The sequence below is a fragment of the Scyliorhinus canicula genome, chromosome 25, assembly GCF_902713615.1.
Source record: "Scyliorhinus canicula chromosome 25, sScyCan1.1, whole genome shotgun sequence".
Taxonomy (NCBI): Eukaryota; Metazoa; Chordata; class Chondrichthyes; order Carcharhiniformes; family Scyliorhinidae; genus Scyliorhinus; species Scyliorhinus canicula.
Window position 1 is genome coordinate 19226254 of NC_052170.1, and position 248388 is coordinate 19474641.

General features: G+C 49.2%; 1 protein-coding gene and 1 non-coding gene across 2 annotated transcripts; one reads left to right on the forward strand and one right to left on the reverse strand.

Moving 5' to 3' along the window:
• Positions 1 to 13328: 13328 nt before the first annotated feature.
• Positions 13329 to 13416, reverse strand: trnay-gua. The gene is given in 2 exon segments: positions 13329 to 13364; positions 13380 to 13416. It is a non-coding gene; the product is annotated as a tRNA-Tyr (tRNA).
• Positions 13417 to 50689: 37273 nt separating this feature from the next.
• LOC119957035 (cAMP-dependent protein kinase catalytic subunit alpha-like) lies at positions 50690 to 203067 on the forward strand. Its single transcript, XM_038784623.1, is given in 11 exon segments — positions 50690 to 50891; positions 145011 to 145072; positions 170454 to 170582; positions 175253 to 175351; positions 185643 to 185725; positions 188023 to 188149; positions 189806 to 189901; positions 191407 to 191531; positions 199536 to 199617; positions 199620 to 199700; positions 202558 to 203067. Coding segments are annotated over 11 exon segments (1212 nt in total). The 3' UTR covers positions 202684 to 203067.
• Positions 203068 to 248388: the final 45321 nt, after the last annotated feature.

The window sequence follows — 248388 nt, forward strand, 5'->3', positions numbered from 1 at the left end:
CTCCTCAACAATTCTAATGTTTTAATATCCACTCGATTGCACTAAGGTCTCCCTCACATTTGCCCTGAATTTTTATTTTGGCTTGTGCGCCCTTGAATTCTGACTCATTTAAAACACTGTGGCTTAATCTCACCTCTGCTGTTTGATATCGTGCATACGTCTGTGAGATTCCCTCAGCTTTCAAATGGAGAGAGTTGCTTTTCCTCATTGTGTAACTCTTAATCGGCCTCATTCATTTTTGTGCACTTCCTCAAAGCTCTGCAGCTCCTCTGGCAGGGCAGCCCACCCTCAGTACTACACTGGAGTGTCAAACTGGATCGTATGCTCCAGCCCTGAGTGGGACGTGAGCCCACCACCTGTTGATTCTAAGGCCAAAGTGCTACCAAGCTAGTCACAGGTGGAATATTACATCCTTTGGTTGATCTGTCAGCATCGCCAAGAAACTGTTGATGCCAGGAGTACCAGAATTTACGAAATGTTAATAATAAGATCATTATCGTTGGCTGTAATAGGCTGGAATAAGTTGAGAGCTGACTGAACATGGTTGCCACTTGCATGTATTGTCCTGTAGATGGCGATCTTGTTCTGATCGAAGTTACTCTTCTTGTGTTTTAAGGCACCTTTAAAATTGTGAAAAGACAGCACTTTTGTTTTTGCAAGGTAATGTGTTTTTTTTAATAAACATTTTATTGAGGTATTTTTGGTTTTACAGCAACAACAAAATAAACAATGTACATGAATTTATATACATAGTGCAAAAGCCGTCTTCCTCCCTTACAGGTCCCACCTTTACTAACCCCCTACACTAAACTAAGCTAACCCCACCACCCCTTCTGCTGACGATTAATTTTCTGCAAAGAAGTCGATGAGCGGCTGCCACCTTCGGGTGAACCCTAACATTGACCCTCTCAAGGCGAACTTGATTTTCTCCAGAGAAAGCTAGCCATGTGAGCCCGGTGAACAACCTTAGAACATAGAACATGGAACATAGAACGATACAGCGCAGTACAGGCCCTTCGGCCCTCGATGTTGCACCGACATGGAAAAAAAACTAAAGGCCATCTAACCTACACTATGCCCTTATCATCCATATGCTTATCCAATAAATTTTTAAATGCCCTCAATGTTGGCGAGTTCACTACTGTTGCAGGTAGGGCATTCCACGGCCTCACCACTCTTTGCGTTAAAAACCCACCTCTGACCTCTGTCCTATATCTATTACCCCTCAATTTAAGGCTATGTCCCCTCGTGCTAGCCACCTCCATCCGCGGGAGAAGGCTCTCGCTGTCCACCCTATCTAACCCTCTGATCATTTTGTATGCCTCTATTAAGTCACCTCTTAACCTTCTTCTCTCTAACGAAAACAACCTCAAGTCCATCAGCCTTTCCTCATAAGATTTTCCCTCCATACCAGGCAACATCCTGGTAAATCTCCTCTGCACCCGTTCCAAAGCTTCCACGTCCTTCCTATAATGAGGCGACCAGAACTGTACGCAATACTCCAAATGCGGCCGTACTAGAGTTTTGTACAACTGCAACATGACCTCATGGCTCCGGAACTCAATCCCTCTACCAATAAAGGCCAACACACCATAGGCCTTCTTCACAACCCTATCAACCTGGGTGGCAACTTTCAGGGATCTATGTACATGGACACCGAGATCCCTCTGCTCATCCACACTACCAAGAATTTTACCATTAGCCAAATATTCCGCATTCCTGTTATTCTTTCCAAAGTGAATCACCTCACACTTCTCCACATTAAACTCCATTTGCCACCTCTCAGCCCAGCTCTGCAGCTTATCTATGTCCCTCTGTAACCTGCAACATCCTTCCGCACTGTCTACAACTCCACCGACTTTAGTGTCGTCTGCAAATTTACTCACCCATCCTTCTGCGCCCTCCTCTAGGTCATTTATAAAAATGACAAACAGCAACGGCCCCAGAACAGATCCTTGTGGTACGCCACTCGTAACTGAACTCCATTCTGAACATTTCCCATCAACTACCACTCTCTGTCTTCTTTCAACTAGCCAATTTCTGATCCACATCTCTAAATCACCCTCAATCCCCAGTCTCCGTATTTTCTGCAATAGCCGACCGTGGGGAACCTTATCAAACGCTTTACTGAAATCCATATACACCACATCAACTGCTCTACCCTCGTCTACCTGTTCAGTCACCTTCTCAAAGAACTCGATAAGGTTTGTGAGGCATGACCTACCCTTCACAAAACCATGCTGACTATCCCTAATCATATTATTCCTATCTAGATGATTATAAATCGTATCTTTTATAATCCTCTCCAAGACCTTACCCACCACAGACGTTAGGCTCACCGGCCTATAGTTACCGGGGTTATCTCTACTCCCCTTCTTGAACAAAGGGACCACATTTGCTATCCTCCAGTCCTCTGGCACTATTCCTGTAGCCAATGATGACCTAAAAATCAAAGCCAAAGGCTCAGCAATCTCTTCCCTGGCTTCCCAGAGAATCCTAGGATAAATCCCATCCGGCCCCGGGGACTTATCTATTTTCACCTTGTCCAGAATTGCCAACACTTCTTCCCTACGCACCTCAATGCCATCTATTCTAATAGCCTGGGTCTCAGCATTCTCCTCCACAATATTATCTTTTTCTTGAGTGAATACTGACGAAAAGTATTCAATTAGTATCTCGCTTATCTCCTCAGCCTCCACACACAACTTCCCACCACTGTCCTTAACTGGCCCTACTCTTACCCTAGTCATTCTTTTATTCCTGACATACCTATAGAAAGCTTTTGGGTTTTCCTTTATCCTACCTGCCAAAGACTTCTCATGTCCCCTCCTTGCTCGTCTCAGCTCTCTCTTTAGATCCTTCCTCGCTTCCTTGTAAATATCAAGCGCCCCAACTGAAACTTCATGCCTCATCTTCACATAGGCCTCCTTCTTCCTCTTAACAAGAGATTCCACTTCTTTGGTAAACCACGGTTCCCTCGCTCGACCCCTTCCTCCCTGCCTGACTGGTACGTACTTATCAAGAACATGCAATAGCTGTTCCTTGAACAAGCTCCACATATCCAGTGTGTCCAACCCTTGCAGCCTACTTCTCCAACCAACATATCCTAAGTCATGTCTAATGGCATCATAATTGCCTTTCCCCCAGCTATAACTCTTGCCCTGCGGGGTATACTTATCCCTTTCCATCACTAACGTAAAGGTCACCGAATTGTGGTCACTGTTTCCAAAGTGCTCACCTACCTCCAGATCTAACACCTGGCCTGGTTCATTACCCAAAACCAAATCCAATGTGGCCTCGCCTCTTGTTGGCCTGTCAACATATTGTGTCAGGAAACCCTCCTGCACACATTGTACAAAGAACGACCCATCTAATGTACTCGAACTATATCTTTTCCAGTCAATATTTGGAAAGTTAAAGTCTCCCATAACAACTACCCTGTTACTTTCGCTCTTTTCCAGAATCATCTTCGCCATCCTTTCCTCTACATCCCTGGAACTATTAGGTGGCCTATAGAAAACTCCCAACAGGGTGACCTCTCCTTTCCTGTTTCTAACCTCAGCCCATACTACCTCAGAAGAAGAGTCCCCATCTAGCATCCTTTCCGCCACCGTAATACTGTCCTTGACTAGCAGCGCCACCCCTCCCCCTCTTTTGCCCCCTTCTCTGAGCTTACTAAAACACCTAAACCCCGGAACCTGCAACAACCATTCCTGTCCCTGCTCTATCCTTAAACTGTATCAGACTAAGCCTGACGCATGTTGTGGACGTGTTGACTCTACTCAGCGCATCTGCCCAGAGACCATCCTCTATTTCTCCACCCAACTCCTCTTCCCACTTGCGCTTCAGCTCCTCCGTCTGCGTCCTCTCTGACCCCATGAGTTCCCTGTAGATGTCGGAGACCTTCCCTTCTCCCACCCACACTCTGGAAACTACCCTGTCCTGTATCCCCCTTGGTGCTGGGAGCGGGAATGTTGAGACCTGCCTCCGTAGGAAGTCCCGCACCTGCAGGTACCTAAACTCGATTCCCCTCGCCAATCCAAATTTCTCCTCCAGCTCCCTCAGGCTAGGAAAGCTCCTCTCTATAAACACATCTCCCATCCTCTCAATCCCTGCTCTCTGCCATCTCCGAAACCCCCCATTCATTCTTCCCGGGGCAAACCGGTGATTATTGCAGTTTGGAGACCAGACCGATGCTCCCTCCGCTCCCACATGTCTCCTCCACTTGACTCAGGGCTGCCACCACCTGGTGGAGTACCGTGCCGGCGGGAACGGCAGAGGCACCGTTATCAGTGCCCCCAAGCTGGTGCCCTTGCATGAAGCTGCCTCCATACGCCCCCATGCCGACACCCCCCCCCCCACTTCCTGACCTTGGCTATATTCGCCGCCCAGTAATAATTACTGAAGTTTGGCAGCGCCAGCCCGCCCTCTCCCCAGCTCCGCTCAAGAATCCCCTTTTTTACTCGCAGGGTCTTGCCCGCCCATACAAAGCCAGTGATCACTCTGTTGACCCATTTCAAAAAAGGACCGCGGAATAAAGATGGGCAGACACTGAAAAAGAAACCGGAATCTCAGCAGGATCATCACCTTCACCATCTGGACCCTCCCAGCTAATGACAACGGGAGTGTGTCCCACCTCCGAAAATCATCCTTCATTTGGTCTACTAGTCGGGCCAGATTTAGTTTGTGCAGCCGTTCCTATTCCCGCGCCACCTGGATGCTGAGGTACCGAAAGCTTCCCTCAACCACTCTAAATGGCAGTTCCCCCAGTCGCCTCTCCTGTCCCCTTGCCTGGACTGCAAACATCTCACTTTTCCCTATACTTCCCCTCTGCTGGGTCCGATACATACAGGAGCAGGTCGCCTGTGTAGAGCGAGAACTGGGAAACCTTTACGCTTCCAGGTGGAGAAGGTGGTGGCAGATATCAGGGGGGGTAGGTGTGTGATTGTGGCAGGGGCGCTGGAGGTGAGGTTAGTGGCGCTGTTAAGTGTGTACGGTCCCAATTGGGACGATGTGGGATTCGCAAAGAAGGTGTTCGGGGCCATCCCCGACTTGGACACACACAAACTGATAGTGGGGGGGGGGAACTTGGTACAGGAGCCAAGGTTGGACAGGTCACGGCCGCGCTTGCTGGTCCCATCCGGGGGGGGGTGGGGGGGTGGCGAAGGCGTTGGCTGGGCTAATGGTGGAAATGGGAGAGGTGAACCCTTGGAGGTGTCTGCACCCGAGGGAACGGGATTACTCGATTTTCTCAGCAGTCCATAAGGTATACTCGCTGACTTTTCTGTTGTGGGGAGGGCTTTGCTGCCTGGGGTTAAGGGGTCGGAATACTCGGCAATGGCAGTGTCAGATCATGCTCCGCATTGGGTGAATATGGTTCTGCAGAAGGGGGTAGCGCAGAGGCCGGGGTGGAAATTAGATGTGGGACTTTTGGGAGACCAAGGGTTCTGTGACAAAATTGAAAAGGTAATTAAAGAATATGTAGGTTTCAACTACGGGTGAGGTGTCGAAGGCGGTTGTCTGGGAGGCTCTAAAGGTGGTGGCGAGGGGTGAGATGATTTTGTTTAAGGCCAGGGTGGACAAAGAGGAGAGGTTGCAGCGGCAGAGGGTAATAGATGAGATGTTGGAGGTAGATAGGAGTTATGCAGACGATGGGAACCCAGCGAAGTTGGAAAAGAGGAAGGAACTACAGACGAGGTTTGACCGACTATCTACCAGGAAGACGGTGCGCCAACTGAGACGAGCAAGGGATGCAGTTTACGAACATGGAGATAAGGCAGGCGTATGTTAGCAGGTCCATTCCGGAGGGAGGCAGCGGTAAGGGAAATTATTCAGGTGAGGGATAGGGTAGGGAAGTTGGTCGTGGCTCCGGATCTGATTAACAAGGCCTTTGAGGAATTTTATGAGAAGTTGTACAGGTCAGAGCCACCTGGGGGAGACCGGGAGATGCAGGAATTTCTAGATGGGTTGGAGTACCCGAGGTTAGGGGAGGGGGACAGGGCTACATTGGAAGGAGCGATACTGGAGGAGGAGATGAAGGATGCGCTTGGGAGGATGCAGTCGGGGAAGGTGGCAGGACTGGATGGGTTTCTGGTGGAAGCTTATAAAAAATTCAAGGATAAGCTGGCACCCCTGATGGTGGGGATGTTTGAAGAGGTGATAGGGAAGGGGGTGTTGCCACAAACTTTGGGGCAGGCATCGATTTCTCTGTTGCTAAAAAAAAGATAAGTATCTGACGGAGTGTGGGTCGTATAGGCCCATATCGCTTCTGAATGTGGGCGCAAAAGTATTGGCGAAGGTACTGGTGGGTAGGCTGGAGGAATGCCTCCCGAAGGTGATAGGTGAGGATCTGACGGGGTTCGTGAGGGGGAAGCAGCTCTTTTCAAACATTGGAAGGGTATTGAACGTCATTATGGCACCGGCAGAGGGGAAGGAAACAGAGGTGGTTGTGGCATTGGACGCTGAGAAGGCATTTGACCGGGTAGAATGGGGGTGCTTGATGGCAGTGCTGGAGCGATTTGGGATTGGACCAAGATTTGTGAACTGAATAAAACTATTATATAAGGAGCCGAGGGTGAGTGTCTGCACAAACAACATCAGCTCGCGATACTTTTCTCTCCACCGTGGGACTAGGCAGGGGTATCCTATGTCCCCCATTGCTGTTTGCACTCGCAATTGAGCCGTTGGCCATCACATTAAGAAGTTTTGGGGTATGGAAAGGAATAGTGCATAGGGTGTCCTTATATGTCGATGACTTGCTGTTATACGTGTCTGAACCGCGTGTGTCGATAGGGGGAATATTGGAGCTGCTTCGAGTATTTGTGTCTTTCTCTGGGTACAAACTAAATCTAGACAAGAATATTTTACATAAGTGCCAGTTAATGGACCCCCCCCCCCCCCCCCCCCCCCCCCCCCCCCCCCTCCAACTATCAACATTGTGGAGCTTACCATTGACCAGAAATTTAACTGGACATAAAAATACTGTGGCAACATGAGCAGGTCAAAGACTGGGAATTCTGTGGAGTATAACTCAGCTTCGACTCCCCTAAGCCTGTCCACCATCTTCAAGGCACAAGTCAGGAGTGCAATGGAATACTCTCCACTTGCCTGGAGGAGTGCAGCTCCAACAATACTCAAGAAGCTCGACACCATCCAAGACACAGCAGCCCACTTGATTGCAACCCCGTCCGCCACCTTCAACACCCACTCACTACCAGTGGCAGCCGTGTTTACCATCTGCCAAGATGCACTGCAGCAACTCGCCAAGCTTTCTTCAACAGCATCCTCCGAACCCATTACTACCACCTAGAAGTAAAAGGCGGCAGATTCATGGGAGCAACACCACCTACAAGGTTTCCTCAAAGCCACACACCATTCTGACTTGGGAACTGTATCGCTGTTCCTTCACTGTAACTGGGTCAAAATTCTGGAACTCCCGCCCTAACAGCCCTGTGGGAGTACCTACACCACATGGATTTTAGCGGTTCAAGAAGACAGTTCACCGCCATCTCAAGGGCCATTAGGGATGGGCGATAAAAATGCTGAACTAGCCCGCAAGAAAGACCTATTAAAAAAAGTGAACACAAATGCAGCAATTTAATGAAAATGTCAGGTAGGTTGACAGTGAAATGCTATGTTCGTGGAGCCGACAGCGAACTAAAGCACGTTGCCCAATAACTTGTGGCATTTTGCAATTCAGAGTATCACCCACATGGGACAAGTTGTTCGATGATTTACACATTAGTACTAGCAAGGGCTAGTAAACTGGCTGCTTTATTGGCAGCAAATTTCGACTCATCGTGCACGTACTTTCCACAAAATGGCATCACCCCACATCCTCTAGTTAAACCGAGGCAGTTAATAGCCATCAAGGTGGGGAAATAAGTACCATGTAAGCTTGGCCCTAGCATCATATGATGCTCCAGTTCTTCTTGTCACTTACTCATTTTTAATCGCATGCTATTGTCATGGTTTTCTGACCTTTTTTTTAATCAATCTACAGAGGATGCGCATTTGCGTAATTCCTTGACACCTCTTTTCTGGATGTTCCAAAACACTTCAAATCTTGTGAAATGCTGTCACTTATTGTCATGCTGGTGAAACAGCAACCATTTTGTGTGGAATGGATTTATTTATTGGCGTACCGAGGTACAGTGAAAGTATTTTTCTGCGAGCAGCTCAAACAGATCATTTAGTACATGAAAATAAAATAAAAAGTAGATAATAGGGAAACAAGGTACACAATGTAAATACATTAGACACGGGCATCGGGCGAAACATACAGGAGTGTAGTATTAATCAGGTCAGTCCATCAGAGGGTTGTTTAGGAGTGAATCTGTTGCGTGTTCTCAGACTTTTGTATCTCCTGCCCGATGGAAGAATTTGGAAGAGTGAGTAAGCTGGGTGGGAGGGGTCTTTGATTATGCAGCCCGCTTTCCCCAGGCAGCGGGAGGTGTAGATAGTGTTATGGGAGAGGTGTTTTCAGAACCCCAAAATGTATCATGGAGTTCAACCAACCCCCACCTTTAATGGATTGTTTCTTTTGAAGCACACGGCCTGTTCCCCAGGTGTATTACAATTATGGACACGTGGTTTTTAAGACAAAACAATGTTTATTCCATGAACTCAAATTAACCTTTTAAATAAACATTCGATCTCTTAACACCCCTTACTTCAAAGATAACCCCGAAAATAATACACTACCCAATCCTGCAAACTGTTCCTTTACACATCCAAAAGACTTAACAAATCCTTCAAACAGAAGCACATCAGATTTATATTCAATACTGAGACCTTTTTACAATTCCGATTTCACCAAAGGATTAAGAGATAGTCCTTCATGACAGAGATCACCAGCAATGCAGCTCACAGCCACACCCAAGCTTTCTTCAAACTAAAACTCAGCTCCCCGCCTGTTACATCACTTCAGTAATATGATCCGCCTCATTTCTTAAAGGTACATTTCTTAAACATCCAATTCTTAAAGGCACTCTCACATGACAATAGAGTCAATGGATTGGAGGTGGGTTCGTGTGAAGGACTGGGTTGTGTTCACGACTCTCTGAAGTTTCTTGCGGTCTTGCCATACCAGGCTGTGATGCAGCCAGATAGGATGTTTTCTATGGTGCATTTGTAAAAGTTGGTAAGAGTCAGTGTGGACATGCCTAATTTCCTTAGTTTCCTGAGGACAAATAGGCACTGTTGTGCTTTCTTGGTGGTAGCATCAACGTGGGTGGACCAGGACAGATTTTTGGAGATGTTACCCCTCAGAATCTGAAACTGCTAGCCATCTCCACCTCGGCCCTATTGATGCAGACAGGGGTATGTACAGTGCTCTGCTTCCTTAAGTCAATAACCAGCTCTATTTTGCTGGCATTGAGGGAGAGATTGTTGTCGCTACACCACTCCACTAGGTTCTCTATCTCCCTCCTGTATTCTGACTCGTCGTTATTCGAGATCCGGCCCACTGTGGTCGTGTCGTCAGCAAACCTGTAGATGGAGTTGGAACCAAGTTTTGCCACGCAGTTGTGTATGTTCAGGAGGATAGTAGGGGCCTAGGTACGCAGCCTTGCGGGGCCCCAGTATTGAGGACTATTGTGGAGAAGGTGTTGTTTATGGGGAAATGTCCTACAAATTGCAATGAACTGAGTGAGGAACCGTTTAATCCAGTTTTCAGGATATGGCAGAAATGTTGACCAGCATATCCTGAATGTCCATCTGAATCACTGGAACAGGCTTGCATCCAAAGGAAGGTATCTCTGACAGTACTGCACATGAAGAACTGCCTAGATTGTGTGTCCCGAGTCCTGGACTTTGATTCATAGTGCATGAATAGTGCATAGAACTGAGTCAGGCTAACACAAAAGCAGTTTTTCCTTTTATTGGTTTAAGTGCCAGGTTACGGCTACTGAGACAATCCCAAAGTAAACTCGCCATTAGTGCTAAGAGCAGTTGCTAAGAAGGTTAATTTTCCATTGATCGTGCTTGGCAGCCGTCCTCAAAAGATCCGGGAGGCTTACTTTGGGGTTGGCAGCATCTTACATATGCACTGTCCTTCAGGTATTGGCTGCATTTGAAACACAGTCATGTGCAGTAGCAGTCTGCAGACGGTATCAGAAATGTCTGTGTGGCAAATAAGGCTAATGTGACTAAGTCTCGTCTTCACTGGAGGCCATATCTGATGAAGCGTCAGCCATATTCGAGCAGCAGCTCAGCAAGATGATACCTAGAAATGTCTGAGGCTAGCAAGGCAGGATCATAATTCGCGCAGCTACTGATTGAGTGCCACTCCGTCTAACCTCAGCTGCCTTACTGTAGAAATGTGTTTGTTGCTTCTTTGAGCTCGCTGCTGTCCGGAGCAATAGGTGGCATTTGCTTTCCTGTGTTTGTTTTTTTTGTATTTGGAAGGCTTCAGGGTGTAACTCCATTCCAATCAGCTTACCCTTCGTCAAACCATTATTCAGGCATCCTTGCAATACCTGGATTGGAGGTCCCTGCCCGGTTGGAAGGCGTGACCAAACCTAGAGAAATGCGTGGCTGGGTAGGAGTGCTCATATGCCATGGTGACCTGGCTGACTGGGGAATCAAAGTTGGAACCCGCCCATATCTGAGTGCTCAGCTGTGAACTGGGTAAACTTGCTGAAGAATGTGTGAAACAGTTGTAACAATTTAGGTCGCAGAGAACAAGGTTGTGCTCTGTTTGCTGCAGTGATGTCCATGACTCCTGATGATTCTCTCACTCGGATTAGGAAACAATTTAAATATTTTGCTTATCCTTGTGGCCGTTTCGCATTGGCTGGTTTTCTTTAAAGCCCTAGAGTTTATTTGAAGTTCCGGTAACTGCAGTTTTTTTGGAGATGATCTTCGCTTCAGGGAGAGAGATTCCTTACTGCTCTCCTTAGCAGTTTTTCCAGATGTCTTTGTTGACTTCCCTCTTTGACTGGATTGGCAAAACCAGTTCTTGAACCTCCTGTCTGCACATTCCATGAAAGAAATTCGATTTGCATGACTTGCAGTCATTGTAGAACAGATAATCACATTCTTGACCTTTATCTCAGAAACCGTTGACACATTTCTATGTAGTGTAAACCAACAGGAGATGATGTTATTTTGTCCTGCACGGCAGGTTTTGAGTGTTGCTGTGTATATCTGGCTGGTACTTTGCAGGAAAGTGATCAACTTACAATACTAGACATCAGTTGACTGGTGGTATAACCATCTGTCATCAGTGTCTGTCCTTGTATTTTTATGAAAAAACAATTCAGTACGGTTTGGGCTAGCTGGTGAAGTTATAGGTAGACCTCACTCGGTCACAATATCCCATAGTCGCTGCAACAGTTGTAACCTCGCACGGTAAGGCAAGTATTTTTTTTTTTTTTGTAAATAAATTTTGAGTAGCCAATTCAATTTTTCCAATTAAGGGGCAATTTAGTGTGGCCAAGCCACCTACCCTGCACATCTTTGGGTTGAGGAGGCGAAATGGACAACTATTTCTTGTCCGGAAGTGGCTTTGAGACCTTAATCCTGACCAATAGTTGTGATATTTGCTAGTTTTGTTCATTGTGTTGATTAATTAAAACACGTAACACTGACTCTAACACTTAGCTCATCAAACCACACAGTGGTGGTACAGAGCTGCTGTTAAAGCAGTCTTTGAATACAAATGGCTGGTAATATTTACCAGGCTTTCAAAGCTATCATAGACGATGAAAATATGCACTTGACAGATGCTTATTACAGTATTGCTAGATTGAGCAAGGTATCTGATCATTACCCCAGCATGGTGGCAGTTCTGTAAAGATTGTTCTCTCAAAACACTTGGGATCCATATTTAATATATTTTAGCAAAAAATGTAAAAACAATTTCAGGCCCTTGTCTCTTTTCTGCCCCTTTTTTTCCTTCTGGCAGGATATCGAAGGGGGTTATGTTTGCCCGTTAATTCTGCAATCTGTTCAAGAGTTAAGAACACAGAGCACAGAACAGTACAGCACAGAACAGGCCCTTCGGCCCTCGATGTTGTGCCGAGCCATGATCACCCTACTCAAACCCACGTATCCACCCTATACCCGTAACCCAACAACCCCCCCCTTAACCTTACTTTATTAGGACACTGCGGGCAATTTAGCCTGGCCAATCCACCTAACCCGCACATCTTTGGACTGTGGGAGGAAACCGGAGCACCCGGAGGAAACCCACGCACACAGAGGGAGGACGTGCAGACTCCACACAGACAGTGACCCAGCCGGGAATCGAACCTGGGACCCTGGAGCTGTGAAGCATTTATGCTAACCACCATGCTACCCTGCTGCCCTGCTACACAGGAAGTAGGAGCAAGAGTAGGCTACACAGCTCCTTGAGCTTACTCTGTCGTTCAGTAAGATCGTAGCTGATCCAATCGTGATCTTGAGTTCCTTTACTATTTGTTCCCCATCACCCCTTGACTCCCCGATAGTTCAAGGATCTGTCTATCTCTACCTTGAATATATTCAAGACCCAGCTCTCTCGGGTAGAGAGTACAAAAGATTTACAACTTTGAGAGAAGAAATTCCTTATCTCCAACTTAAATGGACAACCACTTTCTGATACTGCCCCCCCCCCCCCCCCCCCCCCCAAGAGAGGAAAAGCAGGATGCACCTCTGCTTTTTCTGAAGGATCCATTGAAACTTAAAAAAAATAATTTAGAGTACTTTTTTTTCCAATAAAGGGGCAATTTAGCGTGGCCAATCCACCTAGCCTGCACATCTTTGGGTTGTGGGGGGCGAAACCCACACAAACACGGGGAGAATGTGCAAACTCCACACAGACAGCGACCCGGGGATGGGATCGAACCCGGGACCTCGGCGCCGTGAGGCAGCAGGGCCAACCACTGTGCCACCGAGCTGCCCTCATTGAGACATTCTTTGGGGCCTTTAAGAGCAACAACCCTCAATAGCCCATCTTCTGTTAATTGACTTTCCTGGCCAAATGCATCTACTCAACACTAACCTCATCAACTCTTTTGTTCCACGACCAGTGTATGTCCCTTTCTCCTTTTCCCTTCAGGATCTCCACTCGGACAATCGCCCAAGGCCGGAATTGAACCTGGGTCCCTGGCTGTGTGAGGCAGCAGTGCTAACCACTGTGCCAGCCACCATGCGGTGAATGATACCTTTGCTTTGACTGAAATATGGCTCCTTGGCGGCAGAAATGTTGCCCTTGTATGTGCCTATACCCTCAATACCTGCCCTGCCCAAACTTGCAATTTGGCAGTGTGATCCTCAGAACCAACTTGCACTGTAGTCTCTGCACTCTATATTCTTCGTGTCCTTTCCTTCATGGAAGGAGGGCTTCCTTCGAGCTGGAATTGAACCAGCGACCTAAGGATGTCAGTTTTAATCATCTACAGTCCCCAGCTCGACCAGCTGAGCTATCAAAGGAGAGGCCAATGTGTCCTTTCCTTCATGCGCCATACCCTGTTCCATCCTCTCGCTTCATCTTTACTAACCCATTTAAGAATAAGAGGTCTCCCCTTTACGATGGAGACGGAAAGGTATTTTCTCAAGAGGGTCGTCAGCCTGCGGAGTTCTCTTCTCGAGAGAGCAGCTGGTGCCGCTTTATTAAATTTATTTAAGGCTGAGTTAAATAAATGTTTCATGGACCAGGGAATCGAGGGTTATGGGATGGGTATACAGGTGGAGATGAACCCGCACGCAACCAGATCGGCCATGATCTTTTTTAATGGCGGGCCAGTCTTGAAGGGCTGAATGGTCAATTCCCGCTCCTATTTCTTACGCAACGTCACAAAGTGCCTTCTCCCTCTCCACCAAGCATCTCCTCGTTCTCAATGATTTCTATCTCTACCTCAGCTCCATTTGCACTGATTCCCACTGAACGCACTGTCCTTCTATTCTCCCTAAACGTATCCTGGTGTGTAAACTCTCCAACCCATCCGCATTGCGATCAAGTCTGCATCCTTGCTGTGCCATTTTAACGATTGACCTGCTTTGAAGTATTTACCTGAGAACTGGAAAAATACTCTCTCATCTCCACATACCAAACGTTTGGTGTCGTTCTCTGTTGGGGATTGCGACCATGACGCACAAATTACGTTCAGAAGGGCAGCGTTTTGCGTGCGCCACATTCGTATACTCTTCAGGGGGAAAAGCATGATAGCAGGTCGAGAAATCTCAGCCTTCTGATGCGCATGCCTCTAAAGGTGCAAGAACTTTGTCATGAATCAATAGCTGGAAAGAATAGGATGTTGGCGACAATCAAATAGAAGTTCTTAATAAAAGTAATAATATTTTTATTGTCACAAGTAGGCTTACATTAACACTGGAATGAAGTTACTGTGAAAAGCCTCTGGTCACCACATTCCGGCGCCTGTGTATACACAGGGAGAACTCAGAATTCTCAGCTGGTACGGGAATTGAACCCGCGCTGCTGGCCTTGTTCTGCACCACAAACCCGCTGTCTAGCCCACCGAGCTGAACCAGCTTATACAAGACCATGGTCTCTCGTCTCTGTTAGAAAACTGAGTGGCAACTTTGGTTTCCACTCATAATGCAGATGAAGTTGAGGGCCACAAAGTTAATTACCACTTGATGGGGCTGCACCGCAGCATACAGGTTAGCACTGTTGCTTCACAGCATCAGGGACCCAGGTTCGATTCCCGGCTTGGGTCACTGTCTGTGTGGAGTCTGCACGTCCTCCCCGTGTCTGCGTGGGTTTTCCTCCGGGTGCTCCGGTTTCCTTCCACAAGTCCCGAAAGACGTGCTTGTTAGGTGAATTGGACGTTCTGAATTCTCCCTCTGTGTACCCGAACAGGCGCTGGAATGTGGCGACCAGGGGATTTTCACAGTAACTTCATTGCAGTGTTAGTGTTAGCCTACGTGCGATGCTAATAAAAAGATTAAGATTATTAAAAGGTACCAGAAAAACTTTCAGATGATGCTCGGCAAACTTGCGAGCATCCATGTATGACCTTTCTGAGCCTGCACTTTTGGAGTTGGCCAGTTTCATGCCCAGTTGAATGAGGATACTTCAATTCTGGCCTCTTACTCATCCGCCAAATTCTATTGCCCCACCATAGGTGGCTGTACCGTCAGCTATCTCGGTCCTAATCTCTTCCCTCTTTAAGACTCTTCTTAAAATCCATCACCTTGACTCCAGCTTTTGGACACATTATATAGTTGCATCTCCTTACGTGGCTCAGTGTTGAATCTTGTTGGATAATGTTACTGTGAAGTGCTTTGGGATGCTTTACTGTGTTAAAGGTGCTGTATAAATGCAGATTGTTGTAATGATATTACTGACGCAAGTCGTTCCTGAAACAGCCTCCAGCCATGAAGTGATCTCCCATCACAGTCTGTTCAGCAGAATTCCAAGAACAGATAATGCTGGACAACAGGTTGGACAGCACCTATGGAGGGAGAACAGCGCTTAACGTTTTGAGTCTGGGTGACTTTTTTTATAAATTTAGAGTACCTGATTCTTTTTTCGAATTAAGGGATAATTTAGCGTGGCTAATCCACCTACCCTGCACATATTTGGGTTGGGGTGAGATCCACACACACACACACACACACACACACTGGGAGAATGTGCAAACTCCACATGGACAGTGACCCGGGACCGGGATGGAACCCGGGTCCTCGGCGCCGTGAGACAGCAGTGCTAACCACTGCGCCACCGTGCCGCCCGAGTCTGGATGACTTTTTACCAATTTAAGGTCCACCGGCTGGCTGGCGAGCTCAGATGGTTAGAGTGTGATGCTAACAATGCCACGGTTGTAGTTTCAATCCTTGCACTCGCCAACACGCTTTTCTGAAAGAAAATGTATAAAGAGGCGGTGAGGCTCCCCACAAACAGCAACGTGATAATGAGCGGATGATCTCGAGAGTTTTAAAAATAAATTTAGATGACCCAATTTTGTTTTTTCCAATCGAGGGCAATTTAGCGTGGCCAATCCAGCTACCCTGCACATCTTTGGGTTGTGGGGGTGAGACCCAGGCAGACACGGGGAGAATGAGCAAACTCCAAGTGGACAGTGACCCGGGGCCGGGATGGAAACCTGGTCCTCAACGGCGTGAGGCCGCAGTGCTAACCACTGTGCCGCCCGACGATGATCTCGAGATGACCAGCCTGGAACATTGGCGGCAGTTGAAGTGAAGATCCCGCAGTACCTCGAGCGTCCATAGTGACAGTGCAATGTATTAGAAAGTCACTATAAAGCAGGCTATTTTGCTAGAAAGCTGTCAATGGAGAATGAAGGCAATGGTGCTCATTGGAATGTTATTTTCACCTATCAGTCAATAAGCTGCACTGTTTGACATCTCTGCCCCCTACTAACTTTAACATCTCATTTCCAAATACTGTGTGCGCCTTGCCTGTTGTTATTTTTAGGCTATCTACTGATTCACACTCTTTGTTCATGTTGCCCTGAGTGATTATCTGAGCAAGCCTCAGGAAACCACCTGGGACAGGTGCAGTTGCTGATCTCAGTAGCTAGCTCACACTCGCTCTGCGCCTGTCAAGCCAACAGCTTGAAAATACACTGACACTGCGAGGACTGGGACTGCTTAGTCAGCTTGCCTGTTCCCAAGAAATGTGCTTCTCTCCCTCCAGCAACTGCAGAAAGTGCCCAAGGTGCATTGCTGCTTCACTGTCTACACAGCAACAAAATGGAATCTGCATGCAGCTCCGGGATCACATGTTGCGTCGGTACCGCTGTCATAGGTTTGTTCCGGGAGAGATGAGCAGGATTTGAACCCTGGTTAAAAGTTAAAAACTGATGCTTTATGTCTCCTGACACGACCCCATACACCAAGACATTATGCTATGCGAGTAATCATTCTGCAGTGGGTAATTATGTTGGCACTGCTATTTATAATCGTTATTAGTGTCACAAGTAGGCTTACATTAACACTACAATGAAGTTACTGCGAAAAGCCCCTAGTCGCCACACTCCGGTGCCTGTTCGGGGACACGGAGGGAGAATTCAGAATCTCCAATTCACCTAACAGCACGTCTTTCGGGACTTGTGGGAGGAAACCGGAGCACCCGGAGGAAACCCACGCAGACACGGGGAGAACGTGCAAACTCCGCACAGACAGTGACCCAAGCCGGGAATCGAACCCAGTGAAGCAATAGTGCTAACCACTGTGCTACCATGCCTCCCGAGGAGTAGATGTAACGTACACATATACACAAATGTATATGTAAATATAGTTGACGAGTGATACGAAGAGTGACTGTGCCCTTGAGGTTTCTGTTGTTAATGGGTGTGTTGGGAATTTTTGTCACACCTCCTGTTTGTTAGGACTATTCTGGTCTCATAATACAAAGATTTTTTTTTGTGTGATAAGAATCCTCTGAGCTCAAAGTCAAACCCAGAAGTGAGGATTGACATTGATGTTTGACGATAGCATTGTTGGATTGAAGGCAAGAGAGTTGTAGGATTGCCAGAGTGGACCGTTGGCACCTTGGCATGGAAAGGGATAATTGGAGAGGTGCCCCTGCTCCTAAGTCTGTGACCACCCCCACTCTTCTGTATTGCGTGCGTGTTGGACGCAGAATGAGTACGGGTATGGAATTACAGTGGTTGTGTTTCTACAGTTCTGGACTAGTGAGATAACATCTTGCTATGGCAACTGAGTTGAAATTCAGTTAATTAAATAAATGGGGAGTGAAAGTTCCTGGTGACCATGGAACTGCAGAATTGTCATTCAAAGTCCGACTGGTTTGTTGATGTCCTTTGTGAAAGGAGGCCTGGCTTTTATACCTGCTGTGACTCTTAACTGCCTTCCGAAATGGCTTAGCAAGTTACCCAGTTGTCGTCACCGCTACCTTCTCCGGGACAGTTGGGAATGGCCAATAAATGTGGCCAATGCCAGCACTACCCATGGCCTGTTATTTACAGAGCAAGGGTTTGGTTGCGGTGCCCCTGGCATTTGAGCGCTTTTATCCAATAGATAACGGCGCACTCCTGGCAAGGAGGTGGTCCGCTGGCAGTGTGCACCTGTGAAGGTCATCTATGTTGTGTCTTTATCTGTAGGTGACTGGTGCAGGACTGGGGACACATTTGCAGGAGTCTAATGGGCAATGGGTCACAGTCCCAGGAGAGCTGGAGGACATTGGGAGTGTGATCAGGCACTGGACAGAAATGTTCACTTGGAGATGGCAATATGGTTTGTGCTGGACGGAGTGGAACCTGACCTCTAAACATAGAAAATAGGAGCAGGAGGAGGCCATTCGGCCCTTCGAGCCTGCTCACTCATGGCTGATCATCCAACTCAATAACCAAATCCCACCTTCCCTCTTTCCCCCTCCCCCCACATATCCTTTGATCCCCTTCGCCCCAAGTGCTATATCAATCTAACTGCTCTTGAAAACATACAATATTTTAGCCTCAACTACTTCCTGGGGTAATGAATTCCACAGGATCACCACTCTCTGGGTGAAGAAATTTCTCCTAATCTCTGTCATAAATGGTCTACCCTGTATCCTCAGACTGTGACTCCTGGTTCTGGACTCTCCCACCATCGGGAACATCCTTCCTGCATCTACCCTGTCTAGTCCTGTTAGAATTTTATAGGTTTATATTGAGATCTCCCTCATTCTTCTGAATTTCAGTGAATACTATCCTAACCGACTCAGTCTCTCCTCATACGTCCTTCCTGCCATCCCATGAAGCAGTCTGGTAAACCCTCATTACACTCCCTCTATAGCAAGAACAACCTTCCTCAGATAAGGACACCAAAACTGCACGTAATATTCCAGGTGTGGCTTCATCAAGACCCCTGCTGTAATCCTCAATGAAGGCCATCATACCATTTGCCTTCTTTACTGCCTGCTGTGCCTGCATGCTTATCTTCAGTGACTGGTGTACAACGACACACAAGTCTCGATGCACATTTCCCTCCCTCAATTTATGGCAATTCAGAGATTAGTCTGCCTTCCTGTTTTGCTACCAAATTGGATAACCTCAGATTTATCCAAATTGTCCTGCATCTGACATTCATTCCCCGCTCTCAACTTGTCCAAATCAGACTGGAGGATCTCTGCATCCTCCTCACAGCTCACCCACCCATCCAACTTAGTGTCATTTGCAAATTTGGAGTTGTGACATTTTGTTCCCTCATCTAAATCATTTATTTGTATTGTGAATAGCTGAGGTCCCAACACTGATACCTGCAGTATCCCACTCCTCATTGCTTACCAATTTGAAAAAGACCCATTAATCCCTACTCTTTGTTTCCTGTCTGCCAACCAGTTTTCTATCCATCTCACTACACTACACCTAACCCATGCGCTTTAATTTGACACACTAATCTCTTATGCAGGGCTTTGTCAAAAGCCTTCTGAAAGTCTAAATAAACCACATCCACTGGTTCCCCCTGGTCAGCTCTACTAGTTATATCCTTGAAGAATTCCAGTAGATTTGTCAAGTACGATTTCCCCATCATAAATCCATGCTGACTCTGTCCAATCCTGCCACTGTTTTCTAAGCGCACCGCGACAAGATCTTTGATAATGGATTCTGACATTTTCCCCACTACCGATGTCAGGCTTACTGGTCTATAATTCCCTGTATTCTCCCGAGAGGTCTGTCAAGAACAAGCGATCCTTTACCTGCGCCAGCTTCAGAGCGCGCCCTTAGTTCATGTGACCTGCAAGTTTCACATTTTAGAAGGTTAGCAATGGGGTCAATAAGTCCTGAGTATTTCTTCAGGAGAGATATACCCCTTCCTAAGATGCCAATTTAGTTGTTAACACAGGGCAGGGGAGTAGAAGGAAACAAAGTACAGTTTAAGCAGAGATAATGTGAGAGAGGCTCATGGATATGTTAGCAGTGTTTATGTTACTGGAATAGAAATCCAGAAGCCTAGGCTAAGACTCTAAACCGTTCATATCATATCTAAGTGAGAATGAAGCTATTGGATTGACATAAAAACCCATTGTTTTTCACTCATGTACTTTATGGTTTATATGTGATTCCAGTGCTGCGTTGGCTCTGAAGTGATCTCATGGACCACTCCAGGAGGAGGCCAACGATCATCTTCTCCGATCAATCCGGGATGGGCAATATGTGCTAACCTACGCAACGACTGCCACGTCCTGTAAGAATTGTTTAAAAGGCATTGGCTTTTCAAGCCATTTGCAGGAGAGGGAGGTACAGGGCAGAGTTTTCAAGGCATGGTCGTTGAAAGAATTGTGACAGGGTATGGAAGGGAAGCAGACATTGCAAGTCCCGGCAAGCGTGACGTTGTACGAATAACAATCGCTGTTATGTTGATTTATGTTGATTTTCCCTGTTTACTTTACCAAAAGTTTCTGTTTCCTGCTGTTTAGATTTTTTTAAACTTTCAAAACCCCTAAAAGGTCAGCACGGTAGCACAGCTGCTTCACAGCTCCAGGGTCCCAGGTTCGATTCCCGGCTTGGGTCACTGTCTGTGCGGAGTCTGCACGTTCTCCCCGTGTCTGCGTGGGTTTCCTCCGGGTGCTCCGGTTTCCTCCCACAGTCCAAAGATGTGCAGGTAGGTGGATTGGCCATGCTAAATTGCCCCTTGGTGTTCAAAAAAGTTTAGCTGGGGTTAATGGGTTATGGGGATAGGGTGGAGGTGTGGGCTTAAGTTGGGTGCTCTTTACAAGAGCTGGTGCAGACTCGATGGGCCGAATGGCCTCCTTCTGCACTGTAAATTCTATGAATAGTTTCTGTCTTTTTCTGCGTGCATGTTTTAAATTCAGAATTGGCACACTTTGTTTTGCTGTTAATCATGAAAAAGGTCATTCTGGAAATTATTCACGTGTGTTCAGTCGGTCAGTAGTAACACTACGCTGGGGAGGGCTAGTATTTGGGGGGGGGGGGGTGCGGTGGCGCTGCTATCTCAATGGGCATCGGCAGTCCTCATAAACACAAGTCCGGATTCTCTGGCACAAATGCCCGGCGGAACGTTGATTGGAGGAGATTTGAAGACAGAAACACTGTAGGTAAGTGTAATCACCTTGTTCATTTGTACTTTCTTTAGCCTTTCATTATGTTAAATTTTGTTTTCAGTGGCAAGATTTCAGTTTTGTAGAGAAGTCATAATTTCTTTTAAAAAGAAAATCGAGAACACTTTCAATCATTTGTCATCTTTTGCCAAATGATTAATTTCAGTGAAAATCTAACGATCTTTCTGATTGGTACATTTGTGACTTGTCATTCTGTGTGTCAGGAGGCGAAGACCTCAAACTGTGCGTTTTCAATATCTTTGTGGCTAATTTCTAAACTGTTAATAACTGGACAATGACGTTTTCAAATGGCTAAAGTGATGTCTGTAACCTGAACAAAAGGGGTTGTTTGGTAGTATTGAAGAAATTTGCAACTCGTTATTTCATTTCATAGAATTTACAGTGCAGAAGGAGGCCATTTGGCCCATCGAGTCTGCACCGGCTCTTGGAAAGAGCACCCTACCCAAGGTCCACACCTCCACTCTATCCCCATAACCCAATAAATCCACCTAACACTATGGGCAATTTAGCCTGGCCAATCCACCTAACTCGCACATCTTTGGACTGTGGGAGGAAACCGGAGCACCCAGAGGAAACCCACGCACACACGGGGAGAATGTGCAGACTCCGCACAGACAGTGACCCAAGCCGGGAATCGAACCTGGGACCCTGGAGCTGTGAAGCAATTGTGCTAACCACTGTGCTACCGTGCTGCCCAATCTCTGAAGACACCCCAATGACAGTGGGCCGCGTAGACCAAATTCAAATGGAATACAGAGGGTTTCTACATTCCATAAGCCAGGCCTGGCTAATCAGAGCTAGGACAAAGGACCACGCAACCTCCCTCAATGGTTGGAAAATTAACTGCCCCAGAGACCCAGACAAATGGATTAACACCCTTTGTCAAAGCCAAGGTGGGAAGATTGGATCATGTGACATGACGTCTTAGCTGGTGGAACCAGTAATATTGCCTTGTGGATCTGAATAGTGCAGTCTGCCATCTTTCCATCGACCTAGCAGCAGCAGCACAGAAAAGGGACTCTGTCCAGGTTTGAATGCCTGACTGCATCTACACTGTTTTAACCAGAACAAGTCTAATTCATATCTCATCATGGAAGTCATCTCTACTGAAGAATTCAATTAATCAGCATCCATTTTCAACCTGCCAACTTTTGTGAAGGAATACATCATTGGACTTGAATTTTGGACTGAAATGAAAAATTATTTCCTCTGTGGTCTTTCCCCTGTAAATGTTTATTTCTCTATCCCTCTTTTAGTGTGAGTAGAAAGAAAAGAATGTAACTAACCTTCTCCCGAATTTGTTTGTGTGCAAATAAACTAACCCTCTAAGTTTATCCTATCACGGGTTTGCTGTGGGGTTATGAATAGAAACGGAGGGGATGGAAAGTGCACCACAGCTTATAAGGGGAGAATCAAAATCAAAACATCTTTCTATTTATTTGTGGGTGCCTAGTGAGTGTCTGGAGGATAATGCTCCCATTGCCCAGTGAGTGTCTGGGAGGATAGTGCTCCCATTGCCCAGTAAGTGTCTGGGGGGGGATAGTGCTTCCATTGTCCAGTGAGTGTCTGGGGGTGATAGTGCTCCCATTGCCCAGTGAGTGTCTGGGGGGATAGAGCCCCATTGCCCAATGAGTGTCTGGGGGGGGGGGGGGGGGAGTGCTCCCATTGCCCAGTGAGTGGGGGGATAGAGCCCCTTTACCCAGTCAGTGTCTGGGGGAGGAGTGTTCCCATTGCCCAGTGAGTGTCTGGGAGGATAGTGCTCCCATTGCCCAGTAAGTGTCTGGGGGGGGATAGTGCTTCCATTGTCCAGTGAGTGTCTGGGGGTGATAGTGCTCCCATTGCCCAGTGAGTGTCTGGGGGGATAGAGCCCCATTGCCCAATGAGTGTCTGGGGGGGGGGGGGGGGGGGGGTAGTGCTCCCATTGCCCAGTGAGTGGGGGGATAGAGCCCCTTTACCCAGTCAGTGTCTGGGGGAGGAGTGTTCCCATTGCCCAGTGAGTGTCTGGGGGGGATAGTGATCCCATTGCCCAGTTAGTGTCTGGGGGGGGGGATAGTGCTGCCATTGCCCAGTTAGTGTCTGAGGGGATAGTGCCCCCATTGTCCAGTGAGTGTCTGGGGGCGATAGTGCTCCCATTGCCCAGTGAGTGTCTGGGGGGATAGTGCTCCCATTGCCCAGTGAGTGTCTGGGGGGGATAGTGCTCCCATTGCCCAGTGAGTGTCTGGGGGGGATAGTGCTCCCATTGCCCAGTGAGTGTCTGGGGGGGATAGTGCTCCCATTGCCCAGTGAGTGTCTGAGGGGATAGTGCCCCATTGTCCAGTGAGTGTCTGAGGGGATAGTGCTCTCATTGCCCAGTGAGTGTCTGGGGGGGATAGTGCTCCCATTGCCCAGTGAGTGTCTGGGGGAGGATAGTGCTCCCATTGCCCAGTGAGTGTCTGGGGGGATAGTGATCCCATTGCCTAGTGAGTGTCTGGGGGGGGATAGTGCTCCCATTGCCCAGTCAGTGTCTGGGGGGATAGTGCTCCCATTGCCCAGTTCGTGTCTGGGGGGGGGGGGGGGGGGGGGGGGGGGGGGATAGTGCTCCCATTGCCCAGTGAGTGTCTGGGGGGGGATAGTGCTCCCATTGCCCAGTGAGTGTCTGGGGGGGATAGTGCTCCCATTGCCCAGTGAGTGTCTTGGGGGGGGGGGGGGGGGGGATGGTGCTCCCATTGCCCAGTGAGTGTCTGGGGGGGATAGTGATCCCATTGCCCAGTGAGTGTCTGGGGGGGATAGTGCTCCCATTGCCCAGTCAGTGTCTGGGGGAGTAGTGCTCCCATTGCCCAGTGAGTGTCTGGGGGGGATAGTGATCCCATTGCCCAGTGAGTGTCTGGGGGGGATAGTGATCCCATTGCCCAGGGAGTGTCTGGGGGGTGGGGGGGGGAGTAGTGCTCCCATTGCCCAGTGAGTGTCTGGGGGGGTATAGTGCTCCCATTGCCCAGTGAGTATCTGGGGGGTGGGGGGGATAGTGATCCCATTGCCTAGTGAGTGTCTGGGGGGGATAGTGATCCCATTGCCCAGTGAGTGTCTGGGGGGTGGGGGGGATAGTGATCCCATTGCCTAGTGAGTGTCTGGGGGCGATAGTGCCCCCATTGCCCAGTGAGTGTCTGGGGGAATAGTGCCCCCATTGCCCAGTGAGTGTCTGGGGGAATAGTGATCCCATTGCCCAATGAGTGTCTGGGGGGGCGATAGTGCTCCCATTGCCCAGTCAGTGTCTGGGAGGATAGTGATCTCATTGCCCAGTGAGTGTCTGGGGGAGGATAGTGCTCCCATTGCCCAGTGAGTGTCTGGGGGGATAGTGCTCCCATTGCCCAGTGAGTGTCTGGGGGGGATAGTGCTCCCATTGCCCAGTGAGTGTCTGGGGGGATAGTGCTCCCATTGCCCAGTGAGTGTCTGGGGGGATAGTGCTGCCATTGCCCAGTTAGTGTCTGGGGGGGATAGTGCTCCCATTGCCCAGTTAGTGTCTGGGGGGGGGGGATAGTGCTGCCATTGCCCAGTTAGTGTCTGAGGGGATAGTGCCCCCATTGTCCAGTGAGTGTCTGGGGGCGATAGTGCTCCCATTGCCCAGTGAGTGTCTGGGGGGATAGTGCTCCCATTGCCCAGTGAGTGTCTGGGGGGGATAGTGCTCCCATTGCCCAGTGAGTGTCTGGGGGGGATAGTGCTCCCATTGCCCAGTGAGTGTCTGGGGGGGATAGTGCTCCCATTGCCCAGTGAGTGTCTGAGGGGATAGTGCCCCATTGTCCAGTGAGTGTCTGAGGGGATAGTGCTCTCATTGCCCAGTGAGTGTCTGGGGGGGATAGTGCTCCCATTGCCCAGTGAGTGTCTGGGGGAGGATAGTGCTCCCATTGCCCAGTGAGTGTCTGGGGGGATAGTGATCCCATTGCCTAGTGAGTGTCTGGGGGGGGGGATAGTGCTCCCATTGCCCAGTCAGTGTCTGGGGGGATAGTGCTCCCATTGCCCAGTTCGTGTCTGGGGGGGGGGGGGGGGATAGTGCTCCCATTGCCCAGTGAGTGTCTGGGGGGGATAGTGATCCCATTGCCCAGTGAGTGTCTGGGGGGGATAGTGCTCCCATTGCCCAGTCAGTGTCTGGGGGAGTAGTGCTCCCATTGCCCAGTGAGTGTCTGGGGGGGATAGTGATCCCATTGCCCAGTGAGTGTCTGGGGGGGATAGTGATCCCATTGCCCAGGGAGTGTCTGGGGGGTGGGGGGGGAGTAGTGCTCCCATTGCCCAGTGAGTGTCTGGGGGGGTATAGTGCTCCCATTGCCCAGTGAGTATCTGGGGGGTGGGGGGGATAGTGATCCCATTGCCTAGTGAGTGTCTGGGGGGGATAGTGATCCCATTGCCCAGTGAGTGTCTGGGGGGTGGGGGGGATAGTGATCCCATTGCCTAGTGAGTGTCTGGGGGGGATAGTGCCCCCATTGCCCAGTGAGTGTCTGGGGGAATAGTGCCCCCATTGCCCAGTGAGTGTCTGGGGGAATAGTGATCCCATTGCCCAATGAGTGTCTGGGGGGGCGATAGTGCTCCCATTGCCCAGTCAGTGTCTGGGAGGATAGTGATCTCATTGCCCAGTGAGTGTCTGGGGGAGGATAGTGCTCCCATTGCCCAGTGAGTGTCTGGGGGGATAGTGCTCCCATTGCCCAGTGAGTGTCTGGGGGAGGATAGTGCTCCCATTGCCCAGTGAGTGTCTGGGGGGATAGTGATCCCATTGCCTAGTGAGTGTCTGGGGGGGGGGGATAGTGCTCCCATTGCCCAGTCAGTGTCTGGGGGGATAGTGCTCCCATTGCCCAGTTCGTGTCTGGGGGGGGGGGGGGGGGGGGGGGATAGTGCTCCCATTGCCCAGTGAGTGTCTGGGGGGGATAGTGATCCCATTGCCCAGTGAGTGTCTGGGGGGGATAGTGCTCCCATTGCCCAGTCAGTGTCTGGGGGAGTAGTGCTCCCATTGCCCAGTGAGTGTCTGGGGGGGATAGTGATCCCATTGCCCAGTGAGTGTCTGGGGGGGATAGTGATCCCATTGCCCAGGGAGTGTCTGGGGGGTGGGGGGGGAGTAGTGCTCCCATTGCCCAGTGAGTGTCTGGGGGGGTATAGTGCTCCCATTGCCCAGTGAGTATCTGGGGGGTGGGGGGGATAGTGATCCCATTGCCTAGTGAGTGTCTGGGGGGGATAGTGATCCCATTGCCCAGTGAGTGTCTGGGGGGTGGGGGGGATAGTGATCCCATTGCCTAGTGAGTGTCTGGGGGGGATAGTGCCCCCATTGCCCAGTGAGTGTCTGGGGGAATAGTGCCCCCATTGCCCAGTGAGTGTCTGGGGGAATAGTGATCCCATTGCCCAATGAGTGTCTGGGGGGGCGATAGTGCTCCCATTGCCCAGTCAGTGTCTGGGAGGATAGTGATCTCATTGCCCAGTGAGTGTCTGGGGGAGGATAGTGCTCCCATTGCCCAGTGAGTGTCTGGGGGGATAGTGCTCCCATTGCCCAGTGAGTGTCTGGGGGGGATAGTGCTCCCATTGCCCAGTGAGTGTCTGGGGGAGGATAGTGCTCCCATTGCCCAGTGAGTGTCTGGGGGGATAGTGATCCCATTGCCCAGTGAGTGTCTGGGGGGGGGATAGTGCTCCCATTGCCCAGTCAGTGTCTGGGGGGGATAGTGCTCCCATTGCCCAGTTCGTGTCTGGGGGGGGGGGGGGGGGGGGGGGGGGGGATGGTGCTCCCATTGCCCAGTGAGTGTCTGGGGGGGTATAGTGCTCCCATTGCCCAGTGAGTGTCTGGGGGGGATAGTGATCCCATTGCCCAGTGAGTGTCTGGGGGGTGGGGGGGATAGTGATCCCATTGCCTAGTGAGTGTCTGGGGGGGATAGTGCCCCCATTGCCCAGTGAGTGTCTGGGGGAATAGTGCCCCCATTGCCCAGTGAGTGTCTGGGGGAATAGTGATCCCATTGCCCAGTGAGTGTCTGGGGGTGACAGTGCTCCCATTGCCCAGTGAGTGTCTGGGGGGGGGGGGGATAGTGCTCCCATTGCCCAGTGAGTGTCTGGGGGGGGGGGGGGGGGGGATAGTGCTCCCATTGCCCAGTCAGTGTCTCGGGGGATAGTGCTCCCATTGCCCAGTGAGTGTCTGGGGGAGGATAGTGCTCCCATTGCCCAGTGAGTGTCTGGGGGAGGATAGTGCTCCCATTGCCCAGTGAGTGTCTGGGGGATAGTGATCCCATTGCCCAGTGAGTGTCTGGGGGGGGATAGTGCTCCCATTGCCCAGTCAGTGTCTGGGGAGATAGTGCTCCCATTGCCCAGTTCGTGTCTGGGGGGGGGGGGGGGGGGGGGGGGATAGTGCTCCCATTGCCCAGTGAGTGTCTGGGGGGGGATAGTGCTCCCATTGCCCAGTGAGTGTCTGGGGGGGGGAGTAGTGCTCCCATTGCCCAGTGAGTGTCTGGGGGGGTATAGTGCTCCCATTGCCCAGTGAGTGTCTGGGGGGGATAGTGATCCCATTGCCCAGTGAGTGCCTGGGGGGTGGGGGGGATAGTGATCCCATTGCCTAGTGAGTGTCTGGGGGGGATAGTGCCCCCATTGCCCAGTGAGTGTCTGGGGGAATAGTGCCCCCATTGCCCAGTGAGTGTCTGGGGGAATAGTGATCCCATTGCCCAGTGAGTGTCTGGGGGGGCGATAGTGCTCCCATTGCCCAGTCAGTGTCTGGGAGGATAGTGCTCCCATTGCCCAGTGAGTGTCTGGGGGAGGATAGTGCTCCCATTGCCCAGTGAGTGTCTGGGGGGATAGTGCTCCCATTGCCCAGTGAGTGTCTGGGGGGGATAGTGCTCCCATTGCCCAGTGAGTGTCTGAGGGGATAGTGCCCCATTGTCCAGTGAGTGTCTGAGGGGATAGTGCTCTCATTGCCCAGTGAGTGTCTGGGGGGGATGGTGCTCCCATTGCCCAGTGAGTGTCTGGGGGAGGATAGTGCTCCCATTGCCCAGTGAGTGTCTGGGGGGATAGTGATCCCATTGCCCAGTGAGTGTCTGGGGGGGGGGATAGTGCTCCCATTGCCCAGTCAGTGACTCGGGGGATAGTGCTCCCATTGCCCAGTGAGTGTCTGGGGGCGATAGTGCTCCCATTGCCCAGTCAGTGACTCGGGGGATAGTGCTCCCATTGCCCAGTGAGTGTCTGGGGGCGATAGTGCTCCCATTGCCCAGTGAGTGTCTGGGGGAGGATAATGCTCCCATTGCCCAGTGAGTGTCTGGGGGGGGGGGGGGGGGGGGGGGTAGTGCTCCCATTGCCCAGTGAGTGTCTGGGGGGGAGGGGTAGTGCTCCCATTGCCCAGTGAGTGTCTGGCGGGGGGGGGGGGGGATAGTGATCCCATTGCCCAGTGAGTGTCTGGGGGGGATAGTGTTCCCATTGCCCAGTGAGTGGCTGGGGGGATAGTGCTCCCATTGCCCAGTGAGTGTCTGGGGGGATAGTGCTCCCATTGCCCAGTGAGTGTCTGGGGGGGGGGGGGGGGGGGGATAGTGCCCCCATTGCCCAGTGAGTGTCTGGGGGAATAGTGCTCCCATTGCCCAGTGAGTGTCTGGGTGAGGATAGTGCTCCCATTGCCCAGTGAGTGTCTGGGTGAGGATAGTGCCCCCATTGCCCAGTGAGTGTCTGGGGGAATAGTGCTCCCATTGCCCAGTGAGTGTCTGGGGGGGGATAGTGCTCCCATTGCCCAGTTAGTGTCTGGGGGGGGATAGTGATCCCATTGCCCAGTTAGTGTCTGGGGGGGGATAGTGCTCCCATTGCCCAGTGAGTGTCTGGGGGGATAGTGCTCCCATTGCCCAGTGAGTGTCTGGGGGGATAGTGATCCCATTGCCCAGTGAGTGTCTGGGGGGGATAGTGCTCCCATTGCCCAGTGAGTGTCTGGGGGGGGGGGGGATAGTGCTCCCATTGCCCAGTGAGTGTCTGGGGGGGGATAGTGCTCCCATTGCCCAGTGAGTGTCTGGGGGGGGATAGTGATCCCATTGCCCAGTGAGTGTCTGGGGGGGATAGTGCTCCCATTGCCCAGTGAGTGTCTGGGGGGGGATAGTGCTCCCATTGCCCAGTGAGTGTCTGGGGGGGGGATAGTGATCCCATTGCCCAGTGAGTGTCTGGGGGGATAGTGATCCCATTGCCCAGTGAGTGTCTGGGGGGATAGTGATCCCATTGCCCAGTGAGTGTCTGGGGGGGGGGATAGTGATCCCATTGCCCAGTGAGTGTCTGGGGGGGGGGATAGTGCTCCCATTGCCCAGTGAGTGTCTGGGGGGGGATAGTGCTCCCATTGCCCAGTGAGTGTCTGGGGGGATAGTGATCCCATTGCCCAGTGAGTGTCTGGGGGGATAGTGATCCCATTGCCCAGTGAGTGTCTGGGGGGGATAATGCTCCCATTGCCCAGTGAATTCCCGCAGCGTGGGCCAATGAGGTTCCCCATGGTGGCCACCCCATGCCATCGGGAAAGCCACGGGCGTGGGTGCGCTGCTGCCGGACTGCAGGGTCCCGCCGATGGAGAATTCCGATGAATGTCTTTCTGCTTATTCTGATGCCTATTTGCTTTTAATGGTCTGTGATTGCAAAGCCGTTGTGTAATAATTCATTGCATGTCCTCTTGGGATGATATTGAAAAAAAAGCATACAGCTGTACATGTTTTATGTAAGATGTGATGCAGGATTTAATCCTTCCACCTGTCTTTGCGTTTCTGTCAGTCAAATTTGTATCAAAATATAATTAGCTTCTTGTAAGAACTGGAGTATAACATCCCGATTTCTGCCCTATGTTGTGTTAATTTACCTGTTGAATATGCAATTCTGTTTAAGGAATTTATTTTTGCCCAAAACCAGGACAAAACTGTGTGCAGAAATTGGTGAGGGTGGGGAGGATGTCAATCACTCACCGTGGGATTTGGAAGGTTCTTTTTCATTGCTCCTGGTTCACGTGTTTGAAAGTTCCGATATGAGTCACATGGTGATTCTATCCATTATCCTGTTGTCAGGGTCCTTCTTATTGATTCCCTGTTAATTCCCTTATTTACCCTTTTTATTTTTGCCGTTGATTTTTTGATGACGTGTCTTTAAGGCTGCCTGTGGCTTTAATTCAAACAGAAGGATCCGGAAGGCTGTGCTGATTTAAATTTGTGGTTGCAGACGGACCTGCACCAAGTGACGGGCCGGCATTAGTGATGATTAGGTTTGATCGATTTGGCTGGTGGCCAATGAATTGGCGCAAAAGGCCGTGCTCGGCCCGGTAACAGGTATTGATTCGATCTGATCCCGCTGGAATATTTCGGAGCTTCAAAGGATGAATTTTTGGTTTCAGTTTGACTCCTGGCTGCTCAGAGGAAGGACCGCTGTCCCCTCTCCTGTCCGGAAAGGCTGTGTTTCTGAACTGGCAGGGAGCCTGGAAGAATCGATGTACAGGGGAGCCATTACAGGCTGTGCCAGCAGAGTCCAGAACCGACCAACTCTCTCTGCAGAAAAGGCTGATGTAAACTGGCTAACTCTCCCATGAAATGCAGAGGCCTGGAAATAAACCACAAACTGAGGGCAATGTTTGATGCGAAACAAAGAGGCCTTTCCAGTAAAAGCTGGGAGTAATAAATTTCTAAACGGCAGAGAAGATCAATACATAATAATAATAACCTTTTATTGTCGCAAGTATGAAGTTACTGTGAAAAGCCCCTAGCCGCCACATTCCGGCGCCTGTTTGGGTAGGCTGGTACGGGAATTGAACCCGCGCTGCTGGCCTTGTTCTGCATCACAAACCAGCTGTCTAGCCCACTGAGCTAAACCAATACGGGCTGCAAACCAAGGACTTTAATCAACCAGTGTGCTGTGAGGAAAGCCTGCTCCAGGACCACCATCGGAAGCAAAGACTCCTATCTTTTGCCCTTATTATTGTCACCACCCCCCTCCCCACTGTTTTGGCTGTCTTGTGTGTGTGGGTAGACGGTGGGACAGTAAAAGAGGATAGTAGGTTAGCTTGTTATCCAGCTGTACTTACTGCGTGTTTCAATTGACAAACCTGGTTGCTGTAATTATTGGACAGCCAAGGGTCAAAGATTTCATTTCTTAAATAAGAATATTTCGTTAATCCGCTTGTGTTGTGGTTCCGGGTCGAGTGCGGCTGGAATTGACCACGCACTTGCCCAGGGTGTCGTAACACTATTTGGTTGCTGTTTTTAAAAAAAAGAGGTCAAGAAGTATGCAGCCTTTCATTTCCTTTGCCTGCACCCAGAAGCAATACGGTACCACGTTTAGGCAACTTTTATACAATTCGTTATTTGGCTTGGAAATAAATTCACGGGGTTTTCGATTCCATTACAACTACTTAAATGAGCAAGTTGGCAAGATTGGATCCTTGGAGACCATGTACAACAGCTGCGGCTCATTATACGTCCAAGTAATTCCCGATGGTAGTCGAGCGCAGCTATTAAAGGCACATGCTGAGTAAGGGCAGTGAGTGAATAGTCCTTTGGCCTCCAGAAACGTGCTTCAAATGTTTTAACTCTGAGGCTTTGTAGTGTGGTCCTTGGAAGGTTTTGTGAAACGTATTGTGGAGTTTGGCACACCAAAGGTCAGTCTAGGGTTATGGACAGCAGAGCAGTCCTTACAGGAAGATTGGCGAGTGGCTCACACACTCGATTTTTAACAAAAGCAGAAGGGGTGAACCTCTGTGAAAGATTCATATCTTCGGCCTTCTAGTCACCATGGCACCATTTAACCTTCTCACCTGGGGTTCCATTGCTGTTATTTGTCTTGAAGCCGATTGTGTGAAAATAATTGCATGCTGCATATTTAGAGTCATGCATTTGTTTCACGTAGAGAGATGTTCCAGGGCCCTTCACAGAGATCTGATGTCCTCTTCCCAACATCACCCGAGCACCCACACTCCGTGACGGAGAACTCTATCTTGTGTTCTGGTAGCTCAGCTTCCCAGAGAGAGAGAGAATATGGGGACTGACAGATGTGTTGAACAGATATTTTGTGTGTGTCTTCACTGTCGATAACATCCCAGAAGGACTTGTAAATCAAGAAGTGAAGGGGGGGGGGGGGACGCAACACAATTATAATCACTGGGATCGGGTACTGAGAAAAGTATTAGAACTAAAGTCTGGGTTTGATAGCCTGCCCGAGGGTCTTGAAAGAAGTTTCTGCAGAGATGATGGGTGCATTGGTTGTAATTTTACAAAATCCCCTCGATTCTGGAATGGTCCCATCAGATTGAAAAATAGCAAATGTAACTCCTCTACGCGAGAACAGGAGGGAGGCAGAAAGTGGGGAAGATCAGGCCAGCTAGCCTAATATCCTTCACAGTGCATGCTGGAATTTGTTATTAAGGAGGTTATAGCAGGTCACTTTGAATAATGCAGTCATGCAGACTCAACTTGTTTTTGTGCAAGGAAAATTGTGTTTGGCCAATTTATTAGTGTTCTTTGAGGAAGTAATAAGCAACATGGATAACGAGGAACCTGCAGAACTAGTCTACTTGGATTTCCAAAAGGCATTTGATAAGGTGCAGCATCAAAGATTACCACGCACAATATAAATGGTTGGATAGAGATTAGTAAGCTAACGGGGAGCATAGAGTAGGGTTAAAGGGGTCTTTTTTCGGGTTGGCAAGCTGTAAGTAGTGATGTGCCACAGGGATCATTTATGATCTCTCTCAATTACTTGGATAAAGGGCTGGATTTGCTGGTGACACGAAGGATAAGTAGGAGAGTAGGTTGTGAAGAGAAGGCAGACAGATTCTGCAAAGATAGGCATAAGTTTGGCAGATGGAGTAAAATGTGGGCGATTGTGAACTTATCCAGGTTGGCAAGAAGAATAGAAAAGCAGCATTTAAATATAGAGGGTGCAGAACTCTACGATACAGAGAGATCTGACTGTCCTTGTATATGAATTGCAAGTTAGTGCACAGGTACAGCAAATGATTAGGAGGGCAAATAGAATGTGGCCATTTATTGCAAGGGAACTGGAGTATAAAAGTAGGAAAGTTTTGCTACAGCTTTTGGTGAGACCACATCTGGAGCACTTATGAGGAAAACTTGGACCTCCATCCATCGGTGTTCAGAAGAATGGGAGGTGATCTTACTGAAACATGCAAGATCCTGAGGGCAAGGTGCATGCTGAGAGGATGTTTCCCCTGGTAGACTAGGGGTCACAGGTTTATAGGTAAGCAGCCTCCCATGTAAGACTGAGATACGGAGATTTTCTTTCTCTCTCTGTGGGTCTTTCGTCTGTGGTATCATGCTGCCCAGAGAGTAGTGGATGCAGGGTCATTGGATAGTTTTAGGGCTGAGTCGATTAACAAGGGGAGTCAAGAAGGGGGAACATGGGCAGCACGGTGGCGCAGTGGGTTAGCACTGTAGTCTCACGGCGCTGAGGCCCCCGGTTCGATCCCGGCTCTGGGTCACTGTCCGTGTGGAGTTTGCACATTCTCCCCGTGTCTGCGTGGGTTTCGCCCCCACAACCCAAAGATGTGCAGGGTAGGTGGATTGGACACGCTAAATTGCTCCTTAATTGGAAAAAATGAATTGGGCACTCTAAATTTTAAAAAAAGAAGGGGGAACACAAATCGGCCAGTACCTTATCAAATGGTACAACACGCACGACGGACCAAATGGGCCATTCCTGCTCCTAGTTTGTGTGTATGTTTGTCTGTTACTGCTCATCAATACCTTAATGCAGCAAGTGCCGACTTTACTGACACTTGTTGATCACTTCAGCTTCTTCCCTCATTCGTTCAACCCTATTCATTGCGTAAAGTATTCTCCCCACGCTTTTCTGACGTTTAATATCTCACACTTGTGTATGTTGGTTTTGTTTCCCTCTATCATAGTTCTGCCCAGTTATGCAGCCCAGCTTGATCCAAATCTTGCTATAGGTCCGAGGCTGCTTCTGCAAACTTGACCAATTGCTCAATTATGTGACGAACATGTATTGGCCTTGCGCCTTCAGGCCATTTTTTCTGTAGCTCGGAATTTGTAGGAGTTCTGGCATGCTGGGACACCCATTTTGGGATATCGTTTCCACTTTAAAAGGATCAGGGAGGTTAGTGGCTCAGGATCTGCCCCCTATTAAACCATGCCGCCTGTCCTCTACTAGGTTGTTTTCATTCCGATAACAATCAAGTTTGTTCCAAATGATTACTTCCTTTTATTTGGTCTACTATTGACGCAAGACTAATGGGTTTGTAGTGACAGAATCTGTTTTTTTTCCACCGTGTTTAAAGTAAGTGACCCGACCCAGTACTGCACTCTAATGGGTCTCTTTCTTACCCCCCCCCCCCCCCTCCCCCCCACATACACACACACACACCTCCTCCCCGCCTACTCCATGACTGGGCTCCCCACACCCTCAGCGTAAACGTACAGCCTGTGACCCACACCTGCCTATTCACACCTGCCAGTGGAACATGCTCTCGGTGACTCCTTTCCCTTCCCACCATCTTCCAAGTGGAAGGAGAGAGAGCCCTGAGGAGCTAAAGAGAAGAGGGAGAACAGGCTCATCAAAAGAGACGATACTGAAAGAACCAGCAACCGCGAAGCTGACAGACGCAGGTAAGAGAGGACGAGAGCGGCAGCACCCAGATCGAACCTGGGACCTCGGCGCCGTGAGGCAGCAATGCTAACTATTGTGCCACCGTACTGCCCACTTCCTCGAGTAGTGTTGAGGCAGAAAGTGTTGTTTTCAGCTCTTGTCTACAAAAGATGTAGTGGACACAGTTGCAGGAAGGTTTCTTGCTTACCTTTCCAGTTTTGCTTGGGCCAGATGCCTTCCTTGTGTCCATTGCAAACGTTTCCAGCGTTTTGGACCATTTTGCCCTTCTATCATATCACCTCCCCAAGCACATTTAGTTCAGTAATGCATTCATATAGCTCCTTTAATATGAAGTATTAGAAGCTTCTGCTATGTTATTAAGTACAATTTGATCCACCTATGTATGGAGGGAGATATGAAGACACAAAATTGGTTAATTTTTCATCCGTGTCTTAAATGAGTTTTCGAGGCAAGAGAGATGAAGGGAGGAAATTCAAGACCTCGGGGCCTGGGCACCCGAAGGCACTGTTGCCAAAGGTGGAGAGACTAAAAACGAGGATGCATTACGGCAGAACTGGAGGAGTGTAGAGATCCTGGAGGGTTGTGAGGCTGGAGGAAATTAGAGATGGAGAGGAGAGTGGGCGGCACGGTGGTGCAATGGAGAGCACTGCCGCCTCACGGCGCCGAGGACGCGGGTTCGATCCCAGCCCCAGATCACTCTCCGTGTGGAGTTTGCACATTCTCCCCGTGTCTGCGTGGGTCTCACCCCCAAACAACCCAAAAAGATGTGCAGGGTAGGTGGATTGGCCACGCTAAATTGACCCTTAATTGGGAAAAAACATAATTGTATATTCTAAATTTTTTTTAAAAACGATATGGAAAGGATTTTTTTATGGGGGGTAAATAAATAGAAACTTTGGAAACCAATGCCAGTCAGTGAACACGGAGCATGATGGGAAAGCGGAACTTGGGTGAGTGTTAGGATATGGACAACAAAGTTTTGGATGAGCTCACGTTTACCACAGAAAGGTTATAGTAAAGAAGGAGGCTAGATAGATAGAGAAATACAGCACAGAACAGGCCCTTCGGCCCACAATGTTGCGCCGAACTTTTGTCCTAGGTTAATCATAGAATTTTGGACAATTTTCCATGGCCAATCCACCCAACCTGCACATCTTTGGACTGTGGGAGGAAACCGGAGTACCCGGAGGAAACCCACGCAGTCACGGGGAGGATGTGCAGACTCCACACAGACAGCGACCCAAGTCGAAATCGAACTTGGGACCCTGGAGCTGTGAAGCAATTGTGCTATCCACAATGCTACCGTGCTGCCCTTAAGAAGTTAACCTACACTCCATTATTCTACCCTAATCCATGTACCTATCCAATAGCCGCTTGAAGGTCCCTAACTTTTCCGACTCAACTACTTCCACAGGCAGTGCATTCCATGCCCCCACTACTCTCTGGGTAAAGAACCTACCTCTGACATCCCCCCTATATCTTCCACCATTCACCTTAAATTTATGTCCCTTGTAATGGTGTGTTCCACCCGGGGAAAAAGTCTCTGACTGTCTACTCTATCTCTTCACCTAATCATCTTATAAACCTCTATCAAGTCGCCCTTCATCCTTCTCCGTTCTAATGAGAAAAGGCTCAGCACCCTCAACCTTTCCTCGTATGACCTACTCTCCATTCCAGGCAACATCCTGGTAAATCTCCTTTGCACCTTTTCCAAAGCTTCCACATCCTTCCTAAAATGAGGTGACCAGAACTGCACACAGTACTCCAAATGTAGCCTGACCAAGGTTTTGTACAGCTGCATCATCACCTCACGGCTCTTAAATTCAATCCCTCTGCTAATGAACGCTAGCACACCATAGGCCTTCTTCACAGCTCTATCCACTTGAGTGGCAACTTTCAAAGATCTATGAACATAGACCCCAAGATCTCTCTGCTCCTCCACATTGCCAAGAACCCTACCATTAACCCTGTATTCCGCATTCATATTGTCATTCCAAAATGGACAACCTCACACTTGTCAGGGTTAAACGCCATCTGCCACTTCTCAGCCCAGCTCTGCATTCTATCTATGTCTCTTTGAAGCCGACAACAGCCCCTCCTCACTGTCCACAACTCCACCAATCTTCGTATCATCTGCAAATTACTGACCCCACCCTTCAACTCCCTCATCCAGTCATTAATGAAAATCACAAACAGCAGAGGACCCAGAACTGATCCCTGTGGTACGCCACTGATAACTGGGCTCCAGGCTGAATATTTGCCATCCACCACCACTCTCTGTCTTCTATCGGTGTAGCCAGTTTGTTATCCCAACTGGTCAAATTTCCCACTATCCCATGCCTCCTTACTTTATGCATAAGCCTACCATGGGGAACCTTATCAAATGCCTTACTAAAAACCATGTACACTACATCCACTGCTTTACCTTCATCCACATGCTTGGTCACCTCCTCAAAGAAGTCAATAAGACTTGTAAGGCAAGACCTACCCCTCTCAAATCCGTGCTGACTATCCCTAATCAAGCAATGCCTTTCCAGATGCTCAGAAATCCTATCCCTCAAGTACCCTTTCCATTACTTTGCCGACCACCGAGTAAGACTAACTGGCCTGTAATTCCCAGGGTTACTCCCTATTCCCTTTTTGAACAGGGGCAAGACATTCGCCACTCTCCAATCCTCTGGTACCCGCCCCTGTTGACAGCGAGGACGAAAAGATCATTGCCAACGGCTTCTGCAATTTCATTTCTTGCTTCCCACAGAATCCTTGGATAATCCCGTCAGGCCCGGGGGACTTGTCTATCTTCAAGTTTTTCAAAACGCGCAACACATCTTCCTTACTAACAAGTATCTCCTCAAGCTTATCAGTCTGCTTCACGCTGTCCTCTCCAACAATATGGCCCCTCTCGTTTGTAAATACTGAAGAAAAATACTGGTTCAAGACCTCTCCTATCTCTTCAGACTCAATACACAATCTCCCGCTACTGTCCTTAATCGGACCTACCCTCGCTCTAGTCATTCTCATATTTCTCACATATGTGTAAAATCCCGTACCAGCCTCCCCGGACAGGCGCCGGAATGTGGCGACTAGGGGCTTTTCACAGTAACTTAATTGAAGTCTACTCGTGACAATAAGCGATTTTCATTTCATAAAAGGCCTTGGGGTTTTCCTTGATCCTACCCACCAAAGATTTTTCATGCCCTCTCTTAGCTCTCCTAATCCCTTTCTTCAGGCTAGCTAGCCTGTCTTGTCCATACCAGCTATCTGGAAGAGCAGCTCACCTAGTCCAACTTTATGGATGATGCTTGTCTGCCCATTTGACCATCAAGTTGCAACCTAGAACAGTGTTTTCAAACTTTTTTTGAACCCGGGACTCACTTTTACCAGCCGGCCGACCTTCGGGACCCACCATTTCTGCTTGCTTTTTGCGACAGGTGAACCTGCTTGGTTCACACGATTTCACTCCAATCAGGTTCACAAGGGGTGGAGAAAACAATGTGCCTATCAGGTGCTCAGTTCAGCCGGTTCCTTTGTGGCGTCTTCATCTTTGTGAGGACGGAAAATCCAACCTCACGTAGGTCGTTGTGAAGGGAAATGGCGACACAATGCTTCTTTTACTCAGCACTGGATATTCCTCGGAGACGCTACTCCAGAATGCTGACAGCTTCATGGACCTGGGACGTGTTTTTAATGTGCTGTCACAAGTGAGGCGCAGAAGTTTAGTCTCTTCATTTGGAATCAGCTGTAAATTGATAATTGACTCTGGCGTCTCAGATCCAAAAGGATTCACCCACCTCTTTTTCAAAATCTGAAACGTCTCTAAAGTAGCGACAAAAACTGTTGGCCAGCGCAGCCAGATGCGACTGAATAAGACTTGCCATGTATGGACAGTTCCCTTACTTAATAACACTATTTTCTTCGACGTGTCATAACAGTGTGAGGAAAATGTAGTAGTTTTAGGCTTTGTACTTGCACTTGTAAAACTTTCAATGCCTTTTGGACAGCATCTATTTCCTCACCGTGCCGAATACAGTCCTCATTCTTCCCCTGCAGTTTGATGTTCAGTCTGCCAGCTAAGACCATAAACGGGATCGAACGGCCATGCTGTGCCCGAAAAGCAGCACGCTGCTGCGGTACAAAGTGACCCAGGATCTATCTGGCTCATAACACCTCGCGTGATCTAATGTGATCTCGCGAGATGTTGCAATGTGAATCCTGCCCATTGTGGGATCTATCCCTGTCACCTTGGATACCTCGGGCGAGCGCCGTTCAATACTAGTCTCCACAAACGGGGACCAGAGGGAAAAGCACTGATGGGGGTCTCCCAGGGGATTGGAGGTCTCTAGGTGCATGCCCTTTGGGCAGGGTGGTACCCTGGCAGTGCCACCTGGGTGCCAGCCTGGCACTGCCAGGGTGCCCGGTTGGCGACGCCAAGCTGGCACTTTTGAATGGCGATGATCAGTCCGCGGTGCCCTGCTCAGGGGGTGCAGGGGAGTGGTCCCTGGGAACCCCTCATTGTGAGTTGGGGGGGGGGGGGGTGTCATGGGTTCCAGAGATCTGAACGGCATTTAAAAATGGTGTCCCGATCTCTTGCTAAACTGCAGAAAACAGGGCTATGTGCGGCGCCGGCCGTGTGTTCCTCGCTGAGGCCCCCTATCTAACCCGAATGATGATTCATTGGGTTGTGTTTCTCGGCGCTGAGAGTGCCGGGATACACACAGCTAAGCACACTCGTTATGGAACTTTGTTCTCATTGAGTTAAATTGCGCCCATAGTTACCATCCAATTATTGTTTGCCAGTACTTTCCTACATATAACACACAAGGGCATTGCATCTTGATTTTCATTGGCACAATTAACAAAGCCATACCTGAAGAAATCGTGCTTTGTTCCCAATTTCAGTTTTTTTTAGCAGGCTGTTAACCAGAGACTCTGGAGCTCTGTTTACAGCTCAGACTAGCACTTCTTTGTCCTGCCCTTGGACACTCCTGAGCAGCTCACACTAGCATTGCTTTGTCCTACCATGGACTCTCCTGCGAAGCTCTCCCAGCAGATTCAGTTTTGAGATCCTGGTATCTCTGTGTCTCTGGCCCTCTCTTCCTCATAACAAAACGATCCACCTTCAGTTCTTCACAGTCCTGTTGTCGTGCTTGCTTGCAGCTAGAAAATAGAGGAATCTCTCCTTCGTAATTTCATGGCAAAAGCACTGCAGAAGACGTGACGTCAGTGTACATGCCGGACGTGTGACCTATTCTACGCCACTTCTCCTTCATTCGCATTCAAAAGCCGTCCGCGGCTGGTATTCCTAAAAGCTGGCCCCGGCCTTTGGGTGGCTAAGGTAAATATTGATCCTTTAGAGGATGAGAAGGGAGTTTTAATAATGGGCATGAGGAAATGGCTGAGGAAATGAACAGGTTTTTGGGTCGGCCGTCACACTGGAAGACACAAATAACATGCCAGCGACTGATAGAAATGAGGCTATGACAGGTGAGGACCTTGAGAGGATTGTTATCACTAAGGAGGTAGTGATGGGCAAGCTAATGGGGCTAAAGGCAGACAAGTCACCTGGTCCTGATGGAATGCATCCCAGAGTGCTAAAAGAGATGGCTAGGGAAATTGCAGATGCACTAATGATTTACCAAAATTCACTAGACTCTGGGGTGGTCCCTGTGGATTGGAAATTAGCAAACGTGACACCACTGTTTAAAAAAGGAGGTAGGCAGAGAGCAGGAAATTATAGGCCAGTGAGCTTAACGTCGGTAGTAGGGAAGATGCTGGAATCTTTCATCAAGGAAGAAATAGCGAGGCATCTGGATAGAAATTGTCCCATTGGGCAGACGCAGCATGGGGTCATAAAGGGCAGGCCATGCCTAACTAATTTAGTAGAATTTTTTGAGGACATTACCAGTGCAGTAGATAACGGGGAGCCAATGGATGTGCTATATCTGGATTTCCAGAAAGCCTTTGACAAGGTGCCAAACAAAAGGTTGCTGCATAAGATAAAAGATTGCATGGCATTAGGGTAAAGTAGTAGCATGGATAGAGGATGGTTAATTAATAGAAAGCAAAGAGTGGGGATTTAATGGGTGTTTCTCTGGTTGGCAATCAGTAGCTAGTGGTGTCCCTCAGGGATCCGTGTTGGGCCCACAATTGTTCACAATTTACATTGATGATTTGGAGTTGGGGACCCAGGGCAATGTGTCCAAGTTTGCAGATGACGCTAAGATGAGTGGTAAAGCGAAAAGTGCAGAGGATACTGGAAGTCTGCGAGGATTTGGATAGGTTAAGTGAATAGGCTAGGGTCTGGCAGATGGAATACAATGTTGACAAATGTGAGGTTATCCATTTTGGTAGGAATAACAGCAAACTGGATTATTATTTAAACGATAAAATATTAAAGCATGGCTCTGTGCAGAGAGACCTGGGTGTGCTAGTGCATGAGTCACAGAAAGTTGGTTTACAGGTGCAACAGGTTATTAAGAAGGCAAATGGAATTTTTGTCCTTCATTGCTAGAGGGATGGAGTTTAAGACTAGGGGAGGTTATGTTGCAATTGTATAGGTGTTAGTGAGGCCACACCTGGAGTATTGTGGTTCATTTTGGTCTCCTTACTTGAGAAAGGCCGTACTGGCACTGGAAGGTGTGCAGAGGAGATCACGAGGTTAATCCCAGAGCTGAAGGGGTTGGATTATGAGGAGAGGTTGAGTAGACTGGACGTAGCTCCCCCATTAACCTTACACTACGGGCAATTTAGCATGGCCAATCCACCTAACCCGCACATCTTTGGACTGTGGGAGGAAACCGGAGCACCCGGAGGAAACCCACGCACACACGGGGAGGACGTGCAGACTCCACACAGACAGTGACCCAGCCGGGAATCGAACCTGGGACCCTGGAGCTGTGAAGCATTGATGCTAACCACCATGCTACCGTGAGGCCCTTACTCGTTGGAATTTAGAAGGATGAGGGGGATCTTATAGAAACATTTAAAATTATGAAGGGAATAGATAGGATAGATGCGGGCAGGTTGTTTCCACTGGCGGGTGAAAGCAGAACTAGGGGACATAGCCTCAAAATAAGGGGAAGTAGATTTAGGACTGAGTTTAGGAGGAACTTCTTCACCCAAAGGGTTGTGAATCTATGGAATTCCTTGCCCAGTGAAGCAGTTGAGGCTCCTTCATTAAATGTTTTTAAGGTAAAGATAGATAGTTTTTTGAAGAATAAAGGGATTAAGGGTTATGGTGTTCGGGCTGGAAAGTGGAGCTGAGTCCACAAAAGATCAGCCATGGTCTCATTGAATGGCGGAGCAGGCTCGAGGGGCCAGATGGCCTACTCCTGCTCCTAGTTCTTATGTTCTCCACGATCGGGGACGCCACAACCCATCGCTACACAACCTTGCCCCCCCTTGCGAAAACCCGGGACTTGGGGTTTTGTTGTTGGCGCAGTTCCCCATGGTGACTTTTCTGTTCCATTATGGCTGAATTTCATTATTGTGTTGTGAATTTTAAAAGCCTTTTCAGATCGTTAACCATTATGATTAGATTAGTACAGGCCAGCAGGTCGAGCAGCACCTGTGGAAAGAGGGAGCGCTTCGGGCTCTGAAGAAATCATACGGGCTTGAAACATTAACTCCGCTTCTCTCTCCACAGATGCTGCCAGGCTTGCTGAGTTTTCCCAGCAATTTCTGTTTCTATTCCCGATTTCCAGCAATCGCAGCATTTTCCCTTGATGATCAGAAAAAAGGGGGTTCTGAATAATTCATCATGCAGTAAAACAAAGTCTATTCCATAAATCCTTGTGCTGAAAGTTGTCCTATTCCCAGAGGCCTTTAAGAAGCAATTACCATGCATTGAACGTGAGGGGGGGGGGGGGGGGGGGGGAGAGAACAAAGTCATTCTGAATCCTGTGCATTGGTGTTAAAGTTGCCATGTTCTGTACACTGGCTACAGCTCCTCGCTCATTTTCTAAATTTGCTCCCTAATTTAATGCAACATGAAGTTGAGACAACATTTAGTGTGAAATGACAGTTCGAGTTCTCCCAGCTAGTTCTGAGGAAGGAAACACAACAGAACCTGCTATCTTACTTACCTTGTCTGGGCGATTGTAAATGTGTGAAAGTCGCCTCTTTTGCTGCTGAAGGTTTTCCCGTGAAGCCGGTTATTTGAAGCAGAAAACCCAAAATTTACCTCCTAATGCTGGACTTTTTTAAATTTCAGTTTCTTAAGGAGCCTCTTATGTTTTGAAAAGGTCATAGCAAATGGAGAGCTTGAAACTCGATGGGCCAAATGTCCTCCTTCTGCACTGTAAATTCTATGAAAAACCTGTGGTTTAACCCACACATAGTCCCTCTTCTCTATCACCCCTATGCTTGTTGCTCTACATTGGCTCCTAAAGAGGCAAAGTCTTGATTTTAAAATTCCGATTCTTGTTTTCAAATCCTTCCATGGCTTCACGCCACGCCCACCCCCCCTCACCCCAAACTTATCTCTATGATCACTTCCAACCCCACAACCCTTCAAGATATCTGTGCTCCGCTAATCTTGGCACTTTCTGCATCTCCGAGTTAATTGCTTCGCCGTTCATGAAATCATAAAATTTACAGTGCAGAAGGCAGCCATTCGGCCCATCAAGTCTGCACCGGTCCTTGGAACGAGCACCCTATCCCCGTAAACCAGTAACCCCATCTAACCTTTTTGGACACTAAGGGGCAATTTAGCCTGGCCAAACCCACGCAGACACGGGGAGAACGTGCAGACTCCACACAGACAGTGACCCAAGCTGCGAATCGAACCTGGGACCCTGGAGCTGGGAAGCAATTGTGCTAAACACAGTGCTACCGCTGTTGACCGTGTCTTCAGGTGCCTGGGCCCCAGGCTCTGCAATTCCCTCCTTACACCTCTCCAGCTCCCTCCCTCCCCACCTCTCCACCTCCCTCCCCCCCTACACCTCTCCACCTCCCTCCCCCCCTACACTTCTCCACCTCCCTCCCCCCCTACACTTCTCCACCTCCCTCCCCCTCTACACCTCTCCACCTCCCTCCCTCCCTCCACCTCCCTCCCTCCCTCCACCTCCCTCCCTCCCTCCACCATCCCTCCCTCCACCTCCCTCCCTCCACCTCCCTCCCTCCACCTCCCTCCCTCCCTCCCTCCACATCCCTCCCTCCACCTCCCTCCCTCCACCTCCTCCCTCCACCTCCCTCCCTCCCTCCACCTCCCTCCCTCCCTCCACCTCCCTCCCTCCCCCACCTCCCTCCCTCCCTCCACCTCCCTCCCTCCCTCCACCTCCCTCCCTCCCTCCACCTCCCTCCCTCCCTCCACCTCCCTCCCTCCCTCCACCTCCCTCCCTCCCTCCACCTCCCTCCACCTCCCCCCCCCTCCACCTCCCTCCCTCCACCTCCCTCCCTCCCTCCACCTCCCTCCCTCCACCTCCCCTCCCTCCCTCCCCCCCTCCCTCCCTCCCTCCACCTCCCTCCCTCCCTCCCTCCACCTCCCTCCCTCCCTCCACCTCCCTCCCTCCCTCCACCCCCTCCCTCCCTCCCCCCCCCTCCCTCCCTCCCCTCCCCCCTCCCTCCCTCCCCCTCCACCTCCCTCCCTCCCTCCCTCCACCTCTCCACCTCCCTCCCTCCCTCCACCTCTCCACCTCCCTCCCTCCCTCCACCTCTCCACCTCCCTCCCTCCCTCCACCCCTCCCCCTCCCTCCCTCCCTCCCTCCACCTCTCCCCTCCCCCTCCCTCCCTCCACCTCCTCCACCTCCCTCCCTCCCTACACCTCTCCACCTCCCCCTCCCTCCCTACACCTCTCCACCTCCCTCCCTCCACCTCTCCACCTCCCTCCCTCCACCTCTCCACCTCCCTCCCTCCACCTCTCCACCTCCCTCCCCCACCTCCCTCCCTCCTCCCCCACCTCCCTCCCTCCCCACACCCTCCCTCCCCCCACACCTCCCTCCCTCCCCACACCTCCCTCCCTCCCCCACCTCCCTCCCTCCCCACCTCCCTCCCTCCCCCACCTCCCTCCCTCCCCACACCTCCCTCCCTCCCACACCTCCCTCCCTCCCCACCCTCCACCTCCCTCCACCTCCCTCCACCTCTCCACCTCCCTCCCTCCCTACACCTCTCCACCTCCTCCCTCCCTCCCTACACCTCTCCACCTCCCTCCCTCCCTCCCTACACCTCTCCACCTCCCTCCACCTCTCCACCTCCCTCCCTCCCTCCCTCCCTACACCTCTCCACCTCCCTCCCTCCCTCCCTCCTACACCTCTCCACCTCCCTCCCTCCCTCCCCTCCCTCCCTACACCTCTCCCCCTCCCTCCCTCCCTCCCTCCCTCCCTCCCTCCCTCCCTCCCTCCCTCCCTCCCTCCCTACACCTCTCCCCCTCCCTCCCTACACCCTCCCCCTCCCTCCCTACACCTCTCCCCTCCCTCCCTACACCTCTCCCCCTCCCTCCCTACACCTCTCCCCTCCCTCCCTCCACCTCTCCCTCCCTCCCTCCCTCCACCTCTCCCCTCCCTCCCTCCACCTCTCCCTCTCTCCCCCTCCCTCCCTACACCTCTCCCCCTCCTCCCCTACACCTCTCCCCCTCCCTCCCTACACCTCTCCCCCTCCCTCCCTACACCTCTCCCCCTCCCTCCCTACACCTCTCCCCCTCCTCCCTACACCTCTCCCCCTCCCTCCCTACACCTCTCCCCCTCCCTCCCTACACCTCTCCCCCTCCCTCCCTACACCTCTCCCCCTCCCCCCTCCCTACACCTCCCCCCCTCCTCCCTACACCTCCCCCTCCCTCCCTACACCTCTCCCCCTCCCTCCCTACACCTCTCCCCCCTCCCTCCCTACACCTCTCCCCCTCCCTCCCTACACCTCTCCCCCTCCCTCCCTACACCTCTCCCCCTCCCTCCCTACACCTCTCCCCCTCCCTCCCTACACCTCTCCCCCTCCCTCCCTACACCTCTCCCCCTCCCTCCCTACACCTCTCCCCCTCCCTCCCTACACTCTCCCCCTCCCTCCCTACACCTCTCCCCCTCCCTCCCTACACCTCTCCCCCCTCCCTCCCTACACCTCTCCCCCTCCCTCCCTACACCTCTCCCCCTCCCTCCCCTCTCCCCCTCCCCCCTACACCTCTCCCCCTCCCTCCCTACACCTCTCCCCCCCTCCCTACACCTCTCCCCCTCCCTCCCTACACCTCTCCCCCTCCCTCCCTACACCTCTCCCCCTCCCTCCCTACACCTCTCCCCCTCCCTCCCTACACCTCTCCCCCCCCTCCCTACACCTCTCCCCCTCCCTCCCTACACCTCTCCCCCTCTCTCCCTACACCTCTCCCCCTCTCTCCCTACACCTCGCCACCTCCCTCCCTACACCTCGCCACCTGCCTCCCCCTACACCTCTCCACCTCCCTCCTCCCTCCCTCCCTCCCTCCCTCCCTCCCTACACCTCTCCACCTCCCTCCCTCCACCTCTCCCCCCCCTCCCTCCACCTCTCCACCCCCCCCCTCCACCTCTCCACCCCCCTCCCTCCACCTCTCCACCCCCCTCCCTCCCTACACCTCTCCACCCCCCTCCTCCCTACACCTCTCCACCCCCCTCCCTCCCTACCCCTCTCCACCCCCCCCCTCCCTACACCTCTCCACCTCCCTCCCTCCCTACACCTCTCCACCTCCCTCCCTCCCTACACCTCTCCACCTCCCTCCCTCCCTACCCTCTCCACCTCCCTCCCTCCCTACACCTCTCCACCTCCCTCCCTCCCTACACCTCTCCACCTCCCTCCCTCCCTACACCTCTCCACCTCCCTCCCTCCCTCCTTACACCTCTCCACTTCCCTCCCTCCCTACACCTCTCCACCTCCCTCCCTCCCTACACCTCTCCACCTCCCTCCCTCCCTACACCTCTCCACCTCCCTCCCTACACCTCTCCACCTCTCCCTACACCTCGCCACCTCCCTCCCTACACCTCGCCACCTCCCTCCCTACACCTCGCCACCTGCCTCCCCCTACACCTCTCCACCTCCCCCCCTCCCTCCCTCCCTCCCTACACCTCTCCACCTCCCTCCCTCCACCCCCCTCCCTCCACCTCTCCACCCCCCTCCCTCCCTACACCTCTCCACCCCCCTCCCTCCCTACACCTCTCCACCCCCCCTCCCTCCCTACACCTCTCCACCCCCCTCCCTCCCTACACCTCTCCCCCCCCCTCCCTCCCTACCCTCTCCACCCCCCTCCCTCCCACCCACCTCTCCACCCCCCTCCCTCCCTACACCTCTCCCCCCCCTCCCTCCCTACACCTCTCCACCCCCCTCCCTCCCTACACCTCTCCACCCCCCTCCCTCCCTACACCTCTCCACCCCCCTCCCTCCCTACACCTCTCCACCCCCCCCCTCCCTACACCTCTCCACCCCCCTCCCTCCCTACACCGCTCCCCCCCCCTCCCTCCCTCCCCTCTCCCCCCCCCTCCCTCCCTACACCTCTCCACCCCCCTCCCTCCCTACACCTCTCCACCTCCCTCCCTCCCTACACCTCTCCACCTCCCTCCCTACACCTCTCCACCTCCCTCCCTCCCTACACCTCTCCACCTCCCTCCCTCCCTACACCTCTCCACCTCCCTCCCTCCCTACACCTCTCCACCTCCCTCCCTCCTCCTCTCCACCTCCCTCCCTCCCTCCCTACACCTCTCCACTCCTCCCTCCCTACACCTCTCTCCACCTCCTCCTCCCTACCTCCACCTCCTCCTCCCTACACCTCTCCACTCTCCACCGCTTCCTCCTACACCTCTCCACCCTCCCTCCCTACACCTCTCCACCTCACCTCCCTACACCTCTCCACCTCCCTCCCTACACCTCTCCACCCTCCCTCCCTCCCCTACACCGCTCCACCTCCCCTCCTCCCTACACCTCTCCACCTCCCTCCCTCCCTACACCTCTCCACCTCCCTCCCTCCCTACACCTCTCCACCTCCCTCCCTCCCTCCCTCCCTCCCTCCCTCCCTCCCCTCCCGTCCCTCCCTCCCTCCCCTCCCTCCCTCCCTCCCTCCACCTCTCCACCTCCCTCCACCTCTCCACCTCCCTCCACCTCTCCACCTCCCTCCACCTCTCCACCTCCCTCCACCTCTCCACCTCCCTCCCTCCCTCCACCTCTCCACCTCCCTCCCTCCACCTCTCCACCCTCCCTCCCTCCACCTCTCCACCTCCCTCCCTCCACCTCTCCACCTCCCTCCCTCTTTTCCTTCAAGACACCACTTAAAACCCACCAGACAGTTACCATCTCCAACAAGAGATTCAATTACTCCACCTTAACCTTCAATGTTGTTAGCATTTCTGAATTCACTCACCATTGATCAACAACTTAGCTGGAGCAGCTACATAAATGCTGTGCTTTCAAGCACATGTCAGTGTCAATCTTTGTTTCATAATGCTACTGGGACCTCTTCGAATGTATCATAGAATTCTTACAGAGCAGAAGGAGGTCACTCGGCCCATCAAACCTGCACCAATCCTCTAAAAGAGCACCCTACCTAGGGCCAATCCCCTGCCATAACCCCATCTAAATTTTGGACACTAAGGGGCAATTTATCATGGCAATCCACCTAACCTATACTACTTTGGACTGTGGGAGGAAACCGGAGCACCCGGAGGAAACCCACGCAGACATGGGGAGAGCGTACAAACTCCACAGATTCACCAGAGGTAGGAATTGAACCCGCGTCCCTGGCTCTGTGAGGCAACAGTGCCAAATAGAAAGAAGAAAATTGCTTATTGTCACGAGTAGGCTTGAAATGAAGTTACTGTGAAAAGCCCCTAGTCGCCACATTCCGGCGCCTGTTCGGGGAGGCTGTTACGGGAATTGAACCGTGCTGCTGGCCTGCTTGGTCTGCTTTCAAAGCCAGCAATTTAGCTGTGTGCTAAACAGCCCCTAGATACAAGTTGTTGCTGTAGTATGGATAAAAAAAGATTTGTCATTATTCACTTTTTTTCCAAGATCGTCTTCCTACCTTCCTGCCACGTATTTGCTTAAATATAAAAGCAATAATTTGGGATTAGAATCCCATATTCCTTTATTTGCTGTGACAGAAGTATTGCTAAATGACTTTAAATGATTTACTCTCCCAGTTTAAAATCTAAAATAAGGCAGTAATTGTAATGAGGGATGATCGCAGACGGACGCAAATGAAGGTGCCTGTGATTATTAGCAGTTTCAGCATTCAGGCTAAAAATAATCACATGACTGAGTCACATGAGGTAGTGTGCATATCAGCTGTGCCTCATGTAAAAGCTGAGTTCCAATTTACTGGAAAATGCTCCAATATGATGTGGCAAATCAATTTATTTTCCTGGAGCAACCATAGAATATAAATTCCAGCAATTTTAATTCCCAACAAGCATATTATACCTTTTCCCCTTTATTGTGTTTCCCTCTCCTCATTGCTTCTCATATTTAAAGCAGCGCTTACAACTCTGCTGCACTCCTGAAAATAATTTCCATTTACAGTATGGTCATCGTCATCATTACATTCTGAATCCCTGCTCTGGCTATTCGTGGCCTGATAAGTAGCTCGTGTCCTTGTGACTGATTCTGTACATGTGTCGGTGAAGTGGTGAAAAAGTCCGAAACTGATCCTGCTTCATAGGAGCAGACTTAGGCCACTCAGCCCATCGCGTCTGCTCTACCATTCAACCATGGCTGATATGTTTCTCATCTCCATTCTCCTGCCTTCTCGCCGTAACCCCTGATTCCCTTATTATTCAAGAACCTATCTATCTCTGCCTTAAAGACACTCAGCGATTTGTGCTCCACAGCCTTCTGCGGCAAAAGAGTTTCACAGAATTTACAATGCAGAAGGAGGCCATTCGGCCCATCGAGTCTGCACCGGCTCTTGGAAAGAGCACCCTACTTTTTGTTTTATAAATTTAGAGTACCCAATCAATTTTTTCCAATTAAGGGGCAATTTAGCACGGCCAATCCACCTACCCTGCACATCTTTGGGTTGTGGGGGTGAAACCCATGCAGACACGGGGAGAATGTGCAAACTCCACACCAACAGTGACCCAGAGCCGGGATCGAACCTGGGACCTCGACGCCGTGAGGCAACAGGACTAACCCACTGCGCCACCGTGCTGCCAGAGCACACTACTTAAGCCGACGCCTCCACCCTATCCCAGTAACCCCACCTAACCTTTTTTGGACACTAAGGGGCAATTTAGCATGGCCATTCTACCTAACCTGCACATCTGGACTATGGGAGGAAACTGGAGCACCTGGAGGAAGCCCACGCAGACACGGGGAGAACGTGCAGACTCCGCACAGAGTGAGCCAAGCCGGGAATCGAACCTGGGACCCTGGAGCTGTAAAGCAACAGTGCTAACCCACTGTGCCGCCGAGCTGCCCTACACTCTGGCTGAAGAAATTCCTCCTCGTCTCTGTAAAGTTGAACAGCTGCTGGCATCGAGCAAGTGTTGTCGGTGTTTGATTTTGTGGCGATTACAGTGGTCTGGGTCCCAGTGGCCCAGGTCCCATGCCCTTATGTACCCTCTCTCACTGGGCTGTCATCCAGTCTCTGGCTGGTATCCTGATCTGAAATACTGGTGGGGGGTGGGCGGAGGAGATGCTTTGGAATGCAGTATGTATATATTTGAAAGGTGTGCACTGAATGCAGATTGACATGCTTTCTAATCTCTGCAAAGTGTGCCTTCAGAGTCATATTACATGCTTTTTGACTCTTTGGTGCCTCCCTGCTGCCTGTCTCGGCGATTGGGTAAACCAGGCAGCAGAAACCCTGCACTGAACGTGTTTTGCCTGAATTTGCAAAGGTTTACTGTCAGAACGACATGTCTGAAGCTATCGAATCCCTGGCCTGCAGCCAGGAGGAAGTTGTTTTTATTCTGTTCTTGCTTTCGCTAAGTAACCAGCTGGAAGCAGCGTGTATCAGTACCAGTATCAGTGCTGCTGTGGGCTGCTGCTCTTTAATGTGTATGATAGGAAGGTGTGCGGTTTACTGCAGACTGCTCAGCCAGCATGTGCATTAGTTGCCTCGCTGAGTGAAGCCAGGATGTTGTTCGACTCTCGCTGGTAAAATTAGCTCCCCCCTCGTTCCTCTGCCGTACAACTGTTGATGCCAAAAGGGAGAGGAATCCTACGGATCTATGTTTTAAAATCATGAATCAGTGTTCAGAGGTGATCTGTCAACAAGCTGCTGATCACAAAGGGTCGAAGATGTCCTCTGCCTTGCAAAAACTTGAGAACTTGGCCATCCGACTCTTTAACAGGAGTACAAGGGGCTCTCCGCAGGACTTTGAGACAAGCTCAGAAAGTGATAGCCGACAGGAGTCGGAGCATTGTTTAGCCTGGAACCTGCACAGTGAGTGTCTATTTATGTATTAAAAGCCTTTCCTTTTTTTAGATCAATTAAATGCTTGACTGAATTCCCCTGCTACTGTTAATTAAATGCTCAATGTGGTATCATTACTTAATTGCAGTGTACCTGAATATTTGCTCATAGCTTGAAGGGCTTTGAGCCATAATGGAATGACTGAATTAAAGCTGTTTGCTTAATCTACTGTGCAGTACTTTGATGGAAAGCCCTCGGGCAGCCTTGCACTTTAGGGCAGGTGCCGCAGCTCTTTGTGTGTCAAACCGGACCGGCTCATCGCACACCATGTTCTCACTTCGATGTGTGTCAGGACTAACTCTCTCTCTCTCCCCCTAAAGCCGTGTTTTATGGCCACCGAGGCAGCGGTGTTTGAACATTTCAAAGCAGCAGTAGCTCTCCCCCAGTTTGCTTGACTGCTCCCTGCTGAATGAAGGAGCACGCTGTAATTTGTTGCCTCGGTTTCTCTTTGAAGAAGGTGTGGGGGGTGATGGGGCAGTGGGCCTGTTGACCCTGGGACTTGGGTTCCAACCCAGCTGGCAATAACGGAGTTTAAGCCTCCGCTACTTGTCTCCTTAGTGACGTGGATCCTGCACGAAGATGACTGGCGAGTCCCTGCTCAGTTTGTCATCTTGGCCCAGAGCAGACAACTGCTCTTCGTGCAATAGGTGGTGATGTTCCCCTGAGGCACAGGAGTGGGAGATCTGCGTAAATATTCCTGACCTTGGGAGTGTCTGATGCTGACATTGATTGCCTGCACTGAAAAATATTATCAGAAGGCACAGTTAGCACTGCTACCTCCCAGCGAAGGGGACCCGGTTTCAATTCCGGCCTTGGATGGCTGTCATCATCGTCCACTTTGTCCCCGCGTCTACGTGGGTTTCCTCCGGGTGCTCCGTTTTCCTCTCTCAATCCAAAAGAAGTGAAGGTTGGGTGGATTGGTCATGTTAAATTTCCCCTTAGTGTCCCAACAATTTGTAGGTGAGATGGGGTTATGGGATAGGACGGGAAGGTGGGCCTGGGTCGGGTGCTCTTTTTGAGAGCCGGCGCAGACTTGATGGGCTGAATGGCCTCCTGAAATGAAGTGAAAATGAAAATGGCTTATTGTCACGAGTAGGCTTCAATGAAGTTACTGTGAAAAGCCCCTAGTCGCCACATTCCGGCGCCTGTTCGGGGAGGCTGGTACAGGCATTGAACCGTACTGCTGGCCTGCCTTGGTCTGATTTCAAAGCCAGCGATTTAGCCCAGTGTGCTAAACCAGCTCCTCCTGCTGCACTGCAGGAATTCTATGCATCTAAGCAAGCCGTTTGGCCCATTGCGTCTCTGCCACCTCTTTGAAAAGCTCTGCGGGTGGTCCCATTAACTTATATTTTTCCCCAAGGGCTCTTGTGTTCTGTAAGTGTTTTATCTTTCAAATATTTGTTCCTTTTTGAAAGTCACTATTGAACCCGCTTTTAGCATTCCAGATCATAAACTTGGTGTTTTTTTAAAAATAATGAAATTTCTCCTCCTATCACTCTTCTGATATATGTTACCAGACCCACTCACAGGTTTCTCTTCATTAACGCCATCAACACCTCTACTAATTTGAACAGCTTTTAGCAACTTGTCCTGCCATCTCCAAAGGTTTATTTATGTATGTCTGTTCCTGCACCCCTTTAAAATTATACTTTAAAATTTTATTCTTCCTCCCAGCAGACACCATTTCACATGTATGAATGCAAGGGAGTATGGTGTCCCAATTTTGCCAGTCCTCCTGGAATCTGCTACAGTGCTCCCCTTGACTCCTACATTTCCAAGTTTTGTGCCTTTCTCAAACTTTAAAACCTGTACATCCAAGGTTGGAACATTAATATATATGAAGAACAGCAGTTGCCTTGATGCAATCCCTGGAGGATGCTATTGTACACTTCCTTCCCATTTGAAAAACAAAAGTTAATTCCTACTCTCTGTTTTTACGTATACATAGAACATACAGTGCAGGAAGAGGCCATTTGGCCCATCGAGTCTGCACCGACCCAGTTAAGCCCTCGCTTCCACCCTACCCCCGTAACCCAATAACCCCTCCTAACCTTTTTGGTCACTAAGGGCAATTTAGCATGGCCAATCCACCTAACCTGCACGTCTTTGAATTGTGGGAGGAGACCGGAGCACCCGGAGGAAACCCACACAGACACGGGGGGGAGAACGTACAGACCGCACAGATAGTGACCCAGTGGGGAATTGAACCTGGGACCCTGACGCTGTGAAGAAACACTGTCAGCCACTTGTGCTACCGTGTTTTCTCTCTCTCTAGTAATTGTGTGTCCAATCTTCCATTGCCCCTTTAACCCCCATGTTTTGCAAATGAGGCAGTTTATCAAATGCCTTCTGGAAGTCTGTACTGCCTTCACCCAGCCCTCATGTTTTTTTCAGCAAAAAAAAAACTCGAGCAAAATTCTTACAGTCGTCAGCACTGATGCCCCTCGCCGTTGAGTTGAGACTCCTTTTGCTTGCCCTCTGTGGACTCGAGGAGGATAGAGTCACCGAGGGCGCGCTGCCCTCCCTGAGGAAGATTCGGTATTCATTGACTGGTTATTCCTTTGTCAGGCTGTAGTTAGAACCTATGTGGGCCACGTTTGGAATGCTGTGAACAGGGGGGGGGGGGGTCTCTCTTATGAACACAAAAAGTAATGAAGTAGTTCAGTCGGGCGAGACGTGAAAGAGATGATTCCGTTTTGTGGCGGAATCCAAGACCAGGGACCATAAAATGCAGTGCGGAATTCAGGAGGAACTCCTTTACCTGGAGGTTGATGAGAATATGAACTTCCTCTTAAGAGTAGTTGCAGTGAGCAGTATAACAGTGTTAGATGTATCTGAAAGCAAGCTCAGTTAGCACAACAGGATATGCTGATAGGATGGAATTAAGCAATACGGTTGGAGGATGTTTTTGCGGAACATAAAGGGTGGCACAGTGGTTAGCACCGCTGCCTCACCGCGCCAGGGACCCGGGCTCGATTCCGACCTTGGGTCACCGTGCAGAGTCTGCACGTTCTCTCCACGTCTCCGGGTGCTCCGGTTTACTCCCACAGTCCAAAGATGTTCCGATTGGGAGGATTGGCTGTGATAAATTACCCCCGAGGTGGGATTGCGGGTCAGGGAGTGGGCCTGGGGCGGGTGCTCTTTCAGAGGGTCAGTGCAGGCTCGATGGGCCGAATGGCCGCCTCCTGCCCTGTAGGAATTCTACAAGAAATAAGACAGGCCAGACTAGTTGGGTCAAATGGCCTTCTTTCCGTGCTGTACAAATTCTACACAATTAATTCTATATCGGTTAAATTCTCAATTGTGCTGGATTCAATTATTTCATGGTTAAGTTCAGCTTCAGTATGGATTCTAAGCCCATACCCTTGTCTCGTTCTTCCCAAGATCTGCCTGTTAATAGTTCTGGATTTAAATGATGTCCGTAGACATTGAGCCAAACGGTGCAAAATTCAGGCGATGAGAAGGGCTGCAGGTTTATGAGATGTGCGTGGGAGTTGGGCCTTGTATTCCACCAAAGGTATCCGTTTTGCTGCCACTGAGGTTACCCCTGTCCTGAGCAATCAACAGTTGTGGCCAGCTAATGAACAAGTATCTGGCCATTTTGTTAAGCAATCTGCAGAGTATTATTCTTTTTGTTTTTTTTGTTTTTTTTTTATAAATGTTTTTTATTCAGTTTTCATGTTTTATATTGAACAAATTACAAATTGTTAGAGAGAGAGGGAAAAAAAAGAACACGCAAAAATTAACATATATATTTACAGGTAAGCATCTTCGTAATAATAACTGTGGCCTCCCCCCCCCCCCCCCCCCCCAGAGTATTATTCTTGGTCAGTAACAGTACACGCACTCGTACGTCTTGCACTCGCAAAGCACTTGGTGTGGTTCACTTTGAATGAGCACTTGGTGAGGTTAGGACGGGTTGCTGTATCTGTGACTCCATACCTTATCAGGAGCCGAACAGTAGCACTAAGAGCAGCCCTGTGCTTTATCTTGCTGTGTCTGATTCACCGGGAGCGTTTCCAGTCGCTGCCAATATTTCAAAGAGGATTGTTTACTTTTTCGGCAAGCTGTGGAAATGAGTCGACTGGAACTGAATTCCAGGGCGGTTGAAGCTGTGAGAAATGTTAGCCATTAAGTGTTCTGTCAAAATTGATGATGAAAAGATGCTTGGCTCCTTTTTGAGGAGCTGGGACTTTATGGCATTACATTATGAAATTTTCACTTTCCTTTCAGGTGGGGGGGGGGGAGCAGGAAGGAATGCAGCGTCAGTCGGGGCCAGTATATGCAGGGTGTGCTGAGCAGTGAAGAGTGAGAGTCCAGAAGGCTGTGTTACCGGCCCAGTTGCCAGGCGAGACATGTGCTCAGGGCTTGAGAGGCACTTGCAACAGGAGAGGGAAGATCCAGTCATGGTCTGCGTAGGTACCGACGGCATAGGGAGAATTAGGAAAGTGGTTCAGCATGGTTGGTATAATGGGTAGCACAGTGGTTAGCACTGTTGCTCCACAGCGCCAGGGTTCCAGGTAAGATTCCCGGCTTAGGTCACTGTCTGTGCAGAGTCTGCACGTTCTCCGCGTGTCTGCGTGGGTTTCCTCCGGACGCTCCGGTTTCCTCCCGCAAGTCCCGAAAGATGTGCTTGTTCGGTGAATTGGACATTCTGAATTCTCCCTGAGTGTAGGCGCCGGAATGTGGCGACTCGGGGATTTTCACAGTAACTTCATTGCAGTGTTAATGGAAGCCTACTTGTGACGCTAATAAAGATTATTACAGGAGCTAGACATTAAAAAGCAGAACCTCAAAGGTAATAATCTCTGAGTTGTTACTTGAGCCATGTGCAAATTGGCATAGGGAAAATCAGATTAAGGAAATTAATGCATGGCTCAATGACTGGTCTGGGAGAAGTGGTTCTGGTTCCAGTACAGGGATCTGAGCAGCACTGTGGCTGATGTTCTAGCAAGCCACATAACTAGGAAGTAGAGAAATATTTAAACTAAATAGTGGGGACAAGGGATCAAATTTGGGAAAATGTGGAAAACCAAAGATAAAGCAAGAGAGAAAGATAATACGGGAAATAATAAACAAAACCTGATGGGAAGGGATAAGAGTACAAATCTAAGAGTAGAACATTAGCCAAAGTGAATTAAAAAAATAATAGAAGGACATAACTAAAGGCCCTGTATCTGGACACGCGTAACATTCCAAACAAACGAGATGAACTGATAAAGCAAATAGAAATTAGTGAGTAAGATCTGATGGCCATTACAGAAGCAAGGCTACAAAATGACATTGATTGGGACCCTGAAAATTGAAGGGGAGATACCTTTAGGAAGGACTGGAAGCTTGGAAAAGGGAGGGATGGCTCTGCTAATTGATGACTCACTGAATTGGCGCAGTAGAGAACGATGACCTAAGATCAGGAAACCAGGATGTAGAAGTGCCCTGGGTCAAGATGGTAAATGATAAAGGCAGGAAGTCTTGTGTGAGTGGTGTGGCCTCCCAATTGTAACAACAAAGTAGGACAGAGTATAACGGAAGAAATCATGGGAGATTGTTAAAAAGTTAAGGCGATAATCATGGGAGATTTAAATCTAAATATAGACTTCAAAAAATCAGCTAGGCATAGGTTGCCTGGAAATGAGGTTCATCGAACATTTTCAGGATAGTTTCTTAGAACAACATGTTTGGAGCCCACCAGAGATCGGGCCACACAAGACCAGGCAATGTGCAACAGGATAGGATTAATTTTTTTTTAATGTATTTTATTACAAACATGTATCAAAGCAGGTTACAGCCAATAAACACCCTGGGAAACATACTTCCCAACAATCAACTATACAGTCTGTACAGATTTCCCCCCCTTTTTCGCCCCCCTGCCCTCCACCCCCGGTGACGAACAGCTCCTCAAACACAGTCACAAACACCCCCCACCTTTTCTCCAGCTCCCCTGCTGAGCCCCTTAACTCGTACTTTCGCTTCTCCAACCGCAGGAAGTTGTGCAGGTCACCCAACCAAGCCGCTATCCAACGGTGGCGATGCCGACCGCCACTCCAGCAAAATCCGCCGCCGTGCAATCGGAGCGGCGGAGGCCACGACATCGGCTTCCTCAGGATAGGATTAATTGATAACCTGGTAGTGAAGACATCCCTGGGTAGCAGTGATCATAATATGCTTGAATTTACATACAGTTTGATGGAGAGTCCCAAGGCTAGTATTTCAAACTTAAATAAGGGCAGTTATGTGAGAATGAAAGCAGAGCTAGCTAAAGTGAACAGGGAAATGAGGTTAAGAGTTAGGCCAATAGAGATGCAGTGGCAGACAGTTAAAGGAATGTTTCCGGATGCACAGAATGGATTTGTTCCAATGGGAAATAACAATTCCAAATGCAATTATGTTGCCTGCAACCTAAAAAGAATCTACAGGCAATCCATCAATAATTGCACTTCTCAAGCCACCTTAACCAATGCACCTGAGTTTCTGTAGTTCCAGGCAGTAGTCAGTGACAACCTGATTTTTCTATGTTGCCTTTCATGCCGTAAAACATCTCGGGGGGGCCCTTCACGGCAGTGATACTGAACAAAATCGAACCGAGGCAGTAGGCAATATGACCAAGAATTTGGTTTAAGGTGGTGTTCTTTTTTAAGGATTGTCTTAAGGGGGCAGAAAAATAGAGTGACGGAAAGTTAGGGAGGCAGTTCCAGTCTCCTGACTGCTGAAGGCCAATGCCGAGGTGGTTAAAATCTGGGATGCTCAATGGGCCAGGATTGAAGGACCGCAAGTGTCTGCAGATATGTTGGGTTGGCGGAGGTTTCGGAGCTACAGGAGGTCAGGCCATGGAGGTATTTGAAAGGAAGGATGCTTAACCGGGTGCCAGTGAAAGTTAGCAAGTACAGGGACTTTTTTGGAGTAAGGAAGGGAGATGCTGGCAGTAAAGCGTTGGAACTGTCGAGTACCGTTCGACAGGTCACTGAAAGTGGCAACGCAGATGGGGAAGGTAGTCAAGAAGGCATACGGCATGCTTGCCTTCATCGGCCGGGGAATTGAGTTTAAAAATTGACAAGTCATGTTGCAGCTTTATAGACCCTTAGTTAGGCCGCACTTAGAATATAGTGTTCAATTCTGGTCAGCACATTACCAGAAGGATGTGGAGGCTTTGGAGAGGGTACAGAAGAGGTTTACCAGGATGTTGCCTGGTATGGAGGGCATTAGATATGAGGAGAGGTTGGAGAAACTCTGTTTGTTCTCACTAGAACGACGGAGGTTGAGGGGCAACCTGATAGAAGTCTACGAGATTATGAGGGCATGAAAGCTTTTTCCCAGGGTGGAAGAGTGAAGTACTAGGGGCCATAGATTTAAGGTGTGAGTGGCAAAGTTTAGGGGAAATGTGTGAGGTAGGTTTTTTTACACAGAGGGTGATGGGAGCCTGGAACTCGATGCCGGAGGAGGTGGTGGAAGCAGGGACGATATTGACGTTTAAGGGGCGTCTTGACAAATACATGAATAGGATGGGAATAGATATGGTACCCGGAAGGGTTAGGGGGTTTTAGTCCAGAGGGGCAGCATGATCTGTGCAGGCTTGGAGGGCCAAAGGGCCCTGTGCAGCAATTACCTGTGCAGTAATTTTCTTTGTTCATTAGAGGTAACAAAGACATGGATGAGTTTCAGCACCCGACGAACTGTAGTAAAAGTGGAGTTGGGCAATGCTCTGGAGGTGGAAATAGGGACTTTTCATGATGGCATCATTATGTGGTCGGAAACTCATCTCCAGGTCAAATAGAGCAGCCAGGTTATATGGATATTATAATTTACTTCATTGTGAAGTACTTTGAGACACTGCTGAGAGACGTGATGAGTCACCATGATGAATGCAAATTCTTTCTTAATCCAGCTGGGTTGGTTGCACCATTGTGCTAGAAAATGGCTGTGAAAACAAAGAGCACCTCATTTTAGCAACAGCGGAGTGCAGGCCCTTGTGAACTCTGAGGGAAGGTTGGGAGGAAGGGTTTTGATTGGGGAGAGTGGTTACCAAACAGACAACGGCAGTGGTAAGTGTGAGAGTACATTACCCAGACGACGAGCCCTGTGCTTATTGCCAAGAGCGGATTGCAGTGGGTAAACGGTTACGTGACTCTTGCTTTAGGCAAATCCTCCATCAGTCTACTCCTAAACTATTGCACACCCTTAAGGTTGGGATTTTCCGGACCGGATCACGGCAGGCTGGACTGGAAAATCCCAGCCGTAGAACATCCCAATGGTATTTGTGCTCTGTGTAGAGCAGTGCACATAAAGCATGTGGCCCCAGCGTTTCATGCAGCATGAGAAATGTCCGTGTGCTAAGCCATTTTATTTGTTCTTCGTATATGGGCAAATTGGCAGAGCAGCCTTTATTATCCTGACTACATGAATAACTAACCATGTTGTGTAAGACTGGAGTCATGTGTAGGCAAGGCCAGGAAAAGGCATGTCAGCTTCTCTCCCTAGAGGGCATCAATTGGATTTTTAATAACAGTCCAGCAGCTCTTGTAATTTTTTCCCTGCTGTTAGATTTATTGGATTCAATTTAACAATATACATTTCATTGCAGGTTTTAAAAAGTCTTTGGGCTGCTAGTTTGGCACCAAAGCCCACACTTTCTACCTTTCTAAAGAAATCATTTCCAGTATATTTTGATCCTCTAAAATGTAAGTTCAGTGCGGGTACTATCTGCCCATCATCACAAAGCAGAGCTGTGTGTCTCAGGTGCAGTGCATTTTATGAGTAGGTGTCTAGTTCCCACACAAGCCATACTGTTTAGTGCGGATGTCACGTAGAAATAAGTGGCAGTTCCACAGTGCACCGAATAATCAAAATCTGCTGAATGGGCCTTCTCCTATTTCCAAATGTCTCTTATTGGTCGTCTTGGGGGCCGACCTTCAGAAGCCCAAGTTATGAAGCAGTACAATCCTCTGACTATTTGGAGATGTAATAATAATATTTATTAGTGTCACAAGTAGGTTCACATTAACACTGCAATGAAGTTACTGTGAAAAGCCCCTCGTCGTCACACTCTGGGGCCTTTTCGGGTACGCAGAGGGAGAATTCAGAATGTCCAATTCACCTAACAAGCACGTCTTTCGGGACTTGTGGGAGGAAACCGGAGCACCCGGAGGAAACCCACGCAGACACGGTGAGAACGTGTAGACTCCGCACAGACAGTGACCCAAGCCGGGTATCGAACCCCGGTCCCTGGCGCAGTGAGGCAGCAGTGTTAACCACTGTGCTACCGTGTCACCCATAAGTGTTACTCTGAACTATAGCAGAGTATATAGACTTAACGGTGTTCTGCTGCTGGAGTGTTTGGAGCTGTCAGAGCAGTGTGCTGGAATTGAGCCATTGATGGGACGTTTTTAGCAAAAGGTGAGAAAACGGAGAGACACACAGTGGACGGAAAAAAATTACAGTTGAAAGATGATGGGGCCCTAAAGAGGTTAAATTCGCTTCTCACTCGGCCACGCCACGAGCGCACCGCCCTTGGCTGTCAAGTCCCGGGGGGGCGACTCTAAACCAGAGCATCTGGCTCAGAAGTAGGGCCACTCGAGGGCCACTCGCTACCCACTGCGTCACAAGACCTGCACAGGCCAAATACTATGGAGCAGAGGAGAGGCATTAAGTTGGCATTTTGAAGCCAGGCGCTGATGCGGTGGCTAAGCAAAACATAAGATCACGTGGAGAGGTGAGAGGAAACAAACTGGCCAGACTGGGGGGGAGGGGGGGGGGGGGGGGGGGGGGGGGGGGAGAGAGGCTTGCCGATAAAGGGTGGCTCATAATTATGTTCAGTTCTACCAGCAACCTTGAGAGCACAATTTGGCAGTCTATGCTATTGGGAGAAACTGCAGGTACATAACTTTAGGAGGAAATAGATTTGGGTTAATTTGAAAGTTGTTCTGCGGGTTAGGAAGGATGAAATGAGAGGAATGTGGCTTTTTTTACTTGTGAAACGTGGTAACTGAGATAAATCTAGATTGAATGGAGAGGCTGCAAAGATGGGAGGCAGATATAACTAGCATCAAGGGGAAAAAGGCCATATATTGGAATGTGTTATGGGTGCCTGGTGTAGAGAGATTGAACCTGGAATAATTTACTTAAATGAGTGGCATGAGGTTCAAACTGGATGGCTTCAGTTTATGAGGGTACTTCAACTGACAATAAAAGAGTAACGTCGAAACATGATGCATGTCAAAAAAGGGTAAGGAACCTCCAACCAGAGCGGGAGATGATGTGGCGCAATGAGTGTTTACGATGGCAAACATCCGGAAAGAGAGACCACAATGTGATTGGCAAAGTACAATCCTGACTTGAGGTGGAATTTAAGGAGGTGAGGAGGAAACTTGAGAGCAGAACAGTGACACATTGGAAAGGAGGCGTGCACAGGATAGACAGTCTACTCCGGAGACATTGCGTAACAATCGCAATCCACTGGGAACCCACCGACAGATGAAGAAGGAACCGCTTAGAGAATAGTGAAATATGTGGAAGATGCGGCGAAAGGACAGTAAACGTAAGTCTACAGGTTGATGAGAGGGTAGACAATGTAGGACGGTGAAGGGGCCCATCAGGAAATGTACAATTGAAATATGAGAACAGGGAGCATAATCCTGGAAGGCTTTTATTCATAACAAGCAGGCAGTTAAGGTAGCAGTTGGGTACTGATGCCAAGGGTGAGATAATGAGTGAATATAGTTCCTTTTTAATGCTGGCTTTGCAGACGTGGCACTGTTTGTTTTATGGGATGTTCCGAGCGATTTATCTTCATGAACCCAAGAACTTTGCTTTGAGGTTACTGCCAGGTGAGCTGTGTCAATTGCAAACGTACTCTTTCCCCCAGGCAAAAGCAACAGTAGACATGGGCACCTTCACAAAGGGTGCCAAGAGTTCATTTTCCTACAGAGAAGTAAAACTTTCCAAGCTAAAATGAGAAAATATATTAAGGAAAAGATTTTCAGATGTAAACAAGTGATGTACAGATTCTAGAAGAGGAAGGGGCATCTAGCCAGGAAGTGATGTACACCATGGAAGTAACAAGTGAAATGTGTGTGAAGGCAGCACGGTAGCATAGTGGTTAGCACAATTGCTTCACAGCTCCAGGGTCCCAGGTTCGATTCCGGCTTGGGTCACTGTCTGTGCGGAGTCTGCACATCCTCCCCGTATGTGCGTGGGCTTCCTCCGGGTGCTCCGGTTTCCTCCCACAGTCCAAAGATGTGCAGGTTAGGTGGATTGGCCATGATAAATTGCTCTTTGTGTCCAAAATTGCCCTTAGTGTTGGGTGGGGTTACTGGGTTATGGGGATAGGGTGGAGGTGTTGACCTTGGGTAGGGTGCTCTTTCCAAGAGCCAGTGCAGACTCGATGGGCAGAATGGCCTCCTTCTGCACTGTAAATTCTATGATATTCGGAGCAAATTAACAGGCCTGAACTAAATTGGGTGGATTAGCTCAAGTGGCAAATGTCATTGAATATGGATAAATGCAGCATCATGTACTTGCTGTCAGGAGATTTCAAATGTATTTGTACCATGCGAGTGCATCTGTTCAAATTAATCAAGGTGGAGACCTGTGGCCAAAGAGTGCAATAATTAGCCTGCATAAGGCTATGGGGAACACAAAGAACAATACAGCACAGGAACAGGCCCTTCGGCCCTCCAAGCATGTACCGGTCTATCCGGTTTTTGTTGACTCTCGGGGCGAAGAAGGTGCAGAGGGAGAGGGGTGGGGCGGGTTGGGGTAGGGCAAGAGGATATCAAAATTTGAGAGTAAGCTACAAGAATAAGAAGTATTTACTTTGGAGAAGTGTTGCTTTAAAGCCAAATGGTTGAGGCTTTTAAATTGACGAAGGGCTGGATATAGTTCTGCTGGCACCTTTGAGGAATAATTGGAGAGGTGTGGTGCCTCGAAGGGAGACTGACAAATATAATAACAGTTTATGAAGTGCAAATGAAAGGCCAGGGAGCCTAAGAAATATGTGAGAGAGGGTCTAATGAAACACCTAATGAGATATGCAGATTAATGAGAGGAAAGTCGTGCAAAGTAGCTGAAGGGCATAAGGAATGTATAATATGGATGATGCAGATTGTGATCACATTTTAATGCAGTGTCCCGCAGACAGTGGCGTCGCAGATGGACACAGAACGAGGACAGCTTCTGAAGTGGCTCTAAAATTGGTCAAAGTCAGATTAGAGCAAATGATTGTCATGCAAGGGGGTGCCTCAGGATTCACCTTTTTGGTTCATAGAATCTACAGTGCAGAAGGAGGCCATTCGGCCCATCGAGTCTGCACCGGTTCTTGGAAAGAGCACCCTATTCAAGCCCACATGTCCACCCTATCCCCTTAATCCAGTAACACCACTTACTGGATTAGTGGTCCAGTGGCTGGTTTAGCCACTGGTAAACCCCTGGTAAACCAGGGGCTGGTTTAGCTCACAAGGCTAAATCGCTGGCTTTTAAAGCAGGCCAGCAGCACGGTTCGATTCCCGTACCAGCCTCCCCGGACAGGCGCCGGAATGTGGCGACTAGGGGCTTTTCACAGTAACTTCATTGAAGCCAACTCGTGACAATAAGCGATTTTCATTCATTTCATTTTCATTTCATTAACCTTTTTTGGACGCTAAGGGGCAATTTAGCTTGGCCGATCCACCTAACCTGCCCACCTTTGGACTGTGGGAGGAAACCCACGCAGACACGGGGAGAACGTGCAGACTCTGCACGGACGGTGACCCAAGCCGGGAATTGAACCTGGGACCCTGGAGCTGTGAAGCAACTGTGTTGTTACTGTTCATGATTTCTGGTAGTCAACATATTGTTCTGGTGACGTCCCGGAGCTGGGGGAGGGCACAACATTGCCAGCTCAACTGATGAGTGAAATTAGGCGCTGGGCTGGGGGAATTGCCTTTGCTAAAGACAGTCGAGGAGAGCTTTTAAGATTCATGCGGTGTTTACGCAAACCGAACCCTGGTGATATGTTTGTTTGATATGATCGCAATCTCTACAACAAAGTGGCGCAAATTTAAGCCGAAGGGAAGGGTGAACAGATGTAATAAATTTCACAACCTTGTACAGGCAATGGTGTGAATGTATGCAACAAACTGCTGGGGTGGCAGATAACGTCGGCGGTTTCAAGGGGACCTTGATAGATCTTTGGCTGAAAAAAGGGTAGGAGAGATACAGCCGTATACGGCATTTTTCTGTGAACTTGGAGAGCGGCCAGATGTACTGCAATGATCTTCTCTTTTCCAGCTGCAGAGAGCCATAGAAATTACAGAACAGGAGATGGCCGTTCAGCCCATTGTGCCTTTGTCTGCCCGAGTAAAATGGAGCTTTCTTAATCAATCCTCCATCCTTTTTGCTCTTCATACTCGTCCAGTTTCTTTTGAAGTGATGCGATCTATTCCTCAATAGCTACTTGTGATAAAGCACAGTTCCCCATTTTATTAACCCTCTATAGAGGGAAAAGGATTTCTTATTGCTCATTCCATGATAATCCTGAGTCTGTGCTAACAATCCTCCATTGTCTTATAATGCTCATGTGAAGGAGCTCTGGACGTTTTATTACGTCGAAGGTGCTATATTTTTTAGTTATTCTTTTTGTTACAGTGAAAGCAGCCTTGCAGTGTTCAACTTAAAATCTCTCAATTGTGTAAACGGCTTAGTTTTACCCCCTGCAAGCCACCCCCCCCCAAATAAAATCCCGCCACCTTCCCCCAACATTCACAACATTCCCTGTTCCTCTGAAAATAGCCTTAAGACTTTTGAGTCTCGATAACCGACTGTGTAGGCCTTTATTCCAGTTTAGTTAATCCTCAGTGGGCCCTGTCCACAGCCCTATCCTTTTCCAAAGGTACTGCATCTATCTATATTCGTAATCTGTTTTATCTTTTTCACAAATGCTCCAGGTCACTTTTTTCCTATCTGCCCAGTCCACTGGCTTGTCTGCACCCTCCTGAGGTCTTCTGCATTCTCCCTCGCTGTTTGCCATGCCCCCAATTTGTTGTCGGCAAGCTTCAATGCCACTCCTCCATGCACCTGTGTCGAATCACTTGTATAAATGTTAGGAGAAACTGTGTGTGAAAACGGACAGTATGTTAGTCTTGAATGTCCAGGGCAAGATTCTCCAGCCTCCTTGCCAAGTGCAGATTAGGTTATGGGTTTGCAGAGATAGGTAGGGTGGACACTTGTAAATGGGCAGAGTGCTCATTCAAAGGGCCGGTGCAGACTCAATGGGCCTTCTGCACTTGATTCTCTGATTCAAGAATGAAATAAATTTCTAGACTCTAAAGGTGTCAAAGGATTTGGGGAGAGCATGGGAGTATGGCATTGAGATAAGATGCCATGGTCATATTGAATGGTGGAGTTCAACAACCTCTGACTGTGAACTCTCTCCTCCACCTTCACCCTATTTTTATTTCTATCAATTTATTTTCATTTCTTCCATTGATCTGTGGAAGGATGTGCTGGCCTTGGAAAGGGCCCAGAGGAGGTTCACAAGAAGGATCCCTGGAATGAAGAGCTTGTCGTATGTGGAACGTTTGAGTACTCTGGGTCTGTTGGAGTTTAGAAGGATGAGGGGAGATCATATTGAAACTTGCAGGATACTGCGAGGCCTGGATAGGGTGGGCGTGGAGAGGATGTTCCACTTGTCGGAGAAAATAGAAGCAGACGACACCATCTCAGACGAAAGGGACGATCCTTTAAAACAGAGATGAGGAGGAATTTCCTCAGCCAGAGGATGGTGAATCTGTGGAACTCTTTGTCGCAGAAGGCTGTGGGGGTCAAATCACGGGGTGTCTTTAAGACAGAGATAGATAGGTTCTTGATTAATAAGGGGATCAGGGGTTATGGGGAGAAGGCAGGAGAATGAGGATGAGAAAATATCAACCATGATTGAATGGCGGAGCAGACTCGAAGGGCCGATTGGCCTAATTCTGCTCCTATGTCTTATGGTCTCTTCCCCCCCCCCCCCCCTCCCCCAATCAACTTGGGCCATCTGTTCCCTGTTCCTAGTTGCCCTTTGTTCTGACGTTCACACTTTCTAATCTCTTTGTGCCACTCTCAGCTCTTCTCTCAGCCTTAATCACCTCTATTTACATTCCTTTTGTCTTTCTGTCCACAACACCTTTGTCAATCTCCACCTATCTCTGGCCCCCTACCCAGCCCCACCGCTCCACGCTGCCCCCTCCCACCAGTATAAATCTGATCCCATTTCCAGTTTTCTCCAGCTTTGATGGAGAGTCATCCAGACTCAAAACCTTAGCTTCCTTTTCTCTCGCTCCACAGATGCTGCTGAGATTGCCCAGCATTTTCTGTTTTGTTTCGGATTCCAGCACCCGCAGTATTTTGCTTTTGTGTTATAATGGCCATCGGTCTGAACTGGTTTAGAGGGCAGCTTTGTGCGTCTGAAGATCAAGGTTGTAGCTGGTGGCACCACCCGTAATCTTGGTGTCTTTCATTTTGTTCCTGTAATGAACCTGTGCTTAATTTAGTTACCGCATCAGTCCCAAAACCTTTCTGAGTAATTATAGCTCCCAATTTACTGCTGCTCATTGTCTCATTGTTGCAATCCTGGGCCACAAATCATTTTAACAATGTCATTCCTATCATGGTTAAGGTTTAGCTTTTTTTGCCATTATGGTAATCCTTGAATTCATTGCTAGTCGGTTTGCCTCCGGTTTCGCCGCATTTTTTAGCTGCCTTTAGGCGAAGCCACTGGCCCAGCCCTGTGCTTGCTGGGTGCCTCTGAGTAACGCGTGAAACCTGCTGACAAAGGCTCGAGTGACACCACTGACTCACCATCTGAGACTTCAGAACAAATTTGCTGCCTGCCTGATTTATGTTCAGCGAGTTTATTTTTCAACGATCTTTTTCCTTATTTTGCCCCTCCCCCCCCCGCCCCCCTCAATATCATCATTGTGCCAATGCCCATCCAACCGCGAAATGCAGACAATGAGCAAATTTCTCCGCCTCGCGACGCCACGAACCGCGATTGGGCGTCCAGACAAATTCGGGGTCTGTACCCGGTGCCGATTCAGGTGGCATGGCTCTGATCCCTCGCTGGTGGCAATAATGAGGTTGGTGCCCCATGCCAGCGTAGGCTTGCAAAACTGGCATTTGCATGTATCAAATGGGGTTAGCGGGTTGGAGACAGCATGCTCTGCCCCTTCCCCAATGTTCCCCTCCCCTCAGGCGGAAGTCTCGCGGGCGTGAATTACTTCCTGTTTACAAACGTGGACTGGGCACCATGGCTGCAGAGGAGGAAACAAGTAGCTAGAAAAACACTTGAAAAACTGTCAGGCTTGTTGGGAGATGGCTGCCTTGGGGGGGGGGGGGGGGGGGGGGGGGGGGTTAGAGGGTAGTGATTTGGTGCCAAGTGTGGATTGGGGATGTCCCCCTCAGAATCACAATCGCCTGGCTCAGACCACCATTACTGCAGTCTGTCTTTTAAATGCAGCCTTTTTATGCTACTTACAGGCTCCTGGCTGCTCGCACTGCTGAGTGCTGCCTGAGACCTTTGACTGCTCGGAAGGCCTCTGGTCATCAGGGTCCCCACCTAGACCGCCCCACTGGACACCCTCATACCCCAGCTGTATCATCGAGGGCCAAGCTCAATCAGGAGCCCAGCAGGTGTCGGCACTTTTCAGAAGCGCTGCCCCATTGCAGAGGAAGCGGGGGATCAGCAGATCTTGCCCCAACCAGAGGGCACCTGCACTGCAGCATTTGGAACCCATCCTGGTTCTCTGCTCGTCACAGGGCAGAGGACCCAACAGTGAGCCCCACCCTCCGGATCACCAACTGTCTCCTGGTGAGATTGGCAGTGCTGGCTGTGTTCAGGAGGGCAAGTTTGAGTCTGCGGCCCTTGGTGGGGAAGCAGGTATTCCCTCCGCTCCTCACTGGCATGGAGCTGTGGGTCCACCTGGGACACCACTCCTGATCTCCTGGGGGAGGGGGAGGGGGGGTGCAGGTCTTCTCCGAGCCATCTTGGTGGCTACAGTGAGTGTGTGGTAAGTGGAGCACTTAAAACAGCTCCAGCTGCCAGGCTCTTTGGCACTAACTCTGGCCACTTAGCACGTCCGGAATTGCTTCACAAGTAGCGCCCCAAACGAGAACGTGAACCAGGCTCAATTCAGTCCCGCCGTCAAAAGGTAATCTCCCAAACGGAGAATTTCGCCCAATGAGTGTCTCAGGGTGCACTGAATTTGGTTGAAAATATTGCTTGTGATGGAAGTTCAGGGGAGTACCCAATTCAGTTTTTTCTAATGAAGGGGCAATTTAGTGTGACCAACCCACCTATTCTGCACATCTTTTGGGTTGTGGGGGTGAAACCCACGGAAACACGGGGAGAATGTGCAAACTCCACACGGACAGTGACCCTGAGCCGGGATCGAACCTGGAACCTCGGCGCCGTGACGAGTTCAGTTTTCTATTGTGATATGTGCGGGGTTTTAGTTGTTGGTATTCTGGCTTCCCATTCGTCTTTTGAGTTGAGCATCTCGCATCCGAAATTCTGAAAACCAGAAAATGCTGAAATCTGCCCCTTGATGTCACAACGTGATGTCACAATGGGAAATCCCACAAGGCTCCGAGGCGATGCGCCGTTCCTGAAGCAGGCCACCCATAGAATCATAACATTTACAGTGCAGAAAGAGGCCAGTGCGAGTCTGCACCGGCCCTTGGAAAGAGCACCCTACTTAAGCCCACACCCCCACCCTGTCCCCGTCACCCCAGCTAACATTTTTGGACACTCGAGGGCAATTTATCATGGCCAATCCACCTAACTTGCACATCTTTGGACTGTGGGAGGTAACCGGAGCACCCGGAGGAAACCCACGCAGACACGGGGAGAACGTGCAGACTCCACACAGACTGTTCCAAGCCGGGAATCTAACCTGGGACCCTGGAGCTGTGAAACAACAGTGGTAACCACTGTGTTACCATGCCGTTCCCAACACGCGTCACACCTGCACAATATATTCGGAAATCGAGAAAATTCCGAAATCTGAAACACACTCTGACCCAAGCATTTCGAAAAAGGGATTTTCAACCTGTCTCCCCAGTCCTCTGGGCAATTTCCAGCTCCTGTAGGTGGCTCTGCAGCCTTAACTGGGACCACTGAACCCTATCGCTTGGCAACTTCATTTGTAGTCAATAGCTTTGCAGCCACCCTTGAACCGACTTGTTAGTGACCATATCAGGCCTCTGAATGCCTTGTGAACTGGATGGGAGGGGAGGATTGAAAAGAAAAGCCAGTAACAAGTGCTAATCAAGAATGGTGTCTAAGGCAGTTTGAAGATGAATAAAGATATTAAAGGGTTTGTCGAGAATTCTCAAACTGGTCCTGAGCAAGGAAGAATAAGCAAATCCCAAGTGCCAGAGAGAGAGAGGGGCATGTAAAGATACTGAACGCACACAGGAAATCCTCAGTGAGAGAGAATTGTGTGCAGCCAGAGAAGGTGCAAATAAAGCGAATGACAGTGTGTGCATTTAGATCACAAGAAGAGAGGGAAATGATGACTACACCAAGGGGCAGTGCAGAGAAAGTGGGAGTCTGAGTGCATTTGGATGCACAGCAAGGATTTGGGGGGGGGGGGGGGGGTGGAAGAGAGGTGGAGAGAGAGAGAGAGAGTGAACAGAAGTTCCCTATGACTGCATCCAGGGGCGAAACAATCAAAATACCAAGGGATGAGAGAACCTGAATAAAGATAAAAATGTTTGTAGAGTATCGACAGAGAGAGGGAGCAAGATTATGAAATCAAATAGGGAGGTGCAATGAGGCACAAACAGCCATCGATTCAGACAGAACAGCCCTGAGCTCTCTACCTCTCACAACTTGAACATTGTGCTCTCAACTCTTTCTTTGTCCATGCCTTATCTCACAGGGAGATGTCGATGGATGTTATTTATATGGACTTCCAGAGGCATCTGATAAAGTCCCACACAAGAGACTGTTAACTAAGGTGTAAGCTCACAGAGTCGAGAGCAAATTATTGACATGGTTAGGAAATTGGTTGAGTGGCAGGCGACAGAGATTGGGGATAATGGGTAAGTACTCTAATTAGCAGGAGGTGACTAGTGGTTTACCATAGGGATCTGTGTTGGGGCCTCAATTATTCACATTTTTAGCATTCCTATATGGAATATATATAGGGGGTGCTTTTGCTAACACTGTTAGTGGGTGCTTTTGCTAACACTGTTAGTGGGTGCTTTTGCTAACACTGTTAGTGGGTGCTTTTGCTAACACTGTTAGGGGGTGCTTTTGCTAACACTGTTAGGGGGTGCTTTTGCTAACACTGTTAGGGGGTGCTTTTGCTAACACTGTTTGGGGGTGCTTTTGCTAACACTGTTAGTGGGTGCTTTTGCTAACACTGTTTTTCTTTTTTTTTTCTTTTTTTTATAAATTTAGATTACCCAATTATTTTTTCCAATTAAGGGGCAATTTAGCATGGCCAATCCACCTAACCTGCACATTTTTGGGTTGTGGGGGCGAAACCCACGTAGGCACGGGGAGAATGTGCAAACTCCACACGGACAGTGACCCAGAGCCGGGATCGAACCTGGGACCTCAGCGCCGTGAGGCGGTTGTGCTAACCACTAGGCCACCGTGCTGCCCTATTTGCTAACACTGTTAGGGAGTGCTTTTGCTAGCACTGTTTGGGGTGCTTTTGCTAACACTATTAGGGGGTGCTTTTGCTAACACTGGGGTGCTTTTGCTAACACTGTTAGGGGATGCTTTTGCTAACACTGTTAGGGGGTGCTTTTGCTAACACTGTTAGGGGGTGCTTTTGCTAACACTGTTTGGGGGTGCTTTTGCTAACACTGTTTGGGGGTGCTTTTGCTAACTGGGGTGCTTTTGCTAACACTGTTAGGGGGTGCTTTTGCTAACTGGGGTGCTTTTGCTAACACTGTTAGGGGGTGCTTTTGCTAACACTGTTGGGGTGCTTTTGCTAACACTGTTAGGGGATGCTTTTGCTAACACTGTTAGGGGGTGCTTTTGCTAACACTGTTTGGGGGTGCTTTTGCTAACTGTTTGGGGTGCTTTTGCTAACACTGTTAGGGGGTGCTTTTGCTAACACTGTTAGGGGGTGCTTTTGCTAACACTGTTTGGGGGTGCTTTTGCTAACACTGTTTGGGGGTGCTTTTGCTAACTGGGGTGCTTTTGCTAACACTGTTAGGGGGTGCTTTTGCTAACTGGGGTGCTTTTGCTAACACTGTTAGGGGGTGCTTTTGCTAACACTGTTGGGGTGCTTTTGCTAACACTGTTAGGGGGTGCTTTTGCTAACACTGTTAGTGGGTGCTTTTGCTAACACTGTTTGGGGTGCTTTTGCTAACACTGTTAGGGAGTGCTTTTGCTAACACTGTTTGGGGTGCTTTTGCTAACACTTAGGGGGTGCTTTTGCTAACACTGTTAGGGGGTGCTTTTGCTAACACTGTTTGGGGTGGTTTTAAACTAACGTGGCAGGGGAATGGGAACCAGATTAGGAAGTTAGAGGTCAGTAAAGAGGCAGCAACTAAAGCCAGTAAGGTACTAGATAATAAACTCATTGTGACTAAGGGCAAGAGTAAAGAGGGAAGACATGATGAACGCAAAGGGACAGCTGGTCTGAGGTGCATTTGTTTCAATGCGAGAAGTGTAGCAATTCCGTAAGTTTTAGAATACTCATGGACAAAGACGAGAGTGGTCCTAAAGGAAGAGTGCTAAATTGGGGAAAGGCCAAGTATAACAAAATTCAGCAGGAGCTAGGGAATGTGGATTGGTAGCAGCTGTTTAAGGGTAAATCCACATTTGAAATATGGGAGTCTTTTAAGGAAAGGTTGATTCGAGTGCAGGACAGACATGTCCCTGTGAAAATGAGGGATAGAAATGGCAAGATGAGGGAACCATGGATGACGGGTGGAATTGTGAGACTAGCTAAGATGAAAAAGGAAGCATACATAAGATCTAGGTGACTTAAAACTGATGAAGCTTTGGAGGAATAGCGGGAAAGTGGGACAAATCTCAAACGCGCAATAAAGAGGGCTAAAAGGGGTCATGAAATATCTTTGGCTAACAAGGTTAAGGAAAATCCCAAAGCCTTTTATTCGTATATAAGGAGCAAGAGGGTAACTAGAGAAAGGATTGGCCCACTCAAAGACAAAAGAGGGAATTTATGCGTGGAGTCAGAGGAAATGGGTGAGATTCTTAATGAGTACTTTGCATCGGTATTCACCCCAAGGAGAGGGACATGACAGATGTTGAGGTTAGGGATAGATGTTTAAATACTCTAGGTCAAGTTGGCATAAGGAAGGGGGAAGTTTTGGGTATTCTAAAAGGCATTAAGGTGAGGGAAGCGAGGGACAAAATAGCTGGGGCCTTAACATATCTTTGCAGCATCCTTGAGCATGGGTGAGGTCCCGGAGGACTGGAGAATTGCTAATGTTGTCCCTTTGTTTAAGAAGGGTAGCAGGGATAATCCAGGGAATTATAGACCTGTGAGCTTGACGTCAGTGGTAGGCAAACTGTTGGGGAAGATACTGAGGGATAGGATCTATTCATATTTGGAAGAAAATAGACTTCTCAGTGATAGGCAGCATGGTTTTGTGCAGGGAAGGTCATGTCGTACAAACCTAATAGAATTCTTTGAGGAAGTGACAAAGTTAATTGATGAGGGAAGAGCTGTAGATGTCATATACATGGACTTCAGTAAGGCATTTGATAAAGTTTCCCATAGCAGGTTGATGGAAAAAGTGAAGTCGTATGGGGTTCAGGGTGTACTAGCTAGATGGATAAAGAACTGGTTGGGCAACAGGAGACAGAGAATAGTGGTGGAAGGCAGTGTCTCAAAATGGAGAAAGGTGACTAGTGGTGTTCCACAGGGATCCGTGCTTGGACCACTGTTGTTTGTGATATACATAAATGATCTGGATGAAGGTATAGGTGGTCTGATTAGCAAGTTTGCAGATGATACTAAGATTGGTGGAGTTGCAGATAATGAGGGGGACTGTCAGAGAATACAGCAAAATTTAGATAGATTGGAGAGTTGGGTAGAGAAATGGCAGATGGAGTTCAATCCAGGCAAATGCGAGGTGATGCATTTTGGAAGATCCAATTTAAGAGCAGACTATATGGTCAATGGAAGAGTCCTGGGGAAAATTGATGTGCAGAGAGATCTGGGAGTTCAGGTCCATTGTACCCTGAAGGTGGCAACGCAGGTTGACATGCTTGCCTTCATCGGACGGGGTTTAGAGTACAAGAGTCGGCAGGTCATGTTACAGTTGTATAGGACTTTAGTTAGGCCACATTTCGAATACTGCATGCAGTTCTGGTCGCCACATTACCAGAAGGAAGTGGATGCTTTAGAGAGGGTGCAGAGGAGATTCACCAGGATGTTGCCTGGTATGGAGGGTGCTAGCTATGAAGAAAGGTTCAGTAGGTTAGGATTGTTTTTGTTGGAAAGATGGAGGTTGAGGGGGAACCTGATTGAGGTCTACAAAATTATGAGAGGTATGGATAGGGTGGATAGCAACAAGCTTTTTCCAAGATACGGGGTCACAATTTCAAGGTGAGAGGGGGAAAGTTTAAGGGAGATGTGCGTGGAAAGTTTTTTACGCAGAGGGTGGTGGGTGCCTGGAATGCTTTGCCAGCGGAGGTGGTAGAGGTGGGCACGATAGCGTCATTTAAGATGCATCTAGACAGATATATGAATGGGCGGGGAACAGAGGCAAGTAGATCCTTGGAAAATAGGTGACAGGTTTAGATAAAGGATCTGGATCGGCGCAGGCTGGGAGGGCCGAAGGGCCTGTTCCTGTGCTGTAATTTTCTTTGTTCTTTGTTCTTTTTGGGATTTGGGCATTGCTGGCTAGGCCAGCATTTATTGCCCATCCCCAGTTGCTCTTCAGAAGGGCAGCCAGTTATAGGAAAGATGTTGCTGCACCCAATTATTCATTAACAACTTGGATAATTGCATAGAAAGTCAAATATCCAAATTTTCTGATGATACAAAGTTAGGTGGCATTGTAGACAACCTAGATGATGGAATAAAATTGCAAGGCAATATTGATTCAGCCAGAACAGCCCTGAGCTCTCTACCTCCAGGGTAAATGGGCAAAACTGTGGCAGATTAAATTCAACGTAAGCAAGTGTGAAGTCATCCATTTAGGACCAAAAAAGGATTAAGCAGAATACTTTCTGAAAGGGGAGAGGCCTGCTCCACTGTCGGGATTCTATGATTCTCCTGAGGTTCAGTACAGAGGATGTCCAAAGAGACTTGGGGGTTCAGATGCATCGATCTTTAAAATGCCACGAACAAGTGTAGAAAATAATCAAAGAGGCTAATGGAATGCTAGCTTTTATATCTGGGGGATTGGAATATAAAGACACAGAAGTTATGCTGCAGATTTACAAACCCTGGTTAGACCCCACTGTGAGTCACTGTGAGCAGTTCTGGGCACCACACCTTAGGAAGGATATTTTGGCCTTGGAGGGAGTGCAATGTATGTTTACAAAAATAATACCTGGTCTACAGGGGTTAAATTAGGAGAGATTACACAAATTAGACCTGGATTTGCTAGAATCAAGAAGGTTAAGGGATCTCATAGAATTTACAGGGCAGAAGGAGGCCATTCAGCCCATCGAGTCTGCACCGGCTCTTGGAAAGAGCACCCTACCCAAGGTAAACACCTCCACCCTATCCCCATAACCCAGTATCCCCACCCAACACTAAGGGCAATTTTGGACACTAAGGGCAATTTATCATGGCCAATCCACCTAACCCGCACATCTTTGGACTGTGGGAGGAAACCGGAGCACCCGGAGGAAACCCACGCACACACGGGGAGGATGTGCAGACTCCGCACAGACAGTGACCCAAGCCGGAATCGAACCTGGGACCCTGCAGCTGTGAAGCGATTGTGCTATCCACAATGCTACCGTGCTGCCCCCTTTTCTTATTGAAGTCCACAAGATATTAACAGGAAGAGACATGGTAGATAAAGATAAACTATTTCCACTCGGAGATTCTAGAACTAGGAAGCATAGTCTTAAAAATTATGGCCAGACCGTTCAGGAGAGATGTTAGGAAGAACCTCCACTCAAAGGGTGGTAGAGGTTTGGAACTCTCTCCCACACAGAGCAGTTCAAGCTAGAACAGTTAATTTTAAATGTGAGATTCATAGACTTTTGTTCAGCAAAGGGGATATGGGCCAAAGGCAGGCCTGTGGAGTAAGGCCACAGATCAGCCATGATCTCGTTGAATGACAGATAGTGTCAAGGGGCTGAATGGCCTACTCCTGTTCCTATGTTCCTCACATTTCCTAACTTCTACTAACTTATCTCTAATTCCTGCTGTATGACCTCACAATGAAGGATGCTTCTTTCATTGCTAACCTGCAATGGCAACAGCTCAAGTTTAAAATACTTATCCTTGTTTTTTCAGTTCCTCCATGAGCTCGCCCCTCCTTATCTCTGAAATCTCCAGTGTCTCAACCCACAGCCACTTGCACTCCTCTAATTCTAGCCTCTTGAGCAGCTCTGTTTTCAACCGTTCCTCCATCCATGGTCAATCCTTCATGCCCTAAGCTATGGAATTCCCTTCTGAAACCACCTCGCCATTCTTTCTTCCTTGAAGATCATAGAATCCCTACAGTACAGAAGGAGGCCATTTGGCCTATCAAGTCAGCACCGACCCTCTGAAAGGGCACCCTACCTAGGGTAGAGGCCCCCACCCTATCCCCGTAATCTCAACAAACTTTTTGGACACTGTGACAATTTAGTCTGGCCAGTCCACCTAACCTGCACATCTTTGGACAGTGGGAGGCAGCCGGTGCACCCGGAGGAAACCCACGCAGGCACAGGGAGAAAGTGCAAACTCCACACAGACAGTCACTCGAGGCCGGAATTGAACCCGGGTCCCTGGCGCTTGAGGCAGCAGTGCTAACCACTGCACCGAGCCGCCCTCAAAACCAAGCTTTTGGACACTTGTGACTCATTGTGTCGAGCGACCTCTTCTCGAGGGCAGAGCGGAGGAGAGCAGAAAGGTGTGGTCCGAGGTGTAATTGGATGATTGATGTCACAGTGCATTTACAGATGGGCAGTGGCTGTATGAGCATGGTGCACGACAAACGAGCGTGACATATCATGTTAGCAGATCTGGTAGAAGCAGGACAAGACAGGCTCTGTGTCTAATTTTGCTTTGTAATGCTCCTATAAAGTGACACGGGACATTTTATTACATTAAAAGCAGTATAAATAAAAGATGCATGGCTGCAGTTGTCGTTCCTAAGACCTCTCCTGCAGTAATTGATTGATTGATATTTATTGTCATGTACCGAAGTATAGTGAAAAGTATTTTTCTGCGGCCAAGGGAACGTACACAGTATGTATGTAGTAGACAAAAGAATAATCAACAGGGTACATTGACAGTGGTACATCAACAAATAGTGATTGGTTACAGTGCGGAACAAGGGCCAGACAAGAGCAGCATTGGGCGTTGTCAATAGTGTTCTTACAGGGAGCAGATCAGTCCGAGGGGGAGTCGTTGAGGAGTCTTGTAGCTGTGGGGAAGAAGCTGTTCCTATGTCTGGATGTGCAGATCTTCAGACTTCTGTATCTACTGCCTGATGGAAGGGTCTGGAAGAAGGCAATGCCTGGGTGGGAGGGGTCTCTGATAATGCTGTCTGCCTTCCTGAGGCAGCGGGAGGTGTAGACAGAATATCCTGAGGCTGCAATGACTGATCCTTCTGGGAAAAGCAACCAGTCTTCCTATGCATCTGGCATGACTCAAGCCACTGGTGGTTTTCCTTTTGCCTTCATTAACCCAACTCTTTGGAGTCAGACTTGGTGGAATGTTTCTTTGATGTTAAAGGCAGCCGCTCTCCTCTCCACTCTGGAATACGGCTCTGGTGTCCCATGTCTAAATTAAGGCTACAGCGGTTTGGAGCTGACAGAATTGAAGCTGGTCACCCACGAGCGTGTTGATGTTGAGTTGGATTTGCTTACTGGCACTGCTATGTGGTCTTGTACATAGACCTGAGCAGTCATCCAAAAAGATGACACCTCCAACAGTGTGGCGCATTTTTTTAGTTCTGCATTAAAGTACCAATCTGGATTATGTGCTGAAATTCAGAAGTGTGGCTTGAATCTGTGATCTTTTGACTCAATGACAGTGCTAATCAATTAAAGATTGTGTTTTATAAAAATAATTAATTTCCAAAATTGAAGTTTTCAGAATTATGACGAGAAATTTGTTTTTGGAGTGTACCCAGTTATTTTTTTTCCCAGTTAAGTGGCAATTTAGCGTGGCCAATCCACCTAACATGCGCATATTTGGGTTGTGGGGGTGACACCCACGCAAAACACGGGGCGAAAGTGCAAACTCCACAGTGTCCAGGAGCCGGGATCGAACCCGGGTCCTCAGCGCCTTAGTCCCAGTGCTAACCACTGTGCCACGTGCCGCCCTGTGATGAGAAATTAACCATGTTGATCCAGGCAATGTTACAAAGAGCTAATAGCACCAGATCACGCAATTAAGAGGAAAGATTAGGTGTAACTACTTCACCCGAAGATGAACAAAGCTATCCAGTAGGTTATCAAGGAGGCACATCGAAGCAAGTATTGAGAAGTGTTCAAAGGTCCTTTTAGAGATGGAATGAGGGATAGTTTTAATAGTGACTTATTCTGTGGAAAGAGGGTGGAGCTCTTAGATAATCTTTGTTAGTGTCACAACTAGGCTTACATTAACACTGCAATAAAGGTACCGTGAAAATCCCCCAGTCGCCACACTCCGGCGCCTGTTCGGGTATAAAGAGGGAGAATTCAGAATGTCCAATTCACCTAACAAGCACGTCTTTCGGAACTTGTGGGGGGGGGGGGGGGCGCAGACACGGGGAGAACGTGCACGGGGAGAATCGCTGCCTGTTTCTTATGGACAATGACCACCTTTGCCTTGTGTGTAAAAAAACAAAAAAAAATTGCATAAATGCAGCCAACAAACAGCCTTTTGCATTCCACCCTTGAAACAAATGTCAGTACTAGGGCGTGAAACGTTTGTTTGGCACCGTAAAACCTGGCTCCTTTTCTATTACCATGGCTTTTCATTCTACAGTATTGTGAGTATGGCAGATTATTCCAAACTTTTTGCATCCACATTCTCTGATTCCAGTTTGCTGTATTTTAGAGGGATATTTGTTCTTTAGAGGGATGCGGCACACGGAAGTGCTGAGGGTTTTGGCCAAGGGTGGGTATCATGACCGGTACAGGCTTGGAGGGCCGAAGGGCCTGTGCTGCATTGTTCTTTGTTCTTGTTCCGTATTTCCTTCGCCGTGGTAAAACACCGCTTGCATTCTCACTTTGAAATGGTTCCAAACATTTCACTCAATGAATTACTTATGAACTTCAGTTGCTGATTATGACGATAAACTCTAAGCTGACCCGATCTATGAGATGGGCAGCATGGTAGCATAGTGGTTAGCACTATGGCTTCACAGCGCCAGGGTCCCAGGTTCGATTCCCCAAGGTGGTCACTGTCTGTGTGGAGTTTGCACTTTCTCCCCGTGTGTGCGTGGGTTTCCTCCGGGTGCTCCGGTTTCCTCCCACAGTCCAAAGATGTGCAGGTTAGATGGATTGGCCATGCTAAATTGCCCTTATGTTAGATGGGGTTGCAGGGCTATGGGTATAGGGTGGAGGTATGGGCTTAAGTAGGGTGCTCTTTCCAAGAGCCGGTGCAGACTCGATGGGCCGAATGGCCTCCTTCTGCACTGTAAAATCTATGATTCTATGGTTTATATACTCGGACGGACCTCATCTTTTGTTCTGGGTTATTTGCATTTCTCAATTCGTTTCTCTGGAACCTCTGGGCTTTGGAAGTGCTTGTCGTGTGTTGCAGTTTTTAATTATTCTGTGGTATTGCCCAGTTCACCAGCCCACCGATTTCTGAGTGGATCTCGGCCCTCATGTCTCCTGTAAGCAATTTTTGCCTTTGGAGTGGGATGAGTCTCAGGTGGAGCAGCAATGCCTGCATAGACACGCTGGTCCAAATGGCCTTCTTGGCTTTAACGTCTATGCAATAGTTACAAGAATTACTGTGAGACCGCTGCTGAATCAAGCACAGTTTTGTGCTATTTGGGGCAGCACGGTAGCACAAGTGGATAGCATTGTGGCTTCACAGCGCCAGGGTCCCAGGTTCGATTCCCATCTGGGCCACTGTCTGTGCGGAATCTGCACGTTCTCCCCGTGTCTGCGTGGGTTTCCTCCGGGTGCTCCGGTTTCCTCCCACAGTCCAAATACGTGCAGGTTAGGTGGATTGGCCATGATAAATTGCCCTTAGTGGCCAAAAAGGTTGGGAGGGATTATTGGGTTACGGGGATAGGGTGGAAGTGAGGGCTTCAGTGGGTCGGTGCACTCGATGGGCCGAGTGGCCTCCTTCTGCACTGTATGTTCTATGCTTATTAAATCACTCCATATAGATGGACAGTATTAATCGAGATCGAAGATTCCACAGGTTAAAACAACTCACCGGGTTTGTTCGCAGTATAAAATAGTTATGGAGTGAAGAGAATGGAATTAATATAAAGTAACTGGTATTTGTAGTCTAAAGTTCGTAAGAATCCTCACCGGACCACCTTCAGTGAATAGAAAAGTATATTTGCTGTTGCAAAGCAAAGTGCTGAGAATCAACAGTGTTTTGTTCCCTTGGTAACAGAACATCATTCCAAGCCGTATCCCTTAGGTTAGGAATCTTAAGTCAAATGTGCATGACACCGTCACGGAGCCTGTCTTTAGAATCCAGTAAGAACTAGAGGTGCTTTTCTCCATTTATTTGAAGAAAACAGAGAGGGACTTTATATTACCAGATACAAGAACAATTACCAGATAAAATTGCAATATAGTAACTTTGCAGTCACTAGAGAATCCATAATCCCTTTCACGCGGAGCAGGCAACTTTAGAGCATAAAACATAACTGTGTTTAAGTTTAACATTGCTCAACAATAAAATTTGCCTATGGAAATTCTGCTTCAGAAGGAAAGGGCTGGTGCCAACTTTGTAACCCCACTGCACTAACAGTAGCAAAACAGCAAATCTGACATGGGTGACCTAATTTAGCAAATTTACTAAGAACCTTTTTGTTGACCTGGTGTTTATTGTTTAAATTAATGCGCTGGGATTTTTACTGGCAAAAGAATTGAGCCGCACATCTCTCTCAACCACATCTGCACAAAATTGAATTTAAAAGAAAGTGTTTGGAATTTATTTTAACAACATTTCTTCATGGGGTGGCACAGTGGTTAGCACTGCTGCCTCACGGCGCTGAGGACCCGGGTTCGATCCCAGCCCCCGGTCACTGTCCGTGTGGAGTTTGCACATTCTCCGTGTCTGCACGGCTCTCACCCCCCACAACGCAAAGATATGCAGGGTAGGTGGATTGGACACGCTAAATTGCCCCTTAATTGGGGAAAGAAAAGAATTGGGGACCCTAAAATTTTTTTTTAAAATTTCTTCGCATCTAACCATTAGTTATCATTGATTGCAGGTATTGATTCCATTCTACCCATCTGGGGGAAATCACACATCTTTATTTCGGTAGTTGCCTCCACAAAACACAGTTTCCTCTTTAATGCCAAATACTTGAATTCTCGAGGAAGCCTCTGTCTGTCCAATACTTTCACATTTGGAAAGCATTTATAGGTGAGACACTAAAATCTTTTCTTGGTTCAATAATCTCCCCTTTCTCCTTTTCGTTCTCTTTCGTATAGCCTTATTAGTTAAATCAAACCTATTTGCACCTGTTCCTAATCTGAGTTATTTTTGATCATGATCTCCAAACGACGGCACTACGAAGAAAGCTTATACTTCCTCAGGGAACTAAGGAAATTCGGCATGTCCACACTGACTCTTACCAACTTTTACAGATGCACGATAGAAAGCATCCTTTCTGGCTGCATCACAGCCTGGTATGGCAACTGCTCGGCCTAAGATCGCAAGAAACTTCAGAGAGTCGTGAACACAGCCCAGTCCATCACACGAACCTGCCTCCCATCCATTGACTCCATCTACACCTCCCGCTGCCGGGGGAAAGCGGGCAGCATAATCCAAGACCCCTCCCACCCGGCTTACTCACTCTTCCAACTTCTTCCCTCGGATACAAAAGTTTGAGAACACGCACGAACAGACTCAAAAACAGCTTCTTCCCCATTGTTACCAGACTCCTAAACGACCCTCTAATGGACTGATTTGACCTCTTCATACATCTTCACCTGATGCCTGTGTCTATGTATTTACACTCTATAGTTTATGTTTGCCCAATTATGTATTTTCTTTTCATGTACTGAATGATCTGTTTGAGCTGCATGCAGAACAATACTTTTCACTGTACCTCAGTACACGTGGCAGTGAACCAATCTTTCTTTCTGCAGCCCTTTAAAAATCCACACATCGGATTATGTAGCCACTGACATTGTTTGGTTGTTTTTGGGGTTTTTAAAAAAAAAAAAAAAAATTTTTTTTAATTTAGAGTACCCAATTATTTTTTCCAATTAAGGGGCAATTTAGCGTGGCCAATCCACCTATCCTGCACATCTTTTGGGTTGTGGGGGCGAAACCCACGCAGACACGGGGAGAATGTGCAAACTCCACACGGACAGTGACCCAGGGCCGGGATTCGAACCCGGGTCCTCAGCGCCGTAGACAGCAATGCTAACCACTGTGCCACCGTGCTGCCCCCCCCCCCCCCCCCCCCCCCCCACTGAAATTGTTAACCACTGACGATTTTAACTTCATCTTTGGCCTTGGCTCTTGATTTGGGCTTGATCTTTTCTCTGGAGGTTCTAACAATAGAGAGGAGCTCAGATACAGATATGTTTTATAAATAGTGCTTCTGTGGGGCGTTCCTAACCGCAGTAATGTTCTGACTTTATCTTAAAAGCCACCCACCATGGGCTAGCCTATTTACCTATTGAGTAGCAAAGCTTTACAGGCACTCTAAACAGCAGAACTGGTTTGGGACTGCCTTTGAAATGGGGTTGAATGCCGAGTGATGCAGTTGAGCAGTGCAACACTCTTCACCAGTTCAGATCATGTTGGATAACAGGATTCTGCTGCAACCCAGCGGCAAAACATCTGGCAATCTAAAGGCCAGATTCTGTGTTGGTGCTCGCTGTGACTCAATTGCTCACCACTTCCGCCTCTAATTCAGGAGGCCGTGGATCCAAGTTCCACTCCAGGACTAGAATGTTATTTTTTAAAAGACTGACGCCCCTGTCTAGTACTGAAGAAGTGCTGCACTGTCAGAGGTGCTGTTGCCATCTTTCAGATGACAGGGTTAAGCTGAGGCCCTATCCAGTCCCTCGGGTGAGTGTGTGAAAGATCCTGGGGCACTGTTTTGAAACAGAGCGGGGCAGCTAACCCCAATGTCCTGGCCAACGTTTATCCTTCCCGTCAGTTTCCCAGCAGTTGATTACCCGTTCGGCTACCACATTGCTGTTTGCCTGAGCTTGTTCTGCGCCAATTGGTCGCCATGTTCCCCACATTGTAAGAGTTCACAAGTACTTCATTGACTGTAAAGTACTTTGGAATGTGTAATGGCCATTAAAGTTGCTACATAAATGCAAGTCTGTCTGTATTGGTACCCAGTGTCGAGGGTGAGGAGGTGACGAGTTGCAAGCCGGGTCTGCGCTCCTTTTGTTAAACTTCCCTCTCTCTCTTAAAGGCACCGATTCATGTTGGTATAAAGCTTCATGGACGGCGGCAACATTCTTTCCCAAGTGTCAATTCTTCATGAATGAGCCAGCCACCCACAGCAGAAGTCGTTGAATACGCATGGATGCAGGAGCCCTGGTGTATCTCTTCCCCCTCCGCCACTCTTCCTCCTTCCTACCCCCAACTCAAGCGTGCTGATATTGATTGTAGTGCCTCATTCATAATTCTGGCTATGATTAGCTAACTTGGTTTTGAACGGTAGCACAGCGGTTAGCACAGTTGCTTCACAGCTCCAGGGTCACGGGTTCGATTCCCGGCTTGAGTTATTGTCTGTGCGGAGTCTGCACGTTCTCCCCGTGTGTGCGTGGGTTTCCTCCGGGGACTCCCGTTTCCTCCCACCGTCCAAAGATGTGCAGGTTAGGTGGATTGGTCATGATAAATTGTCCTTGTGTCCAAAAGGGTTAAAGTGGGGTTACGGGGATAGGGTGGTCTTGAGTAGAGTGCTCTTTCCAAGAGCTGGTGCAGACTCAATGGGCTGAATGGCCTCCTTCCGCACTGTAAATTCTATGATTCCATGAACCTGTGACATTCTCAGTTTGCCTCTGTCCCGCACTTGATGGTGGTGCAATTGGCAACTGGAAACCGTCAGGTGAATTCGGGATGACCGTTCAGCTATTAGTTATTGAAACGCAGTCATAGTTCCGCAGTAAGATTTTGCTGAATGATTCATTAGTTAATTAAAACTCTATTTGTGTCTGTAATTTTACTTGAAGCGGCAGGACGTCTGCATCAGATAGCTGCACAGTGATGGCGAAACTATAGATGGGCAATGGCACTGCATGTAGATTGTACCACAGTTTGTCCCATTGTCCTTCACTGTCTGACTGGCACTGTCCGCTTACTTGCCTTGAGTCAGCAGATTACATGAGACGCAAGGACACAATCTAGGCTGATACAGTGCTGACAAGAGTACAAGATGTGAGGTGCTGTTAGAATGAGACATGTCAGAGGCGGCACGGTGGCCTCACGGCGCTGAAGACCCGGGTCGGAACCCGGCCCCAGGTCACCATCCGTGTGGAGTTTGCACATTCTCCCCTTGTCTGCGTGAGGGCCTCACCCCCCCGCAACCCAAAAAGATGGGTAAGGTAGGTGGATTGGCCACGCTAAATTGCCCCTTAATTGGAAAAAAGAATTTATAAATTGTAAAAAAAAAGACATGATCAGAAAGTTCCCCTTGTACCCATTCGGGAGGATTTTGAGTATATCTAAGATGGCGGCCAATAGATTCTGGGGTACAAAGGGAATTGAGGGATTGAACAGGAAGGTGAGGTTGAGGCAGAAGGTCAGACATATTTATTGAGCGGCAGAGGAGGCTGGAGGAGGTAAATGACACACTCGTCCTATTTCTTGTCTTTGGAAATCTGGCCAGCGCTTTCCTTTCGATCACTGCCACTGAAACAAACAAACTAGCCACTCGTCCAATTGCTGTTTGGACTTTACTTTGGACAAATTGGCTGCAAAACAGCAGTGACTGCACTTCAGAGCTAACTTTGGGGGACAGATGTAGCCATCTGAGATGGCCACCTGCAAAGGACCATGGGAATTATGGCCAACCCAGGACTCCGGCAGATACAGAGCCTCTGTGTATCTGAAACGCAGGTAGCTAGACCTGATCGAAACCCCCGCTCGTATGCATTTTAATGGCCCATTCCCCAGAACAGTAGGACTCGAATCAAGAAACGGGTACAGCCACAGACTGATCAGCGTCACTCCCTTTACTCAGAGCCCAAATGCCAAGGTCAATGACAGCTAAGGACCCACCCAGCCACCAAGGCACCCGCCCCTTTACTGGCTGAAATCGAAAGCAGTGATCAAAGCCTGTCGAACTATTGCGCCCAAGATCAAGGACGGCCCCAAAGAGTGCGAAATCCCAGAGGGATAAAGGGGACACAGCCATGTGTTCTGCCTCTTTTGGATCCGGCCTGTGCCAGCCACCTTTGAATCCGGCCTGTGCCAGCCAACTGTAGCAGGAACAGCCAGCCAAGTTCAAGACCAATTATCGCTACATGAAGGATGAGCCCAGCAGAGACAGAGCCACTTCTTCAAACCAGCCACGTGAGATCAAGATAAAGGCCTTATCCACTTGCATAGTGCCAGTCATCCTGATGTTAAGTATAGGTTATTGTAGCTGATAGGTGTAGTTTAACTTGTAGTATATTGTGCTTGCATGTCCAAGTAACCCTTGTGTGTAACTAAACCATCTTTGAACTTGAACTGACTAACTGGTTGTGTGGTCATTTGACCGATATACGGGAAAGCCTTGTGGTTCAGTAAGAGAAATAGAAACACCCACGGTATTGACGATGCTGTTGGGATATAACATCATATCATAAAGAGCAGCACAATGCAGTAGAAATTGCGCCACTTTGAACCACGAGACCCAATTGTAGCGGAGGCCAGTGAGTGATTTGTTTTCCCCTCCTATTAAAAGGGAGAGGAATATGTGAAAGGGCCGCGAGATGTTGATACCAGTAACTCTTGCCAATAGTTAAGTTGCAAAGATTAGTTCCGCAACACTACCGTGTTCCGTTTCTTTCTCAAGTGGAGGCAAGGTCACATTTACCCTTGATCACATTTATCATGTTACTGGAGATAAGTCATTTGATTCTGTGGACAGGGAGACCTGCTGCTGATGTGTATTTGAGAGTGTTTATTAAAGTCAGCAAATTGAGAGTGCCTGAGGAGTGCTCATCCTATTCTTCATGGCTTTCAGCTTACCAATGGTGCTTAATTACTGTGGATTCTAAATCTTTTGTTGGGTGCCACTTCCGCTGGGAAGCTTTTGTGCAAAGTGGTTTGACAAGTGTCAGAGTGACGAGTTGGTGGTACTGTTTGTAGCAGTGACTTTATTTTTCAGAATGATGCAAAACTGGCAAACTGGAAGAGCTGTACCATGTACTCAGTTGGTAAGCAATTGCCCTGTAGGGTGGCCCGCCGTTCTGTTTCGCAAACCTCCGCCTTCGCAAATTAAAAGTCAGCCTGGTTTGAAGTGAAAAGGATCGAAATGTATGGCCATCCAAAACACAGTGAATTTTTTCACCCCAGGCTTGCAGTGAGCTTTGATAGATAGCCAGCTAGCTGTACTTCAATATCACATTCATGCAAGATCATCCGGCCTCAACATGTGTGAAACCACCGCGATGTCTGGCACCAGTAACACTATATGTACCGAGCTGCATTTACGGGAATTTGCAACTCTATTTTTGTAAGGATGTAGGTCAATCTGATTTAATTTGAAGTTGAAGTTTTCATTTGCGAGCTTTACTTGAGGGTTTTCTAATCTTCTCCTAAGATCAATTCAGGTGTCCCTGAGTCAGTAATACGAAACTTGGGCCAATCACTGTTATAGATTTGAAGTTGTAAACCTCACAACACGTGCCTGGCGTTGCTACTTTAAGACCATTCTTAAAACCCACTCCTTTGATCCTCCCCAACATATCCTCCTTTGCTTTGACATCTATTTTTGTCAGGTACCTCAAATAACCATTTGGGGCAAATGGAAATTGTTGAAAGTTCACAACGTGCATCGTTGGTCCTGTAGAGTTTCCTATAATGTGCAAGCCTGCCGCCATTCAGCTGGACAGACATAATCTCTTTTACACTGGGGATTTTCCCCTTTTTGGGTAGATGAGGATTTAGTACATATTTTGGTATTGACGCACACAATTATAGTGCACCTGGATCCCAGAAAGTTTATCAGCTCCTTTAAATCTGGGAGCTGGCAGTCTTTTTCTCAAATGTTGCGACAAACTGTTTGTATACTATTGTGGAAAGTCAGGAGTAGATCATCACGCTGGCCCATCATTTCAGTCGGGGCCATTTAAAAGCAGGTGGGAAAGACACAGTCCAAACTTCCAGGATTGGGGATACGTATTTTCCGTTTTATTGGAAGAACATGAGATTTTCCTGAATGTTTGGCGTGAAGTAAAGCTGGTCTGTCCCCATCGATTGAAGCAATTTAAAATGTTTAATTCACATAATTGCATACTGGCTCACTATAGATAGATATCAGGAATTTCCTCAAAGTGGGAGCTGACCACTGACTTTGGTTATTTTGTGTCTATGCTTTCATCAATTAGCTAATGTTTCGCTAAAATTGTGGGCAACTAATTAAGAGCTTCCCCAAGGAGGCAGGAGAATAGTCACTAGGGTATGTTTCTACTTGTACTTTAGCACCAGCTCCATGAAGGCTATGTGCTATTTAACGTACGATCTCTGTGTTTAGAGCAATGATGGGCAACCTAGGCCAGTGAGTGGAGCCTTATTTTTAAAAAATATTTTTATGAAGGTTTTGCAGAATGTTTTATAATAAAACAGTAGTAACCATAATAACAAAGCAAACTAGAGTGAACATTAACATAGTGCAAAAAGAGAATATAGAATAACAATTAAATAGACATTACCCCACGCGACCCAGTCTTCCCGCACCATCCCAATGAAGCACTCACCCCCCCCCCCAAGATTGCTGCTGCTGCTGACATTTTAATTTTCCCCGAGAAAGTCGACGAACGGCTGCCGCCTCCGAGAGAACCCTAACGTAGACCCTCTTAAGACAAACTTAATTTTCTCGAGACTGAGAAAGCCAGCCATGTTGTTAACCCAAGTCTCTACACTCGGGGGCTTCGAGTCCCTCCACATTAATGAAATCTGTCTCCGGGCTACTAGGGAGGCAAAGGCCAATTCGTTGGCCTCTTTCGCCCCCTGAACTCCCGGGTCTTCTGACACTCCAAAGATCGCTATCTCTGGACTCGGCACCACCCGTATGTTAAGCACCTTGGACATTGCCCTCGCGAACCCTTGCCAGAACTCTCTAAGCTCCGGGCATGCCCAAAACATGTGGGCATGGTTTGCAGGGCTGCCCTTGCACCTCATACAACTGTCTTCTACCCCAAAAAGCTTGCTCATCCTCGCTGCCGTCATGTGCGCCCGATGGGCCACCTTAAATTGAATTAGACTGAGCCTGGCACATGATGAGGAGGAATTAACCCTGCCCATGACCTCTGCCCACAGACCCGCTTCCAACTCCTCACCTAGCTCCTCCTCCGACTTGCCCTTGAGCTCCTCCAGCAGGATTTCCTCCGCCTCCTATGAGTGGGGCCTTATGAGTTTCCCTCCTTCATCTCAGTGGGCCGTAGGATTGAAATTGGGGTTGTTCACTAACCATAACCCTTGAATAAGATTAAATGCATACCGAATATTTCATGAGTTCTAGAAAATGCTTAATCGTTCGTACATTCATAGAACTGTCATCAACTTCAAGTGGTTAAAAACAAAAGAAATATTTACACTTTGGATGCAGAGGGAGTGCACACAGGCCTCTCTCAGTCAATGTTGTGAGCAAACAGCACACACCTCCCTTTGCTGGCCCCTTGCGTTGCGAGCGAAACACTTCAATCAGACTGCTCGGGGGGGGGGGGGGGGAAAGTCAAGCGGATGGATGTGGCGACCCTGCATGTGGGCAACAAAATGTCTGACGGGCCACACTCAGAACCCTGGGCTACATGTGGGCCCCAAGTTGCCCACCACTGGTTTAGAGAGAGCAAACCAGTGATAGTGTATGAATGTGATGTTGGACTGCAGCTGACTGTCAGTTGAAGCTCTCTGCAAGCCTGGGGTGAAAATATTCATCCTCCTTTCAGCCGCTCATACATCTAAATGCTCTTAACTTCAAACCAAACTGGCTTTTAATTTCTTGGATCCAAATTAATAGCATTTGATGGCCATTATCTCTCTCTATTGTGCTGATTGTGGTCTCTGACAAGGCACCTTGGAACCTCTGTGTAAGTGATGCACACGATAACAGAGAAACTCATTAAGGATGCTGCTCGTACACAGATAATGGTTGATCTGTTTGCATTGCTTTCAACTTAAGCCAAGAGTAACTAGAAACTTGATGCTACAGCGATAAGCGTTGTGCACTTAATTATCAGAGTTGTGTTTAAGGTTCTTCGATGATTCGGTGATGAATGTTGGTGTAAAAGTAAAATCTTTTTCTGCATTTTAACACCCAGTGTCAATATCACGCAGCTAAGGGCAGTGCCACTGGTTAGATGTAGAGTAGAGCTTCCTCAAACTCGCCCAAGTTAGGTACTGCATGGGTTAGTAATAATAATCTTTATTGTCACAAGTCGGCTTACATTAACCGAAATGAGGTTACTGTGAAAAGCCTCTAGTTGTCACACTCCGGCGCCTGTTCGGGTACACAGAGGGAGAATTCAGAATGTCCAATTCATCTAATAGCACGTCTTTTGGGACTTGTGGGAGGAAATCGGAGCACCCAGAGGAAACCCACGGGGAGAACGTGCAGCCTCCGCACAGACAGTGACCCAAGCCGGGAATCGAACCTGGGACCCTGGAGCTGTGAAGCAACAGTGCCACCCACTGTGCTACGGTGCCGGTAGCGCAATACAACTTGAATTATACAGCGCTTTTAATGTGGCAAAATGTTCTTTCGCAGGGCTGTTATAAATCTACCTCCAAGCATCATATAAGGAAATAATAAGACAGGTGACTGAAAGCTTAATCGAAAAGGAAAGCTGAAAGAAGCATCTTTCAAGAGGGAGGAAGTGGTTTCAGGAAGGGCGTGCCGGCACTTTGGGGGTCTAGGCAATTGAAGGTGTGAAAAACCATTAATGGGGGGAGAAGGATGGCTTTGGAAGAGCGGAGTTCTCTGAAGGTGGTTCGGCTGGAGTAGGTTACAGAGACAGAGAAGGGTAGGGTCATGGAGGGATTTGAAACCAAGGAGAGTTTTAAAGTTAAGACGTTGCCAGAGAGGGAGTCTATATAGGTGACAGAGCACATTGGTTGTTGAATGGACCAATAGTGCAAGTTAGGATAGAGAACAACAGAACCTTGGATCTCAACTTAATGAAGGGTACAAGGTACAGAGTAAAGCACCCTCTAAATTGTCCCATCAAACACTCCCGGGACAGCTACTGCACAGGCTAAATACAGAGTAAAACTTACTGTCCTGGTGCAAAGTGTTATGGTATGAGTTGACAGTCTTGGCATCTTATAATTCCGAGATTTCAGTCCTGCAGCAGGGATTGCAAAGATATTCTAGTTTGAGAGAATGTTCGGTTATAAGAATGTCTTTTGTTGCGTTCTGCTTGCTATCATGTGGGTTGAATGAGTACCCTCGTGATGAGAGGTTCAACAGAGTTGGCTGTTACAAGGCCACCCTCGCTCTTCCTTTTCGTTGCTTCACAGCCTGCAGTGGCCGTGCAAAGCCAGGAAGTCCAGTATAAATATAGTAACTCTATCAGTGTTGCCATGTCAATATCCAGCGCAGCTTGTGGAGTGTAGAAGCTTGACGTCCTTGGGTGACTGTCACGTGAGCTGGTTTGTGCCGCCCTGACTGCTTCAGGGGCCCCCAGCGCTGTGACAGCTCCTTGTTGTCTTTGCCGAGTGATTGGCCCTGATCTAGCCTCTCTGTATTCTTAAGCGATGGTGGAAAAACTATTTGCTGAAGTGCTGTTAACTGCTTGCCGGCTCTCCTTATCACAACCCGACTGGCTGGCGTTGGCAAAGTTTGAAGTGGCTGGCCTCAAGGGAAACTCCGATTGTGACTGGACGGCATCGACTTCCAGGTGTGACTTGTGGAGTGGGTGCTCGAACTGTGCACTAAATAATGTTTACACTATTGCGCAGTAAACTCTCCCAGCTCAGCCTTTGAGCAAGCAGCAGAGCAGTCAGCCGGACACCATAGAGGAGCTGGACGGTTAGGGTACATCACTCACCACTCATTCTTTAAAGGCAAGACAGAAATGCAGGATGGCTGAAGACAGTTGGGATGGTAAGAAAGTATGCAGCTGAGCAATCTGTCACACTGTTTTCCAATTGTTCACCCTTTGGCATTTGGAGTTGATGTAACAGCACTCTCTCGGATCCTCACGCTAACAAGAGTTTTTGTATTTGTGGAAAGAAACTTCTGCAAACAAAAGTTGTAGAGGGTTCGTCGATCAATCTTTCCCCAAGTCGGTGTTTCCTCAGCCTGCATCATTGTATTTACGAGTGCCTCCTATTTAAATTCACCGCACCCGATCGTGACTGAACCACCCTGTGTGGAGACAGTGTCCTTCTGTTCAAGTGTTGAAATGGACCAGATCTGAGGGGGCGAGTTATGACTCTGTACCCTGCGAGTGCTTTTGTGCGTAAGTTTGTGGAGTAGGGAAGGATAATGAGCAGTGTTTTGTGGATGAGACTTCGCAAACTTGTGGTGTCCTGTGCCAGTTCCTCCTTGTACTGAAGGATCCACACAAAAGCGGGACGTGATTTATAATCTCAAAATTATTCTCATGTGCTGACGTATCCAGGTTACTTCTTTTTATTAATTCCTTTTTTTGTTTTTGAATTGAATCCAGTGAGTACTGAATATGGGGCTGGTTTAGCACACTGGGCTAAATCGCTGGCTTTGAAAGCAGACCCAGGGAGGCCAGTAGCACGGTTCAATTCCCGTACCAGCCTCCCCGAACAGGCGCCGGAATGTGGCGACTAGGGTCTTTTCACAGTAACTTCATTTGAAGCCTACTTGTGACAATAAGCGCTTTACATTTCTTTCAGGTGAGGCATTGCCAGATGTTCAGTGAGTGTAGCATCTGAGTTTGTTTCCCTCGCCTGAGTGGATTAGTGTTGTAGCACTTGCTGGAAATGTCGCCCGTCTGCCATCAATGCATTGAAGGGTTAACACGTTTTTATAATTCCAATCTCAGGACCTGTAAAGCCAAGCATTGTCTGGGAATTGTAAGCATTTCTGGGGAATCTGAAGGTTTATTTACTGTTCCAACTGAAATCGTAGGACCTGGTCTTGCCAATGGTGTGTCTTCGTTTTAGTGTGAGCGCTTAGCAGTGATGTTGCAGATGATGGATTTACATGGCAGCCATTGAGCTCCGGATCAGCTGTTAGTTTAAAAAACTCATCTTTGTGAAAAGCTTGCAAGTTGGAAGCACACAGGAGGCCATTCAGCCTATTGAGTCTCTGTACAGCAGCCCCATTGCTCTGCAAGTTCACTTCCCTCAAGTGGACATCCAATTTCCTTTGGAAACCATTGATCGTCTTTGCTTCCATCACCTTTTGTAGGCAGAGAGTTCCAGGTCATTACCATCCACTGTGTGACAAAATTCTTCCTCATATTCACCCTCTATCTCTTGTGCAAGACTGTAAATCTGCAGCCCCTGGGCCTTGTAGAATCAGCTAATGGGATAAGCCTTTCTTCTATCTACCTTTATCTAAACCTGTCAATCTTGTACACCCTTAGCAAACCTCCCCTCAATCTCTGTTGCTGCAAGTAGGACAAGGGCAGCACGGTAGCATTGTGGATAGCACAATGGCTTCACAGCTCCAGGGTCCCAGGTTCGATTCCGGCTTGGGTCACTGTCTGTGCGGAGTCTGCACATCCTCCCCGTGTGTGCGTGGGTTTCCTCTAGGTGCTCCGGTTTCCTCCCACAGTCCAAAGATGTGCAGGTTAGGTGGATTGGCCATGCTAAATTGCCCTTAGTGACCTAAATGGCCCTTAGTGTTGGGTTGGGTTACTGGGTTATTGGGATAGGGGGAGGTGTTGACCTTGGGTAGGGTGCTCTTTCCAAGAGCCGGTGCAGGCTCGATGGGCTGAATGGCCTCCTTCTGCACTGTAAATTCTATGAAATTCTATAAAACAACTGCAGCTTCTCCAGCCTAATCTTGTGGCTTAAAATCCCCCATCCCTGGAGCCATTCCACAATCATAGAATCCCTACAATGCAGAAGGAGGCCATTCGGCCCACAAGGGCTGCACCGACCCTCCGAAAGAGCACCCCAACCAAGCCCACTTGCCCTCCCCATCCCTGCAACCCCAACCCCATCCAATCTTGAGACACTAAAGGGCAATTTAGCATGGCCAATTCACCTAAACTGCACATTTGTGGACTGTGGCACAGTGGTTAGCACTGCTGCCTCACAGCGCCAGGGACCTCGGGTGATTTTGTGGAGTTTCCACGTTCTTCCCGTGCCTGTGTGGGTTTCTTCCGGGTGCTCCGGTTTCCTCCCACAGTCCAAAGATGTGCAGGTTAGGTGGATTGGCCGTGCTAAAATTTCCCCTGGAATAGGTTAGGGGATTGGGCCTCGGTAAGGTGGTCGGTGCAGACTCAATGGCCAAATGGCCCCCTTCTGCACTGCAGGGAATCTGTGATCTGTGGGAGGAAACCCGAGCACCCGGGGAAAACCCGCGTAGCATTGAGGCCTTGTGCAGCATTCGGACCCCCACACTCACACAGGCATGCACACACACGCGCACATGCATGCACACATCTGCGTCGGCTCACACACATACATGCACGTGCACATGGTGACACACATGCACATGAGTCGCTCATGCATGCATGCACATGTTCACACTACACAGGCACACACGCAAGTATCAGGAGTAAGGGGAGTTAAGAGACCAATTAGGAATAAAAAGATTAAGGAAGCACAGTAGCACAACTGGCTTCACAGCACCAGGGTCCCAGGTTCAATTCCCCGCTGGGTCACTGTCTGTGTGGAGTCTGCACGTTCTCCCCGTGTCTCCGTGGGTTTCCTCCGGGTGCTCCAGTTTCCTCCCACAGAACAAAGACGTGCAGGTTAGGTGGATTGGCCATGCTAAATTGCCCTTAGTGTCCAAAAGGTTAGCAGGGATTATTGGGTTACGGGGATAGGGTGGACGTGAGGGCTTAAGTGGGTCGGTGCAGACTCGATGGGCCGACTGGCCTTCTTCTGCACTGTATGTTCTATGTTTATACAGTTAAGTGCCCTTGAAGCATTGATTTAAAACTTGCCGCTAATTTAGGCTAGCTGGTTTCTTGGATGCAGTCGGAGCAAAGGACAGTACAGCAGAGGAACCCCTTTGGTCTTCCAAGCCTGTGCCGACCATGCTGCCCGTCTAACCTAAAACCTTCTCCACTTCCGGGATCCGTATTCCTCTATTTCCATCTTATTCATGTATTTGTCAAGGCCCCCTTAAACGTCACTATCGTACCTGCTTCCACCACCTCTCCCGGCAGCGAGTTCCAGGCACCCACTACCCTCTGTGTAAAAAAAACCTCCCTCGCACATCTCCTCTAAACTTTGCCCCTTGCACCTTAAACCTATGCCCCCTAGTATTTGCCTGTTCCACCCTGGGAGAAAGCTGACTATCCACTCTTGTCAATGCCCCTCATAATTTTGTAGACTTCTATCAGGTCGTCACTCAACCTCCGTTGTTCCAGTGATTACAAACCGAGTTTATTCAACCTCTCCTCATAGCTAATGCCCTCCATACCAGACAACATCCCGCGGGGTAAACCTCTTCTGTACCCTCTCCAAAACCTCCATGTTCTACTGGTAGGGTGGCGACCAGAATTGTGCACGATATTCCAAGTGTCAGGTGTAGAAGATGTTGCAATTATTATAAGATCTCTGTTCCCGAACCTGGGCCAGCTTCACTAGACCTAGACGGTAGGAATGTTGCCTTATGGGAGGGCCTCTCCCACATGCACATCATAAAGATCTAAAGTGGCACAACCTGGTCTGTCTCTACAAATGCTCTTAAACGCAGTGAATGGCTTTGTCAGGTCTCCTCACGGTTCTGCATTTAAGTGAGTGAACACGGTGCCCTGTCTTTGCTAGCTGAACAGTAGGACCAATGTGTGATATTGTTTCATCATGATGACACGCCACAGCCTTTGCTTTTTCCTGCAGCCCGCGATGTCCGTTAGTTGGTTTATCTCCCCCAGCTTCTTTGTTACTCGCTAGTCTGTATGGGCCACTGAACCAGATCTGCGGGGGTTCACCCAGTATTGGTAGGAGCGCTGGCATGTGTTTCCCTGCCTGTTTCAAAAGCCCTTGTGAGTCGCACGCGAATATAGTTACGTAGTCTATAATATGGAGTGTCTGTGAACCAATTCAAACAGAGTAAAAACGGTGGAATGATTGGGCGAGTCTCTATGGTTCTCAGGGAAACGGACTCTAGGAAGTGGGTAGCCACATCCATGGTGTTGAGCATATGCTGGTGGTTCCGTTTGTTTTTGGGCGGGGGGTCCCACACCATCTGTTAGCACCCCCTGAATTGTTCCCCTAAATCTGGCATGGGAATCATGGAATGAAAGGGAAAATGCTGGAAAATCTCAGCACGCCTGGCAGCATCTGTAGGGAGAGAAAAGAGCTAACGTTCCGAGTCCGATGACTCTTTGTCAAAGCTACCAGACAGAGAAAGTGGGAAATATTTATACTGTGGAGTGAGAATGAAAGATGAGTCGTAGCCCTAGGGAAACTGGGTGCTAATGGCCACAGATACCAAGGGGAAAGAGTGCTAATGGCAGTCCCCAGAGAGGACAAAGGATGTGAAAGGTCAAACAGCAGGGAAACTAACATCAGAGGATGAACTGTAGGTGTGGGGGGGAGGGGAAGGGGGAAACAAAGAGGAGAAAGGTGCAGGAAAGGTGGATAAGATTGGGGGGGGGGGAATTAAATGTATATTAAGAAAGAAAGAAATGGTAAAAGACAGTTAAAATGAAATTAAAACAAATGGGTCGAGGTAGAGGTTTGATGGTAGGCTGGGGTTTTCCCACATCCTGGCAAGTGTGGCAGGTTTAGCAAAACCGTAATCCATCCATTCGGAGGGGTGGCCAGTAGAAATGCTGGCTGCTGAGGGCTTGCGGTTTCCGTATACCGACATGGGTTACCTTAGTATTTCCCCATGGTACCTTAGCGGCATTACTACCTGGTGGAGCAATATCTACTCTTTGTTGGAAGGTCAGTGAGGGAGGTGGGGGTCAGAACATCGTTTATATTATCGTAGCATTCAGGGATTGCTTCTGCCCCAACTTGTTTGGGAGGCTTGAGCTGCAACCAAGGACTATCTACTTATTACCTCCTTAGGGCCCTCTGGACTGCCCAGAGAGGTCTCAAATAACCAGATAGAAGGGTCATCATCTACAGTGCCTCTTCATCCTCCTTTGATGGCATTTTACTGGTCTCAGACTCGGTTACCACACAGTCCGGGAAATCACCCTCCCCTCGGTTCGCTTCTCTGACACTACTGGGGATGCTACCACTTTTGATCCCACCACATCATTCCCAAGGAACAGGATGACCTTGTCCATCGGGAATGACTCCTGCGGCCACCGGTCCTGACGCAAGTTTGCATTTCAGGTGCACTCAGTATAAGTACCAGCACCTTGACACTTACTGCATTCTTTGGTAGAGGGGTCAAGCCTTTTCCCAGCAGTAGAGTTTTGGCTGGCCTCTATATCCCTCAGTGTCACTGCAGACTTGCACGACTTGCTCTGGGGAAATGTGGCCACTCTTCCTTCTGATACAAAATCCTTTTAATTCACATTTTTTTAAAGAAAAAAACTCACCTGCACCCTCAGCTTTGGGTCTATAGTGATTTGCTGCCGCAGTCAGCCACAGCCTGGTCTGCGATACTGTCTGTTTGACTTCCGTTTTCTGCATGTGGTTGTGCAGCCCCAACAAACCCCACTGGTTTTCCAGTAGCCTCCAGCAATCAGCACGGACGTGTCCGATCTTGTGGCAATTGAAACGTAAAGGCTTCTTGGCCTCACTGCTCTTCTTCGTACCATTTTTCTGGCCAAAGGAGGGCCTCTGTGTTTCCAGCCATCCATCCTCTCCCATGGACGCTGAGTTTCCTATCACACTCACGTTCCATCCTTCTCGGATAGTTGGGAAAGGTTTCCTTTTGGGATAAGGTTTTGTGGCCAAGTTCATGATCATTGGCCAGGGTTGCTGTCTGTCTGGTGGCCCCTGTTAACTCTCTGCTCCTCTCTGAGCCTGTATTGGGAAGAGTATCTAGATTTTGAACTCCTCGAGAATTAATTCACCAAAGGTTTTCTTGGGTGATCTCTATTTTAAGTGCCGGTACCCATCGGTCAAAGGTAAGCTGCTTAAACTGTTCAAATTCCACGTATGCCTGGTCAAGCCATTGCCTGAGGGTACGGGGTTTCTGACAGTATATCTCCAGCACTAACTGGTACTTGAGGTTTTGCTGCCTCATAGTATGTTGCACTTCCCTCTGGTAAGAGGGAGGTAACCTCTTGGAATTTTTCCTGTCAGCTTACTCTGCCACAGCAGCGACTGGTGTTAGCTGCCACTTTAACCAGTGTGCTAACCTTTCAGAAGAAATAAAGAAGACACCACTTCTTTTTCATCGAGCTTCGCAATTAAATGGGAAAACTTGAATTCCTCAATCCCTCAGTCTGAGCTTAGTCAGAAGGCACAGTGGGATACTTCCTTCTTGGCTCGAACCGTTTTAATGAAACTCTTTCCTGGAATTCTTCCTCCTCCTCGTGTTCCTGCCTCTCTTTCTCTTAAGTTCCAGTTTCCGCTGCTCCAGTCGTAATTTCTCTGTCGCTAGTTTATCTGTTTCGGTGACCTCAATTTCCATCTCTAGATGTTTTGCCAACCATTTTTTAATTTCCATTTGAAATTTCAGTTTTTCTGGCTTTTGGTCAGAACTCCACCTCTGACTGCCTGGCTACACCTTTTAATTCTTCCAAGGACAATGCCCTTAACTTCTCATCAGTGATCACCTACTGTGCGATGAAAGCATTGAAATTGAATGTGGACATTTTAGCACTTTGGTATTGCAGCCCCAAGGAAACCTTTATCGACCTTCCTAACCCATGATCGCTATCATCTAGAAGGGCAAAGGCAGCAGACAAGTGGGGAAACACCACCAACTGGAGGTTCCCCTCCAAGTCACTCAACCATCCCCTGTCTTGGAAATATATCGGCCGTTCCTTCACTGTCGCTGGGTCAAAATCCTGGAATTCCCTCCCTAACAGCACTGCGGGTGTACCTACACCTCAGGGACTGCAGCGGTTCAAGAAGGCAGCTCGCCACCACTTTCTTCTCAAGGGCAACTAGGGATGGGCAATAAATGCTGACCTAGCCAGCGACACCCACATCCCATAAATGAATATTTAAGTTTGTTTAAGGTGAACTGGCTCCCCTCTAATCAACCCCCTTTGGTTGGTCACAAAGTTTTAAAGTTTCTGCAATTGTATAAAGCCTTGGTGAGACCTCACCTGGAGAATTGTGTACAGTTTTGGCTCCCTTATCTAAGGATGGGTATACTTGTGCTGCTTGCCACAGATTAAACCCTGTTGTGGCATGATTGTCTTATGAGGGGAGATTGGAGAGACTGGGGTGTGTATTCCCTTGAGTTTCGAAGAATGAGGGGTCACCTCATTGAAGCTTACAAAATTATTATAGGGTAGATGTAAATGAGATGCTTCCCTTGGTTGGTGAATCTTAAACCAAGGGACTGTAATCAGAGGACTAAAGGGCAGGCCATTTAAGACTGATGAGGAGACATGTCATCGCTCAGAGAGTGGTGAAAGTTTGGAATTCTCTACTCCAGGGAGCTGTGCAAGTTTAATCATTGAATATGTCCAAAACAAATCAATAGATTTCTGGAGAACCATAGAAGAATAGCTCCATAGAATCCTTACAGTGCAGAAGGAGGCCATTTGGCCCATCAAGTTGGCACTGACCCTCCTAGCCTTTGGACACAGGCAATTTAAATGGCCAATCCACCTAACCTGCATATCTTTTACTGTGGGAGGAAACCTGAGCACCCGGAGGAAACCCATGCAGACACGGGGAGAACGTGGAAACTCCACACAGTCACCCAAGGCCCCTGGCGCTGTGAGGCAGCAGTGCTAACCACTGTGCCACCCTGACATCAGATATGGAGATGGTGTGGGAAAATGATGTTGAGGTAGATGTTCAGCCATGAACTAACTGAATGGCGGAGCAGGCTCGACTGACTGAAAGGCCTGCTCCTGTTCCTATGTTACGGAAATATGCCTTTTCCAGATCAGAATGCATTTGATGTCTGTTCATCTATTTTTAAGGCAGAGATGGGTTGAGGTCGGAATTCTCTGGCTGCTCACTGGCGGTGGCAGGATTCTCTGGTGCCACCGGCAGCGTACTCCCGCCCACGGTTTCCCAGTGGCGTGGGGTGGCTTTATTGGGAGCTCCCATTGGCAAAGGCGGGAACAGGGAATCCTGCCGGCAGCGATGGACGCGCCGCCCTCCGCTGCCAAGAAACACGCAGCTGGGAGGCCGGAAAATCCCGCTCAGTCTTGAGGCAAAGAAGTCAAAGGTTATTGGGGGCAGATGGGAATGTAGAACTTGACCATGATCTTATTGAATGGTGGAACAGGCTCGAAGGGCTAAATGGCCAACTTCTCCTATTTTGTGCGTTCGTGACCAATTAGGCGGTGACCAATAAGGAGAAAATCAAATAAGGTTTTCTTTACTAATCGAACAAATTTATTAACAGACAACCAAATTTATTATCCAAAATAATAACGCAATGTCAAGCATTCGGTCCTCATGCAGTCAATAGGATGCAGACGCACCCACGGTTGTGCGTCCGTTGATTGCTCCGGAGGCGTGGATTTTAAAGGGTATCACCGACTTGGGTTAGCTGGCTTAGAGGATGCAGATGTAGAAGATTTTGCTATTATTAGAAGATCTCAGTTCACTTGTAGGTTTCTGGTACACTTGGCTGCTCGAACCTGGTGACTCTTTGTCCAAAAGAGAGCGAGGGAGAGAGAGTGAGCATTCCTCAGCCTGTAGCCTCTGCTGAAGACTTGCTTGACACCGCCTGTGCCTGTCTACTACTTGTCTTGAAATACCTCACCCATTGTGTAGTCGATTGAAAGCGGAAAATCATTTTCAATAACAAAACGGTATAGCTTCGTAACACCGATGGCGGCTGCGCCTGTCCTCAACCTTCTTTAATATTAGCCTATGACACTTGGTTCTGCTTTGGTGTTGGATACAGTCAAGTTAATTGATGGACAAGAATCTTGGTTTTGTAATGTTCAAGCTTGATAAGGCCTGCCACAGTGAAACCTCAACGTGCAGTAGCCAAAGCGACTCCAGAAAGAACTTCTGTACAGATTTGCTTCCAGTGGGATATACCTTTTGATCACCGATGCATTGTAATTTCCTGAAACATGTTGGGGGTTGAACACCCTAGGTTTTAGAGTCCTGGAAGCCTCCAGCTGAAGAAAATATTGAGCTCCGTGTCGTAGGAGCAAACGTAGGGCTTTCAGACTCCTAAACCTGTTCTGTCATGGTAGTTAGATTATGACTGATCTGCGGTTACCGACCCATATGCTCCATTTCCCTTCATACTGCATCAATATTTGTCTTGAAAATTTCAACTGAGTCAGGGCACATAGCCACCTTGGGGGACAGGGGAGATGCCAACTCTGTGTGGGAAAAGTGCTTCTTGGTTTCAGTCCTATATCACCTAACTCTAATTTTACGGTTATGTTTTTTGTTCTGGATTCCATCACCAGAAAAATAGCTTCTTTGTATCGATCCAGATGGTTATCCACCCACAGATCTCCAGGCATCCTAACATCAAGTCGTAGCTGAGTCACAACTTGCTTCAGCTGAACATCAGAAAAATTGAAGCCATCGGTACCAGCTCCCGTCACAGATCCTGCCATTTGACGCTGACGCTTAGTTCGAAACTATATTGCCTTCCCGATCAAGTAATCCATTGCCCTCTTTTCCTCATCCAACCATACACTCTAGGATGTCCACAGTGTAGCTGCCTCTGTCCCTGGGCCCTGTTCTCCGGAACTCCCTGCCTGAATCTTTCCACCTTTCCAAAATTCTCTCTCCTAAAAACTCATCCTTGCCCCCTCCCGCCATCCCTCTACATTTCCCCCTGGTGTTTCCATTCTTCCACTACTCCATAGAGTGCCTTTGTAAGTCTGCCAACTTCAAAGCTATGGACTCCACTTTTTCTCTGATTGTGTACACTGGTCAGGCAATGAAGAGGAGGGATCGTGCCATCCAAGCTGTGCCAATGGTGAGAGGCCAGAACTGTCTTGATGCTTGGGTCTCATTTGAATCTGTTCCCTGAGCTGTGAGCGCTCAAAAGGTGCCAACAGACGGCTGGCCAATGCGGAGTTCGGAGGTCAGTGAATCCAGCAGCACCTCACACAGTGTCTAGCTGAAAGTTGAACCATAACAATGATGGGAGTGAGGGTAAGAATCTGAGGGCTTGGACCAGTGAGTGGCTGGCAGCCTGTGAAACCACTTTTTCTCCTCACACCCAGGCTTTGCCCTCTTCCAGACCCTTCCATCAGGCAGAAGATACAGAAGTATGAAGATCCGCACATCCCAGATATCGGAACAGCTTCTTCCCCACAGCTACAAGACTCCTCAACGACTCCCCCTCGGACTGATCTGTTCCCTGTAAGAACACTATTCACGACGCTGTATGCTGTTCTTGTTTGGCCTTGTTCCGCACTGTAACTAATCACTATTTATTGATGTACCACTGTCAATGTACTCCATTGATTATTCTTTTGTCGTACCGTGTACGTTCCCTTAGCCGCAGAAAAATACTTTTCACTGTACATGTGACAATAAATACCAATCAATCAAAAGTAGTGGGAACTATTATCAGAGCAGGCTGTCCTTTCTAGGACTGCTGGATTAGCTGCATTATGACTGGAGGGAGCACGTGCACCACACTTCCAGGTTAGGTGAAAACTACATCTTTGAGCCCGACAGCCTATGTAGAACCCCCAATTTAAACAAGTCACCTGTCCAGTCCCTGCTGAAACTGCTCTGAATTTTAGTTCGGCAACCAGTGGGTACTAGAATTTTTTTAATTTTGCCTGCCTACCTTTCCACTCTCAAATGGTAAAGAGACGAATACCCACCCCTCTGATGAGGAATGTGCTGGGGAATTAGAATGGATTCGGCATGGGTTCTGTGAGTTACCATGCAAAATAACAGTTAAACCCGACACCCAGGCACTGCCGTTTGGTGAAGATCGATTTCAGTGGTGCAGTATGTAAAGCAGGGCAGGGGTCAGTCCCTGAATGTACCATAGATATTTGCTGGCTGTCGATGGGATTTAATGGAACTGCCACCCAGCACATCCCAGCTTTCAGGATGATCAAAGCCCAGCCTCCTGGATAGAGGCCTCACTTGGAAGCTGTCAGTGACTGAATGTGGGTCGACCTGGGCTTTGGGTCCCAAAGTACAGGAAACGGGCTCTTCTCCAGGTTTCACTGTGAGAGTATCACCTCTGGAAAATCTGTCCGTCTAAATGGGCTTAGATTTTAAGGTTCCTTCCAGTTTTATTTTTCAGCGCATTGGAGCAGACAGGTAGGAGCTTGCGGATTGCATCTCAGCTCAGCCCTGACCCACTGGAGAAGGATTTCAATCCAGGGCAATCATCAATTCTGGCTATTGTTCACAAAGGCGTATGTGCGTGTGTGTATGTGCGCATGTATAATAATATTAATTGTCACAAATAGGCTTACATTAACACAGCAATGAATTTACTGTCACCACGGGCGAGATTCTCCGACCCCCCCCCCCCCCCCCCCCCCGGCCGGGCCGGAGAATCGGCGGGAGGCGGCGTGAATCCCGCTCCAACGCCGGCTGACAAATTCTCTGCCGCTGGATTTTTGGCGGGGGCAGGAATCGGTTAGGGGCCGTTGGCAGTGCCCCCCCCCCCCCCCCCCCTCCCCGGCGATTCCCCACTCCACGATGGGCAGAGTGGCCGCCAGTTTTCGGCCCGTCCTGCCGGCGTAAATTACACACGGTTCTTAGCAGACCTGGCTCTGCGGGCGGCCTGCAGAGTCCTCGGGGAGGGGGGGCACGGGGGGATCTAGCCCTGGGGCGGGGGGGGGGGGGCCACAGTGGCCCCACGGTGGCCTGGCCCGCGATCGGGGCACACCGATCCGCGGGCGGGCCTGTGCCGTGGGGGGCACTCTTTCCCACCGCACAGGCCTGTGTCAAGCTCCGCCATGGCCGGCTCAGGGAAGAAACCCACTGCACATGCGCAGGAATCGCGGCAGCGGTTCTGGGAACATGCTGGCGCTCCTGTGCATGCACCAACTCATGCCGGCCGGCGGAGGCCCTTCGGCGGGTTTGGCGCGGCGTCAATCACTCCAGCGCCGGCCTAGCCCCTCTTTGGCGCCGGTACGGCCCGCCCGCCAAATACTGGAGAATCCAGCCCCACATTCCAGCGCCTGTTCGGGTACACGGAGGGAGACTTCAGAATGTCCAATTCACCTAACAAGCGGGACTTGAGGGAGGAAACCGGAGCGCCCGGAGGAAACCCACGCAGACACGGCAAGAACGTGCAGACTCCGCACAGACAGTGACCCAAGCCGGTAATCAAATCTGGGACCCTGGTGCTGTGAAGCAACAGTGCTGTCCACTGGTACCATGTGTGTATGTGCTCACGTGTATGTATGTGTGTGGTGTGTATGTCCGGGAATGTGTATGTATGAGAATCTGCCATGCGCAAGGATAAGTTTGCTAAATTTGATTTGAGAACTGTGACTGCTCCAAATAACAGGGGTTTATGAAATATCACGGGACCCTGTATGTGAAACTCCTATTTAAAGTGATGTTGGTAATTGTGCCAGTTCTCACTGGGAGTACAGTGCTCAGCAGGTTTTTGGATTTGACTGCAGCACTGAGGTGTCCTAATTTCTTCTCTTTTCCCCCCCCCCCCCCCCCCCCCCCCCCCCCCCCTTCCTCCCGTTGTGAAATACATCAGGAGTCTTCAGCAGCGCCCAGCATTTATACAAGTGGCCACTAAGATGGTAAAATGCTGCAGGGCGCATCATTTGACATCCAGCTAAAAAGGAGATAATAGACCAGGTGATCAAAGGTCATCAGAGGTAGCTTTTAAAGAGCGACTTAAAGGAGGAGAGAGATGCGGAGACCATTTGAGAGATGATTCCAAACATTCGGCCTAGGCACCTGAAGAAACAACCAATGGTGGAGTGTAACTGGGGGTGTGCAGAAGGCCAAAACTGGTGGAATGCAGAGATTTGTGGGCAGCACGGTAGCACAGTGGATAGCACTGTGGCTTCACAGCTCCAGGGTCCCAGGTTCGATTCCCCCGCTGGGTCACTGTCTGTGCAGAGTCTGCACGTTCTCCCCGTGTCTGCATGGGTTTCCTCCGGGTGCTCCGATTTCCTCCCACAGTCCAAAAGATGTGCAGGTTCGGTGGATTGGCCATGTTAAATTGCCCTTGGTGTCCAAAAAGGTTAGGAGGGGTTATTGGGTTACGGGGATAGGGTGGAAGTGGGTCGGTGCAGACTCACTGGGCTGAATGGCCTCCTTCTGCACTGTAAGTTGTATGTCCTATTTCGCATGGTTGTCGGGAAAGCAATTTTAAAGATCTAGGCATTACTGGAGGGGGATCAATTTAAGTCAGAGAGAGCTAGGATGTTCACCGTGTTAAAACCATTAAGTATGTACAAGTAGTTATTTGTTATGAATAGTTTGTAGTTTTACCGTAACCTATTCACTGGACCAGCCTGCTGCATCTTGTGATCAGGACTAACGTACAGGGCAAGAAATAGAACAGAACCAGAGGCCATACAGATTTCAGCGTTCTTGGGAAGTGCAAAGCTACAAATAATTATAATTTTATTTCTTTATATAGTATCATCCAAACACCATAGGGTACCAGCCCTAACACTGAGATCTAGTGTTCTGATAAATATGATTTTTGCATTATCGAAGATGATTGGCACTATACGTTATCCTACAAATCTCCACAGCCTTTTTCTTTATTCATTCATGGGGTATGGGCATCGCTGGCTATGACGGCATTTGTTACTCATCCCTAATTGCCCATGAAAAGTCGGTGGTGAGCTGTGTCCTTGAACCGCTGCATTCCAAGTGGTGTAGGTACACCCACAGTGCTGTCAGAGAGGATTTTGACTCCGTGACAGTGAAGGAATGGCAATATGTTTTGAAGTCAGGATGGTGAATGGCTTGGTGGGTGACATCCAGATGGTCTTTCCATGCATCTACTGCCCTTGTCCTTCTAGATGGTAGCAGTCATGGGTTTGGAAGGGGCCTTTGGTGAGTTCCTGCAGTGCATCTTGTAGATGGTGCACACGGCTACCATTTTATGTCAGTGATGGAGGGGGTGAGTGTTTGTGGATGAGGTGCCAAACAAACGTGCTGCCTTAGCACCAGACAGCTACCATTTCCAACAAGAGAATTCAACCACTTCACCTTAACCTTCAATGTCGTTAGCATTTCTGAGTTCACTCATCATTGATCAGGGACTTAGCTGGAGCAGCCACATAAATACTGTGGTTCCGAGCACAGGTCAGAGGCTAGGAATTCTGCAGCGACTAACTCTTCTGACTCCACTACCGACAAGTGTAATAAGAATACTCTCCACTTAACTGAATGGATGCAGCTCCAGTAACATTGAAGAAACTCAGCACCATCCTTGGCAGATAATCCATTTGATTGGCATCCTCTCTACCAGTTTGAACATTCACTCCTACCGTACAAGCGCAGGGTGACTGAAGCATGGACCATCCGCTGCGAGATGCACTGCAGCTTCTCTTCAAGGCTTCTTCATCGCTCCCTCCCGAATGTACAATCTCTACAGCCTGGAATGGCACGGGCTGCACGCCGCCACCTTCAAGTTCCCCGTCCAAGTCCCCTGACTTGGAAATGTAACCCCATTGCTTCATTGGCACTGCATGGATAACTTGGAATTCTCTTCCTGACAGCATTGGAGGTGGAACGTCAGCTGGGCTGCAGCAGCTCACCGCCGCCAGCTCGAGAGCAATTACAGATGGGCAACAAATGCTCTCCTGAGCAGCGACCACGCAACCCAATAATAAGTCTTTAAAAATCACATTGCCCATCCAGAACCGTTCCATTGTTGTCCTTATTGGAACTCTCAGCACACATTGGGGACCAATCAATATCGTCGGGAAAATAAAATCTTCACTCATGCAAAACTGAACCAAATAACAACCATGGCTGTTCACGAGAACGTTAAGGAATAGGAGTGAGGGGCGGCACAGTGGCGCAGTGGGTTAGCACTGCTGCCTCACGGCGCCGAGGTCCCAGGTTCGATCCCGGCTCTGGGTCACTTTCCGTGTGCAGTTTGCACATTCTCCCCGTGTCTGCGTGGGTTTCACCCCCACAACCCAAAGATGTGCAGGCTAGGTGGGTTGGCCACACTAACCTGCCCCTTAATTGGAAAAAATTAATTGGGTACTCTTAAATTTTGAAAAAAGAAGAAATAGGAGTGGGAACTGGCCATTTTGCCCCTCAAGTGTGATCTGCCATTCAATAAGATCATGGATGATCTGATTTGCCAACCATCGATAACCCTCGACTCTCTGTTTTTGGTCAAAAATCTATTACAGCCTTGAATATATTCAATGACCCAGCCTCCGTGAGAGGAAATGTTGTCTCGGCATCTCGCCTCAGAATCTCCCCTCTCTCTCTCTCTCCACAGAGGCTGTTAGACCTGCTGAGATTGTCCAGTATTTTCTGTTTTCGATTTTCGATTCCGGCGTCCGCAGCAATTTGCTTTAATCCCCTCAGAATCTTATCTGTTTCAGTAAAATCACCCCTCATTCTCCTAAACTCCAATGAACATATACCCAACCTGCTCAACCTTTCATCACAGGGCAACCTCTTTATCCCAGGAATCAGCCTGGTGAACCTCGTCTAAAATGCCTCCAATGCAAGCATATCCACCCACCCCCAACGCAAGTAAGGAGTCCAAAACTGTACACTAGATCCCATCTCATGAACGACCATGTAGGGTTTTGATACCCTAGTTTTATACTCCATCCTCCTTGCATTCGAAGTCAAAATCCTACTTCCCTCTCTTGCCTAGCCCACACCGCCTCTGGGAAATGTGGTTCACAATGTGAAAGCACAAATCTGGACCTCACTCGGCACACCTTTACCCTCCTCCACACTAACCCGCAGTTTACACTCCAGCAGGTACCAGCAGATTTAATGGCCAGACCTGTGTCATTGAGTCATTTCAATAACAGAACTCTTCCCAAAACACCGGTTTTCTGGCTCAGTGCCACCAGTGCTACCACTGAGCCTGGCTGACAGAATGCCCATCACCTAAACAGAATCTGGCATCACCTACCTCTTCTCCCCCCCCCCCTCCACATTGGTTTCCATTGAGGAAGGTTAGGGCCAGTAATCTGGAAGCATTCCCCGTAAATTAGTGGTGAACATCTCAGAAACAAGGGCAGGTTGTTACTCTGATAAATTGCGCAAGTCTGCCCTGATGAAACTTGGCCAAGAAACAAAAATCAATCACAACTGTACTCAAGCTGGGGGGGGGGGGGGGGGGGGGGGGTGCAGATAGCCAAATCAACCACAATCTTATTGAATGGCAGAGCAGGCAATAAGGGCTGAATGGCATACTCCTGTTCCCACATCCTAAGCCTCTTGAAGACACACAACACAGCAATGCTGCCTATCAATTACACCCAGCTTGCAAGTACTTTACAAGCAGTCCCTGAGGCTATTTATTTCCGATTAGCGGAAACGGTGATTCCGATATTCCCTCCCTCTCTGCTCTGGTTTAGATAGGTAACCCCACAGTTGGCCGCTGTAGGGATGTCAAAATTACCCTTGTATCCGACAGGAGGTCTTTTACCACAAAGCCATGGCAGGTAAATAAAGGATCCTGAGCTATACCAGCCCCTGCTCTTGGGACCAAATAACTCGGGTGACCAATTACATTTGAATTCTCCCCATTGGCATCCTGAGTTTTGGTACAGCCAGCAGCCATAACCATGTGGAAAGGGCCCATTTACTGCAAATTCTTGCAGAGCAATTATCACTTGAAATGTGTTGATTGTGAACCCAATAAACGCTTGCGAAGAATAATCAGTGTTGCACTTGAGACTGCTTCCCAGTGTTTTAAACTAGTGGTTGGGCAGATTGCTGCCAAAGGGCAGTTTCTATGAGTAGATCACGTCGCATGTAAAAGCAAAACCTCAATCAATGTATGCCCCTTGAGCAGAGTTACCATGCTCGCGTAAAACAGTTGATCCCCAAGCACTGTATATCATTCACTGAACAATGCATGGGATGTTCATCATTTTCGTCCCAAAAATTGATTCGTACAGCAGCTTTAACATCAGAAAAAATCTCGAGGTGCGCACTGGAACCTTTATGAAACAAAATTTGACCTTGAGCCACGTAAGGAGATATTAATAATCTTTATCGTTGTCACAAGTAGGCTCACATTAACACTGCAATGAGGTAACTGTCAATATCCCCTAGTCACCACATTCCGGCGCCTGTTGGGGTACACTGAGGGAGAATTCAGAATGTCCAATTCACCTAACAAGCGGGACTTGTGGGAGGAAACCGGAGCACCCGGAGGAAACCCATGCAGACGGGGAGAACTTGCAGACTCCGCACAGGCAGTGACCCAAGCCGGGAATCGAACCGGGGACCCTGGCACTGTGAAGCAATAGTGCTAACCACTATGCTACCCTGCTGACAGACGACCAGACGCTTGTGTCAAAGAAGAAGGCTTCAAGGCGCACCCTAAAGGATGTAAGTGACATAGAAGGTTTATAACGTAGTAACATGGCTGTCTATGGTGGCAGACTGAAAGTTGGGCCGGCTGAAAAGGCCAGAATTGGAGGAGCGTATATTTTTCTGAGGGCTGGAGGAGATTGAAGATGGGAAGGGGCAAGGCTGTGGAGGAATTTGAAAACCAAGATGAGAATATTAAATTCGAGGTGTTGTTTAACAGCGAGCCAATGTAGATCTGCAAGTGCAGCGGCGATACGCGGACCGCCAGGAGTGTATTTGTATAGTAAAGTCGAGAGGTAATAAAGGCACGCGTGATGGCTTCAACAGCAGATGAGCTGGAGCAGGGGTAGAGTCGTACATTGTTATGGAGGTAAAAATAGGCAGTCTTAGTTGCTAATCTCCAGAAAGCCAGTTGGTGAAGGGTAGAACTGGAGCCAATCTTTGCACACTTTTATATTTATTTATAGAGTTACACATTGCAAGCATTCACTCCCAACAGCCATAGTTTCAAGCTGCCTATTTATAGGGATTCAGGTGAATCACCAGCTAATCATCGTCATGCATGCAATCAAACACAATTAATATACAAATGACTAACATGATCGAGTCACTATGTGGTCGGCAGCTCCTCTCGGTGAAGCATGATATCAAGGTTGTGAACGTTTTGGTTCAGCCACACAGTTGCTAAGGAGTAGGATAAAGTTGGCGGCTGGGTACTGGAGACAGTGACTTCAATCTTCCCGATATTTAATTGGAAGAAATTTCTGCTCGTCCAGCACAGGATGCTGGACAGTTAATATGACTATTTGGAGAATAATATTTCTCTAAGCTAACGAGTGTGGGTTAAAACGGCCTGTTTGGATTTGCTTGCATATTGAGTAACAATAGAAGTAATAATAATAATCTTTTGTTGTCACAAGTAGGCTTCAATGAAGTTACTGTGAAAAGCCCCTATCAAACTGTAAGTCAGATAATACTGTGACAGCGTAAAACCTGGCACTGAAGACCCAGACATTGGGTGTCGCTAGCTGACGACTGAGTGAAATGGTGACCACCCCTGACGCTCAGTAGCTTCATGTGCAGAACTTCTGGCAGGAGCTGCCTCTCGAGGATCGGCCTCTTCAGCCATCAACAAAGGTGTATCATCCGAAGACACCCCTTCTGAAATGGATTTCCCTGTTGTGTGTCCATTACTTTTCATAGATGGAAGGATGTCGACAATACTTTAATCTGTATCAAGCTCTTCAGAATTTAAAACATTCCTATTGATTCCTTTACCTTTTCGCTATGATGGGAATCGTTCTCATGTCTCAAATATAGTCTTCCAACTCTGACATCATTCCTGGCGAATCTTTCTATGTCCTTTCTATAATGGTCATCTAATTAGTGTTTTTTAAAATTCTTCCATGGGATGTGGGCTTCGCTGACTTGGCCATTTCAGAGGGCAGCTAAGAGTCGAGCACATTACCGAGGGTCTCTAGCAGTGGTGATCAACCTGAGACCCGGGGGCCAAGCGCAGCCCACAAGACATTTTATTGACCTTATCTCGAGCGCAGGGTTGCCACATTCCCCTGATTTCCGTCCACAATTTTCTTTCCTACCGGTCTGACTGAAGCGAAACACACTTCTTTTACTCGTTATGAAATATTTGTTGTGTACTAAATGTATTTAATCTTATTCATGGGGTCACGGTTAGTGAAGAAGCCTGATTTTAACCCTGGAGCTCACTGGGATGAAGGAGGCTACTCATGCGGCCCACTTACTAGCCTAGGTTGCCCCATTACTGGCTTAAAGTTCCATGTAGGCCAGACCAGGTATAATGTCTTCCCTAAGAGACATTAGTGAACCAGATGGGTTCTTGCTACAATCACTGATAGTTTCATGGTCACCATATACTGAGATTAATTTGTTCAATTCCATGTTTTTTATTTCTTGAACTTGAATTCATCCAGCTGCTATGGTGGGATTTGAAAACATGTCCCCAGAACATTTGATCTATCCTCTGGATTACTAGTCCAATGGCATCATTACTATGCCATCTGTGGAGGCCAAATCACTGAGTGTCTTTGAGACAGAGATAGATAGGTTCTTGATTAATAAGGTGAACAGGGATTATGGGGCGAAGGCAGGAGAATGGGGATAAGAAATACATCAGCCATGATTGAACGACAGAGCAGGCTCAATGGGCCGAATGGCCTAATTCTACTCCTATGCCTTATGGTCTTGTGTCATTTTTCCCCCATAAAGTGTGTATGAATTCATCGTTATTTATTTATCTTTCCACACTTCTTTACTGTCTGAAAAGCTGAAAACGCTATTGACTTTTTAACAGTTTGGGGGGAATGTTGCGCTGCCATCAGTAACCTGCTAGAATCCCGTCCTACAGTGGGTTCACTGTATGGTTCAGTAGGTAGTGTAGCCCGTATACACTGATCCAAATGTTTCTCTTTGAATATGATAGCTAAATCTCCTTGCTTTCAGCCAATCACATGTGCCACCTTAAAAAGCTGCTTAACAAAATTGAGGCTGACGGAATAGGAGGTTTCAGATTTTTTTAAATGGGCGTAAGAACCGAAAATGGCGCGTTATGGGTTAAAAAGTTGTTTTTCAGACTGCAGGTTGGTAGGCAGTGATGTTCCCAAGGGTCAGTGTTCAGTCCACTGTTTTTTTAAATGTAGATGACTTGGACGGAATGAAATGAATGTCGCCATAGTCCCCAAGGACCTGGGGATGGTACTGAGGGCGGCTCAGTGGTTAGCACTGCTGCCTCCCAGCTCCAGGGACCCGGGTTCAATTCCGGCCTTGGGGTTTGCAAGTTCTCCTTGTGTCTGTGTGGGTTTCCTTCCACAGTCCAAAGATAATCTTTTATTCGTGTCACAAGTAAACTTACATTCATACTGCAATGACGTTACTGTGAAAATCCCCCAGTCGCCACACTCCGGCGCCTGTTCGGGTACACTGAAGGAGAATTCAGAATATCCAATTCATCCAACAAGCACATCTTTCGGGACTTGTGGGAGGAAACCGGAGCACCCGGAGGAAACCCATCCAGACACGGGGAGAATGTGCAGACTCTGCACAGTGACCCAAGCGGGAATCGAACCTGGGACCCTGGTGCTGTGAAGCAACAGTGCTAACCACTGTACTGCCGTGCCGCCCCGTGGTGGATTGGCCATGCTAAAATTGTCCCTTAGCGTCCAATGATGTACAGTTTGGGTGGGTTTACAGGGATGGGGTGGGGGACTGGGCTTAGGTAGGATGTTCTTTCAGAGGGTAGTACAGATCCGATAGACCGAATGGCCTCCTTCCGCACTGCAGGAATTCTATGGATCATAGGCTGCTGTCCCCTTTTTAAGAGAGAGCTGGCTGGCGGAATTTTAACCTGAGGATCACCACTACCCTGGTGAGATTGAGAAGGCAGGGCTTTCATGAATAACTACAGCTGTCACGGGAGTCAAACCCTTGCTGTTGGCGTCGCTCTGCATCACCAACTAGCTGTTCAGCCAACTAAGCTAACCGACTCCCACTTGGTAAAAAATTTGAAATTTGCATTTGATACCAAACTCCGAGGTGTGGCAAACGGTGAGGATGATACCAATCAACAACAACAGGTCATAGGCCAACAGAGTGGGCAGACAGGTGGCAGATAGAATTTAATTCTTCATCTCACACTTAGCAGTATTTTGGTCGAAGGGAGAGGAAATATATACTCAATGGCGCGGTTCTAAAAAAATGTGCAGGGATAGAGGGACTTGGGGTCAGTTTACATGTGAGAGAGTGAATAGCAAAGGATATGATTCTTTGACATTCATAAATAGAGGTATTGAGTACAAAAGCAGGGAAGTTTCGCTGAACCTTTCATGATGCTCTGGTTAAGCCACAGCTCAAGTATTGTATCTGGTTATGGATACAACACACTTTCGGAACAATGTAAATATCCTTGAGGCAGTGTAGAGGGGATTTACCAGAATGGTTCAAGAATGAGGGCTTTTAGATGCAAGGTTAGGTTAGAGAAGCTGGGGTTGATCAACGGTGTTGAAGAAAACCTGATAGAAAATCTCCTGAACTTACTATAGGGACTCGTGCCCCACTCTGCCCTTTACACTGCCACTATCCCAGTCTATATTGTCTAATTAAAATCCCTATTACAAGTTGTTTATAATTTTTGCAACTCTCTGATTTCCTTGCAAATTTATTCCCCTATATTTCCACAGGTCAGTGACCTATGGACAATACCGAACAATGTAACTGCATCCTCTCTTGTTCCTTAGCTCTAACCAAATTGTTTGCTCTCGACTCCTCTGGGACATCCTTTTTCTCCAGCACTGAAATTCTCGCATTAATCAATAACACCACTCCCTTCCCTTTTTCTTCCTTTCCTGTCTTCCCTGAACTCCTTCTATCCAAGGATATTTAACACTCAGCCTGCACTTGATCAGGTCTCTGTTATAGCCGCCACATGGTAGCATAGTGGTTAGCACTGTTGCTTCACAGCGCCAGGGTCCCAGGTTCGATTCCCAACTTGGGTGACTGTCTGTGCGGAGTCTGTACGTTCTCCCCGTGTCTGCGTGGGTTTCCTGCAGGCGCTCCGGTTTCCTCCCACAAGTTCAGAAAGACGTGCTGTGAGGTAATTTAGACATTCTGAATTCTGACCGGTTCCGATAAGATAGACAAAGAAAAGCTGTTTCAGTTAGCCGATAGTTCAAGGACCAGGGCACACACATTTAAGGTTTTGGGACAATGTGAGGAAGAGCTTTTATATTGTTATGGGAGCGGCGTTTTCAGAACCCCAAAATGTATCATGGAGTTCAACCAACCTCTCCCTTTAATTTATTGTTGCTTTTGAAGCACACGGCTTGGTCTCCAGGTGTGGTGTTATAATTATGGACACGTGGGTTTTTAAACACAAAACAATGTTTATTCCATGAATTCAACTTAACCTTTTAAACTAAATATTGGATCTCTTATCACCCCTTACTTCAAAGATAACCCCGAAAATAATACAACACTAAATAATGCCTCAAAATGTTCCTTCAAACCTCCAAAAGACTTCACCTTTAACAACAGAAACACATCAGTTAAAGACATTACTATTATGAGTTTAAATTACCCAAATGATTCAGAGATGGTCTTTCATGGCAGAGATCACAGCAGATCCGGCTCACTGCAAACACAGACACACGCAAGCTCTTTTTCTTCATGCAGCTCTCTCAGCAAACCAAAACACTGCAAAATGGCTGAACTAAAAACCCAGTTCCACCCACACTCTGACATCACTTCAGTAATATGAGCTGCTCCATTTCTTAAAGGTACATTTCGTAAACATCCATTTCTTAAAGGTACTCTCACATGACAATATGGAGCGGTAATACTGTTTGCGAGAGTGGTGGAAATACAGACAATCAATGATTTCAAAGGGAAATTGGATGGACGCCTGAAGGAAATTGACTTGCAGGAGTACGGGGATGGCTGGGGGGGGAGGGGGGGGGGTTGGGACTGACTGGATGGATTGCTTGAGAGCTGGCATTGGCTCGATTAGTTGAATCCCCCCCCCTGCCCCCCTTCTGTGCCTGTGGTGAATGTAGTCACCTAATGCATGTGACCTATGACCTGGAAGTTGTGATACGAGCTACTTCCAGGTACTGTACTGGAACCCCAGTGGGCTCCGCCTCAGACTCCGCCCTCACCGGGGCCATATATGGGCCGGCCACCTGTGGGTGGCACTCATTTGTACAGCCGACTCTGGCAGGCGAGTTCATGGTTAATAAAGCCTAATGTTCACTCACTCTCATGGTGAATTGACGGTATAATAATTTATTAATCATAGACAGCACCATGGAAGCCGCTCTAAAGCCAGATGAGCTCAAACTCGATGCGCGTGCGTCAGAGGCCAAGGAGATCTTTGAACATTGGCTTCGCTGCTTTGAGGCCTACCTCGACGACTCCACATATCCCACGGAAATCATCAAGCTGCAACTCCTCCACGCTCGGGTGAGCCATCGAATCTCCGTGATGATCGAGAAAGCTGCCACGTACGAGGCGGCGGTCGCAACCCTCAACAAGGCTCAATTCGTAAATCCCATAAACGAGGTGTTCACCCAACACCTTCTCACTACTCGCCGTCAACGCGCCGGGGAATCGCTGGACGAGTACCTGGAAACCCTGACCCTACTCGCAAGGAACTGCAGCTATCGGGATGTGACGGCGGAGGAACACATGAACCTACAGATCCAGGACACCTACGTGGCTGGGGTCCGATCGAACTACATCAGGCAGCGCCTGCTGGAAAACGGGACCACTGACCTGCGGGACGCGGTAAAGCTAGCAACCTCGTTAGAGGTCGCCTACCAGAGCCACAGGGCGTTCCCCGCGGGCCCGGAGAACGCCTCGTGGACACCAACGTCATGACCGCCGTCAGACCCGACTACGTCACAGGCCTGTGCCGCGCGCCTGCCAGCCCAGCCGGGGAACTGCAGTGCTATTTCTGCAGCCTGAGTCAACACCCCCGGCAGCTCTGCCCAGCCTGCACAGCGACGTGCAGCAACTGTGAGAAAAAGGGACACTTCGCTCGAGTCTGTCTGGGCCGACCTAAGGCCCAGAAATCAAAAACCCACCAGGCCCGACCCATGGACTCGCAGCCCCACAGACCCCGCAGAGGTGGCTGCGTGCCTGCCCGGAACGCCCCCTTCAGACGCGTCATCAACCTCGTGGGGGCCGTCAACTTGGCCGCCGGCTCCAACACCGGCCGACACGTGCGACTCGTGGGGGCCGCCATCGTGCGACCGATGGCGGCGATCTTGGTCGCCATCTCCGCCCCCGGCTGGCACGTGCAATCATGGGGGCCGCCATCTTGTGATACGCAGGCCACCCGCAGCTTGGCGCAGTCACCCTCAACCAGTCACAGGCAAAACAGCTGAAAAACTCAATGATGGTCGTCCGGGTCAACGGGCACGAGACCCCCTGTCTTTTCGACTCCGGGAGGACGGAGAGCTTTGTCCACCCCGACAGGGTAAGGCGCTACTCCCTCCATACCTACCCCGCATCACAAACGATCTCCCTTGCCTCCAGTTCCCATTCGGTCCAGATCCGGGGGTACTGTATCGCCAATCTCGTGATGCAGGGCGCAGAGTGCGCTCGTTTTAAACTCTGCGTCCTCCCCCACCTCTGCGCCCCCTACTACTCGGATTAGACTTCCAATGTAGTCACCGAAGCCTGACCCTACAGTTCGGCGGACCCTTGGCCGCCCCTCACGGTATGCAACCTCGCGACCCTCAAGGTCTCTCCCCCCTCCCCCTTCGCTCTTCGCGAACCTCACTCCCGACTGTAAGCCCATCGCCACCAGGAGCAGACGGTACAGTTCCCTTGACATGACTTTTATCAAGTCGGAGGTCCAGCGACTGTTGAGTGAAGGGATCATGAGGCCAGCAACAGCCCCTGGAGAGCGCAAGTGGTGGTCGTCCGGACCGGGGAAAAGAACCGGATGGTTGTAGACTACAGCCAGACTATTAACCGGTTCACGCAACTGGATGCGTACCCCCTCCCCCGCATAGTGGAGATGGTTAACCAGATCGCTCAGTACCGTGTGTTCTCAACGGTCTATCTGAAGTCGGCCTACCACCAGCTCCCAATCCGCCCGGAAGAGCACCACTATACGGCCTTCGAAGCAGCCGGCCGACTCTTCCACTTCCTCAGGGTCCCCTTCGGCATCTTGGTCTTTCAGAGAACAATGGACCGAATGGTGGACCAGTATGGTCTGCGGGCTACATACCTGTACTTGGACAATGTCACTATCTGCGGCCATGATCAGCAGGACCATGACGCCAACCTTCAGAGGTTCCTCCAAATCGCCCAATCCCTCAACCTCACTTATAAGAAAGAGAAGTTTTCTCGCACTACCCGACTGGCCATCCTTGGCTACATCGTGGAGAACGGAGTCCTAGGGCCCGACCCTGACTGTATGCGCCCCCTCACGGAACTCCCCCCTCCCCACAGCCTCCAGGCCCTCAAACGATGCCTGGGGCTGTTCTCCTACTACACCCAGTGGGTCCCCAACTATGCAGACAAAGCCCGCCCACTTATTCAAACCATTACTATCCCCTGACGGCTGAGGCCCGCTCGGCCTTCAGCCGCATCATGGCCGACATCACCAAGGCCGCAGTGGAGGCGTCCGTCCCTTTGCAGGTAGAGAGCGATGGGTCAGACGTCGCACTGGCCGCCACACTCAACCAGGCGGGCAGGCCAGTAGCATTCTTCTCTAGAAACCCCCACACTTCCAAAATCCGACACTCCTCGGTTGAGAAGGAAGCACAAGCCATAGTGGAAGTCGTGCGGCACTGGAGGCACTACCTAGCCGGTAGGAGGTTCACCCTCGTCACCTGACCAGCGGTCGGTCGCCTTCTTGTTTGACAACGCACAACGGGGCAAAATTAAAAATGACACAATCTTGAGGTGGAGGATCGAACTCTCCACCTACAATTACAATATTAAGTATCGTCCTGGGAAGCTCAATGAACCCCCAGATGCCCTGTCCCGCAGCACATGCGCCAGCACGATTGATGACCAACTTCAGGCTATCCATGATGACCTCTGTCACCCCGTTTACCCACTTCATTAAGGCCCGCAATCTGCCCTTCTCCACTCAGGAGGTCAAGGCAATGATCAGGGACTGCCAGGTATGCGCGGAGTGCAAACAGCACTTCTACGGGCCAGGCAAGACCCACCTGGTAAAGGCTTCCCGGCCCTTTGAGCACCTAAGTATCGACTTCAAAGGGCACCTCCCCTCCACCAACCGTAATATATACTTTCTAACCATCGTCAACGAGTACTCCCGCTTCCCCTTTGCTGTCCCCTGCCCCAACATGACCTCGGCCACTGTGATAAAGGCACTGCACAGCATCTTCATACTGTTCGGTTTCCCTGCCTACGTCCACAGCAACCGGGTCACATCGTTCATGAGCGATGAGCTACATCTGTACCTGCTCAGCAAAGGCATCGCTTCGAGCAGGGAAACAGGCAGGTGGAGAGGGAGAACGCAACAGTATGGAAGGCCGTCCTTCTGGCCCTCCGGTCCAGAAGGCTCCCGATCGCCCGCTGGCAGGAGGTTCTCCCCGACGCCCTCCACTCCATTAGATCACTCCTCTACACAGCCACGAACGAGACCCCTCATGACCATTTGTCTTCCCCAGGAAGTCCCTCTCCGGGGTCTAGCTTCCATCTTGGCTGACAACTCCAGGATCTGTCCTTCTCCAGAGGCATATGAGGAGCCATAAGACCGACCCCCTGGTTGAGAGGGTCCAGCTGGTGCACGACAACCCCCAGTATGCCTACATCGCGCACCAGGATGGACGGCAAGATACAGTCTCCCTACGAGACTTGGCGCCAGCTGGTTCCCTTGCCAACGCGCCCCCCTCCCCGTGGCCCTTGCGTCCCCCTGGGTCTCCTGTATTGTCCCACAACGGCACTGCCACCACCCCACTGCCTATCCCCACCCCCCCCCCAACCATCTCCGACACGCTGGACTGAGGCTCAAGCTCCAGACACCTGCAACAACCGTGCCCACCGCATCGCCAGAGCTGAGGAGGTCCAAAAGAATGATCCGGCCTCCAAACAGACTGAATATTTAATGACCCACGTCACCCCCGCTGGACTTGATTTTTTTTAACAGGGGGTGAATGTGGTGAATATATTCACCTAATGCATGAGCTGCCTGAATAATTATGTGACCTATTGCGAACTATGACCTGGAAGTGGTGATACGAGCTACGTCCAGGTACTGTACTGAAACCCCAGAGCTCCACCTCAGGCTCCGCCCTCACCGGGGCCATATATCGGCCGACCACCTGTGGGTGGCACTCATTTGTACAGCCGACTCTGGCAGGCGAGTTCATGGTTAATAAAGCCTAATGTTCACTCACTCTCTCACTGTCTCACGGTGAATTGACGGTATAACAGTGCCCTAATAACTCTGTTAAATCATCGTGTATCAAGTTTACCCCAGAGGAATGTGACTCTGTTGACAGGCCGAAGACATAGCTCCGTAAATTTATTTTTTTAAAAGAAAGCAGAGTTATGCAAATTATCTGAAGCCACATAAATCAAAATCAGATTATTTACAGTATGGTAGCAGAAAAATCCTTGAGCTAGAGAAGGTAGGTCTATTAATAATTAGTCATTTGTGACAGGCAGGAGGAATTTAACCAACTTTGGATCTGAAGCTGTTAATTTAATTCTTCAGTCGAGAATTCTGAATATAACATTGCCTTAGGTCGTTCAGATGGTACATCCAGTACTGGATCGGCTATAACACTTAAAAGATGCATTGCAGCCAAACTGCCATGAGTTCCTTAGATTGAACTTCAAAGGACAAATCCATTACTACAAAGTATTTCCGAGTACCTACGTAAGTCGCTGGATGAGCGCTTTTCAAATCCGCCTGCATTTGAATTACTGGTTCTTCAATTGTCTGCTTTTAAGTTACTAACACTATTGTTGTGTTTTTGTCTGTTGGCACATTTTCTTTTGTGTTCAGCTCCGAGATTCCTTTGACGGCTAATAGAGCTGTTTTTAAGGGCTTCACTTGAGCCAAGCAACTGTCCTTCATTCTACCGCCACACTGGTGCGATGTGGCGTTCCATCTCAGAATTCCCCTGTTGCTGATATTCATCGTCAAAAGCACTGGATAATCACTGGCCCGGCAAAGAATCTCTCCCGGTCTGTCGTGCTTGAGAAATCGATGCTGTTTCTGCAGGAGTCCTGTGTTCCCACCGGCCATTGTTTTCAGATACTCGAGACAGCAGCCGTCTTTTGTGACCTCCTCAAACTATCTGTTTGTTTGGTCACTTAAATGAACCTGGTTAATCGGAGGTCTTGCAAATCTCCCATTTCTCTGGAACTGCATAGTGGGGACAATTGGACAGCGTTCCGCAGAAAATCACGGTGTGTAGTTTTGTCTTCAGTCAGTGCAAACTCGATGGTCCGAATGGCCTCCTTCTGCACTGTAAATTTCTATAGAGGGGAGAGAGGCAGAAGGGTTTAGAGAGGAAATTCCAGAGCTTCGAGCCTAGGCAGCTAAGATGTTTTAAATGACGGAATGCATGAGGCGTGTAGGTGCGGAAGTGAGCCTGTTGTAAGCCCACCTTGGTTCTTCAACACAGCAGCCCAGCTCTCAACATCATTCAAAAGCCCCCCTTAAACAATTGTCTGAAACCACTCCCGCTCAGATTACCTGTGCCCCCCCCCCCCCTCAAATCACCCATGTCACCTCCTGTTCCCATATATCCTTCATCGTCACTCACTCAAGATGCACAAACCATATTCTGTTATTCCAGTCTCTGAAAGATTTCAATCATTCTTGCATCAATGCACTCACTGCTAGGCCAAGACCATCAGTAATGCCATAACAAAAGCTTCCAGCCATGGTGCCTGAAACTGTCTCAATAAATATATTAACGTGAGCATTAATCTCAGAAACCCCTTGGGAGACTCTTCAAGGTGTTCATTTCAAGAAATTATTCCCTTGTTTTCACATCACACCAGTTGGAATCAGGCTACCACTTTTATTATGTACATAGAACATAGAAGAGTACAGCACAGTACAGGCCCTTCGGCCCACGATGTTGCGCCGACCACTCATCCTAATCTAAGATCACCCTAACCTACACCCCTTCAGGAGATACACACAAACTAATAAATTGCTACATCTCCCACGCTGACCATCATCATAACTGTAGGTAGTTTGTTTCATATTTATTGACCAAGCCAGATAGTTATCTGAATGACTGTACCTCTGTCGTATTCAGGGAGGCAACCTTACAGTCAGTTTTTTCAGTGGCTTCTTGAGAGTCCCTGATTAAAAGTAATCTGCAAATTCGTTACCTGAAGAAAACGGGTTCCCCAAGCATTATTTATCGACTTTGACAGGCTTTGGCGAACCCTGCATGTCAGCTAATGACTTGGTTCTTTCAAAGTGACCCCACCCATGATGTACGGAACATGATGGTTAATAAAAGTTACATCACCTGTATGGTCCTCAGTGTTTGAACAACATGCTTCTGTGTACCAAGCCAGTAATGTTCGGTGTATTTTGGTTGTTTAGCTTCAGGTCGATATACAGATTCTGGGTTTTGAAAGGAGCTAGGGGTAGTAAACACCGTGAAAATCTGGCACCTTTTGAAAGTGCAAAACTGCCATGATTTTCTTTCCCTGAAACATAGCTTTTTTCCTGTACAAAGACGCAGGAGGAATGAACAGCCTGGAAAAATATCTTACTGCTCCAACCCGGGTATAGGAATGCTGGGGTTAATTTCCTGGGGTTCCAGGAGATTACAGGTCAAGATGTCAGCATTTATCAATATGCAGCTCTGATGGAATTCATTAAACCGCACTTGTGGAATTTCTAAATGCGACGGTAATAGCTACGAAATAAGAAAGAGTTCTGCAGGAGCTCCGATATTGGCATATGTTGGGAAAAACAGACCTGCCATTGTGCAATTATCACATCTCCGGAACATCATTAATTGCTTTGCGTAGAGTGCAGTCACATAGTCCAATAGGGTTGTTATTTTGAACGCAGCATTTTAGCTGCCTAGGATCTAAGCTCTGGAATTTCCTCTCTAAACCCCTCTGCCTCTCTAACTCTCTCTCTCCTCTATAGAATCCCGTCAGTGTAGAAGGAGGCCATTCGGACCATCGAGTCTGCACCGACCCTATGAAAGAAGCCCTACCTAGGCACACGCACCCGCCCTATCCCCGTAACCTCGACACATTGTTCATGGCCAATTCACCTAGCCTGCACATTGTTTCAACACTAAAGGGCAATGTAGCATGGCCAATCTACCTGACCTGCACCTCTTTTTGTTTAAGATGGTCTTTAAAACCACCTTTCCTGACTAAACGTTTGGTCATCTGCTCTATTATCCCCGTTAAGCGGCTGTGTGTCAAATTTTGCTTTCTGATCCTCCTGTGAAATGCCTTGGGATGTTTTATGACCTTAATTACTGTTTAAATACATGTTGTTGTTAAGCACAAGGCATAAATCAGGTGGGTTCGGTCACTCAATGGCAATGCAGATACACGGTGGAAAATTTTAATACAATGATTCAACTGCGAACTCGGATGCATAGACTGCTAACAAATTCCGGACACAAGACTTCCCTTAGCATTGTGGCCACCCATAAAAACGAGGCTCAAAACACAGGCGTGGCTGAAATACCTACCGTCAGCTGAACAAAGCTTAGAAGAACTGCCAGTGCCGATAGAACTGTTTGACAGTCAGCTTCATTTATACTTCAGAACTCTTAAAATCTAGGAGAGGATTTTAAACATCATGAGGAGTTCTGACAAAATTATGGAAGAGAAATTATTTCCAATGGCTTAAGGATTGACAATCGGAGGTAACAGATTTAAGGGACATGAGGAAAAGCTTTCCTTTGCTGGTTAGGATTTGGAATGCACTCTCTGTTTCGGTAACTTTCAGAAAGGAATTGGACATGTACGTGAGGAAAATTGGCAGCGGTGAGGGGGAAGATCAGGGAAGTGGGACTGACTAGATTGCTGTTCGACAGAACCAAGCCCTGAGTCCGTGAGCCAAATGGGGTCCTGTGCTGCACTATCCAATGGTTCTATCGGGTTTAGTTAATGCACAAATATTTGTTTTTATTCTCAAGAAAGTGAAATTAATGCTACTTAAATTATTAACCGTATTTTAATGCTACCTTTAGGAATTACGGGGAGAAAATTGAAAGGGATGAGGGCCAAGTTGAATCAAAGGTTTGCCATCACCACCTTAAGATTTGAATGGCTGTGGTTTTGCGTGGATAAAATTTACACAATTATCTTTTATTGTCACATGTAGGCTTACATTAACACTGCAATGAAGTTACTATGAAAAGCCCCTAGTCGCCATATTACGGCGCCTGTTCAGGTACACAGAGGGAGAATTCAGAATGTCCAATTCACCGAACCTGCACATCTTCCAGGACTTGTGGGAGGAAACCGGAGCACCCGGAGGAAACCCACGCAGACACGGGGAGAACGTGCAGACTCCGCGCAGACAGTGACCCAAGCCGGGAATCGAACCTGGGACCCTGGAGCTGTGAAGCAACTGTGCTACTGTGCCGCCAATTGTTATGCAGACACAGTTGCAATAACAAGATTTAATAGAATTTGGATCGCGCTTATAATTGTTTCCCCTGAGCGATGGGGAATGTAAACATTTCTCAAGAAGATGTTGCTAATGTGTTTGAGGTCATTTTCACTTGGTGTAGTAGCGACTGAGTTTGTTTTCAGGTCTGTGGGAATAAATCGTTATTTTCAAATACGGATTTGTCTCCTGGGTGTCCTTGTACACCAGACGCTGGAAGTAAGCAAGCAGGCGGTAAAGAAGGCAAATTGTATGTTGGCCTTCATGGCGAGAGGATTCGAGTACAGGAGCAGGGATGTCTTGCTGCAGTTAGACATGGCCTTGGTGAGACCATACCTGGAATATTGTGTGCAGCTTTGGTCTGCTTATCTGAGGAAGGATGTTCTTGCTCCTGAGGGAGTGCAGACTGATTCCTGGGATCAGGGGGTTGGGGGGGGACTTGTCAGGAGAGATCGAGTCGGTTAGGATTATATTCGTTGAAGTTTAGAAGAATGAGAGGGGATCTCGTCGAAACCTATAAAATTCTAACAGGACTGGACAGGGTGGATGCAGGAAGGGCTTTCCTGAGGACTGGGGAGTCCAGAATAGGGCTCACAATCTAAGGATACAGTGTAAACCATTTAGGACCATTTCTTCATCCAGATATTAGGAAAACAAAAGGTAGTTTCAAGGGATTTGTATTTGGATTGGTAAATATTAGAAATAAGGTAAAGTTTTTAAGTGTTTTTAATATTGTGCTTGGAAGGATGAAACCTATAGTTCTATTTGAGCTGGATGAAAGTGTTTATTTGTGTGGGGGTTGAAGTTACAACTCTTTTTCTATTGTGCTCAGAGGGGACTACGGCATGAAGAATAAATAAAAGGCATAAGCATATGGATGTTGCTTAAGAACTTGGGCCTTGTAAAGTAGAAAAGCTTGTCACGTTTTAGTTGAGCTAATTTGATTGATTTTAACACAAGGTAGTGAGAGAAGGCAGCTCTGCTCGAAACAGTTAGTTTTAGAAGACGAAAGAGGGAACATCGCGAAGAAACGCCATACTATGAAGGAATTGGTTAAGGAACAGAAGCTTTGTTTAAAATGTCATTTGGAAAACCTGGTCTGGATTTCAGAATGCAAACACTCAAGGGAAAGCATTATTGTGAGAGAAGATTTTGAAGCGTGTTTTAAAGTGATTTTAAAGCGAATCTGGAAACTCTCTTGTAACAATCTCTGGGAGGATTCTATGGAGAGATCCACAGACACTAACTTGGGGTTCAAAATGGAGAGTGTATTTACCCAGAGTTATCTTGTGTGCATAAGAGGGACTTTGTATTAATGAGACCATTGTAGATTAAAATGTATTTTGTAATCCATGTTAAACCTAAAGCCTGTGTGCCATTATTAAGGGGGGGGGAGGGCAGCACGGTGGCCTAGTGGTTAGCACAACCGCCTCACGACGCTGAGGTCCCAGGTTCGATCCCGGCTCTGGGTCACTGTCCGTGTGGAGTTTGCACATTCTCCCCGTGTCTGCGTGGGTTTCGCCTCCACAACCCAAAAATGTGCAGAGTAGGTGGATTGGCCACGCTAAATTGCCCCTTAATTGGAAAAAATAATTGGCTAATCTAAATTTATTAAAAAAAAAAATTAAGGGGGGGAGGGGAGTAAAGGCGTATTGTATCATCCAATTTTTTCACGATTAATGTTGCATTCTTGTTGAAACTAATTAGCGGGCATCACTTGATGTGAGCATGAGAGCAGCTCCGTTTTTGCGAGCTCTGGCCCCACTCATAATTTAATCTTTTTTTTTCCGGTGCCTGGTCTCCCGAGGGAAGCTGGGGATAAATTTCCAGCCAAATCTGGGACCTGGCTGCCATGCTTTCATAACCTCGTTTTGAAGGACGGGTGCTTCGAGTTTGACAGAGCACATTGCATCTGGTTTTCGTGGTCACAATGCTTATTTTGCCTTCTCCTCACTGCGCCGAGAAGGGTTGGAGGTGGCTGGACCCAACATCATCACCCGCCGGGGCCTAGGTGTTTATTTACTGGGGCTCAAGTACAACAACATGGCAGATGTGCAGGGGCTTCTGGACACTCCTTGAGATTTGGTGCCCCTGGGAAAGTAGTATCCGATTGGCCGTGCCTGAGTTCTCCTGTTCAGCTTTCTTCATTATTGACTCTGACCATCTTTTACAAATGCACCATAGAAAGCATCCTATCTGGCTGCATCACAGCCTGGTATGGCAACTGCTTGGCCCAAGGCCGTAAGAAACTACAGAGAGTATTGAACACCGCCCAGTCCATCACGCAAATCCGCCTCCCATCCATTGACTCCCATCTGTGGGCAGCACGGTAGCACAGTGGGTAGCACAGTTGCTTCACAGCTCCTGGGTCCAGGTTCGATTCCCGGCTTGGGTCACTGTCTGTGCGGAGTCTGCATGAGATGGAACCGTTGGGAATGGTCAGGAAATTTCATGGGAGATCAAAAAGGAAGGTGCTGAGAGTGGAGGTGACATTCGGAGGCCAAAGTGGTTTCCATCGTCACACTTTGTTACAATGGGGAAACACTTGGGCAGATAAGCAATTGAAGGAAAAGCCGACTAACGCAGAAAGTCAACTTCCACGTCAAAGGAGGAGTTTGTGAATGAAAAGAGATAACTGATTAGAACAATTAAAAATCAGTCAGGAAAAGTGGAACATTTGTCTGAGGTCTTGAACTGTCCAAAGGATAAACGTGAAAACGTGAAACTTCAATTGATCTTCAGTTAAAACTTTGTGAACTTCAAGCATCAGAAGTATTTATGGGGTATTGTGAAAAATACCTTGCACAAGGGAAGGAGGTCTCGGTAAATCAGAATAATTGGTCGAATGCAAAATTAAAAAGCGAAACGAACGAACTATTCAAAGAAAAGACAAGTCTTGAAAAGAACAATGAGATTCTTGAACTTCAAAGCAAAAAGGAGAAAACTAAGAAGGTGGATGGTTTTCTAAACATAAAAGTTACGGTCTTTTGAGCTAGAATTTCAGTGTGGGATCTTCTCGTCCAGTTATAAAGTCAGCTGGGATTGTAACGCAGAGTGGTGAGCCTGTGGAATTCGCTACCCACAGAAAGTACATGGGACCAAAACATTGTTTGTTTTCCAGAAGACGTTAGATATAGTTCTTGGGGATAAAGGGATCAAAGGATATGGGGGGAAAAGCGGGATTAGGCTATTGAGTTGGATGATCAGCCATGATCATAATGAATGGCGGAGCAGGCTCGAAGGGCTGAATGGCCTCCTCCTGATCCTGTTTTCTATGCACCCTCCCCAAAACACAGTCAATATTTTGACCATCAACCACGATAAAATGAATTAGACCAGCAGCATTGTCGTTATTGTTTTTCCCTGTGACATGTTTAACTCCGAGACTAGTGCGATGCAAAAGAGGCTTTACAATCTTTTGGGGGAAATCTTGATGTCAAATGCCACACTTATGTGAGTTATTGAACAGTGCATCAGCAGAAAAAATAGAAGACTTTTTGTTCTGCAAGCATACTTGAAGCATACTGTATCTTAGAAAAAAGGGGCACAAGTAGAACATGCAACTCCGAACAGGAAAAAGTGTGGAAAAAAAAGTTTGCAACCTCTGCAAAAGGTGAAGCAAATTCCTAAAACTCAAGCGTTCCAAGTGATACTGAGCAAACCACGTTACTTGCAACACAGAAGCCGATTATTCACTCCAACTGGTCCATGTTGGCAATTATGCTCTTATGCAATTATGCTCTTACTGCCTCTCTTTTTCTAACCCTATCATATCATATGTGGGCGGCACGGTAGCACAGAGGGACCCAGGTTCAATTTCCGGCTTGGGTCACTGTCTGTGCGGAGTCTGCATGTTCTCCCCGTGTCTGCGTGGGTTTGCTCCGGGTGCTCCGGTTTCCTCCCACAAGTCCAGAAAGACGTGCTTGTTTGGCGAATTGGACATTCTGAATTCTCCCTCAGTGTACCCGAACAGGCGCCGCAATGTGGCGACTAGGGGATTTTCACAGTAACTTTATTGCCTACTTGTGACACAAATAAAGATTACTATCTTTTTATTACTCTCTCACTTGTATTTATCCAGGTTCCCTTTAGGTGCATCTGTGCTATTTACTCAATTTGTGATGGCAAGTTCCACACTCTAACCACCGGGCCAAAAGGTTTCTCCTGAATTCTTCTTTGGATTTCCGAGTGGACGATCCATAATTACAGCGCCCAAGTTTCGGACACCCCACAAGTGGAAACATTTCCCCTCCCATCGAACCTCTTCAGAATTTGAAAGGTGTCTAATCGATCACCCCTGAGCCTTTTCTGGATGGAAGAAACCCACCCTTACAAGATTTCACGATGAGTATAACCTCTCAGTTCTATTATCAGCCTTGTTACTAGGCATTGTTATCCCTCCCACACCTGTGCAGTGCCTATGGTCTTGTCAGTTTGTTGAATGCTCCTGTTGAGTGGGCACACTGTACACCACCTGAATACAGATATTTTTAAACATGTATTCTAATGTTAAAGCATTCTCATTGAATGCTATTGTTTCTGAAATGCTTTCCTCTGCTGCATTACACTGGAATTGATACGTGACAGGAAACGGACAATACCATTAACTGTCAGATTATGTCCCCAAACAGCTTTGCTTTGAAGAAACTCTCTCTGTCAAAGCATATTTGTTAAATCCCTGTGCTGTATGTTGATTTAACTGCGTAATTCATGTTGAAACACGATGCAAAGGTTCTGAGATTATGCGGCGATACCACGTTTTGTTTCCCTTCCCAAACAGAAGCCAATTCTGCCACCGCAACGTTTTTCCCTTCAACTGATCCGTAATGGAAAATGAGGGGGGGGGGGGGGAATCTCCTGGCAATAAACGTTGCAAGATACCCGCCGCGAGGCTATTGTGGGGGACCCCTGCCGTGGAAAGGATCAGCCGTCACTTTGCAAAGTCGATAATAGTTTTTAAATTATAACCTGGAGCCAAGGTCCTGGTTTATAAACTGGGCAACTGTGCTGACCTGAAACGATGACGAAGAAAGGAATGACATGTGCAGCGCCTTAGCACATCTCCCAGGTTGTCTCCAAGCGCTGCACATACAATGAATCACTCTGAAGTGCTGGCAATGCTGTTACACGGGCAAGACCCAGTTTATTTCAAAGTTCCCCTTGCAGCAGCAACTTGTATTTTTACATGGCGCCTTCAATGTCATAAAATGCTCCCAAGATACTCCACGGGAGCATTGCCAAACCGCACTTATCCCTGAATCAGAGAAGGAGATATTAGGGCAGGTGATCTTGGCTCGGGAGGGCTAGAAAGTGGAATCACTGAGAGCGGAGATGAGAAATAACAAGGGTCAGAAATCACTGCTGGGAGTAGTGTATGGACCCATTATCAACAGCCAAACTGTTTGCCAGAGTATTCACCTTGGTGCTTCGGTGCAATAAGCTTGAGGGGGGACTTGATCTTCTAACAGTCTGGACAATTCAAATTGGCAAAAGTAATTGAGTGAACGAATTCATGGAAGGCAAATTAGCAATTTCCTGGAACAATATGTCGCGGAGTAAGCGTGGGAAGAGGCTAAGCTGAGTCTGGCCTTGTATAATGAGACGGGGTTTATTAGTCATCCCACGGTAAAGCATCGTATCTTTGTTTTTATTATTGTCACAAGTAGGCTTTCATTAACACTGCAATGAAGTTACTGTGAAAATCCCGTAGTCGCCACATCCAGCGCCTGTTCGGGAACACTAAGGGAGAATGCCCAATTCACCGAACAAGCACGCCTTTCGGGACTTGTGGGAGGAAACCGGAGCACCCGGAGGAAACCCACGCAGACACGGGGAGAACGTGCAGACTCCGCACAGACAGTGACCCAAGCCGGGAATCGAACCTGGGACCCTGGAGCTGTGAAGCCACAGTGCTAACCACTGGGCTATGGGACAAACTGATGATATGATAGAATATAATAGAGAGAGACGTACATAAGTCCACAAGTAGAGTATTAACTTAGTAAAGTTGATTGCATAGGTATGAGGAGGTGAGGTGATTGGGGAAATTAGATTACATAGGATGGTCGATGAAATGTGGCAAGTGTTTAAAGAAATATTTCATAATTCTCAATGAGTTGCATTCCATTGAAAGTAAACACTCAATGGGAAAAGAGATTCGCTGCAGCTAACTAAAGAGATTACAGATAGTATTAGATTAAAATAGGTTGGACGACAGGGTTGCAGAGTGGTTAGCACTGCTGCCTCACGGCGCTGAGGACCTGGGTTCAATCCCTGCTCCGTCCGGGTCACTGCCCGTGCGGAGTTTGCACATTCACCCCGTGTCTGCGTGGGTCTCACCCCCACAACCCAAAGATTAGTGGGCAGCACGGTAGCACAAGTGGATAGCACTGTGGCTTCACAGCGCCAGGGTCCCAGGTTCAATTCCCTGCTGGGTCACTGTCTGTGCAGAGTCTGCACGTTCTCCTCGTGTCGGCATGGGTTTCCTCCGGGTGCTCCAGTTTCCTTCCACAGTCCAAAGACGTGCAGGTTAGGTGGAGTGGCCTTGATAGATTGCCCTTAGTGACCAAAAAAGGTTAGGAGGGTTTATTGGGTTACGGGGATGGGATGGAAATGAGGGCTTAAGTGGGTCGGTGCAGACTGGATGGGCCGAATGGTCTCCTGCTGTACTGTATGTTCTATGTGCAGGGTAGGTGAATTGGCCACGCTACATTGGCCCTTAATTGGAAATTTAAAAAAAATATATAAAAATAAGTTGATTATAATATTGCCAAGAATAGTAACCCTCGGTTACTAATTCCTCACAAGGAATGGCGATGTGGGCATCAGTAGAGGTGGGCTTGGACATTCTGAATGAACTTGTAGTTAATGGATGGTCGGATTAGGGAGGCCAGGAAGAAAAGCAATGGATAAATCAAGCTCTGTCATCATCGAGGCACAGATAAAGATGTTGGCAGTAGCTGTGGGGGATAACTGTAGAGGCAAAAGCTGGTTTCTAGCAAGCGTCACTGCGTAACAATCAAAAATGAGAACCATCCTCAGCTGTCCTTTGCCCCATTGTAGCCCAGGGGCATGGAATCCAGTTGTAGCACCTTCATCAAGCACTAGACTAAATTAACTAAGAGTTCAGGAATTTTATCTGAGACCACAGTGTTGCATTACTCAACTCGGCAAATGTTGGTCAAATATATACCTCGCACTTATCTATATTACAATTCATTTGCTGATTATGTGCTCGTTCTGCAAGTTTATTAATGGCCTGCGTTGTGATATAGTCGTGAGCAGAGAAATTAGGACTGGACGCAGTAGAAATTGTGGGTGGTTCAAAAATAAAAGTGGACCTTTGTTCAAAATTACACCAAGCTTTGATCTGCCGAAGGTAACTTCTTAACATGAACTTCTCAGAACAGACTCGTCTTAAAGCAGAGGTTCGTTGGATCTTGCTTGTTGTTGGGCACTTGCTAGCTGCTGGGCCCTGTGTGTCGAATTTTCGCATGACATTCAACCGCCAATTTTTTAGACTTGTTACTATTACATCCCATGGCCAGCTAAAACCGGTTGGTTATTTTTGGAGAGCTCATTATTGTACAGTCTGTTCAGAATGCACTTGTGAAAGGGAGAGAGAGAGATTGCTTTAGCCTTCACCACTGACCATCAAGTCTCTTGCACGTTTGTGTGAAGGCTTGCTTGAGAGTAGTTGTTAGCTTTAACACCATGAGCACCCTCTTGGGTCAACAGTCTTAAATATAGGCTTTCCGAGAAGAGTTTTCTCAACCTGTCTCTTCACCACTCCCTTTTTCAGTGATCTCTTTCAAACATGTTTGTCTTTGTTTCCAAGAATGTTTCACTGTACTGTGATTGATTAGTGCCGTCAAGAAACACGTAGTGACTATCAGTAACACCCGTGTGACGTGAAGGTTCCTTGCGGAAGGACATTAAAAAAAAAATGAAAATCGCTTATTGTCACGAGTAGACTTCAATGAAGTTACTGTGAAAAGCCCCTAGTCGCCACATTCCGGCGCCTATTCGGGGAGGCTGTTACGGGAATCGAACCGTGCTACTGGCCGGCTTGGTCTGCTTTCAAAGCCAGCGATTCAGCCCAGTGTGCTAAACAGCCCCTAAACATAGCCTCCAACCCTGTAATTGGTGACTGCTCTGAGGCGCTGCTGGAGGGGCAGGACTTTTGAGTGGAACTCTCAGGATTCAGACACTTGCTAAAAGAAGGGATGGGCAGGTATTAATTATGAAACACTCATCAACTGCAACACGTGCCTTGTCCGAAGCTAGAGGGATTCTGGACCTCGATCTTTGAGACGTTGTCAGAGATCGTGGGGGTGAGGATGGCGCCTTGCCCATTGGTAGCGATCTTCGGGGTTTCGGAGCTGCCAGAGGAGAGGGGGGCCAATAGCGTGGCCTTTGCCACTCTGATTGCCCGGCGCCGAATCCTATTGGAGTGGAGGTTGGCAGTGCCACCGCCGAGGGTGTCTCCGTGATTGGAGGACATGGCGGAGTTCGGGGGGGGGGGTGGATTTTGGGGGGTTGCTGTTTTAATTAAGGGGGAAAAAAACAACAAACTCTTCGTAATTCTGTTCTGAATGTGTGATTCATTGATTGTGTTTGGAATAAAATATATTCTAAACTATAAAAAGTGGAATTCAAGATTCAGCAGGGAAGTTTACCGACATTGTTCAATGACAAGTAAAGCAGTTGGATTGAAAGGCATGGACTCCAGCTTGTGCTTAATTAAAGGAGCTTGCAATGAGACCTTTGGCGTTTGCGCATTTGTGATTTACGCTGTGAGTATTCTGTTTTGCTTTAGTTGTCCATCTGCAAGATTTGATTGTAAAGTTGATTTTAAAAAGAAAATGAATCTAGTTCCTCCATTCTCTGCATGTCCCATTCTGCATATTGTTCGTAATGCACTTCATAATGTGAGCATTTGTTTGAATGATCATGCAATTCATCTTGCACTTTGGCATTTATGAATTGTGTGTCGTTCATCTGGAATCTAAATTCCACATTTGCTTCGGAGACTGCGACAACCTATAGCAGGGCAGGCACCTAAAAGCAATGAAGAAGCACCAATAACAGTGCCCACACAAAATCCTCCAAATCCCATGGCAGGAAAGCTGAATCAACAGCAATGTTCTCTCCCAAGCCAACATTCCAAGTATTGAGGTGCTAATCACTCAAAACCAGCTCCGTTAGGCGGGACATCTCGTTGATATGCCTGACACCAGACTCCTGAAAGCAACTGACAATAAAAGCACAATACTGCGGACGCTGGAAAACTGGAATTAAAAACAGAAAATACAGGAAAAGTCTCATCTGGCAGCATCTGTGGTGAGAGAAATGGAGTTTAACGTTTCAATTCCTCCTTCAGCGGTCAGACCTGCTGGGTCTGTTGAGCATTATTCCCAAAGCAACTGCTACTTGGAACTCACTCGTGGCAGGAGACACCCATAAGCGCTTTCGGGCCGTCCTCAAGGCATCACTGAAGAGATTAAAAACCAAAACATCACCCCCACCCCAGCTGGGAGACTTTTCAGAAGACACCACAGAAATTGAGAGACTTGGCCGGGAAAATGCAGTGGCAAAGTCGAGGGATTACAGAGAGCGCGCGCTCGCCTCCAAGAACTGAATCCACCCCATCCTCCAAGCATCAACTGTTGGACGTGTGGCAGAGTCGGCAGATTATGCATTGAGCTCATCAGACATTTCCTAACCCCTCAACCTGGAGCCGAAGCAAGTCATCCTCGATCCTGAGAAACTCTAAGGCGATGATTTTACATATTGACTGAAAAATGAAATGAAATGAAAATCGCTTATTGTCACAAGTAGGCTTCAAATTAAGTTACTGTGACAAGCCCCTAGTCGCCACCTTTTCGGGGAGGCTGGTACGGGAATTGAACCGTGCTGCTGGCCTGCCTTGGTCTGCTTTCAAAGCCAGCTATTTAGCCCTGTGCTAAACAGCCCCTGTAACAAAAGGATGCAAGGAAATTCAACTGCATCTAGGGTAGCTGTTTGTGTTCCTATAAGTATTAAATCACAACTTATTCATGCATTTTCCACTAAACCTGCTCCTTCACTAGGCTTCTGTGTACAAAGGGGAGAGTTCCACATACCACGCTGCCGAGGAGAACATTCTACAAGCAGGAGACACAGCATGTGAAGCTTTCCACTCTGGTATCTCTTGCAGATGTATCTTGGACTACTTAGAACCTTACCGGGCAGCTGGAGCAGGTCTCATTCCTGGTATCATTGATGTGGCCTGGGATAAGCACGAGTAATTCTGGCGCTGCACCTGCTGTGACAATCTGAACGTATTGTTTCCGAATCACTGTTTGGTCTATTGGTGCATTGTGCCTCTGGTGTGGGCCTGACATGCTCGCCCAGTGTGGGGATTATACTGAACCCGAGAGTCGAATGTGGATTTTCTCTTCAGCTACAAACAGAGCGAGAGTGTTCCGTCACCAGTCTTTGTCAAACAGTGAAGGTGGTGAAGAATAGCGATAAACATTCCCATTTTACTCCCAAAATGTGTCCCACATATCATCACAAATTTTCTATCTCAACAGAGCCCAGATGTGACAACGGACTGAAGACAGTGTGTAATTCTTTCGGGTCGGGTGGGTCGCATCACAATCACTCATTCTTGACCCAGTTAATGCCTTGGCCTTTTCACCATTCAAATGAGCCATTTGCCTGCCCCACTATTTATCTGGGACTGCACCATTGAAAGAGCGCATTCCAGTTCCAAAGGGAAGGATCAGATATTAAATTCCCATGTGTTTGCTCTCTGATCTCAGTTGAACCTTTGGGAGAGTTCCCATGCAGATGGCCAGAACTTCCTTTCGGGAGGGGGGGGGAACCATTCAGGTAGGTTATGTATTGCTGGGAGATGCAGCAAGTGTATTGTAGTTCCACCAACGCAGAGTAGGGTAATGAGCAGCTCCCCCCAATCCAATACCGGCATCTCCACATCAAAGTATTTATTGGAAGGGAATTATTGGCAAGGCCACAGGTTAATGAATTAACAGGGAATCATAGAATTTACAGTGCAGAAAGAGGCCATGCAGCCCATCGAGTCTGCACCGGCCCTTGGAAAGAGCACCCCACTTAAGCCCACACCTTCACCCCAACCCAGTAACCCGACCTAACCTTTGTGGATACTAAGATGTTACTCCCATGTTAAAATTGACTATATTCGATCTCCATAAGGAAATAAATAAATCGACAGAATGGTGGAACGTGATCCATCCAACATCCGGTAGAAATCCTAGAATCCTTCACAATAAAAAAAACAGGATTTGATTTGTCCAACCATAGTGAAGCTGTAGCTCAGGTTATGCCTGGCTTTCCCCGGAGTAGCATGAGTCACAGAAATATGTTTTGGATCATTTATCTACTCTTGCAAGCTGTCAGGTGGAACGCTGCCTGAGAGAGAAGGGTTGTGCTTGCTGCACACAAACCATCCTTCCCTGGTTGCCAAGTAGGTACACAACACTGTTTCGCTTTGTTTAGAGTTTCGGAAGGAGGAAATTGGAATGTAATGAGTCACGTAACTCTAAGTGAAACATGTGGAGGATCTGATAAATAAAAGGGTGTTGTCACTAGCTAATTGTGTCCCTCTGCATAACTGCAAAGCCTCGAAGGGGGATGGATCTCCAGTTATTATCACCCACAGACCATCACGCTAGCCCCTGACTAATATTAGAAGCAAGGCTTCCAAAGATTCCCAATGCAGGCTTTTAGCATGTTGAGAGGAATGAATAATAGAGGCAACGCAAGTTATTAAAGTTTAATCTACCACTTCAGGCGGCCTGGCCTTAATGGGTCAGAGGCTTTGCAAGAAGTGATGCCAGCTGAGATAACTGGGCTTTCATATCTCTGTCAAGATATCAAAATAAAGCTGAGATTTGTTCCTGGGAGTTGTCTCGAAACCAACTTGAACCTCGATAAGGAGAGGTCGAGCTGTATTTTCCCCACCACGCTCACCATAGCTGCTGTTCCTTGCAGCACTTCACAGCTTTGAGACTTAAATTAATGGAAGATAAATTTTGCACCATTGCAGAGCAGAAGACTCCTGCTGTATCGTAACTTCACTTTTCCCTGACTGGTTGCCCAGGAAAAACTTCAGGTTCATTTTTGAGCAATATACTCGAAGTAGGGGGGGGGGGGGGGGGGGGGGGGGGGGGGGGGGAGGAGATGTGCCATGTGGGAAAAGCTAATCAACCAAAATAACAACGAAATGAGACAAATCTTCTGGAAATAAACGGGGCAACACAAGATGATGCTCACCTACTCATTCATTGACTGTGTTTATGTAGACAACTTGCTTCAGTGTTGTTAATGAGGGAGGACCAGGGATCACAATTTCACAGTAGGCAAGGCCAGAACTAGGATCGATGTTAGGCAGTCCTTCCCGCAGAGAATAGTGGATGGGTGGAACAGACTGTCAGCTCGTGCAATGACTACTGAATCGCTGAACTTCGAGCTGGGTAGAACTCTAAAGGTATGACGTTAATCAGGACCAGAGTGGTCTCCTGGACTTGTTTTACCTCAGGGGGGGGGGGGTCTGAGAAGAATATCCAGAATTTTTTCCTCATTAGCATAGGGTTTTCATCTCTTTCTCGCTTCCCCAAGGATCTCTCTTGACTTTAGGTAGGACGGGGTGTGTATGTGTGTACGCGATGATGGACAAGGCAATGCAGTTGTGTGGCATTGCTTGAATAGGCCAAGTCTTTTCCTGTTCTTTATTGTTTGCATGTTCTTCGATGATGACCTGGTTTGGTAAGTAGTAATCCTGGGGAATTGGCAGCAGTTTGGAATGGGGACCCAAGCAGTAGAAGATGCTGATTAGATACTTAGAAACTCCAAACTGGATGAGTTGTCCCAGAAGGGGCAGGGGCTGGTTTAGCTCACCAGGCTAAACCGCTGGCTTTTAAAGCAGACCAAGCAGGCCAGCAGCACGGTTCGATTCCCGTACCAGCCTCCCCGGACAGGCGCCGGAATGTGGCGACTAGGGGCTTTTCACAGTAACTTCATTGAAGTCTACTCGTGACAATAAGCGATTTTCATTTCAGAAGCTAAATTTTGGATGTGAATCTCGCAGACCTGGGTCTTGTGCGACCATTTCTCTTGACGTATCAGCAAGTTCCCGCTTTCTGGGAAATCCTGAATGATTTTGATCGCAAGATGCAGAACTTGACCCTCACCCTAACCTTTTCAATCCACTGGTTCCTAATCTCTCTCATTCAGGCTCACTGAGTCTGTTTTCTTTAACAACAAACCACTCTGCCTCTGACCGTCCTCAAATTCCAACTACCTTTCTCTAAACTTCAAAACAGACAATCTGAGCAGTTGATATATTTACTCTACCTCTGCGCCATTGCTGGTGTTCAATGATGACTGAGCAATTCTGTTTCTCACCCTGTCTCCCAGCCCCAATTTTTGTCCTTATTCCCTATCCTTCACCTCCCTTGTTCCCTTTAACTGATCGCTCACTCAGCCACGGTTCTGCCCTCTGGAACAGTTCCCTCCATCTTCACTACTTTGTCCTTGCTTTGAAACACACTCTGACATCCTCCCGTGGAGGGAGAAAAGGAATCAACATTTTGAGTCCAGTGTGACCCTTCCATGAAGCCGTAGAGGATTCTGAGGAAGAGTCATATCGGATTCGAAACGTTAACTCTGCTTCTCTCTCCACTGATGCTGTCAGACCTGCCGATATTTTTCCAGCACTTTTTCTTTTCATTTCAGACCTCCAGCACCCACAGTATTTTGAATTTATTAAAATCCTTCCTATTTAATTGGCTTTCCATTCCTCTTAATGCAAAGTACCCATAGACGGCACTCGAAACATGGAAATTAAATGCAAATGTTGTTGTAAGCATAGTCCACAGTGTAAGAGTGTGCCTGTTCATAGCCCTGTAGCACCCTTGTTACCTGACTTGAAGGAGTGCATCATGGGGCATTGCATTTGCTTGCCTCCAGTTTTGTGACTGGATTTCATAGAATCCCAACAGTGCAGAAGGAGGCGATTCGGCCCATCCAGAATGCACCGGCCCTTGGAAAGAGCACCCGACTTAAACCCAAGCCTCCACCCTATCCCAGTGACTCCACCTAACCATTTGGACACTAAGGGGCAATTTATCACGGCCAGTCCACCTAACCTGCACATCGTTGGACTGTGGAAGGAAACCGGAGGAAACCCACACAGACATGGGGAGAACGTGCAAACCCCACACTGACTCATCCGAGGCCGGAATTGAACCCGGGTCCCTGGCGCCGTGAGGCAGCAGCGCTAACCGCCGTGCCGCCCATTTCTGTGCCGGAGAATGGGAGTTGGTGTGTCACAGAGTTGAATGTACCCCAAGTGTAACCTCCCTGCTGATCCGGAGGAGCCCCGTAAATTTCTAAACCCACTTGTTTTCTCCATGCAAGTACATGATTTGCCTATTTAATGAACTCAATGCAGCTTGGAATTAGTGTGGTGGCTGCTTTCCCAGGTTTGTGTTAATTCCCAAGTGGGCGGTGTGAGATCTGTAGAGTTTTAATATCTTCTGTCGCTGTGCGCTGGGAACTGTTTATCGAGTCAAAGCCTTTGGATGGATTTCAGTTCAAATGTTCTAATTTTAGACGCTCAATGACCTCTCCAGTGATTTGCTGTGGTTATCACTGTGATCCCCGCTGTTTTACTGAATAAACATTGCACACTGCTCAAAGGTGGCTGCAGCGGGAGGCCCACATGCAGTGGAGGAAAGAAACAATTCCTTTCTCATCCTTTGCTTGCATATTCAATCCTACTTATTCCGCAGCACAGCTTTGCCTCTGCGGTTGTGTGTAAGGCAGGGCGTGGGTGTTACTTGCGTGTCTCTGTGTACAGGGATGTTTAAACCTTAAACGTACTAAATGAATGAAGGTCATTCTGTTTCCTCGTTTTGATTTATGTGAGGGACAATGTTGAAGGATGATGATTCATTTTTCCTCTATTGGGTTGGTGCTAAAGAGGACGCCATTGGGAGAGAATTTATTAATGCGCAATTGGGCTGCAACACAATGCCTCACTCAGCAGTGGTTCTTCCTCATGTTTCACGTGCTGAGAGATTAGATTTTTTTTGTCTGATTTGCCACTTGTCCTATCTCTACTGAAAACCAAAGTTTGTGGTGGCAGACAGCAAGTGTCTCTTGGGGCCATCGGTGCCAAACCCGGTTAGATATTGTGAGCCTGTATGCAAAGAGCGACGTGATTGCTTTACTGGTGACTCGGTTTGCCCCCATCGCTGTGAAACGTTAAGTGGCTTGACACTTCATTTGGGTCTCGGATAGGCACTTAATGCAGACTCCATAGGTTCCTCAGGCAATACCTTCCAAACCCACAACCACTACCATCTAGAAGGACAAGAGCAGTAGATACTGGGAACCCCACCACCTGGAGGTTCCCCTCCAAGTCATTCGCCGTCCTGACTTGGAAATATATTGTCGCTCCTTCACTGTCGAGGGGGCAACATCTTGGAACTCCCTCCCTAACAGCACAGTGGGTGTACCTACGCCTCGAGGACTGCAGCGGTTCAAGAAGGCAGCTCACCATCACCTTCTGGAGGGCAACTAGGGATGGGCAATAAATGCTGGACCTAACCAGCGACGCCAATATCCCGTAAATGCACTTTTAAAAAAAACCCACTGAAATGGCAGCCTTGATGCCATATTCGTTCCCTGAGCAAGAACCGATAACTTCACATGGTGAAGCAAGAGCATTGTCAGCGAAGCTAATGGAAAACCTGACTTGGAATAGTCGTCGCTGAAACGCATTACTTGCAGGCTAACTATGAGAACGTTCATTCATCTATCAATGAATGGGTGTAGAAGCAGTTAACTGCTCCTGACCCCCCCCCCCCCCTCCGGCCGAAATTCGTAAAAATGCATTCCAAAACATTTCAAATGGGACATTACTGAAGTTCAACTTTTCTCCATAGAGCATGTCACACTCTTAAGGTGACTCCACCCAATAGTAGTGCATTTACTATACCTTCCCTATCGGGCATACGACCCAAGGGGTTCTAATTTTCCAGCACTGCTGTGTACTGAGGCTGAAAGCCTTAGACTGTGATGTTTCCCCTGAAAGGCTGCGCCAAGCTTTAGTGCATCCCTCGGCACGTAGTCCTGGACCTTGGGATGAGCCGGTCTGCAGCACTCAGTCGTGAACAGCACTTTGCACTGGACGAACAAGTTTCAGGCAGCCCACAGAGCATCTTTCATCAAGTTGATGATTCTCCAGTCGTAGTTGACGTGTGTCCTTGGCAACAACCCGCGGAACACAAGAGTCCTGTGTCACAGAGCTGCTCGGGATGAGCCTCGCCAAAAACAACTGCAGGAACTCAACAAGGCCCCTTCAGCTGCTGCTGTCTGGAAGGACAAGGGCAGCGGACACAAAGGAACACCACCTGCAAAGTCCCTTCCAAATCACTCGCCATCATTTCCTGTCACTGGATCAAAATCCTGGAACTCCCTCCCTAACACCGCCTGCACGATATGGACTGCAACAGCTCAAGAAGGTAGCTCACCACCACCTTCTTCAAGGCAATGAGGAATGAGCAATAAACGCCGGCCTAGCCAGAAATGCCCACATCACATAAATTAATTTTTAAAAATCTTTCCAGATGATCTTTGCAAATGTAGTCGGGCAGCACGGTGGGACAGTGGTTAGCACTGCTGCCTCACAGCGCCAGGGACCCGGGTTCAATCCTGGCCTCAGGTGACTCTCTGTGTGGAGTTTGCACTTTTCCCCGTGTCTGCTCCAGTTTCCTCCCACAGTCCAAAGATCTGCAGGTTACGTGGCTTGGCCCTGCTAAATTGCCCCTTAGTGTCCAAAAGATTAGGTCAGGTTACTGGGTTAAGGGTGGAGATGTGGCCTTAAGTAAGGTGCTCTTTCCAGGGGGAGATGCAGACTCGATGGGCCGAATGGCCTCTTTCTACACTGTAAATTCTATGACGGTCTTTTCCCCACTGCAGCCACTTCAAGGGCAAGAAGCAATCGTGCAAAGACTTCAGGTATGCATGAAGGATCTGATGGGGAGTGCCCTTCACACCAGCACCGAAGCTACATCTTGACCTTTGCTCGAAAGATCTGGCGATGAGGCATTAACCAAATGACTGCTAGTGATACTTCACATTTCCTCCTGATACACTGAGTATGATGTGTAAACATGTTTTAGTTAGGAGAATGGTAGCAATATACTCGTGCACCTGATGTATGTACGTATTGTCCTTCATGTTGTTTTTGAGGTACTCCTGGTGACTATCAAGGGGGCGCTCAAAACTACATTTGTCTGTTGACTAATGACTAACCAACCAATCGTAGAATGGCAACAGCACAGGAGGCTGTTTGAGCTATCATGCCCATGCTAGCTCTCTGCAAGAGCAAATCCGTGATTGTCATGTTTGTGTGGGTAGATAAGGTTAAGCAGGTTTATTTGAAGCTTGACGTGCCTCCACCTCATAGGAAATTGAACTTCTGCGGCAGGCTCAGTAATCCAATTCCTGAGTCCTTGGCCCCTCTGGCTACCAATGATGATTGGCTGCCCAGTCTGTAAACACAGGAGCCTGCGTACTGTGCTTAGAATAGCCTTGCACGCTGGAGCTGCGGGTAAGGTGGTCCTAATTCGAGGAGTAAGCTTGCTCATGCTGATGATTATGGGCATGTTAATACCACCATCTTCCCAGGAGATTGAAATCTGGGAGAGAATGGCCATGTGACGCAGGGAGTAACTATATACCCGTCTGGCTTTCACAGCCGGCTAGGCCGGAGACCCTGGAAAATGGGCATGAGTTTCCAGATTGTGCCAACTGGCTGACTAACAAAAATTGTGCAAGCCTACACATTGGGTGTGGGTGCTCCATCGCACCACGAAGCATCACTGCCAGGCCTAACCATATCCTTGTCACATGGCCTTTCGACTTTTTGAAGCAGGGATGACTGGATGGCTTTCAGGACAGGGAACTCTGGCTTGTTTTCTTCACCCTTATCAGAAGTCAGTTGAGAATTGTTTTCTCATCACTTTTGTCAATCTTAAGATCAGTTCACTCATCGCAGACCACATCTTTTCTGACCTAGATACACCCGCTCAACTATCTGAGACGTCAGAGCAGCTCGGCTTTATTTGAATCAAATAAACCACCCAATTGTTTCTTTACAAGCTGTAACTGAAGCTTTGATTCGCTTACTGAAAACAATGTGGTATGGTTCTCACGGACTTTCTGATCCCAGTTGCTTTATACCCCCAGTGCCAGTTAATACCTCTGGGTATTAACTTCTTTAACTGTCTGGCAGATTAATGAAGATGTTCAAGTTCTCCTTTCCGATTTCACAACTTTAATATTACGGATTTCTTGCTGTCTTTGCACGATGCAGCGCTTTATTAATCTTGTTCAGCAAGCATTGAATGTTGATGGTGCCAAATGCAGCCAGCAGAATCCGCTCAACATCAGTAACCCGGCGGGCGGCATGGTAGCACAGTGGTTAGCACTGTTGCTTCACAGCGCGGGGTCTTGGGTTCGATTCCCGGCTTGGGTCACTGTCTGTGCGGATTGCACGTTCTCCCCATGTCTGCGTGGGTTTCCTCCGGTTGCTCCGGTTTCCTCCAACAAGTCCCGAAAGACAATGGGCGGAATTCTCCGCTCCCAGGAAAAATCGGGAAGGCCGTCGTGAACACAGCCGAGTTTCAGGACGGCCTCGGAGGCCGCTCCTCGCACCGTGTTCACCCCCACCAGGGGGGCTAGGAGCGGCGCTCCGTTATTCTCGGCGGCCGGGCCTTGATGCTTGTGTCAAGGCGGCGCGCCGAGAATGATGCGGCCGGCACGCCTAAGTGACGTCAGCCGCGCATGCGCAGGTTGGCCGGCTTCAACCCGCGCATGCGCGGCTGACATCACGACGGCTGACGGCTCAAACCCGCGCATGCGTGGTGGCCGTCTTCCCCTCCGCTGCCCCGCAAGATGTGGCGGCTTGATCTTGCGGGGCGGCGGAGGGGAAAGAGTGCGTCCCTTTGAGACGCTGGCCCGACGATCGGTGGGCACCGATCGCGGGCCAGTCCCCTTCCGAGCACGGCCGTGGTGCTCACTCCCCTCTCCGCCCCCCACAAGCTTCAAACGGGCCTTTGGCGCCCATGTTCATGACGGCAGTGACCAGGTGTGGTGCAGTGTTATTTAAGCCTACTTGTGACAATAAAGATTATTATTGTTATTAACCCACCATGATCTGAAGGGAACTGAATGCGAAAGATCGCATACAATTGCATGTATTTTGTGAGAATGGGCGCGATTCCGTGGCCCCCCCCCCCCGTGTTTGCCGCCGTTGGCCAGCGGCAGGATCTTCTGGTCCTGCCTCTGTCGATGGGATTTTCCCCCACGTCACCGGGAAACCAATGGCGGGGGCGCGCCGTCGGCGGGATCTTCAACAGTCGGACGGTGTTGCCCGTTGTGTCCCAAAGCCCCCTCAGCGCTGTATGACAAGTCAACCAGGAATAAAATCTCAGAAAAGCTGCCATGTGCCGATACAAGAATGCCCGATCTATCCAGGGACCTCCCTGCTAATCAACGTGAGATATCTTGGGCAAGCAATTTGCTTTAAAGACTGTGACGCTCGTTGATAGAAGATATACGAAAATCAGGTGCTGTGAATGTTTTTGGTCGGAGGATTGATTGGAATGTTATTGTCTCCAGGTGACCGCTCATCGCAGTTAGTCGACTTTTGTGCTCTGTAATGTAGTGGTTATCAGCTTTGCTTTACAAGCAAAAGGCCACCAGTTTGAAACCGGGCAGGAACATAGGAATAATAATAATCTTTGTTATTGTCACAAGTAAGTTTACATTAACACTACAGAAATGTCACTGTGAAAATCCCCTTGTCGCCACACTCCGGCGCCTGTTCGGGTACACAGAGGGAGAATTCAGAATGTCCAATTCACCTAACAGCACGTTTTACCGGACTTGTAGGAGAAAACCGGAGCACCTGGAGGAAACCCACGCAGACACACGGAGAACGTGCAGACTCCGCACAGACTGTGACCCAAACTGGGAATCAAACCCGGGACCCTGGCGTTGTGAAGCAACAGTTAGGAGCAGGTGCAGGCAATTCAGCCCTTCGAGCCTGCTCCGCCATTCAATCAGATCAGGGCCGATCTCCTCCCGGTCTCGGATTCACCTCCCTACCTGTTCCCCATATCTCTTTAACAAATATTTTATCAGAAATATATCTATCTCCCTCTTGAAACCATTTAATGGACTCAGATTCCACCATACTATGGGGCAACGAGTTCCACAAATTCACCACGTTCCGCGAGAAGTAGTTCCTCCTCTTCTCAGTTCTATATCTCAACCTATATCCGTGACCCACGAGGGGGAACATTAGGTCTGCATTTACTTAATCTATCCCTTTTTGTATTTTACGTACCTCGATCAGATCCCCTCTCATCCTTCTAAACTCTAGTGAGTACAAGCCTAAACAGTTTAATCTCTCCTCGCACGTCATCATCAAAAGCTATTCGTTTAAGTGTGAAGAAAAGTTGCACCGTGTTCGCGTGTCCGACTAGCACGGAAAGGCAGCAACATGGCTACGCTGCTTTTGCAATTAGAAGTCTCAGTCCAGACATTTCAGGCACCCTGCTCTGAAACATTAAAAAGGGGGGGGGGGGGTCGTTTGGGCCATCGTGTCTGTGCTGGGGCAGTACCCCTATCCACCAATAACCCCACATCCCAACCCTACATCTTCAATGCCACTAGTGGGGCCCTTTTCCAACGGGCTTTGGAGCGTGAGTGTACCCTCTGTGCACTGGGCTAGATTTTCCATTGCTGTATGTTTAACACTTAATTAATAGAGGCTGTTATATGAGGCCCCAATGGGGAGCTTGGCCACGAATATGAGGAGGTTGGAGTATTTTCGGTTACACCGAGGGACGAGGCAGGGGTGTCCCTCGTCCCCCCCTACTTTTTGCGCTGGCAATTGAACCCATGGCTATGGCGCTGAGGGAGTCGAGGAACTGGAGGGGGCTGGTCCGGGGTGGGGAGGAGCACCGAGTGTCGCTCTATGCGGACGGCCTGTTGTTGTATGTGGCGGACCAGGTGGGGGGAATGCCGGAGGTGATGAGGATTCTCCGGGAATTTGGGGACTTCTCGGGGTACAAGCTCAACTTTGGGAAGAGCGAGCTGTTTGTGGTACACCCGGGGGTCCAGGAGGGGGGGATTTTGGGAGGCTCCCACTGAAAAGGGCGGAGAGGAGCTTTAGGTACTTGGGGGTGCAGGTGGTCAGGAGCTGGGGGGGCCCTGCATAAGCTAAACCTCACAAGGCTGGTGGAGCAAATGGAGAAGGAGTTTAAGAGGTGGGACATGTTGCCGCTGTCTCTGGCGGGTAGGGTGCAGTCAGTCAAGATGACAGTGCTTCCGAGATTTCTGTTCCTCTTTCAGATGTTTTGGGGGAATGATGGGTGTTAGTTTATCTCTTCCACTGTGTATGCGCGGGGGGGGGGGGGGGGGAACTGTTCTTTCTTAAAATAAAAAAATTCTGTCTTTTTGTTGTTATTATGCAAAAGTTTGAATAAAATGTATTTTTTTTTAAATAATTAATAATCGCTTAGTGTCACAAGTAGGCTTCAATGAAGTTACTGTGAAAAGCCCCTAGTCGCCACATTCCGGCGCCTGTTCGGGGAGGCCGGTACGGGAATTGAACCCGCGCTGCTGGCCTTGTTCTGCATTACAAGCCAGCTGTTTAGCCCACTGTGCTAAACCATGGCGTGGCTGAATTAGGTTTGGGATGATGCTCATGTCTCGAGCTTTGAATGATGTTTTGTCAGTAATGAGCACGGCACATGTCATCTCCAGCAGCCAAACTCAGAGAGTGGGGTTCTATGCCTTTTGCGATATTGCCTTTCGCCTGATGACTTCTGGAAATGTCCTAAACCCTCTTCATGTCTGCATGATTTCAAAAGCTAAACGGTGCGCAAGTTAACTTTGAGCTTTGCGTTGCCCTGCCCGAGGCTCTGGGTTAATGATTGTCACCTTCTCTCTTTTTTAATTTAGAGTACCCAATTCATTTTTTCCAATTAAGGGGCAATTTAGCGTGGCCAATCCACCTACCCTACACATCTTTGGGTTGTGGGGGCGAAACCCGCGCAAACGTGGGGAGAATGTGCAAACTCCACACGGACAGTGACCCAGAGCCGGCATCGAACCCGGGATCTCGGTGGCGTGAGGCAGCAGTGCTAACCACTGCGCCACCGTGCTGCCCGTGTCGCCTTCTCTATGACTGTGCATGAGCTGCTGTTCACAATGGAGTGCGGCAAGAGCAGCTTGCCCTGGAATTTGGTTCTAACTCTGGTTTGCCGATGGAATTGGTTGAGTATTCTGCAAATCTCCAGGTTCACATGCTCCTCTGCATTCCAACGTGGCATAAAGGACAGGATGATTTCAACCTCTAAGCTTCTGTATTAATTCCCTGGCCCAACACACATTGGAAATTGTTATTATCAGTCAGTCACACCAACCCACTGAAACATCACCATAATCTAGCACTTTGTTGGTCTCTGTAACTATGACAATCTTGGCTTAACAGCAAAGCAATCTGCATTTGGTGTTTTATGTCATTCTTCTTGGCCGAGGCGCACGGTGACGTTAAGGGTGAGACTATTTGTCAGTTCTGAAATGCAACAAACAGCCAGCCATTCCTCAAGTCATTTCATTTTGTCTGATTTAGAACCCGCACTTAAGGTTGCTGGGCCCCGAGGGCTTTGTGAATTGAGATAGTTGTCCAAATGTTGGAAGTAAAATATTTCTGTTCTTTTATTGCAGTGAAAGATTTCTTAGAGAAAGCGAGAGAGGAGTTCTTAGAGAAATGGGAGTCCCCACCACAGGTAGGTCACAGATGTCTGTCAAGAGAGCCCGAGGTAGGTAGGCCACATGCTCCGCAGTAACCCAGCCATTCACTGCTGCTCAGTAGCCAAATCAAATTGGAGTCAAATGTTTTCCGCAGTGGTGCAGCATAGATTAGGGGAGCTGTGGCAATGTGTTTACTTGCTGTATGTGGCATCTCACCCGATTTCTCGCTTGCTATAACTGCTTCTTGGCCTGTGCTACTATCAGCTTCTTCTGGCCGTATTTTAAGGGATGTCACCCTAGAGAATGTGTACTGCAGAAAGACGGCAGTTCTGTGTATTTTTTGAGCTTTTTAAAGACGTCGGCGTGGAGGACCTTTGCACCTCTGCTCTGCTCCTCGAAGTGCTCCAGGGTGGAACCCCCCCTTACATGGCCAGACTGACGACATGTCCCAGGGACAGGGCTGTTTGCACAATAGGGGAGAATCTTTAATGCTGCTACTAAGACACCTGCCTTATGCCGGGACCTTGGAGTGGTTCTATGTCCCTCCACCAGGGAAGGACACCGGCCGGTTTGGCTAAAGTGCTCAAAGGGGAGGGGGAAAAAAAATCAAAGTGCTTGTTACTCCCGGAACATTTTGCTGTTCCCACAAAGGCAGTCGAATCTTTGAGATGGATTGCTGTTAGGATGTGTCGGTGGGCACTTTCTGCAGCAGTTAAAGAACATTTGCACTAACATTGAGCCACCGGGCAGTGCAGTCACTGTGTTAATGTCAGGAAACTCGGTGAGCAGTTCACACACAGCAATGATACACATGACTGGATCGGCTTTTTTTTTGTGGTGGTGTTGATGTTGTTTTAATATTTGCCAGGAAACCAGGAGAGTTTCCCTTCTTTGAATATCGCATTGGGATCTTGGCAGGATTGCCTGAGGAACTCGACGTGCCGTCAGTCTAACCCCTATTTGCGATCTTTTTGGGGGAAAAAAGCACTTCCCAGTCTCCGGAAAGGGGCACAAACTTGTTTCATCCTGAATTTCACCCCCCTCTTATCTAGATTAAACCATGATGGGGCTGGTTTAGCACAGTGGGCTGAACAGCTGGTTTGTAATGCAGAACAAGGCCAGCAGCGCAGGTTCAATTCCCGTACCGGTCTCCCCGAACAGGCGCCGGAATGTGGCGACGAGGGGCTTTTCACAGCGCAGGTTCAATTCCCGTACCAGTCTCCCCAAACAGGCGCCGGAATGTGGCGACGAGGGGCTTTTCACAGTAACTTCATTGAAGCCTACTTGTGACAATAAGCTATTATTATTATTATTTGTGTATTGAAGATGGTCCATAGTTCCAGGGTTCCTAGCCATAGCATATCTGTCACGCTGCACCTGAAAGTGACTAATAACTACAACTTGTCACTTTTCCAAAATGCATTAAAACATGACTGTATCACACAACCACCTCTTTATTAGTCAAATATCAAAAAAACGCCAGCAAAGAACAAGTTGCAATCGGGAAGACGAAACAACCAAATGTCCTAATTATTTTCCAACATTACTATTCACCAATCAAATCAGTCCCCATTTTCTTTTTCACCCAAGGCAGGAGAACAACTTGCATTTATATAGCACCCTTTAACATAAAGTGTCCTAACCGTACCTCTCCGTGCCATATCTGGAATACTTTATGCAGTTTAGATCGCCACGTTTTAAGGAAGGATATACTTGCACTGGAGGTGACACAGTGGAGATTCACTAAATTGATCCCTGGGATGACAGGGTTATCCTATGATCAGAGGCCGAGTAAATCGGGCTTATATCCTCTGCAGTTTAGAAGATAACAGACAATCTCAATAAAACCGACAACATTCTGAAGGGGCTTGATGAGCTAGACGCTGAGGCATTGTTTCCACTCAGTTTCAGGATAAGGGGCCTGATCATTTAGGACTGAGGTGAGGAGAAATTACTTCTCTCAAAGATTGTGTATCTGTGGAATTCTCCACCCCAGCAGGTTGCGGATGCTCCTTTGTTTAATATATTTAAGTCTGGGATCCCCGATTGTTGGTGTCTCAGGGAGTTAAGGGAATTTTGTGAGCAAGTGGATAAATGGAGTTTAAGCCCAAGAATAGCATTGATCGTGTTGAATGGGTGGAGCAGGTTTGATGGGCCATCCGATCTACTCCTGTTTCTTGTGTTCTTGTGCCATTTAAGGTGATATTAGGAGAAACAATTCGTCAAAGAAGCTGGTTTTATGGTTTAAATATATTAACAATTCCAATTAAGGGGCAATTTTAGCGTGGCACAGCTGTGGGCTGTGGGGGTGAGGCCCACGCAGACACTGGGAGAATGTGCAAACTCCACACGGACAGTGACCCGGGGCCGGGTTCGAACCCGGGTCCTCGGCGCCCTGAGGCAGCAATGCTAACCATGGCGCCACTGTGCCGCTCTAAAGAAGCAGGTTTTAAGCAGCATCTTGAAGGAGGAAAGGAAGGGGGGGCAGGTTTGGAGAAGGAATTCCACAGATTGGGGCCGAGGCGACTGAAGGCATCAAAGGGTGAAGTGATTAAAATTGGGGATGCTCAAGAGGCAAGAGTAAGATGAGCGCCGATATCTTAGAGGAAGGGAATCACAGAGATAGGGGAGGGGTTGAGGCCAGTGAAGAACTTGGGGGGGGGGGGGAAAGGATGAGAATTTTAAACTTGAGGTGTTGCTTGTCTCGGAACCAACATCAAGTCAGCAACGCCAGCGCTGAAGGACGTGGACAGCAAAGTTTTGGATGACCTCAAGTCTACAGGGGATAGAATGTGGGAGATTGGCCTGTAATGCTTTGGAGCAGTCAAGCCTGGGGGTGACAAAGGCATAGATAAGTGTTTCAGATGCGGTTGGATGCTAATTTCATGGTCAAGTATGACCCCAAGGTTTGACCTCAGACAGTTGCCAGGCAGAGGGATGGAATCGGTAATCAGGAAAAAGGTCTGTGGATGGAACCAAAGACAATAGTTACGGTTTCAGACTTCCCAAAGTTTAATGAATGAAAATTTCTCATCATCCAGTATTAACCTTTGGACAAAGGTTGCGATACTTTGACACAGTGGTGAAATCAAGAGAGATGTGTTATGGTTGAGCTGGATGTTGTCAGTGTACAGTTTAAAAATAAAGCTGTATTTTTCAGATGAACTCCGATGTAACCACGTTTTAAGCCAGTCGGACAGGTCCCAGTCAAATGCTGCTCATTAGAGATTTCACTGTGGCAAACGCTCCCTGAGCAGTCCTACGCTAACAATGTCATTAATAACCATAAATCCCTTCAAGGATAAGGGGAGAAAATTATACTTTTTAGTTTCATTCCTGCCTGGGATGTGGGTGTCACAGTCCAGACCAGCATTTGTTGCCCATTCCTGATTACTCTTGAGAAGGTGGTGGTGAGCCATCACTTTGAGCTGCTGCAGCCCAGGTGGTGTGGGTACAGCCACAGTGCTGTTAAGGAGGAAGCTCCAGGTTTTTGACCCAGCGACAGGCGAGCAACGACGGTCAAGTTCCAAGGGAGGATGGCGATTGACTTGGAGGGAAACTTGCAGGTGGCCATGTTCCCATGTGTCTGCTGCCCTTATCCTAGGTGCTAGAGTCCATGGATTTGGAAAATTTGCTTAAATAAGGAGGGCGAGGTTTTGAGAAGAATCAGCAAATATCGTCATTGCACTTTGAACAAATACTGCAAATCTAGTGTGGAAGATGGACAATTTTGATTAAATGTGGTTTTTGCTATCTAATGTAATAAGAAAATACACTGAGCACAGTTCCTACCCTTTACATGTCACATGCCACAGTGCACATTTCTGTTTCCCAAGGTCAGACAAGGTGGTTATCTAGAATGTGTAGAGAAACAGTGTAGAGTCAAAAATTAGAGCCTTAATGTCTGCAGCCTCAAGTGACCCATCACACCTTAAACGAGAAAAGTGCAAGTTGTGACCTGTAGTCTGAATGGAAATTAAACCACAAATTCACCCAGTGTTTACAGCAAATACAATTTTCAGTGCTGCAGAGCTGGAGTAATATATTGCGCCTTACGATGTATAAAAGAGCGTGTTAACTCTTAGAGATGCTGCAGGCGATTCATCAGTGTATCTGGAAATTCGAAAATAACGTGAGTTCGTTACGCACAGCCTGGATGTCGCGCTTTGTTACCAAACACGTGTTGTTTACTGGATCTGTGGAAATTGCAAGCAGAAATTACTGCCATTGCCCGGTTTTCCGTAGGGACCCCTTGGACAGTAGACATAGCAGGGGCAGCCCAGATTAGCTGCTGGCTAACACAAGAACGCTCCACCTTACTTACGGAGCAACTTCACAAGAGACCTGTTGATATTTTCCGATGTGGATAATGGTTGTTGCGGTGGGGAGGGAAGGTTTTGGAGCGGGGAGAGCAAGGTGCAAGACTGGTAAAACAGCGAGCAAATAGTTCCGCAGATATTATCACACAGATCTTGCTGCACCTCGGACCTGAGGATGTAGAATAATTTTTTACCCCTTATCCTTACATTCTATGCGATGTGGGCATCGCTGGTAAGGCCGTGCTTATTGCCCTTGCACTGAGTGGATTGCTAGGTCATTTAAGAGGGGAGTTAAGAGTCAACCAAGCTGCTATGGATCTGGAGTCAGATGTAGGCCAGACCAGGTAAGGACGTTAGATTTCCTTCCCTAAAGGACATTAGTGAACCAGATGGGTTTTTACGACCATTGATAGTTTCACGGTTACCCTTGCTGAGACTCATTTTCAATTCCAGATTTTATTGGCAGAATTTAAATTCCACCAGCTGCTCTGGTAGGATTTGATAAAAATGTTCCCAAAGCATTACATAAGAACTAGGAGCAGGAGTAGGCCATCTGGCCCCTCGAGCCTGCTCCGCCATTCAATGAGATCATGGCTGATCTTTTGTGGACTCAGCTCCACTTTCCGGCCCGAACACCATAACCCTTAATCCCTTTATTCTTCAAAAAAATATCTATCTTTATCTTAAAAACATTTATTGAAGGAGCCTCAACTGCTTCACTGGGCAAGGAATTCCATAGATTCACAACCCTTTGGGTGAAGAAGTTCCTCCTAAGATCTGTCCTAAATCTACTTCCCCTTACTTTGAGGCTATGCCCCTAGTTCTGTTTTCACCCGCCAGTGGAAACAACCAGTCCGCATCTATCCTATCTATTCCCTTCATAATTTAATATGTTTCTGCAAGATCCCCCCTCATCCTTCTAAATTCCAACAAGTACAGTCCCAGTCTACTCAACCTCTCCTCGTAATCCAACCCCTTCAGCTCTGGGATTAACCTAGTGAATCTCCTCTGCACACCCTCCAGCGCCAGTACATCCTTTCTCAGGTAAGGAGACCAAAACTGAACACAATACTCCAGGTGTGGCCTCGCTAACACCTTATACAATTGCAGCATAACCTCCCTAGTCTTAAACTCCATCCCTCTAGCAATGAAGGACAAAATTCCATTTGCCTTCTTAATCACCTGTTGCACTGTAAACCACCTTTTTGCAACTCATGCACTAGCACACCCAGGTCTCTTTGCACAGCAGCATGTTTTAATATTTTATCATTTAAATAATAATCCCTTTTGCTGTTATGCCTATCAAAATGGATAATCACATTTGTCAACATTGTATTACATCTGCCAGACCCTAGCCCATTCACTTAACCTATCCAAATCCCTCTGCAGACTTCCAGTATCCTCTGCACTTTTGCTTTACCTATCATCTTAGTGTCGTCTGCAAACTTGGACACATTGCCTTTGGTCTCCAACTCCAAATTATCTATGTAATTTGTGAACAGTTGTGGGCCCAAGACTGATCCCTGAGGGACACCACTAGCTACTGATTGCCAACCAGAGAAACACCCATTAATCCCCACGCTTTGCTTTCTATTAATTAACCAATCCTCTATCCATGCTACTACTTTACCCTTAATACCATGCATCTTTATCTCATGCAGCAACCTTTTGTGTGGCACCTTGTCAAAGGCTTTCTGGAAATCCAGATATACCACATTCATTGGCTCCCCGTTATCTACTGCACTGGTAACGTCCTCAAAAAATTCCACAAAATTAGTTAGGCACGACTTGCCCTTTATGAATCCATGCTGCGTCTTCCCAATGGGAAAGTTTCCATCCGGATACCACGCTATTTATTCCTTGATGATAGATTCCAGCATCTTCCCTACTACCAAAGTTAAGCTCACTAGCCTAAAATTATCCGCTTTCTGCCTACCTCCTTTTTTAAACAGTGGTGTCACGTTTGCTAATTTCCAATCCACCGGGACCACCCCAGAGTCTAGTGAATTTTGGTAAATTATCACTAGTGCATTTGCAATTTCCCTAGCCATCTCTTTTTTTAAAAGTATTTTTATTCAGGTTTTGCAGAATTTTTCATAATAAAACAGTAGAAACAATAATAACAAAACAAACTAGAGTGAATATTAACACAGTGCATCAGGGCCAGGATAATTGTCTACCTTTAGCCCCATTAGCTTGCCCATCACTACCTCCTCAGTGATAACAATCATCTCAAGGTCCTCACCTGTCATAGCCTCAGTGATAACAATCATCTCAAGGTCCTCACCTGTCATAGCCTCATTTCTATCAGTCACTGGCATGTTATTTGTGTCTTCAACTGTGAAGACCTACCCAAAAAACCTGTTCAGTTCCTCAGCCATTTCCTCATCTCCCATTATTAAATCTCCCTTCTCATCCTCTGAAGGACCAATATTTAGCTTAGTCACTCTTTTTTGTTTTATATATTTGTAGAAACATTTACTATCTGTTTTTATATTCTGAGCAAGTTTACTCTCATAATCTATCTTACTCTTTTTTATAGCTTTTTTAGTAGCTTTCCGTTGCCCCCTAAAGATTTCCCAGTCCTCTAGCCTCCCACTAATCTTTGCCACTTTGTATGCTTTTTCCGACAATTTGATACTCTCCCTTATTTCCTTAGATATCCAAGGCCAATTTTTCCCTCTTTCTACCGTCCTTCCTTTTTGTTGGTATAAACCTTTGCTGAGCACTGTGAAAAATCGCTTGGAAGGTTCTCCCCTGTTCCTCAACTGCTTCACCATAAAGTCTTTGCTCCCAGTCTACCTTAGCTAGTTCCTCTCTCATCCCATTGTAATCTCCTTTGTTTAAGCACAAAACACTAGTGTTTGATTTTACCTTCTCACTCTCCATCTGTATTTTAAATTCCACCATATTGTGATCGCTCCTTCCGAGAGGATCTCTAACTATGAGATCATTAATCAATCCTGTCTCATTACACAGGACCAGACCTAGGACCGCTTGTTCCCTTGTAGGTTCCATTACTGTTGTAGGAAACTATCGCGGATACATTCTATAAACCCCTCCTCAAGGCTGCCTTGACAGACCTCGTTAAACCAATCGACATGTAGATTAAAATCCCCCATGATAACTGCTGTACATTTCTACATGTATCAGTTATTTCTTTGTTTATTGCCTGCCCCACCATAATGTTACTATTTGGTGGCCTATAAACTACTCCTATCAGTGAATTTTTAGCCTTACTATTTCTGATTTCCACCCAAATGGATTCAACCTTATCCTCCATAGCACCGATGTCATCCCTTACTATTGCCCGGATGTCATCCTTAAACAACAGAGCTACACCAGCTCCCTTACCATCCACTCTGTCCTTCCGAATAGTTCGATACCCTCGGATATTTAACTCCCAGTCGTGACCATCCTTTAACCATGATTCAGTAATGGCCACTAAATCATAGTCATTCACGCTGATTTGCGCCGTCAACTCATTTACCTTATTCCAAATACTACGAGCATTCAGATAAAGTACACTTACGTTGGCTATTAGCCTGGCGCCTCTGAAGTACTAGTTCAGTGACACTAGCACCTCGTCACTATCTCCCCTTATGATTATGTTCCAGACTTCCCCATCACCATCCCTGGGCATGTTGTGCCTCACTGACAAAACAGAGGTGGTGGCAGTGTGGTCTATAGTTGGGTCTATTGTCCTGGGAGTCTTAACATTGACTTTTGACATCATGAAGTCTCATGGCATCTGGTCAAATATGGTCAAGGGGACCTTTTGTTGATTACCACCTACTGCCCTTCCTCAGCTGATTAATCAATGCTCCTCCAGTTGAACAGCACTTGGAAGAAGCACTGAGGGTGGCAAGGTTGTGGGAATAGTGTGCAGCGGTGGTGAACTGGGAAGGCTGTCTGATTGCGGTGTTGGGAGGATGGGAAGAATATACTCTGAATGGGAGACTTTAATAGCCATGGTAGCACAGTGGTTCGCACTGTTGCATTGCAGCTCCAGGGTCCCAGATTCGATTCCCAGCTTGGGTCACTGTCTATGTAGAGTCTGCATGTTCTCCCCGAGTCTGTGTGGGTTTCCTCCGGTTTCCTCCCACAAGTCCCGAAAGATGTGCTTGTTAGGTGAATTGGACATTCTGAATTCTCCCTCTGTGTACCCGAACAGGTGCCAGAACGTGGCGACTAGGGGCTTTTCACAGTACCTTCATTGCAGTGTTAATGTAAGCCTACTTGTGACACTAATAAAGATTATTATTATTAGGAGTGTGTTATTGGAAGGGAGCCTGCCCAATTTTCTGGCCAGCATGAACTCCTCCTGCCCGGTTTTCCAGTGTTTGCTTCCCCAATCTCTCTGCTTCAGTAAACCATACTGCGCATTTACCGCCCAGCCATGTGCTATGTTGCCTCAGTAAACGTGCAGTGCTACCACTGCAACAAGGCTCCAGTAAACATCAAAGTCCACACTTCAGATTCCGCACTGCCAGTAATCAATAACCAGGGACAGCCATAGATGTGGATTGGAAGTGCCTAGCAGTCAGTAGCAATGTGCAGCATGGCATTGGAAGTGCGCTGTGTGTCAGTGACCTAATGTGAGGAGCATGTTGTTCCGTAGCAGTCAAATTGCTTAGTAAATAGGAGGTAACCACTAAAGCGCATTCCACTCCTTGAACAGCAAATCTTAAAATGCTGATAGCAAACAGAAAGGCATTAATTTGCTTGAAGTGTTGGTCGGTCTCCATTGACACATGGAATGAGGGATAAGAAATTGGGTGAAAGTGCAGGGGAAGTGCTTTGCAGAGCATTGAGGCAGTAATGGGCGTGAGTTATTATTTAATCTGGCTGTAGAAGAGCAAAGAAACTGATGGACACCAAGCCCCATTCTTGCCGGTTGGGCAGAGAGACAAACATTTGCACACTTATTGTCTTGGTATTTAAGTGAAAGGTTGCTGTGATTGTCGGCGTGTTTTTGTTTATCAAGCTGGGAGTTGCTATGAATAGAGATTGCGTTGAGCAAATCGAGCAACACCGGCCACAGAATTGTTTGTGATCCGGGTGGGTTACTGCCCTTGATCGGCCAGGAGGAAGTTTATTTGAAGTAGGAAAGATCAAATATGTTTGAATTCCTCCCCCACCATCTGGAAAGGAAGTGCACAGATCATTGTGGCTTTGAAGCAACAGAGCACAAAAAGAAAACGCTCAGCAGCTTCAGAGGCGCAACAGCCAACATCTGTGACAGTCAGGTTGCGAGGGCGACTGCCCCGGGGCTCAGTGGGAACATGAGATTTGGGTGTAAACTTTTCTCTTCCAGCGTTAAATCAGGTGGTGAGTTGCCATCTGCCCGACTGTTAATCTATTGATCCATCAGATTTTGCAGGGTTGGCTTTACTAACCTAGTAAACGGGAAGCTTGGTCAGCTCACCAGTAATTAGTCATTGGTAACTGCAGGCGGTCAGCCATTGGGTTGGGATGCTCCACCCAAATGAGGTCGGCTATAGAATGTCCTATGCCTTAACCATTGGGATTTAACTTTCCGGATGTAGAAAGGACAGATCGGGGAAACCAGAAGAGAGGGAGTGACGGGACAACCAGTTTGTTAAGGTAGTTAAACATAGCTGGATAAGTTGATCTTTGCTGGTACATGTGAGTTGAGGAGAGTGGTAGGCGAGCACAGATCAGCTTGATCGGCCTGGCATCCATCCGTTGCTGCTTCAGGTCCTCCAAACAGCAGTGAGGGAGAATACACGTCGGGAAACCCATTGTCATACCTAAAATTTGCAAAACACTTGGAACAAAGGCTCCTGACCAACTAAATGGAAAAAAGGAGAATGGCAAAGAAAGGAACTGAATGGTAGCCCCAAGATTTGGCCAAACGCTATTATATACAAACAGGTATCGCTGCAATGGCGTAAAATAACATCTAAATTACACCAGTGGAGCCCGATGTAATGAGTTGCAACCTTGTGCCAGTGGAATATTCAGCTGCAAATTGGAGACACTAAAACGTTGGCGATCTGGTACAACTGTTCTCCACCCATTTTCCAGATTTGTTCCACCCACTTTGCAGCTATTAATTGTCTAAACAATTGGAAAATCTCCCCTATGTGTTGACACTTACATTTATTTCAGGAGGGTTTGAACTAGTTTGGCAGGGGGATGGTAACCGTGGCTGGGATTCTCCGAAATCCCGGCCAAGTGTTGATGCCGGCATCAAAACCGGCGCCGGCGTCAACGGCGTCACCCCTTTCGAGGTGGCTAGAACGGCGCCGGAGCCTTCAACACGTCATCGATGAAGATGAACATCTTGCCACGGTCATCCTCACACCTCCACTACTTGCCATCAAACAACCGCGCAACCTCAAACAAACCATTGTTTGCAGCAAACTACCCAGCCTTCAGAACAGCAACCACGACACCACACAACACTGCCATGGCAATCTCTGCGAGACGTGCCAGATCATCAACATGGGTCCCACCATTACACGTGAGAACACCACCCACCAGGTATGCGGTACATACTCGTGCGACGTGTCCAACGTTGTCTATCTCATACGCTGCTGAAAAGGAAGTCCCGAAGCGTGGTACATTGGCGAGACCATGCAGACACTGCGACAACGGATGAACAGATATCGAGCGACAATCACCAGACAGGAATGTTCCCTTCCAGTCGGGGAACACTTCAGCAGTCAAGGGCATTCAGCCTCTGATCTCCTGGTAAGCGTTCTCCAAGGCGGCCTTCAGGACACGCAACCACGCAGAATCGCCAAGCTGAAACTTATAGCCAAATTCCGCACATATGAGTACGGCCTCAACCAGGACCTGGGATTCATGTTGCATTACATTCACCCCCCACCATCTGGCCTGGGCTTGCAAAATCCTACCAACTGTCCTGGCTTGAGACAATTCACACCTCTTTAACCTGGGGTTACCCCCATCTGTGGATCTGTAAAGACTTAATCACTTGCAAATGCTCGCATTCTAAGCATTGTCTGGCATCTTTGAATTTGTCTATATATGTGTTTCTGGAACATATCTCTTCATTCACCTGAGGAAGGAGCAGTGCTCCGAAAGCTCGTGTTTGAAACAAACCTGTTGGACTTTAACCTGGTGTTGTAAGACTTCTTACTGTGCTCACCCCAGTCCAACGCTGGCATCTCCACATCATGGCTTTCATCCACAGGGAGATTGCGTTTAAGAGCCACGAGGTTTTGCTGCAGCTTTATAAAACCCTGGTTAGACCACACTTGGAATATTGTGTCCAGTTCTGGTCGCCTCATTATAGGAAAGATGTGGATGCTTTGGAGACGGTGCAGAGGAGATGTTCCAGGATGCGGCCTGGACTGGAGGGCATATCTTATGAAGAAAGATTGAGGGAGCGAGGGCTTTTCTCACTGCAGTGAAGCAGGAAGAGAGATTACTTGATAGAGGTGTACAAGGTGATGAGAGGCATGGATAGATTGGATCGCCAGAGACTTTTCCCCAGGGCGGAAACGGCTGTCACGAGGGGACATAATTTTAAGGTGATTGGAGGAAGGTACAGGGGAGATGTCAGAGGCCGGTTCTTTACACAGAGAGTGGTGGGTGCGTGGAATGCACTGCCAGCGGAGGTGGTGGAGTCAGAGTCATTAGGGACATTTAAACGACTCTTGGATATGCACATGGTCAGCAGTAAATTGAAGGGGTGTAGGCTAGGTTTATCTTAGATTCGGATAAATGGTCAGCACAGCATCGTGGGCTGAAGGGCCTGTACTGTGCTGCACTGTTCTATATTCTATATTTAGCATATTATTACATTCAAACATATTAAAGTGCCTTGCACAATCAACTGCTTTAACAATAATGGCATTCCACAAACTCCAAGAAAAATGAATCATCAGTTTGTTTTTCTGGTTGTGGCAGGAGTGTTTGCCAGGTCGCACGCACCCCACTGCTCCTTCTCCCATTGTGGGATGGTTCCTTTAGCATTCAAGCGAATCCACAAAACCAACTTCTCAAATGAAGCTTTCTCTCGGCACTGAGCTGGATCATCAGTCTAGATTATTGCATCAAACGCGAGCACGGGCCTTGGAATGCACAACCCCTTACCCCAAAGCTTTCCCATGGCGAAGCGTATCGCCCTGCATTCGTCATATTTTTGTTCTTAACAAACGTAGCTGTGTTAACTTTCCTCCCGAGTGAAGGGTGTGCAGATCCCACGCTCACTTGGACCTTTACCTGAGAAGGACGTCATCTTTGAATCTCCGCACATCTGCCAGTTACGTCAGAAATGGGAGAGAGCTGAGCACATTTTGAGTGGGATGATCCATTTCCTCACCATGCCTTTGCTCCAAGTGTCCAAGGGATGGTTTTGGCTGCATTCACATAAGAGCAGGAGAAAAATGCATGTCTGTTATAAATAATTCTGCGGTTGGTACCCCATCAGCTTCTGGTGACATCCCAAGAATAAAGCCTGGAATTTCTGATCAGTATTTTAGCGGCACCTTTTGTACAGATGAGGGAAACCATTCACAGTACTTCATCTTTCCACAGAAACCAATGCCTCCCACTCACATCACTCTTAAATAGCTGCAGAGCTTTAGCCTCCTTATCCTACCTGGTATTGGTCGCTCTGTGTGTGAAAGATCACTTCCTGACATCAGTTCCGAGCTTGTCTTTCACCAGTTTGTACCTGTCTTGCAATTATTTGATTTGAAAGCCTGCTCACAATGAAGCTTTCCCATTCCATTTGATATCTTATAAACCTCTCAATGGTACTCTCACGGCCACCTCCTTTGAAAACTGAGGTGTTTCCCCCAACATGTGCCTCACTACTGAGTTCTCCGGCACTCGGCCCTTCCTTGCGCCATACCTGGTGCTTGGGTGTTCCTTGGTACCTTGCAGCTGGACCGCCTTTTCCAGTGTGATCCTCCCATGTCTCCATTCCCTCGAGTAGGGATAGACCAGATATCGGCACTGGTTCTAGGAGCAAGACATTATCCAGTGTGTTCAGTCACAGCTACCACTATGCAAATTGTTGTTGACCATGGATGGAATGGAGATGCGGCTTAGACTGGTTGACCATGGATGGAATGGAGATGCGGCTTAGACTGGTTGACCATGGATGGAATGGAGATGCGGCTTAGACTGGTTGACCATGGATGGAATGGAGATGCGGCTTAGACTGCTTGACCATGGATGGAATGGAGATACGACTTAGACTGGTTGAGTTGGCCCAAGACCAAGAGTCAACATTCCCTTTTCAAGTCTTAGAATTCCCTTTCCTCTTGATGCTTCGACTGCCTCAAGCTCTTAGATGTACGGATATCTCTGATGGTCTTGAACTCTAGTTCATAGAGTACACATACAGCTAGGGAGAACATTCATATTGTTAGCATCTTAGAAACTTGATAGATAGCTGTGAGGGGCTGGTTTAGCTCACAAGGCTAAATCGCTGGCTTTTAAAGCAGACCAAGCAGGCCAGCAGCACGGTTCGATTCCCGTACCAGCCTCCCCGGACAGGCGCCGGAATGTGGCGACTAGGGGCTTTTCACAGTAACTTCATTGAAGCCTACTCGTGACAATAAGCGATTTTCATTTCATTTCATTTTCAATTATGAGCTGAAACCTAGAAGGAATAAGGTAGATCTATAACAAGGTAGTGTTACGGACGTCTGGTCAGTTCTCAACAGTGGCTAAGAGACTGAACCAGAACAAGACCTATTTTAAGTTTTGCGGTGGTGCGGAAAGATCGATTCGTTCCAGGAGTGATAATGTAAGAAGTAGGGCTTGGTTATTTTATAAACTAGCTTTATTAAAAGAAATTAAAACCATATTTAAACTTTTAAACTTCAATTCTAAAACTAACAGATTAAGCGTTTTTTCTTAACCTTAACACACTAGTTCCCATTAAACAGCACTTTAACAGAACATTCAGTTCTTATGCCACTTGCACAGGAAGACAAAGGCATTACTTGCATTTATGAAGCATTTTTCTTCTGTTCGGGATATTCATTCAGAAATCTTCCAAAGCTTGCTTTGTGGCAACCTTCGTGACCATTCACAGGCGTTTTCCAAAGCCTTCCCTTGTTCCTGTTCGAAACAGGATTCTTTCTCTCTCTCTCTCTCAGCTCCACCCAGCCCCTCAAACAAAGGTTCTCTGCTGGGGTTTCCAGAGTTGAAGCCATTATTGTTAGCTAGGCTGTTTGATTGCCCACTCCCATTTATACAAAAGAACAGAGCCATGCTATTGAGGTCAGTCAATGATTAATTGTAAACAGTAATAGACTCACAGCACAATATGATCAGGATAGGGAACATTGGCCAAATTATTAGGCACTAAACCTTGGGATTTAACAGCCTGGACGCTGAAAGGATGGATTTGGGAAAATCAAAAAATAAGGTGACCACCGAACAAATTGATTGAGACATTACGACATCATTTATTCATACAGCGTGTCAGGCAAGCTACTTGAGCACACGTTGTGCTGGATTTTGAGATGAGCAATTGATCGGAATTGTTATTAATATGGACATTTCAGCTTAGTTCAGTGGTAGCCTCTTGCCCCATGAGTCAGCAAGCTGTGGTTCCAAACGCCACCCCAGGAAATGGGCGCAAGCACTTCGGCGAAGACATCATTATGTCACCGAGGGAGCGTTGCACGGTCAGAATGAGACATTAAACCAAGGCCAGGTAAGCATGTCCCTCTGGATACATGTGATCCCGCGGTACAATTCCAAATTACTCTGGTGCCCCACCCAATGTCCATCCCTCACTCGACACCACGGAAACCGATTAACCGGCATTTTATCCGATTCGCTTTCTATGCAACTTTGTCGTGTTTGTTTGCTCACAGAACAACTGAGGCTTTATATCAATACAAAATCCTTTTATTTATTTCTGATGTGAAGTGTGAGATAGTGGAGTAGTGTGGTATAGTCACTTGACTCGAACTCCAGAGGCCCAAGTTAATCCTCTGGGAACAGGGGTTCAAATCCCACCACCACTCGGTGGATTTTAAAACTTAGCAGCGGGGTCAATAACCAGGGGGGCTTGGATTTAAGGTTTAGAGGCGTTTTGAGGAAAAACCTTTTCGCCCAGAGGGGTGGTGGGCATCTGGGACTCATTGCCTGAGAGGGCGGTAGAGGCGGGAACCCTCACAGCATTTAAGAAGCTTTTACATGAGCACTCGAAATGCCATAGCAGACAAAGCTACGAGAGGGCCAAGTGCTGGCAAATGAGACGATGACGAGAGTAAGTAGGCGCTTGATGGCCGGCACGGACACAGTGGGCCGAAGGGCCTCTTTCCGTGCTGTAACAACTCTATGACTCCCCATGACATCTGGATTGTTGTACGTTTGGGCCCCCTGTGTGATCCCGACATTAGCAGAGCAGATTTCAAAGGTATGAGGGGAGCATTAAGGAAAATGAATTTAATTTTAAGAGATAAACATTGCATTTTGCTATTGTAAGGTTATTGTATAGGATAAGAATAGAAAGTATCATCAGTCAGAGAAGCACAGCAGGATGTGGAGTGCGCGCGAGTTAATAAGCGGGTTAGAAGCAACCTAAAAAAGTAGGAATAGTTTCAAATATAAGGAAACAGAAATTGGAGAAGATTGAATTCATAGAAAAGGCAACTAAAAATAGCTAAAGAAGCTATTAGGAAACGTCAGCAAGAAATAGACCTGTCACAGAGGGCAGGAAGAGGGCATGAGAAGAGTTTTGTAACTGCTGATGAATCGCCATGGTGTTCCATATCGTCAGTGACTGTGAAATTATTGTGTACAATAGTCATTTACAAATTCCGGGTCGCGACCCATGGTTGGGTCACGGGCGGGTGTGGAGAGGGTCATGGAGTGATCGGTCGCAGCGTTCCCGATCACGGGGAGAAGTGCCCTTGGGCCGCGACAGGCCTTCAAGAATGCCGGCTGTCCCGCGCATGCGTTGCCCCCTCAGCTGGGTGTAGCAGTGCGCAGGCCCGGAGCCCAGTGGGGCGGACCACCTCCTCCTGACGTCAGTGCACTGTCCCAGGACCAGATTTTTAAAAAAAATCGATGGAGTCCTCCCGCCAGAAGTGACAGCAGAGAGCAGGTCTCGCACCACTGTACACTGACCCCACGCGCTCTGACCGTAAAATCACAAACCGTCCCCTCCATTATTTTGTAGCTCCCGGCAAGCAAGCAACAGGACTGTGTGAAGAAATGAAGTTGAATAATTTTGTAATCAAAGGAAAAGAGGCCAGGTAGCCAAAAATCAGGGGAAAGTAGTCAAGAATCAGGGGAAAGTAGCCAAGGCATGAAAGGGAGTGATAGACCGGGAGGGAGGGAGGGGACGACGACGACAGCTAAACCTGAGGAAAGAAAGGCGAACCGTGGAGGGCGGGGGGGGGGGAACAAGAGAGGAGAACCAGCGAGGTGGGGGGGGCAGGGAAATGGGAGCCGGAAGGAAGGCACAGGATACCAAAACGTGCATGACATCTCCAGGAGCGGGGAACGAGGAAAATAAAGACGGAGGACGGGAGGAGCAGCAGAAGCGGAGGCGAGCGCGAGACGGCAGCGAGATCCGTCCGGGAGAAGCAGGCGACAACAACACGAAACACAGCCAAGTATCGCACACTGTAATTATCTCCCCAGCACCCAAATGTATATTTGCCTCCCCAATCCCCCCCCCCCCCCCGTCCCGTCCCCTACAAACAGTCGCCTACTTACGTGTTGTAAATAATTTTGCCAGGTGTACAGAGCTGCCGCTGTTGAGCTGGTGCACAATACCCAGTTATTCTATTTCATTTTTTATTGTATTTTTTTTTACTATGTACTATTTTCTTCTCTTTGGTATATGTGTATATATATATATAAATGTTTCTTATCTTGTGTACATAACGGTAATTATACCTTGTTCAAGAACCCAATAAAAAAACATTTATATAAAAAAATAAAGGAAAAGAGAGCCAGAGACACGAACAGGCCAGGAGCTCGCAATTAAACCTGCTGGGGAGAGCTTCTCAGGAGAATCCACAGCAGAGCAAAGCAGTGCCGGTGTGAGCTGTATCCAGGGCTCCAGGGTCTCTGGTGAACAAACAACTAAGAAGAAACTGAAATTGGGAACAAAGCAGTAAAAAGATGATTTCTTGAGGTACAGCATTGTTAATTTTGCCAGTGCAAATCAGGATGCAAAGCCCATGTGTGTTATATGCAGGGGAACACTGGCAAATCAAAGTTTAAAAACCCCCAAAACTTCAAAGGTATTGGAAGACTAAGCATGGCGATTTCGAGGACAAAACCTCTTGATTTTTTTCAGAGGATGCAACGGGAACCTAAATCAGCAGTTGCACTCCTGAGCAGAAATGTAACATTGGATGACAAAGCAAGTGAGATCGTGAGGAGCAAGCAGGCTCGCACCGTCGCATTAGAGGTCAGCAATAATGGTGTGTCACGCAGGTCGGCCAGCATGGGTCGTGAAGGTCAGCAGCTTGGTAAAAGTGGGTCCCGGGCAAAAAGCTTGCAAAATAGTAGTGAGGGAATTGGGGAAATTGGCGTGGGACGGCCTCCCGACATTTTTCACGCCCCCCTGGCGCCCCCAACGATTCTCTCTCTCCCCCCCACGCTCGGAAAAATCGGCGCTCGTCGTTATTCACAGCGAACGGCGATTCTCCGAACCTGTCGTAAAACGGGCGCCAGATGCCCGTTTGGGGCATCTAGGAGCCCAATTTGAACGGGAGCACCGCGACTGTGCTCGGGAGGGGCCAGCGTCCAAAACGGACGCACTCTTTCCCCTCCGCCACCTGGCAAGATCAAGCCGCCACGTCTTGCCGGGCGGCGGAGGAGAAATACGGCACCGCGCATGCGCGGGGTCGTGCCGTCTGCACGCTGATGTCATCCGCGCATGCGAGGGTTGGAACCGGCAACCCGCGCATGCGCGGATGACATCAGAAAAGCGCCATTTCCAGCGCAACGAGGTCGCGGCCGGGAACGACGGGGGCCCGCTCCTAGCCCCCCGGGTGGGGGTGAATTAGATGCGGGGAGCGGGCCCCGAGGCCGTCGTGGAGCTCGCCTGATTTCACGACGGCCATCCCGATTTTTATCGGGAGCAGAGAATACCGCCCAAGAAATCTGTCCCATAGTACCACCTAGTGGCCAGAGCTTATAACTATTTGCATAACAAATTGAATGTGAAACGTGAGCATGGCAATCTGAAATGGTAGATTGAAGGAAAATCATGGCCAAAAATCGTGGACTGGAAGTGCGCGCACACTATTCAAGATTCTTATTGCCGATCCTCCATCGCTGCACAGAGAGCGCCTGATTTTAACTTTGCTTTTGCCCGCGATCTACCCATATTATTTTTCTTAAAAGCTTTACAAACTGTACTACACTGCAAGACCCGTCAATTTAAAGCTATGTCCCCTCGTGCTGGACATCACCATCCGAGGAAAAAGGCACTCAAAGTCCACCCAATGCAATCTTCTGATCATCTTGTATGCCTCAATTAAGTCACCTCTTAACCTTCTCTTTAACAAAAACAGCCTCGCGTCCCTCAGCCTTTCCTCGTAAAATCTTCCCTCCATACCAGGCAACATCCTGGTAAATCTCCTCTGTACCCTTTCCAATGCTTCCACATCCTTCCTATAATGCGGCGACCAGAACTGCACGCTGTGGTGAATCACAGTCCGTGTAATTCACACTGTTATTATATACAATGTACTGTGTCTATGTAAGCTCGGTATACGAGCAGTTGCGCGGCTCTGCCCCTAGGGGGAGATGAGGAGTTTGTACTGGGCTCCACCCTTGGCTCCGCCCATGGCTCCACCCATGGCTCCTCCCACTAACCGGAAGTATAAAGCCTGGCAGTCTGAGCCTGCCTGCCAGTTCATCTCGTCGCAGGCAGGCTCTGTTGAAAGACTATTAACACCACTGTTCACTTCCAACCACGTGTCGAACAGTTTCTCTGCATCCATGCAGATGATTATTCCGGCAGGACCCCCGACTAGGGAGACAACACCACATTTAAGAGTCTCCTGATGTTGGCCAACAATTGCCGGCCCTTGACAAATCCTGTCTGCTTCTCTGAAATTACCCCCGGCAGACATCCTTATCACATACTCCGTGGCATTCGTGCCTCCTCTGCCCTCCGGCAGCCTGGCCACCCTCACATTTTGGCGCCTGGAGCGATTCTCTAGGTCATCAACCTTTGGCGCTCAATGCTTTCTGACCTTCTGCCAACAACGCCACCTCTGCTTCCAAGGAGGCAATCTGGTCATCATGATCCGAGACCGTCTCCACCACCTTCTGGATCGCGGAGCCCTGAATCAGCTCAGTCACCATTGTCAAATCATCAGTGACCGCCTGCCTCTGCTTTCAAAACGCCTCCACCAAAAAGTCCACTCAGTTATCCACTGAGAGGACAACGCCAACGCACTGACCTCTGCCATTTTCTCCCCTCCTGCGACACGTGGGCTCTCTGAGTCTGAAGAGGAGCCCTTACTCAGCTTATTCCCTGTGCTGGAGCCTGCAGGCATCCCATGCCAGAGGAGGACGCCAAACTCTTCAACGACCCACTTTAGAACCGGAACGGCACCCATTAAATGGGTTAAAAAGGGGCGAAAACCAAATCTCCCAAGCAGGGGCCACCTGACGTGCAACCTCTCTCACATACTGCTTTTGGCACTGTCTGGTTTAGCCTGCGTGATTGTCTGATTGAGGAGGAGTTATTTTCATTAGTTTATTGGATGTGGGCGTAACTGGAAAGGCCAGCATTTATTGACCATCCCTTGAGACGGTGTTGGTGACGGACTCACTGCTGCTGCAGTCCGTATGGCGTAGGTACTGTTTGGGAAGGCGTTCCCATGTGTTCGGGGAACTACCAGCTATCTAGCCACATCGGTTTTCTCTGTTTCTGTTTTGACTGTTATCTCTCCCTCCTAGTGGATTATCAAAGTTCCCACCCCCCTGTCCGCTGTTCCTCTTGTTTTTCCAGGAGAACTCTACTGTACTCAGTTCAAAAGGGGAACTCTGCTGCATTCGCTGATATTAACCCCTTCCCAGGGTGTCGATTCAGCAAATCTGAAGGAACGGCGACGTTTTTCCCAGTCAGAGGCTTGGAGGGGAACGTTAAGGTGGCCGTGTTCCCATGCAGCGGTCGCCCTTGGCCTGCTAGGTGGTAGAGGTACGGGTTTGGAAGGTGCTGTCGAAGGGAGTTAGTGCTCGATTTGCAGAGTTTTGAGTCATTGGGGGTTGCTGGATGAGCTAAGGCGATGGCTTGGGCCTTCTCAACATTGGCTTTCACTGTTGGCTTTGTCTGACTGCATGTCGGACGAACAATCTGATAGGATAAATGCTGGTGGAATCGAGGGAGTGCTGAAGGTGTCGAAGTGGGTGTCACCACCAGTGTGTGAAAAGCTGATCTGATGTCTGCAGAGCTGCAAATGTGCAGCTTGTAGATAGATAGATCCTTGAGGGACTTGAGTGGTAAAGCATTAGCTCAGGAAAAGAAAACATAGAACATTACAGCGCAGTACAGGCCCTTCGGCCCTCGATGTTGCGCCGACCTGTGAAACCACTCTAAAGCCCATCTACACTATTCCCTTCTCATCCATATGTCTATCCAATGACCATTTGAATGCCCTTAATGTTGGCGAGTCCACTACTGTTGCAGGCAGGGCATTCCACATCCTTACTACTCTCTGAGTAAAGAACCTTCCTCTGACATCTGTCCTATATCTATCTCCCCTCAATTTAAAGCTATGTCTCCTCGTGCTAGACATCACCATCCGCATCCTTCCTATAATGCTTCCACATCCTTCCTATAATGCGGTGACCAGAACTGCACGCAATACTCCAAATGCGGCCGCACCAGAGTTTTGTACAATTGCAACATGACCTCATGGCTCTGAAACTCAATTCCTCTACCAATAATAGCTAACATACCGTACGCCTTCTTAACAACCCTCTCAACCTGGGTGGCTACTTTCAGGGATCTATGGACATGGACACCGAGATCTCTCTGCTCGTCCACACTACCAAGAATCTTACCATTAGCCCAGTACTCTGTCTTCCTGTTATTCCTTCCAAAATGAATCACCTCACACCTTTCTGCGTTAAACTCCATTTGCCACCTATCAGCCCAGCTCTGCAGTTTATCTATGTCCCTCTGTAACTTGTGACACCCTTCTGCACTGTCCACAACTCCACCGACTTTAGTGTCATCTGCAAATTTACTCACCCATCCTTCTACGCCCCCCTCCAGGTCATTTATAAAAATGACAAACAGCAGTGTCCCCAAAACAGATCCTTGTGGTACACCACTAGTAACTGGACTCCAGGCTGAACATTTCCCATGAAATGAAATAAAAATTGCTTATTGTCACGAGTAGGCTTCAATGAAGTTACTGTGAAAAGCCCCTAGTTGCCACATTCCGGCGCCTGTTCGGGGAGGCATCAACCACCACCCTTTGCCTTCTTCCAGCTAGCCAATTTCTGATCCAAACTGCCAAATCACGCTTAATACCATGCCTCTGTATTTTCTGCAATAGCCTACCGTGGGGAACCTTATCAAATGCTGAAGGAGATACCCCAGCAATAATCTGACAGGCCACAGTGAAACCAGGTGAGGGTGGTTCAGTGTCGAAAAACAGGAGAGGCGTGGGGGTTAAAGTTCAAAGGCTACATAAGGCTCGTTGAAGACTGCATGGTTGCAGTCAGGTGAAAACTTTGACTATTGTGGCCATTTCCAGGCTGTAGCAGGGAAATTAACTGATTAGAGCTATTCAGAAATGGAGTTGCACGAATTATTTGGATGGTGGCAACTTATAGAATCATAGAATTTGCAGTGCAGAAGGAGGCCATTCGGCCCATTGAGTCTGCACCGGCCCTTGGAAAGAGCATCCTATTTAAGCCCACACCTCCACCCTATCACCGTAATCCCACCTAACCTTTTGGACACTAAGGGGCAATTTATCCTGGCCAATCCACCTAACCTGCACATCTTTGGACTGTGGGAGGAAACCGGAGCACCTGGAGGAAGTCCACACAGACACGGGAGAACGTGCAAACTTCACACAGACAGTCACCCGAGGTTGGAATCGAACCCGGGTCCCTGGAACTGTGAGGCAGCAGTGCTAACCACTGTGTCACCATGCCGCCTTGTTCAAAGATTTTAGGGAGCCAAAGGAGATTGGAGCCCGGTCAGTAGGTGAGAGAGGCCGAGCGTAGGCTGAAGTTAGGGGTGACCAGCTTTAAAAGGGATAGGGATGGGGGTGCGGAGTGGAGAGCTGTGGTGGGAGGGGAGGGCGGCGGGGGCGGGGTGGGGTTGCAGTCAGTGCTTGATGAGAAGGAACTATTACTCATATCAGTTCACAAGGTGACCACCAGCAATGGAAGTTGGGTGTTCACTAGTTTGAGGAAAGACGGATGCAATCCTTGTGAAGAAATTTGGGAGTGGGCAGGTTAAAGGAGAGGGTAGCCCATGTGGTGGGACGTGTAGCAGCTGGATTTCGGTCTTGAGAAACCATTCAATCAAAGTCAAAATGTCAAAGCAGTCATTAGGTCATGGATTGCGAGGACCATGTTGACAAGTGAACGGGCATCATGAAGGGAAATGTGGGTTAGGAAGGGACTGAGAGCATTAGTGGTGGGTAAGGTATAGGAGAAGGGAAGGAAGTTGCCGTGGTTAGAGTCCAGTGGACATGCACTTTGGCGGCGACAGATAATTGGGGCATTTGGGGTTGCTGTCCATAAGGCGGCAGTAGCAAGTGCCTCAGTGGGTCCTTCGGAGGATGGTCAAGAGGAAGTCCAGAGGCTAACTCCGCTCACTCGAGGGAATTGAAGTCTGGGACAGCAACAGGAGAGTCGGAAGAGAAGAATATTGAACTGTAGTGATCTGTATTTATGGAAAGAGGCAAGGTGGCCAAGAAGGGAATAGTGAAAAGCAGGAATGGCTTTCATATCTCCCCTATCTTTGAGCAGAGGAAATGGGCAAGAAGTTGCTGAGGGTCCTTCTGAGGGGCGAGGGACTGCAAAGACAGAAAAGGAAAATAAACGCAATGGGCTATGGTCAGAATGGCAGCCAAATGCCATTACTGCCTTAATTACAGATTGGCATGCTCCTACCATTAGATGCAGGACCTCCTTCCCTCAGGGGAATCCCAGGGCAGGGCGCACTTCCTTTTGTACCTGGGTGCTGTGTATGTACCCTAGACGTACCAGAAAGGGATATCGGTGCCTGGGCATTGTTAATTTTGTACAGTACCACAGAACTGTTTAACCCAATTTTTTCCTGATGCCATTAAAGTAAGATTAAAAATTTTGTGCAGACGAGAAAAACAGTGAAGTGAAAGCAATGGCCCAATGGATTGGTGTGCAGCAACACCGGCTGGTATAGCAAGAGAATGACACTATTCAATCAACAGGAGGCAACAGAACTTTAGGACGTAAACTTAGACTTGAATACTATGAAAAAGGACAAGGGAACTAAGACAAAAGTAAAAGGCAGGAGACGAGTTTTGCTGTCGCAGGGTATCATTGAACTCTTTCACTGTTACTGCCTGTACTGATTAGTACAGTAAGAAGTCTTACAACACCAGGTTAAAGTCCAACAGGTTTGTTTCAAACACGAGCTTTCGGAGCACTGCTCCTTCCTCAGGTGAACCTCGGGTGCATCTCCGCATCATGGGTACCGATTAGCAATCTGCTGAGCCATCAGCACAATATCACCAATATCACTTATGAAGTGCGAGACGACAAAAGACCAAGCTTATTCGTGAGAGCCGAACGAAACCTTGCATAATTTATATAGAATTAGCCTGAGGCATGAGTATTAACTTTTAATATAAAAGTGCAATAATTTTTAACCCACCCTTGTGTTGTAACTGGACTTTTACTAAGCTAACACTGGACAAAAATATTATATTTATGTTGTTGTGCGGAGCAGAAAACGCTGTGAACCAGGGGTAATGTGGCAGCTTGGCTCTGTTAATGGATAGCACTATGACATGAGTCAAGGGTGGTGGACTCGAAGCTCCTATCCTGGACTTCGGCGTAAAAATCGAGGCTAACTCTGCAGTCCTGAGGGAGGAGAGCCACATTGTGCAATGTGCCACCTTTCAAATAAAACCAAAGTCTACATTATAATCCCAGACCAGACCCCAACAGTTGCTAGAATACCCCAATATTTTTGTTTATTTGTACGACACTGCGGAAAGAATGATTCGCTCCACAAGTGGTTGCACGAAGAAATAGGGATTTGGTATTTTTAAAACAAATCTTTTATTTATTTTATTTTATTTTTTTAAATTTAGAGTACCCAATTATTTTTTCCGATTAAGGGGCAATTTAGCGTGGCCAATCTACCTAACCTACACATCTTTGGGTTGTGGGGGTGAAACCCACGCAGACACGGGGAGAATGTGCAAACTCCACACGGACAGTGACCCAGGGCCGGGATTCGAACCCGGGTCCTCAGCGCCGTAGGCAGCAATGCTAACCACTGTGCCACCGTTCTGCCCTAAACAAAGCTTTTATTAGGGATACTGTATGAAACTGTTTCTAACTTCACACCCGACAAGAATAGTTTACAATTACACCTTAAACACTACTACTCAATTTCCCATTAAACAGCAAGGAAAGAAACATACAGCTCTTAATCTATTATGACAACTGGAAGACTTTACGAATATTGCATTCTAAGTGTTGCGCAATTTAAGGGTTACAAGCCTGGGGTTAGTGTGTGTTTGACTGCAATGGTCATGTTTTTCTAAAGCATTCTGTTTTCAGAGCCTGGGTATTTTTCGCAGCTGGAAGGTGAAAGTTGACAAAGAATATGTTTTTCAGTCCAGGCTAATGGACTGTGGTTTGACTGGAGAAATCCCTGGGGAGTTTGCAGCTTAGCGATAATTTATTTTTGAGCTTGGGGCGATGAGGCTGTTGTTGGGTGGAGTCAAGGGAGGCAGAGAGACATTTTGAAAGCTTTAGAGAGGCAATTGGTGGAGAAACTTTGGGGAGAGGAGTTGAATCTGCCTGATGCTGAGTCCATAATTCTCCCACTGATGTTGAAAAGTAACATGCATGCTTGGCCGTCGCACTTCTGAACTCTGGCTGACCGACTTCCCTTCTCTTGCAGAACACGGCGTGTCTAGATGACTTTGAGCGCACAAAAACGCTGGGTACCGGGTCCTTTGGTCGAGTGATGTTGGTGAAACACAAAGTTACAAAGGAACACTATGCGATGAAGATATTGGACAAACATAAGGTGAACTGACTTAATTTACCCTGCTTCACCCACTTCTAAGAAAATCCAGGCATCACAACCAGAGCCCAGTAGCCCAACAAGCTTTGGGAAGTCTCCAATTGGATGGTCACTAGTCCATACTAATAATACAAACCTAAATATTCCTGTTAAGTACTCAAATCGGTGCAGGATAATAAGCTGTGGAGTTTACACTGAAGCGTTCATCTTTTGTAAATGTCAGGCATTATTAAGGAGTGATATGCAAATTCTATTGTATAGAAACATGCAGTATGGAATGGGGCCATTGAGCACCGCAATCAGTCACTACATGCCTTGCTTACTGCATCAGGTTAAGCCACTTGTGTACGCAGGTGCGGTATTTCGCGAAGAAGGTTTCCCGACTTTTTCCCGACAGCATCGCCCTCCTCATTGTTGGAGGGGCTGCTGTCCATGATCGGGGGGAGGGAGGGTGTCCATCTCGGTGATTTATGGGAGGATTTTGCTGGGGGGGGGGGGGGGGGGGGGGGGGGGGGGGGGGGGGGGGATGGGGGGGGGGGTGTCCATCTCGGTGATTTATGGGAGGATTTTGGAGGAGGATATGGCGGTGTTGGAGGGGTTTAAGGCCAAGTCGGAGAAGGGGCTGGCGCTGGAGGACGGGTATTGGCAGGAGTTGCTGCGGAGGGTGATTGCCTCAACCTCTTATGAGAGGCCGGGGTTGATGCAGCTAAATGTGGTACACGGAACGCGTCTGACAGAGTCGAGGGTGAGCCGGTTGTTTGAGGGGGTGGAGGACATCTGTCAACAGTGTGGGAGGGACCCAGCCAATCATGTACGCATGTTCTGGTCCTGCCCAAAGTTAGAGAAATTCCAGAGGTCGTTTACCAGCAGCATGTTGACAAACCTCCACCTGGATTTGGAACCCAGTCCCATGGGGACCATATTTGGGGTGTCGGAACATGCCGGAGCTGCAGATGGTAGCAGGGGGCAGATGTTTTCGCCATTGCCTCGCTAATCGCTCACATGTGGGTGCTGTTGGGCTGGAGGTCTGCCTCTCCGCCCAGTGCCTTAGTGTGACTGGGGGGCTTGGTTAAGTTAATTTTGTGGGGGGGCGAGTGAGGGGTTCCAAAGGGATGGGGTGGTCTGTTTATATTACACTGTAAAGAGCTGGTTGCCGTCAGCTGCTGAGCGGTGGGTGAGTGGGGAGGGGGGTTTGGTCTTAGTGACTAGGGTGTTGAAGGATGTTGGGGGGGGGGGGTTGCGGATTTGTTTTCTTTTTGTTCTTTTACTTTGTTGTGTTAAAATGTTTAAAAATCAAATAAAAATATATTTTTTTTAAAGTCGAGCCACTTGCAGCACACCTGCTGTGTGGAGTTCAATCCTCAACAATACTTCCTATCTGTCAGAACTGCAAGCTATCAGTGCAAACACAGGACTATAGGCTCAGAGCTCAGGTACTTAAAGATCAAGTGATGCTTATCATTCGACCGTGACCTGCAGCTCATTCACAAGTGTCAAATTATTGTACAATGTGCGTCACTTGATTGGGGATTTCCATCCAGCTCAATACTGATTGTCCATTGTCATCTTGTGTGGCCCGTGTATTAACAAAGATTATTAGGCGACCAAAGTGAAGCCTATTCATTGAAGCCTACTCGTGACAATAAGCGATTTTCATTTCAAGTGCTAGCGGCAAAGGCCGTGTCAGTCATGTCCCGCTATTAATGTGGGGACGTGTGAGAAATAGAAGATAATTTTGAGTCAAAGTGTTTATAGTGCAAAGAGGTCCTGTGGCCCATCATGTCTCCATCGGCCACCAGGCAACTCTCTATTCTAATCCTGTTTTCCTGCACTAGATCCCGAGCTCTGTCTGCTTTGGTGTTTCAAATGCTCATCTAAATGCTGCTTAAATTTTGTGTAGGTTCCCGCCTCTACCACCCTTTCGGGCTGTGTTTCAGATTCCCACCACCCTCGGGGCGAAAACGTTTTTCCTCAAATCCCCTCTAAATCTCCTGCCCTCTACCTTAATTCTGTGGCCCCTGGTGACCCCTCTACTAAGGGGAAAAGTTCCTTCCTATCTATGCCCCTCATAGTTTTGTACACCTCGATCAGGTCTCCCCTCAGCCTTTTCTGCTTGAAGGAAAATAACCGCAGGCTAACCAGCCTCTCTTCATAGCTGAAACACTCCAGCCCAGGCAACATCCTGGTGAGTCTCTATGAGCTTGTTGAAGACACTGGTTTTCCCCCCATGTGCTGCCCAGAATCATGACTCTTGATCCATCCTCAACTCCTCCCACCCCCTACCTCAGAGGCCCCTTGTTCCAAGTTACTGTGTTAAGCACCCTGACCAGCTTTGTATGATTGTAGAGAAGGTGGTAGTTTCTGAGCCCACTGCAATCCTTGGCTTGCTGCAAAAGAAATCGCCACTGTTGATCGAATGGGCAGCACGGTAGCACAAGTGGATAGCACTGTGGCTTCACAGCGCCAGGGTCCCAGGTTCGATTCCCCGCTGGGTTGCTGTCTGTGCAGAGTCTGCACGTTCTCCCCGTGTCTGCGTGGGTTTCCTCCGGGTGCTCCAGTTTCCTCCCACGGTCCAAAGATGTGGAGGTTAGGTGGATTGGCCAGGATAAATTGCCCTTAGTGACCAAAAAGGTTCGGAGGGGTTATTGGGTTACGGGGATAGGGTGGAAGTGAGGGCTTAAGTGGGTCGATGCAGACTCGATGGGCCGAATGGCGGCACCTTCACTGCATGTTCTATGTTTCTATGAATGCAGATGTAGCGAACGGAGGCGGGAGATACAAGTATCCCGAGGTTGGAGCAAGGAGGACAACAGGAGGAAACTCTTCCTCTGTCAGCCCTTGGTATTGTTGCGATTGTACTCTTTATATTAAGTCTTGGTCTGATTGAATATAGCCAGACAGTTTCTGAAATTGCCCCATTCTACACTGCATGTCTTTATATAAATGTAAAAGGAAAGCACAAGTGGAAAGATCCATAGGGCGCGATTCTCCCGAGTCACGAAGACTTGGGAAGCTGGCGTCAAAAACGGGCGGGTTTGACGCCAGCCTCCGCCCCCCCGACCGGGAACCGATTCAGCTCCCCGGTCGGGGCTAGCATCGCGCGGCCGTGAACTCCGGCATCGCGGGCTTAACGAATTTCGTTAAGCCCGCTAGCCAGAGTTAGCGACGGCTGACGCGTCAGATGACGTCAGCCGCGCATGCGCGGATTGGACGACTCCAACCCGCGTATGCGCGGATGACGTCATCACGCATATGCGTGAAACCCGCGCATGCGCGGGCCGGTATGCCCCTCAGCCGCCCCGCGAATGGATACAGCGGGCCGGCGGAGGGAGAAAGAGTGCGCGGGGTAAGTACCCGCTGCCCGCGATCGGTGCCCACCGATCGCTGGCCCAAGGCACCCTTGGCACGGCCGTGGTACTGCCCTGCCAATCGGTGCCATGGTTCCCCAGAACGGGACTTTACGGCCGTTTTTACGAACGGTCAGACCAGGTGTGTTTTACGTTCATAAAAACGGCCGTAAAGGCCTTGGAAATCGGCCCATCGGCCAGGGGTGAATCGCTGCTCGCCGTAAAAAACAGCGAGCAGCGATTCGAGTCGGGAGGCGGGCATGGGGGGCGGGGAGAATAGCGGGAGGGCGTCGGACCAGCGTGTCCGTAAAAATTTACGCTGCCCGCTATTCTCCCCCCCGTCGTGAGTGCGGAGAATCGCGCCCATAGACTATTTTCAAATCACAAGCACATCTTGATCTCTGCCAATTGGGGTTCACCTCACATACCATTGCCCAAAGACATTTTGAGGGCTTATCCGTGGGGAGTTCCATAAATTCAGCATCTGTTTCATAGAAGAATCATAGAATGTCTACTATGCGGAAAGAGCACCCTACCTAGGCCCACTCCCCTGCCCCATCCCTGTAACCCCCCTCCTAACCTGGACAACCCTGGACTCTTTGAGGCAATTTAGCGTGGCCAATCCACCTAACCTGCACATCTTTGGACTGTGGGAGGACGCCAGGGCACCCGGAGGAAACCCACTCAGACACGAGGAGAACGCGCAAACTCCAGACAGTCACCCGAGGCTGGAATTGAACCCGTATCCCTGGTGCTGTGGGGAGGCAGTTTGCCACCATACCGCCCCCACCGTGCCATTAAATTGAGGAGATCCGTGGCCTGTATGAACCGGGCAAGTAAATGGCAAGGCCCTCCTATCAGATTGTAGTAACCTCACTTAGATACGCAGACCAAAGAACAGCAGAAGAGGTAGTTACTTCAGTAATGGAAAACTCTCTGAGAGGAAGGATGTCGCTTATCGGAGAACAGCATGTTGATGGCTGTGTAATTGGAGTACATGAATTCAACAATGTTTGTCGTGGCAGGAGTTCAGTGTTTAATAGGACCAGAATAAATTAAGCTCACAAAATAAGTTGACCTGCCAAAATTCATGGGCCGTGTAGTAACAAATATAAGACTTTGTGGCATTTATAAGCACCGCCCCCTCCCCCAATCCTTCCCTCCACTCATGGTTGGCTCTTGACTGATGGCTAATGAAGTGTAACAAATTGACGGGAGGCACGTGTTTTTTTTCATGAACGCGATACATTAATCTAGTTGCGGTGAGAATAATTGTGGGTTTTAGCTGATATATTGCTGGCATTTCTTTCCTGCTTTCCTGCCCAGGTAGTAAAGCTGAAACAGATCGAGCACACACTCAATGAAAAAAAGATCCTTCAGGCGGTCAGGTTCCCCTTTCTGGTCCGACTAGTATTCTCATTCAAGGTGAGTGTCCACTGCTGCCGGTGAGGTTGTGTTGGATCGCTAGTTTGATTTTGGTTGGGAAGCATTGTGCGTGGGCACGGGGGGGGGGTGGGGGGGGGGGGGGGGGGGGGGGGGGGGGGGGGGGGGGGGGGGAGATAGTGATAACCTGCAACAAACAGAACTGAAGAATGCCCTCTGTAATTCCTGTATGTCTTTCGAGATGAAGGCTCATTATCTGCGGTGTTTGGTAAGGTTCGGGTGGGTACATCGGTGACAACTCAGGACAACCTGTGCCGCAAGGTTGTTACAGCAAATAGAGAGAGAATGCTACAGACGGTTGAGTTGCCGGCTCGATATTTCCTCTGCCTGCCTTTTCTCTCTGCCTCCAATGTGCACTTGCTTTCGAAGGAGGGCACACCATTTCTTATTCGGCTGTAGGAGCAGTGATCCTGGCCAAGTTACTCCCAAGATTTGGAAGTAGATATCAAAACTCCAGAGTGAAGACTGAAGTGTCCTTGTCACGCTTCCGTGGACCGACGAGAGCATCTCCCAGACCCGAGGTCTCCATGGAGGATTCACTTTGGTAGCTGAGTGTTTTTTTTTAAATAATTTTTATTGAAATTTTTCGATACAAACATTTACCCCTACTACATTTTAAATTATAACACAACAAATCCCCCTGGAAAATCCTCCCCACGCCCTCCCCCCGCCGCACTCCCCCCCCCCCCCCCCCCCCCCCCCCCGCGCTACCAGTCTAGCAACCAACCGTTTTTTCCCTTTCTGCCGATGGCCCTCGGCATTCATTGCCCGCGACCCCCAGACACCCCCCCGCTGACGTGCTCCCTTCGTTGCTATCTCCCCCCCCCCTCCCTTCCCCCCCCCCCCCTTTTCTCCCCGGGTTGCTGCTGTTCGGCCTCCAGTTCTATCTCTGATCCAGAAAGTCAGAGGAAGGGCTGCCACCCGCCGGAAGAACCCCCGTACCGACCCTCTCAGGGCGAATTTGATTCTTTCCAATTGGATGAAGCTTGCCATGTCGTTTAACCAGGTGTTAACACTTGGTGGCCTTGTGTCCCTCCACTGAATCAAGATCCTTCTCCGAGCTACCAGGACGCAAAGGCCAATATTCCGGCCTCCCCTGCCTCTTGTACTCCTGGCTCCACCCCAACCCCAAAAATCGCTAGCCCCCACCCTGGTTTGACCCTGGTTCCCACCACTCTCGATACCGTCCCCGCCACCCCCTCCAGAACTCTTCCAGTGCCGGGCACATCCAGAACATATGCACATGGTTCGCAGGGCTTTCCCGAACACCTAACACACCTGTCCTCACCCCCGAAGAACCGACTCATCCTAGTCCCCGTCATATGGGCTCTATGCAGCACCTTAAATTGGATGAGGCCCAACCTTGCGCACGACGACGACGAATTGACCCTCTCTAAGGCATCCGCCCATGTCCCATCTTCTATCTGCTCTCCCAGCTCCGCTTCCCACTTGTCTTTCAGCTCCTCTATCGATACCTCTTCCACCTCCTGCATTATTTTGTAGATGTCCGAGACCTTCCCTTCTCCGACCCAGACCCCTGACAGCACCCTATCACTCACCCCTCTATCGGGAAGCAAGGGAAATCCTTCCACCTGTCGTCTGGCAAATGCCTTCACCTGCAGGTATCTAAACGTGTTCCCCGGGGGGAGCTCAAATTTCTCCTCCAGCTCTCCCAGGCTCGCAAACCTCCCCTCTATGAACATGTCCCTCAGTTGCCTGATGCCCGCCCTGTGCCAGCTCTGGAATCCCCCGCCAGTGTTCCCCGGGACAAATCTGTGGTTCCCTCTCAGTGGCGCCGCCATCAGACCCCCCACTTCCCCCCTGTGTCGCCTCCACTGCCCCCAGATTTTAAGGGTGGCCGCCACTACCGGACTCGTGGTATACCTTGTGGGGTGGGAGCGGCCATGGTGCCGTTACTAGCGCCCCCAGGCTTGTATTGCCGCAGGACGCCCTCATCCATACGTTTCCAAGCTGCCCCCTCCCCCTCCATCACCCACTTGCGCACCATCGATGCGTTCGCCGCCCAGTAGTATCCGAAAGATTGGGTAGCGCTAATCCTCCACTGTCCCTACTCTACTCCCGTTCCAAGAAAATCCTTCTCACTCTAGGGGTGCCATGTGCCCACACATAGCCCATAATGCTGCTAGTTACCTTCTTGAAGAAGGCCCTGGGGAGAAAGATGGGCAAGCACTGGAACAGAAACAAGAACCTCGGGAGGACCGTCATTTGACTGACTGCACCCTCCCTGCTAGCGACAGCGGTACCATGTCCCACCTCTTGAACTCCTCCTCCATCTGCTCCACCAGCCTTGAAAAGTTCAGCTTGTGGAGGGTCCCCCAGTTCCTTGCCACCTGCACCCTAAGTACCTGAAGCTCTTTACTGCTCTCTTAAAGGGGAGCCGCCCAATTCCCTCCCCCTGATCTCCCGGGTGTATCACAAAGACCTCACTTTTACCCACATTTATTTATATCCCGAAAAGTCCCCAAACTCCGCTAGTATTTCCATTACCTCCGGCATTCCCCCGTCCGGGTCTGCCACATACAACAACAAATCATCCGCATAGAGTGATACCCGATGTTCCTCCCCTCCCCTTGTCAGGTCCGCTCCACCCCCCTGAACCCTCAGTGCCATCGCCAACGGTTCGATCGCTAATGCAAATAGTAAGGGGGATAGGGGGCATCCCTGCCTGGTACCTCGATGGAGCCCAAAATACTCTGACCTCCTCCCGTTTGTAACCACACTCACCATCGGGGCCGAATACAGCAGCTTCACCCACTTGATAAATCCCTCCCCAAACCCAAACCGTTCCAGCGTCTCCCACAGGTATTCCCCTCTCCACCCTATCGAATGCCTTCTCCGCATCCAGTGCTACCACTATCTCAGCCTCCCCCTCCACTGCTGGCATCATAATCACATTCAACAGTCTCCGGACATTTGTGTTAAGTTGTCGTCCCTTTACGAACCCCGTCTGGTCCTCATGGATTACCCCTGGCACACAATCCTCTATTCTGGTTGCCAGGACCTTTGCCAACAGTTTGGCATCTACATTCAAGAGGGAGATAGGCCTGTAGGACCCGCACTGTACAGGGTCTTTGTCCCGCTTCAGGATCAAGGAGATCAGGGCCTGTGACATTGTCGGGGGCAGAACCCCCCCCTCTCGCGCCTCATTGAAGGCTCGCACCAGCACTGGACCCACCAGTCCACATACTTCTTATAAATTCCACCGGGAACCCATCCGGCCCCGGCGCCTTCCCCGCCTGCATCTGGCCTATCCCTTTAACTAGCTCCTGCAGCTCTATCGGCGCCCCCAGCCCCTCCACCCGTTCCTCCTGGACCTTTGGGAACCTCAATCTATCGAGGAGTTCTCCATTCCCCCCCTCCTCCTGGGCGGCTCAGACCGGTACAATTCCCTGTAGAAATCCCTGAAGACCCCGTTCACCTCTTGCCCCTTCTGCACTAACGTTCCCTCCCTTCTCTCTCACTCCCCCAATCTCTCTGGCTGCATCTCGCTTGCGCAGCTGGTGTGCCAGCATCCTGCTCGCCTTTTCCCCGTACTCATAGACCGCGCCCTGTGCCCTTCTCCATTGCGTCTCCGCCTTCCTAGTGGTCAGTAAGTCAAACTGGGCCTGTAAAACTGCGCCGCTCCCTCAACAGCCCCTCCTCTGGTGTCTCCGCATATCTCCTGTCCACTTCTATAAGTTCCCCCACCAGTCCTCTCCCTCTCCTGCCTCTCCTTCCTTTCTCTGTGTGCCCTTATGGAGATCAGCTCTCCTCTGATCACTGCTTTCAGGGCCTCCCAGACTATCCCCACCTTCACCTCGCCCGTGTCGTTCGTGCCCAGATATCTCTCAATGCCCTTCCGGACCCTTCCGCACACCTCCTCGTCCGCCAGCAGCCCCACATCCAGGCGCCACAATGGGCGCTGGTCCTGTGCTTCCCCAGTTCTAAACCTCTACCCAGTGTGGTGCATGGTCCGAAATCGCAATGGCCGAGTACTCCGTGTCCTGCACTCTCGAAATCAGCCCCCTGCTCAGTACAAAAAAGTCTATTCTGGAGTACACCCTGTGGACGTGGGAGAAAAAAGAATACTCCCTCGCCCTTGGCCTGCCAAATCTCCAAGGTCTACCCCCCCCATCTGCTCCATGAACCCCCTTAGCACCTCTGCCGCTGCCGGCCTCCTATTCGTCCTGGAACTCGATCTGTCCAGCCCAGGGTCGAGCACTGTATTGAAGTCCCCCCCCATGATCAGGCCCCCTGCCTCCAGACCCGGAATGAGGCCCAACAGGCGCCTCATAAAACCCGCGTCATCCCAATTCGGGGCATACACATCACCAGCACCACATTCTCTCCCTGCAGCCTACCCTTCACCATCAGTACCTACCCCTTATCTGCTACCACCTGCGCCGCCACGAACGACACCCTCTTTCCCACCAAAATCGCCACCCCCCCGGTTCTTTGCGTCCAAGCCTGAGTGGAACACCTGTCCCACCCACCCCCTTCTCAGGCGTACCTGGTCTACTACTCTCAAGTGAGTCTCCTGCAACATTGCCACATCCGCCTGCAGTCCCTTTAGGTGTGAAAAAACCCTTGATCTCTTGACCGGCCCTTCAGCCCCCTCACGTTCCAAGTAATCACCGGGTCGCGGAGCGACCCGTCCCTTTCCCCTGTCTATTAGCCATGTCCTGTCCCCTGTTCGCCCCGGGTCGACCCTCCCTTCTGACCCGTTCCCCATGGCGATGGCCCCTCCCCCTCTCTCCTCCCGTTCTTCCCTTCCCGTCCTCGGCCTTTCCAGCAGCAACCCGGTATCCCCCCCTAACCCCCCTTCCCCCCCCCCCCCCCCCCCCCCCCCCCCCCCCCCCCCCCCCCCCGGCTAGGACCCCTCCTAGCCGCGGTGTATCCACCATCGTACTCCCGAGAGTCAGCTGGTTTTCGCTGACCCGGCTGCTCCTGCCACACTCCAACTCCTCCCGATGTGGGGGGGGAGGGGCCTCCCCCCCCCCCTTGCCATCCCTCTCTGACCCCGCTTCAGCGCGGGAAAAGCCGCCATTGCTGGCCACACCCCACTCTTCTCTCCTCCCCCTTCCTCCGTCCCGCGCGCGGGAAACAGGGGAAAGCCCGCGCTTTCGCCCGGCCACACCCTACCCCGCCATCTTCAATTCCACCCATCGTCCCCATCCAAGCCCATAAAAAAGCCCCCTTAAAACGAGAGGAAGAAAAAAAGAGAAAAAAAACACGCATAACCAACTTGCACCCCCCCCGTCCCGCCTCCCCAACTTAAATATAACAATATAAATAACAAATCTCAAATAAATACATAAATACATAACTATGCCTGCATAACTAAATAACTACCCAATAATAACGTATTTAACCATCACCCTCCATCGAACAGAACAGTAACCATAACCCTTAAAGAACAGATCAAAAACAGTAAAAAGCCCCCCCTACAACAACAATAATTAAGGGAAGTTGGCAACGGGAAGAGACACACAAAAAGGAACAAAGAAACCCCCCATACCACAAGTTTCAAAGAACCAAACGATCCATCAACTTTAACCAAGTTCCGACCTGGCCTAAGAAAGACATGGGCCACTTGATCAGTCAAGGGTACTCGGGCGGCCTCGACCGCCGGCGTTCCCAAGTTCTAGTTCAGGTCCAGCTTTTCCTCCCGAACAAAAGTCCATGCCTCCTTTGGGGTCTCAAAGTAATGGTGCTGGTCCTTGTAGGTGACCCACAAACGCGCTGGCTGCAGCATTCCGAACTTGATCCTCTTTGCGTGCAGCACCGCCTTCGTCCGGTTAAACCGGGCCCGCCGCTTTGCCACCTCCGCACTCCAGTCCTGATATATCCGCACCGTCGAATTCTCCCATTTGCTGCTTTTCTCCCTCTTGGCCCACCTCAGCACTTTCTCCCGATCACAGAAACGCTGGAATCGCACCAGCACCGCCCTCGGGGGCTCGTTCGTCCTAGGCCGCCTAGCCATGACCCGATATGCTTCTTCCAGCTCCAGGGGCGATGGACCGGCCCCCTCTCCCATCAGGGAGCTCAGCATCTCCGCTACATATTTCGGGAGATCAGGCCCTCCAGGCCTTCTGCTAGGCCCAGGATCCTCAAGTTCTTCCGCCTCATTCGAGTGTCCAGCTCCTCAAAGCGGCTCTGCCATTTCAGGTGGAGTGCCTCGTGCACCTCCACCTTTCCCACGAGGACCGTGGCCTCCTCCTCCCTTGCAGTCATCTCCTGCTGCAGCTCTCTTATCGACGCCTCTTGGGTCGCCTGGGCCCCCATCAGCCTTGTGGTCGTCGTCGCGTTCATAGACTCTAAGAGTTCCACTTTCAGCTCCGTAAAACACCGGAGGAGAGCGGCTGCTGCTCCTCCGCCCATTTTCTCCAATCTCTAGTGCGCCACCGGCCGCCATTTTGGTCCTCTTCCCCGCTTTTTTCGGGGAGCTGCTGCCGCTTTTTTTGTCGCCCCACTCCGAGTACCGACCATAAAGTTGGTCTCACTCTCCTCAGGGAGCCTTCCCCCACCGGGATTCGTCTTTACAGTACCGTCGGGGCCCTCCAATCGGCCCTTAAACCCTTTGTCGCAGGAGCTGCCAAATGTGCGACTTAGCTGGTCATAGCCGCAACCGGAAGTCCGTAGCTGAGTGTTAACCAGCCCAACTCAGTTGGCGTGAATGCCACTGGAGTGAGCACCTTAGTGCCGGGCATTTTGTTCTGCCTTCTGATCTTCTCAAGCTTCCAAAAGCAGCTCGCGTAAAAGTGGCTGAGTTTCTAGAGCATGACACTGGTGTCGAGTTCAAGTTTCACGTGTCGAGCAGAGTGGGCAGGAGTTTTGCCTTAAAGACCTTCAATTCGGTCGGCAGACTTACTCCTCTTCATTCCAAGACTGAAGTTCGAAGTCTGCACTTGCTTTGGCGATTCTTGCATGTGTCTCGTCGACAATATAGACCGCTCAGTGAAGTGTGTTGCTGAAATACGTGGACTTATCCACTGCTGACAGGTTCATACTGACACCTTGGGCTCGAGATGTGGCTTTCCTGGGACAGGCTGGTACATTACTTCAGTTTCCTTCTTGCTGATCATAAGGCCAAAGTTGTCGTATGCATTGAAGAACAAGACCGCGCTGCCTTGCATCGCCGGCTCTGAACTGGGAGCCAGCGCAGGGTCGTTGGCAAACAGGAAGCCGTGAAGTACATCCTTGGAGAACTTGGTCTTTACCTGGGCTCATCTCAGATTGAGCAGCATTCCGCCCGTCTGATATCAGATTTCACTGCCAGGATCACCATCGCGGAGGGCATCAGAGAGCCCAGTGAAGAAGAGCTTGCTGAAAAGGGTTGGAGCCAGCACACAGCCCTGTTCAAACTCCATTTGTGACAGTGAATGGGTCACCCGGGACATGTGGGAGGAGGCCTTCGTGGAACTGTCAGACTATTATAATGAGTTTCTCAGGGCAGCTGAATATCTCCACTCCCTTTGAAAGGCCCTCACGACTGACAGTATCAACTGGTTTGGTCAATCAATGAGGTGATGAGATTGGTGTTCTGTTCTGGACAATTCTCCTAGAGCTCTCTAACTAAAAACACCACCGCAGTGGTTCCTCCACCTGTTCTGAAACCACACCGTTCTGCTTTAACTAGGTGAGTAATGAGCTGCAGGCACTGCTATGTGGGACAGTGACCACGGGAATGAAGTCCAACATACGTTGATCTCAAACCTTTAGTTTTGGCAATAAATTGATACGCTCACTTTTACCTTCTCTGCATAAAATTGAGCACGGATACCAATATGTCAGTGTTGAGAGCATAATTGGATTATATTAATACAGCAACAACCTGCATTTGTTGTGGATAATGTTGGAAACTGCAAGGTACTGGGCGTGATCAATCACAAATTGCCAAAGGAAGGAAATGGCTGACTAAAAGACTGGTCAAGGAGACCAGCTTTTAGCAAAGCATATTGACTCTTGGACATATTGTTAAACAAGCTTGCATTACTGCTATACTATAATAAATGTAGATTAATTTGTTTTTAAGGGCGGCACGGTCGCATTGTGGATAGCACAATTGCTTCACAGCTCCAGGGTCCCAGGTTCGATTCCGGCTTGGGTCACTGTCTGTGTGGTGTCTGCATATCCTCCCCGTGTGTGCGTGGGTTTCCTCCGGGTGCTCCGGTTTCCTCCCACAGTCCAAAGATGTGCAGGTTGGGTGGATTGGCCGTGATAAATTGCCCTTAGTGTCCAAAATTCTATGATCTATGATTAACCTAGGACAAAAGTTTGGCACATCGTGGGCCGAAGGGCCTGTTCTGTGCTGTATTTCTCTATGACTCAATGATCACAACAGATGATCTAATGTACTCATATTGCCACTCATGTTATGGGCCTGGACCAGAACCCCAATTTTGGTTAAATTCCTGGATTAGAATCCAACTATTTGCATTTAGTAAAACTGTGAGGAAATGTTTCTGCACCACAGGGGTGATAACACTGACCAGTAGACAGTTTTTAATTAAGCACATTAGCAACAAAGAAATAGCTTTACAGTTAACAGGTACAACATCTTAACTTGCTTCATGAAACCTGCCTCTACATTCCAATTAAGCAACCCATATATTTCAAATATCAGTTGGGTATAAAGTTGACTACCAGGTTTTACTTGCTTATCTTGGTGCAGGGTTCTTGGAGAGAGAAACCGTTTTAGGACTGAGCCGAAAACCTGCTCAGCTTAGAGCCCTGGACACAAATCCTTTTTGTCCAGACAGACCTGGCCCCTCCCATTGGCAACTCCAGATGCACTCAAAGTGCACAGTATTCTTTTGTCTCTTCTCACAAAATGTACCTTGATTCAAGCAGCCAGGCTCAAACTGTTCCAGCATCACATTGGCTCTATCTGAAAACAGTAAAATGGCTTTTAATATCTATTAGCAAAACACTTTCACTGCAAAATCATCTGATTACTTCACTTTTAATCACAGCTCTAGCAGATAGACTGTAAGCATTTTAACCCAGGTTTTTAATAACATACTGAAAAAACCCAAATTATAAAATATGACAATTTCTCACGTTCATCGCACTTAGCAGATAATGAACACTCAAATGATGTGGAAATGGGGAATGCTATTAGATCCACATGGCCATGGGCCAAAGATGACTTTAACACCATCTTTATTTTATTAACCTTGTAATAAAACTACTTGGCTGACAACCTTATGCAATAAAGTCCTAATTGCCAGTTTTTATATGCCTCTTGTGCATCCCCAATTTCTGTCACTCCCTCATTATGCCTCCAGCTATCTGTCCTGAAACTCTGACGTTTCTTCCCAATTTCCACGCCTCTGCCCCTCTGTCTTCCATTACAACACTCCTGATAACTTATTAGTCGCCGTGGCTAATGTCTCCTATGTAGCTCAATGTCAAATTGTGCCTGATGATACTCCCTTGAGGCACCTTGCATATGAATACAAGTGTCGCGGGCGTAAATGGTGTTTCTAAAAAAACCTACGGCAGCAAAATGGGAGAAGTTCTGAGGAAACGGCCTGATGTTAAAAACTTCTCACTTCTTGCATCTGTGTGCAAACACAACGCTTGAAGACCAGCAAAAATACACTGAGCTCATCCACCTTGTGCAAACAGCCCAGTTCAACCTTGTCCAGGTTTCCACTACAGGGAGCACTTTTGCAATCCATAATTTGGTAATAACTGTGGTGTTCTTTATGATTCTTGTTATCAGGATGGATATTGTACTGTTCACAAAGACAACAGAAGCCACGTTCATTAAAAAGCTAACATTTATTCACACTACTTATTAAAGCTCAACCACTTACTCCCACAGTAAATAATAATCTAGTCTACACTCAACTAACACTAGTCTCTGCACTCGATCTATAACTGTACTCTGATCTCTCTCACTGCTGCTATGCTCTCCCCTTGCCACCCTTCTCCCAGATATCTGTGAGTCAGTGCTTTATATAGTTCTGTGTCCACCCCCATCTAGTGGTCAATTATGATATGACATTAACCCTTTGTATTCTGAACATTTCCCACAATGTCACAGTAACATCTCGCTTACCCCCAGTGTGAGACTATACCCGACAGCTGCCGTTTCTGAGACTTCTGTTTTGCGATCCCTTTACCCTGTTTAATGTTAGTATGGAGCTGGTCACCATTGTGGTGATTTGCCAGCTTGTTGTAGTTGGATGATGAGGGGAAGAATCCCTCTGCTGTTTTTGTGCTATGAGCTTGTTTTATCTGCATTCTCTCCCTTTTTTTTCAGGATAACACTAATTTGTATATGGTGATGGAATATATTCAAGGTGGAGAGATGTTTTCACATTTAAGGAGAAGTGGAAGATTCAGGTTAGTCTCATAAAGCTAATGGAAATGACGCAATCGTCTGAGTCTGACTGTTCATACATCTAATTCACACTGTGACTGCATAAGCAGTCTTGGAGATGTGACCAAACACTTAGCTGGAAGACAGCACAATATTTCACCCTCTATTAGCTATGTTGGTCTGTCTTTGTTTTGCCCCATTCGAGTGATTGAGGGTTTAAAGGTGTTTCGGTCTGTTTCCGACGTTCGTTCGTATTAATCTCGGCTCCTTTTGTGTGACACCTCACTTTGCAGGTTGAAGCACGTGTCACAAATTGCTGAAGCCAGTACAGGCCCAGAGCTGTGAGATCTATTCACTGGGTATATCGGTGGGGGCAAGGCAGGTTGCTTTTTGCCTCCAATGTTCCTTCATGGGGTGTGGGTGTTTCTGGCACGGCCAACATTTATTTTCCATCCCTAATTGCTCTGGAGAAGGTGATGGTGAGCCGCCTTCTTGAACTGCTCCAGTCCGTGTGGTGTGGGGAATGGAAGGGAGTTCCAGGATTTTGACTCAGTGACAGTGAAGGAATGGCCGATACATTTCCAAGTCAGGATGGTGCTTGGTTTGGAGGGGAACCTCCAGGTGGCGTGTTCCCATCTCTGCTGTCCTTGTCCTTCTAGTTGATAGAGGTCATGGGTTTGGAACGTGTCGGAGGAGCCTTGGTAAGTTGCTGCAGTGCATCTTGCAAATGATGCACATGGCTGCCACGGTGAGTCAGTGATAGAGGGAGTGACTGTTCACGGTAGCACAGTGGTTAGCACTGTTACTTCACAGCTCCAGGGTCCCAGGTTCGATTCCCTGCTTGGTATCACTGTCTGTGCAGAGTCTGCACATTCTCCCCGTGTCTGCGTGGGTTTCCTCCGGATGCTCCAGTTTCCTCCCACAAATCCTGAAAGAGGTACTGTTAGGAGAATTGGACATTCTGAATTCTCCCTCCGTGTACCCGAATGTGGCGATTGGGGGATTTTCACAGTAACTTCAATGCAGTGTTAATATAAGCGTATATGTGACAATAAAGATTATTAAAAATATTATTAGGTTTAGGGAAAGAGAGACTTTAAAAAATCTGGTGATGCTGTTTGAAGAAAGTATGGAATTGTCCCCTAACTCACTATTGTTTCCAGCATTTTGCTGGCACAGAAAACGCCCACATTTGCCCACTTGACTTTTATAGCTCACTAACTATTATTAATGCAATATATAAAGCACTTTGAGAAGCATTTTGAGGCTCTTTAACTGCACTTGGGTATTTTATTACTTTAAGGGGCTATATAAATGCACAGTTGTTGTCTTACACGATACAGTTTGATATAAATGTAATTTTGTCTGTCTTGAAGTGTTTCTGTGCTTTTCTTCTCACTTTAATCCCCCCCGGCTCGTACCTTTGTATCTTCTCTTTCCATTCCCCCTCTGCCATTTCTTTGGACGGCCACCACACCTTTCCTGTTGTGCTGTTTGTATCCCATTCTTTTTCTCACAATCATTCTTTTCTTTCTCACTCGGATGCCTCGCTCTGCCTCTACTGCCTTTCCTTTATCAATGTATCCAATTTCTGAGTTACCCCTGCCGATGTCCAAGGTATGCAGCAAGCTGGGAGTTCACAGATAGTGGGGCTGGAAGTAGATGTGACAGACCCTGGGGGGGGGGGGGGGGGGTGGTGGTGCTGTTCCTTGGTGGTTTTCAATGCGGTTGGCTCCTTCAGCTGGTGCAATGCTGCAACTGCAAAAGCCAGACAGGATTGTTGATCGCAAGTTCCTTTGATAGGCAGCAGCGCAATTCACTGGACAAGAATAATATGGTCTGGCTGAAATGCAGCAAGGGGGCAGGAAAGGTCGCTGTTGATGATTGCTATCCTCTTGAAGTTGGAATGGGCGTATCGTTGAGCAATTTGATGTATTTGAGCTGCTCTGTGGTTGATCACTTTCTCTGTAATGTTGCCACATAGGGAGGCTGTCGACGTTTAATAGGGATGGGCTGCATGGATCTTGTTTAAGTGATGTCCCTTCTAGAGATACACCATATTGTTATATAGTTAATTCCATTGCAATTCCATTCCCTATATATAAACCCCTATTCCCGCAGGTGCCCCAGCTACTTTGCCACGCTTCTGTTGTATTGTTGGACCCTCCACCATTGCCCTCCAGCCCTTTTCTTTCAGGCAGTCTTGCTTGGGCACCGGGTCTGCAACCAATTTTGCATTTCATTCTGAACCTCCGCCACACTGCGAAAGCTGCCTCGCTGACCTCGCCGCTGAATTTAATTGCCGTTCTCTTGTTTCCAGCGAACCTCACTCGCGATTTTATGCAGCACAGATTGTCCTCGCGTTCGAATACCTCCATTCACTAGACCTCGTCTACAGAGACCTGAAGCCTGAAAACATACTGATTGACCAGTTTGGCTACATCCAGGTATGGGGATGGTGGGGGATGGGGGGGGGGGGGTTTGGGGGAGGTGTGTGGAGGAGGGAATGCCCCAGGAATGGCCTATATACTGCTCTGCCCATCAGGCACTGGCTTGCAGGCTGCACCCTGAGAATGGGGTGTCTGCCATGCTCCAAGGGTTTCCCAGCTTTATGGGATGAAATGACTCCGATGGGGTTGACACCGCAATATTAGGATGAAGGAAGAGCCATTCAAGGGATACCACCATGCGGGCTGAATGCAAGTTGGTGCAATGCCTCGCGTAAAAGCATGTTTCACATTGTGTGGGGGGGGGGGGGGGCAGGGGAAGATGGAATGCTCTGTACGCATGGTGTGACAGCGGAAAGAGGTGAGGTTGTGGTACTGTACAAGCAAAAATAGTATGGGATCCACTGGCACAATGTTGGGGGTGATTGAGGGATGTTATAGCAACCCACAATATGCACTTTGGATCAATAATGGTGACAATGGAAGGGCTGCATGATTTTCTCTCTAATCTAGACCTGCTTTGACTGCACAATTAGAGGGTGGGTCGGTCTCATCACTGAGCAGCAAATATATCCCACTGCGGATTGAGGCAAGAGTTATCAAAGTTTCTCCAGTTGGGAGACTACCCAGCGGAGCTGAATTGCTCTAGTATTACAATCCCCCTGGGGTTGTAAGTTGGGATGCAATTCCGTACACTTGCCACGCAAATGTATGCACGGCGTAGAATACGAGGAATTCTCGACGCAATCCCGCTATAGAGCTGCCGTTTTGAGCAGGCGGCTCGATCGGGAGGTCCACGGGGCTGGCCACCCCCCCCATCCCCCACTGCAAATCAGCCCCCCACCCCCGGATTGCCTGGGTACCCCCCTCCTTCTCCTATGTACAGGGTAACCCGACCTGCCCCCTCCGCCCCCGGACTCCCTAACGATGGAGAGCCCCCTCCCAGAATCCCCTGTAATAGGGAGACCCCTCCCCCAGGGACCCCTGTCATAGGGAGATCCCTCCCCACCCACAGGGACCCTTAAATGTATTGAAGGTAACTCTGCTGCAGAGGACAGCTGCTGAATAGTGATTTTACCATTGCCTCTGTGTGAAGACCAGTCTCCCATTCCTGTCAATTGCACTTCCAGTTAATGTCACAGAATCCCTACAGTGCAGACGGAGACCATTCGGCCCATCAAGTCTGCACTAGCCCTCTGAAAGAACACCCTACCTAGACCCACTCCCCTTCCCCATTATCTCACCTAACCATTGGAAACTAAGGAGCAATTTAGTATGGTCAATCCACTTAACCTGCAGATTTTTGGATTGTGGGAGGAGAGATGTGCTAACAGCATTAGCTTTTACCTAAAATGCGACGCATTAATACTAGACACGCGAGCTCCCACTCTACATCATCATTTCCAGCACACAGGTTGGAATGCCGAAAGGTCATTGCTCCCATCAAGACGCAGGCCTGCTGCGTTTTCCCAGCACCACTTGTCATTTATTTTATTGAAGACACCAGAGGTTCTAGCCTGTACAAACTGATTTTTAAAGCAATTATAAAAATTCGGTAAAGGGGGTCAAATAAGGGAGTAATAACATGCACACAGATACAACTGCTCCCCAGCATATTTCATCTTGAGATTGATTCAAAACCTGATTGATCCCTAGGTGACAGATTTTGGCTTTGCCAAGAGAGTGAAGGGGAGAACCTGGACACTGTGTGGGACTCCGGAATACCTGGCCCCGGAGATCATCCTGAGTAAGGTAAGGCGCATCCATTTTCTCTCTACTAACTGCAGCACCTCCCAGCTCATCGGAAGCTTAACCCTGTGACATCCTGTAAACCTAGTGTTAAAAGTTTCTCTCTCCACTGCTTCTAATTCTTGGATATTCAGTGTTTTTTATGTCAATTCCAAAAGTTCTCTTAAAAGCAGTGAAGTCAATAATGTGCTGACATGTTCAACATTTAATAGCTATGTCATAAGGAACCCAATTATGTTAGAATTGCAATGTCATTGTTTACAAATCCTCGGGATTCTGCTCATTGAGTCTGCATCGACCCTCTGAAAGAGCACCAAACCTGCCCCCCCCCCCCCCCCCCCCCCCCCGACCCTATCTCTGTAACCCCACCTAACCTGCACATCTTTGGATACTAAGGGGCAATTTACCATGGCCAAACCCCCTAACCCCCACATCTTTGGACTGTGGGAGGAAACCGGAGCACCCGGAGAAAACCCAAGCAGATACAGGGAGAAGGTGCAAACTCCACACAGACAGTGACCCGAGGTGGAATTGAACCCGGGTTCCTGACCACTGTGCCACCAGGCTGCCCTGTCTAGAGATCCAATTGTTTCTTCACTATAGACCGATATCTCCAACAGCGGTTCTACAGATAATCACCTACAGTGACTTTGTTGGATATTTGGGAGAGAGGGGGATAATTATAAAATTCTGGTTCTGTAATTTGGTGTCATTGAACCCAATGGACAAGTTTTCCATCAAAGGTCAGTGTGGATATAGGATGAAGACACATGCCTTGGGGACCCGTAATGTCTAAAGACACTTAAGGTTTAATTAATTAGTTGTTCTACTCTGATTGTTAACGTAGCTAAGTTGAATGGGAAATGTTGACATCAATTTAAAGGGACAAAAGCTGATGAGAAACATGACAATTCGGACAACGGGAACTGCATACCCATTGCAGGAATTGTAGAATGCTTGTTAATTTCTCTCTGCATTTTGCATGGGAGTCAATACCAAGGGTCGTCATCAGATGTTACAGGGTTAAAGATCGGAGTAATGGGACCAAGGTGTGCAAAAATAATTTGGTCCTTACTTTTGTCTTTATTATATATTTCTTTCATAAATTCACGTGTAAACATCGATAAATGATACTGTGTGGATTAGTCACTCTGTCATTACACGTCCAGTAGTGTGCTACAGTGCCTCCACTTAAATTGGCATTTTTCTTGACTCCCCAAAAGAGTTGACTTGTTGCTTGGGAAATGCACAGGCATTATTCATGTGCTACTTATTCATTTGTGCAAATGAGCAAGAGCGAGATATCCTCATTAGAGGTCATCGTGAGTCCACTCCGATACTCAATTGGTGTCCACGCCTGTATTTCCCCAACAGAAATGGTCAGCCAGCAGCGGTTCCGCCCCAAGCTAACCCATCAAAGACAATTGCTGCCCCAGCTGAGATCAGCTCGCTCAGGAGGGACGGGGGGTTGAATCCATTTTACTGATCCATGTCTTCTCTTCCTTCAGGGCTATAACAAAGCTGTGGATTGGTGGGCGTTAGGGGTCCTAATCTATGAAATGTCTGCTGGGTACCCTCCATTTTTTGCAGACCAGCCTATTCAGATTTATGAAAAAATTGTCTCTGGGAAGGTAAGCAGCTTTTCAGGAAATGTGGTTGTTCTGATCTTGTGCAGTGAAAATAAGGAGCGATTTAAATTGATACAGCACCTCATCACTGGACCATCTTGATCGTCAAGAGGTTACCTTGCAATATTAGTCACTGTTCTGTGAGCAAACATAGCAACCACAGGGTCTTGGAGCAATAAGCTGACAGTAATCAGTTTTAGTGGAGGAATGTTGGCCAGAACTCCCTGTGCTTTTTTATTTGAGTAGTACCTCGTTTTGTGCTCCTTAATATCCACATAAACCACTGGGACACGAAGAGCAGTACTTGGTTTAATATCTCTGATGTACTGTGTTCGATTCATTCAGCACCACAGTGGAGTGTCAACCTGGGCAATGTACTCGAGCCCTGCAATGAAGCTTCTATCTGGAGAAAGCTACCTCCTGAAACACATTGGCATTGTTTTCAACCAGGACTCAACGAGAGGCTTTGGCTAACCAACAATCACACCCCAATTATAGATGAAAGGAGGGAGGATTCTTGTATGTGTTATGGAATGCGATTCTATGCTGCAACTAATGTATTCATTAGTTCAGTTAAAGTGTTTGTTTTAATCTCTACTGCTTTTGCATGTATCAGGTTCTTTTGTGTTTCTGTTGTTTTTATGTTGTAGTCTTGCTAGAATAATGGAAATTTAATTATGCTGCGTTATGCTGTTTTGTAAGCTGTATGTTTTGAGATGAGCTGAGGTTACAAGAGTGTTAAAACCCTTAATTTAAAATGGGTAAAACTGGGGCTTAATATTTATTCTAAATAGCTATCTTTTACCAATCAGGTGTATTAGGAAATAGTTGACTTCTACAGTCCCCGCTTTTGATAAATCGAAAGATTAGGTGAGATATCAGGATAAGATAAAAGACACCATTAATGCGATAGGATAGGTAAAAGCGCAAAGAATAACTAATTCATATTGTCATTGCAGTTGTAAACAATAGAGTGGGCAAGCATTGCATTACAAGCATTTCAGCAAAAATTATAATTCTTAAAGAATCATTATTAAAGAACAATTAATCAAATTTGATTCTACAGATTCAGTATTAATACATTATCAATATGTTAACCATACCGTCAAATAATTGATCAGAAACATTTCAACAATAATACTTCATTTCTACTTCATCTAATGGTGGCACAGTTGGGTTAGTGTGAATCATTCTGACAGTCGGGACCTTGCGTTTAGTAGATAGTTCTTTGATGCACTTGATACATTGGCATGTTATGTAAATGATGAAGTCAGCTACATAGCAGAATAAGATTATTCTTACTGTGGACATTCCTGTGTGTCCCAACCACCCGCAAGGTTTATCCCAGAGAGAGAGATAACTGGGGGTGGATCAAGTTTCTTGATTTCTTTTTGGATATGTGATGCCAGATCTTTAACTTCTGTGAGTTATCTGGAATGGAAGTCCAAAACTCCGCACCAATCAGGACGCAGGGGCATTTCAATTTTTGTGGACGAGATGAGCACCATTGCCGCAGCCTCTCAGGCAACCATGCGGTCTCTGCGCACGCCGCTGCCTGCCCACCGAACCTAGTTCGTATGGGTGCCCCTCCCTTCCCCCAGGCCATCCCTCTTAGGTACCCTCTGGCCCAGCCGACCCACCAATGGTAAGGGTGCACTCCAGCGCGACCAGTGCCATCTTGTTGGCTGGGGTGTGTGTGGGAGTGGAGTGCTAATATGCGGCTGCAAGTTTGTCAGTCTCCTGAGGTCCATCCCGACCCTGGTCAATCCGACACCGTTTCCATTGACATCGATTGTGTTCCATGTGGCGCCAGTGTTGGCTGCTCACAGCCGAGAATGGTCAGATGCGGCGCCAGTTTTGCTGTCGGACAACTCCATGAATCCTGCCCCGAGTCAACACTTAGTCTCAGGACGGGGAATCCAGCCGAGTATATTTAATTTCCCCGAGGCCTTTGATAAGGCACCTAACAGCCAACGACATGACTAACGTGAGAAAGCGTGGAATCAGGGGACAAGTAACATAATGATAGCAAAATCAGCCAGAAAACAGAGAATCAGACTGCTGAGCTGGGAAATAATGTTCCACAGGGATTGCTGCTCGAACCACCGCTCTCAATGATTCAGACCTTCAGTATTGGAAGCACAATTTCAAAATTGTGTGGTGACACCAAATTGGGGGGTGGCATTGGGGCCAATTTGGAAAGAACCACAACAGAAGATGGGCTGGTTAGGTGGATTGACCAGTTAATTGCCCCAGGGGCAGCAAGGTGGCACAATGTTACACTGCTGCCTCACAAGCGCCGAGGACCCGGGTTCAATCCGGCCTGGGTCACTGTCCGTGTGGAGTTTGCATATTTTCTCCGTGTCTGCATGGCCTCACCCCACAAACCAAAGATAAGCAGGATAGGTTGGATTGCCACACTAAACTGCCCCCTTAATTGGAGGAACGTGCAAGGTTAGGTGGAGTTACGGGGTTGTAGGAATAAGGTGGGAGCCTGGCTAAGGTGGCCTTCAGAGGGTCGGTGCAGAGCAATGGCCTCTTTCTGCCCTGTAGGGATTAGAACATAGAGCGCAGAACAAGAAAAATACGCACAGAACAGGCCCTTCGGCTATATGGAAGGCGTGAAGAAACGTCTGTGTCTTTGGCAAACGAATATCAAGGTGGATAAGTGGGGGTGAGTATTATAGTCCAGCTTTATACACTGTTCCTCTGTTTACTTGCTATAAATATTGCGGGTAATATGGTCGCCTTTTTTAATCCTAATTATGAGTATATAGGGGCTGGTTTAGCACAAGGGCCTAAATCGCTGGCTTTGAAAGCAGACCAAGGCAGGCCAGCAGCACGGTTTCAATTCCCGTACCAGCCTCCCCGAACAGGCGCCAGAATGTGGCGACTAGGGGCTTTTCACAGTAACTCATTTGAAGCCTACTTGTGACAATAGCGATTTTCATTCAGAGTCGGCAGGTATCTCTCGATAGCACCACAAGGTTCAACCCGATACCGATCACAGAGCCAATCCACCAGTTAGTTAGTTCAAAGTCAAGGGTATTTATTTATACACCAGTAAGATCTACTCATGCACAATAATGCTACAAACTAAACCATGTCTATCACTAACACCTATACTTAACTTTGGGTGCCCACTTAGGTCAGAGAATAATGGCCGTTGTTCGGATCTGAGGCTGTTGGGTTTGAAGACGGTAACAGGAGAACAGCTAAGGTCGTCCGTCTGGTAGCGAGCGTTGACCTTGAACTTACTTGCTCCTGGTGATGCTGGTGGATGGGTCCCTCCGCTTGAGAGCACGAGTCCAAGAGGCCGAACCGTTGGTGGGGGTTCCTCCTTATACTTGAGGGGTTTCGCGCGCTTTTAAGCGGGCCTTAAACATGGTCCCAATTAATTGGGCAGCTTCTCGATCACTGTCATCGATCTAAACCAATAAAGGGGCGGGTGCCCTGATGGTTGGCCGTGTCCTAGGTGGCGTTGGCCTTGCTTGGTTTGTGTCTTTTGGTTGGGGTAATGGCACCGGGATGTCTGAGACAGTATCAGCTCCCTGGAGTATTAGTCCTTTGTTCCTCGGAGATGGGCCATCAATATGCTAATCGACCCAGAGTTTCGATTCCATCTGCAAACTGCCTTCCAAATATACATTCAGGCTCTGCGCCTGCTTGTTCCTTCGCATTGTCCCATATTTCCCTATAGGCTCTGCGAGTGTCCATTTTGTATACAGAAAGTGGCCCGTCCCAGATGGCTACACTTTACTCCTTATTTAAAAAATCCTTTGTCACATCATTATGGCACCGAAATAGGCTGGTCATTCCACTGGGCCCCTGCTACATCTCCTATCGGGGTGCCCTACTTCCGACAGAGGCCATGACATTGGACCGTAACCCTCCTACAAAGTATAAATGGCAGTCTGGTTGGAAAATAAATCCCCCACACTCGTGACAGGCAGCACAGTGGTTCTCACTGTTGCTTCACAGCTCCAGGGACCCAGGTTCGAGTCCCAGCTTGGGTCACTGCCTGTGCGGAGTCTGCACGTTCTCCCGTGTCTGCGTGGGTTTCCTCCGGGTGCTCCGGTTTCCTCCCCAAGTCCCGAAAGACGTGCTGTCAGGTAATTTGGACAGTTCTGAATTCTCCCTCAGTGTACCCGAACAGATGCCGGAGTGTGGCGACTAGGGGCTTTTCACAGTCACTTCATTGCAGTGTTAATGTGCAGCCAACTTGTGACAATTATTACTCTTGTGCGCACTGCCTCAGGGCCTTCAAGGTGCAGTATGGATCTGCCGCTGCTCTGAAGAAGCACCAAGCAGATAGAGTTTAATGCTCACACCAAGATTATAATGTGAACCCCCAAAGAGGTTTCCCCACCCCCAACACCATCCATCCACCATAAGTAACAATCAGAGTCACTGCCTCGGTGCACATGATTATATTTATCCAGTGAACGCAGTGTATCGCTGCGTGTGCCAAATCAGAAAACCTCAACTTCCAGTGGCAGCCACGGAGTGAATGGTCGCACAGTTGATGGCTTCCCCTGCGGGGTTGGGTATTTATTTGGTCCTTCCCCACTCGATCTGAGTGGTGTTGGATGGCCAAAAGGTGCCTGAACGCTGAGGGAATGTAATACTCCTCTGGTGGGACTGGTCTATGTCTTATCGGACGAGGAGTGCAACGATGTAAGAGGCAGCAGCTTGATCCAGAGAGGATTACAGGTGCGAACGGGAAAAGATGCTCGGAGAGTGGCGGGACAGCGCTGCCCACCCCATGGTCTAGCGAGCAGCTGGTGACTTTCTCCGCAGCAAGTTCCCGCAGCGAAGGAAGGAGGACCTGGCGTTTATGGAGCTGCTTCGGGTGGCTATTGAACGTGTGGAGCAGAGGCTTGGAGGCTGAGGGCCTGGCAATCCAGAAGATGGAGGAATTGATGAAGGCGCATGAGATCGATTGACCTCGCTGGAGGCAGAGATGGGGATGGTGACAAGCAGCCAAAAAAGATTGAGGGAGAAGTTGGAGGATCTTGAAAACCGCTCCAGGATGCAATATCTCTGGAACATTGTGACGCTGAGGGATTGAAGGAGCACAGGCCGCTGAGTATGTGGTGAACATGTTGGAGAAGCTGATGATGAGGATGGAGTCTTCACCGCCCTCTCGAGGTGGATCAGACGCCACAGCGCACTGAGGAAGAGGCCACAAGCGGAGGAACCCCCAAAGTCGATGGCGGTGAGGCTGCAACCATTTCCTCGACAAAGAGAAGGATATGAGGTGGGCAAGGCAGGCAAAGAAACGCTTCTGGGAGGAGAACGAGCTATGTATTTATCAGGACCTGGGAACGGAGCTGACCAAGAACAACCGGATCAAGGCTGCCCTCTACAAGAAGGGGATGAGGTTCAGGGTTCTGTACCCGCTCATGTGGGTCACACACCAGAACCAAGAATTCTATTTTGACTCGCCGGAGGAGACAAACGACTTTGAGCGACTGTGAACTGGGAGGAGTGTGTGGACATTGAACTTTGGCGTTGGTGTTATGTGCGGAATGTGGGCACCGAGGATGGGTAGAGTGTTGAAGGTTTTGGTGATGGGTAAGTTATGGTGATGGAGAGGGGGGATTGGAGGGGTGAGGGGTAACCAGAGGCCCCAGATGGGGCCACTTTGCTAGCTGGTTGGGCTAGTTAAGAGGAGTGAAGTGGGTGGTTGTCAGGAGGAAGGCGTGGGGGAGCGGGAAATGGGCTGGTTCGTTGTTTGGTATGGAGAGGGGGTGGATGGTGTGCCGCAGTTGGTTCGGGAGGGGTAGCGGTGGACATCCGGGGGGGGAGGGGGCAGTGCCACAGAAGGTTTGCAGGATGCAGAACCGGGGGGAAGGGGGGGTTGGTGGGGGGGGGGGGGGGGGGGGGGGGGGGGGAATGCTGCTGGCCAATAAGGAAGTGACCTTCCAGGTTGGCAGTATTGCAGCTGACCCCGAGGGCAGGTACGTGATGGTTAGCGGGAAGCTGGAGGAGACGCCTGTGGTTCTGGTGAACGTTTATGCCCCAAATTGGGATCATATGGATTTCTTGAGGCGGGTATGAGGCAGGATTCTGGACCTGGACACACATCGGCTGATTCTGGGGTCTGATTTTATCACGGTTCTGGATCCCAGGCTGGACTGATTGTGGCGAGGAAGTTGAGGAGGTTCATGGATCGTACCAGGGCTGCGGGTGGTGCACGGGGAGGGTCAGCGACCGCAGTGGAAGTTGAATGTGGGATTGTTGGCAGATAAGGGTGTGTGTGAGAGGGTGAGGGCGGCCATCTGAAGCTATGTAGAGCTGAACAGCCCAGGGCTGGTCACGGCCTCCACGCTGTGGGAGGCACTTAAGGCCGTAGTAAGGGGTGAGTTAATTTCAATTCAGGCGCACAGGGAGAGGGGGAGAAACGAGAGGAGAGAGTGAGACTCTGGATGAGATTTGAGGGTGGACTGGAGGTACCTGGTTGGGCCAAAGGAGGCGCTATTAAAGGAGAGACAGAGGCTCCGGATGGAGTGTTGTCCACAGGGAAGGCGGCCCACCGCATTGTGGAAGGTCAGAGACGGGCAGTGTATGAGTTTGGGGGGAAAGCGAGCACGATGTTGGCGTACCAACTGAGGAAGCAAGCAGCAACTAGAGAGATCGCAAGGGTGGGGGATGAGAGAGGCAAGGTGGTGTCGGACCCGGAGTGTGCGAATGGGGTATTTGAGGCCTTTTACAGAAGAATGTATGAGTCGGAGCCTCCCTCTGGGGAGGAGGGTATGAGGCGGTTCCTGGATGGGCTGGAGTTCCCCTGGATGGATGAGGAGAAGGTGCAGGGATTAGGGGCCTCAATTGGGCAAAGAGAGGTGATGGACTGCACCGTTTGGATGCAGGCGGGGAAGGCCTCGGGGCCGGATGGGTTTCCAGCCGAACTCTGTAAGACGTTCGCTGCGGAACTGGGGCCCCTACTTGTGGGGATGTATAATGAGTTGAGGGTTAGGGGGGAGGGGTGTCCCTCCACATTGTTGCAAGCGTCCGCTTCATTGTTTCTAAAGAAGGAGAAGGACCCAGAGCAGCATGGGCCGTACCGCCCGATTTTGCTGTTAAATGTAGATGCAAAGTTGTTGCCGAAGGTGTTAGCATTGCGGACAGAGGACTGTGTGCCGGGTTTGTTTGGTGAGGATTAGCCAAGGTTTGTGAAGGGGCAGCAGCTGTCGACAAATGTGTGCAGGTTGCTCAATGTTATTATGATGCCCTCGAAGGAGCAGGAGATGGATGTGCTGGTGGCAATGGACACAGAGAAGGCCTTTGGTCGGTTCGAATGGGCGTATTTGTTGGAGATGCTGGGCCGGCCCGGGTTTGGGCGGGGGGGGGGGGGGGGGGGGGGGGGGGGGGGGGGGGGGGGTGCTGGTACAATGTTCAGGGCGTGTCCCAGAGTTTCCCAGGTGTCATGCCGAGATTTTGAGCGTAGGGGGTGGCCCCCAAGTCCGGCGGTGGCGATATTGGATAGTGTCGGAAGAGCCAGGAGTCCAGGTGGGTAGAGGGGCTGATATTTTGGCCTTTGCCTCCCTGATAGCCTGGAGACGGATGCTGTTGGGGGTGGCGAAACTCGAGCCGCCAAAGGTGGAGGTGTAGGTGAACGACCTTGGAAAGATTAAGTTTGCCATACGCTGGAGCGAGGGAGGGATGGACCCTGAGGTGGAAGACGTATTTATCGACTTCTTTAAGGTGAATTATGTTTGTGTCCTCGGGGGGGGGGGGGGGGGGGGGTGGGGGTTCAGGGCCGTGGGAAGATAAGGCGGGGGGGAAATAATGTGGCGGAATGAGTTGCAGACCATTTGGCTTGTGATTTTGTATCTGTAGTTTAGTTTTCTGATATTTGCTATGTACGCAAAATGCCTTTAGTAAAATGTAAATCTCAACTTAATATAACTTTTCCTCCCCTCTCTGCTCTTTGCTGAGTACATGATTTTTACACAAATTTTAAGTCTCGCCCACGTGAACAGATCAACGTTTCTTATTTTTTCAGGGCGGTTTCCGTCTCACTTCAGTTCAGACCTAAAAGACCTGCTCCGGAACCTGTTGCAGGTTGATCTGACCAAACGGTTTTGGTAATCTTAGAAACGGTGGTCAATGACATCAAGAACCATAAGTGGTTTTCCAACACAGACTGGATCTCCATCTACAAACGAAAGGTACCGTGACCCGAGCTAATTCGGGGCCTGTTTCACAGGGAGGTGGGTTCCTGGGGTCGCCGGGTACTTTGTGTCGCCGTTTACTGCAGACAGGCCGGTAATGCATCTAATGCATGTTGGATGCCTGCACCCATGATTCCAAAATGGTCGGGAGTTTCTATTTCATCTGACAGAATATTGCATATTGACCCACTCCGTTTGCCTAACTCAGCCTGCCCTGGGCCTTTGCTTCAGTGAATTAAGTGCCACGCAAAATGCAGAGATGCATGGTTACTACTGGAGATTCCCATTGTCGCGTTTACCCGACAGGTTAGTTTTAATTAGCCAGAGGCATCCAGCGTCACGTTTAGACTGTATGACTGAAGGACTAATGTTTTATTTGACACAATGCTGCTCAAGCTAAGGATAAGGGTGCTACAATATGGTTTTGTATTAAAAGGGAACAACAGATCATGGGCGGGATTTTCCGTGAACCGACGGGGCGGGCCACTCTGGCACCGAGGAGTGACGTGAACCACTCTGGCAATGGGCCGCCCCGGAGGTGCAGAATCCTCCGCACCTTCGGGGGCTAGGCCGGTGCTGGAGTGTTTGGCGCCACGCCAGCCGGCGGCGTAGGGCTTGGCGCCGAAGGGCCTCGGCCGGCCGGCGCGAATTGATGCATGCGCAGGAGCGGCAGCATGTGCTGACGTTATCCCAGCGCATGCGCAGGGGGGGGGTCATCTCCGCACCGGCCATGGCAGAGGTTGACAGCGGGCCGGTGCGGAGAGAAAGAGTGCCCCCACGGCACGGGCCTGCCCTCGGATCGGTGGGCCCCGATCGCAGGCCAGGCCACTGTGGGGGCACCCCCCGGGGCCAGATGACCCCCCCCCACCACCCCCCCCCACCCCCCCCCCCCCCCCCCCCCCCACACCCCCCCCCCCCCCCCCCCCCCCCCCCCCCGAAGACCCTGCAGGCCGCCCGTGCAGCCAGGTCCCGCCGGAAAGGACCTGTTGTGATTTGCGCCGGCAGGAACCGCCGAAAACAGGCAGCCACTCGGCCCATCGCGGGCCGGAGAATCGCTGCCAGCGACCGACACGGCGCGATTCCCACCCCCCGCCAAAACCCTGGCGCCGGAGAATTCAGCAGCCAGCAGGGGTGGGATTCACGCCCCCCCCCCCCCCCCCCCCCCCCCCCAGGCGATTCTCCGACCCGGCTGGGGGGGGGGTCAGAGAATCCCGCCCAATGTCTACGTCCAGGGTCGTTATGCTGGAGCTCTTATGGTGAAGAGTGTGTGATATGTAGGCTTTGGGGTGCATCTGGGTGACCATATTAATACTGTGGTTACCAGGGGGAGGGCAAAGGGTCGGAATCCTGCAGCAGGTAACTCACCTCCTGACACCCCCCCCCCCCCAAAGCCTGTCTACCATCTACAAGTCAGGAGTGTGATGGAATACTCTCCATTTGCCTGGATGAGTGCAGCTCCAACAACACTCAAGAAGCTCGACACAATCCAGGACAAAGCAGCCCCGCTTGGTTGCTCCTCCTTCCACAAACATTCACTCCTTCCACCACCGACGCACAGTGGCAGCCGTGTGTACCATCTACAAGATGCATTGCAGGAACTCGCCAAGGTTCCTGAGACAGCACCTTCCAAACCCACGACCGCTACCATCTAGAAGGACAAGAGCAGCAGATACCTGGGAATCCCACCACCTGGAGGTTCCTCTCCCAGTCGCTCACCACCCTGTCTTGGAAATATATCAGCCGTTCCTTCACTGTCGCTGGGTCAAAATCCTGGAACTCCCTCCCTAACAGCACAGTGGGTGTACCTACACCTCAAGGACTGCAGCGGTTCAAGATGGCGGCTCACCACCACCTTCTCAAGGGCAACTAGGGATGGGCAATAAATGCTGGCCTAACCACAGACGCCCACATCCCGTAAATGAATAAAAGAAAACGTGGAGCAGTCAAGTTGAGGCAGCTCGTGTACGGTCAGATCATTAGGACAATGGCCATATAGTATTTTAGCATAGTACTGACTGTGGTTTGTTTTGGGGTGGGTGGGGGGGAGGGGGGGGGGGACAGTATGCTCTGTTCAGGGCACATATTTGAGGGTCATTATCTGTTGTATGTCACTGTAAGTGATGTGCCGCAGTGTCGTGGTGCTGGATTCTCCCAAAATGGGACTAAGTCCCCATGCCAGCGTAAAAACACTGGCGTTTCACTCTCAAGATTTCTTGGAAAAAGATGAGCCGATTCACTGACCTGCAGGGGCTAGCAGGAATCCGGAGTAGTTCACGCAGCTTTAGCTGCAGATACGGGCCCCGCACTTCTGGTTTTGAGTCTGCGCGTGCACACGGCGTCGGCCTCCCCGAGCGCCATGACGGACTCGGACCACGGAGGCAGATGAAGAATGTAGGCCCCCCGCCCCCCCGATCGGCCGGGCGCCCAAAGATCCAACCGGCCCCATCTGTCCCCCAGCCGCCTAGAAGGCCTCCCGGTATCCAATATTTCCCCCCCCCCCCCTCCCGCCAGGGCGGCCACGGACCACCGAACTTACCGGACGATAGGTGGTTAGAACCGCGCCGTCGGGAACTCGGCCGGTCGGGAGCGGAGGATCGCTGGGCGGGCCTCTGTCAGTGGACCCCCTAGCCGCGGGGGAGTACTCCGCGAACACGCCAATTCTCAGGTCCGAGAGAATCGCCGGACTTGTGCCGGGCCCGATTTTGCCGTGAAATTGGATTCTCCGCCCCCCCCGCGCCAAACACGATTTTGGCGCGGCGCTGCGGAGCATCCAGCCCATGGTGTCAGTACATGCGTGCCGTAATAACTCCTTGACTCGAAAACTACTTAAATTAGTTTCTGCTCCTTTCCTCAGGAGGAACCTCCTTTCAAACCCAAGATGAGAGGTCCCGGGGACACCAGTAACTTCGATGAGTATGAAGAGGAGGCAATCCGCGTATCACTCACAGAGAAATACTCCAAGGAATTTGCTGAATTCTAGAGAGCCAAGTGAGAGGAAGCTGTAAAATGACTGGGAAACTTGACACTCGGCCAGAAAGGAAAGGAGGCACTGTTTGGATGGGAGCTCAACCTGTTGTATTTACTGAAAACTTGTGTTAAGTCTGTGCATTCCACCAGGTGGAGTCCTATCTTGCCGTGACTTAGAAGGGCCTGGCCCTTTTCTTCCCTGACACAGACTGCTCCTGCGAATCCTGAGGTTTTCCAAATAGTCACTATTCCCAATGACACACTAAACTTCTCTTTTTTGCCGCCTTCCAGTAAGCATTTGTATCTCATTGTGTCTGAATGTTATATATGTTCTGTGTTTTAAAAGATATTTTACTTATACATTAAAGCCCTTTTAGTTTTTCTTTTTTTAAATGTATTTCCGAGTGAAGGGACTACTTTTCCATATCTGATCTGACCGAAGACACCCGAGCTTCTTGCAAACCGCTTTCACTCACTTCAGGGCTGACGTGTCCAGAAATGCATCGTCAAGTGTGCGCCGTCGCTGGAGTTTGAATCCTCTGCACACTCACTCGGGTCCGGTAAATGAATGGTTTCTGTATTTAAAGGTCTCGCATTTGAGCAAAAGATAATTGGGTGGCTGATGTTGTATTCGCCACGGTGAGTTCGCATATCAGGCTAATAACGCGCCTTTCCTATTCTATCAGCAACCTCGAGTGCTTGATTTATTGTAGATTCTGTAAGTTGGATACAAAAGCTCCCATGACACTATTTTAACATGGGGCATGGGAGTTCTCCTCGATGTCCTGGCTAATGTTTATTCTTCAGCCAGTATTAATGCATGCGTTATCTGGTCATTGACACATTGCTGTTTTGTGGGAGCTTGCTCTGGACAAATTGGATGCTGTATCATAATAATAATCTTTATTGTCACAAGTAGGCTTTCTTACTGCAATGAAGTTACTGTGAAAAGCCCCTAGTCGTCACACTCCGGCGCCTGTTCAGGTACACGGAGGGAGAATTCAGAATGTCCAATTCACCTAACAAGCACATCTTTCGGGACTTGTGGGAGGAAACCAGAGCACCCGGAGGAAACCCACGCAGACACGGGGAGAATAGGCAGACTTCACACAGACAGTGACCCAAGCCGGAAGTCGAACCTGGGACCCTGACGCTGTGAAGCAACAGTGCTAACCACTGTGCTACCATGCCGCCCAATGGTGGTTGTGCTTCCGACACAGCAACCATTGACTGCATTGGATCTAAAGCACTTTGGGACGTCCTGAAGTTGTGAAAGTCGCTATTGAAATGCACGCCTTTTCTTTGTAAGAGGATAGAATGAGCGAATTTGCAGAAAAACCCTTTTAACATCTAGACCCGAGCAACAAAAAGCCATTTGGCCCATCACGACCCACTCCTTCCCCCTCCCTCCTATCTCAGTGCCAACACAGTGCTTCTGTCAGTTTTCGGGATGGCGGACCCAAGTATCTGAGTCTCTTGTGGCCGTCCCAAACAAATCTGACCTTCAGTAGAGTAATGTACTGAGAGAGAGGCAGCTATGAAAGGGCAATCCGTCAGGAACAGCTGAACAGGAGAAATCTCTGTATCTGAAGCTCAGGTCATGAACTCCACATACAAATCGGATGATGGGTGATTTGCATTCCTACTGGATGCTGATGTCCCCTTCCATAAACCAATGCTGTTTGAGCCTCGTCCTATCTTGTACCACTCGAGAGCATCATTCGTTTTACATTCAAAGTGAAATAACCAAACTCTCAAGTTCCGCAGCAGACAAAAGAAATGGTTAAAAGTTGCATTAAACACACAGTTTTAAACGCTTTGGAAAGTCAGACTTATACAAAAGTCCACATGCTTCAATCTGCTGCCTGTTTTGTTACCTGAGCTGGGACCTCACCTGAGGCAGGAGCTGCGCTCCGAAAGCTAGTGATTCGAAACCAACCTATTGGACTTTAACATGGTGTTGTAAGACTTCTTACTGTTTCATTACGGGCAGCCTCTGCTTTGTGTTTACTGCAAGATACCAGGGGCTTTTCACAGTAACTTCATTTGAAGCCTACTTGTGACAATAAGCGGTTTTCATTTTCATTCATTTTCATTTCAGATACGTGGACCCTTCCCTGTGAAGGATGCTCACAACATCTGGCACACTGTCTTCATGTTATCTTAGATAAGTGCCATCAAGGGCAGCACGGTGGTCTAGTGGTTAACACAACCGCCTCACGGCGCTGAGGTCCCAGGTTCGATCCCGGCTCTGGGTCACTGTCCGTGTGGAGTTTGCACATTCTCCCCGTGTCTGCGTGGGTTTCCCCCCCCACAACCCAAAAATGTGCAGAGTAGGTGGATTGGCCATGCTAAATTGCCCCTTAATTGGAAAAAATAATTGGGTAATCTAAATTTAAAAAAAAAGATAAGTGCCATCAGATTATGCTTTGGGAGACTCGAATTACTTCCAAAGGTGTGTCATTTGTTTGAACTCCTCGGGAAAGCCGGATTTGCACCTTAAAGGCAAGTCAGAGGGGTATGGAGCGACACGATGAAGGAACATTTTTCCAATTCTGAAACGGGGAGAGCTCACTGCTGTGAATATAGGAAATAACGAACCGAAGATACATTGGGTGTGCTGCAAAAGATATTGTGCTTGGAAATCCGCTTTCACTAATTTAGCCACTGCCACGTCATAGAGCATACAATTCAGAAGGAGGCCATTCGGCCCATCGAGTTTGCACCGACCCATTTAAACCCTCACTTCCACTCTATTCCCGTAACCCAGTAACCCCTCCTAACCTTTTTTTTTTGGTCACCAAGAGCAATTTAGCATGGTCAGTCCACCTAACCTGCACGTCTTTGGACTGTGGGAGGAAACATGAGCACCCGGAGGAAACCCACGCAGACACGGGGAGAACGTGCAGACTCGGCATAGACAGTGACCCAGCGGGGACCTGGGACACCTGGCGCTGTGAAGCTACAGTGCCATCCACTTGTGCTACCGTGCTCCCTTTTACGTGAGATACCTTTATCGTCCCGTCTCTCGGGCGGCACAGGAATCGGCACCTAAAGGAGAGCATTGGATGTGCACCTATTGCGAGTGTTGTCAATATTCTCAAACGTTACTGAAATAAGATAAAGCTGAGAAAATACAAAAAGGTAGATTTTATGGCTTCTCGCTTCATGCTCACATCCCCGTATGCAAGGTGTTGTGGGAACAGACCTACGGAGAGATAGGTGGAGAAGTCATCGACAAGGATTAATTTAGCAGCTCCTAAAAATGGCGGCAGCAAATGGACTAAACATTAAGAATAAAACTGAGTGAGAAGGAGTGAAGTAATTGAGAGCAGTAACGGATATAGAAAGGTCTCTTGGACCAACCAGCCTGTACCCTCCATACCTCACAAAACAACGAAAATCCAGCTGAACACCAGCCAATTGGGGAGGAAAAAACTGGAAAATTCTTTTCAATTCCATTGGGCTGTCAAAATTAGTCCAGGAGTCCATCCAGTCACTGAAGTATTGTGAGCAGTTTTGGGTCCCGTAGCTAAGGAAATATGTGCTGGCCTTGGAAAAGGTCCAGAGGAGGTTCACAAGAAGGACCCCTGGAATGAAGAGCTTGTCGTATGAGGAACGGTTGAGGACTCTGGGTCTGTACTCATTGGAATTTAGAAGGATGGGGAGGGACCTTATTAAAACTTACAAGATACTGCGAGGCCTGGAGAGAGTGGACGTGGAGAAGATGTTTCCACTTGGAGGAAAAACTAGAAGCAAAGGACACCATCTCAGTCTAAAGGGACGATCCTTTAAAATTGAGATGAGGAAGAATTTCTTCAACCAGAGGGTGGCGAATCTGTGGAACTCTTTGCCGCAGAAGGCTGTGGAGGCCAAATCACTGAGTGTCTTTAAGACAGCGATAGATAAGGGGATCAGGGGTTATGGGGAGAAGGCAGGAAACGGGATTAGAAAAATATCAGCCATGATTGAATGGTGGAGCAGACTCAATGCGTCGGGTGGCCTAATTCTGCTCCTATGTCTTATGGTATAATTTTGTGCCATGCATATGGTTGACAAGAGGTGATCTCCACTCCAACCCAAAGCAGATCCATCTGTGGTTTGAAGGAATTTGATTTATCAATGTTCACTACATGTGCTGTGAATCTGCACCACAGGTCCATTATTCCCCGGGAAAAGGACCGCCTCCTGACATCTGACCTGATTCGGCCTTCAATTATCCTTCCCTTGCATTTGGGGTTGAAAGGGAGCCATCTCTGCAAACATGATTTGTTCCCCTCTTCACCTTGAAAACCCTTAATTAGATCCACCCCCCCGCCCCCAGCATAGATTCTGATGAAAGGCCCTCAACCTGAAGAGGTAACCCTCCCCAGACCTGCCGAGTATTTCACATTTCCAGCATCTGTGTTATTTTGGTTTTGTACCCCTAAGTCTGTGCTTCTCTGAGCTCCCAGCTCTTTTAGCCAATGTTTGACGGCTGAAATGTTTCAATCCATTGGCTGTCCTCCGAACCCTTTCCAAAGCCTCAGTATCGCTCACTTTGGAAGAGGGCTAAAACTGGACACGACATTCTAACAGACCAAAACTAGGCCCTGTACGAGAAAAAAATAGTGGGCGTTGTCATTTTGTTGGGCACCCTCAATACACCCTTGTACCTTACTCACCCTAGCTATCATCTCATGGCACTGCTCATGTACCTTTAGAAATCAGCGTACTGCTCGCTCAGATCTATCTCTTTCCATGGTCTTTGGCACATTTCCCTGAAGGCAAAGCAGGCTGGTAACAATAATTAGTTTGGTGTCTATGATGGGATATCAATTCGGTAGTCGCTCTGCCCACGTGTCTTTGGGTTAAACATCATTCACCAATCGGGAGCCCAATTCCCCCAGGGTATCTAGGTTGGCTTATAGTTGTCAGACATCCTCCACAGTGTTGACTCTCTCACATCTTCGCATCATGCTTAAGTTTGTAAATTCTACCCCCAACACCTATGTAAATAATTGGTTAAAATACGACAGAGCAGCAGTTCCAACACCGTGCGGGTCACCACTGACGGCCGATTTGTGTAAGTCCAAGTCCATATCCAACTACTTACCGCCTACAATCTTCAACCATTTCTCAATCCAGTTCAAGTTATCATTTTTTTATAAAAGTATTTTTATTAAGGTTTTGCAGAATTTTTCATAATAAAACAGTAGTAACCATATAGAATAACAATTAAATATAGAATAACAATTAAATAGGCATTACCCCACACCATGGATTGCTGCTGCTGCTGACATTTTAATTTTCCCAAAGAAAGTCGACGAACAGCTGCCACCTCCGAGAGAACCCTAGCGTAGACCCTCTTACGGCAAACCCAGCCATGTCGTTAACCCAAGTCTCTACACTCGGGGGCTTCGAGTCCCTCCACATTAATAAAATCCATCTCCGGGCTACTGGGGAGGCAAAGGCCAAGACGTCGGCCTCTTTCGCCCCCTGAACTCCCGGGTCTTCTGACACTCCAAAGATCGCTATCTCTGGACTCGGCACCACCCGTGTGTTGAGCACCTTGGACATTGCCCTCGCGAACCCTTGCCAGAACACTCTAAGCTCCGGGCATGCCCAAAACATGTGGACATGGTTTGCAGGGCTGCCCTTGCACATCATACAACTGTCTTCTACCCCAAAAACCTTGCTCGTTCTCGCTGCCGTCATGTGTGCCCAATGGGCCACCTTAAATTGAATTAGACTGAGCCTGGCACATGATGAGGAGGAATTAACCCTGCCCATGACCTCTGCCCACAGACCCGCTTCCAACTCCTCACCTAGCTCCTCCTCCGACTTGCCCTTGAGCTCCTCCACCGGGGTTTCCTCCGCCTCCTGTAGTTCCTGGTAGATATCCGACACCCTCCTCTCCCCCACCCAGGTGCCGGAGACCACCCTGTCCTGTATCCTCAGTGGCGGCATCGTCGGAAAGGCCACTACCTGTTTTTTCAGGAAGACTCGTATTTGCAGATATTTAAAGGCGTTTCCTGGCGGCAGATTAAATTTGTCCTCTAGCGCCTTCAAACTGGGAAAGCTTCCGTCTATGAACAGATCTCCCATCCTTCTGATGTCTGCCCTCTGCCCGCTCTGGAACCCACCATCCATCCTACCCGGGACAAACCTGTGATTGTTGCATATCGGGGTCCAGACTGACGCTCCCTCCACCCTCTTGTACCTCCTCCACTGTCCCCAGATCCGCAGTGTCGCCACCACCGGACTTGTGGAGTAACGGGTCGGCGAGAACGGCAAAGGAGCCGTTATCAAAGCTCCCAGACTAGTACCTTTACATGACGCCGCTTCCAGCTGCTCCCATGCAGCCCCCTCCCCCATCGCCCACTAGTTCAAGTTATCATTAATACCAATATAGAATCCCTACATGCAGAAGGAGGTCATTCGGCCCATCGAGTCTGCACGACCCTCTGAAAGAGCACCCTACCTGGGCCCAATCCTTTTGGACACTTAAGGGGCAATTTAGCCTGGCCAATCCACCTAAGCTGCACATCTTTGGACTGTGGGAGGAAACCGGAGTAAGCCCATGCAGACATGGAGTGTGCAGATTCCGCACACCATCACCTGAGGTGAGAATCGAACCCAGGAACCTGGCGCTGTGAGGCAGCAGTGTGGACCATCATGCCTCCCCATCTGATCGTGCAGCGAAACCTCTCGGGCGGTACCTGGTCCAAATACTTCTGGAAGTCTTAAGTAGATAGTACTGTGGTAGTCACCACTGTTGTATTATATTGTATATGCTGCACTGCATACGAGGGTAGTACGGTAAGGCCCCTGCACTACAGGTACAGGGGTAGATCCCTGCTTGTTGGCTCCGCCCAGTAGGCGGAGTATAAATATGTGTGCTCTCCGAACTGCAGCCATTTCGGCAGCAGCTGAAGGAGGCCACACATCTCTGTGCAATAAAGCCTCGATTACTCTCTACTCTCGTCTCATCGTAATTGATAGTGCATCAAGTACTATTATCTTCAATACTATGTTTTAAAGCAAGACCTCCTCTTGAAGTTATGTAGGTTCATGATGCAGAGCAAGGCCAGCAGCGTGGGTTCAAATCCCATACCGGCTGAGGTTATTGATGAAGTCTCCGCCTTCTCAGCTGAGGTGTGATGATCCTCAGGTTAAATCACCACAAGTCAGATCTCCCCCTCCAAGAGGAAAGCAGCCTATGGCCACCTGGGACTATGGGCGGCTTTGCCTTTTACCTTACCAGACGAGTTTCATCCACCTGATTTGTCATTATTAACGATGTTAAGAAAACTAATAGATGAAAATATTTCCTATGATACAATTAGCTTAGAATAGAATAGCTGGTCTAGATAATATCAGGGAGATGGGGCAGGTGCTGGTAGAAATTCAGTAGGGTCTCACTGATGCATCCATTTCCACCCAAAACCTAATCCTACATTATTTCCAAAGGATGCTTTCCAGCGTCTTCCTGTCTTCCTCTCATTGACATCAAACTAAAGGGTCTAGATCGTCCTGCCTCCTTTGATTGACACTACGTTACCCTCCACAATCGCAAGGAACATAAGCCATTGAAGGTACAGACATGAATTTCTACCACCACGCTGCTAGCCTTGCTCTGCATCATGAACTAGCTGTCCAGCCAACTGAGCTAAAGTGGCCGGGCTCGGCTGGTATCCTTCCGGCCACAGGTCCGCGCAGGCAGCAGCCCCGTGCAACATGGCGGACCCCCCCCCCCACCCCAGATCGCATACGCCCGCCAATCGGTGGCCCCCGATCGCGAGCCTGACCGTCCTGGAAGTCCCCCCCCCCTCCGGTGACGGATCCCCCCACCAGGGCGGTCGCAAACTGTGTCGGCAACCACCACTCCGAGTGCCCGCAGGGTGAAACCATGAGTGAACCATGCCGGCGGGAACTCGGCCAGTTGCTGGCGGAGGAGCGCCGCGGGGGCCTCTTTCAATGGCCCCCGATCGGCGCCGCGTCGACCGTGCATGCGCGATTGGCGGCTTGTCTCCGGCCGCCGGAGAACCACGCGAAGGCGTCGGACCCGATCGCGGGTCTGACGCCCCATTCTCCATCCCGGCGCCGAGCAAGGTGCCTACCTGTGACAGGCAGCTGAGGGAACCAGAGAATCGCCAATGGTCGTGAGTGCCTACGCCCCAACCCTTGATGCCAAAGATGAGTCCAAAGAAGGTTTCTACTCCACCCTGGACACCATACTCTCCAACATTCCTGACCATCCTCCTTGGTGACTTCAGTCCCAGGGTTGGAAAGGACTGCCAACTCTGGAAAGTAACCATCGGAAAGAAAGGAGTTGGGAGTTGTAACTCCGAAACGGTTCTCCTGCTCACCAAATGCGCGGAACACCAACTTGTCATCGCTAATACTGTGTTCCACCAAACAGACAAGTTCAAGACTTCCTGGTGACACCTGTGATCAAAGCACTGGCACATGATCGACTTCATCGTCGCCTAATCCCAAGACCAAAAAAGATGTCCTCATCACCAAAGCGCTGACCAGTGCCGAGAACTGCTGGACAGACCACCAACTCATCCACTCCTCAACATCCATCAGATGCAGAAGGTGAAGAAACAGCTGAAAAAAGATCAAGAGCTGAACATGCTAGCGAACCTCCAACAAAGTCTTCACCAGAATATGAAAAGCCTTCATTCCAGTATTCTCACCAACCCCATGATCGTTTGGAAACTGTCCGTGATCATCTGTCAATCCAGTCTCTGACTGCTCTCCAGCTCCCGTCATTACTGAAAAGAACTTTCCCCGTCACTTCAAAACTCTCTCCGATCCTCTTTACCATTTGCATTTCAGCTGATCCCTTTAGTTCCCTATTGCTTTTGACCTGCATTTCTATAGCACTTTTCACAGGGTCAGAGCTTTCCAAGTGCTTTTTGGGCAATGGAGTACTGTTGAAGTGCAGTCGCCTGTTGTAATGTAAGAAATGTGGGAACCAATTTGCACACTGTAAGATCCCACAAACTCCAATGAAATAATCTTTATTAATGTCGCAAGTAGGCTTACATTAACACTGCAATGAAGTTACTGTGAAAATCCCCGTGTCGCCACACTCCGGCGCCTGTTCGGGTACACAGAGGGAGAATTCAGAATGTCCAATTCACCTAACCTGCACATTTTTGGACTGTGGGAGGAAACCGGAGCACCCGGAGGAAACCCACACAGACACGGAGGAGAACGTGCAGACTCCGCACAGACAGTGACCCAAGCCGGGAATCGAACCCGGGTCCCTGGCGCTGAGAAGCAACAGTGCTGACCACTGTTAATGGCTTAGGTAAAGTGTTGTTTCATCCAAAATCTGGCACCTCCAACAACGTAGCTCTCCCTCAGTACTGTTCTGAATTGCCAGCCGGCTGACATCTTCTATCACTGTGCTAATACCTCAGGATATGTTGAATCAATCCAAGCCATCTGCAGGAGAGGGAGGTGCAGGGCAGAGTTTTCAAGGCATTGTCGTTGAAAGAATTGTGACAGGGTATGGAAGGGAAGCAGACATTGCAAGTCCCGGCAAGCGTGACGTTGTACAAATAACAATCGCTGTTATGTTCATTTATGTTGATTTTCCCTGTTTACCAAAAGTTTCTGTTTCCTGCTGTTTAGATTTTTAAAAAACTTTCAAAACCCCTGAAAGGGCAGCACGGTAGCACAGCTGCTTCACAGCTCCAGGGTCCCAGGTTCGATTCCCGGCTTGGGACACTGTCTGTGCGGAGTCTGCACGTTCTCCCCGTGTGTGCGTGGGTTTCCTCCGGGTGCTCCGATTTCCTCCCACAGTCCAAAGGTGTGCATGTTAGGTGGATTGGCCATGCTAAATTGCCCTTAGTGTCCAAAAAAGGTTAGCTGGGGTTAATGGGTTATGGGGATAGGGTGGAGGTGTGGGCTTAAGTTGGGTGCGCTTTCCCAGAGATGGTCAATAGGCCGAATCGAGTCCTTCTGCACTGTAAATTCTATGAATAATTTCAGAGTCTGGACAAATCTCGGTTGTGTGATACGGGACATATAGAAATTAATAAAGACTATTTTACAGAAACTAAAGGATCAAATATCGACAAAATATACGGGCTAGAAGGGGTACCGTAAATATTTCAGGATATCCAATGAGACAAGATACTTATGTAAGTGATTTTCATACCTCAAAAGAATTGAGGACAGCAAATATTAGCCTAATGTCCAAATGGAGTGATACAAACCTAAGGGGAGTCGACAGATCGTTGTAAATTAATATGTAACAAGGACAAGTATTGCAGGGAGCAGCTAGCATGTTTTGTTAACTATAACATGTCATCCCCCAACAAACCTACCGGAATTCATTCAAGAGATGGCTGAACTTGTGTGTACTTCGATGTGATTTACTTTTGTATTGTAGAAATGCAGAAGGAGGTCGTGAGGCCCATCGTGCCTGTGTAATTCGCCACACATTCCTCCCTGCCCCCCGCAAATTTGTCCCCCTCAACTAATAACTGCTTATTGTCACAAGTAGGCTTCAATGAAGTTACTGTGAAAAGCCCCTAGTCGCCACATTCCGGCGCCTGTTCGGGGAGGCCGGTACGGGAATTGAACCCGCGCTGCTGGCATTGTTCTGAAATACAAGCCAGCTGTTTAGCCCACTGTGCTAAACCAGCCCAAACATAACAAACCATAACAACCTAGTTTCGAATTCCTTTTCGAATGTTACTCCTGACTCCGCTCTGACCATTCTCAGGCAGGCAGATCGGGAAATTCGATTAACAGTATGCCAGAAATGTAATGGCAGGATTTAAGGAAATACTTCCTAATTCTTAAGGAATATGCATTCCATTGAATAAAAGCTCCACAGGAAAATTGTTCTGTGATAAGAGATTCAGGCTAGTATAAGACCATAAGACATCGGATCACAGTTAGGCCACTCGGCCCATTGGGTCTGCTCCGCCATTCAATCATGGCTGATATTTTTCTCATCCCCATTCTCCTGCCTTCTCCTCATAACCCTGATCCCCCTATTAATCAAGGACCTATCTATCTCTGTCTTAAAGACACTCAGTGATTTGTCCTCCACAGCCTTCTGCGGCCAAGAGTTCCACAGATTCATCACCCTCTGGCTGAAGAAATTCCTCCTCAGCTCTGTTTTAAAGGATCGTCCCTATAGTCTAAGGCTGTGCCCTCAGGTTCTAGTTTTTCCTACCAGTGGAAACATCCTCTCCACGTCCATTTTATCCAGGCTTCTCAGTATCCTACACATTTCAAAACATCACCCTCTCATCCTTCTTTCAAAAGATCCCCCTCATCCTTCTAAACTCCGAAGTGTACAGACCCAGAGTCCTCAACCGCTCCTCATATGGCAACCTCTTCATTCCAGGGATCGTTCTTGTGAACCTCCTGTGCAGTATGAGAATAAAAGGCTAGGCTTAAAATATAATATTGGATCTGATGGCCTAGGTACTAAGGTTCGAAAAGCGGTGGCTGCAGAAACTGTGAATGCACTGGGCCGCGATCTTCTTCAATTCCCTAGACACTCTAATGGCCTCAGTGGATTCAAAGGTAGCAAATTTATTGCCAGTACTCAAGGAGGGAGGTAGCCGGAAAGTTGTCAGGAGGTGGGTACGTTAAGGATTTCTTATTCCTAGGTATCAGCGCCGACATGCTTTATGAAGAGGAACCCTCGTATACAGATTTTTGAGGATACTGTTAACCCGGGTACGTGAAGGAAAACCAATGGATGTGGTCGATAAGGTGCCACACGAAAAGGTTTGTTACACAAAATAAGGACTCATGGGGTCCAGGGTGATCATTGCTCGGCACAACATCGAGGGCCGAAGGGCCTGTTCTGTGCTGTACTGTTCTATGTTCTATGTTCTAGGGTAATGTGTTAGCGTGGATAGAAGATCTACTAAAGCAGCGTTTTTCAAACTTTTTTTCCGGGGACCCATTTTTACCAACCAGTCAACCTTCGCGACTCGCACCGGCTGACCTTTGCGACCCACCATTTTCTCTTACCTTTAATGCGAGAGGTGAGCCAGCTTGGTCCTCGGTTACTTGTTTGCTGCTGACAAAATCACGCCCAAAGCACGCAACATCAGCGTTCGGGGCGCGTGACCTGCTGTCTGCCTCGCTTCAGGCAGGAACATTACAATTAATTATTTTTTAAATCTCCTGTATCAGCGCGCTGACGTCAGGAGGTGGCGGTGCTTCTCACGTGGTCCTGCGCATGCGCACCGATGAGCGGGCATGCGTGCGCAGTGCAGCCGTATTATTTATATGGTCGCGGCCGTCATTTTCAAAGCCGCTCGTGGCCGGCACTATTAAAAGCCGGCTGTTGCGCGCGAATTTGCGCGATCGGGAATGCCACGACGAAAGGCTCCGCGACCCTCCCGACACCTGCCCGCGACCCACCCGTGGGTCGTGACCCCCCACTTTGAAAATGCTTGTACTAAAGGATGGAAAATAGCCCAAAAAATGGGTCATTTTCAGTTGATTGGTTGCCAGTGCCTCAAAGATCAGAGCGGGGCCATAGCTATTTACAATTGACATGAGTGAAGGGACTGAGTGTAATACATCCAAGTTCGCTGGTGTTACAAAGCTGGATGGGAAAATAAGCTGTGAGGAGGACACAAAGTGTCGATAAAGGGTTAGTTTAAGTGATTGGGTAAGAAGGTGGCAGATGGAGTATGATTCGGGGCAATTTGAGGTTATTCACTTTGTTGAAAAAAATATTTTTAAATGGTGAGAAACAGTTACATTGCGATGTTCAGAGGGAGTTGGTTGAGCTTGTACACAAAACATGCAGGTACAACACTTAGGAAGTCTTTACTAAAAAGGTGTTATAAAAGTAAGGAAGTCTTGCTGCCATTGTACAGGACTTGAATAAGACCACACTAGGAGTAATGTGGATAATTTTGGCCTTCGTACCGAAAGATGGATACATTTGCCTCAAGAGGGAGCATAATGAAGGTTTGCTAACTTGGATCGTGGAATCGTGAATCCATTTGTGACTCCTCACATACTTAAACAGTTCATGCCCAAATGCAGCAAGATCTCAACATCATCCTGGCCTAGGCTGACAAGGGGCAAGTTACATTCGTGCCACACAAGTGCCAAGCAATGACCATCTCCAACAAGAGAGAATCTAACTTTGCCCCTTGACATTCTATAGCATGACCATCACTGAATCCCTCACAATCAACATCCTGGGGTTACCGTTGACCAGAACCTGAACTGAATTAAATAGTGTGACTACGAGATCAGGTCAGAGGCTAGGATTCCTGTGGCAATGAACTTACCTCCTGACTCCACAAAGCCTGTCCACCATCTCCAAGGCACAAGTCAGAAGTGTGATGGAATACTCTCCACTTGCCTGGATGAGCTCCAACAACACTCAAGCTCGACACCATCCAGGACAAAACTTTCTACAATTATTCCTTCCCTCCACCACTGATGAACAGTGGCAGCCGTGTATACCACCTACAAGATGCACTGTAGTTACTGCTACTTAGGCAGCACCTTTCAAACCCCTCTACCTCTACCATCTAGAAGGACAAGACAGCAGTTACCTGGGAATCCCACCACCTGGAAGTCCCCCTCCAAGTCACCCACGATCCTGAGTTGGAAATATATTGGCCGTTCCTTCCTGGGTTAAAATTCTGGAGCTGAGACAGCCAGATGGCTGGAGGGAAGAAAAACGCCAAAGCGAAGGGACAGCGAGACGCAAGCAGTAGCAGCGAGGATAAGGCGCATGAGCGGCGGACGCGCAGGCAGGCGGCCCCACAAGACGAGACGGAGGTACAGGCGAGCCTGAAAGGGAAAACAATGGCTGACTAAGCAGCGGAGCAGGACGCAGCGACCAGCCTAAAGGAGGCGCTCTGGTCGGAGCTCCAAGCAATGGTGAAGGAGACAACGCACAAAATGCAGCAGACCATCGAAGGCCTGGAAAGGGGAGTGAAGGCACAGAAAAAAACGATTCTGGAGTTAGAGAGGGCCACCTCGGGCCAGAGCGACAGGGTGATAACCCGAGAAGCCGAGGTCAAAAGGTTAGTAACAGCCCAGGGGAGCCTAAGAGATAAAAGTGGAGGACCAGGAAAATAGGTCCAAACGGCAGAACATTAAAATTGTGGGTCTGCCCAGAGGGGATAGAGGGCAGAGACCCAACAAGCTACATCCCCCAAATGATGGACAAGCCAGTGGGAAAGGAAGGATTCCCAAACCCACCGGAAATAGACAGGGCGCACAGGTCGCTCCGACCCAAGCCCAAAGCCGGGGGCCATCCCGGACAATTTCGCAAGGCTACACCGGTTCCAAGACCAGGAGAGAATCCTAAAGTGGGCCCGGCAAACGAAACAGAGCACGTAGGAAGGGAAGACCATGAGGGTGCATCAGGACATTGGGGCCGTCCTGGCCAAAAACAGGGCTGAATTCAACAAGGCGAAATCAGCACTGCACAAAACCAAGGTGAAATTTGGGATGTTATTCCCGGCCAAACTCTGGGTAACATTTGAGGGGAAAGAGCTGTGTTTTAACACCCCAACGGAGGCTGATGAGTTCGTTAGAGCCAACAAGCTGGGGGAGGAGCAACTGCAATGAAAGACATGGGGACGGAAAAGGAAGGGAAAACCAGAACAGAGTGGAGGACAGACCGCAAACAAGGACAATGGACTCATGAACTGTGCACATGTGTGTTATGCCTTGAGCGGGACTGTGCTGTCTCGTTTCAGAGCTTGTCACCTCTCAATGTAATGGGGAGGGGGGGGGGGAAATGAGGGTGAGGAAAGCAAACAGGAGGGCAAGGCAAGGGCAGTAGGAGAAAGGTTAAACAGTGCCAGAACTGGGTGAATACTGGGAGGAGGGCCACCGTACTAGCGAGGAGGGCCAGCACGGGAGGGCAGGAAGGAAGGAGGGCCGCGGCTCCCCTTTCAAGGGAGGGGGAGCGCCTGGTATAAGGAGGGGAGGGGGGGCAGAATGGGGGGAACAAAGGGACAGGGGCTGGGGTGGGAGAGGAGTCTGAGGGAGAACGCAGAACAGAAGAGAAGCAAAGAGAAGGGTGAGATAGTGAAGCAGTACGGACATAGGCCTTGGCGGGCAGGAATCAGGGCGAGGAACCAAGAGGGCGCCGCAAACAGCCACTCGAGAGGGCATCAGGGTGGAGGGAGACCCGGAGCGCAGGGGCTCACCCGTGTGGCGCACACACAGCTGGTGGCCATATTGGGTGCCCCCTGGGCAAAGGGAAACCCCTGAGCACTGGGTCCCGACCCCACGGTGAGAGCGGCGACCCTGGCCTTTTTGGACGGCCCCCTAGCAAAGGGAAACCCCGGAGTGCAGGGGCGCGTCCACCAGGTAAGTATGGAGGATCCCACAGGACCGAGGGTTCAGAAACCCCCACCAGGATTGTTACCTGGAACATAAGGGGACTCAACAGCCCAGTGAAAAGATACAGAGTGTTTGTCCACCTAAGAAGCCTAAAAGCCGACATAATCTACCTACAAGAGACGCATCTGAGGGAGAAGGACCGACTGCTGGTAAGGAAGGGCTGGGTGGGACAGACGTATCACTCGTGCTATGGGACGAGGGCTAGGGGGGTAGCAATATTAATTCGCAAAAGGACGAGGTTTACGGGAACCAAGATAGTTACGGACCCGGGGGAAGGTATGTCATGGTCAGTGGTGTTCTGGAACGGGCATCTGTCAAGGGGCACCTGGAAGGGGTATCTGTCGTACTGGTAAATGTGTACGCTCCCAACTGGGACGACTCAGAAGGCCATGGCGGAAATCCCCAACCTCGACACACACCGACTGATTATGGGGGGTGACCTTAACTGCGTGCTGGACCCACTGACCGACCGATCAAACCCCAGAACGGGGAAAACGTCTGGCATAGCTAGGGAGCTAGGGGCCTTCATGGAACAAATGGGGGCGGTTAACCCATGGAGGTTCCTGCACCCGGGAGAAAAGGAGTTCTCGTTCTTTTTGCAGGTGCACAAGGTATACACCCGTAGCTATTTCTTTGCAGTGGGGAAATCGGTGCTTCCAGGGATCACGGGAACGGACAGCTCCGCGATCGTTATCTCCGACCCCGCTCCACACTATATGGATGTGAGGTTGGAGACAGGCCGGGCCCATGGAGGCTGGACACGGACCTCCTAGCCGACAAGGCTTTCTGCCAAAAAATATCGCAGGCCATAGGTGATTACGTGAGTAACAACCAGAATGGGAGATCTAACCCTCCACGTTCTGGGAGGCACCGAAGGCCGTGATCAGAGGAGAGATCATAGCTTACAAGGCAAGTAGAGATAGGGAAGAGAAGGTGGCCAGGCAACAGCTAGTGGACTCCATTCTGGAAGTTGATAGAAAATACTTTGAGGCCCCAACTGTTTGGGCTGCTGGCGGAGAGAAAAAAGCTGCAAATGGACTTTAACCTGCTATCCACTAGGAAAGCAGTGTACCAACACCGCCAGACACGGGGGACCTTCTATGAGCATGGAGACAAGGCTGGCCACCAATGAGAAAGCAGGCAGCCACGAGGGAAATAGCGCAGGTTAAGGATAGCAAAGGTAGGCTGGTATCAGAGCCAGAAGAGGTCAATCGGGCATTCAAGACCTTCTACTGGGGACTGTACACCTCCGAGCCTCCCCGACGGGGATGCAAGAATGAAACAGTTCCTAGACAGACTGGAACTGTCAGTGGTGGGGGAAGACAGACGGGGGGGAGCTGGAGGCACCAATAGACCTGGGAGAAATCATGGAGAGCATCAGCTCCATACAGTCGGGGAAGGCACTGGGGCCGGGCGGGTTCCCGGCGGACTTCTACAAAAAATTCGCACCAGTCCTGGCCCCACACCTAAGGGACATGTTCGTGAACTCACTGGCCCCCACACTAGCGCAGGCCACAATCTCACTGATGCCCAAAAAAGATAAAGACCTGACGGAATGCGGATCATACAGACCCATTTCACTGCTGAACGTGAAAATACTCGCAAAGGTCCTGGCCAAAAGGCTGGTGGGCTACATACCAGAGGTGGTCACAGAGAACCAAACGGGCTTTATCAAGGGTAGGCAGCTCACAGCGAGCATCAGGCGGCTGCTGAATGTGATAATGACCCCCCCCCCCCCCCCCCCCAGGAGAGAGAATACAAGAGGTGATCATCTCCCTGGACACAGAAAAAGCCTTTGACAGAGTCGAATGGAGCTACCTCCTCGAGGTACTGGAACGGTTTGGGCTAGGAGTGGGATTCACAGCCTGGGGTGGCTCCTATACAACGCTCCCAAAGCGAGCGTCCGAACTAACACCACCAGCTCTGAATACTTCCAGCTGCACAGAGTAACAAGACAGGGCTGCCCCCTGTCCCCACTCTTGTTCGCGCTAGCAATCAAACCCCTGGCGAAAGCACTGCGGGACGCGAAAAGCTGGAAGGGAATCCAGAGAGGAGATTCTATACAGATGACCTGCTCCTCGATGTCTCGAAGCCACAGGAGGGACTGAAGGCAATACCGCAAATACTGAAAGAGTTTGGAACCTTCTCGGGCTACAAACTTAACCTGGGCAAAAGCAAGACATTCCCAGTGAACCCAAAAGGGGGAGGGACAGGGCTGAAGGGGCTCCCGTTCAAAACGGCCCAGAACAGATTCCGTTACCTGGGGATCCAGGCAGCCAGAGACTGGACACAGATCCACAAGCGGAACCTGACCAGCCTGGTGGAGGAAGTAAGAAAAGACCTTCAACGGTGGGGCTCACTCCCACTCTCCCTGGCGGAGAGAGTGCAGACGATCAAAATGAACGTACTGCCAAGGTTCCTCTTCCTGTTTAGATCCATCCCGATCTTCATCCCCAAGGCCTTTTCCAAAACGTAGACAGGCTAATCATAGCGTTTGTGTGTGTGTGTGTGTGTGTGTGGTGTGGTGGGGGGGGGGAGGACCTGAGAATTCCCAAACCAACACTGCAAAGAGGGAAAGTCAGAGGGGGCCTGGCTTTACCGAACCTAAAATACTACCACTGGGCAGCAACGGCAGAAAGAGTGACGGGATGGGTACAAGAACCCGACCCAGATTGGGTACAAATGGAGGAGGCATCCTGTAAAGGAACAACCCTCTGGGCCCTGGCCACAGCAGCACTCCCATCCCCCTCAACAAGGTACACAACGAGCCCAGTGGTAGCGGCCACGCTGAGAACGTGGACCCGGTTGAGACAGCACTTCAGGATAACCAAAATGTCCCCTATGGCTCCCATCTGCGGCAATCACAGATCCCCCCCCCCCCCCCCCCGCCATGCTGGATACCACCTTCAAAAGATGGAGGTGAGACGGGGACACACTGACATTCGGGGACTTCTACGTAGGGCGCAGACTGGCGACACTGGACGAACTGACGAGGAAGTGGAAACTAGCAAGAGGACAGGAATTGAGGCACCTCCGAATAAAGCACTTCCTCCACAAAGAGACAGTAGGGTACCCTGGGGCCCCAGAAAGCACACTACTAGAGGACCTGATAGGCACAAGCAGCGATAAGGGGGGGCTATGTGGGAAAATATACGGACAGCTACTGGACAGAGCCCGAACACCACTGGACGGGACCAGACAAAAATGGGAGGACGAACAGGGGACAGAGGTAGGGTGGGGACTCTGGAGCGAAGCGCTGAGCAGGGCTAACACCACCTTCTCCTGCGCAAGGCTCAGCCTAATGCAGCTCAAAGTGGTGCACAGAGCGCACCTGACCAGAACCCGAATGAGCAGCTTCTTCCCGGAGGCGGAGGACAAATGTGAGCGGTGCCAGAATGGCCCGGTCAACCACACCCACATGTTTTGGGCTTGGCCAAGGTTGCTGGGTTCTGGGCAGCCTTCTCCGAGGCAACGTCCAAGGTTGTGGGGGTGAGGGTGAAGCCATGCCCGAGAGTGGCAATCTTCGGGGTATCGGAGCAGCCAGAGCTACACATGGGGAAGGGGGGCCAACGCCCTGGCTTTCGCTTCCCTAATCGCACACCGGAGAATCCGGCTCGGCTGGCAATCAGCACCACCCACAGCTGCAGACTGGCTCGCTGACCTCTCGGAATTCCTCCACCTGGAGAAGATTTAGTACGCCATCCGAGGGTCAGAGGAAGGCTTCCTAGATGCATGGGGGCAGTTCGTCGGCCTGTTCCAAAACCTGTTTGAGGCCAGCAACGAGAAGTAAGCCAGGGCAGGGGGAAAGGATGAAGAAGCAAAGGACTGCGGGGGGGGGGGGGGGGGGTAAAAGAAAATGGGGAAACCATGAGAAGAGGAAGAGTGCTGAGTCCAGTGGGGGGGGGGGGGGGGGGGGGGATATCATAGACCGATCCAGAGGGCAGCAAAATGTACGTACAGTTAGTCAAATGAAGGACAAAACAAACCTCTCTGTAAAATAAAGCAAATTAGCGCGGGCAAAAAAATGTAATGTATATAAGCAACAACTGTTTATAAATATGAGAAAAGCCAATAAAAAGATTTTTTTTTTTAAATAAAAATTCTGGAGCTCCCTCCCTCTCAGCACAGTGGGTGTACCTACACCTCGGGGACTGCAGCGGCTCAAGAAGGCTGCTCGCCACCACCTTCTCAAGGGGCAACTAGGGATGGGCAGTAAATGCTGACCCAGCCAGTGACGCGACATCCCATCAATGATATTTTTGAAAGGCGAAGGCTGAAGAAATTGAGTAGATTGGGCCCGAGTTCAGACGAATGAGAATGTACTCATTGAAAAGTCACCGTAACTCCTGCCGCTGAACTCAGCTCCCACTCTCTGCCAAGGGTATGCGCAATTTCTCCCATCGCTGCGTTGCTGCTGTGCGTCAGCTCCCCTCCATCCGCTCTGCTGCTCACTTCACCATTCCCTCCACCCCCTACTCACTGCACCCCCCCCCCCATTCGCTGCCCCCACCCCACAACCTCCCCACAACCCACTCCGCCGCTCCCTCCCGCGCTTCCCACTTTCCCCGGGGCTCCCACTTGAGCTTCTCTGGCGTTTAGAAGAATGAGCGGCGATCTCATCGAAACCTGCAAAATTCTGAAGGGGCTTGACAGGATAGGAGATTGTTTGCATTGGCCAGGGAGTTTAAATCACGAGGGGACAATCTCAGGATAATAAGATGATTATTTAGGACTTGAGAGGGGGAGAAATCTCTTTGTTCTGAAGGTTGTCAACCTTTAGAATTCTCTACCCGAGATGCAACGTTGTGGCGTGCACTCAAAGCAGACAGCAGTAGGTCTTTGGGCTCTGAAGGGAACAAGGGGATGCTGGAATCATCTGGGGAAGTGGAGTTGAGGGTGGAGATCAACCATGATGTTCCTGAGCATCAGGGCAGGCTCAAGGGACCGTAAGCCCTTACTTCTCCTGTTCTTATGGGCATTCGGGATCATAATTCCTAAAAATAAACTCCCCTCATTCAACAAAGTGCGACATGTGATTAATGGGGGAGCATATGTGCTGTTGAAAATGTGATGTTGGCTGTGCGGATTGAGAATTGGCTTAGGAATTAAGAGTTCCAGATGTCTTAGTCCCTTTATATGGTTACATGCTGAGGTGTTGCTCAAAATATCTAATCGCGTTCTGTCAACTCTCTCAGGCCCTAAGGTTTAAGTGGAATTTATTTGCATGTGGGCCATCAGGGAGGAGCCTCTGTCGATCCAACATCTGCCAAGGTTACAAGCCAGGCTGAGCTGCACAATAGGGTTACAGCAGTACCGCCACATTGGACACTAATACAGACATGGATTGTTGGGTATAACTCTGCTTTCAGATTCGGGAGGCTGTGGATTCGAACCCTCACGACAGAGACAGGAAATCTAGGCTGATGTCCAACTACAGGACTGAGGGTGTGCCACACTGTCAAGAGGTAGGCTCTGTAATGCGAGATGTTAAACTGAGGGCCTGTCCGATCACTTATTGTCTCCTGGCCAATGTTTGTCCCCCTACCACCCCCCAATAAAACAACTAACCTGGCCACAAACCTAATGCTGTCTGTGACCTGCCATGTTTCCTCCACTGGATCAGTGCCAACACTTACAAAGTATTTAATTGGCTGTCGTACACTTTGGGACATAATACGGGGCTGGTTTAGCTCACTGAGCTAAATCGCTGGCTTTTAAAGCAGACCAAGCAGGCCAGCAGCACGGTTCGATTCCCGTACCAGCCTCCCCGGACAGGCGCCGGAATGTGGCGACTAGGGGCTTTTCACAGTAACTTCATTGAAGCCGACTCGTGACAATAAGCGATTTTCATTTCATTTAACTAACACTATTCAATAACACATTTCGCTTACACTAACACTGCGATGAAGTTACTGTGAAAATCCCCTAGTCTCCACGTTCCGGCGCCTGTTCAGGAATTCAGAATGTCCAATTCATCTAACAGCACGTCATTCGGGGCCTGTGGGAGGAAACTGGAGCACCCGGAGGAAACCCACACAGACACGGGGAGAACGTGCAGACTCTGCACAGGCAGTGATCCAAGCCGGGAATCGAACCTGGGACCCTGGAGCTGTGAAGCAACAGCGCTAACCACTGTGCTACCGCTGAAAAGGGCATTCTAATAATGAAAGTAATGCGTAAAATGAGTATTTCTGGATTTTCATCTAAACCGCAGCAGTCCTTCCTTTTCAAAGAGCAAAATGTTTTTGGGGAAATGGCTTACACAGACACACACACACACAGTCTCACCAACTAGAGGCAGCAATGAGAGTTAGAATGAAACTGCAAGTGATTCCCAGTAGCCCAACATAGGCTTTTCCACGAATTAATGATTCAGTCAGAGGACAGATTGATGACCGGGCGGAGGGAATAGGCGACAGGTGAAAGAAAGCAACCACCTGTCTCTCCGTTGTCACCTACCTCTCTCTGTTTTCATTCTAATCCATCATAGTGTATCAGATAAACAAAACAGTCCAGATAAAGGAAGCTCGATTGTACTCTGCTTTGTTCAAGTGGAGGAACACCTGGCCTCACCAACTTTACCTACGTGACAGTGTTGCTTTGCCAGTGTTACATTGGGAGTATGGCATGCAAAAATGAACATTGGGCAGCTTAGCACAGGTATAGTCTTACAAGGACTTCCTATCTCTTGAATCTCCTACCCACTCAATTCAAAATGCTGGAACATGACGCTCAAGCGAACAGCATCTTGTTAGTTCCTACCCGCAGTTAGAAAGGGCTGCAGGTGTGTTCCAGATGTGCAACTGAATGGTAATTGGCCAAAAGACATGGCCGAGGATTTAAAACAACTGTATTCCCCTGGTGCCTCTCCCTTTGGCGTAATATCATATTTCTGTGCAGAGATTGTGCTAACTGGAGAGGACTATAACCCGTACTGGAACTTTGCTTCAATCTTACTTTCAAAGTAAGGATTGTAAATCTTGTGGCAGATTCTAATGTTATAGCCTCTCAGGAGAGACAAAGAGGAATTTGCAAGCAAGGTGGAGAGAACAACTTGCAAGATGGCAGCTTGTAAGCTTATTACATTTACGACAAATGTGAAGAGAAGGAATACTCCCTTCCCCCTGGGTTTGGAAAGCGCCATGGACTACCATACCCTTCCTCTCCATAACCCCCCCCCCCCCCCCCCCCCCCCCCCCCCCACCCAGCTCCCTTGCCATTCGTACCCAATCCATTGACCTGGGACCTGACCTACCACCTCAGCTCTAGGATACAGTTAAAATCTTCTCCCATGATCAACTGGCGCGTGGCTAAATCAGGGATCGCTGACAGCAAACCCTTCATAAAACCCACATCATCCCAATTTGGGGGCATACACATTTACCAACACCACCAGTGCCCCTTCCAATACCTCATTCACAATCCTATATCTCCCACCCAGATCCCTCACCCCCTTCGCACTCGCAAATTCCATTTTTTTTGCTCATTAAAATCACCGCTCCCCTTGATTTTGAATCAAACCCCGAATGGAAAACCTGCCCGAGCCACCCCTTCCTTAACCTAACCTGATCCTTCACACGGAGGTAGGTCTCCTGCAGAAAGATCACCCCCACTTTCAAGCTCCTGAGGTGCACGAACACCCGCGACCTTTTAACCGGCCCATTCAGTCCCCGGACGTTCCGCGTTACCAGCCTTACCGGAGGCTTATGCCTCCAATCACCTCTACCGTCCGTCATCTTCCCCACTTAACTACCACCCCCCCCTTAATTCCACCCTATACCTAGCCCATCCCAGATGGTCCCCTGCTCCGCCCCTAACCATGTCAACTCTCACCCCCTGCCACGTCACAACAACCTCACCCCCTCCCCCTTTTCCCCCCACCTACCCCCGGCCGTCCCTCTCGGCCACCTTCTCCCCCACCACCTCACTTCCGTCCACCAGCATTATTTACAACAAGTATAAGCCTTGAAGCATTTGAACCAGAAATGAGGACCACCGAGGCCTCAAGCTACAGTTCAGCTTCGCGCCAGAGAGAATCTTCTGTGCATTGGTTAGGACCACAGACCATTGGTTGTTCAGGAGAGGGCTCTAAACTTTGCTGGTTCCTCTCTCCCAACCGGTAGAATTGTTAAATGTACAGAGATTGGGAAGGCGAAAGCGAGTGTTCAGTTGAGTGAAGGTATGAGTAGTGCCTCCACTCCCCCCCCCCCACCCCCAGTACTTTGTAAGCCAAATTTACTGGCGCGCTAGATTATCACACCTTGCCATGTCAAACCCCATGTTAACACTATGGGTTTGATGCTGATGTGAACTGAGTTATGTATGACAGGAATACGAGCTGGTAGAGATGAGGCTTGATCTATTTCTCATACCTTTCATAGACCATAGAACATACAGTGCAGAAGGAGGCCATTCGGCCCATCAAGTCTGCACCGACCCATTTAAGCCCTCACTTCAACCCTATCCCCTTAACCCAATAACCCCTCCTAACATTTTTGTGGACACTAAGGGCAATTTAACACGGCCAATCCACCTAACCTGAACGTCTTTGGACTGTGGGAGGAAACCGGAGCACCCGGAAGAAACCCACGCAGACACGGGGAGAATGTGCAGACTCCGCACAGACAGTGACCCAGCGGGGAATCGGCCCTAGCGCTGTGAAGCCACAGTGCTAACCACTGTGCTACCGCGGTGCCCTTAATGCTGCCCTTTCATGAGAGCCAAGTGAGAGACAGTTATGTTTGTTGCACGTTCCTCCCTCTTGTTCTGCAAGAGACACACACGGTGGTGTTAAGAACAGGAGAAACTGGAGGAGTCTGGGGGGTGGTCTACAATTCATGGGTGTCATTCAGGGTACTCTTTCGGGGATTGGATGGTATTGACTATTAGGTTGGGGGGGGGGGGGTGGACTCTATATGTCAATGGTGACCATAGGCGATCCCTGATTCCATTTTCTTTTTTCCTTTTTTTCCACCTTGGGAGGGTTTGTTTTATTTTGATGCTCATATTGTCAGGCGGGCCTTTGTTTGGGGGTTGGTGGGAGGATGGGATCGTTGTTGTTGATAAAGGGATTGACATTGTATTTGTTACTGTTTGTTGGTGGGGTGTAACTTCTGAAGAAAATCCCATCTTGTCTCTGTGGATTTGTAAATACTGCCTTCAATCCAGGTTCTGGGCAGGATGCAGAACTTCTCGAGGCCCTTCATTGTGTCAGGGATGTTGGTAATTGAGGCCAGTTTGCAAACGTTGTGATGGAACCAAGAGCATGTTTATTAATCACGGGACTGGAGATGGTCCTCCCTTTGAATGTGACTCGCTTGCCCGGTACATTGATGGGTTGGTAAGGGTGGCACTCGATTGCCAACCAGGTATCAGTGCCACAAACGCCCTTTAAGGGCACCGCCAATATATTCACCAGACAATCGTATAGTGCCATCAAACTAAAACTGAAAATAAGCAACCAAGTCTCAGCAAAGCTGGCAGGAACTTTATGAGCTATATAATGATACTAAGGGGCAGCACGGTGGCGCAGTGGGTTAGCACTCCTGCCTCACGGCGCCAAGATCCCAGGTTCGATCCCGGCTCTGGGTCACTGTCCGTGTGGAGTTTGCACATTCTCGCCGTGTCTGCGTGGGTTTCGCCCCCACAACCCAAAGATGTGCAGGGTAGGCGGATTGGCCATGATAAATTGCCCTTAGTGTCCAAAAATTGCCCTTAGTGTTGGGTGGGGTTACTGGGTTATGGGGATAGGGTGGAGGTGTTGACCTTGGGTAGGGTGCTCTTTCCAAGAGCTGGTGCAGACTCGATGGGCCGAATAGCCTCCTTCTGCACTGTAAATTCTATGATCTATGTGCAGGTTAGGTGGATTGGTCACACTAAATTGCCCCTTCATTGAAAAAAATGAATTGGGTATTCTAAATTTATAAAAAATAATGATACCACCAGAGGGCCTCAGAGTAGCATTTTCTTTCTTTGTTTACAGGATCTGGGTGTCACTGGCTGAGCCAGCATTTATTGCCCGTCCCTAATTGCCCTCGAGAAGGCGGTGGTAAGCCACCTTCTTGAACCGCTGCAGTCCATGCAACGTAGGTACACCCCCAGTGCTGTTAGGGAGGGAGTTCCACTACTCCAGGGAAACGGAGACTGTAGCGGAAAAAATGGCGTGTGACATATCCCCTGGGTGGGGGTGGTTTTGGGTGGGGGTGGTTTTAGGTGGGGGTGGGGGGGGTGGTGACACCCATCCTCGACCTCCAAACCACCACCTTGGCCAAAACAAGCTCTGCTTAGCTTTCAAAGTCAGGCGGGACCAGGTGCTTTCAGACAGTCACACGGAATCCGCGTTAGGCACAGCAAGATAACGTTCCGAGTCAAATAATACTTTTCCTGTTCATATTCAACTCGCAGAGGATCTGTCTCCGCAGAGGCTGCCGGACCTGATGCGTATTTACAACCCTTTCTGTTTGTGTTTTAGATTTCCAACGTCTGCACCCTCTCACCACCCCCCCCCCCCCCCCCCCACTCCCCCTTGCACCTTAGTTTATGCAACATGCACGATTGGAACTTGCTGTGGTGCATAATGGGAAGTTACGTGCATTCTTGAACCTTAGCACACTGGGCTAAATCGTTGGCTTTGAAAGCAGACCAAGGCAGGCCAGCAGCACGGTTCAATTCCCGTACCAGCCTCCCCGAACAGGCGCCGGAATGTGGCGACGAGGGGCTTTTCACAGTAACTTCATTTGAAGCCTACTCGTGACAATAAGCGATTTTCATTTTCATTTTTCATTTTCAGGTGACTTTTCCATCGCTCTATGTTAGATGTTTAGCTGCTGTAGTATAAAGAGTCACCGGTTTCCACAAAACACCTTCAACTGACTTTGCACAAAACTTTTAACATCCCATCACCTGACACAGGGGTCACTTGAAGCCCCTTTTCATTCCGTATCAATTATTGGATACTTAACATAAATGAGACAACTAATTGGAATGTCTCTTAACCCATTACTTAACACTCGACTGTGTCAAAGGCCTCATTGTAGAATGGGCTCCAAAGGCATTTCCTCCTGTCAGACACCTCTCTGCTGACTGGAAACCTGGAAGCGTTTCTGGTTGCTATCAGTCGATCTTCATCTCCTCTTGGATGTTGTGTTCTCTATTCTGCTTTATCTGGATGGCTCGGATGCGTAATGTTGAATAAAGAACCAAACTATAAATCTATTACACTACTACCTAAGATTTGTGTGGTAGTCACCACTAGTGGCATATTATATGTATTACGGCACTGCCCGTATATTAAAGGTACGATGGTAAATTCCTGCCTGCTGGCTCCGCCCAGTAGGCAGCGTATAAATGTGTGTGCTCTCCGGCGCTACAGCCATTCTGGTTCCAGCTACAGAAGGCGCAACATCTTGTCCAATAAAGCCTCGATTGTTCCACCATTCTCGTCTTGTGGTAACTGACGGTGCATCAATTTATTGAACAAGATTTTTAAACGATGGATCTCCGCATCGAGCCTGATCGCCTGCAGCTGAGCCCTCAAGCAGCCAATGCCACGTCCACCTTCGACCACTGGCTAGCCTGCTTCGAAGGCTACCTCAGAGCTGCCGCTGAAGAACCCTCGGACGCGCAGAAGCTCCAGGTCCTCTATTCACAGGTGAGCCCTGACATTTTTCCCCTCATCCGGGATGCGCCCACCTACTCCGAAGCGATGACGCTCCTGAAGGGACATTACGTTCGACCCGTGAACCAAGTATACACCAGGCATCTCCTGGCCACGACACAGCAACTCCCGAGGAGACTCTGGATGATTTCTTGCGGGCCCTGCAGATCCTCGGTAGGAACTGTGACTGCCAGACAGTTTCGGCAGTCCAGCACACCAAACTTTTAATTAGAGACAATTACGTCACAGGCATGAAGTCTGCGTACGTCCTCCAGCAGCTACTGGAAGGGGGTGTGCTCGATCTTGGCAGCTCGCGAACTCGTTAGAAGGGGCCTCCCGTAACGTTCAGTCCGGCGCCCCCAACCACGCAGCACCATCGTGGGCATCGTGGGCATAGCAGTAATAACTAATCAAATGGGATTGAGGATAGCGAACTTGACCAAAAGGACATTACTTCTGACTCTTGTCTTTGTGAAACAATCCAGGGTGCTGGTTCTGTTGTTCTGTTTCTCACAGTCAGCACAGGCTGCTGGGATTGTACACAGCTGTCAGGGTGAGGATCAACCATGCGCTGCTTGCGATTCTGTTGGGTGAAGTTTAAACACTGCTTGAAATTCTATTGGATAAGTTTAAAAGTAGCAGCTTCAGGGATTGGGCTGGGCTATTAATTTTTGAACGTTGTATAAGTATTGTGTTCTTTGTTCGGCAGCACAGGTCTTGGCCGATATCCAGTCTGTTCTCCGTGTACACGTAACAAGCGTGATTAAATAAGCCATCTTTGTCCAGGCTGTCGTGTTTGTTCCTCTCTGTACTGAGCTGAGCCACAGGGAATAACCCCACGTGGATGCTGACTCAATACACAGGTCTTGAAACTGCTCCTCCATCAAGGAACCTATTGATAGAGAACGGGCTGACACTGAACGCACAGAGGGACCTTTCCCCAGAGGAGTGCGTGGAAACTTAATAAGACTTAATAAAGTGCTGTTAGATTGAGATGACACTGGTTTGGGGAGGGGGCAAGGTCCTGAAAACCTGAAATGCAAACAGAAAATGCTAGAAATACTCAGCAGCAAGTGTCTGAGGCCTCAATTGGCGGCACCTCCCAACTCCGCAATCTCCATTGCTTGGAAGGTGAAAGGCAGTAAGTACAGGGGAACCCCCAGCACAAAGGCACAGAGTGTGCTCTCTTGGACATACATCCCCTTTCCTTCTGAATCTCTGGGTCAAAATCCAAACAGACCTGGATCCATATAACCCCTTTCACACCCCCAGAATGATCCCAAACTCTTCTCAACCAATGTAGTATTTTCGAAGTGCAGTCGCTGTTAGAACGTAAAATAATGACAGATAATTTGAGCACAGAAAGCTCCCATCAAGGGTAGTGAGCTAACCGGATAATCTGTTCTGGTCTATTTGTCGTGCCAAGACTTCAGAGATAAATAGTTTCATCGGATCTTTTGTGTCCATTTGAGATTCTCATCTGGTCAACAATGCTAGTTCGGCCACCCCGGGAATACTCTGAATAGTTTTGGGCCCCTTATCTAAGGAAAGATATACTGGCATTGGAGGCAGTCCAGAGGAGGTTCACTAGGTTGATCTCAGATATGGAGGAATTTTCTTATGAGGAGAGGTTGAATAAGTTGGGCCGGTACTCATTGTGGTTTAGAAGAATGAGAGGTGACCTAATTGAGACAGAGCGGGGTGTGATGGGATACTCCCAGCTTGCCTGGATGAACGCAGCTCCAACAATACTCAAGAAGCTCAACACCATTCAGGACAAAGCAGCCCCACTTGATTGCTTCCCCTCCCACAAACATTCGAACCCTCCACCACCGACAAACAGTAGCAGCCGTGTGCACCATCTACAAGATGCACTGCACAAACTCATCAAGCTTCCTTAGGCAGTAAACTTCAAACCCACCACTGGTCACCACATTATAGGAAGGATGTGGAAGCTTTGGAAAGGGTTCAGAGGAGATTTACTAGGATGTTGCCTGGTATGGAGGGAAGGCCTTACGAGGAAAGGCTCAGGGACTTGAGGTTGTTTTCGTTAGAGAGGAGAAGGCTGAGAGGTGACTTAATAGAGACATATAAGATAGTCAGAGGGTTAGATAGGGTAGACAGGGAGAGATTCTTTCCTCGGATGGTGATGACCAACACAAGGGGACATAGCTTTAAATTGAGGGGTAGTAGATATAGGACAGATGTCAGAGGCAGTTTCTTTACTCAGAGAGTAGTAGGGGTGTGGAACGCCCTGCCTGCAACAGTAGTAGACTTGCCAACTTTAAGGGCATTTAAGTAGTCGCTGGATAGACATAGAACATAGAACATAGAACATAGAACATATGGATGAAAATGGAATAGTGTAGGTCAGATAGGCTTCAGATGGTTTCACAGGTCGGCGCAACATCGAGGGCCGAATGGCCCGTACTGCGCTGTAATGTTCTATGTTCTATGTTCTACCACTACCATCTGGAAGGACAAGGGCAGCAGATACCTGGGAACCCCACCACCTGGAGGTTCCCCTCCAAGTCACTCACCATCCTGACTTGGAAATATATCGGCCGTTCCTTCGCTGTCGTTGGGTCAAAGTCCTGGAACTCCCTCCCTAACAGCACTGTGGGTGTACCTACACCATATAGACAGCAGCGGCTCAAGAAAGCGGCTCACCACCATCTTCTCGAGGCCAATTAGGGATGGGCAACAATTGCTGGTCAAGCAGGTGACAACCACATCCCGTAAAAATGAATAAACAAAATAACAACATTCTCAGGGGGCTGGACAGGGTGGATGCTGAGAGGTTGTTTCCCCTTGTGGGAGAGTCTGGGACCAGAGGGCAGAATCTCAGAGTAAGGGGGGGTCGCCCATTTCAGACAGAGATGAGGAGGAATTTCTTCTCCCAGAGGGCAGTGAATCTGTGGAATTCTTTACCGCAGAGAGCTGTAGAGGCCGGGTCGTTAAGTATGTTCAAGGCTGAGACAGATTATGGGGGTAAAGGCGGGAAAATGGAGTTGAGGATCAGTCATGATCTTGTTGAATGGCGGAACAGAGTTGATAGGCCAAATGGCCTACTTCTGCTCCTCCATCTTATGGTCTTATGCTCCCTCAGTCAGCCAGGTGTTCAGTCGCTGAAGCGGGACTATGATTCAGTGGCAAGAATGGGTCCCCTCATTCACTGCTACCAACACAGCAGTCCTGATCTTGAATATTCCTTCATCCTCCTCCAGTACAGGAGCATTGTTTGTTGTGTTACTGGACGGGTAAGCCTGGGGCCTAATGATCCAGAGACAGGAGTTCATACCCCACCAGAGGATCTGGTTAACTCTGCCGTGGGACGGCACGGTGGCACAGTGGTTAGCACTGCTGCCTCACCGCGCCAGGGTCCCGGGTTCAATCCCGGCCTTGGGTCACTGCCCGCGCGGAGCCCGCACGCCCTCCCCGTGTCTGCGTGGGTTTCCTTCGGGTGTTTCTTGCAGTCAAGGTATCAGATTCCAGGGGAGCACGTTAAAAATGAGGAAATTGCAGACAGAATGAGTATCAGATGGAATCTTTTCATCCAGAAGGCTTCACATTGTGGAATCAATTACTGGGTAAGGATGTCGAAGCTGACAGTGCTCTCTCCGCACCTGAGTGTTTCCAGAACTTTCTGCGGCGACTGCAGGCGTTGGAATCTGACCATAAAGAACAGGATTGTTGGACCCGTGATCTGTTCCGGTTTCGAATTCTGTTCCGAACTGGTGAGCCAGAATGAAGTGTTACATAACGCCGTTGGATAAGCGAGACCATCAAACAATGCGATTAAAGTGAGTATTAGGTCACAAAGTCTGGCTAAAGGTGTCACTTGAGTGTGTTTCAACAGCCCTTAGTTAGCAAAGTGCCATCAGGCGGCACGGGGGGGCACAATGGTTAGCACTGTTGCTTCACAGCTCCAGGGTCCCAGGTTCAGTTCCCGGCTGGGTCACTGTCTGTGCGGAGCCTGCACGTTCTCCCCGTGTCTGCGTGGGTTTCCTCCGGGTGCTCCGGTTTCCTCCCACAGTCCAAAGGTGCGCAGGTTAGGCGGATTGGCCACGATCAGTGTATGGGTGTGCGGGGATAGGGCGGGGTAATGGGCCTGGTTTGGGGGGGGGGGGTGCTCTTTCAGAGGGCCGTTGCAGACCCGGTGGGCCGAATGGCCTCCGACTGCCCTGGAAGGATTCTATCATTCCGTGTGAGTTTCTGGGACTGGTACTTTGAGAACAGAAGAAATACTTGCCCCTCAAGCCAGCTCCCCCACTCAGCAAGAATCACAAGCGGCCCTCGGCCTCTGCTACATTCTTCCCATCCAATTTCTACACTGGAATTTCTTGGACGTGGATCGAAAAATCGTGATTGAGAAATGATGCCGAGGGGGAAGATCAAAGGTAAAGGAGATCGAGGTAGATAGATACAAACCTATAAATTAGGAGTAGGCCTCTCCGCCCTTCGAACTTGCTCTGCCATTCAATAAGATCATGGTGGATCTGGCTGTAACCTCCATCGTAACCTTTCACCCCCGAAGAGCAATCTTTCTAAAGAGCCTCGCAGACTGGGTGAACATGCCAGCGAAGTTGACCTTGTGAGCAAGGTTAAACGTGTAGGTCCGGGGTCGCCTCTTGGGATGTGGAATCTGAAAGGAGAGCGGTTCACTCAATCCCTGATTCCCCGAGAGTTCAGAAATCTCCCAATCTCACCCGTGATTGTACTCAACAACTGGACATCCAGAAGCAGCTGGGGTAGATCATTCCGAAGAGTTACAACGCTCCGAGTGACCCTCACTCCGATCTGAAACCTGGGGCCGGATTCTCCGATTTGCAGACGAAGTGCTGACGCCGGCGTGGGAACAGTGGTGTTTTTACGCCAGAAAAAGACGGTGCAACAGCTGCACCGATCCTCCGTCCGGTGAGGGGCTAGTCGGCAGCGCCCGGCTTTACCAGCGGAGAGGGCCGGAGAATTGCCGGGTCCGTGGTCGCGCACGGCGTCTGCCTGTGGTGGCCACGGGTGTAATCAGCCTCGCCACCCCCGGACCACCCCCCCCCCCCCACCAGTCCCCCCAGCCCCCACCGAAGCTCCTCGGCCAGCGGTACGGCCCCCCCCCCCCCCCCCCCGACTGTGCCGGCCCTGGACACAGTCCGCTGCCGCCACGCGGGGCCCACGGGAAAAAAAATACCATAAGTGTTCCGTGCCGTCGGGAACCCGGCCCTTCGGGAGCGGCGCCTCGGGGGAGGGCCTCAGGTGCCGTCCTGAGGCCTGAGGCTGTTTTTGAGGGCGTGAAGCGTCGCAAAAGCGGCGCCGCCCTCAATTTCGGTATAAACGCAGAATCTCCGGCCGGTCACCGAGCGCGATTTCGGTGACTGCTAGAGAGAGAACCCAGCCCGTTCACCCTGATACTGCCAGGCCTGCTATCCAGCGTTATCTATTCTTATTCCACTTCAAAACCACTCCTGTTGTTGTCTTCTATAATTTTTTCTGAAAGTATTTTTATTCCACAAATCTTCAACAGCTTTACGCTACCGAACAAACCCCCCCCCCCCAGCCCATCCAAACCCCCCCCCAGCCCATCCAAACCACCCCCCCCCAGCCCAGCCCATCCAAACCGCCCCACCGCCCTCAACAGTCAACGGTAATCAACTCCCAAATATCGGATAATGTACAAACCCCAATAATTGTAAACCCCCCCCCCCCACTCAGAACCCCCCCCACGCCCTGCGTGGCGGCAGCGGACTGTGTCCAGGGCCGGCACAGTCGGGGGGGGGGGGGGGGGGGCGGGGGCGGGGGGGGGGGGGCCGTACCGCTGGCCGGGGAACTTCGGTGGGGGCTGGGGGGACTGGTGGGGGGTGGTGGTCCGGGGGTGGCGAGGCTGATTACAAGGGGGGGGGGGGGGCGGCCGGTGCCACGTTGTGCGGCGTGGCCACCACAGGCAGACGCCGTGCCCGACCACGGACCCGGCAATTCTCCGGCCCTCTCCGCTGGTAAAGCCGGGCGCTGCCGACTAGCCCCTCACCGGGCGGAGGATCGGTGCAGCTGTTGCGCCGTCTTTTTCTGGCGTAAAAACACCACCGTTCCCACGCCGGCGTCAGCACTTCGTCTGCAAATCGTAGAATCCGGCCCCAGGTTTCAGATCGGAGTGACCCTTGAGGGTCACTCGGAGCGTTGTAACTCTTCGGAATGATCTACCCCAGCTGCTTCTGGATGTCCAGTTGTTGAGTACAATCACGGGTGAGATTGGGAGATTTCTGAACTCTCGGGGAATCAGGGATTGAGTGAACCGCTCTCCTTTCAGATTCCACATCCCAAGAGGCGACCCTGGACCTACACGTTTAACCTTGCTCACAAGGTCAACTTCGCTGGCACGTTCACCCAGTCTGCGAGGCTCTTTAGAAAGATTGCTCTTCGGGGGTGAAAGGTTACGATGGAGGTTACAGCCAGATCCACCATGATCTTATTGAATGGCAGAGCAAGTTCAAAGGGCGGAGAGGCCTACTCCTAATTTATAGGTTTGTATCTATCTACCTCGATCTCCTTTACCTTTGATCTTCCCCCTCGGCATCATTTCTCAATCACGATTTTTCGATCCACGTCCAAGAAATTCCAGTGTAGAAATTGGATGGGAAGAATGTAGCAGAGGCCGAGGGCCGCCTGTGATTCTTGCTGAGTGGGGGAGCTGGCTTGAGGGGCAAGTATTTCTTCTGTTCTCAAAGTACCAGTCCCAGAAACTCACACGGAATGATAGAATCCTTCCAGGGCAGTCGGAGGCCATTCGGCCCATCGGGTCTGCAACGGCCCTCTGAAAGAGCACCCCCCCCCCCCCAAAACCAGGCCCATTACCCCGCCCTATCCCCGCACACCCATACACTGATCGTGGCCAATCCGCCTAACCTGCACACCTTTGGACTGTGGGAGGAAACCGGAGCACCCGGAGGAAGCCCACGCAGACACGGGGAGAACGTGCAGGCTCCGCACAGAGAGGCATCCGAGGCCAGAATCGAACCCGGGACCCTGCCGCTGTGAAGCAACAGTGCTAACCATTGTGCCCCCCCCCCCCCCCCCCCCCCCGTGCCGCCTGATGGCACTTTGCTAACTAAGGGCTGTTGAAACACACTCAAGTGACACCTTCAGCCAGACTTTGTGTATTTTTGAAAAAAATACCATAAGTGTTCCGTGCCGTCGGGAACCCGGCCCTTCGGGAGCGGCGCCTCGGGGGAGGGCCTCAGGTGCCGTCCTGAGGCCTGAGGCTGTTTTTGAGGGCGTGAAGCGTCGCAAAAGCGGCGCCGCCCTCAATTTCGGTATAAACGCAGAATCTCCGGCCGGTCACCGAGCGCGATTTCGGTGACTGCTAGAGAGAGAACCCAGCCCGTTCACCCTGATACTGCCAGGCCTGCTATCCAGCGTTATCTATTCTTATTCCACTTCAAAACCACTCCTGTTGTTGTCTTCTATAATTTTTTCTGAAAGTATTTTTATTCCACAAATCTTCAACAGCTTTACACTACCGAACAAACCCCCCCCCCCCAGCCCATCCAAACCCCCCCCCCCCCAGCCCATCCAAACCCCCCTCCCCCCCCAGCCCATCCAAACCCCCCCCCAGCCCATCCAAACCCCCCCCCCCAGCCCATCCAAACCCCCCCCCCCCCCCAGCCCATCCAAACCCCCCCCCAGCCCATCCAAACCCCCCCCCCAGCCCATCCAAACCCCCCCCCCCCAGCCCATCCAAACCGCCCCACCGCCCTCAACAGTCAACGGTAATCAACTCCCAAAAATCGGATAATGAACAAACCCCAATAATTGTAAACCCCCCCCCCCCCCCACTCAGAGCAAACCACCTTCTCCAGGGTCAAAAGCTCCAGGAAGTGCCCCCGCCCAGCCGAGTCACAGGGTGGAGAAGCTGACCTCAACATCAGAAGCTGATTCCCGGCTGCGTCACTCTGTGCCGAGTCTGCACGTTCTCCCCGTGTGTGCGTGGGTTTCCTCCGGTTTCCTCCCACAGTCCAAAGACGTGCAGGTTAGGTGGATTGGCCGTGCTAAATTGCCCCTTAGTGTCCAAAAAAAGGTGAGGAGGGGTTATTGGGTTACGGGGATAGGGTCGAAGTGAGGGCTTAAATGGGTCGGTGCAGACTCGATGGGCCGAATGGCCTCCTCCTGCACTGTATGTTCTGTGAAACACATCACTTCACCAGCTGACGAGGCGGCAACGGGTCGGTGCAGACTCGATGGGCCGAATGGCCTCCTCCTGCACTGTATGTTCTGTGAAACACATCACCACCACCTGGCGAGGCGGCAGCTGGCTGGGTTCAATTGGTCCTGCATTTTGCGGGCACAACATTGCTGAGCGGTTTCCCTGACTGTCGGGAAGGTGCCAGTGTTGTGGCTGTCCCGCAGGAGCTTGGCCAGGGGGTTGTGGCTGGTTCTGGGGAACAGGGGTGGGATTTTCCGGTCGCCGACGCCGAAATCCCGTTCGGCGATCGGCCGGAGAATCCCCGTTTGAGCCGAAATTGGGGGCGGCGCCGCTTTTGAGATGCTCCGGCCCCCTCGAAAACGGCACCCTGTGTGGATGCCCTCGGGACGCCCCCCCCCCCCCCCACCCACCCCCCCCGATGCTCCGCCTCCGATGGGCCGAATTCCCGACGGCGTGGTTCACTCATGCTATTTTTTTCCGGGAACCCGGCGTGGCGGCTGCGGAGTGCGTCTAGCGCCGCCACAATCGGGGGTGGGGGGAGGGGGTGGGGGGGGGAGCCGTTCCACGGACAGGGGGTGCTTTGGTGGTGGGGTTGGGGGCGCTGGTGGGGAGGGGGTGGGAAGGGGGACTCTGGATCTGTGGGTCTGTGGTATGCGCGGTCACGAACCCAGCCATTCTCCAGCCCTGTCCGCAGGTAAAGCCGGGGGGGGGGGCCTTACGCTGCGTGGCTGCTGCCCCCGCCCCCCCACCAGACGGAGGATCGGTGCAGCTTTTACGCCGTGTTTTCTGGCGTAAAGCGCAGCGTTCCCACGCCGGCGTCAGCACCTAGTCTGGAAATCGGAGAATCCAGCCCCAGGTCTTCAGTACTATTTGTTAGATTTTGATAAGAGTATTGTATTTCTCGGGGTTTTTGTAGAGGGTTGACTAAAGTTTAGGAACTTCCACAGGGAGAATGTGCAAACTCCACATGGACAGTGTCCCGGGGCCAGGATCGAACCTGGGACCTCGGCGCCGTGAGGCAGCAGTGCTAACCATGTCTTTTGTTATTTACAATGGTTACAGATTCTTGCTTTGATTTCTCCCGTGGGGTTCATTCCTAACTGAGTTTCCAGTCACCTTCTGCCCCTATTCTTCCTGGCACCCCCCTCCCCTCTGGTCCTCTGGCGTGCCTCAGTATTTCTGTCCTGTTTCAGTTTGGTTGGCATGGTGCCGTGTAGCGTGTTATTTGTTGGGCAGGTTCGTGTTCCGCGCCTCTTTGATCTCCCCCCACACCCTACCCCCCACTTTCGTTTGCGTTTGTTGTTGTACTGTGGTTTCTCTTTCCCTTCCTCTGCCTTATCGGCTGTTGGTTACAAAGAGGTCTTGGAACAGTGAATGGCTCCCGCGTTCTGTGGAAGCCCCTCTTCCGACCCCCGGATGGCGAATTTAATTTTCTCCATCTGGAGAAATACCGATAGGGTCGGACAGCCAGTCTGCAGCTCTGGGCGGTGCTGCTGATCGCCAGCCAAACAGGATTCTCCGGCAGGCGATTCGGGAGGCAAAGGCAAGGGCGTCCGCCCTCCTCCCCAGGAATAGATCTGGCTGTTCCGAGACCTCGAAGACCGCCACTTTCGGGCACGGCTCCACTCTCGTCCCCACCACCTTGGACATTGCCTCGAAGAAGGCTGTCCGGAACCCGACAAGTTGGGGGCAAGACCAGAACATGTGGGCGTGGTTGGCCGGGCCTCCTTGGCACCGTTCGCAATTGTCCTCCATCTCCGGGAAGAACCTGCTCATTCGGGTTCTGGTTAGCGGGCTCTGTGCACCACTTTCAGCTGCTTTAGTGCTTAGCCTTGCGCATGTGGAGGTGGAGTTGACTCTGTGCAGTGCTTCGCCCCGGAGTCCCCTACCCTATTTCAAACCCCTCCTCCCACTTTTCCCTTGTCTCGTCCAATGGTGTGCTTGCCCTACCTATTAGTTGCCCATACAGGTTGCCGCAGTTTCCCGTCACCAGGATGTGCGCATCCTCTAACGATGGGGCAGCACGGTAGCATGGTGGTTAGCATAAATGCTTTACAGTTCCAGGGTCCCAGGTTCGATTCCCGGCTGGGTCACTGTCTGTGCGGAGTCTGCACGTCCTCCCCGTGTGTGCGTGGGTTTCCTCCGGGTGCTCTGGTTTCCTCCCACAGTCCAAAGATGTGCGGGTTAGGTGGATTGGCCATGCTAAATTGCCCGTAGTGTCCTAAAAAAAGTAAGGTTAAGGGGTTGGGTTACGGGTATAGGGTGGAGACGTGGGTTTGAGTAGGGTGATCATTGCTCGGCACAACATCGAGGGCCGAAGGGCCTGTTCTGTGCTGTACTGTTCTATGTTCTATGTTCTATGATTGTCGTGGTGGTCGTGGGTACGTTTTTGTTTCCCTACGTAAGAAGTTTTTGACCTGCATGTATCTTAGCTCATTTCCTCCGTCAGCGGGAACTTCTCTGATAGTTCCTCTAGTGTAGCCAGTGTAGAAGTCCCGAACGGTCAGCATTACCCCGTCCTGTCTCCACCTTCGCGCGCCTGTGGTTGTTGCAGATGGGCACCTCACCAGAAATTTTGGTTAATCAGCAGTGGGTTCCACGACCGGAGTGTTGCTTTCATCACTGGGCCCTTTGAGTATTGGTTCAGTCGGGACGGGGGAGGTCCTCACACAAACGCCCCATGATCATTTTTTCTACTGAGTTGAAGAAAGTCTTGGGGATGTAGATTGGTATGGATCTGGACAGGAAGAGGAACCTGGTCGGTTCGTTCCTCTTTATCCTCTGCACTCTCCCTGACAGCGAGAGTGGGCGTGTGTGTCATCTCTGCCCGTCCTTTTTAACTTGCGCCACCGGGTTGGTCGGGTTCCACTTGTGGATCCGTGTCCAGTCGTGGGCGATTTGGATCCCCAGGTTGCGGAACTCCAGCTCTGCCCCTCCCCCAAGCCGGTTCACCGGGAAGATCTCACTTTTGCTCAGGTTGGGTTTGTAGCCTGAGAAAGCACCGAACTCTTTCAGGAGCGTTATGTTTCCCTCCGTGTTGCTTTGTGAGTCCGAGATGCAGAGGAGCAGGTTCATCTGCATAGAGCGGGTTTTCTATCTCCTCTCCGGATTCCCTTCCAGTTCTTCGACGCCCTGAGTGTGATGGTTAGTGGTTCGATCGCTCGGGGGAACAGTAGTGGGGACAACAGGCATCCCTGCCTGGTGCCCCTGTGCAGCTGGAAGTACTCAGAGCTGGTCGTGTTTGTACGTACCCTCGCCATGGGGTTAAGAGTTTCACCAGGCCCGAACCGTGCCAGTACCTCTATGAGGAACTTCCATTCGAGTCGGTCGAAGGTCTTTTCTGTGTGCAGGGAGCCGATCACCTCTGGTATTCTCTCCCCAGATGGGGTCATGATCACGTTCAGCAGGGGCTTGATGTTCGATGTTCACTGTCTACCTTTGACGAAGCCCGCCTGGTCCTCTGCAACCATCTCTGGTACGCAGTCCTCCAGCCTTTTGGCAAGGCTGTTGGACAGTATTTTCCCTCCACGTTTGGCAGCGAGATGGGTCTGTAGGACCCGCATTCCATTGGGTTTTTGTCTTTCTTGGGTATCAGCGAGATTGAGGCTCGTGCTAGTGTAGGCGGGCAGATGGCCAGTGAGTCTGTGAACACCTCCTGGAGGTGTGGGGCCAGTGCCGTCGTGAATCTCTTGCAGAAGCCCGCCAGGAATCCATCCGGCGCCTTCCCCACCTGCATGGAGTTAATACTCACCATGACTTCCCCCAGTTCTACTGGTCCGATTTCCATTACTGATCGCAAATGCTGCGTATGATGCCAGAGTCGGGGTGGCGGGCGGTAGCATTGTCTTTGTGCCATGCCCATGTGTCCTGAAGTCTCTGGACTCTGCTCTCTGTTTGGGTTTGTCCAAGGTTGTTTTGACCATATTAAATACGGACAGGAGGAGGCCATTCAGCTCCTCAATCCTGCTGCCATTTAATAAGATCATGGCTGATCTAACACTCACTAAGAAAACCCTTAGCTGCCTCTCTGTAAACCTTACCTCCCCCACTGGTTAAAAACCTTTCGATCTCAGCCTCAAGCACTCGGCCTCCATAGCTTCCTGGGATAAAGAATTCCAAACATTCACCACTCTTTTGGAGAAGAACTTCTTCCTCAAATCTCGCCTTAAATGAGCAGCCAGTTATCCTGCGACTGTGCTCTCTGGTCCTACACTCCCCCCATGAGTGGAAACACCCCCCCCCCCCCCAACATTTACCCTGTCAAACCCCCAAAGCATTTTCAATGTTTCAATTACATCACCTCCCATTCTTCTGAACTCGGGAATACAGACACGACCGGTTTAATCTTTCCTCAAATGGCAGTCGCTCCTGTAGCCATCTGACATGGCCACTTCCAACTAAGCACAGAGCAACTCACAAAGACTGATGGGTAAAATGGACAAGCCAAGAGCCAGGCAGGTTCTGAGACTGAAATGCATATCCGTCAGCAAAGTCCAGACGGTATGCAAACCCTGTCCCATTAGCAGGTTAATCAGGCCGATTAGCAGGCGATGGCCCATCTCCCCCAACACAAAGGACTGGTACTCCAGCAACCGGGACGGTCCCAGACATTTCGCCGCCACTCCCTGTCCAAGGGAAACGGGGTCAATGACCGCTTGGGACACGCCCAGTCATCCAGATCCCTGCCCATCTATTGGCTGAGGAATTGAACGGAGTGATCAGGAATCACCCAATCAGTAAGGCCCAAATCGAAGGACCGCCCAAAAGAGCACGACCCCCCCCCCCCCCCCCCCGAAGAGTTTGCCATATGCTCGCTCTCTTTTGGCCTTGGTACCCCGGTCATGGCCATCGCCAATCACAGCAACACCAGAAGCAAGCTCAAGTTCAACGCCCACTATCAGATGGACGAGCCCAGCTGAGTAGCAGCTACCACTTCGAACCCAAGAGATCCAGAATAGAACAGCGGCCAGTTTCCTGACCTAAACCGGGTGCCCGAAGTTAAGTACAGGTTGTCTTAGTTGATAGGTGTAGTTAACTAGTAGTGTTTATGTTGCATGACTGATTGTGTGTAAATAAAGTACCCTTGACCTTGAACTAACTAACTGATGATTGGCTCTTTGATCGATAGCCGGTTGAAACTTGTGGTTGTATCAATCACTACCTAGCGACTCGGAGCATTCGGACATAGACAATATAAAAAGGCAAATCCACTGATTGCCCTAATTGGAACAGAGCCAGAGTAAAGAGAGATCGTCAACACTCCCTACCCGAGATCATCCTAGTAAACCTCCTCTGTACTGCCTCCAATCATAATATATCTTTCCTTAAATGCGGGGACCATAACTGTATGCAGTATTCTAACTATGCCTCACTGGTACCTTGTACAGTTGCAGCAACACCTCTACTTTTAAAATCCAGCTCTCTTGAAGTAAAAGCCAGTATTGCATTTACCTTCTGCTCATGGACACTAGCCTGCTGGGTTTGACGAACAAGGATCCCCCAAGTCCAATTGGTGCTCCAACTTTCCGAAGCCTCTCTCCATCTGAATAATAAAATGCCTCATCATCCTACAATTTGGGATGAACATTTCCCTAATTTGCGATTAATATTTCCCGTATGTGGGATGAATATATCTCCAGTTTGATTTAATACTTTTCCCTGCTTAGAGTTAATATTTCCTCTTTTAGGATTAAAAATTCCCTAAATTGGGAATAATAGTTCCTCCTGTTTGACATTAATATTTCACCTGGTTTGGGATTAATATATCTCCAATTTGGGATAAATTTTCCCAATTTGGTATGAACATTTCCTAACTTTGGGATTCATATTTTTTTCCTGGTTTGGATTATTATTTCACCTGGTTTGGGAATAATATTTGCCCAATTTAGGATTAATATTTTTCCTGGTTGGGATTCATATGTCCAAATGTTTGGGATTCATATTCCCCCTTTTTGGGATTAATATTCCCTTGTTTGGGATTCATATTCTCCATGTTTGGGATTCATGTTCCCCCTGTTTGGGATTCATATTCTCCATGTTTGGGATTCATGTTCCCCCTGTTTGGGATTAATATTCCCCCTGTTTGGGATTAATATTCTCCATGTTTGGGATTCATGTTCCCCCTGTTTGGGATTAATATTCCCCCTGTTTGGGATTCATATTCCCCCGTTTTGGGATTCATGTTCCCCCTGTTTGGGATTAATATTCCCCCTGTTTGGGATTCATGTTCCCCCTGTTTGGGATTCATGTTCCCCCTGTTTGGGATTCATATTCTCCATGTTTGGGATTCATGTTCCCCGTTTGGGATTCATGTTCCCTCTGTTTGGGATTCATATTCCCCCTGTTTGGGATTCATGTTCCCCCTGTTTGGGATTCATGTTCCCCCTGTTTGGGATTAATATTCCCCCTGTTTGGGATTCATGTTCCCCCTGTTTGGGATTCATGTTCCCCCTGTTTGGGATTAATATTCCCCCTGTTTGGGATTCATATTCTCCATATTTGGGATTAATATTCCCCCTGTTTGGGATTCATATTCCCCCTGTTTGGGATTCATATTCCCCCTGTTTAGGATTCATGTCCCTCCTGTTTTTTGTTGAACATTTTGTTCAGGCAATTATAAATTTTTAACAACAGCAGCAAGAGGAAATACAACAAAGTAAGTACCACCCAGCCAACCAGAAACCACACCCAGCCAACAAGGCTTACAGACACAGTTCCCCAGTCCCCCTCCCCCACTAACTAATCCTGCCCCCCCCCACCTCCCTCCCTCCCTAACCGCCCCACCGTTTCTGTATCTGGCAGCATAATTTTCCCCGACGAAGTCAGTAAACGGCTGCCACATCCGGACAAACCCTAACATCGATCCTCTCCGGGCGCCTTCTCAAGCCTGAGAAATCCGGCTGTGTCACTGACCCACGCCCCCGATTTCGAGGCTCTGAGTCCCTCCACGCCAATAAGATCTGCCTCTGGGCTACCAGGGAGGCAAAGGGCTAAACATCAGCCTCTCTCACCCCCTGGACTCCCAGGTCTACTGACACACCAAAAACCGCCATCTCTGGACGCGGAGCCACCCGTACCTTCAATACCGTGGACATGACATCGGCAAATCCTAGCCAGAATCCCCTGCGCTTCGGACATACCCAAAACATGTGGACCTGATACGCAGGCCCTCCCGCACATCACCCACGCCTATCCTCCACCCCTTCAAAGAAACTGCTCATACGGGCCAGTTATATGCGCCCTGTGGACTACCTTGAATTGGCTCAGGCTGACCCTGGCACACGACGAGGACGCGTTAACCCTACTCAAGGCATCCTCCCACAATCCCGCCTCTAATTCTTTTTCCAAACTCTTGCTCCCATTTTCGCTTTACCTACCCTATCCGGGTTCCCTCCCATTCCACGGGCTCTTCATAAATTTCCGAGACCTTCCCCTTACCCATCACGTTTTTGACACTACCTTGTCCTGTATCCCCTGGGGCAGTAGGAGCGGAAAGGTCCCTTGCCTGCAGGTAACAGAAGCCATTCCCGGCAGCTTAAACCCCTCCTTCAAGTCCTCCCACGCACGGAAATCTGCCGTCAATAAACAGGTCCCCTAACTGCTCAATCCCAGCTTGCTGCCACTTCCGAAACCCCCCAGCCAGCCTCCCCCTTTCCCCCACAGTGCAAACCGGTGATTGCCACAAATTGGAGCCCGTACCGATGCTCCCTCCACTCCCATATGCTTCCGCCACTGTCCCCACAACCTCAAAGCCGCCACTGCTATCGGGCTTGTGGAGTACCAAGCCGGCGAGAACGGCAGAGGCCCTAAACTTGTGTCCCCACACGACGCCACCTCCACCCACTCCCATACCGACCCCTCCCCCCCAATACCCACTTCCTGATCATTGCTGTGTTCGCTGCCCAGTTCCTGACGTTTGGTAGGGCGAGCCCCCTCTCCCCAGCCCCCTCTCGGCCCTGCTCTTCCCCCTGTTTGGGATTGATGTGCCCCCCTGTTTGGGATTCATGTGCCCCCCCTGTTTGGGATTCATGTTCCCCCTGTTTGGGATTCATATTCCCCCTGTTTGGGATTCATATTCCCCCTGTTTGCGATTCACGTTCCCCCTGTTTGCGATTCACATTCCCCCTGTTTGGGATGCATATTCCCCCTGTTTGGGATTCATATTCCCCCTGTTTGGGATTCATATTCCCCCTGTTTGCGATTCACGTTCCCCCTGTTTGCGATTCACGTTCCTCCTGTTTGGGATTCATATTCCCCCTGTTTGGGATTGACGTTCCCCTGTTTGGGATTCATGTTCCCCCTGTTTGGGATTCATATTCCCCTGTTTTGGATTCACATTCCCCCTGTTTGGGATTGACATTCCCCCTGTTTGGGATTGACATTCCCCCTGTTTGGGATTCATATTCCCCCTGTTTGGGATTCATATTTCCCAAGTTTGGGATTCAACTTCCCCCTGTTTGGGATTCACGTTCCTCCTGTTTTGGATTCACATTCCCCCTGTTTGGGATTGACGTTCCCCCTGTTTCGGATTCACGTTCCCCTGTTTGGGATTGACGTCCCCCCTGTTTGGGATTCACGTTCCCCCTGTTTGGGATTCATATTTCCCAAGTTTGGGATTCAACTTCCCCCTGTTTGGGATTGACGTTCCCCCTGTTTGGGTTCACGTTCCTCCTGTTTGGGATTCACGTTCCCCCTGTTTGGGATTCATATTTCCCAAGTTTGGGATTCAACTTCCCCCTGTTTGGGATTCACGTTCCCCCTGTTTGGGATTGACGTTCCCCCTGTTTGGGATGCATATTTCCCAAGTTTGGGATTGACGTTCCCCTGTTTGGGATTGACGTTCCCCCTGTTTGGGTTCACGTTCCTCCTGTTTGGGATTCACGTTCCCCCTGTTTGGGATTCATATTTCCCAAGTTTGGGATTCAACTTCCCCCTGTTTGGGATTCACGTTCCCCCTGTTTGGGATTGACGTTCCCCCTGTTTGGGATGCATATTTCCCAAGTTTGGGATTGACGTTCCCCCGTTTGGGATTGACGTTCCCCCTGTTTGGGATTCACGTTTCCCCCTGTTTGGGGTGCATATTTCCCAAGTTTGGGATTGACGTTCCCCTGTTTGGGATTGACGTTCCCCCTGTTTGGGATTGACGTTCCCCCTGTCTGGGATTCATGTCCCCCTGTTTGGGATTGACGTTCCCCCTGTTTGGGATTCACGATCCCCTGTTTGGGATTCACGTTCCCCCTGTTTGGGATGCATATTTCCCAAGTTTGGGATTCACGTTCCCCCTGTTTGGGATTGACGTTCCCCCTGTTTGGGATTGACGTTCCCCCTGTTTGGGATGCATATTTCCCAAGTTTGGGATTGTCGTTCCCACTGTTTGGGATTGACGTTCCCCTTGTTTGGGATTGACGTTCCCCCTGTTTGGGATTCACGATCCCCTGTTTGGGATTCCCATTCCCCCTGTTTGGGATGCATATTTCCCAAGTTTGGGATTGATGTTCCCCCTGTTTGGGATTGACGTTCCCCCTGTTTGGGATTGACGTTCCCCCTGTTTGGGATTCACGATCCCCTGTTTGGGATTCACGTTCCCCCTGTTTGGGATTCACGATCCCCTGTTTGGGATTCACGTTCCCCCTGTTTGGGATGCATATTTCCCAAGTTTGGGATTGACGTTCCCCCTGTTTGGGATTCACGATCCCCTGTTTGGGATTCACGTTCCCCCTGTTTGGGATTCACGATCCCCTGTTTGGGATTCACGTTCCCCCTGTTTGGGATGCATATTTCCCAAGTTTGGGATTGACGTTCCCCTGTTTGGGATTGACGTTCCCCCTGTTTGGGATTGACGTTCCCCCTGTTTGGGATTCACGATCCCCTGTTTGGGATTCACGTTCCCCCTGTTTGGGATGCATATTTCCCAAGTTTGGGATTGACGTTCCCCCTGTTTGGGATTGACGTTCCCCCTGTTTGGGATTGACGTTCCCCTGTTTGGGATTCACGTTCCCCCTGTTTGGGATGCATATTTCCCAAGTTTGGGATTGACGTTCCCCCTGTTTGGGATTGACGTCCCCCTGTTTGGGATTGACGTTCCGCCTGTTTGGGATGCATATTTCCCAAGTTTGGGATTCACATTCCCCCTGTTTGGGATGCATATTTCCCAAGTTTGGGATTGACGTTCCCCCTGTTTGGGATGCATATTTCCCAAGTTTGGGTTTGACGTTCCCCCTGTTTGGGATTCATATTACCCAAGTTTGGGATTCAACTTCCCCCTGTTTGGGATTCACGTTCCTCCTGTTTGGGATGCATATTTCCCAAGTTTGGGATTGACGTTCCCCCTGTTTGGGATTGACGTTCCCCCTGTTTGGGATTGACGTTTCCCCCTATTTGGGATGCATATTTCCCAAGTTTGGGATTGACGTTCCTCCTGTTTGGGATTGACGTTCCCCCTGTTTGGGATTGACGTTCCCCCTGTCTGGGATTCATGTCCCCCTGTTTGGGATTGACGTTCCCCCTGT